Source organism: Panthera leo, chromosome A1 (assembly GCF_018350215.1).
Source record: "Panthera leo isolate Ple1 chromosome A1, P.leo_Ple1_pat1.1, whole genome shotgun sequence".
Classification (NCBI taxonomy): Eukaryota; Metazoa; Chordata; class Mammalia; order Carnivora; family Felidae; genus Panthera; species Panthera leo.
The window spans coordinates 10,217,370-10,505,727 of NC_056679.1; the positions used below are offsets into that span (position 1 = coordinate 10,217,370).

At 41.8% G+C, this 288,358-nt stretch overlaps 1 protein-coding gene and 1 long non-coding RNA gene across 15 annotated transcripts; both read left to right on the top strand.

Annotated features, from left to right (window-relative positions):
- Positions 1 to 1,852: 1,852 nt before the first annotated feature.
- Positions 1,853 to 123,085, top strand: B3GLCT (beta 3-glucosyltransferase). 3 transcript variants are annotated; one of them, XM_042947057.1, is made up of 15 exons: positions 1,853 to 3,037; positions 20,101 to 20,150; positions 30,837 to 30,876; positions 36,865 to 36,974; positions 52,701 to 52,777; positions 53,226 to 53,337; positions 59,394 to 59,530; positions 66,760 to 66,823; positions 71,935 to 72,054; positions 73,744 to 73,813; positions 80,449 to 80,562; positions 82,320 to 82,419; positions 102,686 to 102,805; positions 110,590 to 110,734; positions 122,589 to 123,085. In XM_042947057.1, exons 1-15 carry the CDS (start codon positions 2,962 to 2,964, stop codon positions 122,754 to 122,756), a joined length of 1,503 nt encoding a protein of 500 aa, XP_042802991.1. In that variant the 5' UTR covers positions 1,853 to 2,961; the 3' UTR covers positions 122,757 to 123,085. The 3 variants fall into 3 exon arrangements, with proteins under 3 accessions (XP_042802991.1, XP_042803144.1, XP_042803061.1); XM_042947210.1 differs by having other exon boundaries at positions 110,590 to 110,630; positions 122,589 to 122,695; XM_042947127.1 differs by lacking the exon at positions 110,590 to 110,734 and having other exon boundaries at positions 122,589 to 122,762.
- Positions 123,086 to 204,789: 81,704 nt separating this feature from the next.
- Positions 204,790 to 235,031, top strand: LOC122224882. Of its 12 annotated transcripts, none has more exons than XR_006204985.1 (6): positions 204,790 to 204,898; positions 206,149 to 206,229; positions 207,211 to 207,321; positions 211,482 to 211,715; positions 213,554 to 213,829; positions 233,998 to 235,031. It is a non-coding gene; the product is annotated as an uncharacterized LOC122224882 (long non-coding RNA). The 12 variants fall into 12 exon arrangements; XR_006205086.1 differs by lacking the exon at positions 233,998 to 235,031 and adding an exon at positions 228,312 to 228,483; XR_006205102.1 differs by lacking the exon at positions 233,998 to 235,031 and adding an exon at positions 213,914 to 214,722.
- Positions 235,032 to 288,358: the final 53,327 nt, after the last annotated feature.

Sequence of the window (288,358 nt, forward strand, 5' to 3'; positions counted from 1 at the left end):
TTAGACTGATCTGCTTTGTGCGTGTTGTGTCTCTGCCTGGGACGCCTTTCCTCCTTTTCTCAGCCCAGGATCCTAGGTCTCCTTTAAGACCCTGCACAAGTCACTTTGGCCTTACTGATGGATTCCCATGGCCACCATTTTGTTTCCCCCCCTGTATGTTCCAAAGTGTTTCCATCCACCTGTACTGTAGCATTTATCACAGGGCAAAAAAATTACTTAGGAACATTTTTATCTCCCTAACTGGACTGTGAGTTTGTGCTCAATGCCATGTTTTATGCTTTGCATCCAAAGCCTTAGCCGTGGACACGTGGGCTAGAAACCATTCACTATCAGTTAAATGAATGGATTCTGGCATCTGGGTCTATAGTTAGTATAAGCTCAGAAACCATCTGTTTGGAGCTTGCTTATTAGATTATTTGGCTATCTATGGTTTTATGCATAGGTCTTTATATTCTTCTGTGGAATTTAGAAAATTCTTTTAAAAATTACCAGACTGTTTTAATTACGTTGTAACAGGCACTCCTCCCCAGAAAGAGGGGACTCCTTGCTTCATTCCCGCACAGGGGAGGGGCATACTTTCAGGGGTCAGTATGGGGGTGGCATCTGGAATTAAGATGCGTGACCCCCAGGAAGACAGAGATAAGGCAGGCTCTTTTTTCACATCACAATCTTAGAGTTTACGAGATTTACGCGTTTGCATGGAGAGTGGTCCCCTTACAGTTGGTGTTTCAAATAGCAGAAGAGGCACTGAGGCAAGGGGTGTCTAACCACGTATCTGTTAGTGTCCTCATGAGCACATTTTGTTTCAGTTAATTTTCAACTTGTTTTTGGGAGAGGGAACTCCCAGGAAGTCCATTTATCATATGACCAGAGTAAGTGAAAGGTAATCCTTTTTAAAATGTGAGTTATGGAGCTTTGTAATGTGCCATTTATCTATGTCTACTGTGGAACGGAAGAACGCTGGGGCAGATTTGTTACTTAAACAGAGTGTGCTCCCTGGTGTCTTTGGGGCTCCATTTCCCACACCTTGTTCCCGCACACAAAATACTCTCACGTGGTGCATTTTGACGAGAACGTTGATTGAGCACTTAAGAGTTGCCTGTTACGAAACGTGGAGTAGGTATTTGAACACATACCTGGTAAGTAAGCTGCTTAATTATCAGGCTTCTGTTCTTTTTAAACACATCTTGTTTTGATACTCAATATCAAATACATGTGGCGGGATGTTTTCTCGGAAGAACGCTGAACAGCTTTGGACGCTGGAAACCTTCTAGAACTTTTAACCAGGCAGGCAGGTTTTAGAAGATAAAAGGGATCGAGGCAGTCAACCATGAATTTGAAAAGAAGTTTCACTTAAAAAAAAAAAAAATGAAAGGAAGGAGTCTTACATGTCTCTTTTTGTAAAAATAGTTATCGACATGTAGCCACAAACCCTGGCTGAATAACAAGATCGCGCCATTTGCATTCACGCAAAATGGACGACACACAAAGTATTCAGCTTCCAGTTTCAAGAAGTCGGTACAAACCAGAGAGAAAACGCACAGTCTCTAGACGTCCTTGTTAAAGCACTGGCAGCAGGTGTTGCACGCTGGGCAAACAACAATATTATCCTAACACATTCAAGGCTAAGCCCCTCGATGGTCTCCACTTTTATAAGGCTCAACACAACAAGCATTTATTCAGCACCTGCTTCGCTATCCTAACACCTTACTTGTATTCCCACCACCTGGCACCGGTCTTCATTTAACGTTTAGCGAGTGGGTGAACGTGGCCCGTCCGTGTGGAAGGTGCTGGTGTGCTTAGCACCGTTGCAGGCACAGAGTAGGCATCCAACAAATACCATGAGGTATGAATGAAAACACCCACACAGGCTTCAGGAGGTCGTGGTCTAATCTCAGGTGGGTGATGGGCACTTGGTCCTGTATGCTTTCTAGGAGAGAGAAAGGAGTCAAGGCTTGGGGGAGGCACAAAGCAGTGAAGAACCATTAGAGGGGATTCAGAGTCCTCGGTTATTGCTTTCCTCCTCTGCCCACCACACAGCACAAGGGGGCCAGACCTGGCCAGGGCTTCCACGTCTCCTGGCTGGGGAGGGAAGCCCCTGAACAGTCCCATGGGGACAAGAGGGTCTCTCCACATGAGGCTTACACGCGTCACTCCACTTCTCTGTATATCAATTTTTATCATACGTTTTGAAAAAAACTACACCCTCCCTCTTCCATTATGGTGAACCGCTTAAAATGACATTTACATTAAATTACATTTACACAAACTTCTGTTGAAAGCCAAATTCCAGGCCTAAGCTCTTGGCCAAAGCCCATTAAAGGGGGATATTAAGTAAATTAGTTGAGCTGATTAAAAACACCTTCATCAAAGTAGAACACTGGTGCCAACAATATTAAGAGTTGAATTATTGATTTTTTTTTTTTTTAATGGCCGATGGTACGTTAGCAGGGAGGAAAAAGTCCTTCTCCTTTCCTTCCTGTCCTCCCACCCCCCCACTTCTCCCGTCCCCCACTTTGGGAGCGAGAAGGGGAACTACTGACCTACTCCTGGAGATCCCGGAAAGGGAGGTGACAGAGAAGTGGGGGGGGGGACAGGAAGGCAGAAGATGGGGTCCAGGTAAGGGAGAAGAGGGAGAAAAGGAGGGGAGACTAACGGCCGGACGGAGCAGAAGCTAGGGTCGCTGCGGAGGTGCAGCCACCTCTACCCACACCGCGTGGCGGGACCCCGGGCACAGCCGCGGGCCAGGCAGGCGCTGGAACGGGCACGGGGACGCTCCCCAAGCCGGCCGCCAGAGGGCGCGACCGGAGCCGGCGCGGCGGAGCCCGAGGAGGGAGGAGGGGAGCCGGCGGAGAAGGGTCAGCCGCGGCGGCAGGGGCGGCAGCGGTAGCGGCGCAGCTCCGCTCCCCGCGCGTCTCCCGTCCCCGCGCTCCAGCAGGGCGCACGGTCCCCGCCGCCGGGATGCTGCCGCCCGCCGGCCGCGGCCGCCGCCGCCTCGCACTCCCGGCGCTGCTCTCGCTCCTCACCTGCTCCCTGGGTAAGTAGCGGGCGGCCCGGGCGCGCACCGGAGAGGCGTGGGCTTTCCGGGCGCTGCCGCCCGCGCCCCGCGTCCGCGCGCGGGAGGAGGCGGCGGGCGGCCCAGCCCTGCCCCGCGGGCGCCCGCGTCCCGCCGTCCCGTCCCCGCCGCGCCGGCGGCAGCGCCCCCTCGCGGCGTCCGGGTGGGGGGGGGGGAGACCCAGCTCTCCGGGACCCCGGGGCGCGCCGCGCCCGGCCCCTTTCAGCTCGCTGGGTCCCGCCGCCGCCCCGGCCCCGCTCGCGTCTGCCCGCCTCCTTCCGCCGGGAGCTGGCGGCCGGCCGAGCCGGGAGGGCGAGGCGCTCACCCCCACAGGAAGCGCTGAGTAAATGTGCAACTGCGAGAAACTTTGAGAGGAGGGAAGCGGCGGCCGCGGTCCCGCCCCCCTGCCTTCCGCCCGCGTCCCGCCTGCCCCGCGCGCCCCGCTCGCCCCGCGCGGGCGCCGCCGGCTGGAGGCGAGCGGGTGGCCCGGCGTCCGGGCCGCTCGCTCGTCGCGCACCCCCGCGCCCCGCGGGCGGGGGCGAGGGACGGTGTCCTCCCCACGTCCGCGGGGTCTTCCGGCCGTGCCCTGGTCTCCCGGGCTGAGACGCCAACTTGGCATCAGCCCCTTCTACGGAGTCCTGGGCCAGCAAGGGAGGATCGGGGTGCCCGGCTGGGCCCTCAGTGTGTGCGGTCGTGGCGTGGGGGAGGCGGTGGGGACGCTCCCCAATCTTGGGTCGCTATGGGGGAAAATCAGAGAACACTTCTGGAGACAATGCTTGTCGGGGCTGCTGCTGCCGTAATGCCCCTTCCCTTTTTTCCTCCCGTTCTCCTCGCAAGAGTATTTTCTCCACCGTATCGTAAAAGGATGGGGCAGAAGTTAAAAAAAAAAAAAAATCACCGTAATGGACGTTTATGATGAGACTCGTTCAAGGTTGAAAGCTTGGGGGAAGAATTGCTCCCTTTTCAGTGTTCTCAGGGTTCTTGTCCTCTAACCCGGACTTTTGGGTTTCCAGTCGGTTAAAAAGCAGTAATTTCAGATTTTTAGAAATGGCAGAAGGGTGCAACTTAGGAAAAGACGTAGCGTTATTGCACATTGCTTTTTGGTAGCCCACTGGAACCTTTACAGCACGTTTTTTTAATTTGGATTTAAACTCTTCGAATAGGGGCCTTATTTGCGTCCCCGCCCCCGGCATTTCTATAGGTGCTCACTACGTGTGGGAAAATCGAGTGAGATTAATTGTTAATTAATTGTTCACATGCATGATTAAGTAAGCAACAATGCAATTAAAAGCATTCGGGCACCTTGGGCAGAGAAAGCTGTAATTGACGGTGGTGAGCAACTGAACTTGGAGATCTGCTTCAGTGGAAAAATGCATCGCCGGCCAGGGCAGCCCTGGGGGAAGGGGAGGTTGGAGGGGTGGGAGGTTGACTAGGTGACTCTTGGCTGCATCACTTGGCTTGCTGCCTGGGAGTTTTGCACCTAAGCAAATGGGGTGGGTGGTAGCCGAAATTGGCATTCTATTTATAGCACTGCACTTTATAATGCTGTACTGGGGATATAGTATTTGTATATAATATATTCAGTCTATGGGCTGAAACACATTTAAATGTATTGCTACACGTATCTATTTTGTACTGCACTTAAGGGAATAGCTGCACTGCCCAAACTTGATAGTACGTTAAAGGACAGTCAGAATGAACCAGAATGTCAACACGTTTTTAGAGATGTCTATTAACATTGCGAAGTTGTCAGATAAGCACAATAAATAAGACGTAAAACCTATTAAAAGGTCCCTGGGAGACATTTGGCTCTGTGAACTGGCTTTCATGGATTTCAAGAATACAGGAAGCTGTGTTCTTCGAGGTCTGAAGTAAATCACGGGTTCAGTTTATTGAGCTCTGCTTTGGTGGTGTTGGGGGAGCACCAAGACGTGAAAAGATGCGGTGCCCGCTCTGTAAATCTCGAAATCAGGAATCTTGGAATCTTGCTAAAACGAGAGATTATGACAGGAGTTCTGACGCATGTGAACAATCCTGATGGGTGAAAAATACTCTAAATATCCCCTTAGAAGTTTGGCCTGGGTATATATAGTTTAGTTTTCCCACAAACTGTAGCATATTCATTTGAGTTTTCAGAGAAGAGTCAATATAGAAAATTTATTTTAAATCCATATGATTATACAGATCAAATTCACTGTAACTTCAATTCTGAAGTCCAGTGCCAGTTCTAGAATCAGATTTATTCACACCTCTGCGCCAGCCGCTGTGTGGCTTCTAGTGAGTTTGAGCTCCGTTTTCTCCTAGAAAACAGGAGGCATAGACTAGATAAAATACCAGAACTTTGCCATTTCTTACAGTTTTAACAGACTGATCTATTGTGGCAGAGACTGCTCTCTGCTTACCCAGTAACCCCTAGTTCCTTCTTTTCCAGACTAAGAAGGCCCGTTAGATAATCAGGAGTGTCACCTGACTGCATTTGGAGCTAGGGTCTTCAAGGAGTATAATTAAGGTTAAAAGATGTCATAAGGGTGGGGCCCAAATCCAACAGGGCCTGTGTCCTTATCGTCCTTATCCTTCTTGGAAGAGGAAGGGACACCAGGGATGCATACAGAGAAAAGGCCATGTAAGGACACCGTAAGAAGACTGCTACCTACAAGCCAGGGAAAGGGGTCTCCGCAGAAACAACCCCGTTGGCACCTTGATTTGGGACTTCTAGCTTCCAGAACTGTGAGGAGTAAATTTCTGCCGTTCGAACCACCCAGTCTGTGGTTTCTGTTATGGTAGCTCTAGCTGACTAATAATACAGGGAGTGAGGGAAAGGGTGGAGGAATGTGGTGGCGGGGGCGGCAGTGGCAGTGTGGCGAAAACCCATTTCTCAGTGGCCCTTGCAAAGCAGGGTTAGCCACTGAGTTATCTATTGAGATTTTTGGGTGGGTCTCTTGGTAATGGCGGCTGACCCAGCTCGGATGCTGGCTTTTTTTAAGTTGCATTTTTTTTTTTTTTTTTTTTTTGCCTTTGTTTCATCTTCCTTCCCATTGTCTGTAAATCTGATGGCTGGAGCCGTGGTGGCCATCTTGTGACCATGAGGTGACCTTGAAGACAGAAGCGAGTAGTAAGGACAGTAGAGCAGAAAGGATAACACCACCTGGGTGCGAGATGGATGTGGGACACCATGCCAGTCCTGGGTCACTTATTTCCGGACTTGTTGGGCATGATATTAAAAATAAACCCCTGTCTTCTTGAAGCCTCAGTTGTTTGGGTTTTCGATTACACGCAGCCAGCCTAATCCTAATCGATAACATCTGTGAAGAAGCTCATTTGAACCAATGGTAAAATAAGATACTTTTATCTTTCTTTTTTTTAAATGTTTGTTTATTTTTGACAGAGAGAGAGAGAGAGAGAGAGAGACAGAGCATGAGCAGGGAGTTGGACACTCAACCGACTGAGCCGCCCAGGCGCCCCTAACTTTTATCTTTCTTATCCCTGTTTCTCCTCTTTATGATTCAGGATTGTATTTCTTAACATCTGCCAAAGTTAGGGATGATTTTTCATTCTGGTCCAGTTCTTGCATCAGATTCTTTTCACTGCAGTGAATTAGACATTTTGGGACACCAAGAATCAGACCTGATCCCAGGTGTTTTTATTGTTATTTTCATTTTTATATATTTTTAAACCCTCTTATTTCTTTTTTTTTTATTTTTTTTTATTTTTTAATATATGAAATTTACTGTCAAATTGGTTTCCATACAACACCCAGTGCTCATCCCAAAAGGTGCCCTCCTCAATACCCATCACCCACCCTGCCCTCCCTCCCACCCTGTCCTCCCTCCCACCCCCCATCAACCCTCAGTTTGTTCTCAGTTTTTAACAGTCTCTTATGCTTTGGCTCTCTCCCACTCTAACCTCTTTTTTTTTTTTTTTTTTTCCTTCCCCTCCCCCATGGGTTTCTGTTATGTTTCTCAGGATCCACATAAGAGTGAAACCATATGGTATCTGTCTTTCTCTGTATGGCTTATTTCACTTAGCATCACACTCTCCAGTTCCATCCATGTTGCTACAAAAGGCCATATTTCATTTTTTCTCATTGCCACGTAGTATTCCATTGTGTATATAAACCACAATTTCTTTATCCATTCATCAGTTGATGGACATTTAGGCTCTTTCCATAATTTGGCTATTGTTGAGAGTGCCGCTATAAACATTGGGGTACAGGTGCCCCTATGCATCAGTACTCCTGTATCCCTTGGATAAATTCCTAGCAGTGCTATTGCTGGGTCATAGGGTAGGTCTATTTTTAATTTTCTGAGGAACCTCCACACTGCTTTCCAGAGCGGCTGCACCAATTTGCATTCCCACCAACAGTGCAAGAGGGTTCCTGTTTCTCCACATCCTCTCCAGCATCTATAGTCTCCTGATTTATTCATTTTGGCTACTCTGACTGGCGTGAGGTGGTATCTGAGTGTGGTTTTGATTTGTATTTCCCTGATAAGGAGCGACGTTGAACATCTTTTCATGTGCCTGTTGGCCATCCGGATGTCTTCTTTAGAGAAGTGTCTATTCATGTTTTCTGCCCATTTCTTCACTGGGTTATTTGTTTTTCTGGTGTGGAGTTTGATGAGCTCTTTATAGATTTTGGATACTAGCCCTTTGTCCGATGTGTCATTTGCAAATATCTTTTCCCATTCCGTTGGTTGCCTTTTAGTTTTGTTGGTTGTTTCCTTTGCTGTGCAGAAGCTTTTTATCTTCATAAGGTCCCAGTAATTCACTTTTGCTTTTAATTCCCTTGCCTTTGGGGATGTGCCGAGTAAGAGATTGCTACGGCTGAGGTCAGAGAGGTCTTTTCCTGCTTTCTCCTCTAAGGTTTTGATGGTTTCCTGTCTCACATTCAGGTCCTTTATCCATTTTGAGTTTATTTTTGTGAATGGTGTGAGAAAGTGGTCTAGTTTCAACCTTCTGCATGTTGCTGTCCAGTTCTCCCAGCACCATTTGTTAAAGAGACTGTCTTTTTTCCATTGGATGTTCTTTCCTGCTTTGTCAAAGATGAGTTGGCCATACGTTTGTGGGTCTAGTTCTGGGGTTTCTATTCTATTCCATTGGTCTATGTGTCTGTTTTTATGCCAATACCATGCTGTCTTGATGATGACAGCTTTGTAGTAGAGGCTAAAGTCTGGGATTGTGATGCCTCCTGCTTTGGTCTTCTTCTTCAAAATTGAACCCTCTTATTTCTTATAACAGATATGACTGATACAGGTTTTACCCATCTGGATGGGTAGTCTGGGCCTCAAGTTGGTGCAGCCCCCTTGGTCACAGACTTGACCCAAGGGCATTTGCCTAGAGCCAATAGTCAAGCTCTTTAACTGGGGGCATATAAGGAGGGGGGGGGGGGAAGAGCAACTGTTTCAGGTGGGATGGCCAGGGTGGGGAAGAGCTGTCCTGACCCTTCTGTCAACTTCTGTTAACTTGCTCTGAGGCAAGCCTTGTAGGCCCAGTACTTGAGCAAGTCCTGGTAATTGACCTCATTCGGACCAGGAAGGGCCAGGTGGTTTGTTTTTCTTTTCATTAGAAACATTATAAATCAGGCATAATTTCTAGGCACAAAGGGATTATTTATGGGGAATTTGCAAATGTTCTAGATTTTGCCCCTTTGTAACATATGGGTGATCCGTCTTTGGTGTTGCCAGATTCTTGCTTAAGAACAGTGTACAGGAGCATTCATTCCATCTTTCCCAACAAAGGAAAAATTCTAGGGAGTGTCAGAGGTTCATCAGATCTATTACTGATTGAGAGTCGCCCTTGGTTCCATATTTCAAAGCTCTCTTCACAAGGCCACTCCCAGAGAAACCCGATTCGGTGTAGGTGCTGATTTGCACTACTAGAAAATGTCAACAGCAGTATTGAAAGAAAGACCTGTCCTCGAAATTTTTGTTCGTTTATTCAAAAACTGTCGAGTATCTCCATATGTCAGGCACTGAGGATATCGCAGGAAGGAGACAGATCTGGTCTGCTTCCCCCCCGTGGAACTTGCAGTCTCGAGGGGAAGGAACATTATACGGAAACAAATTGCACTGCGCTCAGTGTGGCAGAGGAGTTCGGGGTGCTGTGGGAACGCGTGTCTCAGGAGGGTCTTTAGCCTAGAGTTTGGAGTCCTGTTTCTCAACAGAGGGCGATCTTGCCCCTGGGAGAACACTTGTCAAGGGCTAGAGACTTTCTGGTGGTCACAGGGATGATTTGGCAGGAAGGGTTAGGGTCACTGGCCTCTGAGCTCGCGGTGTGGCTGAGCAATCCTAGTGCCCGGGACCACCTCCCCCTGCCCAGAATCAGCGATCGGTCTAGTGTCAACGGTGCCAGGTGCCAGGTTGGGGAACCTTGGAGCTGGGGCTCAAGGAGAGCTTCCTGGAGGAGGGGACCTCAGAGCTCAGACTGGAAGGGGAAGCAGAAATCCGTTAAATGAAGGACGGGGGTACACATGGCAGGGGAAAGAGCTTGTTGCCCAGAGAAACACAGTGCAGAAAGGACTGGGGCTGGAGAGATCGGGAGAGGGGCTGGGAAGATCAGTAGGGGGTCACACAATGCAGGCTCTTGCAGATGAGGGTAAGGACTTGGGACTTTGTCCTTAGAGCAGTGGGAAGTGACTGAAGGGCTGTCCTAGGAGAGTGACATGATTTAACTTCGCAGTTTGAGAAACTCACTCTGGTTTTCCTATGGAACAGGAATTAAGAGGCGGCCAGCGGGGACGTGTGGGACCAGTGAGGAGGCTGTTGGAATCAACCACGGGAGGGATGATTAACACTCTCTAAGACACGGCGATTGATGGGTACAGTGGGCTGAGAGGAAGGCGGGGGTCACGCATGAATCAGGTTTCTGTCATGAGCTGTGGGCGGCTCCTGGTGCTGTTTACTGATACAGGCGCTAATGGAGAAGGACCAGATTTAAACAGTTTTTTTTCTTTTTATTGTAGCTAAATAACATGAAATTTCTCTTAACCATTTATAAGTGTACAATTCTGTGGCATTAAGTACCCAGACGTTTTTCTAAAATTTAATTTTAGAGGGAGGTGAGGATGACGAGTTTAGTTTGGACAAGTTGAGTTTGGGGTGCATGTGAGATAGTCAGGTTCCATGTCAGGTGGGCAGTTAGATTTGTGGGTTTGGAGCTCATAGGAGAGCTTGGCTGTGGAGAGATATGGCAGCAGTTGGAATATATATATAATATATATGATATAATATACATAATATATGTATATGTAATATACATATATAATGTATATAATATGTACATATATAATATATATTATATATATAATGTATATATGTATATATACATATATGTATATATTATATATGTAATATATACATATAATATATAATATACATATACACACATGTTTTATATATGTATATAATATACATAATATATATGTAATATACATATAATATATGTACATATATAATATGTACATATATAATATGTATATTATATATAATGTATATACGTATATAATACATATATGTATATATTATATATAATATATATGTAATATATACATATAACATATATAATATTCATATTCATACACACATATTTTATATATGTATATAATATATGTATATAATATACATAATATATATGTAATATACATATAATGTATATAATATGTACATATATATAATGTATATTATATATATAATGTCTATATGTATATATACATATATGTATATATGTATATACATAATATATATGTAATATATACATATAATATATATAATACACATATTCATACACACATTTTTTTAATTTTTTTAAATTTTTTTAAATTTTTATTTATTTAAAAAAAAAAATTTTTTTTAACGTTTATTTATTTTTGAGACAGAGAGAGACAGAGCATGAACAGGGGAGGGGCAGAGAGAGAGGGAGTCACAGAATCCGAAACAGGCTCCAGGCTCTGAGCTGTCAGCACAGAGCCCGACGCGGGGCTGGAACTCACGGACCGTGAGATCATGACTTGAGCCGAAGTCGGACGCTTAACCGACCAAGCCACCCAGGCGCCCCTATTTTTTTTTTTTTTTTTTTTTTTTAAAGAGGAGAGTCTTAATTGGTAAAATAAATCCATTTAAGCTTTTACTCAAAATGTGTGGATATCCAAGATTTGGTAGAAGCTGGGGAAGAAAATAGTCTTTATCTGTGTGATGTAAAGCTGCAGGCTTATCCAAAAAAAAGAAAAGAAAATGAGTGAAAGTATCATCAAATAAGATTTGAATGTATCTCAATTATAGCAGTGCCTTTTTCTCCTAGGGATAGGACTTCTTTTCACTCCTAAAAGAATATTTTATGATCTGAAAAGGTGATGTGTTTTAGTTTACATCATTGCTTGCCGTAAGAAGCCCAAGGCTCTTTACATGTCATGCTGAATTTATCTTCTCCAAATCCTTGAGGGCGGATATGCTGGAGCTTGTGCTTCGTTGATGAGGTGAAGGGAGTGAAGGAAGGTACGTGGCCAAGGCCTGTTGGAAAAATTGCCCCTTTCCATCCCTTGGTGTCTGTCCACCTGTGCACCCCAGTGTGTCAGACTTCACACAGGACAATCACCTCAGGGTCTTGACGAGTTCCCTTTCTGAAGGGCTTTTTTGTTAAAATGCAGCTTATGGGGTCCTGGCTCCAGATTTTTCTGATATCAGAAGACCTGAGGTGAGGCCTCTGGATTTGCAGTTTTATCCAGGCCCCAGATAAGTTGTATGTGTTGGCGGGTGCAGGAACCCTGCCTGGCCCACCCCAGGACCAGGTACAAACTGGGGACTCTTACTGGGTGGCTTTCTTGCGTATCTGCAGCATGTAAAGTTGATGGCTAGTTGCTTTGTCTTTAAAATGAAATAAGGAGCTGCTTTGGAGAAAGTGCAGCGTGGAATCGAGGCCCGTATGCCCTGGTCAGGTATTTCTTCTCCTTGGGAAAGGAACCAGAAACCCCAGAATTCAAACTGAGCTGTCTTTCTCTGGTTCCGCCATCATTTGGCAGGTTTCCAAGGGCTACTGGGCGGGTCGGGGGGGGGGGGGCTGTAGTGTGGGGAGTGTGAGTCTCAAACACTAGAGCAGTGCATTGTTAGAACAAAGGCTTTTGGACAATTGACAAGTTTCTAAGGTGTTAGAACCTCTCAGACTGTAGGTACCATGGATTCAGTGGTACAGACAGGAAGGGCTTCAACTTTTTGTGTTACGAAAATAAGATACCCCACGTTTAAGCTTACGTTGTGTTTCTGTAAGTTAGCCACACGGTTAACCGTTCACCACTGCTCTTACAATGTGAAGGAATCCTACGAGGTGCTGATTTTTCGGTGGTTGAGTTTATTCTGGAGTGGGTGGTATGACCAGAGATCCTTCTGCCCCTTACCTGTGACTCAGCCCGTGAAACATGCTTTTTGAGGGTGGTGGTTTGAGTCTCTCTCCCAAAACTCTGTCTGAATTGGAATTTTCTTATTTTCACATCCTGAGTGGCATATGCATTTTCACATTATTTGTTTAAATGAGATATGAATCAAAGAAGCAAATGATCTTTTCTTTCCTAAAATATACAGTTACTTCCTCTTTTCTTCCCTTCTGGTTAACTGTCCTTCCTATAAATATGTTTACCCTTTGGCACAGAGAGTATATTGGCCCTTGGCCAACTTTGGTGCCAAGGGAAGAAAAATTTGTATCCCAAACTCCATTTTCCCATTGACTTCTTTGATAAAACAGAAGATGTGTTTCAGATGGAGCAGTGTCGAATGGGGGTAGGTGGTGGCTCAAAAGAGGACTGTCGCGCCTCTGTGCTCACTGCCACACTCGGGGGGGGGGGTGCCAGGCCCCCTCCTCCATCACTTCTCTCAACTGGCTGATCACCTTGTAAGAGGTGCAGAACCCATGGAAGGGGGCACAGGGGTTCCCTGCCCCTGAGTGTTGTCCACCTGTCTGCTTGCAGAATTGTGCTTGGCATCCTCCAGTGCTGTGTGTCTCTTTTCCTGAGTTTGCTACTTGGCATCTGAGCAAAAGGCTCCATAGCTCTTCCCATAGGTCAGGTAATATCCTGAACCTGTGCATGCACCGACTTATTTTCATTCTTGTTTAGTTTCCTCCCTTTTACAGGGACGGAGGCAGGGGCTCCGAGACGCCAAGTCTCTGGCCCCGTGTTGCTTAGCTACTAAGCGGCAAAGCCTGGATGCCTCGAGGTGCGAGTCTAGATTCTGTGTAGCTCTGACCAGCGTGCCGTGCTATTCTTTACAGTGGAGCCGGGCCCGGAGCCCCGGTCTCCTGCACTGCAAGCTCTTTCCCTTGTGCTTTGAAACTTTAAGGCGAGAACAGTTTAAAAGAACACCTTGTAAATCCTTGAACTACTGCCTTCTGTCTAGCTTCTCGTCTGTGCCTGGCCATTCCTTTTTGTCGTCTTTAGTTTTGTCCCTGAAATGTTGGCGTTGTCTCGCTCCCGTCTTTCCCATCCAGGCTTGTGGCTTTGGTTCCTTTGTACAGGGGGGACGCTGCCGGTGCCTCTCCTCTTGACCCCTGTGCCCGGCTCCACACCTGGCTATGGGCCGCTGCTGGGTAGATCACGGAGTGTCCTCAGCGCCTCAGGATATTGGGAACCGCACTGTTTTCCCACACATCTGCTTCCCTGCCTTATTCTCTAGCTTGTGAATGGCACCCCAGTGGACTCGGCCACTCCATCCGAATCGAATCCCGGACTCACCTCCGCTCCTTTCTCTCACTCACCAACCCCTCCGGACTCTCCCTTCCCCACCCATTCCATTGGTAGGATCTGTCTCAGCCTGTGCATTCTGCTTCGATATCTCCAACACCTGCTTTTGCTCACAACCTGCTGTGCCCAGTCGCTGCCTCGTCTGAATTCTGTCCCGTATCGTATCTCTCATTGCCTGCTCCATTAGCTTCTTAGCTGGCACGTCTGTGCCTTTTTTTGGTCCCCGCACAGCCCACCCAATAGGTTCCTCCAGAAACCTGTCTAAGGCACACATTTCAGTGTGGCACTGCCTTTCTTAGAAGCTTCTCACAGCACTTAGGATAGAAGCAGACTCCCTAACGCTGACCCCTTTAATGATATGGCCCCTCCCCCTCCCAGATGTCCCTGCCCCAGCACTTCCATCCCCCTAGGTGTCCCTGCCCCAGTCACCCCCCCCCTCCCCCAGGGTGTCCCTGCCCCGGTCACCCCCCCCTCCCCCAGGGTGTCCCTGCCCCGGTCACCCCCCCCTCCCCCAGGGTGTCCCTGCCCCGGTCACCCCCCCCTCCCCCAGGGTGTCCCTGCCCCGGTCATCCCCCCCTCCCCCAGGGTGTCCCTGTCCCGGTCACCCCCCCCCCCAGGGTGTCCCTGCCCCGGTCACCCCCCCTCCCCCAGGGTGTCCCTGCCCCAGTCACACCCCCCCCCCCAGAGTGGCCATGCCCTAGTATTTCCCTCCCCCAGGGTGTCTCTGCCCCAGTCACCCCCCATCCCCCTAGGTGTCCCTGCCCCAGTCACCCCCCCTCCCCCAGGGTGTCCCTGCCCCGGTCACCCCCATCCCCCTAGGTGTCCCTGTCCCGATCACCCCCCCCCCCCAGGGTGTCCCTGTCCCGGTCACCCCTCCCCTCCCCCAGGGTGCCCCTGTCCCGGTCACCCCCCCCCTCCCCCAGGGTGCCCCTGTCCCGGTCACCCCCCCTCCCCCGGGGTGTCCCTGTCCCGGTCACCCCCCCCTCCCCCAGGGTGCCCCTGTCCCGGTCACCCCCCCCCTCCCCCAGGGTGCCCCTGTCCCGGTCACCCCCCCTCCCCCGGGGTGCCCCTGCCCCGGTCACCCCCCCTCCCCCGGGGTGTCCCTGCCCCAGTCACACCCCCCCCCCCAGGGTGGCCATGCCCTAGTATTTCCCTCCCCCAGGGTGTCTCTGCCCCAGTCACCCCCCATCCCCCTAGGTGTCCCTGCCCCAGTCACCCCCCCTCCCCCAGGGTGTCCCTGCCCCAGTCACTCCCCCTCCCCCAGGGTGTCCCTGCCCCAGTCACTCCCCCTCCCCCAGGGTGTCCCTGCCCCAGTCACCCAAGCTTTGATGCAGAAGCCTGTTTCCAGGCCTCCTTGCTCTTGTAATTTGAAATTTCTGCTGCCTGGAATTTACTTCCTCAGGCACTGTGTCGAGCTCTCCCTAAGCAGTGCTTTCCTCCCTTTAAGCCTCCCCTTCCCTCTGCTGCCCTGCCTTGGGTGAGCTGCCCTCTGTCTCCACCCCAGGTGCTCCCTTGGGGACTCCCGTCAGAACGACAGCCATTGGAGTGGACACTTGTATGCTTGGCTGTTGACCGAGGGACTCCTCTCTCAAATGAGCTCCTTGGGCAGCTGCTTATTCGTCTTCCCCAGCTCCTGGCATATTGTGTGGCAGTCATACACTCTCTGATTTTCTGTTTAACAAATGAAAATATGAATTCATACTGCTAATGAGCTGCGAAGGCCCAAAGCACTCGGCATGTGCCAGGCCCCGTTGCGGAAACATAACGCTTGTTAAACCGTTGATCTTTGGCCACATGCCTGGGCTGGTTCTGTCCTCTGCCCATGGGGAGTGCCTGGGGCCCTTCATCCTCAGGCTGGGCGCTGGTGCCTCCAGGTGGGCGGATGGCGCTGCGGCCCAGTGTGGCCACGACCCCCAGGGACAGCAGATTGGTCTGAAAAGGCAGGCCCTGCCCCCCTGTTGCTGGGCTGGGGTGCGATCGTTTCTGTCCCCTCTGCTGGCATGGATTATCTTCAAAGCAGGTAATTGGAACCAAGTAAATTGGCTGTGGGCTGTGTACCCTGGGGCTTAAGGCCTCCTCTCGAGGACCTGGAATTAAACCTGGAAAGCTCCGGGAAGCTGGAGCCACTGGGGGAGGAGCCGCCCTGGGTGAAGCGTTTTGTAAGTAGGTCACGGCAAAGAAAGTGAAGCCCCGCCGGCTCCCTCCCACAGCCCGGCGGAAGAAAAAGTGGGGCAGAGCCCGTGTGAGACCCTGAGCCCGCAGGGCCACCAGCTGCAAGCTTCCCGTGAGCACTGTGGCTTCGGCCCGGATGGCGGGGAGGGCCACGCGGTTTCAGTCCCTCCCTCCAGGCTCCTGGGTAGGGCCGCGACCACCCACCGCCTAGACGCCGCCCAGACTGGCCCTAAGCGTGGTGCCACCGGCAGCTTTATGGCCCCGTCCGCTGAGTTTGCAACACGTGGAACCGCACACTAAACGCTTTACGCAGTATCTCACTCGATCCCGCGTCTTAGTGTTTTTTGTTTTCGTTTTTGTATTTAATCCGGTTTTCTGTGATTGCCGTTCTTGGGAGAGTCTGGGAGGACAGTCCAGGGAACAGGAACAAAACGGAGTTAGGAGGTGCAGTCATCTTTCCTTCAGGGGCGTGGGGTCCCTGACTCCCAACCAGGAACAAGATTAGATAGTTGATTAGTGTTGCTTAAATGCCTTGCAATGAATTCCTCTCCAGTTTTCCGGCACTCCAGGGCTTAGGCTGGCCTATAAATCTTAGTCCCAGGTCAATTGTAAAATCTTGATTTATCTCTCAGAATAGGTGTGCTAACACATTAGTTGGCTTGAATTATTTAAAGTTATCACGGGAAGGTCTTATTTCTATTGCCCGTCCCGATTTGCACTTTAAATATAGTTCCCTGCAGCAATTCACAGGAATTCATGTTGAAAATAGAAAAGGGAAAATTACTTTTAAACAGCAGTTTGGCATATAAGAGCGTGATTTACCTTGGAATAGTTCTCGAACTGCACATTAAGGCCAAGCTTTCAAGAATATTTTTTCCCCGCTGAATCTGGAAATTAGTATGAAACCAAACAGCCAACATCCAGCCTCCCGCGGCCACTCCCTTTGGCAGAGCAGGGGGGGATCCCTTCCTCCCTCCCCGCTCCCCGCTCCCCTCTCCCCTCTCCCCTCCTTTGGCTCCCAGTGTTACAGTCCCACTGTAGGGACTGTATCCTGTTAGGGTTGTTGGAGGTGACAGGCAAATCCTTACCTTACTTGCCCGGTTTTCTAACTTTTCTTCTCAAATTTCACCATTTCTCCTTCTTCATGTGCTTGAAGCGTGAAAGCCCGGATTTTGTTGGCAGGAATTTTAGAAAGGATCCGTTGTTTTAAGATTGGATTTATTAGCGGTCTAGCATATGCTGTGCCTTCAGAACGCATTTGGTTCCCCGGTGATTTGTTTAGATTATGGAAACATAAAGGTAAAACCAGAAGGCAAAAAGACACTTGCTTATATTCATTTAATGAGGATGATCTTGCCCTGTGATTTGCTCTTATACCTGAGAGTGACTCTGATGCATGTCTCATGTTAGTGCTGTACTTATTTATTTATTTTTTTTAAGTAAGCTCTGTGCCCAGCGTGGGACTTGAACTCACAACCCCAAGATCGAGTCACGTGCTCTACTGAGCCAGCCACGTGCCCTTATGTTACTGCTTTAAATATTACATAATTTATTTCTATCGGGGAAATTTCACAGCAGAATGTCATAGGGACCAATGATGGTTTTGTGTGTGTGTTTTTTTTTTTAAAGAATATCTTAACTCCAGGCCTTTGTATTTTTGGAGGGAACTAAAATCTAGTTTACTCTTAACTTCAGTTAAGCCTCGCCTGAATAAAGGTATGCTGTCTAGATTACGACAAAGAGGATTTGTAGAATTCACTTGATTTATCGGGAATGTCTTCCTTCCATGTAATTCCTTCATTAAACGTACTCAAATGACATTAGTTGCTGGCTTATGAAAGGTGATGTGTTCGTACCTTTCAGAACCAATACCAAATAAAGGCATGTTTTCTTCAATATAGAGTCTGCATTCTAAAGGACTTTTGTGTTGACATACTCTTCCTTTTCACATAGCCATCTGGCCTGCAAAAAAAGTGAGGTAAGACTAAATCCTGTTTATTAGATGATGAGTCACTGAACGTGTTAAGCTGAGAAGGTTTTTTTTTTTTTTTTCATCTTGACAAAAGAGGGAATTCTAGCCCAGGGAGCTTTGACTGTCTGTGCTTGGAATTAAGAATTGATGGAGTCGGCAGGGACGGATTTTGGACTCAGAGTCGGGTCTTAGATTGACCACGGCTGTTACATCCTGCAAGTTGTTGGAATGTTCTATTTCCTGCAATTCTGTGGTGCTAAGTGGTATTAACATGTTGTGACTTCCTTACATGATGTTCGTTAATAATTCTATTTCTGATATCTTCTCGAGGGCTTTCACTGTGCATGCTAGTTTGGAGGTTAATAAAATAAGACCAAACCAAAGAATTAAATACCCAGAAGCAGAATTTAAAATGGTGTTTGGGCTTAAATCTTTCTTTTTAGAAGTTAATGAATGATTGGGGTTTTTTGGTTGCCGCCTGTGTGTGTGTGTGTGTGTGTGTGTGTGTGTGTGCGCGCGTGTGTGTGTGTGTGTATAAAATGAAAAAGTAGATCAGATCCTGGTGAAAATAAATTGGTTGTGTGGGGGGGACACAGTGAATTCCTTCATTTTGCTGGTGGATATTCCCTAGCATAAGGAGTAGACAGCCTGTAAGTGATGTGATCCCAGGGCCATCGCAAAGACTTGCATTCACTCATTCATTCATTTGATCAATATTTGTTGACCTTCTCCTATGTGCTGGCTGTGTTTTGGGTGTGGGGCACCACCTTCCTGCCTTCACAGAGCTTACAATAAACGAATATGTCAGGCGAGCAATAAATAAATAAATAAATAAATAAGTGTTACATTGGTGGTGGTAAGTGCTGTGCAGAAGAATAAAGCAGAATGAGGAACGTAAGGAGGGGTGGTGTTGGGGATTTATTATTTATATGAGGTAGTCTCAGTGGGGCCTCCCATAACATCTGCTGTTACCTAAATTTCACATGTAGAGGTTCATTTGGCTTACGGTTCAGGCTCACCCTGCCTTTTGGGATGCCATCTTGGAAATGGAAGTGATTAAACCACGTTCATTTTACGTCTTAGTGTGAATACGTTTTAGGTTATTTCCTTGGAGCAAATGTTGATGGGAGAGGACTTGAGGCAGTGCATGTCTGCGGGTGGGGGGTAGGGAGGGGTCAGAGGCATCCGAATGGGAAAGGTCTTCTCCCGCCTCTCAGGAGGGCCTCCTCTGTTACCCCAGGAGACCTACCACCGAAGCTTCTTGTACCACATTACAGCTCTGTGGAATCGGCCGTCCGGCCCTTTGAGTCCATTACTGCTCTGTGGCATTGCCCATTTTCTCCGGGGGATGCTAATTGGAGAAAGCAAACTCTAGGAGACGCTTTCCTCTTAGCTCCTCAGGGGAAGTGCACTATAACATTAAAGCATATTATTTTTGTCTAGTTAACCTGCCTGCCTGTTGGGTTTATTATTTTGCCTTATATTTTCAAAGTGTTACTGTCATGTTGTTGTTGTTCCAAATGTGGAGCCTAGATGTGTCTCTAGGGTACAGGGATGCCTTTATCTGTGGGCTCCAACTTGAAACCTTACATCGTTCCAAATAGGGAATGATCTTCGCTCCTCTCGCTGTCTTGACCCCACTGCGTTAGTGGGTTCTGTGAACGGCCCTGCGTGAGGCAGCGTTATCTGCACCACACTTCCAGCCTGGGAGCCTCTGAGACGGAAAGCTTGCCCCAGATTCAGCTCTGTTGCCTGCCAGGCTCTGGCAGTGATCGTGCGAGGAGGGAGTTGAACTGCTTCCCGCTGGATTCTCAGGAATCCCCCTTTGCTTTGGAAGGCACCGTCGAGTTGCTAAGAAGTTGTATTTTGTACACATCAATTTCATAGTTTATATCCATAGACACACGTGGTATGTGCACAGGTTCCAATTCCTTTGAGGTTTATTTCTTCAGCTTGGTAGCCTAAGCACGTTGGCTGTGCACCGATGAATAATTTCAGGTCCGGAGATGAACGCGGCCAGTGGTACTAGTTTGCAGCAAATGCAGCTGGTTTTAAAAATGAGCAAAAAAATGTCTTCTTCAAGCACCCCCCCCCCCCCCCCCCCATTTTAAGCGAGACTGTTAAATACGAGAATGAATCTTAACTGGTGATCTTAATGTAAAAATGTTTTCTTTTTTCCAGCTTTTGCTTTGGTTTCTGAAGATACAAAGAAAGAGGTCAAGCAATCTAAGGTACTAACTCTAATGATCAAATCTATTCTTCCTGTCTGAGATTCACTTATATTTTCTTTAATGGCAGCTGTAATGATTTCATCTTACGATAGTTCTCAGGTTTCTTTTCACGAATTAATGAGATATTGGTCCACTCAGACTTTTAATCTCTAGTGGCAACCTGCAGATAAACTTGCTTTATTTATTTTTTATTTTATTTTTTTGAATTTAAATCCAAGTTAGTTAACATACAGTGTAACAATAATTTCAGGAATAGAATTTAGTGATTCATCACTTACATGTAACACCCAGCGCTCATCCCAACAAGTGCCTGCCTTAATGCCCATCATCCATTTAGCCCATCCGCCCACCCCACATCCCTCCAGCAGCCCTCGGTTTGTTCTCCGCAGTTAAGAGTCTCTTATGGTTTGTTCCCTCTCTGTTTTTTTTTATCTTATTTTTTAGATAAGCTTGCTTTAAAAAAAAATCCCTTAGTAGTTACAGCAGACCAAGTAGGTTTCAAAAAAAGTATTTTGATATGGATTTAGACATCATAGAAGTCTTGCTGGGATGCCTTAGTTTTCTCTAGTCTGACCACATCTTAACTTGGGCTGCATTTTCCCAGTCTGAGAGAGAGAAGTAGTATGCTGTGTCCCTGGGGTCACAAGAGCCTGAGTCTCCCTCACTTTGTAGGTGGCACCGTGTGGCAGTACTGAAGGTGACTGCCAGGCTTTTTGCACAGTTGGGACCAGGAACCGAGACCCCGGGACTTGATGGAGATGGGATAAAACTCAGCCAAAAATCTGAGCGGCTGCTTTCCCACAATTGTTTGCGTTTAAGAACCTCATCTAAAGTTTACCATTTTGGCTTTGCGCTAGATGAGTTTAGCAGATGAGAAAGAGAAACCATATTTGAAGAATGTGAGTTGTCATATTCGCTAAGGTTCAGTCGACTTCATTTTTTTTTAATCTCACGATTAGAGTAACAGCATTTTTTATTTTTATTTTTTGTAATGTTTGTTTATTCTTGAGACAGAGCATGAGCAGGGGAGGGGCAGAGAGAGAGGGAGACACAGAATCTGAAGCAGGCTCCAGGGTCTGAGCTGTCAGCACAGAGCCCGACACGGGGCTCAAACCCATGAATTGTGAGATCATGACCTGAGCCGAAGTCGGATGCTTAACCAACTGAGCCACCCAGGCGCCCCAAAACATTTTTTTTTAATAGAATGTTTCTTTTGTCAACACAGTGTTGTCTTTTCTAACTATACTGTGGGTTTCCTACACAGGAACAATAATAATACTTTCCTTTGGTTTTAAGATCCTTTATGGTTAATAAAACATTTTCAGACATTTCACTTAAAACTTGATCTTCTCAATGATCCTGTTATTGCCAAGCAAAAGAGATATTCCCATGTCCAGGTACACCTCAGGGAGGATGTGGGTTTGGTTCCACCGCAGTAAAGAGAGTTAAATGCATTTTTTTGGTTTTCAGTGCATAATAAAAGTCCTATTTAAACTATATTGTTGTCTGTTAAGTGTGCGATAGCATTATGTCTAAAAAATATACATACCTCAGTTGCAAAGTACTTTATTGCTACAAAATGCTAACCATCATCCGTGCTTTCAGTGACTTGCAATCTTTTAGCTGGTGGAGGGTCTTGCCTCAATGTTGATAGCTGCTGACCGATCAGGGTGGGCTTCCTGGAGGCTGGGGTGGCCGGGGCAGTTTCTTAAGACGACAGTGAATTTTGCCTCCTTGATGGACTCTTCCTTTCACGAACGACTGCTCTGTAGCCTGTGATGCTGTTTGATAGCATTTCACCTACAGTAGAACTTCTTTCAAAACTGGAGTTAGTCCTCTCAAATCCTGCTGCTGCTTTATCTACCAAGTTTGTATAATATTCCAAATCCCTTGTCGCTTCAATAAGCTTCACAGCATCTTCGGCAGGAGCAGAGTCCATCTCGAGAAACCACGATTCTTAGCCTCGAGAAGCAGTCCTCACCCGATCACGTCCTATCATGAGATCGCGGCAGTGCCGTCTACGTTCAGGCCCCGCTTCTAGTTCTGGTTCTCTCGCTGTTTCCACCACATCCGCAGCGACTGCCTCCACTGACGTCCTGAACCCCCCAAAGTCATCCCGAGGGTGGGAATCAACTTCTTCCAAATGCCTGTGCATGTTGATATTTTGGCCTCTTCCCATGAATCATGAATGTCCTGAATGGCCTCTAGAATGCTGAATCCTTTCCAGAAGGTTTTCAATTTGCTTTTCTCAGATCCATCAGAGAATCGCTGTGAGAACCGTAGCCTTACGAATGTGTTTCTTTTTCTTTTTTTGTTTTTAATGGAAACATTTTAATTCTAGTGTAGTTAATATACAGTGTTGTATTAGTTTCAGGTGTATAGTATGGCAATTCAACAATTCCATGTATTAGAGTTCATCAAGATAAGTGTGCTCTTAATTCCCTCAGCCTGTTTTACTCACCTCCCCCGCCCCCTATGGCAACCCTCTATTCTCTATAGTTAAGAGTCTTGCTTTGTCTCTTTTTTCCTTTGTTCATTTATTTCTTAAATTCCACATATGCATGTAATCATACGGTATCTGTCTTTCTCTGACTAGCTTATTTTGCTTAGCATTATACTTTCTAGCTCCATCCATGTTGTTGCAAATGACAAGATATTATTTTTATGACTGAATAATATTCCATTGTGTGTGTGTGAGTGTGTGTGTGTGTGTGTGTGTGTGTATCTTCTTTATCCATTCATCTAATGTTAGACACTTTGGCAGCTTCCATAATTTGGCTCTTGTAAACAATATTGCAAGAAACCCAGGGGTGCACATATCCTTTTGAATTAGTGTTTTTGTATTCTTTGGGTAAATACCCAGTAGTGTGATTGCTGGATCACAAGGCAATTTTTTTGAAGAACCTCCATACTGTTTTACACAGTGGCTGTACCAGTTTGCATTCCCACCAACAGTGCACGAGGGTTCCCCTTTCGCCACATCCCCACCAACACCTGTTGTTTCTTGAAGATTTTAGCCATGAAATGTGTTTCTTAAATAAGAAGACTTGAGAGTCAAAGTGACTCCCTGATTCATAGGCTGCCGAATGAATGAATGCTGTGTCAGCAGGCATGGAAGCAACATTCATCTCATTGTATGTCACCTCAGAGCTCTTGGGTGACCAGGTGCCTTATCATCGAACAGTAATATTTCCAAAGTAATTTTTTTTTTTTTTCTGAGCAGGCGGTCTCAAAAGTGGTCTTGGAATATTTAATAAACCTTACTGTAAATAATGTGCTGTCCTCCAGGCTTTCTTGTTCCATTTATAGAGCACAGAGTAGGGTTAGCATAATTCTTAAGGGCCCTAGGATTTTTGCAGTGGTCGATGTGCATTGACTTCAACTTTAAGTAATCAGCTGCACTGGCCCCTAACAAGAGAGTCAGCCTGTCCTTTGAAGCTTTGTAGCCAGGCATTGACTTCCCCTCTCTAGCTCTGAAAGTCCTCGATGGCATCTTCTGCCAACAGAAGGCTCTTTCATCTACACTGAAAACCTGTTGTGCAGTGTAGCCACCTTCCTGAATTTTCTTAGCCAGACCTTCTGGGTAACTTGCTGCAGCCTCTACACCAACACTTGCTGCTTCACCTTGAACTTTTATGTTATGGAGACGCCTTCTTTCCACAAACCTCATGAACCCATTTCTGTTAGCCTCACACTTTTCCTCTGAGGCTTCCTCACCTCTCTCAGCCCTCACAGAATTGAAGAGAGTTAGGGCCTTGCTCCGGTTTAGGCTTTGGTTTAAGGGAATGCTGTGGCGGGTCTGATCTTCTAACCAGATCACTTAGACTTTCTCCACATCAGCGAGGCTGTTTCTCTTTCTTGCCACCTGTGTGTTCACTGGAGTAGCACTTTTAATGTCCTTCAAGAACTTTTCCTTCACACTCACAGCACGGCTAATGGTCGGCACAGGAGACCTCGCTTTCAGCCTGTCTCGGCTTTCAACATGCGTTTCTCACGAAGCTTCATCATTTCTAGCTTTTGACTTAAAAGTGAGAGGCATGAAGCTCTTCCTTTCACTCGAGCACTTGGAGGCCGCTGTAGGGTGACTCAACTGGCCTAATTTCAATATTGTTGCGTCTCAGGGAACAGGGAGCCCAGAGAAGAGGGAGAGAGATGGGAAACAGAACACGCACAACATTCATCCTTGAAGTTCACCATTTACATGGTGTTCCTGGCTTCCCAAAACCATTACAATAGGGACGCCAAAGATGACTGATCACAGATCATCCTAAGAAGTGTAATAATAATGAAAAAAGTGGAAATATCGCGAGGATCACCAAAATGTGACACAGAGACACAAAGTGAGCAAATACTCTTGGAGAAATGGTGCCAATGGACATGCTCAATGCAGGGTTGCTACAGACCTTCAATTTGTAAAAAAAAAAAAAAAAAAACAAAAAAAAAAAACAACACAGTGTCTGCAAAGCATGATAGAGGAAAGTGCAATAAACCGCAGAATGCTGTATAGCAGAGAAAACTTACCCTCAAAGAAGTTACGTGATTTAACTGAGGTCACGTGGCAACTCAAAGGTGAAGTCAGAATCTAATTTTCCTGAATCCTTGAATTCTTGCACACTGCACACAGCTGTGTGCATTAGAACGTGTGTGTGTGTGTGTGTGTGTGTGTGTGTGTGTGTGTGGCAATAATCAAGCTCATTTGTAATGAACTTAAAGTGCTACCTAAGGAATATTACTAGGGAATTAAAATTTTGTGTAATGAATTTAGAATTCTAGCATATACTTTCAAATATAGGTTTTTAACTCCTGTTTCCAAATGAGGAAATGTATGTATCCCTCTTCTTAAATGCGTATATAAATATAGGTAGAAAATAAGGTAACTCTTATATCGTAGTGTCATTTTTCATCCAAAGGTATTAAAGCCCTTGAAAAATGTCATTAACCCCATCTGTGCTTAGGCTGTGAAGCCAAAAAAGCCATTAATCCCCTGAGGAGAGGCAGTGATAAAATGTCTACTGTAGACCATACCCGAGACTGGGAGAGAAGAATTAATTTGTCCAAGGTCACCCAAAGTCTGTAGATGAACCTGGAGATAGGAGTGAAGGCTCTTCACAACAGCCACGTTCATTTGGGATCATGAGTTTATCACCATCTGCAGAATTGATGGGGACCTGCCCTGCCTTGCTGCTCAGAGGCGGCTGCCTTCCATCCCCCCCCCTCACCGCACGGCTTGCTTTCGTCAGGGCCCCAGACAGGGCTCTCTAGAATGCAGGCAGCCCCACTCAGGGCTGGGGGCCTGCCCCACACAATGTTCGGACTCACTGGTTGGCATCAGGTGGCTTGCCATCCAAATTCTGGGTGCTGCCGGTGCCCTGCTGTACCTCCCGGGAGCTGACCTCTGGGCCCAGGCTCCTCTTTTGGATTCCTGGTCCCTGGCATTGACCCGGATTCTGACCTCCCTCAGCTTTCAGGGGAGCCTGCCCACCCAGGCTTGTGCTCCAGGCCACGGTACCGCCTCAACCACGGCCTTGTCCCGGCTTCAACCCACAGTTTCACCCACTTATGCCCTGTGGTGGCTTGTGATGTTGTGTCCTGTATGATGTAGGGTTAGAGTTGAGCGCTGTGGTTCACATCCCTTCTCCAACACTGATATGCAGTGGAGACCCTCTCTGTGTCTCAGCTTCCTCATCTGTAAGATGGGGCAGTAAGACCTATATCAAAAAGCTGTTTGGGGGGCGCCTGGGTGGCGCAGTCGGTTAAGCGTCCGACTTCAGCCAGGTCACGATCTCGCGGTCCGTGAGTTCGAGCCCCGCGTCGGGCTCTGGGCTGACAGCTCAGAGCCTGGAGCCTGTTTCCGATTCTGTGTCTCCCTCTCTCTGACCCTCCCCTGTTCATGCTCTGTCTCTCTCTGTCCCAAAAATAAATAAAAAACGTTGAAAAAAAAAATTAAAAAAAAAAAAAAAAAAAAAAAGCTGTTTGGAGGAGGAGGAGGAGGAGGAGGGGGATGGTGTGTGTGTGTGTGTGCGTGTGTGTGTGTGTGTGTCCACCACTTAAAACAGTGCCAGACCCTACCTGATGTGACAGCAAGAAATATTTTACGCAGCTTTTTGAGCTGAACCTAAACAAATCAAAGTAAGAAGAGGAACCATAGGGCTTACTGCTTTTATCAGTGAGATTTCTTTTTTTTTTTTAATTTTTTTTTTTTTTAACATTTATTTATTTTTGAGACAGAGAGAGAGAGAGCATGAACAGGGGAGGGTCAGAGAAAGAAGGAGACACAGAATCTGAAACAGGCTCCAGGCTCTGAGCTGTCAGCACAGAGCCCGATGCGGGGCTCGAACCCACGGACCGCGAGATCATGACCTGAGCCAAAGTCAGACGCTTAACCGACTGAGCCACCCAGGCGCCCCAAGTGAGATTTCCTTTATGGCATAAGTTGACTTCACGTGAAATAGATGAAGGTGATGATGAAAAGAGTAGTTAGGTGACAACTATTGAGCATTTTCTTCAGGCAGATGCCATGCTCAGCAGTATATTACCTAATGAAACGCCCACAACCCTGTGCTGCAGGTCTTGTAATTACCATTCCTGTTTTACAGATGAGAAACTGAGGCCTGAGCTAGTAAGTGGTGGGGGCAGAATTCAAACACAGGACGGGCTTCCAGCCGAGTCCACTGATGGGCACATCCTGATCAGTTCATTTATTCAAAAGACCAAGGGGGTGGCGGTTGGTGGTGACCAGGTACAGGATGCCATTTTACTTCCCTTTCTTCCGAAAAGATTCGATAGATGTGAAGGATTTTGAGGAGGTTTTATCGTCTTTTCACGAAGGATTTGTAAACTAGGCGTTACGGGCGTGGATTGCAAGTGTTCTAACGTATTGTGACTTAACAAATAAAACCTGTGTCAGGGGGTAACTTGGATTTGTCTTTTCCCGGCTAGGGTAGGAGCTGTCTGTGGGGTAGGTGCATTAGTAACAAATCCCTTTCCTATCTGAATAGCAATTCAGTTGACTTCTAAAACTCTGACAGTGAACCCATTTTGACTGATATTGGTAGTGTTAAGAAATGTGGGGCAGCAGAGATACTAAAACGAACCATGTGTTTCTTCCTAGAAAGAGCTAAGGCTTTTCAGGAGGGGAAACTGGAGACAGAATTCTAAATGTCCTGTCAGTTCGTTCATTTAGTCTAATTTTCTTTCTCAGAGGGGAAATTGCTCAAGACCGTTTTGGATCCATTCAGTTCACTTAATTCGACCGTTCTTGGATGTTTTCTTCTTACAGTTTACAAATTGAGCCATTCGAAATGGTTAATCACGTCCGATCTATTGTTTTCAGCCAGTTGGAGCTGCGGTGTTTAATAGCAAATGGAAAGATGTGTCATTTTGGTCGATTTTCTTTGATTTCACAAAGAGATGTGGTGGGATGTCCAGTTGGTTTCCAGCGTTAAGTTATTCATTTGGGAAATACTGAGTTCAGGGTTTTTTTGTTTTGTTTTTTAATCTTTCAGTTTATTGTTAAAGGTGACTCTTGTCGTGAGTGTCATGGTGCTTTCACCTGGTGCGTGTTTCTTTTTTTTTTTCAATATATGAAATTTATTGTCAAATTGGTTTCCATGCAACACCCAGCGCTCATCCCAAAAGGGGCCCTCCTCAATACCCATCACCCTCCCTTTCCTCCCTCCCACCCCCCATCCACCCTCAGTTTGTTCTCAGTTTTTAAGAGTCTCTTATGCTTTGGCTCTCTCCCACTCTAACCTCTTTTTTTTTTTCCCTTCCCCTCCCCCATGGGTTTCTGTTAAGTTTCTCAGGATCCACATAAGAGTGAAACCATATGGTATCTGTCTTTCTCTGTATGGCTTATTTCACTTAGCGTAACACTCTCCAGTTCCATCCACGTTGCTACAAAGAGCCATATTTCATTCTTTCTCATTGCCACGTAGTACTCCGTTGTGTATAGAAACCACCATTTCTTTATCCATTCATCAGTTGATGGACATTTAGGCTCTTTCCATCATTTGGCTATTGTTGAGAGTGCTGCTGTAAACATTGGGGTACAAGTGCCCCTATGCATCAGCACTCCTGTATCCTTTGGGTAAATTTCTAGAAGTGCTATTGCTGGGTCATAGGGTAGATCTATTTTTAATTTTTTGGGGAACCTCCACACTGTTTTCCAGAGTGGCTTCCTGGTGCATGTTTCTTGAAGAAACACCTCTGGAGGAAGACAGGGTGTGCATCATCACGTGGGTGTAAGAAATGAACGTTGGAAAGAACTCAGAAGACCGACCTGGGTTTTCATCCTGGTTCTGTGGCTCTGTTGTCTCATTTCTAAAAGGGGAGCATTGGATTGGATCATCTCTAATGCTCTCTTTTTTTAAAAATTATGGTAGGGCATGGGTGGCTCAGTCGGTTAAGCGTCTGACTCTTGGTTTCAGTTCAGGTCCTGTTCTCACAGTTCGTGTGATTGAGCCCCAAGTTGGGCTCTGCACTGACAGCGTGGGCCTGCTTGGAATTCTCTCTCTCTCCTCCTTTCTCTGTCCCTCCCTTGCTTTCTGTCTCTCTCAAAAGTAAATAAATAAACATTAAAAATTATGGCAAAATACATCTAACGTAAAAGTTACGATCTTAACCATCTCTAAGTGTACAGCTGAGTATCGTGAAGTGTATTCATAGTGTTTGTGCAAACGTCCTTCAGGTCTCTTTTCACCTCACGAAACTGAAACCGTCCCCATTAAACAGCTCTCTGTTCTCCTCCCCCGGCCCCTGGCAACCACCCTTCTAACGTCCGTTTCTGTGAATCGGACTACGCCATAAGTGGAATCGTACAGTACTTGGCTTTTTTGTGTCTGGCTTATGTCACGAAGCATGATGTCCTCAAGGTACATTGGTGTTGTAGCATGTGACGGAACTCCCTTCCTTTCTAAAGCTGGATAATATTCCGTGGTGCGTCTACGCCATATTTTCTTTACCCACTCCAGTGCTACTTTTAGATCGAAACTTTCGAATTTTCGGTGATCCTCATCTGCCAGCCAAAGCTGTGGAGCAGGCAGTGTGGCCGAGGGGTGGGCAGCAGGTTAAGGGTGAAAGCCGGGTAGCATGTCCGGTTCTCAGGCGGGTGCTGCTTCTCCAAGGGCGGGCTGTTGTCCTGGCCAACGGTGGCATTTAGAGCGTGTGGAAGATGCAGTGAGTCTATACCTGCTGGCTTATGATAACCTGGCTTTGGTTCAGCACAGGTAGAGAAATGGCTTAAGTGTTCCAGCACTTTTTAGGGTTTTTTCCCCCCAAAAAGTCTGTATTTTATCAAGGTTAAGTGACGTGTCACTGGATCCCGAGGCATAACAAATGAGTCCATAATAAGTATGGGGTTCTTCTCCACTCAGTGGTATTTCTATTCTTGAGACAAAGATCATTTCAGGAAATGCTGCCAAAGGTAGACACTCTCCTGTGTTTTGCTCTCTCTCCTCCCTGTCTCTTGTCATGGTCCCTTTGGCGTTTTGAGAGGATACCTCTCTGTGTGGCTGTATCTTGGCTTTTAAACTGTTCCCGGTTTTGTTGGCAAAGGCTTACAAGTACGTTTCTTGTTGCAGTCTGTGAAGAAAATTGAAGGATGTCTGCCGCTGTCCAATTGTTATAATTATAGCAAATGGCAGTCGAAAGCAGAAAAGGGCAATTAGAGAGAAAATTCCTTCCTGTCTGCTGGAGAAGACAAGGAAAATGGCAGATTTAGCTGCTTACGCTTTGCACTTTGTCAGAGAAATATTTTTTTTAATGTTTATTTGAGAGAGAGAGAGAGAGAGAGTGAGTGTGTGTGTGTGTGTGTGTGTGTGTGTGTGTGTGTGGTGTGTTGGGGGAGCAGGGGAGGGGCAGAGAGAGTGGGAGAAAGAATCCCAAGCATGTTCCCCGCCGTCAGCGCGGAGCCTGATGTGGGGCTCCATTTCATGAGCCATGAGATCATGACCTGAGCTGAAATCAAGAGTCCGACACTTAACCGACTGAGCCACCCAGGAGCCCCACCAGAGAAATCTTTCAGGAACCCCTCCCCTGATCTACCCGGGATCGGGAACAGGTATTTCTTTGCTCACGTCCAGATTTCCATGTCCAGAGCTCTGCTCTAAGAAGCCCCTTCCGTGCTCCTGAAGTCTCATGAACCAAAGGCTGAGTGCCTCCTGGGGCCTTGCTTAGGCCCCCGGTGCTGCTCCTCAGGTGGGAGAGAACATGGCGGTGATGTTCTGGATGACAGTATGTCTGAGCCCACGGGATGATAAGTACCATAGTTAGTGGAGGTCCTCTTCATGGGAAACACACACTCGCGGCATCGATACGGTCTCCGTTCGGTTTGCCATGCTTTTGACTTTACGGGGTTTTAAGTGAACTCTCCCAAGACCAGTGGGAACCAGTTAAGTGTTAGCTCCATTTGACACAGGAGGCGAGAGGCCCAGTGACTTGCCCAAAATCACGTAGGAAAGGGGTAGCCCCGTAGGAGGCTCCCACCAGGAGGCAGAAGTACGTCGTTGCTGTTGCCTCCCTCCTAAGTTTTCGTCTGTTTCATTAGGGAGCATTGTCAAGCTCTCGTCGTCCGCGTCGTCCCCAAATGTTGCTGCGTGCCGTTCATATGTATTTGGTGTTTTGCTAGCTATGGTATACGACGAGACTTAACCTGACTTACCTTCTTCTCTTTTGTCTAAAATACAGAATTTGGAGAAAGGTGGTATCTCAAGGAAGAGTGACGTAGGTAAGTAATGACTTTTTTTTTTTTTTTTTAACTTACGAGTGTGTGCCCAGGTACGTTTCTTATAAATTATATTTCAGTGAAGTGAATTTCTCCTTCTGATTTTATTTATGAGGTGAAGATCGCTGTGCAAATGTTCTGGTCTCTCCCGAAGACACGGGGAGAACACTTTTCAGATTGACATAGTGGCTCGTGATTTGTATTGGAAACAACAACTCGTATGTTAGATTTGATGTCCTTGGCCACCATTTGGTGAGTTTCCAATGAGGGCAGACGGCTATGCGTGGTGGCGGCTGTGGGGGCCGCGGAGGTGAGCAGGGCGCAGTGTCTGATGTGAGAGGCCCGCTGACCTCGGCCTGGAGCCAGAGTCACTTGTTGACGGGCAGACACTGTTTCCCCTACAGGTTAGCTTGCCAATCACTTCTGTCAAACCCATCCCGAGAACCCTGGCGCAGAAGCAGCGACTTGTGACTTTGTGGACACCCCTACACTTCCATCCCGGCCCGTGTTCACCCTATTTTGTCCTCCCTTTCAGGATATTGTAAGCATCTTCAAAAATGTAACCACGACATCAGTTTCTCCTTCTTCTTCTTCTTCTTCTTCCCCCTCCTCCCCCTCCTCCTCCTCCTCCTCCTCCTCCTCCTCCTCCTCCTCCTCCTTCTTCTTCTTCTTCTTCTTCTTCTTCTTCAGCTGTGAGAAATATGCCTCAGTGTGAGAGCATAAGACTGATGTCTGCATGTTGGGTCTCTTCCGAAAGGGTGTGAACTTTGTCGACGTCAGTCATCCCAGGGTAGGCCATGGAGACCTACAAGGTGGGCCTTGGACAGGAGGGGAAGGGTACACTTTCCTCTCTAGGCCTGCCTTGTGTGGGGCTGGGCTCTGCAGGGTCTAGATGGCAGGAGAGGCTCCCCGGGTGGAAGGGGAAGGATGGCCTGTACTGGGGCCCGGGCATGCAGGGGACCACGGGGGCATGGGTCGGAGACTTGCGCTCTGAGACTGCGTATTTAAGGAGCGACGTTGGGTCATTGCCTTTTCTTCTTTGTATCACGACACCCTGTATGGCTCAGCCACTCCTCCCCACGTGGAGATGTTCTGTCAGCTGTCAACCCTTGTGGGTGGGGCATTGGTTTACTCTATGGGAGCTGATAGGGCTCCTTATAGAAAATGGTTATTAAATGAACTAATGATGCTAGTCTGGAACATGGGCTTCAAAGTGCCAAGGGGAAGTTGCCTGGATAAGTAAGTCAACATCCTTGCTCTGACAAGTGGTCAAATCTAGTGATACGTACCTTGGTATCAGCATGTCCGAACAAGACCCAGGAGGCTTATTTGCCCACAGGGTTAACATGGGTCTGCAGGCCCCGGGTGGGGGGCCTACAAAAGCAGCCCTCCCAGAAGGATCAGAGTCGCGGCCGACTCCCAGGGCCTCCTCCCAGGGCAAGGAGGCCTGCTTTCTGTTTGGGCTCACTGCCTCGTCAGTAGATTCATGGGCGAACGTCGTTCTCACCAAGTAAAACACAATTGGAGTGGCTCTGCACGTGTGTGTGTATTTAAGGTCTCTAGCGCTTTTGCTTTTATCAGAAGAACCCCACGCTATTTCCTGTCACGATGAAATCCGTGTTTCTAGATGACGTCTGACCAGGAAAGACTGGCGATTCGTAGAGTGGTTGGCACGTGATAGGTGCTCAGCAGCTGAAGAATAGAGAACATTTGTTTGCTTTTTCTTCGAAGAATGTTTCTCCCTCAGGGATCTTCTCTGACCACCTCCTTGGTTCTGTCACCTTTCCTTAATGCTCTGCAGCTCACCCTTGGTCTCAGAACCGCAACGGTCCTTTCCTAGCCTTGACTGACTTCCTTTTCTTCCTTTCTAGACCACTATGCCCCTCATTATTGTCAGGCACTTAGTGGGCAACCCGTTTCTTCTGCCTTCCCGGAGGAGAGCAAGGGCAGTCCGTCTTGAGTTGTGACGGTGTTTGCTGATGGCAGATGGCAGTGAGTTCAGAGAAGTTCAAGGGAAGTGATGAGGAACTAGTAGGATTGTCTTACTTAGCTCCACTGACTGGGCAGTGGGAGCTCAGGAGTCAGAGAGTGGGGGCAGCACAGGCAGAGAAGACGGCGGCCAAGGTGGGCCCTGGGGTCTGGACTCAGCCAGAATGTGACCCAGTTTGGGGGGCTTAGGATCTCTGTCAGCAAAATATTTCTTGCAGCTGCTGTAAAGAACATCAGTAAATTAAGTGTACAAGTGATTTTCAGCACCTAACTGTGCTAGCCTGTTTGTTTGTTTGTTTGCTTGTTTTTCCTGGAATGGAGGTGGGGCTGAATGGCGTGTCATTGATTTTCTGTCATTCATTATTAACAGGGCTTTAGGAACTGGGTTGGGTAGACCCTTACTTTTTTGTCTCCTCGCTAGTAACTGCCCCATGTGCATCCGACTTCCTAGCCATACCCGTTACTGTGTTCAGGGCCATAATTCCCCTTGCTGTCCCCTCTGTCGGGAAGGTCCTCCCATCCCTTCTTGGGGCATCCCCAGGACACAGTGTCCCTGTCCCTTCTTCTCTGGGATCCCGGATGGCTCCGTGGCCCTTCCCCAGTTCGAAAGCTGCTAATCTCTAGCTCCACCCTCTTAGTGTGGCACTTGTCCTTCGTGCTCAGATCTGGCTGAGCCAGCCTTCCTCTCTAGACCCAGCTTCCCTCTCTAACTTTATCGTGGACTGTTCCCTTCATCTTTTTCTCAGAAATGCTTGACAGATTCGCCTACTCCTGATGCTGCAGAGATAAGGCGGGCCGTGGGCTCTGTGATAACCCCACTTCCTTCTCTGCCACTGGTCTGCTACCCTCTGTGCCCGAGTCTGCAGAAAATCGCTGCATTTTATTTATTTATTTTAAATTTAAAAACAGTTTTTGAAATTATTTTCTTATTTTGAGAAAGAGTGCAAGTGGGGGCGGGAGGGGGGGGGGAGAGAGAGAGAGAGAGGGAGGGAGAGAGAGAGAGAGAGAGAGAGAGAGAATATCCCAAGCAGTTTCCAGACGGTCAGTGCACAGAGCCTGACACGGGGCTTGAACCCGTGAAACCGTCAGATCATGACTTGAGCTGAAGTTGGATGGTTAACCGACTGAGCCACCCAGGTGCTCTGAGAATTGCTGCATTTTAAAGGGAACTCAGGAAAGGCCCCTTTCCAGGAGCTCTGCTTGCACATGTCCCCCCTCTGTGCTCCCTCAGTTTTGCACTTGGCTCCATATTGGAATGGCTGCCTTCTGCCTTCTGCACTAGACTCAGGCCCAGATGTGATGGGACTGTGCTTGCTCACCTCTGTGTGCCAGAGCCTTGCACTCAGCACAGGCTTCGAGATGTTTGCTGGGTGAGTGCACCTAGCGTGCGTGATCAAGGCATGAGCAAAAGGAAGGTGATGGTTTCTTAGATGCAGAAAAAACAAATACAGCTCATAGCACACGACTCGGGCATAAGCAGAGGGGAATAACTCCCTTTTTTTCTTCTTACAAAGCCTCTTCTCCACATGGAGGAACTGTTGTCTTTGTGGGAACAGTGGGAGTTTTGCTGATCTGGTAGAAGAAATGGCAGGAGTTGATTACTGCAGGATTAACGTTTTGGCAGATGGATTTGCTCTTTTAAAACCTCTGTTATGAATTATTGTGAACATACAGGAAGCTACAAAGAGTAATACAGTGATATCCAGGTAGTTACCACCTAGTTTAAGGAATAAAATACTCCTAACACAGCTGAAGCTTTTTTACTATTATCTTGATATGGTGTTTATAGCATTCTCATGTAATCTTTTATATTTTTACATCATACATGATATATATGCATCCATATAGTATATATCCATCTTCTATATGTTTGTGTTTATTGTGTTATAAATCAAACGATTGATTTATATAGTTGTGCCTTTGTGGCTTTTTTTTTTTTCAGTCTATACGACTCATCTATAATATCCATCTGGATCGATGCAGTTTTTATTGCTGTATAGTATTCTAATTTGTGTATCTTGTTAGCGGGTTTTGAGTTCCCTCAGATTTTTTCCTTTTACACCATCCTGCTGTGAGCTCTCCTGTCCTATATCCTTGTTTTTACACCTATGCAAGTTTCTCAAGGATGATTAGTAGGAGTGGAGTTTCTGGGTCATTGGGAATGTGCATCTTCAGCTCTATTAAATTTTGCAAAAATCATTCTCTGAAGTTTATTCCATTTTTAACAAAAGCAAGCCTTGATCACCCCTTTTTTGATATGTCACTTACATTAATGTTTCAGATGTAGTAGATTGAAAATTACATTTCAGTTGAAATATAAGATACCCGTTTAAGGCTTATCTGTGTGTCCTATTTATAGAGCCAAGAAGCTGATTTGAAATAGAGGCAGGTATGTGGAATGTTCATATGTATATAAATTCCTAAAGGAAAAGAATTAGGTCATATTCAGTAGGTTGTTGAGCATTTCCTTTTTAAATTTTTTATTGAGTCTTAACCAAAGAGCATTTTGGCTTATTTTTAGGATCTAGATGGCTCATTGTGGAGCTATTTGTTGTATGAATATCGGAGTGAGTGAATAAATGAGCGGAACTATAGAACTGAACAGAAGAGCAATAAAATATAATGGAATAAAATTAAAACCAGATTATGTCCCTGAGTCGAGCTGTTAAAGGGAAAGGCACATGGCGGGGGTCAGGTCACCCCGTTCGTTGCTGTAAACCTGGCTGGAGGCAGCAGTTTACGTGAAGTCTGCCTTCTGCCAACACACGATGGCCGTTTCTATGTGTTGCTTTACTGCAAGCTCAGAACCTCATGTGCTTCTCCGCCGTGGGGACTGAGCAACCCTCTTCACTGGCAAGACCTCCGATAGTCGTCCCCGGTCAGGTGGGCCTAGCGTGCGAGGTTTCCTACTTTGCTAGCCGTTGCAAGAAAGTTGGCCGCCCTGAGGTGAGTCTCTAGACGGCTGACAAATATTTCCAGTGTTGTTGGAGACAGACTTTTATGCCACGCTTCTTGCTAACACCCTGCTGCTGTGGAATTGTGGCTGTTTTCCTGGAGATAACACTTCATTCGGGCTAGGTGCCTCGGGAAGCAGGGTAGGGATTATTGAGGTATTTATTTGCAAGCTCTTGTGAGCTCATGGGACAGAAGCAGCCACTGGTGAATGTCACCTTGAAGAGTCATCCAGAATATTCTTGAGGTAGTACGTACGTCTGCGAGGGCTGCTGAATCGAGGTACCGCCAGTTGTGTGGCTTAAACAGCAGAAATCTGCCTCACAGTTTCGAAGGGTAGAAGTCTCCGATCAAGGGGCGGGCAGGGGTTGCTTTGTTCTGAGGAACTTTCTCCTCGGCTTGTAGATGGCTGTCTTCTCCCTGTGGCTTTGTATCATCTTCCTTCCGTGCGTCTGTGTCCACATTTTCTCTTTTCACCAAATATGATCAGGTGAGCACCTCCACTAACGACCTCACTTTACCTCAATTACCTTTGTGAAGACCTGGGTCCAAATAAGGTCACATTCTGAGGTCCTGGGCATCAGGACTCCAGCATACGCGGTTTGGGAGACACGCTTCAACCCATAACAGCAACAGTACAATGGAGGATAATGTGGACATTTTTGGAAAGCTCGTGGCAGACAAGATTCTCAGCTGCTGGGGAGGCTAGTGTTCTAGACATTCTCATACTTTCTCACGTTCATAGTCACTCTTTGGACAGATGCAGGTGTGGACTCACGGTTTGTTACCACGGGTTTGATCTAGGACAGCGAACTCATTTACCTGCTCACTTCTTTTTTTTTTTTTTTTTTTTTTTTTTTAACCTGCTCACTTCTAAGGGAGGATGTTTCAGAGATCATTGTAAAAAGAGATTTTGTCACTGTGATTACATTTAAATCGATTTTCCCCCCTAAGAGTTTATAGCCTGAAGGCTTGCCTTGTTTTTAAGTTTATTTCAGTTGCTGAAAAATAAATACCTGAAAAAAAATTTGTTTTTTCCTTTGGTTCTAGATTTAAAAGGAATTGTATTTGTCATCCAGAGTCAAAGTAATTCTTTTCATGCAAAGAGAGCAGAACAGTTAAAACAAAGCATCTTAAAGCAAGCGGCAAATCTTACACAGGTAGGTAGCGATGGCTGGGATGTCTGCTCCTTACTTCTTTGTTGATACATTTGTGTTTTCCAAAGTACTCCATCTATAGAGAATCAGTTTCATTCAGATGAAAATAACTTGTCTGACTTGTTTTGCCTATTTTATATTGACTGGTGTTTAAAATGCCCTAGTTAATTCCTAATGCTCCAAGCATCATCTTCTAAATTTTTCTGATTTTGTTAAATTTAAGAGACTTATGTAATTGTGTAGGACTGTTGTGGTTTTGCCATATAGTATGAGAAAAAGAAGGGGAAGGAGTAACATTTTAAAAGCAGGGCTTAAAATAGCAGAGATAATTAATGTTCAAAATTTTAGTACCAGGTTCTAAGGCAATTTTCATGTTGAAGTAACATTTTCATTAACCTTAGTGTGATGTTTCCTCCGTGAGTCTCTTAATCTCTTTTTTTAATTGGATATCATTAATTGAGCCTTTGAGTTGATTTGTAATGTAATATCCAAGAAGGATTAAGAAGAGAAAGATGGACCCATGCAGGTACATTTTAATAATATTTAAAATAGGCATGAACTGAATCTAAAGCTGTTATGAGTAATGCTGGCAGGTTGAGTAAAGGAAGACCTACCTTCTCTTCCCACAGAGGTGCTTTCTTCTTTAGCCGAGCAAAAAAAAAAAAAAGAAAAAAGAAAAAAAATTCCTCCAAGCCTACTCGCCACACTGCATTACCATGGCCTTCAAGACAGAAGTGCTTGTCTGTAGATAAATGCCATCCCTCAGCTCTCTCGGCATCGCTTTGACGGGAAATGTGCTTTCTTTCTGTTGGTGGGTGCTGGGATAAATAAAGGATTGGAAATATCAATGGAAAAATTAGCAGCCTTAATGGGATTCAAGGCAGAGACGCTGCTGAGAATAAGGTTTAGTTGTGCTTAATCTTTAAATGCTTTACATATACAAGTCATCCAACCTCCCAGCATCCTTGTGAGGACGGGTCCTTTGTTTCCCTACTTGGAGCATTGTACCTTCTCGAGGGAGACAAAGACTTACGTGCCAAAAGCAGATTTTTTTTTTTTTTTTTTTTTTTTTTTGGTAACTGGCTCTAGGAGCAGCTTGATGCGTTTAAAATTCTTCCTTGTCTGGAAACCCAACTTTTGGAGATTGTCTTCTACTAAACCTTGTCTGATTTCATCAGAGAGGCAGACGAGCGGCAAACTCGACTGGTCTTCCGTTCGCTCTGGTAAAGGCACTAGTGGAGCTGCTAAGCCAAGGCCGTGGCGGGGAGGATGGGGAATCGGTAGCCTGAATAATCCCTCACTTGGGTCCAGGCAGGCGTTAATGGAATTTTGCTCAGTCGGGCCTTGGCAGTTACCCCAAATCGTGGAAGCAGTGATGACATCAGGACAGAGTTATGTGTGGCTTACTCATATATGAATTAAGAGCATGTGTATCCCTACGTGCCCGTAGGTGTCCTTGCTCTCAGAAATACCTTCCCTCTTACAGAGGCAGAGTCATGTGGTTTAGATTCTGTGTCTCCCCCATTTACTCCGGGTGACTCGGCTTTTGCTTCCTCCGTCGCACCTTAAACCTAGAGGGCAGGTCAACATATGGCAGTTGAATCGAATCCAGAGGAAATTGAACAAATTAAGATTAAAATTTACTTTAAGTAGATTATGTTACCCATTTGAACATTTTTTTGTTAATTCTTAAATTGATAGTGGTCAAAACCCCTCTCCTATTAACTAGAATACCTATGTGACCTCTCCCAGTGGAACTAGAGTGTAGGGAAATGAGTAAAAAGAAATTGAGTCTGAGTTGGGGCTAGGGAAATGTGATCTCATGGGTGAGTGAGTCTTTGAGGGACCATGTGGAAAAGAAGAAGAAAATTCACTGGACTGCTTTAACACAGACAACATGGCCATGACTTAAGGAAGGTGGAGATGCACTTCCCCTCACGAATGGTTGAGTTAGTGGGTGGGCTGGGGGTGGGCAGCTCAGCTCCAGATTCCTTCTGTTTTCTTATTTTCCCATGGGGCTGAGGTGTCTTGTCCTCCCTGGCATGGTTGGAACTGGTTTACCCCCACTACATTCACATTCCAGGGTGTGGAGGACAACCGGTTTCCTTTTAGGGATGTGACCGTGAAGTTGTACACATCATTTCCCCTGCATACCGTTGTCCAGGACATAATCACATGGCACACTGAGGCTGGAAAGGGTAATATCTAGTCGGTGGCCTTTGGATCCACTCAGAACTCAAGGAGCTCTAATCACTAAAAGGAAGAAGAGACAAAGTGACATCTCCGCTAAAGTCAGGATTTTGTTTACACATCAAGGACTCGCATTCCAGCATAGTGCCTACAGCTGGCAGTACTCCGTCCTACGCTTAAGAGTTGTAAGAGCCCAGAGCCCGTGTTAAGTGTTCTTACCACAGCATGATAAAAACAGGTAAATGAAAAATTAGGTACTAGTGTGGTTAAGGAGGGGGAGAGGGAGCCGGGAGGCTTTCTCTGTCGACAGCCAGGTCAAGGCAGCAGCGTGTTGAGCAGGAGGTGGGCAGTGTGGGTGCCAACCTGGAAGGTCAGGTAGGGACCTGACCACAGAGGAGCTGTGTGTCCTGTTAAGGACCCAGACCTTTCTCAGGACCTCTCAGATGCCCTCTGGGCATTTGAGAAGTGTTTCTTAGAGATCCAAGACATGGCAGTACACGCAGGAGGAGCCCGCAGTCACTGTTACTGAAAGCACCCCCCCGGGGCAAACATGACTGGTAGGGAGAGCCATTAGGCTCAACCCGTTGGGTGTGCGTTTAAAGCCGTCACTCTGGTGGTTGTGAGGAAGGCAGCTGAGCAGACCCAAGACCGGGGCAAGGAGCCTAATCTAAGGTCCTTGGACCCATCCAAGCTAACGTGGCCCGAAATGGGGGTGTAGACCGCTGCTGGTGCTTTGTCACAGGCAGTTTGGGGAAGTGCCGGGCCGGGGGTGAGGAGTGGAGCTGGGGGGAGTGGGGGCAGTCGGGGGTGATTTGAAGCCACACCCGGGGAGTTTGGGCGAAGGCCTCAGGAGGCGTCAGGACCAGTGCCCCGCTAGGTCTGGTGTGGAGGGACGGGGCTGCCATCTGAGGTGGAGGATGGGATTGGCAGGTTTGCAGGGTGCAGATGACTTCCGGTTGCTATAGATGAAGTCTCAGGTGGAGGTGTCAGCTGCCCGAGCCTGGATTTTGTTCGCTTTAAACTCAGGAGAAACCTTTGACCCGAAGGTGGTGGATTTGGAATCGGGAACGTACCCAGGTAGTAGCTGAAAGCCCGAAGGTGCTGCTTTCAGGGGAGCAGTGGGAGCCTGGGAAAAACCAGGATCTGGGGGCCTGGCAGAGTGGGAGCAGTTTCTGGGGAGACAGAAGGAGTGCGTGAAACACAGAAGGTGCGTTGTTTGATGTCAGGGAACCTGAAGGAATAGCCTTTCAAACAGCGATCAATACTACCCTGTTCCCAAGACAGAGCTTGTAAGAGAGGGTCTCAAAACGTCCATTTCACTGGGTTCGTCTTGTGCGCCTGTCCTGCCTGCGCACTTACCTCGAGGGAGGCATCCACACCCAGAGTGCTTTGCCGGCGCAGACGCTGTTGTTATTGTTATTCTTCATTGTGGTAAGAAAAAAAAATAACATAAAATTTGCCCGCAAACGTTTTTAAGTACTGTAAAGTACATTCACGTTGTGTAACCAACTTCCAGAACTTTTGTCTTTCCAATGGAAACTTCATACCCGTTAAACAACAATTGTACATTTCCTTTTCCCTCACCTCTTGGCAACCACCTACTTCTGCTTTGTCTCTGTGAATCTGACTGCTCTATGTACCTCCTATAAGTGGCATCTTACAGTATTTGTCTTTTTTTTTTTTTTTTTTTTTTTACCGGCTTATTGTACTTAATGTGGTAATGTTGTCAAGAGGTTCATCCATGTTGTAGCCTGTGACAGGGCCTCCTCCCTTTTAAGTTGCAAGCTCCACGCTCGGTGCGGAGCCCGACTTGGGGCTTGACCTCACGACTGTGAGATCACGAACTGAGCCAAAATCAGGAGTCAGGTGCTCGACCGACTGAGCCCCCCGGGTGCCCCTGCCTCCTTTTTAAGGCGGAATATTATTATTGTTACTTTGACAGCCTCTCCTCCGTGTCTTCTCTGGTAACCTTGGTCTACCATGACGGCTGTTTTCATCCACGGGCACTACTTTCTGGGGTGCTCTTTTGGTATTCCGCATGGGCTCCCCCACAGTGCCCTTTCTCCTCTTGGGCATCTGTCCTGCCTTCAGAATCTGGAGGGAGGCAAGACCACTGTACCTCTTCTTGTCTCCCCCTGCGGCACCTAGCGTAATGCCACACACCGACAGTGTTAGGAACGGTTATTTTCACGGATACGTTTTTCTCAGCTTTTAAAGCTTAGAAAGCAGTTCCATTTCACTGAAGTATATACCTCTTCTAGCACTTTAATTTATGCTTGTGTTTTCAGTTTGCTTATACTTAATTTTTATTGTCCTTTACGTTTACAGTTTGCAGTTTAGACATGTTTAGTAGGTGCCTTCGATTGCCACTAGGTGGCAATGTTGGTTTTACGTTTAAAGACCCGTAATTAAGCAACATCATTAAGCAAACCCTTCTTTTCCAGCATTTGATTTCTGTGATAATAAATGGAGTCTAGACTAAAGCAATAAAGAAGCTTCCCTTTAATTGTAAGGTAGTCTATTTTTCTTATTCTGAAACTCTTTCCTAGGATGGAAGTCAGCTACGAATACTGAGGTAGTTTTGACAAAACTTTTAACACTTGGATTTAGTTTGCTCCTAAGATCCAGCCTTTTCGTAGTTGAAATGGCCAGAAAGATTTTAGAGTCTGCAACTGGACCTGATATTGGTTCATTTTTTCTCCTTTTAGGGTTTTTTTTTCTTTATGCCACGTATGTGATTAAAAGCTGAATTTTAGGGGCGCCTGGGTGGCGCAGTCGGTTAAGCGTCCGACTTCAGCCAGGTCACGATCTCGCTGTCCGTGAGTTCGAGCCCCGCGTCAGGCTCTGGGCTGATGGCTCGGAGCCTGGAGCCTGTTTCCGATTCTGTGTCTCCCTCTCTCTCTGACCCTCCCCCGTTCATGCTCTGTCTCTCTCTGTCCCAAAAATAAATAAAAAAACGTTGAAAAAAAAAAAAAGCTGAATTTTAAAGATCCAAAGACTTGTTGACAGCTAACATAGGGTCTACAGACAATACTTGGGGCAATGGCGAGCTCGCCTGATCTAGAACTACATGAACACTGAGCAATAAGGTTAAATTCAGAGAATTAAATGTTGAGATGCACAAATCACGGGGGGGTGGGGCAAAGCCCCTTTAAGAGGCAGGTATGGTTCCCTGCTTAAAATTGATCTGGGACTTGTTCTTCGAAATTGACATATTCTTGAGAAAGAATTGGCAGCTAATTCATCAGCCATGGGAGGGGAGAAAAGGAGAGTCTAAGACAGAGGTTGTCAGGACCTCCCCAGCACTGTGATGGGGAGCTTGCTCGCTCCTTCGTGGAGGGGTCAGTCCCACGGTTTGGCAGGCGTGCGCCGTGCCTCTAACTGAACAGCATGTCTGGGGCCCTCGTGGCACTTGGGATCTGGACCGTGCAGTGTTCAGGTTCCCCAGAGATTTGCCCACCATGAGCATTCACAAAAGTTGCTTGCCGAGGGAGGGATCAACAGTAAGTTTTATCATTTGAATATTTATCTGATAGCCCAAAATATCTATTCCTCCCACACTACCAGATGTCTAGAACTGCTGTTTATTCATTACCCTTGTCAGGTTGCACTTGACTGCAAAATCTGCCAAAAATTAAGGTGCAAAAATTTAATGGTTTCTGTGATTATGCATCTGCTTCTAGCTGTTCTCTTTGCTTTGGCAAGTCATTACCTGCGCCTGTTTTGCCTCAAGGGGCTAAAATGAGGTCTTATTAAAAACACGAACATTTTTCATTCATCTAAATGTGAATATAAAACCAGGAGCCTAAACTGACTTTCCGTCTGAAACTTAGTGCTGTACCGGGGGTTGCGGCTAAAATAATTCGAGTCGTCGTGGGTTATCATTCCCGTCTCCAGTGTTGACGCTTACGATGCAGCTTATCATGGCTCTGTGGTTTATAGCTATGTGTTTCTCCTAATCGCTGAGACTGCAGACTTCACCAAGTGCTCGTCTCTGAGCAGAGTGCCGTTCTTGATTGCCGCGGAGTGAAGGGTTCCAGAAGGTACGCTAGCTCTTTGCGGCACTCACGAGGTAGATGGTACCTGTTTCGTGGTAGAAACGACTGTATCATTAAGTAGGTAAGAGAAGTCCAAGATAAGCATTTAAAAATATCTGACAACTATTAATTGGACATCTGTGGTTGTATTGGGTACTTATGAATGTAACAGGACATCTCTAGACAATACGCAGGGCCCTTTTGAACGATGGTGCCCGTTTGAGGCCATCAAAGCCGTAGAGCAGTATGTAAAAAGCACACGTTAATAATGTTTTCCTTGTACACGTGAAGCCTGAGAGGACAAAGATGGAAGGTGTGTCCAGTCACGTGAGAGGAAAGTGAGAAAGGGGAAAGTGAGCCGGAGGGATGTCCGTGCAGAGCATGGAAGCTGGAACTGGAAGACAAAGACAACTTGTCAGGAAGGCTTACTTTTAGTATTATTATTTTTAAGTGTATTTATTTTGAGAGCGAGAGAGAGGAAAAACGTGAGTGGGGGAGGGGCAGAGAGAGAGGGAGAAAGAGAGACTCTGAAGCAGGCTCCTCACTGTCAGCGCAGAGCCCGACGTGAGGCTCCCTCCCCCCCGCACCACGAGATCATGACCTGAGCCAACGTGGGACGCTTTACCCACTGAGCCTCGCTGGCGCCCCAGGAAGGCTTACTTTTAAGATGCCAGGTGGCAGCTGGGATTTTTGGAGCAGTTTGGGTGATGCGTAAAGATGTGTTCACAGGGGGACGTGTAGCGAGTGGTCTTTTTAGATTGGAAATAAAGTCAGTGAGAAGGGGGATGTGGTTGAATAGGGGGTTCCTAAATGCAGATCTGTAGATACGAGGGTACAGACTTTGAAGAAGTGCTCTTTTCTTTCCTTAGATTTTTTTTTTCCTCCCTGCATTACAGATGGAAGGATAATGTGAAGTTACCCAAAGATTGGCTCTTTAAAGAGGTGCCCAGTCAAAAAGCCACGTGGAGGTGAGGCTGACAGAAACCCATACGGAGAGTCTGTGCAACAGTCTGTGAATCGGGAAGTTAATTAATCAGGAAATCTCTTAATCAGGAGACGAAACCAGTATTTCCTGTTAAATGCCTACTATGTGCATAGCATCTGTGTTGTGTGTGTGTTATGATTTGACTTCTGTTTTTTGAACCTAAGAAACTTCCTTTTTGAATGGACATTTGTGTGAAAATACTTGTGGGTGTGCGCGCGCGCACACACACACACACACACACACACACACACACATTTGTTACTTGAAGTGGGAACATATCCTAGCCTCTGATGAAGACACTCTGGGAGTACCTTGTGTTTATGTTTTGGTGGAGAGGCGGTCCTCTGAAAGTCATCTTTTCCCTTCTGGGACCTGGGATCCAGGAAACCCAGGGGATCCTGGACCATGATCATTTTTACAGTAGCTTCAGAAGCCTTAGGTGTTAACACTTGCCTAAAGTTACAGAAACCAGTATTGTTCTCCAAAGGAATTTCCAAAATAAGATTAGATTGGAAACAATAAAGGACAGAATACAAAGCATCATCATGGCGTTTTTAGGTTCTAGTAAAACGAAGATTCAGACACTGCTTTGAAGACTGTGAAGTGTGAGCTCAGCCACACATAGCACAGGGCAAGGGTCGTGCTTGGTTGGGGAACCACTTTGAGTGGGGAGTGGGGAAGTCAGCCCCTGTAGGGGTGAGTGCAGGAGACAGGGGAGTCCCGAGTTCTCGCAGAGACAAATATGGGCAGAAGTACAGGTACGTTATTTTTCTGTTTTTAAGGCAACCCGCAGATACAGAAAAGAAAGTTCAGAGGTGGGACACGCTTATGAGTTTTTTCTGGGGGTGGGGTGGGGGAATGTTGAAGCTGTATACATTACATTTGGCAGATGCTGGGTTATATTTTCTGCTTTGGGACAAATGGAGCCGAAGCAGCTGCTTAGAAACCTCTCTGCTCTCCCCACCCCCAACTAAATAGCTTTCGAAAAGAACAGACCCTTCTAATTTTATTGCCTTCTTTTACCGTACAAACTTTATTTAAAACCTGGATGAATCTCAACCTGAATGAATACATGATATCTTTTCCTTGTTCGTGGAAAGTTTTGTAAGTCACTATTTTCTTTTTTTTTTTAATAATTTTTTTAATGTTTATTTATTTCCGAAGGAGAGAGAGACAGAGCGTGAGTGGAGGAGGGGCAGAGAGAGAGAGACAGACAGAATCTGAAGCAGGCTCCAGGCTCCAAGCTGTCAGCACAGAGCCTGACGCGGCGCTAGAACCCACAAACCGTGAGATCATGACCTGAGCTGAAGTCAGATGCTCAACCGACTGAGCCACCCAGGTGCCCCTGTAGGTCACTATTTTCTTGAGGAGAGTTAGTCTGTTTGGTTCATTAGTTTAGAAAAACCTCATTTCCGTGAGATAAGGCAGGAAAGCCAGAGCAAAACCTCTCATAGATCAGTGTGAGGAAGTTTGAGTACAACAGTTTTGCGTTTCCTGCTTTTAGAAATGTTTTTATTGCCCAGGAGACAGCATGAGGTCCTTCATTGAAAGGCTAGCTTTGGGAGTGTCACTGGCTACCACTGAAGTTCTCTTTTGAGGAGAGAGCGGTTGGATGCTTAATTACCTACTAAAGGTTCATTTCTTGTACTAACTGATAGGTGGTAAGACATCACATTAATTGTTAAACTGGAGACTTTATGACGTTGCCGTCGAGTAAGAATTTATTCATCCGTTCATTTACTGAATCCTCATTGAAAACTTACTTTAAGCCAGGACCTGGGCAAGACGCCCCAGGAAAAAATAGGACAGTGAGACTCCCATTGCCTCAGGGGCAGTTCCTGAGCAGCTATGAATTCATAGCACTGTGGAGGAGGCCATGTTGGGAGCATCTGTCTCCTTTTGGCTGCGTAGCATCTGAACCCCTTCCCTGTCTTGGAGAACACTGTCCCGTGTGCATCCGGTGGGAGGCGGGGGCTTGGCCCAGCAAGAACATCAGAGGCCAGATGCTGGGTCTCCCCAGCTCAGGGGAGGGCAGCCCGTGATGGAGTGTGGCCAGTCAGATGTGGCCACGCGGGACTGAGTCTGGAGCCAGGGGCCCACAGTCGGTCGCTTTAGAGCTCGCTGACTTGGTAGTGACGTTGGTACACAGTGGCTAGAGCTGTACGGTGGGGACCAAGTTAAGGGCCAGCACCTGCAAGTGTGCAGAGAAGGTAAGTGCTGCTTGGGGACGGGGTGCTAGAGGTGGGCGATGCCGAGCAGGGTGGCCTCTTGTGGGTGAGTCGGTGTAGACGGCAGGCCTGTGCCCCCCCCCAACCCCCACCTCCCGGAGGCTCATTCTAGTAGGGAAGACGCTGCATGTGGCCCTGTGAAGCAGTAACGGTACCACACTCCCAGAACACCGGCAAGGAGGCCCCCGGCCCCGCCTGGAAATGTCAGCGAAGGCTTTGTTGTGGCATTTGAACTGAGCCTCGAACAAACAGTGAAGAGTTTGCTAGACTCCTGCCTGCAGCATCCGGGGGGGGGGGACCCCCGTTGAGGGTGGCCGGTAATCGTGGGTCTCACCGGGTGTCCGGGAAAGAGGGAATAAAAGGAAAAGGGAGCCCCTCTGGGAGCTAACGGGTGAGTTTATGTTTAGAGAGGTGGGGTTGCAGGGACTGGTGAGATCTCCGATACGATACGTGGGGCCAGGGTCTGGGTACCAGATGGAGACAAGAGTTGGGCAGTGCAGCAGTGAGCACAGCCAACTTTCCCTGAGCGCACTCTCTCTCTCAAAATAAATAAAGAAAAAGAACAGTGCTTGGCACATAGTAGTTGTGCAACAAATATTGTCAAATCAATGCTTATATTAACCATCACGTGCACAGCACATGCCAAATGTGTGGCATGTATTAACTTCCTTGGTACCCAGGACCGTGGCTGTCCCCACACGAACGATGAGATAACAGAGTCACAGACAGGGCAAACAAGTTGCTCAAGGTTGCACGTCTCGGGAGCCAGAGCAAGAACTCTGATGCAAGTACCTTGGCTCTAGAAATCAGGTCCTTAAATACTCAGCTGTACTGCCTTTCGTGAATGAATGATTAGTTAACACAGATTTATTTGAGCTATAAAAATGTATTTAGTAATGTATTTCAAAGTAAAGAGTTAATAAAAATAAATTTTATAAATAACGAGGTAATATTTTTCTCTTGTGAGGAAAAGATAGCGATTAAGACAGGTACCTGGAAAAAAAATATATATGTTTTTTAAATATAGGCTCAGGTTCCTGGAAGACACGTTATTACAGCATCACATATAATCTACTGGTTCATAAATGAATACCGGATTTTTAAAGACTAGTAAATCTGTCTGATATGTGTTCCAACCAGCATATCATACACCTTTATCAGCATCCTATAAGATATACCTCCTTCTCATAACAATAAACAGATGTTAATTTTCATCATAATTCGTGTGTTTGTCTAAAAGCTCAGTTCAGTGCCTAAGGGCTATATAATAGTTGGAATTTGGAAGTGCAGTTGAACTGGAATCAGTCTTAAAACAGGATTCAGTCTTTCAGAACGATTGCCTAATACTGAACAAAAGCCTTGGCTTTTGCTTTCAGATTTAGTACTTGGTCTGAATGTTGAGACCGAATTGGACCATGAACTCCTGTTCTGCTAGGTTTATACTCTGAATTAAGGTAGGGGCAAGTTACAAATATTGGGAAACAGTCCGTAGAGAAGGGAAAAGGCTGGTGGCATGAACTTAAATTTGTTGAATTCTTTCCAGACACAGGCTCGAAGAGTAAAGTGATTCAAGACCAACTTTGCCTAGTGAAGTTATTTATGATGGTTAAAGTATTGAGCTGTTTTCGTCCATGTTTAAATGTTGGTTCTTTCATACTATTCGTGTTTCTAGACATACATTTTCGTGATTTTGCTTCCATATCAAGAATGAAGGGCCGTCTCCATTCACAGATCACTGTCAGGATGCTCAGCCGTGGAATCGAACCCCTTTGCCAAACGAAGGCAATGGGTTTGTGTCAGAGCCAGGGAACGAATGGGAGCGTTGGTTTTGAAGGTGTTTGTTTGCTCTTCTTAAATGTTAGGGGCTTTAAGTGCGAACGTATGCCTTGATCCAAAACGCGTTCAAAGGAAGCACTGACGGCATGTCCAGTGGGCTTTCTGACCTCAAAGCACTGGTTAGGGGACCGGTAGATGCTGGAAGCAATGGCAGACGGGTTCAATGACACGAGTAGAGTTGATATAAGCAGTTTAGGTGAGCTGTGGTCAGTTTTTTCATTTTCTTTCCCTTTTCTGTCATTTGCCCACAGTAGGCCCTGTTTGTAGCCCGTTTATGCCTGCCTCTCTTATGGCATTATCTCATTTTTTTTTTTTTTTTTTTAATTAAAGAGGTTATTTTGAAGTAATCTCTACACCCAACGTGGGGCTTGAACCTACAGCCCTGAGATCAAGAGTCGCACGCTCCACTGACTGAGCCAGCCAGGCACCCCTCATTGTCTCATTATTGACACAATTTTGCCTTACCTTTTAGGTTTGAAATAGTAGCATTGTTTGGTGAACAGGCATCCTTTAGGTTGACGGCAGGCAGTGCTGCACGCGTGGGCGCCTTTACTGTAGCTTTTATTCCAAATGGCTCTGCTGATGCAGCATTTTCTTATTTTCTTTCCCCTTGATATTTCACTTGAAAACTCTCGTAGTCATCCACCCAGTTACATATTAAAAAACTTGCATTGCGTACGAAAGTGCTGTAAGCTGGTGATATGGCACCTGTAAGGAGGTCTAAATCTGGTGGTGGTGTTATTTGTAACAGACAAATAGAGCATAAATTATTACAATTCTGAGTAGTCAAAACTGAGAGAAGATCATTTGGTGGAAAATTTTATTGTGACCTTTTAAATTATTTTTTCTTAAAAAAATTATTTTTTCTTAGAAGTGCTAACACACGTGAACATGTGTGCATCCGTATTCACACACAGGATATATGTATATGTGTGTGTATATATATATATATATATATACACACACACATGTGCATGTACGTTGTATATAGATACACACATATACACATATGTGTGTATAAAAAACAAGAATAAAAGCTCTTGGGCCTTTTTGGGGGTTAGTGGATGAAGATTTGTTTATAATTGAAATGGTCTTGGGTTAATCGAGAGGTAAGACCAGGTTTCTTTTTTTTTTTTTAATATAATTTATTGACAAATTGGTTTCCATACAACGCCCCGTGCTCATCCCAACAAGTGCCCTCCTCAATGCCCATCACCTTCTCTCCCCTTCCCCACCCCCCATCAACCCTCAGTTTGTTCTCAGTATCCAAGAGTCTCTTATGGTTTGCGTCCCTCCCTCTCTGTAACTTTTTTTCCCCCCTTCCCCTCCCCCATGGTCTTCTGTTAAGTTTCTCAAGATCCACCTATGAGTGAAAATATATGGTATCTGTCTTTCTCTGTATGACTTATTTCACTTAGCATAATACCCTCCAGTTCCATCCACGTTGCTGCAAATGGCCAGATTTCATTCTTTCTCATTGCCAAGTAGTATTCCATTGTGTATATAAACCACAATCTCTTTATCCATTCATCAGTTGGTGGACATTTAGGCTCTTACCATAATTTGGCTATTGTTGAGAGTGCTGCTATAAACATTGGGGTACAAGTGCCCCTATGCATCAGCACTCCTGTATCCCTTGGGTAAAATTCCTAGCAATGCTATTGCTGGGTCATAGGGTAGATCTATTTTTAATTTTTTGAGGAGCCTCCACAGTGTTTTCCAGAGCAGCTGCACGAGTTTGCATTCCCACCAACAGTGCAAGAGGGTTCCCGTTTCTCCACATCCTCTCCAGCATCTATAGTCTCCTGATTTGTTCATTTTAGCCACTCTGACTGGCGTGAGGTGATATCTGTGTGGTTTTGATTTGTATTTCCCTGATGAGGAGTGACATTGAGCATCTTTTCATGTGCCTGTTGGCCATCTGGATGTCTTCTTTGGAAAAGTGTCTATTCACGTCTTCTGCCCATTTCTTCACTGGATTATTTGTTTTTTTGGTGTGGAGTTTGGTGAGTTCTTTATAGATTTTGGATACTAGCCCTTTGTCCGATATGTCATCTGCAAACATCTTTTCCCATTCCATTGGTGGTCTTTTAGTTTTGTTGATTGTTTCCTTGGCAGTGCAGAAGCTTTTTATCCTCATGAGGTCCCAATAGTTCGTTTTTGCTTTTAATTCCCTTGCCTTTGGAGATGTGTCAAGTAAGAGATTGCTGCGGCTGAGGTCAAAGAAGTTGTTGCCGGCTTTCTCCTCTAGAGTTTTGATGGTTTCCTGTCTCACATTCAGGTCCTTCATCCATTTTGAGTTTATTTTTGTGAGTGGTGTGAGAAAGTGGTCTAGTTTCATCCTTCTGCATGTGGCTGAGACCAGGTTTCTGAATGTCATGGTAGACATATTTTTGAGACAAGGGCATTCACACACCTTTGGAGACAGGTATCGACATAGCCCCCTAGGTTTTGGAATGTTTCTATTTGGAGGTGGGATGGGTACAGAAAGCTGGATTGCCGTTTTTGTGTTCACTAACTGAAACAGATCTGAAACCCAGGCATACGATTCAGTAAACAAAAAAGAATGGAGACAGGGATGATTATAATTTGCTAGTGTAATCCACTAGTAATCCATAGAGTTCATTTCAGAGTAGAATTTAGCTCCTTTGTGCTAAGACTTTGCCTTTTCACTTTTATTGTTGTGACAGAGGTTATTCATAAGTCTGTCTTTGCATCCTTGCCGGGAAGGTGCCCTTTTACAGCCTTTTTGTGATACCTGGTGACATCACCTATATATTTCCCATAACTGGGAAGGAGAGGACTTGTATGGAAGAATTTGGAGGTGTATTCATTTTTCCTCAAGACATTTTTAAAACTAAACTGTGTTTTATCTACGTTAAAGGATTTTAAAAGCATCGATGTAATACTTTGGTCATCTTGACACAAATGTTTTCATTTTTCTGGTTCCTTCCTAGTCTCTGTTCATATGTGAATTTATTTTACGTATTTAGAATCATGTCTGTTTTTCCATTTAACATAAAGACGTTTCCATTGTTTCGAAGTCTTTATTATTACACTTTCAGTTGTTACACAATAGCTCATTCGCTACTTATTTTCTTATAAAGCCTTTTAAAGTATTTGCTATGTTTCTTTTCTGGCTGGTTCATATTAACATGCTGCCATAGTTATTTGAAAGTTTTATGCAACTATTAATAATATTAGTTCTCTTCACACATGATTTCTGTTCTTATATAATCCCTCATGAATATACATGTGGTATAAATATATATAATACATATATAGCCATTTCTTAAAAGTCACTGGAAACTACTGCATAATTCATAATCAACAGCAGGAAAGCCCTGAATTTTACTGAGTAATTAACTGCTAATTCAGCCTTTCGGGTGTTTTTTTCTCTCTGACATGCCATATTGTTAGTCTGACTTAACCTTTCATTACTGTTCTTGCATTTCATATTTGTACATGAAAGTTAAAATAAATACTACATAAAATAAGTGAAGCTTTATTTGATAATTCCAAGTATTTATATTGAAAACCATTCTTTATATGAACTTAAAGGCTGGTGTGGAATCTACATTAGTGTTGTAATAGTTCCAATATTTAGGCATTTATTCTTAATAATTCTTTTCTACATAAGTCTTTTGTCTGCAACAGTTACCAGGAAATAGAATAAAACACAGAATATACTAAAGTTTGTTGGGAGGGTGGTGTTCAAGCGTATTATATAGCTGACTTTGGGCTTGTGATAACGTGAAATATATTGAATAGTGCTTTACTTCAAAGCTGACATTCATAGCCTGAATCCTATTAATCTCTCTTGGTGTTTATGCATATTTAACCATAGTTGTGTCTTATTTCTGAATCTTAGTTCCTCCTATGTTTGTAAGTTTTAAAATTCTATCGTTACTATCATTGACTGAGTACTTAAGGATTATATTTCTAGTATTTACACCCCAAACTCTTCCTTACCATGGTGTTTTAGCTTTTTTTAGGGCACTTAAATTTTTTTTTTTTCCATGAGATAAACGGGATATTATATATACTCTTTTGTTCAGCTGAAGGGTTTTATTTTCCATCTGCTACCTGTGATGTCTACACGGTGAAATCTGTTTCTGTGCCTCTGCGTTATGCCTGGTTGCTTCTGGGCTCTTCCCTCCCGGTCGCCTTTGCGAGTCTGCACATTTCAGGTCAGCTCCGGTACCAGTGGAGACCCTTCTTCGAGGCCCTCTGCACTGTTTTATGCCTGGATGACAAAGAGATTGTGTGGATCCAGCCAACATCCTTCGTTTCTAGTAGCTCCTGAAGAGAAGAAAAAAGAAAGTAGTTAGGAGAGTAAAATGTCAGGTCTCTAAAAATAACCTGCATGTAGAAATTGAGTGTTTTCTTTTTTTAATCAGAGTGATCATATCGTACTTTTATTTATTTCTTCTCTTTGATAATGTTTCTTCAGGAACTCCCAAGAGTCCTCCTTCTTCATCAGATGTCTAAGCAGGAGGGTGCATGGACCATACTTCCGTTGTTACCACAGTATGTTTAATTTGAAATGTGTGAAGTTTGATGTTTCCACCTGAACGTTCACTCCTCTTATTGAGTGTGTTTTTCCTCAGAGTCAAGAGAATTTGAACTCTGTTTTTTTATGACTACTACGTTACCCAGATTTCTTGATTCTTTTAACCATGAATGGCTTCTATTTTTAAATATATTGCTTTCTTAAAAGATAAAATGTTGATATATTTGATAGTTACATTTGTAATTGTCTCCCTTCTGGACTGGTGGTGTTACAGAGAGAATTTAAGAATTCTAGCTGTTTGATAAACTATTAGTATCTGGCTTTTGAAACTACATTGAAGGAAAATACAGGGGAAAAATCTAGATTTCTTGCCATTTTGTGTCTTTCATCCTGCTTGTCAGTTTTAAACTTTATTATAAACTCATTTTATAGAAGTGATTACCATAACCTATTTCTCTTTGTCAGCTTTTCTGTAACGTATAGCAGAAATTCATCATGGATTTTCTTCTGTGAAGAAGAGACAAGAATACAAATTCCAGAACTCTTAGAAACACTCAGAAGATATGACCCATCCAAGGTGAATACAATTTCAATACCAGTATTTATCTATTGGAAGAAATGCTTAAGAGAAGATTTAATTTTAAGAGGTTTTCCAATCTAATAAAACCACTTAGTTTAAAATGAGAAAGAATGAAATAACAGTTGACTGTCTCAAAGCAGTGTTGAATCATTTCTCTTTGAGGTTTCTGTCGCTTTCAGAGGGATAGAACTTATAAGGAACCCTTTTTAAATGAAACCAATCTATTTATAGGTGTTAGCAATTTCAGAGAGTTAAAAAGCTATAACCCAGAGTTAAGAAATAAGTTTAAATTGCTTATTTCTCTTTGCCAACGATGACCACGTATTATTTTAGATGGGAGTATTTCTTAGTTGCCAACTGTGTGTCAAGCACCATGACAGCAGGGGCTAGGACAGATGTACATCCTGATGACATGGCTGGTACAGAATGACAGGGAGAAAAGCCATTAAAGAAGCAATGAAAAGGGAGATGGCTTATAGTCAGGGAAGCCTAGGGTGCTGTTAGAAGCATATAGCAGGGCATCCAGCCTAATCTGGAAGGGTCACGACAGGAGGTGAACTTTAATCTGAGTCCTGTAGGACGAGTAAGAGTTAACAGGAGAGAAAGAGAGTGTTTTAAGCAGAGGGAACAAAAATTGAGAAGGTCTGGAGGTAACGGGGGCATCTTGTGTTAGTAGTTCAGTGCGACTTTCCATATCCGTATCTTTCATATTGTCAGGTTTTGTTTTATTCTGGGCAGATACGACATAGCAAGTGGATCTTGTTTATTTCTAAGTCGCTAGCACTGAGCAGAGCATTTGACACGTAATGGGTGGTCAGTGAGTATTTGTGAATGGCTGAATAACCCCGTGATGGCCGCCTTCCTGATGGCCCACGTTGCGTCTCAGGAGGATGTCCTGGAGACATGGCGAGAGTCCTCAGGTCTGCAGTTCTCTTGGAGAAGCCCGGGTTATACCCTGATCACCACGTGGAATCTTTAAACTTGGAATAAACAGAAGTGGGCCCTTGGGGTACCACTGGATGCCTGCCCCACCCCTCTTCTGGTGCCCACTCCCGAACTAAATCAGGCTTAATGAGAGTGTGGGGAAGGAAAAGTGGCTTCTTGGGTGTCTGCTTGGTTTGTTGATGTAGACGAATGATGTTGGGCACCAGTGACCATTCTCAAACACCGGAAAGTTTGTTACCTTAACAGAACCACTGGTTTCGATGTTCTTTAAAAGCCGCAAGGGTCCATTATGGTTCCTTTTTGTGCTTTTGCTTTCTGGGAAGATACAGACATAATTGAATGAGCAGGTTGTCGGGTTAAAAAGAAAAATCCTTCGAAGGAGAAGAGAATTACGAATGCGTCTCATCCCGTCTTTTCAGATGATGCTAACCAGCATCCATGTACTTTGGCCATGTTGCGTGTAAAACATTTGTTAGGCTGCTGTGTTTCCTTCTGACTCGAGAAAAACTCCCAAATGTTTTTTAGGATATAGGAGTTTTAATCTCCTCCTAGTGTTCATTTCACCTGGAGATTATTTTTCCATTATCCATAGCTCTAATTCTGTGCAGAAGATGGTGACTCACTGTGCTTTTTAATGAAAATTGGAAGGATAAATTTAAAAGTTCAAAGCAAGTTCATGAAAAGCAAGTACAGAACAGAGGTAAAATGAGATGCTTTCCTCCTCTCTTCTGAACTCAGCCTTTAAAAAAGAAATCTAGGATGCTTTATTTCTTTTGAAACTAGCATTAGGAAATAAAGATTACATAATGTTTCAGTTAGCTCAAACCAGTGTGCTTTTTCCCCCTACCATTTGAAATTTTAGAAACAAAGCCATAAAGCCAACCTGGCTTTGCTAGTGACACAAATAAACTCTATTAAAATAATAATTATGTCGTGTGTTAGAGCATCAGCCTTTTTTTTTTTTTTTTTTTTTGGATTCTGATGTCTTTTCCCCTTCCATATCTTTGTCATTCTTATGCAAATTTATGCTGTTATACAATATTTTAAATGAGAAATTTTGATCTTTATTAAAGTAATTAATCTTTGTTAAATTGCCTTTCCAGGTGATTTCTATAAATTTCTGTGTCTTGCTGGATTCTTTTCTTTTTTTCCCTGCCGTATGCTTTTAATGTGAGCATGCATTTGCTGAAATGTCTTGACATTTTTTTTAATAGAGGTGAAACCAGGGTGCTGGTAAAGAGTAATTCTCTGATACTTATAGAACATTCTCTGAGTTATTCTTTTACAGTTTATCTTGATTATAATTGTCTTTATTATGAAGCTATTAAGAAAATCATTAAGAAGGATAGGGGAAGTGCCCTTTCCAACAGATTCCATATTAATTTCTCCCTTAAATTAGTTTACAGTATCTCCTCCCTTTCCAAATATTGGAAAACAATCTTATATACCAGATAATAGCTGGACACTGCCATTAGGAGTTAAAACATAGAAACATGTTCTGCATAAAATTGTATTTGCAACAGGAGATTATAACAGTGAAGGGTTCGTGAGAAAGGTGCTGAAAATCTCCTGGAGTGTTTTATTTTCTTTAAACAAGCTATATCGACAGGGTAGGTTAAATGTGATGATTTTCACGTTGGGTAACATTTAGCAGTTTGATAAAGTGCTATAGTATTGATTTTTTAAAAAAGGATCACGAATTTTCTATCTTAAGCCAAAGCCATTTGCCTTATAATTATCCCTCTTGCCTAGTGATGACTTAAAATCTCCATAAAGCATTGGGAAGAAGCTCATGATGTAGTTCTGTAACCTTCACACACAGTTTTGTTGATGGCTTACATGTGTTCAGTTAGGACCTGTTGCTAAATTGACTGAAACCAAGAGCCTGGGAGGTACTGGGGACACACCCATAAGCAGAAGAAACAATACCGTGTCCCTCCTGCTCTCGTTTTTCTGATAAGGAGAGTGAGGTGGTGATGGTTGAAATAGAGAAAATATGCAAAGCATTTAGGATTTAGGGTGTTTGGTTTAATTACTTTCGCTTCTTTAATAGGGTAGTTGCCTTTTGAAGCTTTCTTGGGCTTGCTCCATTCATTTAACAAAAACTGGTGAGCACTTATTACGCATTAGGTATGCTGGTGGGGATACAGCAGTGAGCAAAATGGACAGCTTCCGTGTCCACAAGGAGGGGAATAAGCTTGTGGCAGGGGAGATGGGCAAGGAGCGAAAGTGCAGACAGCGTGTCAGGTGGTAATAAGAACTGCGGAGAAGAAGAAAGCAGAATGAGAGCGATACGGGATAGAATGGGGTTGGGCTGACCTATTCTGTATGGGATGTTCAGGGAATACCTTGCTGATCAGGTCACTTTTGAACAGCATATGAAGGAACCAAGGGAGTGAGCCATGCGTGGCCTGCTCCTGTGTCAGACTGCCTGCTTCATACCTCCGCTTGTCTCATCGGAATCTCAAATCCAACATGTGCAAAACTGAACTCTTAATGCCCCTTTTAAACCTCTCCCACCTTCAGTCTCCCTCACCTCAGAAATGGCATCATGGTCCATCCAGGTGGCTCCTGTAAAAAAAAAACCTAGGACTCGTGATTGATTCCTCTGTTTCCCTCAACCCCGTGTTGGCATATTCCATTGAGTCTGCCTCCAAAATACATTTTCTTTCCTCCTCTCTCCGAGAATATTTAATACTACTTCTCTGGTCCAGGCTATCATCCTCTCTTGCCTCAACAATTATTAGGGCCTCCTCACTGACCTCTTGGTTTCTACTCTTGCCATCCTAATAAACTAGCATCTCAATAATCTAGCCTAATAATCCTGATAATCTCGCCTCTCATTCAGATCATACCACGCACCTGTTCAAAAGCCTCCACCTCCAGCTGAGATGGTTTCACTTGATACAGCATTTTAGGGTGGCAGTGATTTTCCTCTCTCACTGTAAAGACATTGTTCTATTGTCCTTCACATTCTGTTGTTTCTCTTACAAATTTCAACCATATGCCTTGTTTTAGTTCCTTTAAAAGAAATGTGTCCACCCTTTTCCCCTCAAGCTACTTTTAAGATTTTCTCTATCTTTGGTTTTTTTGACCACGTGCTTCTGTGGCCTCCTCTGTACTTATCTTTATTGGTGTTTAGGGAGCTTCTTGAATCTACAGCTTGATGACTCTTGCTAGTTTTAGAAGATTCTAAGGCTGTATTCCTTCAAATGTTGACTCAGTTTCATTCTATTTCTCCCCCTATTCTGGTCTTCCAATTTTTCATGGGTTTTAGACCTTCTTACTCTGTCCCATATTGCTTTTATGCTCTTTTCTGTATTGTTCTCCTTTTGTTTTCTTTTTTATACACCAATCTGGATATTTTTTACTGACTTACCTTCCAGGTCACTAATCCTACCTTCTCTTATGTCTAATATCCTCTGAATTCCTAATTTCAGTTGCAGTGTTCAGTTTTAGAATTTCCATTTGACTTTTGTTTCTTATTCTAGCTCTTTGGTAAAATTCTTTATCTTTTCATCTATTTCCTTAAATATGTGAATACTACTTATTTTTTGATAACTGAAGAATTTGATTTATCTGTGCATCTCATTTCTCTCTGTTTTTGTTCTGGTGCTGTTTTTTTGGCACATGTGGTAGTTTTTCCCTAAATGCTAGATACCGTATGTGAAAAATTGAAGAGGCTGTGGATGATATTCCTTTCTATACGAGCAATATTTTTCCGGGTTGTAGACCGTGTTTAGGTAGGTCTATTTACAGACTGCCCTTACTCCTAGATCCCTTTCTTCCAGCAGATCCTGCACCTGAGCTTTTGGTCAGCAGTTAGGCCCTCTACTGCTGCTTTCCACTTGGTTCTTCTCTTGGTTTTTGTTTGTTTATGTTTTTTGTTGTTGTTGTTTTTCTTTTTTTTCTTAGCCTAGGAGTTGAAGGGAAATCATATGCAGAATTTGGGACTCCTTTCTCTGGATCCACTTAAATCTCTACCTTGTTGGCAGCCTCCAGCCCCAACCTCTGTCTCAGTCCAGCAAGCTGCACGGTCCCAGCTGCTGCCTTCTGTTGTGTGCCATTGGCTGCTATGGGAACCAGCAAATTCCTTGCGGGGAGTGACTATGGGGTTCCCATGGATGGGCTTCCCTTCTTTCTCGGATATTTTTCTTCATCTACTCTCTGTCTTTGTTTTCTGATGCCCGTGATTATTTGGTTTGTTTTCTCCAGCTTTAATACTTGCTCTCAGTGGGAGAGCAGGTCTGATCCAGGCTATTCTGTTGTGGCCAGAAGTGTAAGTCTTCTACCGCACTTTGAGTAAAGTCTGTGTTGCTTTCCATGGGCGTCTAAAATGCACCCTCGGCTGTCCCCTGACTGTCTTTCATACCATGTTTCCCCATACCCACTGTATTCCAGCCACATTGGACTTCCTTTTTTATCTAAGGTATCAAGCTTTTCTCACCTTGGGACTGTGTATTAACTGCCTTGATGGCCTTTCCCTGGATTTGTGCATAGCTGGCCCTTTGGTATTATTTACTGTCAGTTCAGATGTTAGCTCATGAGAGGTTTCCCTTTCTTTGCAGGGAAGTCCCTGGGTACTGTGTTTTCATCATAGCACATCGCAGTCACCAAATGAACCTGCTTTATTTACTTATTTTCTGTGTCCCCACTATTGCATAAGCTGCGTTCTCACGTGATGTGGAATAAATGTTAAATGTTAATTGAATGAATAAACGAATAAAATAGGCACTGATTCTGGAAGGAATTTTTCAGATTCTCCTTTGCAGACCTCAGTATAGCATAAAGGAACACTGTTTTCTTTGCCTTAATAGTATTTTGATGTGGAATTTTCTATAAAATACCACTTCTACATGTTTATGGCATAAAGATGCCATTTCGTTGATCCTGTTAATATACTAAGCTACTCTCTTTGTAAAGATTATGCCATCTTGCTTATCATAGAGTATTGCATTTTTGTTAAAATGCTTTAGAAAGTAATAATCTGTGCTAATTCTCTATCGCCCAGAGGATTTAATTAGCTAAAATTAATGACGTGACTTTGTTTTTGGTCCTATACGAAATGGCTTTTTAAGAAAATGACATTTTATATCTTTATTTGACAGGAATGGTTTTTAGGAAAAGCATTACATGATGAAGAATCTACAATAATTCACCATTATGCCTTTTCTGAAAATCCTACCGTTTTTAAATATCCAGACTTCGCTGCTGGCTGGGCTCTTAGTATTCCACTTGTAAACAAGTAAGGATTTACTAGACTTTGTGTGTGTGTGTGTGTGTGTGTGTGTGTGTGCGCGATTCAACTTCTGTTTCACTGAGTCCTGTAACTGATGGATCCCAAGTGAGTTTTGCAGCCTGAGACAGTGTGTGGTGGGGCGGGAGGACCTGGAACAGGAGCCTGAGGAACCTTGAGGTTCTTGCTTCTGCTCTGTCACTTACTAGTGCCCTCAGACTGATGACTCACCCCTTCCTTATTTCCTCTTCCTCACCTGCAAAATAAGGTGAATAGTAAATTGTGGGACCAAGGGAGGGCACATAAGTACTCTGAGAACTCTACACCCAGAGGGGTTATTACTATTATTAATGGACCTGGTTAGCTACAGATGTGATTTTGATTGTCAGGAAGAAGATGAATCAGTAACATTGCCCGGAGTGGGAGCTGATGACAGATTATGTGCGTGGGTACACACGTTTAAACATGGGCCAGGCAAGAGGGACACTTAATCAGAGGCTCCATAGCTATTCGGGCCCAGATATTTGTGTGTATAATCACAATAATGCTTTTTTTCAAGGTGAAAAGGAAAGATAATTAAGTTGTAATTCAGGAGAACCATGACTGTTGACAGGCTTTTAATTTGAATGCTTCAGATTAATTATTATGTGTTTTTTGTTCTTTAGGGAAGAGAAAGTTGGTAAAGCGGTTGTGGCCTTTGTATCTTCAAAGATGGAGGGTTTCTGTTATTTCTTACGTTGGGCGTGTTGTTTCTAGGGTTCAGAGTCTCAGAAACCTTTTGAGCCCGTGGTGGATTTGGGCTGGGTAGGCACGGTAGTCCTACCTTCTCATTTGTGTCTGGCCAACGCTTGGTGACTCCTCCCTTGACATTGGAAAGTGTTTTTGTTTTTGTTTTTGTTTTTTTTTTTTTAAACGATGTAAGACCCTCCTTCCCAATGTAGAATCTGCAAAGGGACAGTAACAACGAAACTTCCATGTTGTGTAGCCTTCCTTGCTGCTAGAGAGCAGCCAAGTGAGATGGGCTCCATTAGGCAGATGCACTCGGTCATATGGGGAAGGAGACGGTGCCTGGTGGTCCATTTGGCTTGAGAGGTCATGACAGAGGAGGAGTCCTTTGGGGGCTGGCAGCCGAGACGGTACTTCCTGACTGTGGCAGAGGCCCCAGCTCCTTGACGACCCATTTCTGGAGTATAAATCTGGAGGTTGTTCTGGGGATCTCAGCCTGGAGCCTCTCTATTCAGACTGTCCAGTAATTCAGCCAACTATATGCATTAATAAGTGCACTTTGTGCCCAAACTGGCCAGAGTGGATTCTGTTATCTCCGACTAAAACGTGTGACCCATAGACCCGTCCTGAGATTCCCAGGCGAGGACGCCCTGCCCCCAGCCTGTGCCAGGCATGCCTAGGAGGGCTCATACGTTTTCCCGGCCCCATTCTTGGAGGGCCTGGGCAGGAGGGGAGGGGCAACGAGAAGAGAGAGTTGTCATTTCCTTCTCACCCTGCACTGGTTGGCCTGGCTCTGCTCTGTGCTCTCTGCAGGGGTGAGGGGAAAATATTGCGTTTCAGCGGCCCAGGGTCATCTTTATTCTCAAATTCATTCAGCTTGGGTTTGCTGCCGCTCGAAGAGCGGGAGCCCCCAGGACACTCTTCTCCCAGTATGTCCTGCAGCCCTGTGTTTGGGCCCAGTTCAGCTCCCTGTGTTCTGTCTGGACTCTCTGGAGCCACGAGTGGCACACCGCAGCCCCTTGGCCGTTCCTTGGGCCTTCGGGACTCTTCGCCCCGGTGGTCGCCTTCCCCTGGGTCTGTCCTCACCCTGTGGCTTCAGAGCCTGGAACTACGGGGGCTGCCTTCTCTCCAGAAGTTCTGGTGGCTGTGGTTTCTCCGACTTGTGACTCAGAAGCTCTTTGTCAGTCTGTCGTCTTCTGTTTCCCCGAGGACCAAGTCCCCCGAGAGAGGGACAAGTACAGCTGACCCTGTCCTGTGCGGTGCACTGTTCCGAGCACAGACGCCACACTCTTCTCCCAGGGCTGGAGAGAAACCCAGAGACCTGTGACCCTGGGCAGCAAGCCCGGGCTGTAACCATCTCTCTGAACCCCGTATAACCCTCTCCTCATATCTCCCTTCCGATCCAGGAAGCCACTCATCTGGGAAACAAATCCGGTAGTTTATCGTTTCACTTTCTTTCCCTCCCCCATCTAGCCAGGACCTTGGTGGTGCCTTGATGCGGAATGCACTTCACCTTTTCCTGAGTTAGATGTAATCAATAACTGTTAAGTACTGCTTTCCTTTTTTCTTTTTTCTTAAATTTTTTAATTTCTTTTAACGTTTATTTATTATTGAGAGAGAGAGAGAGAGCATGAACATGGAAGGGGCAGACATGGAATCTGAAGCAGGCTCCAGGCTCTGAGCTGTCAGCACAGAGCCCGACGCGGGGCCTGAACCCGCAACCTGCGAGATCATGAGCCGAGCCGAAGTCGGACGCTTAACCGACTGAGCCACCCAGGCGCCCCAAGTATTGCTTTCCTTTTGACTTACTTTTAAACCATGTGAGTGAAAGTAGTCTCTGTTGTGCACCATATTTGACTCCTAGAATCCTCTTAAAGGACCGTTTAGCCCAACTCCTTGCTTGCCCTGCAGGCAATAAAGCATAACCTGTTCTTCAAAACCTCTTGGGTCTGTGAATTCTGCCGTCCGGCTTCACTGCTTATAAGATGTAGAGGCAGCCAAAGCCCTGGCAGGTTCTGTTGGCTCTGGCTTACGCTCATAAGTACCTCATGCTCACCACTGACTCACTGCCAGGGCCTTTGCGAACCGGTGCTCCAGTTTCTGCACTAGCCAAGATACTGGTCTTATTAAGGGGAGACTATGTTATGGATGACCTGGTGTTCTGTGGAGGTGGTCCCACGGGCACGTGCTTCTCTCGTCCTCTTGACGAAGTCGCTGAAAACATCTATGGGCAAGTGGCAGCTTACTCTGAGTACCGAGGGCCCCACTGCAGTGGGGTATGTAAGGAACTGCGGCTAAGGGAATTGGGGCCAAAAGGCTGGTCTTTTGTTCAAGTTCAGGAAATGTCCAGCCCTTCCCCCGTAACTCTGGCATGATAGAGGAGTAAGGCACAAGTCAGCCTTCTGCATTCTGTGTCGTCTGCTTTTACAACGCTGGACGATTGCCAACAAGCTGCACAGTGTTTGTGGTTATTTAACATCCATGGTCTTTGGTGTGCCTCCCCTCCCTTTCCCCTGCCAACAAAAACAAAACAAAAATGTGGGCTCTGCCATAGTGGTGTCTTCTACCATACTTCCTTTCTCTTGGGGTGCAGGCAAGTAATCAAACAAAATATAATGTAACCCATCTAGCATAGCAACTGTCTTGTGGCCAAGATCTATTTAGAAGTGGTTTTCTCATAGGAGATTCTATACATTCTTTAAGAACCCGGTATTATTCTTAGAACTAAAAGAGGCATAAAGTATCAACGAGCCCCACTGGCTGCAAAATTGGATCTTCCCAGTTGTTTTCTCCCAGTTCCAAAGCTAATGTGCTGCTTCTCCCTGTTATTAGAAACTGTATTAGTTAGCATGCTGGATTAAGAAGATATCATTACTGTAACTGAAAGGTGAGGTCTATGTTGGCCGATGTAGGGGTTCTGCCCTGTTATTGAGGACGCTGGTTCTGTCTCTCTCATGCTTAGTACACAGCATCCTAAAACCACATACATCATCAGTTCATCCTAAATCTGGTTCCCTTTGTTGATTTTCAAGGCAAAGAGGGCTTTCTGTATATATATCTTATGTTCAGCAGTGAAGAAGCTCTCTAACCATGGAATGTAAGTGCTTATCTTCAGTCTCTAGTTGGATCTTGTCTGCTCGCAGTTGGTGGGGTCAACTTTAGGCATGTACCAACTCCTGGACCATTAATGGTTGCAGGGAATTTCAGTGCTTCGGTTGGGATCAAACGAATTCTGACCCTGGAGCCCATTTATAGGGCTCAATAATTTAATCAAAATGAGAAGTCTCTTAGGAAGAAGGAAGAGGAAGCTCCTATATTGTGTAGGCAATCAACAGTGCCCGCTACAGGAGTCTCCTTTTTTTAAATTTTAATTTTTAAGGTTTATTTATTTTTGAGAGAGAAAGAGAGAGAGAGCAGGAGAGAGGCAGAGGGAGAAGGAGACGCACAATCTGAAGTAGGCTCTAGGCCCTGAGCTGTCAGCACAGACCCTGACACGGGGCTCAAACCCACAAACCATGAGATCATGGTCTGAGCTGAAGTCAGACGCTTAACTGAAGTCGCCCCCCCCCCCCCACCTTTTGTCTCCTTTTCTTGACTTTATGGCCCACTCGGTAGGTAAGGCAACTGTTAACCGTTGCTTAAGTATTTCTCCTGCTCCAGTTATCAGAAAAACTGGTTACTTAAAAACATTTTACAACACACACTTTTATAGACTATTTCCCACCAAAAACATTTGCCCTAGTAATCCCACGTTAGTGAGTTTTGGATTAACACTGCCTAACATTTCCTGGTAATCCGTCTGTGTGATCTTCTCACAATAGCATCGATAAAAAAGTACTTGCGGTTTTGGAGACATTTACAATAAGACGATCTTTTCAAATAGGTGTTTTTACAGAACACTGTTACTGTTTTCTTCTGTTGTTTTTCCACCAGTAAAACTTACCTAGATTTCCTTCAATAGTTTGCTCTTTTGACTAGCTCACGAATGGGACTGTAAAAGTCAGCTAGGAACTTGAAGTTGAAGAGGCCCTCTGTCTGTTGCAAATTTCAAGTCTAGGTGGTTGTGTCTTTAGAGCTGTATTATTGGGACATGACTTAATGCCTTCTAAAAATAGGCAAGCTGAATATCAAATGTCCTATTTTCCAGGAACTGAATATTTAATGAGGAAGTATTTTATCAAAGTAATTGGAATTTCTGCCCTTGTTTTTTTTCCCTGGTATTGTTGGTCACTGCACTTAGCGTTTGGAAAACCCTTGTGCTGTCTTGTATAGAAAAGTGAAACCTAGTTCCCATTTTAGGACTTGCCTTTTAAGTTAGGTGAATGCCTTGCACACTTTTAGGACTTGACCATATTTTCAAGGTGACCGACCGACTTAGGCTCACGAGACCGACTCATTGACATGAAGTTGGTGATGTTGAGGTAACCATCACTTAAGGTTATGGTAGACTCCACGGGCTGCTGGACGTAGCCACAGAATGTCAGTATACAGGGTGCCTGGGTGGCTTAGTAGGTTGAGCGTCCGGCTCTTGGTTTTGGCTCAGGTCATAATCTTGTCATTGCGGAGCCTGCTGGGGATTCTCTCTTCGCCCTCTCTCTCTGCGCCTCCCCTGCTCGTGCTCTTTCTCTCTAAATAAATAAACAAACAAGCAAAAAAACAAAAAAAATGTATATATATCTGTTTACCCTCAGATTAGTCAGTGTTCATCTTAAAGAAATTCTATCAGTGGCCTTCAAGTTTTGCCTCTCTGAGATTTCCCCCAAATACAGATTTTCAAAAATGGAATGAGAAAGAGACTTGAAAAGCCAAAACAGTAGAGAGCATGTTGAGGGTAACAAGTCGGAGGTACTTATTGTCTAGTAAAAAGGGGCCTGTCATGCATGGCCATCTAACAATGGATGTCACATGCCATTTGGTTCCTATCACAATTCTGTGTCCCTTGCCTGTGGCAGTAAGCCCAGGTATGAAGGTGATCTGATCAGAGTTTGGAGGCACTTAGCAGGAGTCCAGATTCCAAAGTCAAAAACTGGCTCGAACTGAGCACAAATTAGACTGGACAAGATCCCAGGCCAGGGCAGAATTTTTTCTCTCACTGTCTATCGGGAGTATATCTGAGAATGCTGTCTCTGTACGTGTCCTCACCCACTCCTATGGACAAGTCTGTGGGCAGGAATTGCACAGGAATGTGACCGAGATTCCGTGGGCTGGTTTTGGAGCTATCTGCTGCCGAGCTGCATTAGTATCCACCCTGAGACAAATGCTTTAATACTAAACATAAATTATAACCTGTGTCCTTCTTTATCTTTCCTCGAATTAGAAGTAAATTTTTAAAGAAATCTTTGTGGCTCAATGAGGCTGAAAACTCAGTAAAGAGTTTTGACACTTATTACTACTTTTCCTTTGAAAATCACTATGATTTGTCTCCAGTTAAAATATGTGTTAGGGGGGTTGTAATTGAGACTGATGGTCTAGTCTCTAGCCCTGTCACAAACACAGAACCGTATGTATTTCAGCGGTCTGGTTACGTACGGAATTCCGTCCCACCAGCTTGGAATCAAAGCATATCTTGCCCTCATTCACTCAGGCAGCTCCCCGAGTGCTCCTTTTGGCCAGGCATGGTGGGCGGGCGGTGCTGGCCATACAAAGAAGCTGTGGCACAGAAGGGGACTTATACATAACAGGATGTCGCACATGTGATCAAAGTAATGGAGCTTCCTTCCTATTCTGGGAGCAAAGGAAGTTTCCACTTATGCTGGTGGGCAAGTCTGGCAAAGTTCTGCAGAGAAAGTGCCCTTGAGTTTGATCTGGAAGAAAGGTTTGCCAGGTAAGGTTTGGGTGTGGGTGTGCTAGGCAGATGTTCAGCAGGAGAGGCGTGGGCAGGTGTGCACTTGCGGGGGGGGGGTACAGTGCTGGGTCGGTACTGGGAAGCTGGGCACCGGTGGTGCTCTCACCTGCACCGAAAGGACTGCTGAAGATTTCTTTAACCCTTTAACCAAGAAAGGGACTTGAAATGGTTTTTTTTTTTCTTCTTTCCTGAAACCACATTCTCTCTCCCCCCTAAAAACTCCACAGACTGTAGTTTCTTTGGGTTATTAAAAGAAGGAGACTGAAAAGTAGCAACTTTTGTTTCTCTGTCATGCAAGTTTTTTTTTTTCTTTTTTGTTCTCTTTCTCTGTCAGTATTTGGTGTAAAGATTATCAGGAGTCACCAAACTTTGTGGCTTTGTTTTTAAGGCATTTAGTTTATTATAGTGTATTTTACGTTATTTGCCAGATGTTGAAACAATGAATGTTCCATTTGCAAAAAGGCTTGTGTTGGTTTCCTGGTCAACAAATAATTCCATTTCCACAAGTGCTTTGCCTCAAGGGAATGTGAAACTCTTAACTTTATGTTACAGTGTGTACTTGTATCTGTTTTCAAACCTTAGAAGGTCTCGAGAATGTGTTACTCTTGTTCCATGCTTCTTCTGATTACAAAAAAGAAAACGGCCTCAAATTGTATCTGTTTTCTAGGCTTACCAAGAGGTTAAGGAGTGAATCCCTGAAATCCGACTTCACGATAGATTTAAAACATGAGGTACGTCTTGTTTTCTTTTTTAAAAGTTGTAGCAACTGAGAATTCACGTGTTTTGCTATAAAAGGTGTTTTTGATTCCCTACCAGCGCATCCCTTCCCAATGCTTTTATACATTTTCTCCCCACCAAGGTAATTCTTCTCCAGCAAATTAGGTCTTTCTCTTTAAACTCACTTTCATCACGTAGGTGGAGAAGGAACAGTGGAAAAGGTTGCATCTGTGATTCTTGATTTTTTTTTTTTTTTTTTTTTAAAGCTAGGTGGATGAGTGCAGAGGCGGATTTCTAAAAACATGCACAAATGTCGCAAAAGTACCTTTGGTCTTATTCGGTGCTTTGGTCGTACATATGCCTCGGTCGTGTCCCTGTCCTTGGCCCTCTGGGGCAGAACTGAGGCAGTTGGCCCTAAGCAGGCAGCTGCGGCATGCCAGCCTGGATGGACCCCAGCACCCCTGGCATCTAGTGGACATCTGTGACCCGTTGTCCTAGATGCAGGGGTCCCATCATGAATCATTCCTGAATCATTGTTAAGAAGGTTTCTTTGTGGGTTTCATTCACAGGCGCATCTCACTGCCTAAAACGGCCCCACCTTTCTCTCTGCAGGAATCTGTACTTGGGACGGTTGGGTCAACCTTGACATGTGCTGCTGGCAAGCTGCCAGGAGCAAATAAGGGCACTCGCAGCACCTTACCTTCTCAGGTGTTGGAATGTGATGAAATAGCCTATTTGAGGAGAAACATACATGTAAAAAATCATTCTTCTCTCCCATAGAAAGGAAAGAACGATTAATTGAAAGTGCAGGCCTGCCTAGATATTTTTAATGAAAAGTCAACTTTGGTATAGATACCCAGGTTCAGGAATCTATTAAAAATTAAGTACACACAGAAAATATGTCTAACCCATGTGAAAGGTATGAAGATCAGTCACAATATCTAAAAGCCCACCACCTGGCTTAAGAGCTAGCCCACCATCAGTCGCTTTGAGACTACCTGAATGCAGCTTTCCTGTGTCCCCTTCATTCTCACTAGTTAAACACTTTCTTGAATTCTCTCTTCCTTTTCTTCATAGTTTTCATCATATGACTGTATCTCTGAATAACATTATGCAGTTTTTTTAATGTTTATTTTTGAGAGAGAGAGAGAGAGATGGAGTGTGAGAGAGGGAGGGGCAGAGAGAGAGGGAGACCCAGAATCCCAAGCAGGTTCCAGGCTCTGAGCTGTCAGCACAGGGCCTGATGCGGGGCTTGAACTCAAGAACTGGGAGATCGTGACCTGAGCTGAAGTCGGGCGCTTAACTGACTGAGCCACCCGGGTGCCCCCATATCATGCAGTTTTGTATCCTTCTGGACTTCATGTAAACAGAATTGCACCATGAGTATTGTTCTGACTTGAAACTCATCCGTGTTGCTGCGTGCAGCCCTAATGACCTTATTTTCACTTCCTGCAGTAGTCTCTCCTATGACTCTATCAGTTTACTTATCCATTCTCCTGGTGGTGGGCTTCTGGATTGCCATGACTTTTCTGCTACTATAATCATTACTTCTATGAGCATTTTGGATGTGTGTCAGGACAATCCTCTGCAGGTGTTTCTCTAGGGCAGAGGCCTTTTAACTATTTTTTTTTTTTTGACTGTGACCCACTTTAAAAAATACATTGTTCATTGTGACCCAACATATCAGTGTGTGTTGTTATTGTGTCTTGTTACTGATCTCTAACGTGGTATTGTTGTGGTCTATAGAAATATTTTTAGGTTTGCTTTATGGCCTAGTTCATGTTTCCTTTTCGTAAGTGAAGTAAAAGGTGTATATGCTATAATTTGGGGGGGGTGTAATATTCTCTTTATTAGATTAAAGGAGAAGTAGGTTTAATCTAATAGGTTAATCTTCCTTCCTCCTTTCCTTCTTTCTACTTTTCTCTGCTTCATCTGTCATTTATTAAGGGAGGAATGAGAAAATCTTCCATAATAATGGTGGATTTGCCAGTGTCTCCTCTTGTAACTGCCAGCTTTTGCCTTTTATATTCTGAGAGTCTGTTAACTCAATGCATACAGGCTTACAATCATTATGTCTTCTTACGAATTTACCTTTATCTCTTGTGATGCTCTTTGCCCTAATGTGAATTAAATGTGTATTTAATGTTATGAATATTTCTTTACCAGCTTTCTTTTGGTGTGTGGTTCATAATTCTCTCATCTTTTTCTTACAGCCCCTTTATGTCCTTATTGATTGAATTAGAGAGACAGAGCATGTGCACATGTGAGCTGAAAAGGGGCAGAGGGAGAGAGAGAGAATGTTAAGCAGGCTCTATGCTCAGCATAGATGTCTTTTTCTTTTTCTTAAAAAGGACATATCTTGTTTTTTTTTTCCTCTCTTCCAGTTTGCCAGTCTTTGTCTTTAAACCAGGTAGCAAATTTACATTTACACTGAACATGATTACCATTATATTTGAATTGATTCCCAACACTTCGTTTTATCCCTTGCCCCTCATTTTATCTGGCTCATTTTAAAAACTTCCTTACTTTCTGGGGCAACCTGGCTGGCTCAGTCAGTTGTTTCCGACTTCAGGTCACGTTCTCACAGTTCGTGAGTTCGAACCCCGCATCGGGCTCTATGCTGTCAGCACAGAGCCTGCTTCAGATCCTCTGTGCCCCCCCTCTCCCTGCCCTTCACTTGCTTGTGCTCTCTCTCTCAAAAATAAACATTAAAAAAATTAAAATGTCTGTTTTTTGTTGTTTCTTTTCCCATTTTGTCCTTCTCTGCTATTTTGGAAGTTCAGTCTCTGTATCTGTACCTTACTGGTACTTACCTTGCCTTACTGTACCTTCATTTAAATATTTTAACATGCATTCTTAATAATGGCTAGTTAATTGATCACCTAAAAAAAAATTCAGGGGACTTAGAATAATTGAACTCTGATTATCCCCCTCACGATTTATATACGTTTTGTTGTCTAGCATCTTTTTAACCCCTCAAATATTATCTTTACGTAGTTAACATTTGTATGAGCTTAATTATGTATTTGCTGGGATCATTTTTATTCTTGCTGAGGCATGTCCTTCAGAATTTCTAATAGTGAGGTCATAAATTCTCATTTTTTTCCCTTAAAAACACTTCCATTGGGGCACCTGGGCGGTTCAGTTGGCATCTGACTCTTGATCTCAGCTCAGGTCTTGATCCCAGGGTTGTGAGTTCAAGCCCTGCGTTGGGCTCCACGCTGGGTTTGAAGCCTACTTAACAACAAATGAACGAAACGTTTATGTCAGCTTTGTTCTTGAAACATAGTTACCTTGTGTTTACCATCGTAGGTTGTCTGTCGTTTTCTCTCATCACAGTGGGGTCACCGCACTGTGTTCTGGCTTTTCTGTTATTGCTGTGGCAATTGCTGTGGGAAATAAACATCAGTCTCATGTGGCTTCTTTGTAGGTAATCTGCCTTTGTCTTTGCCTGCTTTTAAGATTGTTTCTTTGTCTTTGGCGTTCTGCAGTTTCATTATGAGATGTCTAGATGTAGACTTAAAAAAAAAAAAAAATCTCGCTTGGGATTCTTTCACCCTTACGTAATTTTGGAGATTCGTAGCCATTGTCTTTTCAAGTATGTTCTTATCCTCATTCTGTCTGCTGTCTCCTCCTGGATCTGGGCTAGCTCTCTGAACTTTTGTCTTATGTTCCCCCGCCCCCCCCCCCCCCCCCCCGTTTCTGCTGTGCTATTTCAGATAATTTGGGGACCTTCATCTTTTAGTTCCTTAATTTTTTAAAATTTATTTTGAGAGAGAGAGCACAAGCAGGGTAGGGGCAGAGAGGAGAGAAACAGAGAATCCCAAGCAGGCTCTGCACCGTCAGCACAGAGCCTGATGCCAAGTTCGAACCCACGAGCCGCCAGGTCATGACCCGAGCCAAAGGCCTATGCTTAACTTACTGAGCCACCCAGGTGCCCCTAATTCCCTAATTTTTTTATTCACCTGTGTTTAATATACTACTTATCCTAACCATTACATCTTTCATTTCAATTGTTTTTTTATTTTTAAAAGTTTTAGTCCTTTCTTTTTCAAATTTGCTTATTTTATATGATCGTTAAACACATTTTTTGCTGACGTGTGAAAGTTTTTACTTCTTTATGAAAATATATTCACAGTAATTTTGTAATCTATGTTTGGTAATTCCAAGACTTGCACTCTTTTTGGTCTGATTAAGGTTTGTCTCCTGGCTCTGGGTCATCAGCTCATGTCTTTGTGCTTTTTATGATTTTCCTCTGAGCAGTCTTGCTTGGAACCGTATCTGTGGTAATCCTTGGAGTCCTACGTTAAGGGTGTGGGTTCCCCGGGAAGCATTTGCATTTGCTTTTCCTGCTGCTAGAGGGTTCTACTGACCGCTGTAAATTACTGTTTGAAGTGTTTTGGCCCACACTGGTGGCACAAATTAAGGAAGCTTGGGATTTGATGACAGGATCTCAAAGGAGATCTGGAAATGGTTTTTCCCCTCCATCTAGCTCCAAAGTCCTAGCTTTATAGTGGGGTTTGCTCTCAGATACCTCCCACCTTAGCTGCATCATAGTCTTTATTTTTTTAACTCCTACCAGAAACAGCATCACCGGAGTCCTCTACCTACTGAGGAAAATTACCCTTCTTGTCCTTATCCCCAAGCTCTTCCTTTTGCATGTTTGTCCTCACAAGTTCCATACTTTTGTGGCAATTTAGCAATCCATTTAAAATCATTTTGAAGATATCTTATCCAACAGTTTTAGATGTTTTCAACAAGTTGGTTAGTCAAGGTATATAATTACCATACTGTAGAAAAACAGACTCCCGGTTATATTTTCTTTCATCTTTCACGGCAGTATTTCACAGACCCTAAAATAGCTTCCCTGCAGTTGCTTATGACGACTTTGGCATTGTTTGGTGGTCAGAGTATGGATTCCTGTCAATAAAAGATTAGATTGGCCCACCTGAGATTACTATTTTTATAAGTAAAAAAAAGAAATCTGTTGAATATTGACGGATTGATATGGTTCAGTCTAAATGCTCTGTAGAAGAGGTGGTCTGTTTTCCCTTGAGAGATTTCGTGCTAACAGTCGTGGTGTTCGCGGAGTTCCTTCATTCATTGCTGTCTCCTGTCCTGACAGATTGCCCTCTACATCTGGGACAAAGGGGATGGGCGTCCCCTCACTTCAGTGCCCGAGTTTTGTACAGATGCTGTGAATGCCTACTGTGCTACCACGTTCCATTCTTTCCTACCGCTTTGTGTAAGTAATAGAAGAAAGACTTTCTTGCGTATCAAAGGAAAATCTACATGCTGTGCGTGATGTTGTCTAGCACTTTACCTGTGTATTGAAAAAACCCCAACATTTGTTATGTGCCAGGTAAAAACTACATATCATGTTTCTACTAATAACAGCCCTGTAAGGTAAGCACTGTTGTTACCCTGTTTTACGCACGAGAAGAGAAACGTACTGAGAAGTACTTGTTCAAGGTCACGCAGCGCGTCTTGGGGAGGGGGAGTGGGAACTGTGACCGCACGGACTCATTCCGGAGCCTTTGTGCAGAACTGCCTGCCACCGCTCTTTCGAGTTAGTGCGCCTGGAGTCGTTTCTCTTGATGATACAGCATGTGTCTACTGGAATATCCGCTAGAATATTCCTAGAAGGGTGATTTCCAACATTTCCTGTTAATACCTAAGCCTTTTCCTCAAGCCCATCTCCTCTCGGCTGGAGACCTTGATTTGATCTCACCTGAGACTGTTCAGAACTTTCAGAATGAACTGACTTGTTATGGACATACCCTTGGTTCAGTCCCCAGGATGAGCCTGAAGACCCCTGAAATTCACTAGGTTGTTGAATTCTTCCTCATAAAGGAAAATATATGCATCATCCTCAATTGTTGTCTGTTCTTCCCAAGTCAGTCATATGGAAGTCTGTGTGTTACATTTTCAAAGATGACTTATAGGTACACACACACACACACACACACACACACACACACACACTGCAGTAATGGGGAAGAATCTGTAATGTTTGTTCAGTCCCTGAGGGGGAAAGCCTATCTTTCTAGACATGATGTTTGCTTGTTCTTTAATGCTCTTTTAGGTAATTTGGTGGGGTCAGCCTCCTAGTGCCTTGAGTGACATGCCAAAGCTGTGCTTAGATGTCACTCTAAACCCTCAAATGATGTTTGAGTCATGACTGAATATTATTAAAGGCCTAAGAGAGATAATAAAGGGCTCAGAAGACCCCCACGAAGCAGTCCCTGGCCTTGAGTGTAGGCTGGCCACAGTCTGCCTGTGTGCTCCCTTTCATTTGAGTGGTCAGCTTGGGCTGGGCCAGCTCAGGGCTCTGTTATTGCCCTCCCCCCACCCCCCCAAGTGTTTGAAGTAGTCCTGCCTTTGGCAGAGGACAGGATGTTGCTGTAGCCTAGACTTGGGTGGATAATACAGGGCCCATAAAAATACTTCCAACATCAAAGTAAGACCAGCCCACAGAAGGGAGTCAGCTTCTATTTTACACTAACACATCCTCCTGCTTCTCTCCCTTTGTCAAAATCTTCACCAGCTGGGAAGAGGAAAGGGAAGGTGACTAACATTTATTGGGCAGCTATAATGTGCTTAATAAATGGAGTCATAAAAGCAGCTTGACTGGTAGCTATTCTGACCATTTTCTAAATGAGCCGACTGAGTTGAGAGCTGAAGGCTGTTGTCTGGGTGACACAGTGTGTATAGGGCAGTCTGGGATTTGGGCCCAGGTCTGGCTGACGTCAGAGGCCTTGTCAGCTCAACTACAGTTCCTGGTTTTCCCTAAAACTGAACCCTGGAAACAGGTTTGATATCCTTGACGTCGGTGAATTTCACCTCCATAGCATGTGATATCTGACATGGGTGTGAATGTGGATGTTCATATAACATAGACTCATATGTGCTTGTATGTTTTCTTGTCTTTTAGGGACATCCAGTGAAGAAAGAGGATATATTTTTCGCAGTAAAAACATGCAAGAAATTTCATGGTGATAGAAGTAGGTTTTGTGTCATTCATTTTTATTGAACTTTTAAAATCCAAGCTGCCTTTAAAAAAAAGTACAGACCAGATACAAACTCAAGAAAGGGAGAATGAACACATATATAGAAGTGAAAAGCAGTTATTTAATTAGTACTCCTCATCATACCATTTCAGTCACCAAGATCAATTAGAAAGGATAGTTTTGTATTGAAACATGAGTGTCCCTAGCCCTTCTGAATACTGTTCAGAGCAGTGTTTTAAATTGGAAATGGGAAATCTCAGCTGTGGTAATCTCGGACACAATGTGTGAATAACAATCCATTTTGCAGAACAACGTCCTATTTTGTCCATGCACCGTCTCTGAACTGTACGAAGAATGTTAGAGGGGACTTCAAGGTGAGAGAATGCCAGTGAAGGATGTTTTCTTGGAGACTAATCCTTCTTTTTACATTTCTGTTGGATGCACACATTGGAACTTTCAAAGTAAGATACGTATGTGCTCACGAGAAGATTATGTTACGGAAAAGACAGCAGGTGGCTTATACACAGTGGTCCCTTCTTAAGGAAATCTTGGCATGCAGACGAATGTTGTTTTTATTCAAGTTTTTGGTGTCATTACAGAATTCTACTAAGTTATGGTGATAATGTAAAAGAAAAAGCCCACCCTAAATATAAGTAGATATAATTTTTTTCTTTTTTCGCCTTATTTCAAGCTGCACTTTTCTGAAATTGAAAATTAGACAGTCTTTTGCATTTTCTAATTTTAGCATATATTTTAGTTTTTTTCCATGAAAAGACTGTCGATTTCATGAAGAGTGTGATATTTATGTAGAAGAGATTTCTAAACCAGCTGTCGTTTTCATGGGATTGGAACGATGGGGGAAGTTCATTTATATAATTTATTTGATAATATGATTCTTACAAATTATGTTTTAAAGGGGAACATTTCCCAAATAAAAGAATATTATTATTTGGAATTCAAGTATTGTTTAAGATATTGACATTAATTAAAATCTGGTTATGATGAACAGTTTCTTAAAAGTACGTAAGTATAAACATTCGTGTTTACCTAAAATAGCCACATAAAGTGCCAGGTCCTATTAAATCAGCCTAATATATGCACTCATTATGCAAGGAGTCCTAATGGCTATTAAAAATCAACATAGTGTCAACATTGTCATGATTCACAAATTTAACCTAGATTTAATACCCTTTTTCCTTTTTGAAAATCAGGAAGGGCTTTTGGGGACAATTTTTGACATATCTTACAAAAAATTATCAAAGGAAATGAATGAGGCGACTGCTTTGTTTATTTATTTTTTTTAAGCCAGCAGAAATGTTCAAATTGATATTATTTGATCTTGAAGCTGCACTTGGGAGTAGTGACTGCTTTCATAATATTGATGTTAAGGACGGTGGCATAGTCTCTTTTGAGACATTTTTCAACGGACAGTAAAGCAGTAAAATTAGGGACCATCCCTGTTGTAGTTTTCATATTCTACAGAAATGAAAAAAAAAAGTGTGCTAACTTAATAGTTTTGAATAATCTAGTTTATTGCCTTCTTGTTGGCATAAGCTTGAGGTCATCTTTTCAGGTCTCCGTCAAACGCTTTTATGTTTGAATTTTAAGTCAAAGGTCTTTAAAAATGACAAGTCTTCAAAGCCTGTTAGGAGCATTGAAACCAAACCTCCTAAAGCTGGATGCGTTGATTGGCTGCTATGAATTTGGATCCGAGGACACTGCAGCCTGAGACTTAAAAGGTAGCATGAGGCTTTCACAGTTGGCTTTCCGTGGCAAGCCATCTTTAAACTTGGATGTTTGTTTGAAAAGGTGGTCTAAGGCAGCAGGATTCTAGGGACTTTGATGTCCATATTGCCTGATGGAAGTGAGCCTGCTAGGCCACGGGGCTCCTTTCCTTCTTTTGGGCGGCTAGTCTAGCCACCAGTGGGTCCAGAGAATTATGCAGTAATCGTATTAGTTACATTGAGAACACCATAGTAGCTGCTTCTGCTGACCTCTTCTGCATTTTCTGACGTGTTTTTTACGTACGTTCTGTCGTCTGCGTTCATATTGACAATTCCACATGATGTGGTAATTAATGTTGTTATTCCTTTGATACCGTAGAGAAATCAGAGTGTGGGACAAGACGCAACTGGCCCACGTTCTTGTAGACTATTGAGTAGGAGAGCTGGGACTCGGGTTTTCTGGCTCCAAATCCCAAATTCTTTCTGCCAGAGCACAGCTATAGTGTAATCTCCTTGGAGGTATTACAGTCTTAACACTTGATAAATAGCATTTGATATTCATTTTGACATTCTGCTAGGCCCAAGGTCATTTTTGACTTGGCCAGAAGGTGGGAAAGTAGGCTTTTTATTTTCAGTAGCAATGGGGATAGCCAGGAACTGAAATCCACAGACGATCTCAAAGATAAACCAAGCTGCTCAGACAGGGATGAGAGTCTACAGTAAAGCAGAATATATAGACTGGGGTGGGTTTTTTTCTTTTTTCTTTCCCTGTGCACTTTGTGGTAGAAACAGTGAAGTTACAAAGGCCAAAAGACAAGGGGAAGAAAAACATAGATAAGACTGTGTATTTATCTTTGGAAAGCTGAGAGTCGGCTATACTGTTAGTGACGTATCTGGTGGCCGGTTCTCACTTGTGGGTGCCCTGCCCCTGGATGCAGCAGACCCTAGCGACGCCCCCCACCCCAGCTCCTTATAACGTTGGCCACATCCAGGATGAGGGATGGAACTTTCTCTTCAAGGCTCCAGTCAAGGCAAGGGAAATATACACTGAACTCATTTTTTATATTCTCAATGGAGAATGGATAATAAAGGCAAGTCCCAAAATTAAAAAGAAATTATTTTACATCTTGTACCTTTTTGGCCTAACAGTGAAACCAACGTTTATGTAACTGCTTTGTGCCTGGATTTTGATTTAAATGAAATAAAGCATTCTTAGGACACAGCAAAAAATATATTCTATCTTTTGGCTTAAGAAAGAAATACATATTGACACCATCGAAATAGCAACACGCTCTTGAGACGCACGCAGTTAGTGGGGTTTGAAAGAAACTTTAAAAGTATTATATAAAGCAAATTAGGCATAGCCTGTAAAATTATGTTTAAGCAAGGAAAAGGTCTCTGGAGTTTTAATATTCTGCTTGTTCACTTCCTCTTGGGTTATGTGTGTTTCCACTGGGTGACGTGAGCTGTCAGAAAACGCAAGGAACTTTCTTTGCACCATTTGGCCCTGCCGTTCCTGTGCGTGTCTTGAGTGTCCCGTGGCAGCCACTGTTTTTGTTCATCAGGTGGTGGGTCGTGAGATGCTCTCCTCCTGCAGCCTCCTCTGATTAAAGAGGTAAAATTGCTATTTGCTCAGCCTTTTAGTTCCTTTGCACAGCTTCGTGAGCACCTCAAAATAAACTTTTTTCCTTTCAGACCGGAAAACACAAAACAGCCACCCACCCTATTATCTTTACTGCAGTCATCTTGTCTAGAAGAGGCGAGTCTGAACAAACTTATCGAAAGGAGCGTATGGTAGCTGGCCGTTGCGAGTAGAGAGGCTTCCGGGTACTGCGGTACCCTCTGCTCATTTAAAACACGAGGCTTGAATGAAAATGCAGCCAGACAGAAGGCTACGCCGCGCCGAATGATGTGATTCGATTAATTATGAAAGAGAGGACGGGAGTCAGGTGCTGCCCTCCCCCTCCCCCTCCCCCGGCCCTCCCCCTGGCTGTTGAACAGATAGGGAGGTTCCGGGCTGTTTTAGATGTTGTTGTTTGAGAGCAGCCAGGAGGCTTGCTTTTCAGTTCTGCGTGTATCTCCTCTTTCAAAGCAAGAATGATAACACACCCTTGGGGGGTGTGTCTCTAGCCCTCCCCTGAGGAGAGAGGAGCAGTCAGGGTCTTGTCATGGACGTGCATACAGAGAAGAAAGGTCCATTTGTCCGTTGAAACTAGCAGATTTCCTAAAATCAGGAGTCCTTCACGTTTGATTGTGTGGTAGTTCTCGCACGGGGTTTCAGTGTCTCGTTCATTTTTCACTTGGGATCGGAGTTTTGCAAGTAAATTCACCGGGGGTAAAAATGTGTGTTCTGTGCCTCGTAGCGAGACACATCTCCTCCTGCTTCGAGTCTGTAAAGCCATGTGGAAGATTTATGCCATCTGTGCAGTGGGGTTTTTTTTAATAGTAAAGTTTTACTTTGCTCCAATTTTAAGTTATCTTGTGGCAAACCTTCTTGAAAGAGGCATTCACTAGTGTTTTATTAGGTGGTAGAAAGCAGGCTTCTCTGTATCGAAAACGAGATAATGGATCGCGTGACTATATTCAACTATTTTCTCTAAGTTCAATGTCTTTAGGAATATAGCACCTCAAAATAGAATAGCTTATAAATAGAACGAATTCAGCCTAGAATTCAAACAATGCCCAATATTTTAGAATAGAGCAGTATTTTAGAAGTTTTAGGTAATTCGGAATCAGCCCCAGTTGAAAATAAAGGCTTTACCTGCGGTTGCAGGAGACTTAGCCTTAGTTTTAAATTCTTTACCAGATACGACAAATGCCTCAGGAGTTATAATGATCAGGGGACAGGCGATAACAATTGTTGAATGCTTTAGGGATAATAGAACCGTAACACCTTACTGTGTTAAAATGGTGGCAACAGTCTTGTGCCAAACGATGCCTTGCCTTTTTGAGTGAAACCTTCCTTTAACGCTAGTTCCACAAATGGCCCTAAGCCTTTTGTTGGAACGTCTACAAAATTCAGTCCTCATTCAACTATTTATCGAGCACCTGCTACATCCCGGCCACCGTGCTAGGTGTTGGAGAGTGAGGTAATTCTTACCTTCAGTGAAATTTCTGTTCCAGCAGTTTCTAACAAAACCTGAAAGCAGGTAGTTGGGTGCAGCAAAGGACTCGCTCTTGATTTGAATAGCCTTTAAATCAGCCAAGAAGAAACACCTGTGCTGTTTAATAAAGCTACTGGAGCAGACAGGAGCCGAGGGCTAAAGGCTGAGGACCGTGAAAGCAGACTTTGCACAGCTTGCAGCACTGAGTGCTGGGGACTGAGGAAAATTCTTGACCTTTCCTCACAGCTTCTTCCAGAGTCATGCAAGGGAGGACATTTTACCCAAGCGTGAACATTTAGCGGCTGCAAGCTGCAGGGAGCCCTTTTCCGGGGTAAGTCCTCTGCTTGTGACATGCAAACTGCCACTGCAGTGCCAAGGTGAAGATTCTTATTGTGCTGGAACTTGAAAGTAGAATGGAAGAGGATTTTTTTCTACCCGCCCCCCTCCACCCAAGCAGCCACATCTATTATTATGCATCTTCTCTATTATTATGTTATCTATTATTTATGCATCGTTGTCTATTTTGACAGGAACAAATCTCTGCCTTTCTGATTGCAGAAGAATTACATTTTAAGATCTAAAAGTTATTTAGTGGGTTGCAATAGGTAATTTAGAGGTTATAACAAATGTCCAGAATTCACAGGTCTTTCTTAAAAGCTGGCGAATAATGAATAAAATGGCGTGCTTTGGTATTTTATATACAACGGCTGTCTGAGTTTGAGTTTGTTGACACGCATAGCCAGACACTTGGATTTGGCATTGCGTTGGGAGTTTTTGCATACGTTTTTATTTGGGCTGGGAAAAAGGAAAAAGAGAAATGATCTGATAAAAGTCTCAAAATACTGACCTGAAGATTTAAATTCTTTGCGGTGGAGAGTCTTAATAAATTACCAGGGTTTAAAATCTAGATATGATGATTTTTTTTTCTATTAAAAAACAGAAACCTCTTCTCAAAATTTAAAGATGCACAGCCACTAACTAAAACACAAGTATCTAAGAAAATAATTACTTATATATTGGGCCAAGTGAATTAATGTCACATAATCAGGCAGAATTCCATCAAGGGTGGAGACAGGAGATGATTAAAGTTAGCTCTGAATTACAGACAACCTGGAAAGTTTTCTGTGTTCTTTTTTAAATTTTATTAGAAATTTATCTGTTAATGATAGAGGTCAAAAATACAGTAGTGGTTCTCAATATTACTTCTTCCGCACTTTTCAAAAGTGCAACACAAGCCTGTTGGCTATTCAGTGCAGTGACTCTCAGTGGTAGGGTCGTGCCCTCCATTGGATTGCGTGGTTCTGTTAGTGTGTAGTTTGAGAAGCCTCCTACCCTCATTGTAAGGGAGAGATCTTTGCATCTCAGCCAGAAACAAAGAATATTCCCATCCCGTAGAGGTAATTTTATTCCTCACCCCTCTGCCCCTCTGAGAAGCATTTTAAAAATCCAGTTGTGAATAGTAAATGAAATAGCCTATGGGGAAAAGAGGAAAATTAAACACAACAGTATTATCAGACTAGAAAATGTATCATTACATGGACGTGAGAAATGTGGAGTCACCAGGAGTGAGAAGTATTGGGCTCTAAGGTACACTAAAAATGTCTCAAGAAGAGGGTTCTATCCACCTGCTGCCCTTGACAAACAACCTGATATTTCTCAGGGTGGGAAAAGCAAGCACGTTAGAATACCTGAAGAACAACAAATAATGGTTCTCTTCCTTTATAGGTGGTAATGCTGCCCTTCTGAGATTCTAAGCTTCCTTATGTAACTGTGCCAGTGACTGTCACTCCTCTCATTTCAGTCCCCATTGTAAAGCAGACCTGGGCAGGACAGGCAAGTCTCATTGAATACTACAGTGATCACGCAGAAAGTTCTATTCCTACGGTAGATCTGGGGATTCCTAATACAGATAGAGGTGAGTCCTTAATTCTCAGTACTCTTATTCATAATGTCCATTCTGGAAAGAGAGTAAATTAGGATGAAAATGAAATATCTTAGAATTACTATGATTTTTGCCTTACATAAGTTTCACTTCCTTCCCTCCCAACGTCTTTGCCCAGGGATATGGACCAATTCTCTCAGATTAAGAGCTGCTTTATAAGTACTAAGAAAGGTTGGAAGTTGTTGGGCCATATCAATACAGAGCACATGACAATTAGGATTACTTAACAGATTTTTTTTTATACCTTCATAATTCATTGTGACCATAATGGAGTGTCCCCAGTTAATTTATCATCTTTCCACACAAAGCTTCTCCGCATTGAATTTAGCAGCTTAACCCGCCAGGATTGTTCTATGCCTGCTATTTGCCAGCCCCAGAAGCTGGGAGAATAGGAACGAAGCCGATGGTTTCTGTCCTCATGAAGCTTATGGTCTAGCTCACGTTTTGTGTGTAATTGTCGCGTAGTGTTTACCCACGTTTTGCACTGGTTATGTGTGGCGTAAGCTCTGTGATATTCATGTATTTTGTTAATATTTTAATTAGTGATGATTGGTAGTGCACCGGTTTTTCTCTTCAGATTCTGGCTTCAAATTAAAAACATTTTTTATTTCAAAAAAATGCAAGTAGAAAGCTGGCCACTTTACCTGCAGATGCTCTTTGTTCATCTCACTTTTTATCTAGTGTTCCTGTCACACTCTTTTCTTCAGTTTCTGGTTCCCCATACCCTTTTAGGAGTAGAAAAAGAAGTAGTAAGTTGATTTTCTTGTTCTAAAGAGTAATTTATCTGGATTATTTCATGGTCATGTCTCTCATAATGCCTTGATTGATAATGCACAGAGTAGAATCAGATAAGCCATTCCTGTAGTTATCAATTCTTCTGACAAGGTTACATATATTACTGAGTCTATCTGTTGCTTTGTTTCAGAAAAATGATTTTAGACTGAGGTTTTTTTTGGTTAAGCTTGCTTTTTAGATTGCAATTTAGGTTGCCTTTAATATTCACTTACTCGTGTATTTCTTACTCGATTTCTTCTTTTGTGTTTAGTCTGACATTATTATTGCTATTCCTATTTTGTCTTGCTCCAAAAGGAATTTGAGATGGCCTTCAAATAACGGTTAAAAATACATTAAGCGACTAAGAAAAATGAAAACAAAGGTCACATTGAGTGGTTTACTATTAGGTAACATTAGCTTGTTCTCTCTTGTGTCACCAAATATTTTGTTGCAATCTGGGGTAGATTGCTGTTTACTGATTTGAGTTCTCTTCCCAAGCATTTTATTCTTAGCTTGGGCCCCAGCATTTTCCATTAAAGCAGTGACGTTTGTCTGTTGGCATCTGAAGAACTGTAACTTAGTCCACACTGTACTTTTAGGGCAGAACCTGCCACATGAGGCTTACATGAGGCTTACAACTTTGTCTGGAGTGGAGATAACTGGCCCCGCCTCCGATTGGCTCAGTGACCTTGTGTTATTCCTGTCTCTGGGTCCCCTGATTTCCCATGTGTGAAGTACATGGCTTAGACTTCATGATCTCTAAAGCTCCCACAATGGTTCACGAGGCCTATGCAAATTACAGAAAGTTAATTTTTTAAGTTTCTAATTATTCCTGTGTATGTCAGCAGTTAAGCTTTTACTTTTAAAACCTTGAAACTATAAACATGTTTAAAATGAGTTCTATATGTATTTTAAAGAAAATATTACATTGTAAGTTCTCTTTTTGCCTTTCCTAGGTCATTGTGGAAAGACATTTGCCATTTTGGAAAGATTTTTGAATCACAGCCATGACAAAATAGCATGGTTAGTCATTGTGGATGATGACACGTTAATAAGGTAAGGAGCCCTCATCATCCTAGGGTGGCTTTATATTCTACATATATTCAGAAGCTAGGATGGGTACTTCTGCTTCTGGCCAAGATGGAGTAACAGGGACTAGATTTACCCTCACGTTTGAAACAATGCCCCAAAAAGGACAAAATATATGAAACGAGGGGTTTTAAGACCCTGGACATTAGGCAACAAAGGACAGTAACCCATGAGACATATGAGATGTATGAAGTAAGTTCTATGACAGCCCCAGCTAACTGCCTTAAGAGAATGTAAACAGCTGCTGAGGGAAGGGAACCCAGTTGGAACGTGGCCAACTCCTTGAGTTGAAGAGATGATGCTGAGAGCCTGGGGTGACCGAGACCCATTAGCTTGCAGGACAGAGCACTGGAGAGGGAGAGCTGCACAGAAAGAACACTGGAGATCTGTGGGGGCTCCCCTCAAATATTCAGTTGAGTATTGATCAGTGCATACATGTGAGGAAACTACTGGACGCTGGGGAGAGAACCAGCCAAGATGATGAGAGGGGATGGCGCCCAACACTCACACAGGGCTGAGTAGGGTACCTATTTCCACCAGCCAGACTGGGAGACCCTGGACTCATAGGGTGTTGGGTAGAGTAGATAGATATAGAAGTATCTTGCTTTAATAGTGGGAAATAGCTAAGTACTGCCTCAGTCCTGCCTAAGAGATCTTAAAAGACCAAACTGTTTCCAGGTAACTAGTCTGCATCCAAGAACAAAGCTCAAGATTTAGAGAAGTACCAAAATATCCATCACCCAACAAGGAATCACAATGCTTGGCATTCAATCAAAAGTTCCCAGACATGGAAAGCAGCAGGAAAACGTACCCATGCTGAGAAAAATCAGTTGATTGAAATTACCCCAGAAATGACAGTGTTAACTAGTTATTTATAACTACAAGTTCTGTTAGTTACAGCTTAGTAACTCTTACATTTATTCAAAAAGGGACATGGAAGGTATAACCAAACTGAACTTCTAGAGATGAAAACTACTTTGTCTGAGGTGAAAAATCCATTGGATAAGATTAACAGCTAATTAGAACTTGGAGAAGAACGTATCGGTGAACTTGTAGATATTGCGATGGTAACTGTCCACGGGAAACACAAAGATAAATAATTCAAAACCAGTGAACAGAACATCACTGCGGTGTGGGACAACGTCAGGTGGCTTTGTATGTATGCAATTTGGAGTCCCCAGAAGGGGCATCTGACAAATATTTAAAGAAAGATTTTCAAATTTGATGAAAACTATAAACCAACTGATCCAGACACTGATTCCAGATCCGTGAACCCCAGACACTACTGTGAGTGTCCAAATGGAGCACAATCACCTCCAAGAATGGACTCTTCCAGTAACATCGTGTGTAGCATTTGTTAAATCTCTACTTCACTTGTGTCATCAGTCCTCAGTACAGTCATGTTTTGCCACATGTTCATTTAGAGTTTCTTTTTTTGTTCATCTTTACCAGCAATAATATCTAATTGTCTAGTGAGGTCTTAAACGTGTTTTAGTTTGAGCTTGTCACCTTTTCCTTGCGAGACTCTCAAATCATCCTCAGTTGCATGAACTCTTCTGGCTTCTCCTAAGTCATGAAGCTGAATAATTATAAGACTGAGAGGTCAAAAATTCAAAAACTAAAAAAAAAAAAAAAAAAAAAAAAAAAAAAAAAAAAAAAAAAGAAGAGGACAAGAAAGGGAAAAAGCAAAACTAGAATTTTAGACTCAGGCAAGAAAGAAAAAGGCAAATTCATCTCTGAAGTTATGACCAAAATATCCAGAAGTAAACAAATTCAAATGAGAATTTAATAAGAGACATGGATAAAAACTAGGAAAGCCTTCTAGAAAATGAAAATGGGGTCTGTTAGTTAAAAGGGTGAGAAAAAAAGTGGTTAAAATGAACACGTACTGAAGTCCAACACCTGTATAATTGCAGTTCCTGATTGAAGAAAATAAAACATAGAAATAACACTTAAATTACCAGAATAAAAGAGGACCTTAATGTATATATTAAAAGGGCCTACCTGGTGGGTGCCATGGAAAATTGACCTGGGATCATCCACCTCTTCCCATAGCTTGACAAATCCAATAGATTTTGATAACGTCCTCTGAGTCTTGTGGCAAAATGATGAAAGAGCAAGAAAGTAAGCCTGGCATGGGAAACAGTAGAGGAACATGTTAAACTCAAAAAATGGTGAATCATAAATTTTATATACAGCTAAGATGCTCTTCAGTATCAGTAGGAAATTTCTTAATGTCCACCAACTAAATGAGTAGTGTGCACATGCATCCTTCGTGGGGAATGTATTAGAGAAAGAACTTCAGACAAGAGAGATGAAATTTGGGCAAGAGGACTGATGGTGAATATTTCATATATTTAACTGTAAAGTTAAAACAGGGTTGGGGAATAGGTATATAGGTAGGGGAATGGTATATAAATATAATATGTTTTGACAAAGTAGAAAGTATGTAACTTTAAAAAAATGGAAAGAAAAAGGAAAGTAGGATAAGATCATGGCTTATTGTATAGCTAGTAGATGGGATTCAAAGGATACCGTGTAAAACTGACAGATCTTAATACTATTAAATAGGAAAAACACAATAGGCATAAAAAGTTAAACACAAGATAATGGGGGGAAAACTTCCAACACCAAGAATATTTTTTAAAGCAAAAAGTAAAGAAACACAGTAAATAGTACATGTATAATTCAAACCCAAAGTAATTTCAGTGTAGAGACCAACTATTATGAGTTGTGTCACTAAATGTGAATGGGTTTAACTCACCTAAGAACTTTCAGATTGGTTCATAAAACAAACCCCAACTCTATACTTTTATAGAAAAGACATACATAAAACAGTCCTTCAAAAGTGTAAAAGGGATGGATAAAGAATTGCCAAGCCAATGAGAATTAAAAAAATTCAATTCTCAACTCAAAAAAAATGAGAAAAGAATAAAAAAGCCAACCCAAAAAAGCATATGGAGGGAAATAAGAAAGATACATGTGGAAATGATGAGGTAGAGAAAAAGACCAAATTAATGAATGAGAATTTTGTTTCTTTGAAAAAATTGTATTGAATGCTTTTCTCATTTAATGGTATCTATCGCCTGGAAATCAAAGTGCACAAGAATATATTTAGGAACAAAGGGGAAATAAACATGCCTGTGTCTCCTTATCTTTCCATAAACAAAATGAGGGATGGTTGAACCATGAGGTTGGTTTCTAAAAGGACTGGGTGGAAGAAGAGGATAGATGGAGTAGGGGAGGGTATGACCCTACTGAATTTATCTTTTACTTTAGTTGATTGGGAAAGCATGCTCATATTTTACAAATTTGAAAATAAATCAGTAAGGACAGGATTAAAGTCAGTAAGGACGGAGAGCAAGCTGAAACAAATGGACCTGACTGTGTTTCGAATGAAAACATAATCCCACTGAAGGAAAACTATGACTGATGCAAGTAACAGTGGAAGACCATATTTATAAGCGTACCTTACGTGTGGGAAGAGGTGAGGAATGGCAGGCAAATCCTGAATTTGCAGTTAGTCTGATTTTTGTAGTGGTGTGGTAAAGCAATTCTGCAGTTATTTTAGGTACACTGGAGGATTGAGCAAATGGTGTTGGAACCTAGGGTTGTGCAAGAAGGAAATTGTGCAAGAAAGAAAATACGGATATGGAATCAGGCAGGTCAGGAGGTCTATGAGAGGAGATTGCAAGTGGAGACATTTCTCACAACTCATAAGTTTTGTCAGACCCATGATTTCTAACGTATGTGTATGTGTACATGTGAGCTTCCTAGTTCTTTCTAGAAAAGAAGACTAGAAGCAGATATCCCAGTAGCACTGACCAACTAGGGGGCACTGTGGTGCCGTCTGCCCCACTGAAAGGAACCAGGCCTTCCCGGAGAAAGTGTGGATTCTAATGCTGAGGCAAGAACATTTGGAACATTCTTCACCCCCCGCCCTTACTTTCTGGTATAAAAAGAAAAGTGCGTTTTAGGAGGACAAAGAAGCAGGCTAGAGTGGTTTCCCATTGGCCAAATTTTGGATAAGCATCATATAATTAAGGACAATAATAAATTATGAACCATTAAAATTAGGAATCCATGAGTTCATGCTTATAAGAAATAGAAAATAGGTAAATAGGTAAAAATAAATCGGGGAGAAAGGTGGTATCTTAGAGTGGGCACCATAACAGAATACCATAGGCTGGGTAGCTTAAAACAATAGAAATCTATTTCTCACAGTTGTGGATGCGGGGAGGGTCCAAGATCAAGATACTGGCAAGGTAGGTGTCTGAGGCCTCTTCTCTTGGGTCTCTGTGTCCTCACATGACCTCTTCTTTGTGCCCCACGGAGAGAGAGCTCTCCAGCGTCTCTTCTTACAAGGACATTAATTCTATTGGATCAGAGTCCTACCCTTAGGACCTTATTTAACTTTAATTACCTCCTTAGAGGTCCCATTTCCAAATATAACCACACTGGGGGCTCTGGCTTCAACATACAAATTTGGTGTGGGCACAATTCCATGCCTAGCAGGTGGGCTCTTGCTTGCAGGATAATGAAGAGTTGTGACTCGTAAATGTGGAGGTCGTGATGGGGTGGGAAAAGCCATCACTTTGTAACCATCATAGTAAAGATTAAAGTAACAATCATTAATTGACGCTGAACGACGGGTACATTTTAATGAGGACAGGATATTTGCTGGTGTTAAAGTGTCTGCCCGGAGACTCTCGGAAATAGCAATGGAAAAGCGTAAGATGTGCGGATGACATAGGACCCCCAGCTCACCTTGTCGCATGGATACACCTAGATACCACCCACGTCCATGTAAATAACCCAGAAAAGGACCCAACGGCTGACAGAACAGAATCTTCACACTAAACATAAAGAGGCCACAACAAAAATGGTCGGAAGGGCAGAGATGCAGTCAGGACCCAAGCTTGACCAATGGGGCTGTCCATGGGAGGGCCACTACAAGCATGGGTAAGGGAGAGGAACGGACCCCACCCTGGGCACCCCAGTATGAAACTACCTGCACTGGGAAGATGAATCCCCAGAACACTTAGCTTTGAAGACTAGAAGGGATTGACATCGCCTGTCTTTACAGTCAATGGGGCTTAACACCTGGCCCTTTAAATTTCAGAGGCTCAGCCCTGGGAGAGCTGGAGTCCCCACCCTTAAGAGACAGCATAGCAGCCCCACTGAGATACAGCATAGAAGCAGCAGTGTGAAAAACACCTGGGAGAGAGAGATTTATTAATCTCAGGATGTGTGCTGGAGGGGCAGGGATCTTTAGGAGACTTCTCTAAGAACAAAAGAGTTGGCAGTCACCATATCCCTCCCCGCCCCCCATCCCACCAGCCTAGACCCATGGACGTGTGCAGAAACCAGCACAGTGCTAACACTCTCTGTGTAGTTTGCTAACCATCTGCCAGCCCTGTGCTTTTGTGCAGACTGTCCCTCCAACCAGGCCTTGGCAGGAGTTCTCTAAAACAGCACCAGGTCTCCTCCCATAGCAAACTGGAGTAGACCTTGCTAGCAGTGTAGACGCACCCCCTCCACCCAGCCCACGGTAAGTCCATCCAAAGTGGTGCCACAAGCCTGGAAGTGTGCGAGCAGCCCCAGTGGGGGCCGGCACCACTCCAAGGTGACTCCCGCCCCTGGGAGAGGGTAAGATAAAAACACACCAGTTCTGTGGTCCCAGCAGTGGCCTGGGGACAGACAAATGGTCTGACTGTGGGCCCCACCCACCAACAGCTTCCCAGGGGATGATACAGGGAGAGTGCCCTGTAGCTCAGTGCTACTGCATCTCTGGCAAATCCCTGGTCTGACCCAAGTCATGCCTAAGGCAGCCCCAGACTAGCCCATTAACAACTGAGGGACCAAACCCTGCCCACAACAAACAGACAACTGGGCTGAAGGCAAAAGCAGCTCAGCCACAACAATACGGTGCATACAACACACAGAAGAGACAGCCCTGAAGTTCAAGGTTCTGCTGAATAGGGGCACTGCACTACAGGGTGCCACAGGACCTAGTCTTCATAAGGCAACTACTTTGAAGATCAGGAGATATAACTGTATTTCCTAGTACACAGAGATCGACACAGAGAGTTAGACAAAATGACACAGGAATATCTCCCAAACCAAAGAACAAAATCCTAGCAAGAGAGCTAAATAAAATGGAGATAAGTAATATGCCTAGAGAATTTAAAGTAATGGCCATAAATATATCCACCGGACTAGAGAAAAGAATGGAGGAGCCCACCAAGACCATCCACAGAAAGAAAACAAAGAACCAGAGATGAAGAATTCAATAACAAAGTGACAATACACTAAATGGAATAGTAGACTAGAGGAAGCAGAAGAATGGATCAGCAACCTGGAGGACAGAGTAACGGAAACCAACAAGTTGAACAGGAGAGAGGAAAAAATAATAAAATAAATGAAGGTAGCTCAGTGACACCATCAAGTGTAATATTCACATTATAGGGATCCCAGAGGGAGAAGAGAATAAAGATGGCAGAAAATTTATTTGAAGAAAGAATAGCTGAAAACTTCCGTAATCTAGGAAACAAATCCAGAGGTGCAGAGAGCCCCCCCAAAGTCAGCCCAAGGAGGTCCACACCAAGACACGTAGAAATTAAAATGGCAAAAAAGAGAATTTTAAGAGGAAGAGAAAAGAGTGACTATATCATGCCACTCCCTTCTGGCCTGCAAAGTGTTACAAGAAAACAACAACAACAAACCTTCAGCCAAGAATACTCTATCCAGCATGGCTATCTTTCAGAATAGAAGGACAGATAAAGAGTTTCCCAGACAAAAGTTAAATGAATTCATCACCATTAAACCAGCCCTATAAGAAGTGTTAAAGGGGATTCTGAGTAGGAAGCAAAGACCATAAGCAGGAGTAAGAAAAGTAGGAAACACAAAAGTAGTAAAATTAAGTGTATATTAAAAAGAAAAAGTCAAGAGATTAACAACAACAACAAAAATGGATATTAAGTATTATACTATAGGCCTGAAATTGGGGAGGGGGGGAGTAAAGATTTAGTGCTTCTAGAATGTGTTCAAACTTAAGTGACCCTCAATATAGACTGTTATATGCATAAAATGTTATACATAAACCTAATCAAATAAATTAGTAATGGATATGCAAAAAATAAAAGGAATCCAGGTGTATCACTAAAGAAAGCTAGCAAAATGATAGAAGAGTACAAGAAAGGAACAGAGAAGAACTACAAAAACAACTATAAAACAAAATGGCAGGAAGTATATATCAATAATTACTTTGAATGTAAATGGACTAAATGCTCCAATCAAAAGACACAGGGTGACAGAATGGATAAAAAAAACACACCCACTGATCTGCTGCCTACAGGAGACTCATTTCAGACCTAAAGATACATGCAGATTCATAGGGAAGGGCTGGAAAAGCATTTATCATGAAAATGGAAGTGAAAAGAAAGCCATGGTAGCAATATTTATGTCAGAAAAAAAGACTTTGAAACAAGGACTGTAACAAGAGACCAAGAAGGATACTACATGATCATAAAGGGAACAATCCAACAAGAAGATGTAACAGTTGTCAATAGTTATGCATCTAACATGGGAGCACTCAAATATATAAAACACCTAGTAACAAAGGAAGTAATTGATAGCAATACAATGATAATAAGGACTTAAACACCCCACTTACATCAGTGGGTAGACCATCCCAACAGAAAGTCAGTAAGTAATCAGTGGCTTTGAATGACACATGGACCAGATGGAACTGATATATTTACAACATACTATCCTAAACCAGTGGAATATGCATTCTCCAAGTGCAGATGGAACATTCTCCAGGATAGCTCACGTTAGGCCAGAAAATAAGCCTCAACAAGTTCACAAAGATTCTAATCCTATTCATCTTTTCCAACCATAACACTATGAAACTAGAAGTCAACCACAAGAAAACAAAATCTGGAAAGAACACAAATACATGGAGGTCAAATAACATGCTACTAAACAATAAACAGGTTAACAACAACAAAAAAAGTAAAAATATACATGGAGACCATTGAAAACGAAAATGGTTGGGGTACCTGGGTGGCTTGGTTGGTTAAGCATCCGACTTTGGCTCAGGTCATGATCTCAGTCCATGAGTTCAAGCCCTGTGTCAGGCTCTGTGCTGACAGCTCAGAGCCTGGAGCCTGCTTCGGATTCTGTCTCTCTCTCTTTTTCTCTGTCCCTCCCCCACTCGTGCTCTCTCTCTCTCTCTCTCTCTCTCTCTCTCAAAAATAAACAAACATTTAAAAAAAAAAAAGAAAATGGTGGTCCAAAATCTTTGGGATGCATACAAAAGCTGTTCTAAGAGGGAAATTTATAGCTATATTGGCCTAACTCAAGAAGAAGAATCTCAAACAATCTAACCTTATAGCTAAAGGGGCAAGAAAAAGCAAAATTAAACCCCAAATTGGTAGAAGGAAATAATAAAAATTAGATCAGAAATTAACAAAATAGAAACTAAAAACATAGAGCAGATTATCAATGAAACCCAGGAGATGGTTCTTTGAAAAGAATAAAATTGATAAACCTTTAGCCAGACACATGGAAACAAACAAAAAATCAGACTCAAAATCAAAAATGAAAGAGAAATAACAGACTATAGAAATACAAAGTATTATAAGAGACTATTATGAAAAACCATATGCCATGCTGAACAACCTAGAAGAAATAAATTCCTAGAAACATACAACCTCCCAGAACTGAATTGGAAAGAAATCGAAAATTTGAACAAAGTGATTACCGGCAAGGAAATTGAATCCCAACAAACAAAAGTCGAGACCCAAATGTTGAATTCTACCAAACATTTAAAGAAAAGTTAACACCTATTCTTCTCAAACTATTCCAAAAAATAGAAGAGGAAGAAAAGCTTCCAAATTCATTCTATGAGGCCAGCATTACCCTGATACCAAAACAGATAAACATGCTAGAAAAAAGGAGAACTACAAGCCAATATCCTGATGAACATAGATGCAAAAATTGTCAATAAAATATTAGCAGACTGAATCCAACAATACATTAAAATCATTCACCACGATCAAGTGGGATTTATTCCCAGGATGCAAGAGTGGTTTGTATTTGCAAATTGGTAGGATATATCACATTAAGGGAAAGGATAAAAACCATATGATCATTTCAATAGATGCAGAAAAACCATTTGACAAAGCACAACATCCACTCACGATAAAAACCCTCAACAACATAGGTTTAGAGGGACCATATCTCAGCATAATAAAGGCCATATATGAAAAATCCACAACATCATACTCAATGATGCAAAACAGCTTTTCCTATAGGATCAGAAATAAGACAAGGATGTCTACTCTTGCCACTTTTATTTAACATAGTACTGGAAGTTCTAACCACAGAAATCAGACAAGAAATAAAAGGCATTCATATTGGTGAGGAAGAAGTAGAACTTCCACTATATGTAGAGGACATAATACCCTATATAGAAAACCCTAAGACTCCCAAGAAAAAACTACTAGAACTGATAAATGAATTCAGTGAGGTCACAGGTTACAAAAATCAATGTACAGAAATCAGTTGCATTTCTAGACATTAATGATGAAGTAGAAATTAATGCCATTTATAATTGCACCAAAAACAACAACAAAAAAACAAACACCTTGGAATGAACTTAACCAAAGAGGTGAAAGACCTGAACTCTGAAAACCATAAACCACTGATGAAAGAAATTGAGGACACAAACAAATAGAAAGATATTACATGCTCAGGGATTGGGGGAACAAATATTATTTAAAGGTCCATACTACTCAAAGCAATTTATAGATCCAGTGCAATCCCTATCAAAATACCAACAGCAGTTTTCACAGAACTAGAACAAATAATCCTAAAATTTGTATGGAACCACAAAATACCCCTAATAGCCAAAGCAATCCTAAGAGGAAACTAGAGCTATCACAATCCCAGGTTAAGATATACTGCAAAGCCATAACAATTAAAACCTGTAAGGTACTGGCACAAAAATAGACACAAAGATCAACAGATGAGAGAGCCCAGAAAGAAACCCACAATTATATGGTCCATTAATCTACAACAAAGGCAAGAATATGCAATGGGAAAAAGTCTCTTCAAAAAACGATGCTAGGAAAACTGGACAGTTAAAATAATGCTAATAATGAAATAATGCAAAAATAATGAAGCTGAACCACTGTCTTACGCCATACACAAAAATAAACTCTAAATTAAAGGCCTAAATGAAAGACCTGAAACCATAAAAATCCTAGAAGAGAGCATAGGTAGTAACTTTTATGACATTGGCTATTGCAACATTTTTCTAGATAGGTCTCCTGAGGCAAGGGAGAGGAAAGCAAACATAAACTATTGGCGACTTTATATCAAAATTAAAAGCTTCTGCCTAGCAAAGGAACAATCAACAAAATGAAAAGACAACCTACTGAATGGGGGAAGGTATGTGCAAATGACGTATCTAAAAAGGCGTAGTATCCAAAACATGTAGAGAAGTTTTACAACTTAAAACCAAAACCACAAGTAATCCAGTTAAAAACTGGGCAGAAGACATGAACAGACATTTCTCCAAAGAAGACAGATGGCCAGCAGACACGTTGAAAAGGTGTTCAATGTCACTAATCAGAGACATGCAAATCAAAACCACAGTGAGTTATTACCTTATATGTGTCAGAATGGCTAGAATCCAACATACAAGAAGCAACAAGTATTGGTGATGATTTAGAAAAAAAGGAACAATCATACACTGTTGGTGGGAGTGCAAACTGGTGCAGCTTTTGTGGATAACACTGTGGAGGTTCCTTAAAAAATTAAAAATAGAATTGCTATATGATCGAGTAGTTCCACTACTGGGTTTTTTACCCAAAGAATATGAAAACATTATTTCAAATACATATGTGCACTCCTGTGTTTCTTGAAAGTATTTACAAGAGCCCAAATATGAAAGCAACCTCAGTATCCATTGTGTCCACTGATAAATGAATGGATAAAGAGGTAGTGTGTACACACACACACACACACAGGAATATTAACCATAAAAAAGAATGCAATCTTGCCATGTGCAATAACATGCATGGATCTAAAGGGTAAAATGCTAAGTGAAATAAATCAGAGAATGACAAATACCATATACTTTCACTCCTGTGTGGAATTTAAGAAACAGAATGAACAAAGAAAAATAGACAAAACTCCCAGACTCTTAAATCTAGAATATAAACTGGTGGTTTGGGTAGAACTAAACTGGTGGGATTGGGAAGGGGAATGGATGAAACAGATGATAAGCACTGAGTAATGTATAGGATTGTTGCATCACTATATCGTATGCCTAAAACTAATAGGACACTGTACATTAATTATACTGGGGTTAAAAAAATAGCAATGGAAAAAGTGTCCGGTGGAGAAGTGAGATAACAACTTGACTGGAATATCACCAGTGAAGAACAGAAGGGCCAGACACAGTGTCAGACATACATAATACTGTGACTGGGAACATATATGCTAGACTTTTGTCATGAGGGAACACCAGACAAACCCAATATGAGGATCATTCTGTTAAAAATAGGGGAGGTGCATTTATTATTAAAAATACCAGTGTCATGAAAGACAAAGAGAAGCTGAATAACTATTATAGATGAAGGGGGAATAAAGGGATATGATAAATGCAATAAGGGATCCTGGGGTTCATCCTGTACTGGAGGGAAAATGTGCCACAATGAACACCGGGTCAAGTGATAACCTTGGAATATGGGTGGTAGCTTAGATGAAAGCATTTGTTTTCAGGTTTGGAATTCTAATTAAGGCAGCTGTGAACCTTTGTGTACATATCTTTGTATAGATACCTATTTATCTTGGCTAAATACCTATGAGTGGAATGCCTGGGACATATAGTAGCTATATGTTTTAACTTTTTAAGAAATTTACTGAATGAATGTTAAAGTTTTTGAACTCTTAATTTTTCCCATTTTAAGGAAATACACAATGATGTATTTCATGTTCTTAGGGGGAAAGGGACATAATGTATGAGGTTTACTCCCAAATACTTTAGAAAAGAGAACATCTATCTATATATACACACACACGTACACACATAATGCACATGTATACACACATGCCTACATGTATATATACACAGATGAGTATCTGTCTACAAAGATTGAGAGAGAACGATAAAGCAAACGGGGTAGAGCTAACAACTGGCTAATTTAGGTAAAGGATATATAAAAGAGTTCTTTCCACTGTACTACCCTTGGAATTCTTCTGTAATCTTGAAGTTTTTCCAAATAAAATGTTAAAAAATAAAAGCCATAATAGGTTAGAGTGGAATATTATCTGGATTCCAAAAAATTGGATAGCAGCTAACAAAATGAAGCATAAAAATCATATGATCATCTCAATAGATGTGTGAAAAGCACTTGACAAGATTCAACATCCATTTAGGATAAAAACTCTCAACAAAAGTGGTGTGTTCCCACTAAACCAAACATAATAAAGTCCGTATGTGAAAAACCGATAGCCAAGATCATCCTCAGTGATGAAAAACAGAACTTTTCCCCTATGATTGGAAAAAAGATGGGGTGTCTGGGTGGCTCAGTCAGCTAAGCATTTGACCCTTGATCTCAGGTCATGAGTTCAAACTCTGCATTGGGTTCCACAGTGGGCGTGGAGTCTACTCAAAAAAAAATGAGGTCTTCTCTCACCACTATATTCAACATAGTACTAGAAGTCCTAGCCGTGGTAGTCTAACAAGAAATAAGAGGCATTCATACTGGTAAAGAAGAAGTTTAACTGTCACTATTTGTAGATGACATGATACTATACTTGAAAATCTTAAAGATTCCACCAAAAAACTACTAGAGGTAATAAATGAATTCACTAAAGTTGCAAGATTCAAAATTTATGCCCAGAAATCGGTAGTGTTTCTATACACTAACAACAAAGTCACAGAAATTAAGAACATAGCGTTTACAATTGTACCAAAAAAAAATAAAACACCTACAAATAAACTTAACCAAAGAGGTGAAAAAAGACAACCTACTTAATGGGAGGAGAAGATATTTGGAAATGATATCGAATAAGGGGTTAATATCCAAAATATATAAAGAACTCCTACAACTCAACACCAAAAAAAAAAAAAATCCAGTTAAAAAATGGGCAGAGGAGGAGTGCCTGGGTGGCTTAGTCGATTAAGCATCCGACTTCAGCTCAGGTCATGATCTCACAGCTTGTGTGTCCTAGCCCTGTGTTGGGCTCTGTGCTGACAGCTCAGAGCCTGGAGCCTGCTTCGGATTCTGTCTCCAGCTCTCTCTGTCCCTCCTTTACTTGCTCTCTCTCTCTCTCTCTCTCTCTCAAATATAAATAAAAACATTAAAAAATTAAAAAAAAAAATGGGCAGAGGACCTGAATAGATATTTCTCCAAAGACGACCTACAGGTGGCCAACAGACACATGAAAAGATGCTCAATATCAGTAATTTTGAAGGCACTTCAAATAAAAACCACAATGAGATATCATTGCACAACTGTCAGAATGGCTAAAATCAAACACAAGAAACAAGTGTTGACAAAGATGTAGAGAAAAAGGAACCCTTTTGCCCTGCTGGTGCAAATGCAAACTGGTGCAGCCACTGTGGAAAACAGTATGGAGGTTCCTCACAAAGTTAAAAATAGTAATACCATATGATCTCATAATTCTATTATTGGGTATTTATGCGGGGGAAAAGGAAAACACTAATTTGAAAAGATATATGCACCCCTATGTTTATTACAGTATTATTTACAGAAGCCCAGACATGGAAGCAACCCAAGTGTCCATCGATAGGTAAATGGATAAACATGTGGTGTATATATCTATAGTGGAATATTACTCAGCCATAAAAAAAGATCTATCTTGCAATTAGGACAACATGGGTGGACCTAGAGGGTATGAAGTAAAATAAGGTATTCGTCTTTCTCAGGCTGACTTATGATTCCACTAATAAGCATAATGCAAAAAGATAAAAAGTAGAATCAGAACTATAAATACAGAGAACTGATGGTTGCCAGAGTGGGGCGCTGGGCAAAATGTGTGAAGGGTAGGGGAGATACAGACCTCCAGTTATGGAATGAGTCAGTCATGGGAATGAAAAACAGAGCATGAGGAATACAGTAAATGTAACAGCAATGTAATGGGACAGATGGTAGCTGTACTTGGGGTGAGCATAACAATGTATAAACTTGTCAAATCACTAAGTTGTACACCTGAAACTTTGGTAGTATTGTGTGTCCAGTATATGCAGAATCAGTATTATGCTGTTAAAGTCTATATGTAGCCACCGTGTTCATATAAATTTGGTAGCACGTAATCTAAAGTGTTGCTGTACTATTTTTCTTCATTTCTGTGCCTCAGAATTGCCTGAAATGGTAACAGATTGTGAATAAAGTTCCTTTCCTGGATTAATAGCCAATCCATTTGGATAGAATTAGATATCTGTCTGTTTTATCCACATTTACAGTTTTTAGCAAAATAAAGTATATGAGGGTTGTCAGACTCCGTTTATGACTCCTCAGCTTTAAAATGATATTGTGAGTAGGGAAAGGGTTGAGGTAATAAGAAACCCAGATGAGATGTTAAATCCCAGTTATTTTAACCAAAGAAATTACAAGTTGTGGACTGAATTGGTATTTTTATAATATGCAGGAGAAAGAGAAATACGTTTCTTCTTAGGTCAAGAAGTAGATATAAATTTTCCCTAGAGGTCTTTCAAGTTTTGTTTGTTTTTTTGTTGGTGTTTTGTTTTTTTTAAACACAAACTTTTACCAGCCGAAGGCCACAGTTTCCTTAGAGAGCTATAAGAATAAATTCTCTATAACCAAATGGCATCTTACTAGGTATCTGCATATTTACTTACCTTTCTCCGCAGAGTTATTAGCTGATTTCCTAAGGATGGATTCCAAACTGGGTGCCCAGAATGTTTACCTTGTGTGCCCAAAACAGGATAGTTTTAAGGATAACGTTTTCTGGCCACTCAGAAACTGTCAGTATTGTCAGAGGCCTTGACCTGCAGACACATATAAACATGATCAGCAAACTGGTCAACTCTTAGCACCACATTTTAAGGCATTTTTTTCATACATTAAATTGGTTTTCTTCGCTTTCAGCTTTAGGTTTATTGGCTGGGGTATTTGTGTAAGATGCACGAGTGTGGATTGAAGCGATGTCCTTCTTTCCACTTTGTGCATCTCCACTTGGGTTTAAGACCCCACCTGTCCCCCAAAAGAAGAAAAGTGAAATCCTAGAACACTAGTGTTCTAGATGTTAATACTTCTTTGTAAGAATTTATGATTAATAACGTAGAGAAGTCCTTGATATCCTATCTCCCTCTTGGAGATACGCGATGCTCATCAGGCTTGAGAAACATTGGAATTTACTTAGCTAATTAAAAAATTTTAATCCAGGGGCGCCTGGGTGGCGCAGTCGGTTAAGCGTCCGACTTCAGCCAGGTCACGATCTCGCGGTCCGTGAGTTCGAGCCCCGCGTCAGGCTCTGGGCTGATGGCTCGGAGCCTGGAGTCTGTTTCCAATTCTGTGTCTCCCTCTCTCTCTGCCCCTCCCCCGTTCATGCTCTGTCTCTCTCTGTCCCAAAAATAAATAAAAAACGTTGAAAAAAAAATTTTTTTTAAAAATTTTAATCCAAAACTGATCATGGAACATCTTTTTTGGGGGGAACACTGATTAATATCACGAGAGAACCTAGGATTTGGTGGTGTGTGACCCAGAAAGCTCTAGTTTAGAACAAATAGTGGAAGGACTTTAGAAGGCGTTTGTAAGCGGTACGAGTTCTTAAAACATGGGAAAACTAGCCCTTCTTAATATTAGCCTTTGTCTCACCTTTGAAAGGTTACTTCTAGATTTTATTTTCCTATGAAATCTTTTTCTTCACCCTCATGGCAGCTATAGCTACAGGCATTTCTCTGACCAGCTCCTGAATATTCTCACTGCCCTTTTAAAGCTATCTTGTAGACATAGGACAAAGAAATACAGGTGCCAGAAGGTATACATAAGTAGACGTAAAAAGACAACTTATGTGGCCTTACTCGGGGGAAACAGATGTGTGGTTGTGCACCATAATTGAAGGGTTTCCTGGAACGTCTAAGAAAATCCATTTGCCCACCTGCCAGCCACGCGCCTGACATGGACCTCATTTGTATCTCGAAAATTCTGTTTGGGGGCCATTAAAATTTCAAAAGTACTAAGTGTTAGAAAGGGGCGGAGGTTTATAATGTATCCTCCAAACCAGGAAGGTACATTAATACCGAAACATGAAGCAAAGCTGTTCTATACCGTTTGCAGTGTTTTCTTCAGGGTAACTTACCGACAGGCAGTCGGGTGGGCCAACGGACAGAAGATTCAGGCGGTAATATGCTCCTAATCTCCGCCCCTATTCCCAGCCTTTATCTGGACCTTCCCCCAGCTCTTATGGAGTGAGGGGCGTGGTGGGGAGGTCATGGGTAGTTATCTTAAGTGGCACCATCTGTGCACCCGATAGCCGCCAGTTTTCCAAAGTGGTGCCACCTGTGCAAGATGGCGTCCCACAGATGGAGTCAATGTTGTTAGCACTCCCACATTCCACCTCTGGCATCTTTTTAGCCCGTTGCATCTTTGCCCGCCATTCTTTCACAATGGCCTTAGAGCCAGATGTCAGGAAGGGACTTGTACCCCCCTGCCACAGCAGCAGTATAAATAGCAACGCGCGTTGAACCAGTACCACCCCTGGTTTTTCACCATTCCTCATTCTTTTTTTTTTTTTTTTAATGTGTATTTAAGAGAGAGAGAGAGAGTGCACATGCAAGGGTGGGGGGGTGCAGAGAGAGACAGAAAGACTCCTAAGCAGGCTCTATGCTGTCAGCGCAGAGCCTGACTCAGGGCTCCATCCCGTGAACCGTGAGATCATGGCCTGAGCCAAAGTCAAGAGTCAGATGCTTAACCCACTGGGCCACCCAGGCGCCCTGAACCATTCCTCATTCTTGAGGGGTAGGGGTAACGACCCCTCTAGCTGCTTCCTGCTGGAAAAGGGTGTAGAGCAGGATTTCACAAATTAAGTTGCCATTGCATCCCACTGCAGATATTCCCTAGAGCTCAGCTGAGCTCCCATCCTTTGTAACCACTGTTTTGGAAGTCTTGTATATAGTCTTAGCATCTCATTCTACATTTTATTTTTTTATTTTATTTATTTATTTATTTAAATTTTTCTTTTTTTAACGTTTATTTATTTTTGAGACAGATAGAGCATGAACGGGGTGGGGCAGAGAGAGGGAGGGAGACACAGAATGGGAAGCAGGCTCCAGGCTCTGAGCCATCAGCCCAGAGCCCGACGCGGGGCTCGAACTCACAGACCGCGAGATCGTGACCTGAACTGAAGTCGGATGCTTAACCGACTGAGCCACCCAGGCGCCCCTCATTCTACATTTTATAACAAGGTCAGTTAGGTCCATTCAAACAGTGGTCTCTTTTCAGGAGGTGGTCCTGCCAATGTGATTTCAAAGTCAGGTTTGTAGAGTGCAAGCAGTCAGGTAGTAAGTGAGCCACATATGCACGGAAGCCAGAAGAATTCGGGATCTAGCCCCTGGTTTTATAGGTAAACAATAAACAGTCAACCAGAAATAGAATCTAACACCCATAAAAGTGTGTTACTGAAATATTTTTTTCTAAAATCACCCTCATTTCTATCAAAGGTAGTCAAATTAAGACTAAGTTGTTTGTGAAACAAGTCCACTTTTAACAAACTTGGCCTAAATATTTACATGCGTGCAACAAGAATGGTGATGGGCCATTTGGGTTCTTTTAAGTCTGCTTTTCTGGAACTTCTCATAGGGAATTTCAGTTTGAGCCTTTTACAGCCTTTGGAGGCCAGAAGCCAAGTCAAATACTTGCCATCAGACCCACCTGCAATACCTTTAATTTGAATTAATTCCTGTCTTCTTGAGGTCCCCAAGTGACCTTCCTGACTTGCACGGTAGGGCTCTCAGGAACCTGTAAGCAAGGTAGCAGGCCATTTTTTCCCCAAGGAATTTCCTTGGCTCTATAAAGTCAACCTTAGTTCCTTACGGCTGTTTGGCCATATTTGAGTCTATACGTGTCTCTTTCAAATGTGACATTCCAGTCAAAGCCTTGGTAATCAAGGTTTCCAATGGTGTCCTGTTATAAGAACATATTGTTATTGAACTTATGCAAATAACCGTAATTGATTTGCCATTTTATTGTTACCACAAGCCCCAGCCAAACCCTTCTGGATGTGCACTTACATCCAATTCACCACTAACACCTGGCATTAATACCCCCGAGGCCTAGTTATTTTACTACCATTTTTGCCTTTATTTCTCCCCCCCCTCCAAATTTTGAGGCATTTCCATAGATAAATGTGCATATAGCCAGTGAATATTAGAGCTAGCACAGTCTGATGGTTAGTGAAAGACAAATAGTTAATAATGGGGCCTCCAGTTGTCCACTCTTGCATGCACTAGAGGGAAACGCTGGCCTAACCCTTAGTTTCTAGGAATAGTCTGTCCACCCCGAAATTTTTCCATTAGCAGAGGGGCACTGGGCAACACACCCAGCTTTTTTAGCCTGCCTTCAAGGAAGTAAACTGCTTTCCATCAGGCGATGCCTTCTGGAGGCTCAGCAAGACCAACTTGGGTTGTCTATATTTTCTCTCGGGGTCCCAGATAATATTCGGTATTGCTACCATTGTTTACAAATCTTGATAGGCCCCCTTTCTGCCATTTTCTCATCAGTGGGATCGTTTTTCCCTCTTTTTTAATCTATTTCCCTCATAAGGGATTCTCTGAATTTCACTTAAGTCTGCCACCATAGTAGCTACCGTAGCAATGGGCCATTTAGCCACAGGGGCAAGAACAACCTCTAAAATCCCATACCATGCTTCTGGGGCTGAGATACGGTCATTCATACAAGAGGAAAGTCATTCTTCATTTGGGCCACCAAAATGCTGCGTGTAAATAGCACACTTCGTCCCTAGTTCTTCCACAGAGGTCTGCTGCAACAGAAGGGAGGGAACAGCCTCCTTGTTAGGCCAGGTTTTCTTAATGCTAGCATTTATCCAATCAGTCAGCTTAGCAAAGTGCCTGCAGTTCTCGACCACGCCTGCCGTATATAATCTTTCATCACCAGGCAGGTTCAGCAGTGGCTGAGGCCACGTTTTCATCTCGAATCCATTCAGCATAATACCATCTCCTCCACAGTTCTAAGACCCAAGCTGCCACCCCTTCTTGGCCCTTTTGCTTCACCACCATTTCAGACTCGTGTCGGTTAGGGCGTTTCTGTACTCACACGCCGGTCTGAAATGCTCACGAGACCTGGCCGAATCTCCTGGCTAGCAAGCTTGGGATTTCCCCCAAGGGACCACAGGCTTTCCCTGCGTGGACTGTGGGCTTCTCCTGGCATCGCCCCCTTTACCCCTCCCTGGCTTGTTTCATTTTCAGTCTCCTGTCCGCTACGCCAAGTATTAGAAGCTGGAGGAGGGTCAGTAATGGATCCTCCAGACTGAGAAGGCACTTTAATGCTGAAAAAGGAAGCAAGCCACTCCAAGCTGTTTACGGTTTTATTCAGGGAAACTTACTGATGGTCAGTCTATCAGCCAGGACGGTAATATGCAGCTATTCTCTGCCACTCTCCAGGTTTTATGGAGCTAGGGGCATGGGGGTGCCCTCACAGGGTAGCTATCTAAAGTGGCACCACCTGGGCAGAGGCTCTCTGCTATTATCTAAAGTGGCGCATTCAGTGCGCCAGAGGCGAGGACAAGATGGAGGGCCAAGATGGAGTCAGTGTTGTCAGCGCTCCTATGCCAAGTACATCTGAAGAGATGTGAGAGTTCACGCTCACTGGGAAACAGGACTGGTAGACGTGAGCTAAACAGTACACTGGCCACCTCAACTTCGTTAACCTGCCACCCTACCCACCCAGTGGAGGCAGCCATGTTCTGGCAGGGGCTTATTAAAACCGGGGAGTAAGCCCCTTTTTAGTTTCTCTTCTGTTTCCAGGGATCTACAGTGTCCATTTTCTTCTTCTTTTTAAGTGAATTTCTTCCGTAAATCACTTGAATTTCATCTCTAAGCGATTTCCGTACAGTAGTATATAACGTGACCGGTGGGATGTGAGAATCGTCAACTTTCTACCTTGGAAACCCATTTAAGTAATTATTGCTTATGTTCTCTTTGGAATCTTAGCATCTCCAGGCTCCAGCACTTGCTTAGCTGTTACGACTCCAGCGAACCGCTGTTTCTGGGAGAGCGTTACGGCTACGGCCTGGGCACTGGAGGCTACAGCTACGTCACGGGAGGAGGAGGGTAACTATGAACAGAGCTTTCTGCAAATACTCTCAGCACTCACTTCTGTTTCTGTGATCCAGGGCTGGGCATGTGGCAGCGGGACCAATCCTGATACATAAGTGCTCTGTAAATGGTAGCTGTGACTGTAATAGGAAAGTAAACATGAAATTTTCTAAATACGAGAACGGTTCACCACAAAGAATATTTTACCCCTTGGAGAAATATAAATGGATGTTGAGGGACTTGGTAGAAATTTCCCTAGAGGAATGATTGCCTCTAGGTAGACAATTAGCTTTGCTTGTTTTAATGAGAAAGAAATTTGGATACAGATTTTATTCCAGAAAACAAGTCACTAGACTTTTAAATGATCTATTGCTAATAAATCACATTTAGGAAAAGAGTAGTATAGAATATCACTTAAGCAGTTAAGTGATATTTGTGTCGGATTTATAGATTTTAAATGACAGTGAAAAGTTAACGTTTTTCATGTTTATTTATTTTTTGAGAGAGAGAATGAGAGAGAGCAAGCCGGGGAGGGACAGGGACAGGGAGAGAGAAATCCCAAGGCACTGACGTGGGGCTCGAATTCACAAACTGTGACGTCATGACCTGAGCTGAAACCAAGAGTCGGATGCTCAACTGACTGAGCCACCCAGGTGCCCCCAAAGTCAGTGTTTTTAAATGAAGCATCTGCCTATGCCAGATCTCTTACAGGGGACGATTCTGATTTGATTTATATGGCTACGTCACTTGAGCAGTTAGTCTATTATTTCCACAGTTTTTGCTATTGATCGATTTCGGGAGAATCTGAACTCGTGAAATACAGTGATTTAAATTCATTCAACAGGTATTTGTTGAATGTCCACTATGTGCTTGGCAACATTCTTGGCACTGGTTTATAAAGCTCTGAGAGTCATGAGCATAAGGGGCGGCAGCTTGGGTATTAGGACTGTGCAATACTGGAGGAAATGGTATTATGTTGAATGGATTCAAGCTGGAAAAAATGGCCCCAGCCACTGTTCAACCCGCCTTGTGATAAAGACTATCTACTGGGCCTGGGCAGGAGTACTGATCTTCGTTGGGCAGTGGCATGCTTCCACCTGAGGTCATTAGCAACAGGAGATGGGGGTCCAGGTAGGCCTTGGAAAAGACGCCAAAGGGTAAAGGCCAACGACTGTTGACTTCTTAATTAAAAAAAAAAAAAAAAAAAGGCTCAAGCTATTTGAAGCTTTATAGTAATGCATTTAGTTTTCTGGGTGAGGTGGTGAAGCCAGTGAAGGATCAGGGTATGGTATCCCTTGAGTCAGAACTTTCTGCCTTTGAACGGGGTCTTATTATTTGCATATGGGTTTCTATATTTTGTGGCACATGTGGGCTAACATACTTTTAACACGGAAGTGATGGCCAAGAACACTGTTTGGTTTCCTTCTTTGCCTGTTGGATTTCACTGTTATCTCTGAGACTGGCCCTTGAAGCCTGAAATGGCACTTGACCTCACCTAGCCAGTGTGGCCTTTCGTTGCTCCAGCTGGTTGCTCTTTCACTCCACAAGCCTGGTGGGCATAGGCACTGGGGATGCAAACGGAAGCCACAGTTCCTTCCCTACAGGAGCTCACAGGGCAGTGCCAGACTGGCATCTACACTGCATGGGTGTCACCGCTCCCCTTCCCAGGCCCATGGCAGGCACTGTAACCACCAGGACGGCACTGTTAACTCTTAACGTGTTCAGCGTCTACCTTCTTACTGTGGACTTCCTACCACCTCCAGTTTGCCATCTTAAAACTCCTTCCTGCCACTGCACCCTCCCTCTTTTCCCCTTCAAGTCATCGTAAGAACCCAGGACTCATGATCTCTGCTCTCCAGCTCCTACTTCCGTGTGACTGCCATGCTTGGCTTCCCACCTCAGCTGTCTTGCCGAAGTTTCTGGCAGCATCCACGTAGCCAAATCCAGGGGCGGACTCCCAATCTTCCTCTTGTTTGACCTCTTAGCCGACTTTGACAAAGGTGACCGCTTACTCCTTGAAATGCTCCTTTCTCTTGCTTTCCGGAACAGTGTCCTGTCGTTGTGTATTCCTGCCTTTCTGATCATTCCTTCTCAGTTCCTTCTTCCTGTTCCTTCAGTGGCTGTGTTCTCCGGGCATCTTTTCTGGTGTCCTCTTCTCACTCTGTATTCTCCTTGGTGATTTTATCCACCCCCGTGGCTGTGCTGAAAACACCCGAAGCTCTATCCCCAGCCTGCAACTCTCCCCAGACCTCCCGATTGCTACATCCACCCACTGGAGGCCCTATCCACTGGCGTGATTCCCAGGACATGAGACCCAGCACTGCCATCCTGACCTTGCCTCTGACCCTGGCCCCTGCTTTAGTGTTTTCCCAGTGGTGTTCCCTCAGGGAAGACGTGGCATGAGTGAGTTCCTGCCCCAGAGACCTCTGAGTCTGCTTTGCCCTTTCTCTTCCTCGTTCCCCAGGACTTTGCAGCTGACCCGGTCACCGAGTCGTGTCATTTCTGTGTCCTAAATATCACTTGTCTCCACCTCCCCAGTTCTGATCTAGGTCACACCATCTCCCACGTGCGTGCTGCTGCCATGGCTCCCCATCTCCTCCACTCCTTGCTGTTGACCACCCTGTAGCCACAGAGACCTTTCTACAACCACATCTGATCCTGGTGCCCTCCTGCTCAGAGGCCTTCACATGCTTCTCTGGCTTTTATTCTTCCCCAAGAGCGCGAGCCCTTCCCTACCTTTGGCATCTAAGACTAGGAGACGGTCGTTCAGATGCCGACAGGAGTCAGGCTGGTCTGGGATTAGGCCTCGTTTTAATCACCTTCAGTTTTCCGGGTCCACAGCCTCCGTGGGTGCTGCTGAGGCCACTGACTTGGGGCTAATGTCTCTAGCTGGTCTTTTCTCCCCGCCTCCTGCCCCCCAGCTTGCCATCTGTCTGGGAAGGATTCCTGTCTCTAGAAATGAGTTCATCTGCGCTTCATACCCCCCATCTCTGCAACAGTGCCATAGGTTACTGTGATTTTAATTTTATTTGGAGTTTTTTTTTTTTCATTACCATGAGAATGAAAGTCTTTGCGCTCCTTTATAACCTCCGGTGACCTTTAGGATAAAGTCGAAATTCCTGGTCAAGGCTTACCTGGCCTCTCATGATCTTGGCAGATGCTGTTTTGCTGTTCTAGGCTCCTTCACCTGCACTGTCATCTTAAAGAATTCCTGGACTTATTTCAAGTCCTCAGAGGCCTTTTTTCTTTCCTCTTCCCCCAGACTGGCGTCTGCTGGTCTCCACACAGCACTGTTTCCCCTCCCCAGCTTTCTGTCTTTGTCCCCCGGCTCATCCTTCTCATTTCTTTGGACATGATATAGCTATAATTTATTCCTGGAAGCCTTTGGCCTAGTCTGGCCTCTCAAATCTGGGTTTGATGCCTTTCAAATGTACTTTCATAGCATATTATGCAACCCATTATCATTTAATTGCCTATTTACCTTTCTGTTTTCCACCTAAATGATGAATTGTTTGAAGGCAGCACCTGTGTCTCATTTCTCATTATATCTTTACTTCCTAGCAGAGGGACTCATTTTTTACAAGGTACAGTGAATAAATGAGTAAACAAATGCATGAACACTGAGCCTTGATCTTTATATAACTAACGACTGGTATAATACTCTGTTTCTAATGGTACTTTTACAAAGATACAGAAGCATTCATCACAAGACTGTCTCGTATCAACCTTTGAAAAAAGCTGCAGACAGAATGTTAAATGATTTCTCAGTAGACTTTCTGATGATCGAGCTTAAGAACCAACATGATTTTTCTTAAATAGCAAGTCAGGATCAGTTAAGGGCTTGAAACACCAATGAATGGATCATAGTCGTCATTTAAAAACAGTGTAATATAAAATGGAATAGAATAAAATTGAAATATCATAGTCTATCACACGTAGTAAGGGCAGGTATTGTCTTGTGAAATTTTGTTTTTCGTTTTGTGCACCCACAACACATATAAATGGTTGTAGTATGAAAAGCGTTTCTTGTTTTCTCATTGGTTTACAGTCAGTAAGTCTGTGAAAACCCTTGCCTTCAACTGTCTCTGTTAAGCCCCACAAAGCAGAGCTGAATCAGGAGTGTGGACTCCAGTGATTGGTGTGGAGGTATTGTGTATTTGCAAAATGAGACCTTTGCACTCTTTGAATCCAAGTGTCTGGTTTTCACTTTGTTGCTTACTCCTTGAACATTCAGGTATCTGGAGACAGTTTATTCAATAAGCAACCATTTTCTTTTTTGAAATACTTACCTCTGTTTGGGTAGGAAGCTGTGATCAGGATGTCACCATTCTCTTTGGCAGCCATACTGGAAAGGGGCTGAGGGCCAGTGTTACCCAGAGATAGCCCTGACCCGTCCGTCTGCTAGAAGAGCAGGAGGGGTGGGCACGTTTCTGATGCACTTTATCTTCTGTATGTGCTCTTGATTTGCGTGCACGGCCTTCTGCAAGCCCTTGCCTCCCATTTCAGTTTTCCTTATGCTTAAAATTGGTATGCTCTATATGAAAAGAAATCACATCTTTTTAATATTTAAAAGTTGGAGGATAGAGCAGATATACCATGATATGTTTGGTAGTTTTCCATTTTGGGGGGCAACTTCTTTTTGAAATAACCCATCAGCATGCTAATAAACAAGTGTAATTAAGGACTCATGTGTACTTAGTTTATATGACTAATTAATGTAAGACTGTTCTGTGTGAGTAGGGAAACATAGAAAAAAAAATACTAATACAGATTTTTCAGAGAGTAGGCCAGGAGAAAAGAGTGGGTTTCCCTTTTCTTTCTCGTTCTACTAGATGCTGGGAAAAGAAAAAAATAAAGTGTTTTGACTTAAATTGGGTTTAAGATACACACGATTATAGCTAGGATTGGGATACAAGTACAATTGGCTTTTAAACAATATGGGTTTGAATTGGGCATGTTCCCTTGTATGTGATTTTTTTTCCCGATAAATACAGTACAGTGCTATAAATGTATTTTCTCTTCCTTATGATTTTCTTTTTTTTAAATTTTTTTAAATGTTTTATTTATTTTTGAGACAGAGAGAGACCGAGCACGAGCAGGGGAGGGGCACAGAGAGAGAGGGAGACACAGAATCTGAAGCAGGCTCCAGGCTCTGAGCTATCAGCACAGAGCCCGACGTGGGGCTCGAACTCACGAATCGTGAGATCGTGACCTGAGCCGAAGTCAGAGGCTCAACCGACTGAGCCACCCAGGCACCCCGTTATGATTTTCTTAATGACATTTTCTTTTCCATAGCTTACTTTGTTGTAAGAAAACAATGTATAACACATATACACTGTGTTTATTGTTCATGTTATCAGTAAGGGTTCTGGTCAATACTAGGCTATTAGTAGGTAACTTTTGGGGGGAGTCAAAAGTTATCATCAGAGTTTAACCTGGACATGGGACTGGCCCCCAAACACTGCATTGTCCAAAGCCAAGTGCAGTTTACTTAGGAAATTCCCTTTGACATAGCATCAGATAGATGTTTTAAGGAAGTGTTTGTTTATAGCTGATGCATGTTCCCTCACATAGACCCTTTTCCTGGGGTCAGGTAGGTGAGCGGGAGATTGACTTAGCATGTAGATGCTACCCCAGTCACTGGGGGGCACTGGACTCTGAGAGAAAGAGGACTTCTGGTGAGTTTTTATATGTACAGTTTTCCTTTTGGTACAGTTCACAAGAACTGTGTGTCTTCTTCTTTTTGTTTCTTAAGTTTATTTATTTTGAGAGAAAGAGAGCAGGGGAGGGGCAGAAAGGGAGGGAACTAGAGAGAATCCCAAGCAGGCTCTGCACTGTCAGCACAGAGCCCCATGTGGGGCTCCCACTCACAAACTTGTGAGATCGTGACCCGAGCTGAAATCAAGAGTCTGACGCTTACCTGACCGAGCCCCAGAACTGCGTTTCTTCTTCTTTTTAAATGTTTAATCATTTTTGAGAGGGAGAGACAGAGCATGAGCAGGGGAGAGGCAGAGAGAGAGAGAGAGACAGACACAGGTTCCAGGCTCTGAGCTGTCAGCACAGAGCCTGACGCGGGGCTCAAACTCACAAACCATGAGATCGTGACCTGAGCCCTAGTTGGACATTTAACCGACTGAGCCCCGCAGGCGCCCCCAGAACTGTTTCTTCTAGTTGTGTAGTCCGATTTCCTTGTATCGTCTTCATTAAAGAGCTGCTTTTTCCTCTTGTCTGGTCTTGTCTCATCGTGCCTTCTGGCCTCTTCGCCGGGGCAGAGAGAATGTCCTGTGTGCCGTTGCATTGCCAGCACATGGTCACTGGTGTTAAGCTACATTGGACTGAGCCCAGCTGAGTTTCGCATCAGGGATTGTTTTCAAGGTCTTTGTCCTGTTTTCCTTCCTACTAGACTGGTCCACAGAGCTCCCTCCTCCCTGGGAAAAAGGTCTTTGTAAAGGCAGCTTCGTTCCCACTTGTTTGACACGTCCGATTTTGCTGAATGCTTAACTGTGTGCGACGCCCTGTGTTTGGGCTCTGGGAATATATGGATAAGTTTGAGACAGTTTTGCCTTCAAGGAAGTCATTGCCTCTTGGGAATGAATTTGTGAACCATATTAGCCCCTTCAGCCCTATCAGCTGTTGGATTATTCATAATATGAGAAGATTCATTACTACTGTAGGACCAGGTGGTCCTATATTTGGGGACCAATCTATGTTTTAAAAAGAGGAGGATTTATTGCAGGAACTTGTTACAGATGTTCTGGAAAGGGCTGGAGGGAGAAAACAGAGCAGGTGGCCTTACCTAGAGCGTGGTAACTACAGAAAGCTGCTACTGCCCCAAAGGCTAAAGGAACAAAGCAAAGGCTGTCTTCTGGAGCCTGTTCTTGTGGGGTGCTGTGGCCGGCCCTGCTGTTGGGTCACAACACTACATCTGAGCCAGTCCCGGGCCTGGCCCCCCACTGTTGCTGTGGGACCACAATCACCACTCTGCTGCCCTGGGCCTGCTCTGCTGGAGCCTGTAGCTGCCCACCAACACCTGCGTCTGTCACAGGGCTGGCCGGAGCCAGAAGCAGATGCCCCCGGCTCCCCCACACCCCCTTAGGATTGTGCCCCTCATTGTCAGGTTGGAGCCGGGTCTTAGATGGCAAGGGAAACTGGAAAATGTTGTTTTACAGTTTCTAGCCTTACGCAACATCTGAGGAGGGCACAGAAAGGCAGGACTGGGCATGAGTTCCACTGGAAAGCACCCAACGTACCGGGTCAAGTAGCATCCTGGCACTATTTGGGGCAAATCTCTCTCTCTCTCTCTCTCTGTTCCTTCTCTTTCTCAAAATCACCTTAAGGACGCTTCTGCAGACTTGGAATCACTTGGACAATGCATGGTTGTTCCAGGTAGATTTGATATTATTGTCAGTCAGCACCTGTACGAGTAAGGTGCTTGGGCCCATCTACTTGCTGGGAATGTTGGTGGATTTTGTTACTGATCTCACTCAGAGTGTTCCAACTAAAGAACTACTCTAATTTCCAATGGCATATTAAGAAAAAACCATTGTATAGTGTTCGTTTTCAAGAAATCTATGAAGACATACAGTTGCCTATTAGATAGGTAAACACCTCTTCAAAGTAAAATTTCCTTTTGTAGAAAGCACCAAACATTTCCCCCAGAACAACTATTAGATATAAAACACTGCTGAGGTCTGCGTCTTTTTAAGAGTGTGGCCTCTCAACTATATTTCTTTATTTAGATTAACGGTCTCCAGGAGCTGCTCTAACCCCTTTCTCTGTCTGCTCTGGCTTCCCACTAGAATGGTCTTCAGCAGAGAAGCAATCAGGAGACTTCTCGCCAGTAAGTGTCGCTGCTACAGCAATGATGCCCCCGATGATATGGTCCTGGGAATGTGCTTTAGTGGGTTGGGAATCCCTGTGACACACAGCCCTCTCTTCCATCAGGTGAGAACAACATTTTTATTTCTACCTCAGAGGGAGAGAGGGGGATTTTCTTCTCACTTAAGGATCCTACTTCATTCCCTTCCTATATTCTTTTGGAGACAGTCTTAAGAACTGTGGATGGGCTCCGGATCTCTCTGTCCAGAGGGCTGATGCTGTTCCATCTATGGCAGGAAAATGGAAAACAGAAAGCTCTGGAAAACAGAATGGTGTTTGACCAGTGTCCTTGAATATAGAACGAGGGAAAAGCTACTCTTTTTTCCCCCTCTGTTTTTGAGTTAAAACATTGGTGGCATTTAAAATTATTAAATGCTATCTAGAAATACGCACGGACGACCTAATATTTCTGCTGTGTGTCTGCCACCAAGTGAATGTAAATCTGTCCTGTCCTCAGGTTTTACGCTGTCCACCAGCTGCTTTTTTATTGGGCTTTCTCCTTTCATTGCTCTTAAGCTGAGTGGCTAAACTCTGTTACACTTCAGCATAGTATCTCAATAAGCATATATACTGGGGGTATATATTTTTGTTGTCTGCGACGATGTTTGCCAAGGATAGTTGGTGCTATAGTGGCTTCACCATACTGCAATTTGGGTTGGGAGAAGGGAATCTGCATTATGTTTGGTAGTTTTTTTTGTTTTTTGTTTTTTGTTTTTTTCAGGAATCAGGTCAGCGAATGTTCTGATGGTGTAATAATACAAATGTTGTCATATTTAGTAACCAATAGCAAATGCTATCATACCAATATAGAAAATTGAACATGACAGAAATAGCACTATAGGAAATAACTTGAACAAGGCAAAGAAAATGTTTGCATTATCAAGAAAGGCAGAATCCATTTTGGCATCCTTGAGGACCGCAATGGAGAATAGAAATAGACCTTTCGTAATAAGAAATGTATGAGAAATCTCTTTCTTGGTACCAGTCAGTACTTCTCCAATCTTTTAAAACCTTGAGAGCCCTTACCCATTTTAAGCCTATGTATTGTGTTATGGGGTGACTTAGAGAAGCAAATTATTTTCTCTTGCTCTTTCTCTCACCCCGTGTCATAGTGTTTCACTTCTAGAAAAGGAAGGGTAATTAAAACTGTTGGTTTAAGGGGAATAATTTGTCACCGTTAATAGGACAGTCTTGGGTTTTTATAGCACCAAGGGAGGAATATGCTAGTAAAGAAAATGATAAAGAGAAAAGAAAGAAGGAAAATAATCCTTAAGCAAAAAATCCTTTGAAGATAATTAAAAATAAAAAAAATTGTCATTTCCCAGACTTTAGGACTCTTGATTTCTCTAATCCACATAATAAATGGTAAATCTTTCCAAAAGTGTAAAATATGCTTAAAGCCTATCCTCCCCAACAGATACTACTATATCTTCTAATTCTTAAGCCTCTTTTAGAGAGTTTGCTATGATTTGGAAATTATTTCACGTTTATAATGCTTGAATACTGATCGAAACAGTGCATTGGTTCATACTGAGAAACATATAGGAGGCACAGAGATAAAAATCTAAGATTCCTGATGAGTTAGAGATAGAGTGGGCTTTAGGAAAATAGTCTCAGAGACAAAGTAGCCTGGGCCACTCTCCTTCTCTTTTTAGTCAGTTTATTGTGAAATCATAGGCTTAGAAGGGGGCTTCAAGGAATATGTAGTATATCCTTTTATTAAAAACAAAGGGTCTAGAGCATATGGTTTTTTGTTCTTCTAAAATTATATGCCACCAATGGGTATGGCAGCATGCAGTGGCCAGCCAGTGAAACCTCTGCGCAAAATTGTCAAAATACTCATTTCAGGACTCTGGAAATCAAACAAACAAAAGCAGTGGGAAGCATTCATTCCTGAAAAATTGTGATGGCTTCAGTAAGACCAACGGAATATGAGGCCTTCTGAGGCCTTTCTGCCTGAAGACCCCTCAGCCTCCACCTCCCCATGCACCCCACCTTGGTTGGAGAGAGCAAGAACGGTTTGACCAGTATGGGCCTAGCTGGAAAAAAACAGCAGCTTTGCTGTCAGAGGGGGTGGACTTGGTTTTGGGGGGAGAGATATTAAAGGTTAGAGCAAAATCAACAGAAAAACAGCAGAAAAAATTAGTTATATTGGAAAGATCAGCTGATTTGGTAAACCTTTAGCTAGGTTGCCCAAGAGAAAAAGAAGACAGAGATTACCAAAAGGAATTAAAGAGGGGACATCATTACAAACCCTACCAAAATTGTGCCAACAAGTTAGACAATTTGAGTGAAAGGGGAGAAATTTCTAGAATCACACTCATTAGCCAAACTGGCTTAAAAAGAAACAGAGAAAGTATTTGAACCTACATACATTGATGGAATTAAAGGAGTGAGAATACTTTCTGATTCATTTTATGAGGCCAATATTAACCTAGTATGTCAAAGATGCATATTGTTATCCTTCGAGCAAGCACTTAGAAGATCACTCCAAAAATAAACAAGGGGATTAAAATGGTATATCACAAAAAGAAACGGCAAGCCAATATTACTCTGGAGCATAGATAGAAAAATCCTTAACAAAATATTAGCAGACTGAATCCAGCAATATATAAATGGGATTATATGCCATGGCCCAGTGGGATTTACCACAGGAATGAAAGCTTGGTTTACCATCCAAAATCAATTATTTTTACATACCATATGAATAGAATAATGAATAAAAGCCACATGATCCTCTGATTAGACACCGAAAAATATTTGACAAAATCTAACACCCCTTCATGATTAAATACATTGCAATCCAAGCCTATCTCAAAAAACAAGAAAAATCTCGAATACAAAATCTAACAGCACACCTAAAGGAAACAGAAGTAGAACAGCAAAGACATCCCAAACCCAGCAGAAGAAGAGAAATAATAAAGATCAGAGCAGAAGTAAAAAATATAGAATCTAAAAAAACTGTAGAGCAGATCAGTGAAACCAACAGTTGGTTTTTTTGAAAAAATAAACAAAATTGATAAACCTCTAGCCAGGCTTCTCAAAAAGAAAAAGGAGATGACCCAAACAGATAAAATCATGAATGAAAATGGAATTATTACAACGAATCCCTCATAAATACAAGCAATTATTAGGGAATACGATGAAAAACTATATGTCAACAAACTGGGCAACCTGGAAGAAATGGACACATTCCTAAGCACCCACACATTTCCAAAACTCAAACAGGAAGAAATAGAAAATTTGAACAGACCCATACCCAGTGAAGAAATTGAATCGGTTATCAAAAATCTCCCAACAAATAAGAGTCCAGGACCAGATGGCTTCCCTGGGGAATTCTACCAGACATTTAAAGCAGAGATAATACCTATCCTTCTCAAGCTGTTCCAAAAAATAGAAAGGGAAGGAAAACTTCCAGACTCATCCTATGAAGCCAGCATTACTTTGATTCCCAAACCAGACAGAGACCCAGCAAAGAAAGAGAACTACAGGCCAATATCCCTGATGAATATGGATGCAAAAATTCTCAACAAGATACTAGCAAATCGAATTCAACAGCATGTAAAAAGAATTATTTACCATGATCAAGTGGGATTCATTCCTGGGATGCAGGGCTGGTTCAATATTCGTAAATCGATCAATGTGATACATCACACTAATAAAAGAAAAGATAAGGACCATATGATCCTGTCAATCGATGCAGAAAAAGCATTTGACAAAATTCAGCATCCTTTCTTAAGAAAAACCCTCGAGAAAGTCGGGATAGAAGGAATGTACTTAAACATCATAAAAGCCATTTATGAAAAGCCCACAGCTAATATCATCCTCAATGGGGAAAAACTGAAAGCTTTCCCCCTGAGGTCAGGAATACTACAGGGGTGTCCACTCTCACCACTGTTGTTTACCATAGTGTTGGAAGTGCCAGCATCAGCAATCAGACAACACAAGGCAATCAAAGGTATCCAAATTGGCAAAGATGAAGTCAAGCTTTCACTTTTTGCAGATGACCTGATATGATACATGGAAAACCCGATAGACTCCACCAAAAGTCTGCTAGAACTGATACATGAATTCAGCAAAGTCACAGGATACAAAATTAACGTACAGAAATCAGGTGCATTCTTATACACTAAGAATGAAGCAACAGAAAGAAAGACAAAGAAACTGATCCCATTCACAATTGCACCAAGAATCATGAAATACTTAGGAATAAACCTAACCAAAGATGTACAAGATCTGTATGCTGAGAACTATAGGAAGCTTATGAAGGAAACTGAAGAAGATACAAAGAAATGGAAAAACATTCCATGCTCATGGATTGGAAGAATAAATATTGTTAAAATGTCAATAATACCCAAAGCAATCTACACATTCAATGCAATCCCAATCAAAATTGCAGCAACATTCTTCTCGAAGCTAGAACAAGCAATCCTAAAATTTGTATGGAACCACAAAAGACCCCAAATAGCCAAAGTAATATTGAAGAAGAAGACCAAAGCAGGAGGCATCACAATCCCAGACTGTAGCCTCTACTACAAAGCTGTAATCATCAAGACAGAACGGTATTGGCACAAAAAACAGACACATAGACCAATGGAATAGAATAGAGACTCCAGAACTGGACCCACAAAAGTATGGCCAACTAATCTTTGACAAAGCAGGAAAGAATATCCAATGGAAAAAAGACAGTCTTTGTAATAAATGGTGCTGGGAGAACTGGACAGCAACAGGCAGAAGAATAAAACTAGACCACTTTCTTACACCATTCACAAAAATAAACTCAAAATGGATGAAGGACCTGAATGTGAGACAGGAAACCATCAAAACTCTAGAGGAGAAAGCAGGCAAAAACCTCTCTGACCTCAGCTGCAGCAATTTCTTACTTGACACATCTCCAAAGGCAAGGGAATTAAAAGCAAAAATGAACTATTGGGACCTCATGAAGATAAAAAGCCTCCCCACTGCAAAGGAAACAATCAACAAAACTAAAAGGCAACCAACGGAATGGGAAAAGATATTTGCAGATGACATATCGGACAAAGGGCTAGTATCCAAAATCTATAAAGACCTCACCAAAATCCACACCCAAAAAAACAAATAATCCAGTGAAGAAATGGGCAGAAGACGTGAATAGACACTTTTCCAAAGAAGACATCCAGATGGCCAACAGGCACATGAAAAGATGCTCAATGTCACTCCTCATCAGGGAAATACAAATCAAAACCACACAGATATCACCTCATGCCAGTCAGAGTGGCCAAAATGAACAAATCAGGAGACTATAGATGCTGGAGAGGATGTGGAGAAACAGGAACCCTCTTGCACTGTTGGTGGGAATGCAAATTGGTGCAGCCACTCTGGAAAACAGTGTGGAGGTTCCTCAAAAAATTAAAAATAGATCTACCCTATGACCCAATAATAACACTGCTAGGAATTGACCCAAGGGATACAGGAGTGCTGATGCATAGGGGCACTTGTACCCCAATGTTTATAGCAGCACTCTCAACAATAGCCAAATTATGGAAAGAGCCTAAATGTCCATCAACTGACGAATGGATAAAGAAATTATGGTTTATATACACAATAGAATACTTCTTGGCAATGAGAAGAATGAAATCTGGCCATTTGCAGTAACGTGGATGGAACTGGAGAGTGTGATGCTAAGTGAAATAAGTCATACAGAGAAAGACAGATACCGTATGTTTTCACTCTTATGTGGATCCTGAGAAACTTACCAGAAGACCATGGCGGAGGGGAAAGGGAAAAAAAAAAGAGAGGGAGGGAGGAAAACCAGAAGAGACTTTTAAAAACTGAGAATAGACTGAGGGTTGATGGGGGGTGGGAGGGAGGGGAAAGTGGGTGTAGGGCATTGAGGAGGGCACCTGTTGGGATGAGCACTGGGTGTTGTATGAAAACCAATTTGATAATAAATTTCATATTAAAAAAATAGAAAAGTGAAAAACAAATAGAAGAGAAAGCCTTCTCAACAAACTAGAAGAGAAAGCCTCAATCTGATAAAGTGAATCTATAACGTACCAAAACTGGGAACAAGGCAGGGATGTCTGTCTCACCGCTTTTATTCAGCACTATACTCAGAGGTTCTAACCAGTGCAATAAGGTGCAAAATATACATGTAAGGATACAGATTGGAAGGGAGTAAGTAAAACTGTCTGTATCCATAGACCATATGATCTTGTATGTGGAAAAGCCTCCCTATCCACCTGTCCACCAAAGGTGGCGGTGGAGGGCGGAGGCGGGGCCAAACTTCTAGAACCAATAGATGAGTTTAGCAACGTTGCAGGCTACGAGGCCAATGTACAAAAGCATTTGTACCGTTTTGGCAACAAAAAATCCAAAAATGAAGAAAACAATGTCATTCACAATAACATCCAAATGAATAAAAATACTCAGGCATAAACCTTCGAGGAAGTTACATTGTATGCTGCACAACAAAATTCTGAGAAAAATTAAGATCTAGTTAAGCGAAGAGACAGAGACCATATTTATGGATTGGAAGACTCAATCCCACTATGATGGCAATTTACTCCGCTGATGTTTTAATACTTAAATTTTATTATTTCATCTTACTTAAAATTAGCTTATTCTGAATGCCTAAATGAAGTGTTCTGGATCAGAGAGAGATTTTTAGATTAAACAAGTCACAGTAAATAAGAGCCTATCTTGTGCCCACCCCCACCCCATCTCCACTGCCTCTTCGACCTAGTTTCACCTCCAGGGCACTGCGCGAAGGGCCAGCTCAGTTGTCCCACATGAGTGGCCCGATACCCCACGGGCAAGTTACAAAGAAAAAATTGTTTTCTCTGCTTCTAAAGAGGAACCCTTCCTTTACGTCAGCATTTTGGTGTGCAAATACCTCATTTGTCCTTGAAATGTAAATGTATCCCAGAGTGAAAGCGTACAGGTTTTCCTGGCACTTCGGGGCTTACCCTCTAGACCTAGTTCAGGGATATAACCGTTGGTCTTCTCAAGAGATAAGGGAAGTTTTGGGGAGCCTGGGTGGCTCAGTCGGTTGAGCGTCCGACTTCGGCTCAGGTCATGATCTCACAGTTCGCGGGTTTGAGCCCCACGTCGGGCTCTGTGCTGACAGCTCAGAGCCTGGAGCCCGTTTCGGATTCTGTGTCTCCTATCTCTCTGCCCCTCCCCTGTTCATGCTCTGTCTCTGTCTCAAAAATAAAAAATAAACAGTAAAAAAAAATTAAAAAAAAATATAAGGGAAGTTTTACTTTCCTTTGGGATCAGAGCAGTTGACTAGACAAATGGACTGTGAGATGTTTCTTGGGGCTTTTTTGCAGGAGCACAGAAATTCAGGGAAATTTTATTGCCCCACATTCCCCAAATTCGTCTATAAATTCAGTGTGATCCATATCAAAATCATAGCAGTCTTCTTTTGTAAAAAATTGACAAGCTGATCCTAAAATGTATATGGAAATACAGAACAATTCTTAAGGAGATCAAAATTGGAGAATTTACCCTTCAACGATTTCATAACTCACTATAAAGCTATGACACAAGGTACAAGTTGTATAAATATTTTATATATAATTATATATAATATATATATAAATATCAATGAATATATATATATAAATATCAATGAAAAATATATATATATATATAAAATATATCAAAGAACAGGATAGAGATTCTAGAAATAAACCCTCTCATTTATGGTAAACTAATTTTTCACAAAGATGCCAAGGCACTTCAGTGGGGATGTGGAACCAGTCGTGCTGGACCAATTATATATTTCCACCCACGAAAAATGAACTTGGAACTTTCCCTCATACCTCACGCAAAAATTAACTCAAATGTATCACAGTACAAAATATAAGAGCTAAAACTGTAAACTGCTGGGAAAAAACGTAGGGGTAATTCTTTGTGACCCTAATTTAGGCAAGGATATATGGCATCGAAAGCATGCTCCACAGAAGGAAAAATTCATAAATTGGACTTTATGAAACTTAAAAAAAAACAACCTTTGCTCTTTAAAAGATATCATGAAGAGAAAGAAAAAAAATCATAACTGAGAGAAATGTTTCTAAATTACGTATCTGGTAAAGGACTTGAATCCAGAATTATATAATCATCTTTTGCAAGTCAACAAGAAAATAAACTGCTGAGTTTAAGATGGGCCAGTGATTGAACAGACATTTCACTAACGAAGATACATGAATGGCTAATAAGCACGTGGAAAGATGCTCAACCTTGTTAGTCACGAGGGAAATGCAGACTAAAATCACATCGCCTAGAATGGCCCTAAGCCGAACGACAGACTCTTCCCGGTGTTGGTGGGGCTGTGGAAAAGCTGGACCTCTACTGGGAATATAAAATACACTCATTTTGGAAACGTCTTGATGGTCTTTAAAAAGTTAAACATATATGTGGTAGGCAATTTATGACATACAGTCTCACTGGTCCCCTCCTGCTGGCATTCATACGCCGTGTATTCCCCTCTCTGGCGTGTGGGCCCATTGCGTATGGAAAAGGTGATGGGGGGTCTCTTCTGTAATTCGGTTACAAGGGATTGTGACCTCCAACTTTCTTGTGGACTCTCCCTACTTCCTTCTTGGCTTGCAAGTTTTGTTGCAGCAAGCTGCAGGGGGCTGGGCGTGGCAGTGAGGCCCTCAGTTCACTAGTCCAGAAGGAACTGAACGTGACTAGCAACCCCAGAGTGAGCTTGGGAGTGGATCTTCTCCTAGTCGAGGCTTCCGATGAGATCGTACAGCCTGGGCTGGCATCCTGATTACAATCTTGTGACAGCCCATGAAGCAGAGGTCCCAGCTAAGCTGCGCCCAGACTCCTGACCCATGAAAGCTGTGTGATAATCACTGCGTGTTGTTTGTGTGGTTGTGTGGTATATCCACTCAGTGTACTATTGCTCACAATAAAAGTAATGAACTATGATACATGCAGCAGTGCTAAGTGAAGGAAGCCAGGCCCAACACATTCGTGGTATATGATTCCACTGATAAGAAATTTCTAGAAAAGGCAGTACTATAAAGAAAAAGCAAATCAGTGGTTTCTTGCGGCTGCCAGTAGGGGTGAGGATTGACTTAAAATGAATGCCAGGGAATTTGGGAGAATGACTGTAGCCTTCTAAAACTGGATTTGTGGTTGCCTAAATATGGACGTTTACTAAAAATTTTCAAGCTACTGTTACTGTGCGTGAATTGTATGATATGTAAATCATAGGTCAATATAGCCATAAAAATGTGTTTGAAGAAATACAGTTTTAATCTCCATTTATTGCTGTTCAGTGTGCTCTAATATTTACAGATTAAATTTTGATTTCACCCAAAGTTTGTCCTTCTCATGCAGTTTAAGCCATCTCTCTCCCTGTGCACAGCTTCCCGTCATGTTCCATGTCTGTTCTTAAGGCCTCCTCCCACACTCCTGACCCTGGCTGTTTGGTACTTCCTTTTGGCATTTTGAGCAACGAGATGTGATTCTCAGAGTCCATCTAGACTTCTTGGTGTTGCAGATGCCTCTTTTCACTTTTCTAGTTTTGTTTTGTTGTTTTTCATAACTGCATTTTCCAGAAATGATTAGCCCATTCTAATAACTTTGTAAGCCAGCCCTTCACTCGTATCCATGGCCCCTAAGATACAAATGCAATCACTTCTGGAATCTGCATGAATACAGGGAAAGATATTATGGATTAATTTTTTTTTCCTATGAGATTCATTTGTGTCTCTAACAGTTCATTTTTAAATGTGAAAAACGAGCCAAGAGTTGTTTCCACTGTTTTTCTTTCTTTCTTCTGGGACCATCAACAACTGTGGAGTTATCTGAGAATTGAACTGAGAGTATGTTTTTCCTGAGTTTTCTTCCACGCCAGTAAACTCTCAGAAGGCCTTGCAAGTAAACATCATATATGAATCCCCTCAGCTAATATTCAAAACTTTCTCACCTCTGTTAGACTTTATTCCAGTATGTATATTTGGTCTTTGTTTTCCCTCTTCCTTTAAAATTTCCTTCTTAGATTTTTAAAACCATGAGCACTTAGAATTTTTAAAGCACAATAAATGGCTGGTATGGAAGTTCTCCCCGTACATTATTTTGTTTTTTTTTTAACGTTTATTTATTTTTGAGACAGAGAGAGACAGAGCATGAACGGGGGAGGGGCAGAGAGAGAGAGGGAGACAGAATCGGAAGCAGGCTCCAGGCTCCGAGCCATCAGCCCAGAGCCCGACGCGGGGCTCGAACTCACGGACCGCGAGATCGTGACCTGAGCTGAAGTCGGACGCTCAACCGACTGAGCCACCCAGGCGCCCCTCCCCCTTCACATTATTTCGAAGGCTTCTTTGCAGATACTATTGTTTGAACCCTCACGTGAGTGGAATATTTGTGCCATTCCTGGATAAAGCCTCCCAAGGAGGCCAGGGCAGTAAAGGCACTGTTGATGTGCCCAGCCTGTGGCACAATGGAATGAGGACCAGCCACACTGCCCTGGGAGGATGCTGGACTAGGATCTGAGCCAGGGACCTGCTCCCCCGTTCCGTTCCTGGCTTGTCATGTTACCCTAAGAAAGTTACAATCTCTGTGAGCTCTGTTTTCTCATCTATAAATTGGTGACAAATCCCTGATCATCTCACAAGGTTGTCTCAAGGGTTGAATGAATGAGATAAAATTTAATGAGGGTATTCTGTAAACCATTTAAGAGAGTTTATTTAAGTATTCATATCAGGCATTTTAAGCAGAATATAATAAAATTTTAGCCTAGAGACTTGTTTTTAAAATGTATCTTAGGGGCACCTCTGGGTGGCTTAGTTGGTTGAGTATCTGACTTTGGCTCAGGTCGTGATCTCACAGTCCGTGAGTTGGAGCCCAGCATGAGACTCTCTGCTCTCAGTGCAGAGCCTGCTTCAGATCCTCTGCCCGCGCCCCACCCCCCCCCCACCCCCGCAGCCTCTACCCCACCCCTCTTGCTGTGCTCTCTCAAAAATAAAAAAATGAAACATTTTAAAAGTGTATCCTATCTGGGTTTAATAAAGCCAAGACTGTTTCAGTATTGATAACCCAGTGAGGGAGTGTATAACACAGATGGGCGATATAAATCTGTAAACAAGCCTTGAGAGCAGGTGCATACTTTGTTTAGAGAAAATGAAATAGTATCTGGTTTCAGTTTCCTTCCGTAGCTGCTAGGTTACTTCAATCTCAGTCATTCTAGGCTATGTCTGATTCTGCTTAAACATCATTTTGTTAAGTTCTAGAGGATATTGAAATGATGACAATGCAAAAAGTTTTTTTGGCTCTCTTGCAAACTGTTTCCAGTTATTCAATGTGTCTCTTCACATTTCTGCAGTCAGACGAGACATCTAGATAGGAAGAGAGCATTGAGATACTTTATCCTTCTCCCTGATTCCCTGATGAGCTCCACATTTTCCTACTCTGAGAGACTTATGCCTAATTACACATCAGGTCAGTGGACAGGCCAGGGGAACCCTGAGAACTCTTCACCCTGCCCTACCACACACACACACACACACACACACACACACACACCACATATAGCCAGAAAGAAAGGCCTGGGAAATAGCAGTTTTTCTGCTTTTTTTTTTTTTTTTTTTTTTTTTTTTGCACGTTATAATAGTGACTTAAATGACTTACCAAGGAAAGATTTTTATATTTATCATGGTTGAGGGATCTCCTAGAGGTCTGTGGAACACAGAAGCAAAAAGTGGTGCATTTGGAATATTTAAGTAATCGGAGATACAAAAGCAGGGAGCCTGGAGTCAGAGGGAGGGTGGTGGAAAAGATTTTCTTGCTTGCTTTTAGATTCTCATAGCCAATATCAAATATTGAAGAAAAGCAGTCACTTCATGAATTCAAATGCTATTCTGAAGCAAAATTGTTTTCGGTGCTAAGAGAGCATAAACCTCTGTTCTTCTTCTCGCAGGCCCGGCCCGTGGATTATCCTAGGGACTACCTTTCTCACCAAATTCCCATATCTTTTCATAAACACTGGAACATCGATCCGGTAAAGGTATATTTCACGTGGTTGGCACCCAGTGAGGAAGACAAAGCCAGGCAGGAGACACAGAAAGGCTTTAAGGAAGAGTTATAAAGCGTGCTGGCCTATGAGCACAGTTTGGTTACGAGACCGGAGTGGAGGCTGGCATCGTCCTGCGAGCTGTGACCACATTGCTTCCATGTGCCACATGGCATTGGGAGACTCTGACTTTAGGTGGAAATTATGTATATGGTATTTTTTGAAGGGGGGGGGGGGGAGGAAACAGAGTCGTAGGGGAAACAGATTTTTTTTTTTCTGGGAAAAATCACTTGCTTTTTGCATTATGCAGTTATTGTAATATACAGTGATTACTGTGTATTTTTCAAGCTGTGATACAGCAGCTTTATTACTGTCACAGAAAAATAAATGGTACCAGAAGTCTCCTTCCTGTTTTCTCTCTTCATTATAAAGTGTCAGATGGGCATGAGACTGGCAAGACATGACTGTGTGTGTATATATATATATACATATATATATACACACACACACACCCACTCTACAGTGTGTGTGTGTGTGTGTGTGTATATATATATATATATATATAAGAGGCAACATCCGTTGACATGGGTATTACCATGATGTGAACTTTTTAACCATATTATTAATGATGAAAATTATTTTCTGGTTATTCAGTAGGAATAATGCTGTATTAAATATTCATCAAACATCATAAAAGTCGAGATACGAAGTCCCCCGTAGTCTATAATCAGGGTTGTTATGTTTTATCTGTTTTTCTGTTGGTGCCTCATAAAAAGAATAAGAAGTCTTCTGCTAGAGCTTTCTATCTCTTTCTTTAGAGGTTCATCTCTGTTCTATTTCTCCCCGAAGCCCTATCTTTATGACCTACTTGTAACACAAAAGTGTGCTGGATTCCGCCAGAGAATAGTGTTCTCAATATTTAAAAACAACGTTGTCGGGCTTTATTCAAGTCTGTGAGCTCTGTAGAAGTCTCAGGAAGTGAATTAAATTAATTTGTACCTGATGTTTTACTCTTATTTTTCTTTGAATGTTACTTAACGACTCTCTCCTGGCTCATAATAGACCCCCCCCCCCCCAGTGTACCGTGGAACCCTAATGGAAAGGCACCATGGTGATTTAGTAATTTCCCTGGGTTCTTACAAAATGAGATTTGAATATAGTATTTTGAAACAGCTCTAGTTTTCAAATCATATCTTTAGTATCTAGTAATTTAACACATTCATTATTAATTTGTAAAAAGTACTCTGTATGTTAACATTTTAATTATGTAATTCAGTTTTTCTGAGGGCATTTGCATAAAATTTGATTTTGATATGTCTTAAACTAATTTCGGTCTAGTAAAATACTTTCCTCTTTTTTAAAAAAAAAAAAAATTGCTATTCATTAACTTTGCTTGTAAGGCTTTTTATGGCCAAGCACAGGGTTTTAAAGCCATACCACTAAAAGTACCCATGTGTGTTTTTTAACAATACATTTTCTTGTAGCTTAGCTTGGACTCATTTCCAAAATGATGCAATAGTATTTTTTACTGGTTTCCAAATTAGCAAAAACCAGAACTGGTGTGTTTTCGGTGGTGACCGAATGCATTAGATTCATTTTTGTGAAAGTGGATGTGGTGGCCTGTCCAAGGACTGGATTGGGGACGAGCAGATGTTTGAGAAGCACCCCAAGGGTCTATAGATCCTGTCAGACTGGTGGTGACATCAGCATCGTTGTCAGAGCTGGGATGGCTGTCCTTGCTATCGTCACAGTCACCTTCCTGTTATCTGTGATCAGTACCCCCCGGGGAGCCTGGCTGCCTGACCCAGTGGAAAAGAGGCTTTGGTTCTTCCTGCTCTGGCCTCCCAATTGTCATACTCCCAATATGGCAGATTCATTTGACAGGATTGAACAGGCATCTATCTGTACACGAAGATCCACGTCAAGCTTTCAGTGCCTTCTACTGATGCCAGAGTACCTCCTCTGGTACTTGTTGGTGTTTCATTGATTGTGTTTACTTTTTGGAACTATGTCAGCCTAACCACAAATAAAAGATGTTTGCCTCAGTTACTCATTTCTCCAGTGTATCCATTAGTCCGACCTAAAGTGGGAGGGGTAAGGGGAGAAAGAATTAATGAAGCCCGGGGAAAAAGTTGGTGGCTCAGAAAACACAGTTCTCAGGGAGCAAAGTTAATAAAAAGCTATCCTTGTAAGAGAAAGCCATCAGATATTGAAGATCTATTTATACAAAGTCTATGAAACCATTTTCTATCTTCTATAACAAATGGAGATGTTATTTTGGGACGGATTCCCATACAGTTCCTACCTTAAGAAACACATTTTGAATCTGAACTTCCCAGGACAGATACTGTCCTATTCACATTTCTTCTGCCTTTTTCATAGGAATTCACTTCCAGATAGTTCTTTTCATCCTAGGGATGCCAACATCAAGGGATGACTGGAATGCTATTGTTGCTTTTAAGTCACTTCTGATAGAACTAAAGCAAGTTGTCTCTGTAGAATTTTTATATCTTACAGCTAAATCAGAAATTCAGGTGCAAACACACCCTTTATGGAATGTTTGGGAACATAGAACCATAGCACAAAGTGATAACATGCACAGGTATATACGTGTCAGTACTCTCTCAGTTTCCTGGTTACCGGATACCTTTAGTGTGTCCACATCCATATCCACTAATTGTGTACTTTTCCTCAGAAACTGGTAATACAAGAACACTAGAAGAATCTTTAGAATGTTTCTGTTGTCTTTCGTTCATCAGCTGTAATTTCTATGGACAAAAATGATTCATTCAGCAGCTGTTTATTAAACACCTACTACGTGCCAGATGTTCCAGGATGCCCCTTATCTGTCCTACTCATCACTCTGTCCCCGGGATCTTTGAATGCCTGGCACATTGTTTTATGTTCCCAAGCATTATATAAACTTGTCACCTGTAAAATGTGTCTTCCTCCTATCTGTGGAAAGTGAAGGCTTTGTATCTCATGCTGTCTCACAGCACACGCTTTCCCCTAAAAGGCACTTTCCTAGTGGGAGTAGAGGTGGGTGCAAGGAGAATCAACCTAAAGCAGTAAACAAATGAAGAAACGAGATGATTTCTAATAATGACAAATGTTTAAAGGCACTAAGAACAGGATACTGTGATAGATCGAGGGGCTACTTTGGATGGGAGTGATCAGAGAGGGCCTGATGAGAAGGCGATGTTTGAGCAAAGATCCAAATGACTAGGAGAGGTCAGGAATGCAAGGGGTATTCATAGGGTATTCTAGGCAGAGGGAACAGAAAGTGTGAAGGCTCTAAGGTGGGAGCAAGTTTGTCATGTCTGAAAAAAGAAAGCAAGCCTGCGTGACTGTCGCTTGGCTGTCATTGTTATTAGACATCCAGATGACGTCCGATAAATAGTTGATGTTAGCGAGTCTGGAACTCAACAGAGGAGTCAGGACTGGAGATTCCGGTGCTCATCAGCATGTGAAAAGTTTTGAAAAACACAAGACTACACAGAATCATCTAGGGAGAGAATGCAGGAAGAGAAGAGAGCAGGGTCAGCCTGAGCAGGACAGTCAATAAGGTGGGAGGGACGCCAATGACGTGTAATGGAGGCCAAGTAAAGAGCATTTCAAGAAGCAGGTGTCAGATCCAAGAGGTCCATTAGGAGAGGATGGAGATGTCTGTGGGATTCAACAGCATAGACGTGACCTTGATGAGACCACTCCCAGTGAATGCTGCAGCGTGGGGGAAGATACAGAGATTGCAGAGAGCAATTATGAACAATTTTTTTTTTTTGGCCTACAGTTAATTCGTTTTATGAGTTAAAGACAAGGGGAAGTAGCTTAAGGTTGGGGGGACGTGGAGACTAGGGAGTTTGCATTTTAAGAGAAGAAGATTCCAGGGAATGTCCACATGTGATGAGAACGGTCACATGGACAGTGAGATTAGTAAGATGACTGCATTGGCAGTTCTGGGGAAACAGGATGGAATCCGGAGCTCCGTGGGAGGGTCTAATTTGACAGGAGGATCTGCTGTCACACGGGAGCGAAGGGTAGGCACAGGGAAAGAGTTTTCGATTTGCTGACATGAAAACGTGAGTGCTTGAATCTGATCACTTCCGTTCGGTGGGAGGCAGTAACCTGAGAGTGTTTGACTTTTTGCGTATGTTTGTTCTCTGGGAGAACAGCAGTGTGAACGCCAGCAACCTGCCAACCACCTACGTAGAGCTTAGTCTGCTTGGCGCTCTTCTAAGTGTTTCACACATCGACCTATTTCATCCTTACAACATCTCTTTGAAGTGAGTGCTGCTGTTTTCCCCAGCTTACACTTGGGGTGACTGAGGCACAGAGAGATTAAGTGACCCTCTCAAAGTCACACGGCTAGTAAGTGGCGCAGCTGGGCGTTGAGCCCAGACATTTTGGTTCCAGAGTCTAGTCATTGAATACCTGAGCTCTTTCCCCTCTACCAAGAAGAGCATGGAAGACCAGCACAGATAAAGATGACCAAGAACCCAAGAGTTAGTCATAAGTATCCCCTATGCCAGAGAGATTAAAGGCAAATATGCTTAGGTATCAGATGGATTATAGAAGCAATCTACGTTGGGAGGTTAAAAGATGAAGAAGCCGGCTACGTGAGAATGAATTTCAAGTTCTTGTACCAGCACTTTGGACAGCAATACGTCTGGTAAGGGCGAGGTACTCGTGCACCATGACTCAGTAGTTCTACTCTGAGGCATATACCCTAGTAAACCTCTTACACCTGTGTACCAAGAAGCATGTACAACAATGTTCATAGCAGCACACACAGTTCAGGAGAGCCTGGAGCTGGAAGCAGTCTACATACCTGTCGCTTAAAGAATTAACAAGTGCTAGTATATCTTTATAATATCACATTATGCAGCAGTCAGTATGAATGGACTACAGCTGCACGAAGCATCTTGATGTTAAGCAAATAAAAAAAGTCATAGAACAAAACTTCTAGGAGGATTTTCTTTGTACAATTTAAAACCATGCAAAATAAAAAGCAAACACAGAGCTACACCCACATCTAAAAAAAAAAAGAAGAGAATGACCGACACTGAATTCAACAGAGTAATTACCTCTGGGGGAAAGTAAGGGGGTGATGCTCTCAGATGCACGGGGGACTCAAAGGTAATGTCAATTTCTGTTTCTTAAACTGGTTGGTGGGTACATGGGTGTTTCTTTCATAAGTAGTCTTTATGCCTGATACATCATAATAAAATACATATATTATAAATACTCCCCATCTGACATTTCATTTTGATGTAATTAATGCTAAACTTAATTAAAAAACCCAAAAACGTCTTGTTGAGCACCTAATGTGTATTACTTTCCTATGGCTGCTGCAACAATTTATCACAAACGGGGTGCCTTAACAAAAGAAAACTGTATTACCCTGCCTGTGGAATTTTGGGAGTCTAGCAGCCTTCTTTCATTGTGTCCTGCTTGTGTCCCTTGGGGTCAAACAGGCATCATTTCTGCTTGTGTAATCTAAAAATTCTGAGTCTCCGCTGTATATCAAGGGGACTCATGCCGTTGGACAAGATGCTCCTCCATAGATCCTTCCTGATGATCTCATCTCTACCCCTGGTTTCTGCTCCAGGGTTGAGGGGATCCACGAATCATACACTTCATATCTTCAAGGGACCCTTTGTGCGAGAGAATACTCTGACCTTTCCATCCTTCCATGGCACTAGCCAAAGACTATTCTGGCTACACCCTTGGTTTTCTCTTCATGGCTTTCTTTCCTCAGAGTCAATCTCCTAATTTGGGCATCCTTTACAGTTTGGATTGGATAAAAATCTCCCAAATGCATCAAGTCCAGTTTCGGTTTTGCTTAGCAGTTTTCCTCTCAATTTCTCTTTCCTCTCAAATGTTATTACAAGTTACAAGAAGAAACCAGGTTGCATATTCAATACTTTGCTTGGAAATTTCAGCCCGATATCCAAGTTCATTGCCTACTAAGTTCTGCTTTCCATGTAACTAAACTACAGGACATAATTCAGCCAGACTTTCTGCCATTACAGATCAAGGATCTTCTTTCCTTCAGTTTCCAAAAATATTTTCTTCATTTCCTTCGGAGGCCTCACCAGCGGGGCCTTTAAAGCTCAAGTTTCTGCCAACGTTATGTTTACAATAACGTATGTATTCTCTAACATGACGTAGTCTTTCTCTCCCACGCTCCTTACTTTCTCCTGAGTCCTCACCAGCAGCACCTTTAACACCCATTTCTACCAACAGACTGTTTTAAGATAATGTAAGCTTTTTCTATGATGCGTGTCAAAATTCTTCCAGCTTCTATCCATTACCCAGTCCAAAGCCATTTCCACATTTTTGGCTATGTATTCCACAGCATCTCACTTCCCAGGACCAAAATGTGTACTTGTGGTTGCTGTAATAAATGACCACAAACTCGGTGGCATCAAACAACTGAAATTTATACACTCACGGTCCTGGAGTCCAGAAAGCTGAAATCAATATCGTTGGGTGAAAATCAAGGTGCTGGCAGGACAATGCTTCCTCCAGAGGGGAGCAATCCATTTTTTGCCTCTTCCAGCTTTTGCTGGCTGCTGTATTCCTTGGTTTGTGGCCACACCGCTCCAGTTTCTGCCTCTTTGGTCACACTGACTTCTCTTCTGCCTGTAGGTCAAATATCCTTGTCTCTGCCTCCCTCTCATAAGGGTACATGTGATTGCATCGAGAGCCCACCTACATAATCCAGGATACTCTCCCCATGATTTGTCACATCTGCAAAATCCCATCCTTGCCATATCAGGTAACATTCACAGGTTCCCAGAATTAGGACATAGATATCTTTTGGAGGGAGAGCATCATCCAGGCTACTGCAGGGTGCTACCATTCACCGATACGCGATCTTCAGACATGAGCAAGCAAGTGGGGGAATTGGGGGAGTCTAAGGATGAGATGCCCACTCATTCATTCATTCTCTCATTACTCCTTTGAAAAATATTTTGAGCAACTATATTGTGCCAGCCATTGTTGCTAGATGCCAGAAGGCACGGGGCTCTCGATGGTGCCACTTAGATCATCCCACATCAGGAAACACGAACACACACACACACACACACACACACACACACACGGATTTTTCTTTTTCAAAAAGGCATTCTTTATACGGAGAAGAAATTAAGCTAGAGACCTGTATACGAGTCTACTGGACATTTTCAGACATTCCCCTGTATCTAGAATTTCTTTTTGTTATTTTACCTTCCTGTTTTGTTCCTCTGAGTTTCCTCTGATTTCACAACTGGAACTGGGAGTTATTCTCCTTTATGGTTAGGTGAAATACCCTTCACTATGCAACCTTGGGTGATTCACTGGGTGCCTCTGGGCTTCAGCTTTGCAATGAAATGAAGGAGTTTGAACTTGAAAATGTTACGATTCTACTGTCTAAATATAGGGCCTGTATTACTAAACATTCCATTACTAAATATTCCCAGTAGGTCCTACTTCCACATTTATGCTCCATTATGAAAAGAACTTAATTTCAAGACTTCAAGGTTTTCTAATTAAAATGAATTATCTGCTCTATCAGTCTGGAAAATTTTGTCATACTGAATTTAATCAACTTGAAATATACTTGGCTTTCATTCATGGATTCAGAAACATAGGAAAACTCTGCAAAAAGACAGTTTTACGGTAATATATTTTTTTTCTGGATGTGAAAATTAACTTTGGCTCATTCAAAAAATATTTATTACATTTCTATTATGTTCCAGATTCTGGAGATGCAATGGCGAGCAAAAGCTGACAAATTCTATCTTTATAGACTTTATCATCTAGGGCACAGATTACTACTGAAACAACATGCATAAGCTTTAACAAATGCTGAGAGGGAGTGGTCTTTGATTTGAGACATAAAAATGAAAAACCAGATGAAGGGGTCAAAAGGAGAGCATTTTAGGAAGAAGAAACTGTGTATGCAAGGGCCCTGTGGTGGAGGCATTATGACTTCTTTAAGAAACTGGAAAAAGCTGGAATGTTCTAGCATCATAAAGGGCAACCCTTTGTAACCTGCCTTCCTCACGTACTATATCATAGACATCTTGCCTACTGTTCATATTCGGTAACAAAATCCCCACGTAGTATTTCACTGCATAATTACACTTGAATTTATCCAAAAAATTCTCTAGTATTGGTTATTTTGCTTACTTGCCATTTTCACGCTTTCACTTAGTTCTTAGAGGAGATTAAATGAAGCCAGAGAAGTAGGATGAATTGGCTCAGATTAGACATTAAGACAATGAGTCTGTGTTAGATCAGTTATTATACTGGTCATCTCGGGTGGGTGGGTTGCGGGACTTTAACTTTTTAAATTAAAAGTGTTACGTTGATGGAAATGAAAGGACAATACTAACAACCATCTCCAAAGCAATTCCCAACTCTCTCTCCATCCCTCCTTCCCTCCTTTCTCCCTTCTTTCTCCTGTTTCTCTAATTCTATATACATCTGTAGCCCCCGATTCCATCTTTGTGCCCTTTACAGAGCCCGGCCGGAGCTCATGCTCGACAAATATTTGTTGAATCGCACTAACCTGTGGTGGAGTCAAGAATGGTTGACACAGGATTGACCATCCTGATTCTTCTGCTCAAGAGGCTGCTCTCCTCACCCTGCGCTTTAACTTTTTAGTTGATGCACAAGGTTTCTTTCTTCACGTATTTCTGCAGTGTATGATCTGAAGACTCTCTGATTTCCAGATCCTAAAGGCATTATGAATTTCAAAAGGTAATGTATACGAGTACTTTCTAAGAGTAAGCAGAGAAGAATTTTGTTTTTTATTGTTCTTTGTAACAAAAGGTCCTTGTGCCGGCACACGGTGGGTCTGATTCATTGGCCGAGGCCAGTGTGACAGCGGGAAGGTTAGCGCGGGAGGATCCTGTTCTCTTCCGCTCTGCTGTCATTACCTGCTCTGGACAGACCAGCTGCTCCCTGTCTTTCGTCAACTGTTGGGCTCCTTTCAGGTTTTTATAACCTGTGGTGTGGTGAGATAAACAGATAGGGCAGAGGAGATAGCCTGCTGTCCACTGATCTCCTTCAAGGCTGTTGCCCACTGTGACAGCTTTGGTCTCTCTTCGCCTGTGGGCCCTGTGCTCCCTCTTTCTGTGACTCTTCAGGCGTGCTGGGTAGTTTACATACAGCTTTCCCCTTTGGTCCTTACCCACTCTGGATGCCTGGATCATCAGGAGACAGAGTTATCTGTCTTAATCAAGAAAGAATTCTGCCTCTAATCTCCCGGCAACATTATCTGCCTTGGATTAGATAAAACCTGCACATTTCATTACTACCATTTGTTGGGGTATTCCAGCTCAGACAACACAGCCTGGCCTGCAATTCGGGCTTGGTGAATGCTTTTAAGGAGGGTATAAAATGAGGGACTGAGTCTCTGGGGCTCCTACTTCACATTTCACCTTAGCAAAAAGAGAGACAAAGAGAGCCTCGAGTCCTGTACCATCAAACACACTTTTGGCTTCGCCGCAGACCAAGGCAGTGTGGTTGCAGCACAGACCCAGGTGGAAGGAGCAAAGAAACCCTCCTGCCATCCGTGGGCTTCACCGAGGAGGGGACACATCCTTCCCCGCACAGAACAAACCACACGGAGGAGCAACTTGATTGGTTTCCATGTCCTCCCACGCTTCCGGGTATCTTTAATGCCCATGGCAGTCAGGAACCTTCCATAACACGCCACATCCTAGCGTACAGTTCCCTGGTCATCGTCTTGGCAGTCTGGGGGTTCTCTGTGGTAAGTTTTTGAGTGTTCTTTCCGATAATATGATAGGAAGTAATCTCAGCATTTTGGCGACCAGCTGTCACCTTTGTGTCTATGATCGTGTTGGCACCAAGGAGTCACCCATGTCAAAGTGACAGCCATCATCATATTCTCAGACCAGCTATCAAAGTCAAACTTTCCTTTTTCAGAGAAGAGCAACCAGGGAAAGCCACTTTCACAACAACTTAATAAATTAAAGCTTTGATCTGATGTGAAGACAACAGTTTGGGGCAGATGACGTGCTACTTTATCACTGAGTCAGGAAAGACTGGAGACAGCTGGTTCACAGGTGGCACCTTTGTGCCTCGCAAAGGCCAAATGACGTCATGGCACACTAGGAAAATAAACTGGGTGTGTTTATGTAACCCGCATTGAAGGCAGAGTGGAAGCAGTAACAATAACCTTGATTTATTCGTCAAAATGGAGTGAATAAGCTGTTTCCCTTATGACTGTTTTCCCTTTCAGAGTCTGAACGTCTTTCTTTATCTGCCGGCTTGCAAATGACTTTCAGATAGTTTCAGGTTCTAATTCCAGCCATAATTGGATTAGATGTCCATTTAAAGTAGATTTCAACAATGCCATAATATTAACCTTGCCTTCAAAAGACCACACCGAGGGGCGTCTGGGTGGTTCTGTCTGTTGAGCGTCCGACTTCAGCTCAGGTCATGATCGCATGGTTCACGAGTTCAAGCCCTGCACTGGGTTCTATGCTGGCAGCTCAGGGCCTGGAGCCTGCTTTGGATCCTGTGTCTCCCTTGTTCTCTGTTCCTCCCTCACTAGCACTCGGTCTCTCTCTCTCTCTCTCTCAAAAATAAAAACATTAAATAAAAAAAAAACACCCAAAAGACCACACTGATATAAGTGTTGCCATATTATACTATTAGCATTGCTTTGGTCACCTAATTGATTTCATTATCATGAACCAGGCAAGTGTTTGTGGATAGACAAATGGGATCGTCAGCACGACCTCAGAGGCTCTGTCCAGGTTGTGGACAAGTACGCTGCATGTTTTCCCTTTGTCTCTCAGATCTGTTCTCCACCCTTCTGCATGATGTGGGAGGTTGACTGGCCCTCTGGCTTCCAGTCTGGGTTGGCCAACTGGAGACACCTGCAGGAGTCTGGACATGGAGAAGCGTGAGCCATTTGACTTCTGCTCCCCTTCCTGCTGGGCCACCATGGCTTGGGGATCCCCCTCTATCCAAGGCGTCTGCTCCTGCTGGAGAGTCTTTCCCCATGCAGCCCCTCCGTGTGGGTGGTCTCAGTAACAGTTCCCTGGCCTTGCCCCTTTAGGCATGGGGGTGGTAAAAGCTCCTCCCAATTCGTAGTGTTGAGGTACGGCTGCAAGATTGCTTTTGGTTTCCCTAAAGCCTACCCACTCCTCTGTAAATAGTCCCCTTTTAAATTCTTCTCCATTCCCCAATTTGAGTGTGAGATCTGGGTCCTGTCAGAGCTGAGTGACAGTCCTGGCAGAATTGGCTCTGGGTTAGTTGGGACCAGGTGCTCCCACCCCTCAGGATAGGGGGTGACAGGGGAGGGCAGCCTCCCTCTCCTGGAGCACAGGCTCACAGTGGTAAAGCATCCACTTGTGTCCTGCCCAAGCACGTGTCCCATGTGCGCCAGGAGAGTAGGGAAGGACGTATGGGCCTACAACCCTGCCTGTGATTTCCAGCCAGCACGTTGGGACAGTCATTGGTGTCTCTATGAGCAAGAATCTTAGGCAATAGGGTTACTGAAGTCAGAATACAGGTAGAGTCAAAATAGAACCAGACCTCAGGTTCCATTTTTCTAGTATTGAACCTAATACCAGCAATTTAGTTTTTAGGGAACAAAAAGACATCACACTAAATTAATGAGTTTTCTTGGCTTGGGAACATTGTATTTACTTTGCTTTTATGTTGGTATAAGAGCTATTAAGAAGAAATTGTTACGGACTGCATAGTGTCCCCACCAAATTCATATGTAAAGCCCTAACCCTCCGTGTGACTGTATTTGGGGACAGGGCCTCCAGGGAGGTAAGTAAGCTTAAATGAGGTCATTAGGGTTAGCCCTTAATCTGATAGGACAGGTATCCTTACAAGAGAAGAGACACAAAAGATCTCTTTCACTCTCCACATTCATGGAGGAAAGGCTACGTGGAGAGGCGGTGAGAAGGTGGCTGTTTACAGGCCAGGAAGAGAGGCCACCACCAGAAACTGAATTTGCTGGCACCTTGATCATGGACACCTACCTTCCAGAACTGAGGAAAAAAAAAATTCCGTCCTCTTAGCCACCCAGACGGTGGCATTTTGTCACGGTAGCCGGCACAGACTAACACAGAAACGTACCATCAGTTTGATGTTTGTACACGCTTAAACAACATTATGAAGCTGATGGCCAGATTCCGAGAGCAATGTTACCTGGAAAAGGGGTTTTATGTTCTTCAAATTCAATGAACAGGGCTTTGTAGTTAAAATAGGAGAGTGCTGGAGTCATGATACCTGGATTTTAATCCTGGCTCTACAATTTACCGTGTGATGTTAGACAATTAACCATTCTATACTTCATTTTTCTCTCCTGTAAAGTGAGTGTGATATTATTTCCTACCTTTTATGGTTGTTGTGAGGAATAAATGAGTTAGATAACATAATGCATCAAACTATCTAGCACTGTACATATGAGCCTACATTCAAGCCGTGTCTTGTGTTTTAAAATTATTCATGGCATTTTGATCCTAAGCTTCCTAATTTTGATAAAATTTCATGGCCAAACAAAAAATTACTGATAGAGCCATGTATCTGGCTCATAACCTTTGTGTGCTATGAGTAAATAGCTCTTATTATTGAAAAACTTTTAAGCAGAAATAAAGGACGTGGGCCATTTTAAAATTCCTAAGCAAAGGGGACTTAGTAATATTGCCACTAAGTAAGAAATCCCAAAATAATAAGAAATCCTGAAAAAAAAAAAGGCAGTAGGAGATATTCTGGGCAAGATTCAGCTTGGGCTGCTGATTCTTTACAAAGGCATAAATTATTCCCTTCCACAAGTGCATGTTCCTTAGGTATGGACGAGGTGCCCTGGGCATTGTTTAACTGATGAGTTTCCCAAGGATCCAAAGGATAAATTAACAGTTCAGATTTCTTTTCATATTAGGCAACAGAATCATGAAACTCTCTGAAAGCATAACATTTAAAGATTAATGCTTGGACCTTTTGGGCACCTGGTATGCGCCCAATTTCTGATAGGGAGGAACATGAGACAGAATATGGAAGCTTTCCACCTGGGCAGGGATTTCCATATGCCTTCTGGAATAGTTTCCTTTGGTCGTTGTAAACAAATTACCACAATCTAGTGGCTTTACACAACACAGATTTATTCTCTCATAGTTCTGGGGGTTAGAGATCTGCAGTGGACCTCACCAGGTTAATAGCTAAGGAGTCAGTAGTGGCAGAGTCTCTAGAAAAATCTATTCCCTGGCAGCTTCTGGAGGCTTGCTGCTTTCTTTGGTCCTGGGTCCTGTTGTCAGCTTCAGAGACAGCAGCAAGTGATCTTCAAATCTCACTCTGACTCTGCCCTCCCGCCTCCCTCTTATAAGGACCCTTGTGATTACATTGGACCAACCGGAATAATCCAGGATAATCTCCCCATCTCAAAATCTTTAATCGTATCTGCGTGCCTTTTGCCATGCAAGGTAAACGTAGTCACAGGTTCTGAGGATTAGGACACAGACATCCCTGGGGACCATTACTCTGCCTACCATACCCCCCTCGGCTCTATTTTACCTGGCTGGAAGTCAAATTCGCCTGGGTGTGCTTCTACCGAGTACTACTTTGGGCTACATGTGTGAGTACACTAAATGTGTGATCGGGACTTTCTCTGCCAAATCAATTCCACACGCATTTATGTACACCTTGAATGTAACTGGCATCGTCCTGAAACTGACAGCTGTACGCATTCCTCCCTGTCATCACACAGAACATTTAAAATCTACAGACTAGAGGCCCATTGACATATGGATGTGATTATCAGTCCGTGGTGTTCTCACACCCCATCACGGGAAGCAGAGCACAACTTGGGGAAATGAGCAACTCAGGGAAACGTCGCGCAACGATCTGAAGTAGGTAGTTCTTGGTGATGGAGCTGGAAGCCAGCCCTTTTCATCGTGTTAGTGCTTTTTCCTACTTTCAAACGATAAGATCGCTGCGTTGACCCTGCAAAGACTCAGCATCTGCCAATTTAGAGGATGTCCACAGGGGTTCTTGAGAAAGCAAAGGCAAGGGAAAATAACCTCATGGGTGAAGGTGCAGCAAAATTTAAGTGAAGTGTCGACCAACGGTTTTCAAGGCCTGTGGAAACTTGAGTTCGTTGCTGCTTTCGAGAGCAGTCGTATTCCAAGAAATGAATCCAACTGCATTTATTTGCCTCAGAGCGCGAAACGTGGATTATGAGTTGAACAGGAGCGTTCCGCAAAGCGCAAACGGATCCAGTTCTGCTTTTACAGCACGTGTCATTCAGGACACACGCCCTGCGTCCAGGACCAATTAGTACATTTCCCTGGAAGGAAACCCTGCGGCCTCTGAAGAGGAAGATCTCAAATGATCCTGTGTTAAGTTGTATCGTTTGCACCGTGAGAGAGCAGAGAACCAAAGACACTTTAAAGAAACTGACAAGCTTAGTGGGCAATGTGGCACTCCGCATCACATCAAACAAGACTGCAGAGAGCAAGGAAGGTGTGGTCCAGAACAATGGACAGTTGGGGGGGGGGGGGTTACAGGTCAGAAAACACTGAAACAACAAAGAACCACTCCTTGGAGGTACCAGTTCTGTATAAAATTGGGGACCTGTGATCTCACGATAACTAGGCGGAAAGAAGGGAGGGGATCAGGACGGCTAATTATAGTGGAACACAAACACAATCACCCCTGAAAGAGGGAGTCTCAAGTGGCAAACACTAAGAAGGACCAAGGCCTGGTATATGTAAGTACTGACTGCTGGGGAACTAAAAACATTTTTCTGTCTTTTTACCGAGATCGTGTTAAATGTCTTCCACTTCTACTCTATGCCAAAGTATGAGATAGGCAGGGTTCCTTATGGTCTCTGGGGTAGGGTGGTGGGACTTCTGCTTTACACTTACACGGAGGGTATAGCTCTTTGTGGTCCCAGAGAGAGAGAGAGACAGAGGGACAGAGGGACAGAGTGCAAGGAGGGGAGGGGCAGAGAAAGAGGGAGACACAGAATCTGAAGCAGGTTCCAGGCTCCAAGCTGTGAGCACAGAGCCCAATGTGGGGCTGGAACCCACGAACTGTGAGATCATGACCCGATCCCAAGTCAGGTGCTTCACCAACTGAGCCACCCAGGTGCCCTGTGGCCCCCGCTTTATTTGGGGAGGGCTCTTATTAGATCTCCCAGTCTGGGCCCTGGCATTTGTCTCCTGGGCCTTTCACCCAGGACGCCATGACAGCTAGCTCCTTCAACGTGAAACAAGACTTCACCATTCCATCTACTTCTTGGGTTCCCATCTCAATTTTCTTTTCCCCTTATGTGTTCTTATTTCCAGTTCAGCTTTATGTTTAAGGCTATTTTAAAATATTTGATCCATTCTTTTTTAGTTGTTTTCAGCAATAGGGTTGATATCAACCAGTCCACCACACTTCTGAAAACAGAAAACCTGATTTTCTGAAATATTTCAAAGACCTTCAGTAACAAACACAAAATGATTTGCAGAATGGTTCTAAAATGTAAACAGAAGGTATATTGTGGCTTTAATTTACTTCGTAGGTTTACAATTATTAGCATAGCTTCTTGGTGGGACAATGACATTTATAGAACCGAGGGAAGCAGATTGCCATCATGGGCTCACTGAACTTACTCTATCGGAGGTTAAGGACTGATAGCCGATTACTTAACTCTCACGGGTTCAAGATTGAGACACAAGAATTATATGAGCATCAGGTGAACATTCCGAGTTAGTCATGCCTCCTGTGTCAATGAGGAACCCCAAACAGGCAAATAAATGTCTTTCTTCTTGGATAAGTTTTGCCCCTAGTGTATCCTGCTTTTGTGAGTTTCAACCTCATTCAGTTTTACTGTAATCTCTTTCAACTTTTTTATCTCTTGATTTGGGTAGATAAAATTGCGTAGTCTGCACTCAGATTTCAGCCACTCTTTTTGATATGTAGTTAGAGGAAATGATTTCTGTATATCCTATTGAGTACTGGCCCTCTTCATATTTTGTCATTATTTTTCCAAGCCAGATGGGGAGAAAATATTCACAATACATGTATCTGACAAATGACCTCTATCTACAATATGTGAAAACTCCTATAAATCAATAAGAAGACAATTTGTAAATGGACAAAAGACGTGAACAGACGTATGAACAGACATTTCCCAAAGAATATATATAAATAGCCAATAAGCACATAAAAAGATGCTCAATGTAATTAGTAATCAGTGTTAAACTCTCAAGTCAGGGACTGTGAAAGCTCTGATTTTATTCTCTGTGCAAGCTGAGCCTGTCACAGTTCCATGGATACTGGCAGAAAAACATGAGGCATCTGGGTCAGAAAAAAAAAGAATTATTACTTTTAGCAATAGCTGTAGCCAGAGTAACATTTTGTCTCTGTTCCACAAGCCTCAACTCTCACAAGCCCATGTGGCCAAAGTCAGGTGTTTCCTGCACATAGAGGCATTCTGGGAGTAAAACACAGAGGTTAGGAAACTTCTTGTGGTCTTACAGAGGGGCTACTGGAAAACTTGCTCATCCTCTCCTCCACAGACAGACATTTTCTTGTTACCCTGGATTGTAAGCAAATCGCTCTCTGGAGAAGAGGGAGAGATCTCTATCTTTACTATACTGTAATAGTAAGGTATGTAAGGAATATAAATAAATCTGCTCTAGAAGGAGTCACTGTCTCTTTCCAAGGATCTTTGTTTATACAAATATTCTTGCAAAGATTGCTTCAAGCAAATTGCCTCTTAACGCCTACATGTTTAGAAATGTAAGATTCGAGAACCGCCTCACAGAAAAAATAATTTTTGATCACTAAATAGGCTGGTGTTGCACACCAAGTGCGTCTAGTTTGGGTCATAGGAGGAGCCAGATTCCAATAATGTATTCCTTACCTTCAAGGGATACCCTGACATGGTCCCCATCACTGGACCCCCTAGAAATATCGCGGAGGTGGAAGGCCTCCAAAAATTTGTAAGATTTATTTTCCACCTTCTGACATGCAAGTGTCTTACCAATATATCTAGGATAGTTGCTACTTCCTGATTGCCAGGCACAATCAGCATAATGTCATCAATGTAATGGGCCAGCATGATATCTTGTGGAAGGGAAAGGTGGATCCCTTTCCCTGGGATAAATCCCTGGGATAGGACAGTGCAATTGAATTGGCCTTGACGGCTAAAAGCAAACTGCTTCTGGTGGTCTTTAATGACAGGAACAGAGATAAGACACCTGCCAGAGCAATAGCTGCATACTAGGTACCAGGGTATGTGTTAATTTGCTCAAGCAATAAATTCACATGTGGAACCGCAGCTACACTTGGGAGTGACCACCTGAGAAGCCACTGTCCTTCTTCAAGATCCATGTGTCTATTACACAGGCCAAACAGGCAAGTTGAATATGGATGTGGAGGAAATCACCACCCCTGCGTCTTTGGAGTATAATGGCATTGAAATCTGCAGTCCCTTCAGAAATGCGGTACTGTTTTGGATTTACTCTTTGCGTAAACAGAAGCAGTTCTAGGGACTTCTGTTTGGCCTTTCCTATCGTAACAATGCTTACTCTGTGGGCCAGGTTAGCCAGGAGGTTGATTTTGCCAGTTCCTAGGTAGGTCTACTCCAATTGTGTGTTGTGGAACTGGGTGGGTTTGAGGACCTCCAGAAGCCCCTGTTTTGATTGGTGGACCACAATGGCATCTCGGCTCCCTAGGAATTAGCATCAGTTCAAAGCCAGTGTCAAGTAATCCCTGAGAAATTTAATAATTTCCTTTTCCCCAGTTCACAGTTACCATAGGTCCCTTTGGGGACGACTAAGAGAAAGACAGTACAAATTTTAGGCAGTTGCTTTCAAAAGTTGGGTTGCTTTCTTAAAGGGAGTCACCCCTCCCCCCCCCTTCATCCAAGGTCTGGGTTTGAAGACTGGAATTAAGTGAGTGACTATTTTGGTGATTCCAGTCAGACTTCTATTTGCCAGGCCCAGAATGATTTCACTTACGCAGATCAGGTAAGAATTTAGTAGGTTTTCCATCTATTTCTTTTCTAGAGACACTGAGATGAACTAGCCAATGCCATAGCTCTTGGCCAGTTAGACAATCTTGTTTACTGTTTTGGTCCCAGTGCCTATTACAGTAACCATGCCCACATTAGTTTTGGTAGTTAAGTGCCACTTCTTAGCCCCTGCCAACCAGGGATACCATAATTTACACTGCATTTAGAGACCTCAGCTTGGAGGTAGCAGTTCCCCCCGTAATTTCTGAGCTACAGAGAAGGTCAACCATAGAACTCTTCAAGATTGCTGGGACTCCCCTCCCAAATCTATTTCTCACAATCATGGTAAAAAAAAGTGTTCTCTGGTCCCTTCCAAGGTGGGTGAGCAGGATTTATCTGATAAGCCCACATTAACATGTTAATGTCCCTAAATCTTTGAGTACCTTCCTCTACAACATATCAAGGCAGATCTGGCATTTGGCTACTTTGGTCCACAGTTCGGTCCATCAACCAAAGAGCTCCTCCTAACCCCTCAAGCTCAAGCACTGAATTCAGAATTCTGCTTAGTGATCCCATGTAATAATTTTAGCCTCATCCAACTTTATATTCCTTCCAACTTCATCCCACACCCTTAAGCTCCATTCCCTCCCATACTCCCACTTTCTACCTATGTAAATTAGAAAGATCACACAGTCCTTTTGCTAAATATCACACCTCCTCACATTTTGGACTCCAGGTAAGAAAAAAAAAATAGGTTTATAAAGGATTATGCTGGGAGAGTTGATCACATGTGAGTGTGAATTGTGGATTAGCTCTCAGAATTCTATGTTAAATTTTCTGAATTGGACCTTTGTGCTACAATTATTTGTGTTCTTGTTGTTAGCAAACACATTCAAATCTGGGCCAAAATAGCCCACAGCCAATGGTGAATTTCATTCTCCTGCTTCAATCGTAACATCAACGTTTATGTAGCTCCTCATTTTTTTGGAAAAGTTATGTGTTTTTTCTTACCTTTTAAAGCTGACATTTAAAATGCTTCATCATAAGTTTTACTGAGAAGAATTATCCAAAGCTGATAAATAAGATGAAAAGATGATTATGTGGACTTTAAATGTCCTGCTAAGAGCACTTTCTAACAGTCCAATAGCAGGCTAACCTGACTCAGGGAATAGAAGTTTGACTTAGGTTTGTGTTTGATTAGGGCCCAGTCATTTTGTAATTCTGTCAAGTTACAGGTTAGCTGGTAGAAAAATGATAAGGTGTGCTGATTTTTCTAGTCTGTCTGCTAGAGCAGATAAACTCGAGGGCAAGCTTATTGCCCCACAGCACGTTAGCCAATTTTATTTCTAATTTACCTATACTGTTTAAGTGTTCCTTCTTTCACTGACCACATAAAATCTTATTTCCTGTTTAAAACAGACTTGTCTTTTGCTGGTTCCTTCTGTAATGGGTTACCTAAAACTTTGACTCACCTATTTGTATGATTTTTAACTTCTAATTGTACAATTATATATTTAACATTTTGTGAGTTATACTTTGATGGTTCAAGTAGTTGGAAAATATGTAATTATAGTATATTGTAAAAAAATTAAAGTAAAACTGCTACATTCCTCTTTGGATCTAGCAGATGAATCCAAATACGATGGAAATTGAGTATCTACCATCAGTCATTTAAAAAACACAGGAATGAGCTCTTCTTCAACAATCAGAAGCTTTAAATCACTGCTTTTCCTCCTTAAACTCCTGTCCAGAATTCTTGAAAGTCATTTATTAATAATTAATCACATTCCTTGGCAAAAAAGGTGTGTGTGTGTATAAATTATTGTTTAAAAAATGTTTCTTCTGACTCTGAGGCTTTAAATTAAAAACAATCTGACTTGGTTTGGCATTATAATCACTATAAAGACACGAGTGATCAAAACAACGGTTACATAGATTTTTAAGTAAGTATTAGGTATAAGAAACTATTTGATTGGAAATGCAGCTTTTAATGAGATTGGTGGAGGTTTATATGACTTTTATATATTCATGAATTAATATTACTCATTGCCATTTTAATTTCTATTGATCAATAAGTATTTGGAAATGGAGGGAATATTATTATGGCATTATCATTTAATTCTTTGAAATTCTGAGTCACATGCCAAAAATTACATAGCAATTGATTCTTCCAAAATAATGTTTAGGGATTTACCACCTAATAATTCCATTGTATGATCTTAAAATTTTGTTGAGAGCAAAGTACTAGAAATCACCTCACTTGCATAAGGACTTTTACTTAGTCATTTCCCATTGTGGACACCAAGATTTTGGGTGGATCCTTCGTTTTGCATGATCTGCTTACCCAGAGCAACATATGATAGTGAAATTAGGGATGGGACAGTGATAGGCCTTGCTTTTATAGAGTGGAAGGGAAGATGGGCAAGGAGAAGCTGAATCTGCTGTACCACGTTCAGAGTTCATATGCAAGTGCAGATCCGGAAAATGATTCTGTTCAACATCATAACAACTTGATATAGTTTGAAGGCTGCTACTCTAGATAATTTGGCTCATGACTCTCTGTGATGCCGCAAAGTAGGACTCCCTCAGGCACCAGCACCAACCTTTCATTGGGTTTAAATGACTTCCCCGTACAGGGGCACTGAACCCACCATATTGGTTGTGTAATTAACCCAATCATACCTGCCAATATAATTGCAAAGAGAAATTCACAAACTGAAGAAAATACAACCTAGAAGTTATTTGTATCAGAATTTGACACATTTTTTTTTTCAGGGAAAATCAATTTAAGAAAGATGAACAATATCCCCTGTCATCAGAAGCCAACAGTGATATTTTATTCTGCCATATTAACGCAGAAAGTTGCACTGACTCACTTGCCTGGAATTGAGATGGAGAAATATCCTTTTATGCCCCCAGTGATATGAAGAAAGGCGGATCAACCACAGAAAGTTTAAATAGTCTAATCAGAGATATCGTTATTTGCTGACAAATCAGTTCAAACAACACACAAGGGGAAAAACATATTTTCCCCTTATCCCAATAAGCCTTCAAGGAATTTATACTTAAATTTCAGCAAGTGATCAGTTTGTAACCCCCTCTTCAAAAATGTAAAAACACAGGCTTTTCCAAATCATTTCCAAATCATTTCATTCTATATCCTCACTTAGAAGTCAGGGCTAATTAATTGGGGGCAAAAAAAGCAAATATATACAAAAAATATATAAAGCTCCCTAAATTCATTCTAAAGCGTGCTATGTTAACTTGTAGACTAGTCCTTGCTAATGAGGTAATATATATATTGCAGTATTTCAGATTATAAGATTTACTTGCCCATTGATTTTATCAGGTTTATTTTAATGCAGGATGATTATGAGGTTCCCCCAGCCTGGAACAGGGTTTACTGCCAATCACATACAGCAGTCTTCATCTATGAGGGGTTAATGGTCAATATACTCTCACTTCCTTCTCTTATTTTATGATTCCCTGGGTGGTACTTCAGCCCAGTGGAGAGAGAAATGAGGCAATGACCCCCCCTGTGGCCTCTTTGCTGGGGACTGATGAGCAGTGAAGGTGCAGGGGGCCTAATGATGGCTTCTGGTGCTCTTGGCAGGGGTGAGGCAGAACTATCACCATGGCTGGGAGTCCATGTTGAAACACTCCACTCATCCTTACCTCTGACCCAGGGAGCAAGCAAGTAGGGAGCCTAGGTTTAACTTCTCAAGTCTGTAGAAACGGGTTCAGGGGAAGAAGAAGACAGCTTGTTCTTGTAACTCTTGTCTTTTGCCACTTTCAGAAGAGACTAGTAAGGGAAACGGGTCATTATATACAAGCTTTTATTCTTCTAAGGAAACAAATGGCTTAGCCCGGGGAAGAGAATAATGGAGGCTAAAAAAAGAAAATCACAACCAAACAATTTGCCCCCAAAACATTTTCCCAAATGCTTTGGAAATTCAGTGTTAAAGAGAAGGGCTCAAGTGAGGAAAGAGAAGGTTTCTTTTCTCCCCCCAAATACTTGTTTTGTTCATTTCATCTAGCATTCTGAATCTGATGACTCAGAAGGATCATAGAAGAGGTTATATGAAAAGAGCAGAAGCAGTTGGCCGAGGATACAACTTCAACTTGAAGAATACCCTCCTCGGTTTAGTTAAAAGATTCTTTTCATGCTTCTTCAAATGAGAGCTTTGACTCCCCAGCTCTCAATGATCATAAGGATTTCCTGGATGGCTTTGAAATTATACAGATGCCCAAGCTCTGTCCCTGGAGCTCTAAGACAATAGTTATGAGATGGGGTTGGGGGCACTATTACAAAAAAGATTGTCCCTAGCATAGCAAGGCAGAGAGAAATGCCAAGTCCCTTTCGTACTCTCCCAGATATGGCTTGGATGACAGGTGCAAATACCTCTGGTCCACTCCTGGGAAAGTGGGTTGGTGCCCTGACATCATATGGGCTGTATGATTTATTTTGGTGGGATTCTGTTAAACTTAATAGTAAGAAAACCTCTCTCTTCCTCTTCTGGAGTAGCTCCCTGTTATGCCAGGAATAGTAATTATTGCTTCTAAGGTCATAACTTAGGAAATATTTTGCTTTTGTTTTTATAAATTAGAAGCATCTTGTATTTATTTCTTCTGACCATAAAAGTTCATGTTCATTGTTAAAAATTCAAGGAATGAAGACTATATAAAGAAGAAAAAATATAAAGAAGGTAAAAATCACATGTTATATCTGTACCTGGAGAAACCACAGTTCACGTACATAATGCAAGCAAGGTATTATTTTCTGTCTGATCACAATATTGGGATTATATGGTACAAACTGGCTTATTATTTGATTCTTTAACCTATTTCAATATTCTTTTATGTATTTCAACAAGATATCAGGAATATGCTGAAGGTCAACAAATGCATATATACTCACAAGTATGTTTGTGTGTATGTTTAATGACAGTGTAATATTCCATAGTGGGGATATACTACAATTTATTCAACCTATATCCTGTTGGATATTTTGATTATTTCTTAATTTTTTTTAACTTTTACTTATTTTTGAGAGACAGAGAGAGACAGAGCATGAATGAGGGAGGGGCAGAGAGAGAGGGAGACACAGAATCCGAAGCAGGCTCCAGGCTCCAAGCTGTCAGCCCACAGCCCAACACGGGGCTCAGACCCACGAACTGTGAGATCATGACCTGAGCCAAAGTTGTTTGCTTAACCGACTGAGCCACCCAGGCACCCCATATTTTGATTATTTCTAATGATAGCCCATAGTTTTGCACAGCTGTCTGATTATTTTCTCAGAGTAAATTCATAGGTGTTAGGATGGCTTGTGATATATATATGGCTAAATTGCTCTCCAGAGAGAATACCAATTTGGACTCCCAGTAGCATTTTATGGGTGTACTCATTTACCCAGAGATCTCATGATTTGAGTATTGTAACACTTCTTTATATGGGGTACATATTCTGATCAATGAAATCAGTGATGGCTTATTTACTGATTACTTGCATTTCTTGTTTGTGAATTATCTTTTCATGTCCTTTGCAATTTTCTATTGGAGCATATATTCTTATTAATTTGTGATTAATAATATCCTTTGTATATTCTGGGTATAAATTCATTTGGTCTGTATATATGTTACAAGCATTTTTTTTTTATTAGCTCAATGTTTAACTTTACGGGATCCATTTGGCTTTATTTTGCCATGAAGAAATTTTGTTTATAGTTGGACCTACGGATATTTTTTTCCCTGTAGCTCCATCTTTGCTTTATTTTTGAAGAGCCCATAGTTACCCTAGAATATAAAAGTACTCACCTATTTCCTTATCCTCCTCCCACTTTTATCAGTTCATTTACATAGTCAGGTAGGTATCTCTTAGCTTTCAACCATCCTCTGTTCTCTCGGCCAAGCCCCCTCCACATCCCTCTGCAACTTTCAGTCTCCTGTATTGTAGTAATTCTGATGGGGGTGTGGGAATATCTCAATGTGGTTTAAACTTGCGTTTCCATGCATATTAACGAGGTTGAAAACATTTATTGGCTCTTTGGTGAAGTGCCTGATTAAATCTTTCACCCATTTTTGAAAAATTGATTGATCTATTTTCTTCTTATTGGTTTGTAGAAGTTTGTAATGTGTTCTGCATATGAGTCCTTGTCGACTCATCATTAACCTTGTGTGTATTCACCTTGTTAAATCCACGTTAATTCTAAAATTATTACCAAAGATTTTTTTTTTAATCTGTCACATAGATAATCATGTCATTTTCACTTGAGTATTATTTCTTCAAATACTTTTCCTTTTGTTGCCTTACTGTATGGGCTAAGACCTCCAACCCAATATTGAACAGAAGGAATAACAGTACATAGGATTGCCTCTTTCCTGATTTCAGGGGCAAAAAAAGCTTTCACAGTTTTATAATTAAAAAAAATTTTTTTTAACATTTATTTATTTTTGAGACAGAGAGAGACAGAGCATGAACGGGGAAGGGTCAGAGAGAGGGAGACACAAAATCCGAAGCAGGCTCCAGGCTCCAAGCTGTCAGCACAGAGCCTGACGTGGGGCTCGAACTCACGGACCGTGAGATCATGACCTGAGCCGAAGTCGGATGCTTTACTGACTGAGCCACCCAGGCGCCCCTCACGGTTTTATAATTATACATCTGATGTTTGCTATAGTGTGTGTGTGTGTGTGTGTGTGTGTGTGTGTGTGCACGAGCCCTCTATTAGATTAAGAGATTCCCCTTCTATTCTTAGTTTGCTGGGAGTTATTTTTATTAGTATAAACTGACATTGAATTTTATCAAATGAATTTTCTGCATCTTTTGAGATCACTGCTTTTTTCTCTTTTTGTATAGTGATAAATTACGTTGATTCTTCTTGAATGTTAAACAGCCTTGAATTTTTAAAATAAACCCAAATGGTTGAGATGTACTATCATTTCTTTCCATCACTGGATTCAATGTATCAGTATTTTGTTCAGCATTTTTCAATTTATGTTCATGAGAGATTAATTTATAATTTTCTTTTCTTTTTCTAATTTATAATTTTTCTTTTTATGAAATGTTCTTGTCAGGTTCTGGTGTTAAGGTTATACTGGTTTTATAAAACAACTTGAGGTGTGTTTCCAACTTTTCTATTTGAAGACAGCAATTCGTTTAAAATTGGCATTATTCCTTCCTTAAATGTTTGGAAGAAGTCACTGGTGAAGCAATCTGGCCTGGCATTCTCTTTATGAGGCGGTTTTAAATTATGGATTCAATTTCTTTGATATGTTCGGATATTTCTATTCCTGGGCCAGTTTTGGTAAACTGTACTTGTTCAAGAGATTTCCTCATTTTACCCCCAAATTTAAATTTATTGACATAGCATTGTGCTCATCATCTTTTCAATGTCTTATCCTTTCAAAGTCTACAAAATCTGTCGTTAACACCCACTTTCTCAATCCTGATAATAGTCAATTAGGTCTTTTCTCTTTTTTCATTATAAGTCTTGCCTCGGCTTTTCAAAGAACCAGCTTTGATTTCATTGTTTTTCTCTATTGTACCTTTATTTCCTATTTAATTATTTCCTTCCCTGTTCTTAATGATTTCCTTCTCTTATTTTCTTGGGATTTATTTTGCTATTTTGTTTTTTTCCTCAAAAGTGAATGCTTAGATCAGATCTTAATTTTTAGCCTTTCTTATTTTTCTAATACATACTTTCTAATATATACATATGCATTTTAAATTCCCTATAGGGCACAATTTTAATTGCGTCCCACAAGCCTTCGTATATGGTATTTATTATTCTTTAGTTCAAACTATTTCAAAGCTTCCATTGTAATTTATCCTTTTATCTATGGATTATTTAGAAATCTGTTAAAATTTCAAGGTTTCAAAGTTTTTTACTCCTTTCTACATTATTTTGATTCCACTGGGATAATTTCCTTTTACTTTTCCATTTACCATCTATACAATTTTGATTTTTTTTAGCATGGGTTATCTGGCGACAAATTCTCTTCCTTCACTTTTTTTGAGATATAATTGACATATGACATTATATTAGTTTCAGGTACACAACATAATGATTCAATATATGTATATATTGCGAAATTAGTACCACAATATGTCTAGTTAACATCCATCAACATACAGAATTACGAATTTTTTCTTCGGATGACAACTTTTAAGATCTACTCTATTAGTGACTACCAAAGGTATATATAATATGGTATTATTAACTATAATCACCATGCTGTACGTTACATCCCCATGACTTATTTATTTTATAACTAGAAGTTTTTACTTTCTGTATCCTTTCACTCATTTCGCCCACCCCATCCCCCACCTCTGGCAACCACCAGCCTGTTCTCTGTATCTATGAGGTTTTTTTTTTAATTTCTACATATCAGTGAGACCATACTGTATTGATTTTTTTTTCTGACTTATTTCACTTAGCGTAATGCCCTCAAGGTCCATCTTTGTTGTGGTTGAACAAGGCTCCATTGTATATATGCCACAATTTCTTTATCCGCTCATCCATTAATGAATACTTAGGTTGTTTCCATGTTTTGGCTGATGTAAATAATGCTGTAATGAATGTGAGGATGCAGAAATGTTTGCAAATTACTGTTTTCATTTCCCTTAACTAAGTACCAAAAGGTTGAATTGCTGGATAATATCGTGGTTCTATTTAAAATTTTGAGGATCCTTCATACTATTTTACATAGTGGCTACACCAATTTACATCTTCACCACCAGTGCACAAGGGTTCCTTTTTCTCCATGTCCTCACCGACACTTATTATCTCTTGTCTTTTTTTAAAAAAAATTGTTAATGTTTATTTATTTTTGAGAGAGAGAGAGACAGACAGAGTGTAAGTAGGGGAGGGGCAGAGAGAGAGGGAGACACAATCCGAAGCAGGCTCCAGGCTCTGAGCTGTCATCACAGAGCCCGACACAGGGCTCAAACTCACGGACCTTGAGATCAATGACCTGAGCAGAAGTCAGATGCTCAACCAACTGAGCCATCTAAGTGCCCCTCTCTTGTCTTTTTGATAACAGTCATTCCAGCAGATGTGAGGTGATACATCACTGTAGTTTTGATTTGCATTTCCCTGATGCTTACAGAAGTTAGAGCACTTTTTCACGTACCTGTTGTCTATCTATATTTTTTATTTGGGAAAATGCCGATTTGGGTCTTAGGCCCATTTTTTAAATGGATTTGTTGTTATTGAGTTGTGTGAGTTCTTTATGTATTTTGGATACTAATCCTTTACCAGATATACGGTTTGCAAATATCTTCTCCCAATCAGTAGGTTGCTTTGTCATTTTGATGGTTTTCCTTGCTATGAAGCTTTTTAGTTTGATGCACTCTCCCTCCATTTATTTTTATTCTTGTTGCTTTTACTGTCAGATTGAAAAAATCATCACCAAGACCCAGGTCAAGTTTTGGTGCTTTGCCACCTGTGTTTTCTTCTAGTTTTATGGTTTCAGGTTTTACATTTGAGTCTTTAATCCATTTTGAATAAATTTTTGTGTATGGTGAAAGACAGTGGTCCAGTTTCATTCTTTTGTATGTACTTGTCCAGTTTCCCAAACACCATTTACTGAAGAGACTGTCCTTTCCCTGTTGTATATTCTTGGCTTTTTTGTTGTGGTTTAATTAACTATATATATGTGAGTTTATTTCTGGGTTCTTTATTCTATTCAATTGATCTATGTGTCTGTTTTTATGTCAATATCATACTGTTTTGACTACTGTAGATTTATAATATTGTTTGAAATCAAGGATCATGATGCCTTCAGCTTTGTTCTTCTTTCTCAAGATTTCTTTGGCTTTTCAGGGTCTTTTGTAGTTCCATACAAATTTTAGGATTGTTTGTTCTATTTCTGTGAAAAATGCCATTGGAATTTTGATAAGGATTACACTAATCTGTAGATTGCTTTGGGGAGTATGGACATTTTAACAATATTAATTCTTCTAATCTGTGAACATGGAACATTTTCCCAGTTTTTTGTGTCATCTTCAATTTCTTTCATTAATGTAGCTTGCAGAGTATAGTTCTTTTACCTCCTTAATTTAGTTTATTCCTAGATATTTTATTCTTTTTTGAGCCCATTGTAAACAGGATTGTTTTTCTTAATTTCTCTGATAGTTTATTGTTAGTGTATATAAACAACAGATTTTTGTGTACTTATTTTGTATCTTGCTATTTTATTGAATTCTTTTATTAAAATAATTTTTTTAGGGTTTTCTATATATAGTATCATGTCATCTGCAAATAGTGACAGTTTTATTTTTTCCTTTCCAGTTTGGATGACTTTTCTTTTTCTTGCCTCATCGGTCTTGCTAGGACTTCCAGTACTATGTCGAATAAAAGTGGCACAAATGGACATTCTTGTCTTATTCCTGAGCATGGAGGAAAAGCTTTCAGCTTTTCACCATTGGGTATAATGTTAGGTGTGAGCTTATCATTTATTATGTCGAGGTACATTCTACACTATACCCACTTTGCTCAGAGTTTTTACCATAAATGAATGTTTCTTTACATTTAAAATTAGAAATGGTCTATATTTCACCTCTCCTTTTGAAAGACTTTGATTTTTTTCTTATATAATTTCCGGCTATTTTTATTTCATCACTCCTTAAGATGCATTTCATTGTCTTCTGGCTTCATAATTTCTGTCGGTAAGTGAATATTTCTTTTTTTTTTCTTCCTGGAAATTAATACATATTTTTTTCTGTTTTTAAAATTTACCTTTATCCTTGGTTTTCAGCAATGTTATTGTAGTGCGTCTAGTTGTGGTTTTACTAATTTTTTAAGGTCTTGTGTTCATAGAGAGTCTTGAATCTGTGGCTAATATCTTTCATCAGTTTTAGAAAATTATCAGTTATTCGTCCCTTCAAATATATTTCCATTCCGTTCTCTCTTTTCTCTCCTTCTGAGACACATATAGCATTCACTCCACTACTTAGTTTATTTTTGTATTTTTGTAGGTTTGAGAGAGAAAAGAGAGAACAAGCAGGGTAGGGGCAGAGAGACAGGGAGAGAGAGTATCCCAAGCAGGCTCTGAACTGTCAGTGTGAAGCCTGATGTGGGGCTTGAACTCACGAACTGTGAGATGGTGCTCTGAGCCGAAACCAAGAGTCCAATGCTTAACTGACTGAGCTACCCAGGTGCCCCTATTTTTCTATTTTCCATCCTCTTTCTTCTTTTTGTGGTTTGTCTGAATTGTTTCAAATGACTTGATGTCCCCATTCACTCTTTTTTCTGCTGTGAATTTTCTCTTAAATTTATTTTGTTCTTAAAGTCAGTATTAGGAATTTTAACATATAGAATTTCCATTTGACTTTAAATAGATTCCAGTATTATGGCAAAATTCTCTATCATTTCATCTATCTTCCAGATTATCTATTTCTGTTGCTTGTTTTATCTTTTGATAATAAGTTATTTTTCTTGTCTCATGCCATGCCTGGTATTTTTTTTTTATTTAAAAATTTTTTTAACATTTTTATTTATTATTGACAGAGAGAGACAGAGCATGAGCATGGGAGGGGTAGAGAGAGAGGGAGACACAGAATCTGAAGCAGGTTCCAGGCTCTGAGTTGTCAGCACAGAGCCTGACGCAGGGCTCAAACTCACAAACTGCGAGATCATGACTTGAGCCCAACTCAGATGCTTTACCGACTGAGCCACCCAGGCACCCCTGGTATTTTTTATTGAATGCTGGATACTTTGTATGAAATATATCAGCTGTGGGTGATTTTATCTCTCTCAGAGATTATTTAATTTCCTTTTAGGAAATAGTTAGACTAGTGCCAAAAAAATGTGATCAAATCAGGGTTTGACATGATTCAAGTGGGACTTCAGGCTTTCTAAGATCTGGTTGTTCCACTTTGTCCTTTCATCTAGGCCTTGGCACTTTAGGGATCTCAGCTGAAAATCTGAAATATTTATGAAGGTCCTTCCTCCTTCTCTTATCCTGATCTGCAATTTTACTTCCCCCAGGTCTGGTAGAGTGTGTAAACTCGTTTCATCATGTAGCCATTTAGTAACTATTTTCTGCTTAATTTCTTGGCCTCTTGACCCAGAATAGTTTATGATACAGCAAACTCTTTGAGGATAAATGCAGTATAGAATGATGCAGAATGTTGGACTCACTTTTCTGTGGTTTCCTTTACTTTAGGATCTTAGTACTTCAAGTCTGGCACCCTACATTCAGTAGAAAAATCCCAAGTAGAAAAATCTCTAGGCAGCTATATTCTGCTTAGCCTCAATCTTTTGCACTAAAAGCAAGCAATTCCTTCAGAGGAAAGGGGACAAAGATGGTCCAGCTCATCTAATATATTGTCCTTTATTCTGTGCTCTTACCTCTTTATATTATTTATTGATTTTAACAAACGATCATAAACTTAGAGACTCAAAACAACACAAATTATTATTTCACAGTTATTAGGGTCAGGATTCCAGACACAGCTTAGCTGAGTCTTCTTCTTCCAGTTCTCTTATGAGGCTGCCACTAAGGTGTCAGCTAGAACTAAGATTTCATTTTAAGGTTAGACCAAGAAAGAATCTACTTCCAAGCTCACTCAGTGGTTGTTAGCAGGTTTCAGTTCCTTCAGTTCCAGGCTGTTAGACTGAGGGCTTCATTTACTGACTAGCTTTTGGCCATAGGCTGTCCTCAGTTCCTTACCATACAGGCTATTCCAACATGCATGCTTTCTTCATCAAAGTATACTAGCTGAGAGCTCAGTAGAGTCAGTTAGCAAGATGGAGGTTGTGGGGGATAAGCTCAGGAATCCCCCGGGTTTACACCAATGGGTTAACAAGGCATAAAGAAAAACAAAGCCATAAAATGCTCACATCCGAGTTTGGGTAAACCAGATTGGCACTCCAAGAATAGGGGGGTGCAAAGGCACCCTGAGAATAGGGAGGCACAAAGGTGCCAGAAATAGGGAGGTGCAAAGGCATCCCAAAATAGAGAGGGGGTGCAGAGACCCCAGAATAGAGAGGGAGAGGCAAAGGCCTAATGTAGGAATGGCGCAAAGGTACCCAATACATAGGTATATGAAATAAACAAGATTAGATGTTCAGGGTAGAAGCACCCCCAATTTAGTATCATAGCAGCTTTCACAGAGGATAGGGCCAGGTTAAGTAAATGTGTGAATGGGACTATGGACCGCTGCACTGCAGGCAAAGCAGCCCAAAGTGGAGATGGTTAACAAAAGAAAAGGTGCCATGTCAATCCCGAGGTTACTCCTCCTATCTGTCTCATCCCCTAGGCTGGCAAAGATAAACAGGCATAGCGCCTCTTGTCTGCTGTTAACAACCACCCACCCATCTGCCTTGTGCCCGGATTTTGTTTTATATTGACCCAAACCCCAAACACTGTATATCTTCAATATCCCCCTTTTCCCTCATGTCCGCAAGTTAATGTTCACAATTTCTTTGTCTCTTTGTGTATGCCCATCATGTTTGTAAGCCTTCTGATCTTAATAAATAAAAAAAAATAAATAAATAAACCCTTATTCAGGGCTCTTGTCTTCTCCCAGACATTAGCCATCTCTCACTTTTCATCCTACATCCTGCTGTCTGGCTAGACAAGAGACAACTTTAGATCCAGAGTCTACGACAGGAGGTTACAGTTCTATGTATTGGAATCCAGAAGTGACAGCCCATTGCCTTTGCAATATACTTGTTAGAGGCAAATCACAAGTCACACCTACACCCAGGAGAAGAGGATTACTCAGACTCATGAATACCATGAGACAAGGATCATTGGGGTCCATCTGAAAGTCCGAGTATCATAACCTCCCTCATGTTCTGTCTGCCTTGGCCAGTTTTTGATAACTAGATTCAAAAGCTTTCCCCCCACACCCCCTAAATTTTATGCTGTTTATATAGTTTTTCTCAGTGGAAAGTCTGGTCTTTTCCCCCCCTCCTCAGCAACATTTTGTTTATTGTATTTTCATCCCCAGTATCATTTCACATGTTCATTTCCCAGTGCTAATTTAAAAGAAAATTTACCCACATTAGGAATTAATTTAATAATTAATTAGGGTTGGTGTTCACAGCAGCCTTTAAATATATTTATTAGAATAGAAATTTACCTGTTCCACCAAAAAACTGCTAGAACTGATACATGAATTCAGCAAAGTCACAGGTACAGAAATCAGATGCATTTCTATACACCAATAATGAAGCAGCAGAAGGAGATACCAAGGAATCAATCCCATTTACAATTGCACTAAAAACCATAAAATACCTAGGAATAAACTAACCAAAGAGGCAAAAGATCTGTACACTGAAAGCTATAGAAAGCTTATGAAAGAAATTGAAGAAGACACAAAGAAACAGAAAAACATTCCATGCTCATGGATCAGGAGAACAAATATTGTTAAAATGTTGATACTACCCAAAGCAATTTACACATTCAATGCAACCCCTATCAAAATAACACCAGCATTCTTCATAGACCTAGAACAAACAATTCTGAAATTTGTATGGAAACAGAAAAGACCCCGAGTAGCCAAAGCAACCCTGAAAAGAAAACCAAAGCTGGAGGTATCATAATTCTGGACTTTAAGCTGTAATACAAAGATGAAATAATCAAGACAGTATAGTACTGGGTGCAAAAACGACACATAGATCAATGGAACAGAATAGAGAACCCAGAAATGGACACAAAAATGTATGGTGAACTAATCTTTGACAAATCAGGAAAGAATATCCAATGGAAAAAAGATAGTATCCAGCACATGGTGTTGGTAAAACAGGACAAACTGAGGGTTGGTGGAGGTGGGAGGTTGGGGAGAGGGTTAAATGGGTGATGGGCATTAAGGAGGGCACTTGGGAGGAGCACTGGGTATTATACATAAACAATGAATCACTGGGTTCTACTCCTGAAGCAAACACTATATTGCATGTTAACTAACTTGAGAATAATAAAAAAAGAACTTATCAAACTCAACACCCAAAAAACAAATAATCCAGTGAAGAAATGGGCGAAAGACATGAATAGACACTTTTCCAAAGAAGACATCTAGATGACTGACACATGAAAGGATGCTCAACATCACTCATCATCAAGAAAATACAAATCAAAACCACAATGAGATACCACCTCACACCTGTCAGAATAGCTAAAATTAACAACACAGGAAACAACAGGTATTGGCGAGAATGAGGAGTAAGGGGGACACTGTTGTACTGCTGGTGGGAATGCAAACTGGTGCAGCCACTCTGGAAAACAGTATGGAGGTTCCTCAAAAAAATTAAAAATAGAGCTACCCTACAACCCAGCAATTGCACTACTAGGTATTTATCCAAAGGATACAAAAATATCGATTCGAAGGGGCACATGCATGCCAATGATAGCAGCACTATCAACAAGAGCCAAATTATGGAAAGAGCTCAAATGTCCATTGACTGACAAATGGATAAAGAAGTGGTATATATATGCAATGGAATACCATTTGGCGATGAAAAAGAATGGCGTCTTGCCATTTGCAACAATGTGGATGGAACTGGAAGGTATTATGCTAAATGAAATGAGTCAGTCAGAGAAAGATAAATATCATATGATTTCACTCATATGTGGAATTTAAGAAACAAAACAGATGAACATGGTGGGGGGGAAGGAAAAATAAGATGAAAACAGAGAGGGAGGCGAATAATAAGAGACTTAAATACAGAGAACAAACTGAGGGTTGCTGGAGGGGTTTTAGGTGGGGAGATGGGCTAAATGGGTGATGGGGATTAAGGAGAGCACTTGTTGAGATGAGCACTGGATGTTATATGTATGTAAGATGAATCACTAAATTCTACTTCTGAAGCCATTATTACACTATATTTACTAACTTAGATTTAAATAAAATTTTCAAAAAAGGAAAGTTTGGTCTAATCTAAGTTATCCCATCAATGCTACAAGTGGAAAAACAATATGCAGGTACTTTTTTTTTTATTATGGGAAGATACAGACAACACAAAATTTACCATTTTAACCATGTTATGTTATATGCAATCCAATAGCAGTCAGTGCATTCAGGTGATTGTGCAACCATCGTTGCTACCTAATTCTAGAACATTTTCATCACCCTATATCCAGATTTTATACCAGAATATATAACAGAATATATACCAGAAACCCGATATCCATTAATCAGTCACTCTGATTCCCTCTCCTCTAGGCCTTGGAAATGGCAAATCTTTCTGTGTCTATGAATTTGCCTATTCTGAACATTTCATATGAATTGAATTATATGATATGTGGCTTTTTGTGTCTGGCTTATTTCACTTTGCATAATTGAATACAAGGCTCATCCATGTTGTAGCATCGGTCAGTACTTCTTTTCTATTTACGGATGAATGGTAGTCAATTTATGAATGTGCTGTAGTAACTTTTAATTTACACACCCGTATCATGCTGTAGATATCATTATGCTTCTCACTCTGTTTTGACTCAGTACCTTTCTTAAAAGTTATTTTCCTTGAGGTTTAATGTGCCTCAAGTCACCTTGAGGCACAAAATCTTCCAATAGTAAGTGTAAAACTGGAAGAACTTTGACAAATATATGCATTTGTGAACCTACAATCACCATTTTATAAAACATTTTCATCTCTTAAACCGTTCCCTCATATTCCCCTGTTGTCAATCCCGTCCACCGGTCAGAGGCCCTGGGTGGTCAGTGATCTCCTTTTTTGTCATCATAGTTTTGCTTTTTCTAGAATTTCATATAAATGAAGTCATTAAGTACAGCATCCAATGAATGGGGTTTCCATAGATAATAGAGAAATTGGAGAGCAGAAATTGTCCAAGAAATATTTTTCTCCAATCTTCTAATTAAAAGATTCTATTCTATGTCTAGCACAATCTCTGTCTCTCAAAAATAAATAAACATAAAAAGTTAAAAAAAATTCTTCAAGACCTTACCATCACCTAGGACAAAATCTAACTTCTATTTACAATCCACCAAATTCTTCATAAATCTGAACCTTAGTTTTCAAATCAGCAACAAAGCAAAACATAAAAACCTCCCACACTTACTTACACACAACAAAGTGAAATTTAATAGAACTAAGGATAAAAGGACAATCTAAAAGATCCATGAAGGAAACCATAGGACTCTTACATGAAAGGGAGAATAAGAGACAGAGCATCAAGCAATTCTAAATGTCTGAATCAGATGGATCGACGTCTTCAATGTGCTGAGAGAAAGTGATTTAGAACTTGGGGTGGTATATAAGCCACACTATCAGTCAAGTGTGATGAGCCAGTAAATACATTATTAAATATGCCAAGATGCAGAAATTTTATTTCTCATGCACTATGCACTACCTTTTAGGAAATTACTCATGTTCCAGCCAAATGAGTAAACAAAGGAAGGGGTCCAGAAAACAAAGGCTCCTACTCTGTTGAACAGTAAACGTCCCAGAGTGACAGAATGCAGCAGGCCTAGAGAACAATCAGTCCAGATGGCAGCAGGAAGATGGACAGCCCAGGAGGGAGATCTTGTGGAGAAAAAGAGAATACACAGACCACAGTACCATAGAGATGCTGGATGAACGTAAGAATATAATGGGAGGAAATTCTGTGAAGGCAGTTAGTGTTTCAGAAAGTAAAAGCTGTAAAGGCAAGAAACATCATCAAAACACACAAGTTCTGCGGCGAACGCTATTTAACGGGCATGATAATGTCAGTATGTCATCGATATGTAAAACTTGAACAATCCACCTACAGAAAAAGAACAGAAAATTGTTACAGAACAGCATGTACAAACTGTGAAAGTAAAAGCACAGTTGACAACATTTAGGAAGGGGTGTGGAGTGGGAAGAAGAGGTGAAGGAAAGGGTAGGAAAGCTATTATCCTTATATTACAATCTGAAGGGCGGAAAGGCAATATATTGAATTGATTCTATAAGAAATAGAAGTTTAATTATATTATTTGAAGTTTAAAAAGGTAGAGAGATACATAGGTGATATAAATGTATTAGGAGGTAGGGAATGTGGGTCACGGAATCCCTAAAGCTGCTAAGGAAAAAATGATAGTAAAGGTGTATTTTCTTTCTTTTTTAAAAAATTTTTAAATGTTTATTTCTTTTTGATAGACAGAGACAGAGAGTGAGCGGGGGAGGGGCAGAGAGAGACAGAGACACAGAATCTGAAGCAGGCTACAGGCTCTCAGCCGTCAGCACAGAGCTCGACGCGGGGCTTGAACTCACGGACTGTGAGATCATGACCTAAGCCAAAGTCAGATGCTTAACTGACTGAGTTACCCAGGTGCCCCATAAAGTCTATTTTCCAAACATACACTGATGAACACCAGAAGAATTAGAAACGAGTGCTGAAAAGTGCTTGCCCTGGGGATCTGGACTGGGGGAGGACAGGATCAGGGAAGGAACATTTGCTTTTAGTTACAGACCTTCGGTACTACTTTTTAAAACTATATATACGTGTTATTTTGATCAAATGTGAAGGAACAAACAACTCAAAAGCAGCGCAGTTAAGAAGATGGTGCTGATTTGAGAACTTGGGTTCATTGTTATGAAGAATTTGATGGATTGTAAATAGAAGTTAGATTTTGTTCTAGGTGATGGTAAGATCTTGAAGAATTTTTTTTTTAAGTTTTCTTAAATGTTTATTTATTTTTGAGAGACAGAGCATGAGCATGAGCAGGGGAGGAGCAGAGAAAGAGGGAGACACAGAATCCGAAGCAGGCTCCAGACTGAGCTGTCTGCACAGAGCCCGATGCGGGACTTGAACTCAGGAACTGTGAGATCATGACCTTAGCCGAGGTCAGATGCTTAACCAACCGAGCCACCCATGTGCCCTTGAAGAATTTTTATGAGGGGAAAAGTTTACAATAATTTGCCTACTAGAGAAAGATTTTGCGGGGTCGATTATGTGGTATGTAAGAAGAGAGACAGGCAATAGTAAGGGTACCATTGCACTAGATCAAGTAAGAGGTGATGAGGGCCTGAGCCAGAGGGGTGGGAATAGGAGGCGAGGAAGAAGGTTGGCTTGGGAATGGGTGTGTGGTGGAGCCATTCCCAGAGGTGAAGGAGAAAGGAAGCCAAGCTGATTTAGGGAGGAGGAAGGTAAAGAGTTTAGATTTGGTCATATTGCACTGGAAGGCCACTGAACCAGTTAGGAACACGGGTGGGCAGCTCTCCACGCATGTTTGGGGCAAAAACACAAACCTACCTACTATCCATAGAAGCCATGATTGTGGGCTAAAGCACTCCCAGATTACAGAAGGAGGAGCCACGGGCCAGGAAAGCATTGCAAAAAACATGAAAGTTAACGCGGTAGGCAGAGGAACAGGAGCGTCCCGGGGACGGGGTGCCTCAGAGGACATCTGGCCCATCCTGATTAGGACACATCTCAGCCTAAGCACCACGGTCAAGGTTCAGATTTACTCTTTATTTCAGAACTCCTGGGGGTAGTCACTGCTTGAAACACACTTGATTTTCACATTCTCTATCACAATTGTCTTGTTACATGGCAAAAACCCGGCAGTCATTCAGTGACAAACATAATATCCAGGCTGTAGAAAATAACCAGAAAACCGAATGAACTTTTCATCTTTTCACTTGTTATGTAGCATACCATTTTAGTTGCATAAGAGCAGTTGGCTTTCAGTCAGCACATTTACTGGTACTTATTTTTCAGGTAGTGTTGGGCTATATTCTCTTGGTTATCTATTTCAGTACAGGCAAGTTACCTCCTTTCCTTTTCTAACATTAAAAGCAACCGCAGTGTGTGTGTGTGTGTGTGGGGGGGGGGTGGTTGCTGGTGCCTGGGTGGCTCAGTCGGTTAAGCGTCGGACTTTGGCCCAGGTCGTGATCTCACGATTTGTGGGTTCGAGCCCCATGTTGGGCCCGGTGCTGACGGCTCGGAGCCTGGAGCCTGATTTGATTCTGTGTCTCCCTCTCTCTCTGCTCCTCCCCCACTTGCACTCAGTCTTTGTCTCACTCCCTCAAAAATCAACATTAAAAAACAACAACTAGGTATTTGGAAAAAGTAATATCAGTCTGGACATGAAATCCACCTGGGAAAAGGTAATCTGAACAATTTATTGATACATTTAAACATGAAAACAAGTAGAATGAACGTATACAGCTGTACTACAACATGCCAAGAGTATAATGTCTCCATGGAAACCAATTATGCTTCCCTTTCTCATGGCCACCAAGATTGGGAGAACTGGGAACATAAAAACTAAAGCAAACTCTTGAGTTGACAGATGGGTCATAAATATCAAGTGTGTTCTCTCAGTGGAGGCATGACGTCTCCTGCAAGATGATCTATACCACAAACACTTGGGCACACGGCTTCCATATGTCGCATATGTTATAAGATGGCTCTATTTCTCTTAACCCAGACTCAGCATCCAGCCTCATTACTATAGACCAACAGTGTGATGAATGATGTTTCTTTTATTATTTCATAGCATTTGACTTACATGTTTTCATCTTAAATGGGTCCACAGAGATAGCAATTTAAATCATTTTGTTGACCTGAGGTTGAATGATAGGTCGTTCAGTCAACACACATACATATGCACACACACACACACAAGGGGGGAGAGAGGGAGAGAGGGAGGGAGGGAGAGAAACTTGTAAGAATAACGGCAATATGAGAATCCATAGCCAGCATGACCATCAACAAAGAAAGTACACTAGATGTTCACTGGCATTTAACTAAGCCAAATTTTCCGAGAATGAACTATTTCTTTCCAAATCAACACATACAGCAAGAAAGAAATATCCCGACTCTGCAGTTTTAAGTGGCAAAACCAGATGTGGAAGTCCATGGAAGAGACAGTGGGAGGTACAATCGTGTTATAGAACTTGGCCTTCTTCAGAGCTCATTTAGGAGTCTCCCTTGGGCTGAACAGGTTAGCCAATGAATTCTGAAGAATGTAAACTAGACAGTAGGAGGGTTCTCTAAGACTGAATTTTAAACACTTCATAACTCTGCAAGTATGAGGACAACTGATCTGTGTCATGGTCTGGAACAGAAAGTGACAACTTTGTTTAGATAGTAGAACCACTCAAAATCAAAGAATTCATTTTAGAGATCCACAAATATTGAGTTTATTGCCTCATGAAGCTAGGAACCATTTCAGATATGTGAAATGATGTATTTGGGGGAAAAAAAACATGTGAAAGATTTAGCAAGATAACCAGATTCTGAATTTTCTGTAAATACCTGTTTGACATTGACCCACTAAATTTGGTCATCTGCTGCTCTTTGTTAACAGATAAGCAACAATAGCTTCACATGCATGAACACTATGGCAGAGAAATCTTAAGATCAAGAATAGTTTAGTTCATGTATTTCTCCCCCTCCACCCCCAGGTAATTGGGAAAATACTATTGTTAAAATTTGAGCACTAGAATACATTAGCCCATCTCATTGGGAAACTATTCTGTAGGAGTACCTTTTTGAGATTCACTGTTTTAGCCAAACAGAAAGCAATTCCAAGGCATCAGAAGAGCGTAACGCACATTTTCCCTTCATTACTGAAGTAAATATTTGCTTAGCTCATTTAAAAAAAAAAAGGAACTGAGTCCTCGATTTGTCATGTTGATTCAAAAGCCAGCAAATCCTTCTGTCTGTATTAAATGGTGAATTAATAAAACAATACTTCACCTTACTCTAGAAATTCAAGGCCTTTAAACTATTGCTGCAATTTAAAGTAAATAAGTAAAAATTGCTGTCATTCTCTTCAGGCCGGTTTGCAGTATCTAAAATTCAGCTAAGAAAAGAATTATTGCAAATGTCAATAGTCAGGATAATGCTGTGGACTTCAGGCAAAATCCCAAAGAAAGCCTGCAAAGTGAAAAGCAAAAGGAGAAAAGGATGGGAAGAATACTAAGAGAGCAGAAGAGAACAAAAATGAACAAGAGACACTGAGTTTTGGACAGAGATAATGGTAATTAGAAAAAAACATTTTTTTTTATAAGAATGGCCTTTTTGGTCTCCCCTCCAAATCTGTCAGGGCAAGGAAAGGCAGGTAATGGTTTTGAATCTAAAAATTGTTAAGAGTCACTACATTGAGAATCAAATCCACAGGAAGTGTAGATTGAGGGAAGCTTATAAAATTCATGTTAAGGGAGAGATGCAAATTAAAAACATCCTTCCGACTGCATCACCATCATAAATCTGATACCCGGGCCTTTTTCTTGTACTTCCAGTGTTGGCTTTGCAGTGGAAGTCGAGGGGCTCCAACATTCCTACTACTCAGGGCTAGCCACCATCTATACCCATACCTGTTCATTCAAGGGAGAAACTTTTAGCTCCATTCAGGGATACAGATTGGCATGGAAATAGGTCCCGTATTCTTGTTCTGATGGAAAAAGGTCTCTAAATCTGAACTTACTCCCACTGGCTAACCTTTCCTGAAGGCTTAGCTGTCTCTTTGGCTCACCTCGCTGAATACATTTCAACTCTGGAGCTGGAGAGGAATACCCAGACCTGTTGTGAACTGGGGGCACTCACACTAATTTTATTCCTCTATTCTATCCCCTCTTCCTTCAATATAGCTGTTCTGAGTATCCAATATATGCCAGACCACTGTTCTTGGCACTGAAGTTGGTGTTGTCAACTTTTAAAGAGTATACATCTAAGAGAAGGAAAAAAGAAAATGAAGACAAAATTTATGTTTCAGATGTTTATATTACCTGTGAAGGAAATAAGATGATGTGGTAGAGAATAACTTATAGGGAAGTTCAGGAAAGACCTTTATGGTGAAGTGACAAGAATAAAAGTGGCCCCACTCTTCCCGTGAGAATGGGAAACTTCTTTGTCTTCTTGACTTAGCCTGCTATGGTTTCATGGGTACTGACAGAAGACACAAGATGCCGGGTCAGGGACAAAGCACTTTATTTCTCATGACACAGAAAGCCACAGGAATGTTCACTCAGTTCCTCCTGCCCCCAAATCCAATGGGGATGATATACAGATATTGCAGATGAAGGACTCAGAGCTTTGGGAACCTCCATCTTTTTAATAGGTTCCAAGCAAACGTGCTTATCTATAGCCTCAGAAACACATTATCATACGGAACAGTAAACAAAACATGATTCACAATGAGGCACAACTTTTATCCTTTATGGCTTTTTGCTATACAGACATCCTTGTAAAGGTGGTCTGGAACAAAAGCTTTCAATACCTCTACTTGTAGGATAAGCAAAAACAGGAGAGACCTGTGGAGAAATGCCTTCTAAAAATGGGATTCTGATTAGTGATGTTCATCAGTGGGGCTACATTTCAGAGCTCTCTTATGGTTGGGTGGGCCATGTGACTACTTCCAGCCAATAAGTTGTGAGCCACCACTGCTGATGTAGAACATTCCAGAACCCTTGTTTCACTTACTCTGGCATAGTGGCTGTCTTGTTTGAGATAGATGTTGGCTGTTCAACTAGCCTGAGTCTGGAGTCACTAAGATGGGCAGAACCCTCAGCAGACCCATGATTAAGATGGAACATAAGCAAGAATTAAACCTTTGTTGTTTAAGTCAGGGATTGCCGAACGATAGCCCATAGGCCAAACCTTGCCTGTTGTCTTTGTGTTGCCCATGAACTAAGAATGATTTTTAACATTCTTAAGTGTTGTTTTAAAAAAAAGTCCCAAATAAGCAGAAAAGAACATGGGGCAGAATCCTATGTGGCCTTCAAAGCCTAAAATTTTTACTATTTGGAAACTAGAAAATATTTCCCAATCCCTGGTGTATGCAGCCAGTTTGGCTGATATGAAGGAAAACCAAGAAAATATACTATAAGGGAAACTAAGATAGGAAAAGTGTTTGAAAAAGTAGCCAAATTAAAGCTACCAAATTAAGTGAACAAGGTAAGTTTCTGATAATAAGCCACTGGATTTGAAAATGTAGAAGTTACTGGGGACTTGACTAGTTCAGTTTCATTTGGAGACTCGGGGACAAAAGTGAACCAGCGTGGGTGAGCACGTCAAGTGACAAAATGAACACAACCTGTTCCAGAAGGTTTGCTGTGGATGAGAACAGAGCAACGAGGGGACGCCTGAGTGGCTCAGTGGGTGAAGCGTCTGACTCTTGATTTTGGCTCTGGTCGTGATCTCACGGTTCGTGAGTTCAAGCCCTGTGTTGGGCTCTGAGCTGACCATGTGGAGCCTGCTTAGGATTCTCTCTCTGCCCCTCCCTGCCTTGTGCACTCTCTCTCAAAATAAATAAATAAACTTAAAAAAAAAAAAAGGAACAGAGCAATGAGAGGACAGCGGAAATGGGCTGTCAAAAAAATAGTCTCCTTATAAAGACAGGAAATGCGAGAGCACATGAATATACTATGGGACCAACTAAGTAGAAAGGGAGCATTGTAACAGGAGCACAGGAAAGAGAAGGAAGGTGGAAGGAATAAACTGGCATAGCAGAGAGAGAAAACGACCCGAGTACAGTGAAAGTATCCGCCATTGTTAGAAGGCCTTTCTCCCCCTGCAATAGGAAGAAAAGGTGTCTGTAAATGCAGGAGGGCTTGTGGATTCCACTGTGGGAAGATGAGACTTTTATCTAATGACTTCTACTTTCCAGTTAAATATGAGGCAAGGTAGGGAGGAAGAGGCCTGTTGAGAAGAATGTGGGAGATTTTCAGGGATAAAGATAAAGTTGGAGCGCCTCAGAATGTTGGCAACATGAGGTTATGATGAGGGAAACAGAATCAGCAGATGGTTCAGTGTCCCTTTGAGACTAATGATCATGAGTTGAAATTCTGTAAGACAGTCTGGCTTTGTGACCTCTCTAGCAACCTCTACTGTTTGGATGCCAAGTGAAGAAAGTGAGTTCAAACAGGTTTGAGGGATAGTGTAGTAGTTATGCTCTTATGTTTTTTTTTTTTTATATATTTTTTAAGGGCTGTCTTGAGGGATTCCCTCCAAAGACACTCTAAGCTTGACCACCAAGTACGTTACTTTAGTTAGCAGAGTGGTTAAGAGTTAAGAGTTCTGGAGACAGAATGTCCTGGTTGAAATCTAAGCTCTGCCTCTTCTAGACCCCAAGCAAGTTTTTTAACCTCATTTAGAACAAGGCTAATAGTTGGGACTTTTCTCACCTGGTTGTGATGAGAATGGAATGGCTACTCTAGCCATCTTTAAAACAGTGTCTTGTACACAGAAAGTGTCCCTAACTGACCTTGGCATCTAGATATAGGCCCGAATCTTCAGGTATCTGACGAGCCAGACTCATATCCCATTTGCCAAGCTCTGCCTTGGCAACATGTGCCACCCTACCTTCATTTCTCCTCTTTCTTCCTCTGGGGAATAAAAGTATTTAGAAACATGTTTAGAAACATAAGCCCTATGAGCCCTAAGGCTCATTTCTGATGTTCACTTCTTAAACCGTTTGCAGAATGAAAATGTTCACAATGAGTGCGGTTAAGATTGGCATTAGAAAATGAGCATTTCCTGGCATTTTTTTGGGAAAGTGAACTCTGACAAAGGAGAATGAGCTAGGGGAAGCCTGTAGTAGGAAGGTGTCCCACCAGAGGCATTCTGATGCATAGCTTTCTGAGGTAGGTCGGGGGTGGGGGAGATGCCCACTGAAAGGTGCCACATGTTGCTGGCCCATTGAGTACAGCAGAAAAGATCATAAGCATGCAATTGTCTAATGAGATGAACACACTGGCACCGGGAAGAGAAGCCCCTTCCTTCTGCAATGTCCCTCTACAGTAACTGACTGACAAAGCTTAACATCATGCTTGCTACAAAGGAGAAATATTTCGACGGTTCCGCTCCAATATGGCAGAGCAGGTAACAGAGGATAGACAGGAGCTTAAAGGTAATCAACTGATAACTGGCACTGTATCCAAAGACTTTTGGGCACCAGAAACACTGATTGCACCAGTCCAGTTAAGGCCTACAAATGACTCACTAAGAACTGTCTGGATGCTTTTTCAGTTGCATCCGTCTTACAAGATGAGAAACAGAAAAACAGGCCTTAGCAGCCTACTCTACAGTTGAACCATCCAGATCAAGGTTAGGGGCTATTTATAGAGCAATGAATAAGTAACAAAACACCTGACAGGTGATCAGTGCTGAAGATTAATTAACTTTAAGGCTTCAGATTCAATTTCATGTACTGTCCTTAGTGCTACCTACAAGAAACAAAGATACAGAAAGGTTCTGAACCGCTCTTCCCTTTTCCTAAGATTAATATTTTAGCTGCCAGGATTCCCCCTTCTGGAGACCTCCTCACTATGAATTCTTATCTACTTTGACTCCTCCAACTATATCTTAGCCAGATATAGTTTCAGACAAAATGTAAACTAGATATACCTCTTTCTAGGGTTACCCCAGGGTGCATGAGGTATGGTAAAATTTTTCATAAGTTGCCTGTCGATATAAGCAGTTTAATTCAAATTAGAAATTACAAAATTCATGGCCCCATGTGAGTTATATTTATTGACGGAGACTTAAAATTATAGGTAGAGAAGAGGTACTTGTTTATCTTCCAATCAGTGCATGCGAAGAGTCTTTGTCTTTTGTCCTATGTGAAGGAGAGTCACCACAAATTCAGTGTCTCGGCACTATTCTGGTGGCCCAATCCCATGTGATCCTGTAAAAGAATCACTTGGTGGCCAGTGGTAGTAACCTGTTGCTCTTCAAACTGCCCTTCTGGGACTTGGTGCCTCTCTGAGGCCCCAGGCTGGCTCTAAGCAGGAGTTCCAGAGCTCCATAGGGCTTCTGGTTTACCCAACATGTGAGGTAGAGGGCCGGAAAGTGCTCCTGGGAAAAGAAAATGAGGGCTGGGACCAATATAAAGTCATAATCTGCGCACCAAGTGCAGATGGCATGGCTAGCCCCAAGAGTCAGGCTTCAGAGGGGGGATTTTCTTCAAGGAAGTCACTCCAGAGCACTGTGTCCTGAGGCATAGGACCAGTGGGATGGCTCTGCTTCCCTAATCTAAGAGCTATACTGCCTCTTTCCACGTTTACCTCATTATATGTTTGACTGCAGAGATCTCTCATTTGCTCTTTTCATTTTAACTGAAGATACGCAAAATGGTTAAACCACAGCTCATGGCAAGCAAGTTGGTGGTGAGGCCTGGACCAGAACCCTTGGCCCCAAGCCAGTGACCATGCCTTCATGCCGCGTGGCTTCTGTATGTTTTTTTCTTGGTCCTTGCCTTCGATATCCGGTATTTCATTTTGTTCCTTGGTGTCATGGACTGCATGTTGAGCCCGCCCCAATATTCATACGTTGAAGCTCTAACACCCAGCATGGCTGTTTTTGGAGATGGGGCCTCTAACGAAGCAGTTAAGGTTAAATGAGGTCATAAAGGTGGGGCCCTGATCCAAGAGGGTTAGTGTCCTTATAAGAAGAGACACCAGAGAGCCTGCTCTCTGTCTCCCCCAAAGCACAGACACCAAGGAAAGACCATGTGAGGACACAGTGACAGGGTGGCCATCTACAAGCCAGGAAGAGAGGTCCCACTAGAAACTGAATTTGCTGGTACCTTGATCATGGACTTCCAACCTCCGCAACTGGAAGCAAATAAATGTCTGTCATTTAAGCCACCCAGTCTGTGGTATTTTGTTATGGCAGCCAGTGGAGACAAGTACACTTGGCTCCCCAGGGAAGCCCTTACCAAACTGCCTTCCACACTTCTCTTCGCAAACCTCTTTCAAATGCTACCTCTTTTGTCACCTCAACCCTTCAGAGGCTTACTTTCAGCTAGCAGCACCCTGGCACACAAACCAACAATGACGATTATTCATGTTACACCTTCTGGCTCACGTGTATCCCAGGACCACTCTGGGATAATTCTCTAACTCCAAAGAATAATTTTAACAATGGGCTTTTTTTTTTTAAAACATGCAGGCTAAGGAATCGAACTTTGCTTACGCAGATGTTTAGGAACTCTTAAATCTCTCCATGAGAGCGGCTGCCTTTCACTTGTGAATGCTATCAACCTCAAACCTTAGACTGAAGCAGTCCTCTACCGTTCAATATCCAGGCAAGGAATATTTATTTTCCCACTGGAATAGAGAAAATCATTATATTTACAAATATCAGTTGGCCATCATCATCTCATTTATTTGAAATGGGATGGTTATGTATCATGTGTTCATTTTTAAATATTTACTGATCTAGTTCTGTATTTACTTTGAAAGACAGTATAATTCTTCAAGTAGGAGTCATGTTGTGAACTCCTTGTAATACTTTATGAAACAAAAGCATAACAGAACCATAGTGTATACAACAAGTATTCAACAAATCTATGTTAGTTTATTGAATACCTGAAGCGGAATGAAAATATCTGTCAGCCATGCATCGAGTTACAAGTAACAACAACAAAAAAAACCTCTCAGAATCTTAATAGGGGTTTGTTTTTCTCACATATAAGTCACTTTTGAAGTAGGTAGTTTCTGGCTTTGGTTTATCTGCTCAAAAATGCCATCAGAGACTTATTTTCTTTACATATTTTTTTGGCCTCTCATCCGTAGCATGTTGCCTTTGTTCTCATGCCTGTGCCCCATGATCAAGACGGACTGCCACACACAGAGAATCAGAACTGTGTCCAGGGGCAACTATGAGTTTCTGAGAAGGCTTGGAAGATGGGTATTGTCTATGGCAGGGTTGACTAGCTATGACAGAATGTTTGGCTTGCAAAACCTAAAATATTTATTAGCTGGTTCTTTACAGAAAAAGTTTGCTGACAACTGGTCTGCCCTATATCTAAGCAATTGCTTTCCTAAGTTCCACAGAATGAAATGTTTGAGAGAGTTCATATATGTTTTATTATAGTAGCTGCAAACTGTTAAAAACAATTCTCACCAAGAAGAGAATGGAGACACTGTAATATATGCATACAGTGGAATACTTCACAGCACTTCAAAGGAGTAAATTATTGGTAGATAGAACATGAATGATTCTCACAGGTATCTTGAGCAAAAGACACCAGACACAAAAGAGAACATAACTGTGTGGTTCCATTTCTGTGAAATTCAAGAACCGGTAAAAATTGCTGAAAGAAGGTGGAATAGTGGAAACTTTCAGTGGTGGCGTAGAAACTGGGAAGTCGCCTAGGGGAAACTTCGATGGTCCTAGAAATGTTCACTGTGTTGCCCAGTGTATACATACAAGTAAGAAATCAAGTGGTATACTTTACGTACCTTATTACGATGTCCCTCAACTAAAATATTCACATTTATTATAGAATACCTGGAAAGTATAGCAAAAACTTGACAAAACCTTAAAAAAAAAACCAGGAATAATCTTGGCATTCAGAGGGCAACTACTCTTACCATTTTGCTTTTCTTCCAGCCTTTTGTTTTTAATAAGGTTTCACATGTACCAAAAACTCGCAAGAACAAAACAAAGAACTTCCTCCTCCCTTAAGCCCAGATTTCCCCTTACCACTAAATATTCCGGGATACACTTCTCCCAAACAAGAATATTCCCCTACGTTGCCACTCTGCAAACCTCTGAAAATCAGGAAATCAACACTGGCACATTACCATCTCATCCATAAACCCCATTCAAATTTTAGCAACTATCCCACCAAATGTCTTATTTCCCAGCATCCTACCTAGGAGCGTGTGTTGTATTTAGTCACATTAATTTCCTTCAGTCTGGAACGGTTCCTCAGTCTCTTCTTGCCCTCAAGTCTTCGCATAGCTTCAAGAATACAGGTGGCCTGTAGAATGGCCACCACTTGGAGTTGGTCTTATGTTTTCTACTGACCAGATGTGAGCCACATATTCTTGGCAGAAATAGCACAGAAATGATGCTCGACTCCTCACAGTGTATCGTGTCAGTGGCCACACGGTATCTTCTGGTGCCACTAAGATGTTGGTAGCCATCACCCGAGCAAGCTGGTGTCTGCCAGACTTCCTCAGGTTAAGCTGCCATCTCCTCCTTTGTATTTGACCCCCAATCTTTTGTGAAGAGATGTTCTGAAGTTACCCTATTCCTCAAACCTCCATCCACCAACCCTCCCATCCATTGACAACTCCTGGTGACATCGGTTGCTGCTGTGATGATTTGAATGTCAAGTAGAGATTCTTTCATTTTCACCATTCCTTCTGCACATGTTGGGTGGCATTATATTTCAAGGAAGAGCTTTCTCTTCTCCCCTTTGCATTTATTAACTTGTTGAGATTAACAATGGACTCCCCGGTTATGAAATCCATTTGAATTACTTCAACTGGCACCACACTTTTCTCCACTTATCCGTGAAAGAGGCCAGAAAACAACTTCAAGAACAGCACAGGGCAGACAAAGTTCCTTGACAGCCACAGTCCCATCTATGGTGCCTCGAAGTTCCATCCGTTTTCGTACGTCACAATAAGTTTCGTAAAGTACTGGGCCCCCTCACGGAGACAAAAGGCAATTTTCAAAAAAGGAATAGGTGTTATTAAGTGACACATTTACTCCATTATTTCCTAATGGCACCACATGGGGATCATGTTTTCCATGAATGGGAAGTGGAATAAGCAATGCATCCATACTCCTCTGCTCAAGGGCTGTCCGCCGGTTAATGAAAAACAAGACCAAAGAACACCTGCTCCATGCATCCCCTCAAAGGAAAAAGAAAAAAACGAAAACAAAAGAGTTCACTAACATGTACCAAATTCCTCTCCGGAATGTAACCAGGAAGCAGTTTCAACAGTCTGAGCCAAGAATTTATCACAGAGTTATTACAAGCATGCCTTCCTTTTCAACGGACACGATTGTTTGAAATAAACAAAGGCCAAAACATGGTACTGGTCAGTCTTCTCACAACGCATAGCATTTTACGTTACCTAGTATTTAAATTGAGTCAGACCACACCTACGGGCCTTGTCTCGCAAGAGTACGTATGGGCGGATGCAGGATATTTCTCATTATTGCAAAAGCATATTTTAATTTTTAATCTTTAGTTCAAATTACACATTGCTTTTGGTAGCATGTGGGCGCCACTGGTGCAGAAAGGGCTCTAGAGGGAGGCTTGCTGCAGCTCACATCTACGGATTTTCTCTCCCGGAAGCTGTAGGGCAACTAATAAATAGCGTTTTGTCAAATGCACTCTTTTGGGCTTTCCATCTGAGGGCAAAACGTTCCACACACTTGGAGCCTTCAGGCCTTCGGCCTGCTTTTCAGCAGCCTCCAGGGTCATCGGCTTTTGTTTGTTCCCGGCAAGTGTCTCAGTAGACGGACCATTTGAAGTTAATGCCGGTCCCGACGACAAGAAAGAAAGGAGACATTGGACAGTGGTGTCTCAAGTACCCACTTTTCTTTCATGTTTTCTTCTGTTTTAAAGAATGTTTTAAATGTTTGTTTATTTTGGAGAGAGAGGGAGAGACAGAGTGCGAGCAGGGGAGGGACCGAGAGAGAGGGAGACGCAGAATCAGAAGCAGGCTCCAGGCTCTGAGCCTGATGCGGGGCTCGAACTCCCAAAGTGGGAGATCACACCCTGAGCCGAAGTCAGGTGTTCAACTGACTGAGCCACTCGGGTGCCCCTCTTCCATAGTTTCAAATGAGGACAGAGAGAGCACTGAACAACAGGCTAGGGATGCATCTGTTGTGGACTGGTGACAGATCATACTTTGTCATCATCGTCTTGCACCATAGTATCAAAAAGTTCGAGAACGTATGGCTCTCTCTCTATACCTTAACTGCCTGCACAACTGTCAGCCATGGCTGCTATATATTCGGCTGGGAATCTGCTTGTTGGATAGGCTGTCAGATGACCTGTGCTTACCAAAACCTCTTTCACTGACAATACAACTATTTATGTTGCCAAAGTGTTTGGGCACCTACGTCACATATTTCAAATTGAATGTTGGCCTCAAATTCTCTATCAGGCACTGGCAGAACCATGCGGGGTCTCCACAGTTGCTATGGACAGTCCATCACGTATTTAAAGGCTAAAATTTTTCTGGATTTGGTCCGTGGGGGCCCCTTCAAGCTGGCTCTTCCTCTTGTTCTGGAAGATCTTTCGAATAGGTTTGTATATTCTGGAAAGAAATAACAAAGGGGGTGCGTTCTTTCTAAACCAGATAGGGAATCAGCTGTTTCACCGAGGAGCTCTGGTTCCTTGTAGTGAAAAGTGACATTTAGCAACTAAGTTTGATTTGAGCACTCAATTTGCTCATTTCTACTGGGCTGTCATTGCCCCCCGGCCACTTCAGCACATGAAGCTGAACCTGTCTGTATGTATACACGTATACGTACATATATATTAATATACACACGTATACAACCTCTATAGTTATTCCCATGTCTGTGTGTGTATGTATTAAAAGTTCCCACATTAGCACCAATGCATCTAATTCTTTTTTTTTTTAATTTTTTTTGACATTTATTTATTTTTGAGACAGAGAGAGACAGAGCATGAACGGGGAGGGTCAGAGAAAGAGGGAGACACAGAATCTGAAACAGGCTCCAGGCTCTGAGCTGTCAGCACAGAGCCTGACGCGGGGCTCCAACCCATGGGCCGCGAGATCATGACCTGAGCCGAAGGCGGACACTTAACCGACTGAGCCACCCAGGCACCCCCAATGCATCTAATTCTAATTCAGTACTAGAATTATTTCGAGCCTTTCCCTTTGCCATGCTGGTAAATTCCTCCTCAGACCTAATCAGAAGGTTTTTCTCAACTGGGATTTAAGCTGGAGGAAGAAAAGTCAAGATTGCAAACCTGGATATCATAGCTGCAGTAAATACCACATGGCAATAAATCGTTATTGGCTTTCTGTAACTTATTTATGTCCGGATCACCGTCTCTTAGTACTTGCGTGAGATCATAGTGACTCAAGAGTCGCACTGTTGTGCAGAATAAAGCAGGGTATGCTAGAATGTTGACATAAGACAGAGATTGGCAACAGCATGCCAGGATCCAAAGTATAATGAGAGGCAGAGGTACCCCCGAGGAAGAGATTCTTTATGCCCAATCTCTCGCTTAACCTTGGAATGTTCTAGACTGCATGCACCTAGAAGGGGCATCCTCTTTCTGGCATTTTGGACATTGTCAGCGTACCAGCACCTGCCTTTGTTTCAAAGGCAGGTTTGTCAAAACTGCTTCTTCTGAATGCATTTCCCCCCTGCCCCCATTTCCCTTCTTTCTTAGAATGCTGGTGATTCAAGAGTGCCAGAGACTGAGCTCCTCAGATCTCAATGAGCGGTATAAGGGTGAGGAGGTTATGAGTCCCTAGAGTTGCCCTGCGGAATCCCGAGACAGAAAATGGTTAGCTTGTTGGCTGAATCTGGCCCACAGATATTTTGTTTGACCATTTTTATTTTCAATTCTGAGTTTTCAAGTAAAAATCCAGATTTCTGACTTTTCTTGAAAAATGTGAAGATCAGGCAACAAGGGGTCCCTATTCCCAAGCACTGACACTCAGCTAGGAGTTTAGGAGGGGCAAGTATTCTCCAGGGGACCCACCGTTCCCTGCCTGCCCTACTCATTGACATTTACTATGTGATAGCCTTCCCCGGAACTGTCAGCATGAATGCAAGGGATTTTCTGTTGCTCTGTATTTGCTTTGATCCTATAATCACTTCTCTTATTTCAGGGACAGCTTAGGGCCACCGGTCTCCTTGGAAGTAGGCAGTCCAGCATTATAGGTAGAGGCCAACTCTGGGCCAGTCAGGCGACATGAGGCAGGAGAGGATGGCAACCTATACCAGGATTGGACGTCAAGGTCATTTTTTAAGTAAAAGTGGAAAAGAAACAAGGGTCTCTAAGCATCCAAACCTCTTCATTCTACCATATAGCTAGAAAGCAGAGGAAGAACAGAATGGTAGCAGAGGAGCTCAGAGAGAGAGGCTAAAGGTGTGCTCTTGCTTTTCTTGCTGGGACCACATCTCTACCCCATTTCCCATAATGCCCCTCTCGTCAGAACGGGGTTGTATGAACATGTGATAGCTGAACACACGTGGATGTATGTGATGTATATCACTCCTAGCCTATTCATTACTTATGTCTTCCTCCCCCATCTTTCACTCAGAAGCCCTTTCCTGGTCTAAAGAGTCATGGATTGGGTAGAGGACTCTGAGGTCTTAAAAGATGGACCGCCCACATGCTAGGAGCCTAGGTCCCTGAATGACTACGTAGAGCACAGTGCTCTTCCCTCGCAAACTTCACTGGACCATGACGACAGCAAGAAATCCACTTCTTCCCGTTAACCATACTCTTCTTCCTAAAACTCTTTCTTCCTCCACCTTGCGGGCAGGGGTAGGGAGGGTAACTTCCCCATCTCTACATATGGGCTCTAGGGATAAACTGTTTCTTATTCTACTCTACCACCACTTACTAGCTGTGTGACTTTGGGCAATTCCTTAACTTCGGTGAGCTCACTCAGGGGCTCTTGTGAAGAGTCGGTAACATTATGTCAAGGTCACTGAATGATTGCCGTGCATACATACAGAAGCTCACTGAATGTTAGCCACTGTTACTGCTATTGCTAATTCAGTGTCTTGATTTTCTTCTTTCTCCTCTGGCTTCTCTATAGTATATTTTTGGCTCTTCTTTCTCTGCCTGCTCATTGTTGGTTTTTCCAAAGGTTATTGTCTGGGGACTTTTCACATCTCATTCTTCCTCCGTGACTTGACAAACCTGTCAAGTTCTGAACATTCTATCAGGCTTTGCATCCTCTATACCTCTTCCCTCCCATATCATCAAAGCAATCATATATATGTAAGACTAGACCGACTGAGCTCTTTCCTGTGGGGTTTTGTGGTAGACCCAGTCGCACGGCATCAAAAAGGAAGAATTCCTCAAGGACGTGAATTACGTCCAGTGTTCTGCTTACTAGAACCAAGTGACTAAGCCACAGCACATCTCAGTGACTCAGAGATTTCTTGAAGGGATCACACTCACTTCTGAGGTCTTATAAAGGCCTTTAAAGTTCAAGAAGTAAGATCCTTCACTCATGGTCCTTCTAGTCTTTTAAAGCTTTTTACTGTTAGAGAGAGAGCAAGAGAGAGAGAGAGTGTGCGTGTGGATGGGGGGAGGGGCAGAGAGAGAGGGAGAGAGAGAGAATCCCAAGCAGGCTTCATGTTCAGCATGGAGCCCGACACAGGGCTCAATCCCATGAATCATGAGATTGTGACCTGAGCCGAAATCAAGAGTCAGATGCTCAACCAACTGAACTACCCAGGCATCCCTTAGTCTTCTGTCCTAAATACAGCCCAATCTAGGATTATTCAGTGGTTTAGTTTTCTTTAAAGTGGGCTTCCAGGATGTGATCCACAGAAAATTTGACCTTTAACATATTCAGAAGGAGACTTTCAGAATTAAGTCATTTTTAAAAACCCTGTTAGAAATTCTCAGAGCATGTTAGTATATTAAAAATCATAGGAAGCCCTGCTCTAAAGAAAGACGAAACTTCAGTCAGGCTAGCATCTTGGAAGTTTATTTACCCAGAGCCCTACTGACATTGCTCTTTGGGTTCAGTCTAGTTTGTGGGGGTCCTTCAGCTGTGCAAGTGGGCTCAGCAGGGACACAGAAAGTTCTAAGAGCCCCAATTGCCTAATGGCTACTTTCTAAAGGGTAACTGAGAGCAAATAGGCCAGAGAGGGAGGAGCCAGCACTGTGAGAAGCAAGGAGATATGCATTGTGTTCCAGAAGTCAAGGCATCAGAGAGATTAAAAAAAGATGGTATGGTCAACTACATAAAATAACAAAATGTCAAAGAATTTGTTCACTCCTACATTGAGTCATTCTAAAATAAATTTTTGGATCACTAGCACCTACCTAGGGGTTTGTGTTGGATGCCTGACCAAGGTTAGGTTAGTAGCAGTGAACAAGACAGACGTGTTCCAGCTCTTGTGATGATGATGACTGGTGCGGCAGCTAAGATTGAGGTGAGCCACTGAACTGAGTAGTCCTCGGAGCTCCAGAAATGCAGCATCATAGAACAGAAGCTAGCATGAAATTAGGTTGTTCTGGGCCTTTAATGATAGTTTCCAAAGCAGAAAAAGAATGTCAGAGAAATAGGTGACGACCAAAGAACCAGGCACATTGGGTAGACTTCAGAGCAATCTTGCCTTTTGATTCAATTGGTTCAAGGGAGTGACTGGGAAACAGTTATGCAATGCACTGTTTATTTCCTCTCACTCAGACTCCACAGGAAAAAATAAGGCTGGCACTTCTAAAGAAGTCCTTTCAAAATGTTTTGAAAGAAATTCCAGAGAGGAAAAAAGAGATCTCTGTGCCAACTGCAGCTCAGCAGAGGGAGCAGGACTTGTACATCGGAGCCCGTGAGAGGAATCTCAGTTTCTTAAAAGGACACTCCCTCTGTGGCTGTGGACGCCCAAGATGTGGGAGAGACCAGCAGACGTGCTTTGTTAAACTACACAATGTTATGAAAAAATGAATTAATTGCAAGCATTTCAAAATGGGGAGATTGAGCATAAAATATGGATTTCTAGCGTCTCTTGAAAAAAGTGAAAATTTGAGTAAACTGGTTGGATCTGAGAAGCTGATTCCTCACTTATATGAAGCAGACACTGTATTTCTAGACTCATCCACCTACATCACCTGTCTCCTGTCTGGTCCTTGAAGAGATCTGACTTGGTGACCTTTGCTCTAAAGCATTGTTGGGATTGACGGTAAGATATTAAGTTTAATCGTGTTTTCGGGCAACATGATGAAATCTGGGTTTCTTAAATCCCAAGGACCCATAACACAAATGAATAGGCTAATCTCGCTCCTTCAAGTTCTCCCCAGATATATTTGGGATACCTTTGGGGCTGTGTCTCACGTTTGTATGACTTACTGCATTCACTGTTCCCCTCATTTTTGTTCTGACTGATAGGGCCCAGTGCTATAGTGGCTACTAATACGCAATGAAATGAGTATTATGAGTATTATGAAATGGCCGAAAAGCCCCATTTGAAGAGGAGATTAATATGTACTTCCCAGAGTCATTAGAACAGTTAAAGGAATATTTGTAAAGGTAAAGGGTTTCAAACAGGACCCGGTAAAATGGTAAGTATTGCAGCCGTACTTCCTACATTAAAAAAAAAAATGAATGTGGTCAAGATGTAGCTGGGTTGCCAATTCATATATGCTTTTTCCTACTGTTCTCTCTGAAGCCTGGGTTCATGCAGAAAAAATGACATTCCTCAGGTTACTTTGTCTTTCTTGGTTCGAATGTGAAAAGGAGGGGGTCTTCCACCCTTGTCTGTTTCATTCTCTCTGTTCATAAGCTGCATAAGACGACACCCCTGAGTCCTCAAAGCCTATAAGGTTTTTAGCAAAAGCGATCCTTTTAGTCTTACCCTCTCCTTCTGCCCTACCTACCCCACATGTGAGGACATGGTGCTTGGACAGAAATAAACTCAATCACAGAAGTTGGGTAACATTCAAATTTATCTCTCTCCTTCCAATGTAGAAGCTTCATGCCCCACCTTTCTCTTCCTGCAGGAAGGGTTTTATGGCTTTGCTACTAGAACCTGAAGCTAGCCCAGGGTGCTTCCGAAAGCCTGGCTCTGCAGAATCCAGTGATGAGCACAATTTAGGGCCCTACGATAGCTTTCGGCCACTTGGGGTTCAAATGAGGAGTCATCTTCCAGCGGTTTCTAGGCCCTAGTCATCCTCACAGCCAAAGCTTCACCCATTTCTGACTGTCAGGGCAGTAATTCTTTTCGGGGTGTCGTGGCCATTTCTACATTTGAATGCCAGTTACTAAAGTGGGAAGAATCTTTAAGCAAGGAAATTTAGTATAAGCTCTATTTTCTGTCAGCCCCCTCCTTGCCATCCCTACCCCCAAAATCGCAATCAACAATGACCAAATACAAAAAAAAATTTTCATCAGTACTCATCAAATACTGAAGAAGTGAAGAGGCTACTGAATAGGCTATATAAAATATTAACCACTCACATGGTATCTCTACTTTCAGGCACTAAAAAGTTTCATAGTTTTCTTTTTGTTTTCTTTTTCTTTTTCTTTCTTTCTTTCTTTCTTTCTTTCTTTCTTTCTTTCTTTCTTTCTTTCTTTCTTTCTTTCCTGAGAAAATAGGTTCTGTTTCTCTTTTTTACATTCTTGGTAGAATTTCTTGGGAGATTATTTATTCATTGCTTTCCTTAAAGTATCATATTCGATGACTACTTTAGACATCACTGCAATGAAAGGATATATATGTACTATGTAATAAACATTATTTATGTATAACTGATTTCATATAACACAGTGTGTCTACGTAATGCTCTTAAAGATATCTACCTGTCACCTTGTGCACATGCACAGGTGGTCCTGTGTCAAATCCAGTCATCATCAACACAGCTGTGATGAAATGAGTGCCCACGAGGTAGGTAGGTATTTTATGTAATTGGGATACTCTCCCTATGAAACAGATAACAAAATTTCCCTTTTACAGGTGAAGAAGCTTCGGCAAACTTAGTGACTTGCTCAAGGTCACACTATCGTATTAGTTAAGGACAGAGTGCAAATCCAGCCTCTGGTCTGTCAGGTCCCAAGTTCTTACACTTCCAACTCTTTTGTTCTCAACCCCGAAGAGATCAAAGGCTCTGAGACAGAAGACGGTCTTTACCAAGCACAGTTTAGGCTGAGTCTTTACAAAACCCAGAGGTTTTATGGGCTGAGCCTCTGCTTTGTCCCCGGACAATTACGGGGGAAACTACATTGTCAGATGATAGGAAGGATCAGTTGACAGTGATGCGATAAAGCAGTTGATATCAGAGGCAGAAAATATATACTTGCTAGTTCTTTTGGGATTAGAGATAGGGATTTTTATAGAATTTGACAAAATGAAAGCATTTTCAAGAGAACCTGGGCCCATGATATTCTTTAAAAAAGTCAGTTGACTTTCAACGTTTTGAGTGGTTTATGCGGAAGCTCTCTGGGTGAGGTCAAGAATGCAGTTATAGACTCTGGGGCAGGATGGGCCAAGGGTCCCAGCCATTGATAAGACAATTATGCAGGTCTTGGCTAGGGAAGAAACTTTGCCACATTTAAGGCGTTACAAAGATTGTTATGAGTAGCTATTATTGTGGGAAAGGAAATCAGGGTCTCCAAGATGTCCTAATGATGTTAGAACACCACACTGTTTCAACTTAAATATCAGGAGACAGCTCAGAAATCCTCTGGAATAGGTTTCTGAACAAAAATGGCCCGCGCACTGCTTGCCTATGTGAGTTTATGGCAACTTTGGGACACTGCAATTTTGATTTTCTACATAGATCTTATATAGGAGACAGCAAACTAAATAATGCCCTTGATATTAGTGATGTATACATTCAATAACAAACATAGCAGTGGTATTCATACTGTGTTTCTTCTAATGACTGATAATAAAATGTTATATTAAATGAATTCATAATGAAGACAGTTTCGGGAGGGAGCTAATCTAAGATGGTTCAAACACATAAATTTCTGAAGGCCTCACTGGATTACATTTCATCACTTTCATCACATTACTTTATCTCCTTTAAACCCAAATAATTCTAACTTAGTCCTCTCCTATAAGGCTGGCAGAAAACTTAATGCTCATAACTATTGGGGTTCCCTGCAGGATCGTGCAAGGGTTCTCTTACCCCCTTACACAAAACAGAATGTTCAGGGTAGCCATTGTGTCTTTTTATCCGCACTGATCCCTTGCCATAGCCAGAGCCTCTGTTGCTTTCTGTGATGGTTTTGCCATGTGCCCACTTGGCTAAGCTGAATTGCATTTCCCAGAATTCCCTTTCCTCTGTGTTTCCTGTTAGCATGGGCTACCGGAGAGATTCTCTTGACAGTTGGAGGATGTAAGGAAGGCAGCGGCCATTTTGCGGTACATGCCATTGTTGATCTTTTGATTCATTTTACTGGCACGAAGCAGCAACTTGGCCAGCCATTGTTGTCTCTTCCCCAACTGGATCTTCGTTCAGTTTTTCTGACTCCTACTCGGGTGTGTGTGTGGCTAGGTTCTCAACAAAGGATCTTGGCCTCTACAAGGTACTCTTGTTACCAAGGTCAGAGGCAACAAAAACTGATGAGCATTAGCCTAGCCTCTTGGCATTCCAGCTCATGCTTCTGGGGTTCCGGCCTGTTCGTGACCTTTCTTCCTAATTGCCAGCCTGTGGGTTCTGGGTTCCAGCATTAGATGTGGAGACAACTTTGCTGGGACTGCTTAGTAAACTCCCATGAGTGCTTAAGCCAATTCCCTTTAATAAGTCCATATATTTTAATCTCCTACTGTTTCTGCTTCTCTGTGTGAACGCTGACTAGTACACTTCCACGCTGCTCACTGAGGACGCAAACCTTTGTCAATGTTGGGATCCCACGGTCTAGGTTAGGTGCTGCCTACATATATGCCTACAGCCTCTCCTTACTGAGACTCTGTCACTCTCCCTCCCAGAGATGTCCTGTGCGGTTCAGCATAGTTCTCTACCACGGTAGGATCATTTTTAGTCTGTATGACTTTGCTTCATCATCTTCCTCTGGAGTAGCTAATGACATTTCTTCAGTGGATTTAGGCTTTCACAAAAGACAGGGTTTGACTTCAGGCCATTTCTGCTTTCAACCCCAGTAAAAACTTAGTGGGGCAAACCAATACAACACTTGACCTTTTTGGAGTTGGAGAGCTTAGCATGGGAGAAAAACTAACGGAAAACAAACACAGCACTTTAATAATGATCCCACCATAGGAGGGCATAGCTAAAGATGTGGATAGAGATATACTTCCGGTTCTAAAAGCCAGCTGTTCCCAAACTCTCTGCCTACCAAATCAGAAACTTCTAGGGTGGGGTACAGGGAATTTGTATTTTTAATTAAAATTCTCTCAAGTGGTTCTTATGTATAGCCAAATTAAGAGTTGTCTTATGCCAGCTTCTTTACATTGAATGTCAGTTTTCCGAGTGGAGCATTTGATGGTGGTGGATAGCAAATAGTAATAATCCTCCTATATAAGGATCTGGTGTGTAGGCTACTCCATATGGCTAAACATGCATTTGTGTTTTTAAGCTAGAAGAGGCAAAGATAGGGTTGACATTCTATTATAAAAGTTAAGAAATTTTCTTATTTACCATTCTTATGCAATTGGTAGAAACCCCATCTGCGAGAGAACACGAACAGGGTGATTATAGTCAAATAAAAACACATGTTTTGGGATCGGGACTGGACAGTCAGTGCGGCTGCAGCTCACGGACTGGACGAGCAGCAGGTCTGAGATGGGTGCACTCCACATTTGTCTGAGCGCCCCCTGAGGCACATGGGTTGAGGTGTCCTTCCAGCTGTGGGTCAGGCTGCCCTGAGCTTCCCTGGCTAGATTCTAGAGGCTTGAGGAGTTTCAGTTCACTGAGGAAAGAAACACAGGCAAAAGCGTAATGCTGATGGAGATTGTCCAGTAAGAAAGCAAAGCCTGACTGGGCCAATACTCTTTGCTGGCTCCCAGTGACAGTGATCTTGATGGACAGGAGAATGTGAGGGCTCTGCGCTCTGGTGGCCTTTCTCGTCTGGCATGAGAGAACTTTGTGAAGCAATGGGTCAGGCAACTGGAGAGTTGCCATGGGAGGTTGCTGGATACTGAAGACACAGTAACTGATGAAGATGAGAAAGTTGAAGCCGGCAGAAATATTAATACCCCCAGTCTTATCCTAAAACAGATTTGAAGAGGGAATATGACCAAGTCTCTACAAAGAAAGTAATTGAGTCTGTGAGCTGTTCTTCCAAGGTCGCTTGTATTCTGGCAACTTTTCCCCAAACTTCTGGTAAGCCAAAGCCATCACCTAGTGATAAGAAAAAATTCCACAGGAGAGACTACAGCGAACCCACGGCTGCTGGAACCTCAGCAAGGAAGGATGCCTTCACAGTGGTTTGGAGAGAACTGCTTGCACAGAAGAGGTGGAACTCAAGAAACTAGTTTCCAAAGTAATGGTGTCAGATTTTAGAAGGTTTCTGTGGCCATGAACCTACTAGGTCGATAGAGGAACTCGTTTATTAAATGGGGATAATACTACCTTTGCCTGTGATTTGGGTGGGAATCTCATTTTGGGTAGCCAATTTACTGAATTCAATTTCTTGCCAAGAAAGTTTGTCTCAGAAGCAAATCCATTTTTTAGGGGCCTTACTAAAAGATTATTGCAAATATAATTTGCAGTAGCAACTGTAGAAGCTGTATGTAAGGACAACTTCAATTACTTGTCAACTACTTGTCACACTGTCTAAGCCACTACGATTCATTCAGAATGTTCTCTTTGTGATGAAAGAGACGCCTTGAGAAAGAAGGCTTGTCCTAAAGGTCTCCTGGCGGCTGAATCACAGCTTAGTTCATAGTCAGGGGCTCTGTTTACAGCCGTGCCTATCAATACAGTTGGTGAGGAGGTGAGAAGAAATCAAGAGCTTAATTCTACTGATAAGAAATACAATGGAGGCCCCGGAGCTTTTATATTAGTTGTCAATTAATACAGCTCTGTTGTATTAGAGAATCATGGCTCACCTCTCTGCCTCTGAAAATGTGGTACAAAGACAAAGTCTCCCCTCCTTCCACCGCAATGTTTACCGTATGTTGGTGTCGTCCCTTGGTTTTCCTTGACTAATTGACAAGCCCAGCTATTCAAGTTAATGTTGAGTGATCAGTACCAAGACTGGGAGGCACATCCGGTACAGATTAACTATGGGAGAGCAGCCCAGTTAATTCTCGAGGAAGCGCCGACTCAGCCAAATGCAGCATTAACAACTTACAGAGTTAACAAGTTACACCTCTATTAGCAAGTTGACTTTTTATTGAGGGTTCATTTAAAAAATGATGAATGATTCTTAACTGGGAATGCATTGGCAAGTGGCACGGAGACCAAGATTGAGACCGACAGTCAATTTGCCTGGTGCTTAAAATATTGTGCAGTAATTCTAAACATTAGTGGAGAGTAGTTTCCTGCCAGCAGGGACTCATCATGGACTTCTACACCAGACTCTAAGGTGTCTTTTGGGGATACACAGGGGTGTAGTTTTTCATCTCTCAGGAAGAGCTCTTCCGTGTGGAAAGAACGGTAGCCGAAGTGAAATGACAATTCCTTTGCTGTTACAGGATCTCATTACAACTCTGAGAGTGCACCCAACAGAAGACCATCCCCATTTTTTAGGTTCTATGTTGTCCCCTTCATGAGAGTCGAATATTTGTGCAGAAAAAAAAAAAAAGGTTTATGCCAAGTAGAGACGAATTTTTAGAAAGCATCTCCTAGGCCTTTTTGAAACCCAAGCTGAAATCACTTTCCCTGTGGCAGATGATGTAGGTGAGGTACAAGCCTGTTTGGCTGGTTTTGTGGCTTGCCCCATGCCCCTGCTCTCTGTTTCTATCCGCAGCCAGGAAAACTTCTAGTGCTTAGTATTTGAATATAATACTTGATGTCTGCACAGTAAAACTATTCTAACTTTAAGCCAATGCTGAAATGAGTTATACACCAGTGAATGGTTTCTTAATCTCAGCCCTGGAGATGAATACAAACTGTGCTTTTCTGAAGCGTGTTTGAAAAACCCCTGCCTCAACATCATGGCTAATGGGATCAACTTTAAAAATTGTTTTCCAGCTAAAAATCTATTCTAGTGTAAGACAAAGAGAGAGAGAGAAAGAGAGAGAGAGCGAGCGAGCACAAGAGTTAGGGGAGAAGGTATGAGGGTGGCTTTCTAAAACATGACTAAAATTGTGTTTTAGAATATGATGTAAGATAGCATTCCTACAGAATCTACAGGAATGACTGGGCAGGCCTTTGAACAAATGTCCGTACGATGAAAAGGAGGCAAGAAGGGCCCAAAATAAGGCCTTCCAATTGTTGGTAAACAGAGGGGAGAATTAAGATTCTATTAAGATCCAAACAGAACTGGTTGGAGAAGTCCTTATCTGACGTATTTTCTGCATTAAAAACAAAAAAGATATTGAATGTTCCTTTTTGAACTCTATCTTCTTGCATATATTTTTACAAAGATTGTTTCCTTCATCCTTGTGATGTTTTACTATTTCTGTTTCATTTGGTACCACAGATTAGATGTTAGTTTACTATGTTAATGTGTCAAAAGAAAAAATTTGTCTGAAGGAGGTGATCTTTAATGAACAAATGTATACTTTATTAAGTTCTGAAGTAGAATTTTGTTTGGTGTTTTTGGCGGCTGTTCATATGAAGGAAATTAATCCAGTTCTCATAAATATTAAAGAAAAACTCCTACTTATTGTTATTGTACAGAAGTCAACTTTAGAAAAATACCTAGGGTGGGGCCAGAGCCAGAAGAAGAATATTTACTAGTAAGGCACATTTATTAATTCTTTGTTGTTGTTTTTGGTTTGTAATAGTGACAAGAATTGTGCAGCACTAGGTGAGTTTGGGGATACGATGTCAATTTTACTTTAAAATGAGAATGTGATGCTTGGTAGGTTATCTTTTTTTGATGAGACTTAAGTAATTCCTGGGGCCGCGGGGGGGGGGATCTAGTTTCAGTGCCCATGACCTTTACCAATTGTTCCAGGCACATGTAAGGGACAGGTGAGGTCCCAGGTGAGGTCACAGTCCAAATTTAGGTGAAGGCTGGCATACCGTAGACTCAAGACACAGACGTGTGGATCCAATTGTGATACCAGCCAGAGAAACTGCCTCAGCAGTGTCTGAACCACTCCTGAATCTTCAAGTGACCCAGGATTTGTTATTTTTTAGAGTATTATCATTGATTATTGAGTACTATACAGATTTATACATTCAATGTATTTTAATCAATCCCAGTCATTCTTTCCGATGCTCAAAGTATCAAATAAGGCCCCTCTGACAAGTGGGACCCATTAGATTGGTTATTTATTTATTTTTTCGGACATGACCCATTAGTATCTGGGTGCTTCTGTGCCTTCCAGAACAAGGCTCACCTTCTTTGTTCCCCATCCCAGACTTGGAATCAGTCAAGTTTTGTTTAGTGGCATGTGAAGGATGGTATTTTGAAACCAAATCTTGACACTGATGGGATGTGAAATAGCATGTGAAGGGATATGGCATCAGCAATGGGATGCTCATCAAAATGTTAAACTCGGTTCACTGGAAATGTAGGGAGTAGAGGAACAAATTAAAAGACAGAGTGATGAAACCAGCAGACAAGTCCAGAGTATGAGGCATCCTATCAGACACCTGGCTTTTGTCTTATTAACAAGTCAATGTCATGAAAAATGTGAGGAGGGTGGTTACAGGTTTGAAGAGACTTAAAAGACACAGCAAAAGCCATATGGGGTCATTACTTTAATCCTGTTTTGAAAAAATAATCTATAAAATAATTCCAGAAATTATTAGGGGAATTTGCATGTAGATGCATCATGAGATGATGATATTAGGTAATTAATTTTTTGAGGTGTGACAATGGTATTGTCATCATTCAGCTAAATATTTTTTGGTGATATAGGCAAAAGTGTTTAAGGGTAAACGTAATGTCGTCTGTAGCTTATTTAAAATGATTTGACAGTAATAAAAATCAAAACAGATCGGTGTAGAACTATACAAATATATATAACGTGCATATGAAGCAGATGTGGCAAACTCAATTTGTGAAGAATTATTTATCTAGGTGATGGGTCTTTGTTGTACTTCTTTTCCATATTTTTTAAGTTTATTTTTATTATAAAAGGAAGTTTTATAAAAGGGGAAGGGGAACTCCCTGACTTTGGGACACAGGAAACTTCGTGCTCCTGAGATCTTTACGCTGATGTTCCTCTCTACATTTCCTGCCCAACAGATGATACACCGTCCGTCCAGCTCCCAAGTCAGAAGTCTTAAAGCCCTCCTCGTCCCCTCTTCCTCCTTCAGCCTTTTCATTCAACAAGCATGTTTTTCCAATGGTATCTTCTAAATAGGTCATGAATCTGCCCCTACCTTTGTCCACTATCTCAGACAACCCAGCAGCAGCCTCTCACTGACCTCCCTCCTCCACAGTCATATATTCCTTGCATCCGTTCAGCCTCCAGAGCAATCTTTCTGCAGCGCGAGTCCCATCGCCCTTCTTCTCTGTGACTCCCCATTGCTCAGAGGATAAAGTCCAAGCCCCTAGCATGGTGTGCAATGCGGCACCACCTGCACTGCCATTCTTGCCCCAGCGACACAGAACCCTACTCGTGTTGTCTTCTATGTGGTGCTCTCTGCCTCCTCTTCCCGGGGCTGACTCCTCACGGGCATCCTGGAACCCCCGAATGCAGGAGTCCTTCTGCCCCAGGCCAGCTCCTCAGCCACACTGCCCCGTTACTGCGCTGCAAGTCCCCCATAAATAGCATGTGCACATCACGGTTACTGCATTAGCTCATGAGGCAATAGATTGTAGCGATTGGAGCCACAGTGCCTGAGTTTGAATACCAGCTCTGCTCCCCACTCACTCCTTGAGCAACGTTGGGCAAGTTGCTTAATCGTTTCACGCTTGTGGTTCTCAAATATGGAGTCAGGATACTAAGTACTACTAATAGGACCCCCAACTCACAGTGCTGAGGATGCAGCAAGTGTTTAGAATAGTGCCAGGCACATTATAAGCACTCAATAAGTGTTAACTATTAATATTGTCTGAACTGTGTTCCTATTTTCTCCCTAGATGGTAAGATCCTTGAAATGAGGGCTGGTATTTATAGATATTGCCACGTGTCAGACACTGTGTGAAGTGCTTGCATTCCATTTAATCCTCACAAATGGGGTAAGTGCCAATTCTTCCTCCCTCCCTCCCTCCCTCCCTCCCTCCGTTTTCCCACTCTCCCCTCTCCCCCACCTCCCTTCTTCCTTTCCTCCCTTTGCCCTTCCCTCCTTCCGCACGTGTTCTACCGCCAAGCCTATGCCATCACCCCTATTTTTACAGATGAGGAAACGGAGGTACAGCACGGGTAAGCAGTTTGTCCACATGCACATTAGTCAGTTCACTGGAAGTCCCTAGGTTGGCTGGTGTTCCCACTGCCTAACTCTGAAGTTGGTGGGGGCCACACCGTACTGTGCATTCTTCTTTGCCTCAAGAGCATGTAGCAACTTGACTGCCATTTTAGTGCTCACTAAGTGTTTGTGAAATGAATGGGTCAATGAATGAATGGGAGTAAATTAAGTGAAAAGGAGAGAAAGAGGGACATATGGGTGTGGGTATGATGAACTCGGGTTTCGATGCGGGCATAACATGCTCCGAACATCCAGGCGAATAGCATCCAGCAGGGTCTATTTGGGAAACGCAGCGCGACGTCAAGCCATGGGCATGCTGAGTGAACAGAGGGGGCCCTTGAGGACGTATGCACCAGTTCTTTCAAAGCCAGTCTTGCATTTTGCTGAGAATTCACATTAAGCTGAACGATCTGGGCCCAAATCCTCATTTTCTTTCCTTCTGTGAATAATCAGCACTTTTTTGGCTCCCCTCTGATTCTCCGTAATTCCTCAAAGATGACTCAGTTTCCAGGATTATGTGCACAATTTTCCTCATGTTTTTAGCTCTTCTGAGCAGGGATGTAAAATAATTAGCTGCTAGGAGTTGTCTTACTACTTTCTATAGTGAGATGTCTTTTTTCTGCTTTCTTGGGGATATTTTCAGTTTGAAAGTCACTCTCCGTGATGGTACTGCCTGGGGAAAGGCCAATTTCCATTCTGGTTGTGGGCAGAAGGCCAGTGTCACTTCCTCGGAGACGCTTTCCTTGACCATCCTATATGAATTGGTCCTCCGATTCCCATCACTGCCATGTTATCTTAGGTTATGGTCTTAATAGCATTTATTATCTTTGACAGCCATGTATTTCCAGTCTCTCTACTGGAATGTAAGCTCTCTGAGGGTAGAACCTGGCATATTTCATTCACTACTGGTGTGTGTGTTACAGGTGTCCAAAGAATTCTTGTTGAATGAATGAAATGCAGATACAGGTGGGGTGGGAAAAAAAGGAAAACACAGAAAAGGGGAAATGTGGGCAAGAACCCTGAGGTGCCTCCAGCGTGCTGTCCTTCTTGCCAAACACTTTCCTTCGGTGTTTTATTTTCTATTTTAATTTTCTGTTCTATTATCCATTGTTTTCTGTGCTATTCTGTCTCCGCTGCTGGCCCATGGCCTCTGGGAGCTTGGTAATGCCCACCAACTTCACCATTCACTTCATTCCTTCCTTCCTTGCACGCACTCGTATCAGATTTGAGTAAGGCTACAGGCTAGGCAGTGTTCTGGGGCCTGGAGGTCCCTACGTGGTGGAAAACAGGGAGAGAGACCAGCTGTTGCCTCTTTTGACATCCTAATTTTGCCCGTGGCTAAGCCAGCAGCATCTAAGAAATATTTCTTTTCTCTTGCTGCCCAGGGAGTCTTTATTTAGAAGCTGTTAGCTACAGGGGAACATCTGCCCCCTGTGACCTGACCTCAGTTCCCAAGAAAACCTTAATAACCTTCGTACAGGTTGAGAGGATTAGGAATTTTTACTTTACTTAACCACTTTCAAAAAATATTGCACTGATCAGGCTACCGATTTTGAATGAGGCTACTAGTTGATATTTCTTTGCATTGTAAGTGGAGTAATTGATTCAGAGTTACGTATTCAAACTGAATATAGATTATAGTCTACATTCAATTATGACACCATACTTTCCATTTTTTATGTTTGCTGGTGATATATGTTTTATTTAAAAGTTGTTTTTGTTTAAAATATTAGTGGGTTTTTTTGTTTTGTTTTGTTTTTTGGTTTTAGGTTTTTTTGGCTTAAAAAGACCTGTCATGCTCAGGATACGTAAGTAGGAGGGAAAAAATTGCTTCTCCTAAAAGAACAATTTTTAGTACAAAACAGCACTCTCACCTATTAATCAGACTCAAGAATAAGAAGTGGTTACTTCAAAGATGACATTCATGCCTGTTATTTAGGATGTTATGCCTGAAGTGTCTATCAAGGATAAGCATCTAATTTGTGAAGTTCTTTTTCAAACGATTATATATTCACCATCACCTCCACCTTCTCCATATGCACCTCAATAGTCCTCACTTCCACCATGGCCTCCACTCCGCTACCCTCAGAAGCTCTCCTTCTGCCACACCCTTCCCTCGTCTTTGCAAATCCCATCCTTTCTCATCACTCTCCTCCACCTCTCCCCCGCTCCTGAACCACCTCCTTTCCTTCTCACCACGTCCCCCAGCTGTACCACCACTATCCAGCATGCGGGCATTTCCTCAGGTGGCGAGTCAGTGCCACTCAGCCTTCCTCCCCTGTCAGGCATGCTTCTTAACTCTTTGTTAATGGCATGTGAAATCTTCTGGCTAGTGCCATCACAGGTTCTAGTGATCGTCCCCAGGAGCACACAAGCGGAATTGTTGTCCTAGTTGGCTAACCTCAGGCTGCTAAAGTCTTTCCACGCCTTTGCTGTAGTCCAAAGGACCGTACTGTCACATCTAACAGTTTCATTAATATCCGTAAAGGGTGTTCATTTTCATCAAACAAAAGAGAATCATTGGTTTCTTCCATTTGTTTCACCTCTTTCAGATTTACATAAAAACTTCTTTTGCAATTGGGTTGCCCAATGGCATTCCTGGACTTTTGCGAGAGAACTCTTTACTGTTGATTCCACACGGTTTAGCGGGAGAGGAATGCCAGAACTGAGTGGTCTGGATTTGCCCAAGGTTATCACTGAAGGCTGAAATGCTTTGTTGTGCTTCATTTATTTTCATCCTATTGAATACTTTCTTGTTCCACACCACCTTCAAGGGTTAAGGCTTCAGTTCTTAAAAACGATAGACGTTTGAAATATCACTTTTAAAGAAACGGTCTTTAACATCTTCTGCCAGGAGATGGGAATATGGACGTATTTCTTTTTCGCAAGCCACTTGAGCTTGAGCTTGGGGCTTTCTGTATCATCTCCTCCAGTTGAAGTGGTTCTTCCACCTCACAGAACAGGTTTATTTGGGAGACCACCAAATGTGTGTTTTAACATTCAGGGACATCCCCCCTCTGATGCTCTGACAAGGGCTGCTTCTTTGACAGTAGCTCCTTACATGCTGGTACCTGTACCTAGCATGTCCTACAAGACCCTGTGCATCATAGGTTCAGCACTGATCTCTACCATGTTGTGGGGAGAAGTGTTTCCTGATGAAGGATATGGCATGGGCAGCTGAGGAAAGCAGTCCCATTACTAAATAAGGGTTCACTCAAGCCACCGTAAACATCCTCACAACCCTCTACCAAATGCACAAAGCTGGGGTTCAAGGTGGATTGAGATTTCTGGTATTCTTTTCCTGGGTACTGCCCCTATGGCAGTGTTAAATGGATTTGTTCCAATCCATCCGAGGCCCGAGTCAGCGTCAAAAACTGGAAAATTTCAAAGTAAGAAATTAATGACCATTAGATTTCCGTAATGAGGATTTGCAGAAGGCTTATCAAGGGATGCATATAAATATTTCGGGATGAAGGACAGTGAGCACCAGTGACTAGCAAAAATAAATCAGAACACACGCCATTTCCAACTAGGAGAATGAAAACAAGCTACTTCATTTTCAAGTCTAAGCATCCAAAATCCAATCTCTTCCACATGTGCAGGTACATTTCTTTTTTGAAAAAAATGATGTCCATGTCATGACATTCCAGAGAGATGATTTGACGGTCCTCTCCACAGCATGCTCTTCCCTGCCCATGCCCATTGATTAAAGTAAGTCAGGGCCTTCCAAAGATCTTCTAGAAGATAGCCTCATCCTGTTATTCCACTGATAAATCTTTTTCACCGTTCCTCATTGCCTACTGGATAAAGTCCAAGATTCTTCTGACAGGCCCAGGCTTTCACCATGTGCCCCTGATCTCTGCTCTAACCCCGGGTCATCACACAGCCTAAAACCTGGGTTCTTCTGATGGATCATGCGGACTTCCTCAACCTGGTGTCTATTCCTTTTGGAATGCCATTCCCTGCTTTCTCTTCCCCTTTGACCTTACAATTCTTCACTATTCAACATAGATATCCTTCAAGAGAAAACTTCTCGACTTTGACTGCCAGGCTATGCACCTTTTCCACCACAACCTAGCATTTATCATGGCATTGTCATATCAATTCTCTTGTCTGTATACCTGGGGAGGCTGCAAGTCCCATGAGGGCAAAGACTGAGTTTTAATTCATTATAGTCCAGTATCTGGCACAAAAATGTTTGTTGAATGGATAAACCATTAGATGATATATAGGAGAGGCGTGCTGGGCTCAATACCTCTTGAGAGTCCCTTGAGAAAAAAAAAGGAGGTGGCTATGAATAGGTGAGGCTATGGGACAAGGGGAGTACAAATTTGGTTGGCACAAATTCCCATCCTAGTGTATAGCTAATTATAGCACAGCAGGAAAATAAGATGTAGACAGGTCACCATGCTGGGATTAAAGTAAGACTTAGTGGACCAATTGGGTATCCCAGAATGCACTGGACACACATCAAATACCATGTTTAGGGAGCTGAAGTGATCAGGAATGGTATGGAGCTGAACTCACAGCTTGGGGGTCTCCTGTCTACATCTGAGTAGGACTGGAGGAGACCAGCAGGGAGGATGGAAACCTTGGAGACCTTTCCAAATACCTATCTCAGAGGAGAAATGCTTGGGGGTGGGGGGAGTTTCATTAATCCATTTTATTTCCATTTGTGAGCAAAAAAACCCAAAGTGATTGGGCATACTTCAAGTGACCCATGCAGTAGGATAAAAAGGGGACAGAGATTTATACAAGTCTAGAAACCAGAGTAAGATTATCACTGAGTGCTATCCAACTCCTAAGGAGAGGAATGGCCACAGAGAAGGTTTGGAAACAATCCAAAGGGTGGATCTATCCTGTCTGGGGTCCACTATAAGAAAAGGGTACACTGTAGCCCTGGAATAATTCTCAGGCTACTTAGACAATTTTGTATGTTGGCCATAGTCCTGTAAAATGTTTAAGTGACTCTTGGGAGATGACAGCATCTAGAGTTCAAAGGAGATGCTGAGAAAGTGAAAGTCTCACAGGAACAGCAGGGCTGGGGTCTGCCCAGAAGGCTGGAGTTGCCCCCCACATAGTTCTTGCCATTCTACAGTCACTGTCAGGTTTATTTATCTGTTCTTATCAAAATCAGGGAAACAGTAGGAGAAAAACAAAAACAAAATCCCATCTTGGCTGGCGGTTCAGTAAGGCAGTCTACAACAACCCTGAGCTCATCTAGAATCATGCAACCATAAGAGAGAGGAAATGCAGAAACCTTGGAACTCAGAGACTTTTGACTCTAAAGCTGCCAGTTTACCAGACTCCTCTGGGAATCTGACCCAACTGGCCACTCCTCCATTCATTTCCCTGAACCTATTCTCTCTCGGCTCACTTCCCAGCCCTCTGGCTGCTCATGGCCAGAGCTCACCAGGGGCTCCTCTTACTCTGACCAACACCCATCCTCCCTATCCTCTGCCTCTGGGCCCTTTTTCTCTTTTCACTCTATGCCTAGCCTCTGGGCAATCTCACACATAGCATGACTTCAGCTACCATCTGTATGTTGGAGACTCCCAAATACTTATTCCTTTCTAGATCTCTGTGGATTCTTCCTGACTAGCAGACCTAGCCCAGTGAATGTTTCACAGGTGCTTCAAGTTCAGTACCTTCCTTATTTCTCCTCACCACCAAAACTGCTGTCCTCTCAGCCCCTGCCTTCCCTGGTAAAACTAGCAAATGCTACTCTCATGCACATTAATTGTCCAAAGGAGCTGGCTACAAACGACCCTGGATCCTGCACCCTCCTTCACCCTCTCCTCAGCCAAGCATCAAACACCAAGTTCTCTTACTTTTTACCTCCAAAATCTCCTTGAAATCCATCCCTTCTTCTCAACTTTGCCCTTCTATCTCCTGGACTGGTAAATGTCAAGCTACCCTTCTGGCTTCCTACCCCTAACGTCACACTTCTGCTCTTTCTGCATTGCTACTTTTGTGAATTTTCTAAAGTGAAATGAATCTCAGTAGGTGGCTTTCTAGCTTAAGAGCAATGTTTCTCTGCTATAACCCCTCTCGCAGTACACGCCGGGACATGCCGGGTCATGACTAGAACTTCTTGCTGCTTTCCCACTTTGTTCTTCTAGAATACTCTTGCAATACTACTTTTCTTGTACTCTCCTGGGACACGTAATGCAAGTCTACACCGGGCCACTGTGAACGTGAATGCGAGCAAATGTGACAATTCTTTCAAATGCGGAATTCAACTTTGGTCTTGAGAACAGAGAACTCATTCTTTCCCATTTTGGCATTCGGTCGAATCCAGGGATTTTTTTCATATATACTCAAATGCTGCTTTCTCAACCACTGTCAAGTCCAGAGCTTTCCATGGTGAGGTAAATGTTCTGTTTCCCAGGGTTTCTTTTCTCTCCACTTTCCCCTGCCTTTCTTTTTGGAGGTGACATTAAGTGACTGAGGGGAAGGGGAATAATGTACTTTCTGGCATTAGGAAAGGGGTATCTTATCCCCAGCGAGCATGGCTGGCTGCCCCTGCAGTTTCTGTTGGACATGCCAATGGCCTGGGTGTTAGATGTCCAATCCTGGGATCTGTCAGGTTATGGGTCTCTTGACACCTGCTGATAACCTTACCATTGTCCTCTGTAGCAGTGATAACACAGACTCCATGATGTACACACGATTTTGTATTCTTTTAGGATGCATCACTATCTAAATGTCCTGGTATCTCAGAAACATACCTCTGAAGCTGTCAAACTGATGGGGAAGTGGGAAAAATAATCATGGCCCAATTAGGGGTCCTCACACTTTGGGCTCAGGGTCCTAATTCCAGGGCTTTACAAAAGGGTCACTTGTCTACACATTGCCCACTGTGATGTCCATTGTTGCACTAGGCCCACAGTTGTTGGACCACACAGGACGCTGCAGGAATGTTCCCATCTTCTGAGTGATATACCATGTCTCCAACACAAAGGGACCAGCTTCAGGTTTTCGGCTAGTCTAACTGCACTGAAGTTTCTAGAGGCCACCTAAGGCCTCATCTTCCTAGATACCCCTCCCTTATTCATCTATTTTTAGGAGTCTGGGCATTTTTTCTAGGGATTTTCCTGGAAACTATGGCACAGACCTCCCAGGACTCCACCTGGAGAGCAGATGTCTTCCAGAGACCTGCAAATATCAGCCTTTGCATCGTCCCTCTCTCTTCCACCCCAGTGGGAGGAGTCTTCCATCAATGGGCTGTGGAGGAGGAGGAGGAGTCTTGCTGTCACCCACCCAACGGTCTCCCAAATCTTTTAAAGCCAAAGGCCTTTTTATTCCCATAAAGGTCTAGGCTTTTGAAACTCAAAAGGCAGGAAGACAATCTTTTCCCCTCGGCTCTCTGAGGTCACTTGTCTTTGTGAAGTGCTTTGGGTCACACCCAGTCTCACTGCTGAGGCAATGGCCTGACTCCTGAGGTGAGGGAGGGTCCCAGCGCTGAAAACCAGAAGCCTGAGTGGGCCAGTGTTGTCCTGCACCCCAGTCCTTTCCTGCTGCTGATGGTTTACACTAACATCTTGAATGAGGAGTGTGCTTGAAAAGCATACGTGAAATCACATCTGGGGAGGAATGTATTTTCCTTTACCCATCACTGCTTAGTTACACTGTTGAACCAGAACAAGGTAGCCTCTGTCCAGCATCTAAGGAAAACAGTTCAGGGGCCAATCGAAAAGCTGAGTTTCTTTTCTCTCCCCCTCCTTCCCTCTCTCTCTCTCCAGGTTAGCACTGAAAAAGCCCGCGAGGTACGGATCTGGATGAAAGGGAACATAATGGAAAATGAGATCACGTGGCATCCAGAGGCCAGGTTTTTCCCCCTGTGGTGTGAACTTTGCTCTCTGTCCCCCTGGAAATCTTGAGTATGGAAATCACGTGCTTCCACGAAGAGGAGAAAGGAGAGGGAGGAAGAGAATATCATGTGGCCCACGGGAGCTGACGGGGGTTCTTCTCAACAAGTGCCTGCAACTGTTCAAGGATTTAAGAGCGTGGACGATAAGGCTACAAACCACCGATGGGCAAATGGAGGATCGACGTCAGAGGGGAACCTCTCGCCAAAGCAGCTGGCTTCCTTGAGCACCAGGCTGAGATCTCTGGAAAGGATGGCTGCTTTTCCCCGACAGTCCTCCTCCTCCTTCTGCTGCTCCTGGGCCTCCTGCCATTGCTGCCAGCTTACATTTACTGAGTGCTTGCTCCCTGCCACTTCCTAAGAGCCTCGCGCAAGTTAACCCGTTTAATCTTCACAACAACTCTGAGAGGTAGGTCCTCACATTGCCGTCGTTGTTTCCTCCGAGGAGGAAAAGGAGGCGCTGAGATGTGATTTGCCAGAGAGGGCACGGGAGATGGCGGAGGCTGCAGTTCCTAGCCTGAGCTCCGTGACAACACTATACCCACAACTCTCAGTCGTGTGCCGCCCTGTAGCCCACAGAGAGCTTGTCCCGATCATTCACTCCTGGGAGCCAGCCTCTGGGAATCTGCTCAGCAAGCCAACAAATGTTGCTAAGGGCAGAGGAGAATGAATTTATATTATCCCACCTCCCCTGGTAGCGATCACACCTGCCCAGATCTTACGCTAGGCCAGCCCAAAGCCGCCCCAAGACATTGATTCCGTCGGTTTCTGAAACGTTGCAGTTTCGTCGGAAAGTTCAGGCAATTTTGTCCTTGCTACTCACTATACTCACGTTTATATTTGTATTCCCCGCCCCCACCCCCTGCCATATTGACAAATGGCAATAATAGGTCCAGGTTGATAGACTGGTCGTAGGCCTACCAAACAAGATCTGTTTCTCTAAAGGATAAATTAGTCTGGGCAAACAGGGTAGACAGCAGAGAGAACAGCTACACCCCCCCAGCGACAGATGGGAGGTCTGAGCGTCCAGGTCCCAGGTTGGCTCGCGGAAGCAGATACACAGCCCTTGAACACTGTTCCCCTCAGGCCGGGCCTTGTAGACTGGGAGCCTGTCCTCCCGCAAGGTGCACACCACTGCTCTCGTGCCACACCAGGGACAATATGAGGGGCCAGCGCAGCACATTTGGGCAGGAACACTCTCCTGACAGATCACCCTCAGCCTCTTCAGGCCAACACAGCCTGAACCTTTCCTGATCTTAGAGCTGTGAACTTGAACAAGGCTCAGATACACAGGGGTCTGTTAGAATCAGGCTATGGGGACGATCCTGCAACTTTAATCATATTTAATTGAATACTTCAGGCACGTAACACGCATTTTATTGAGCGGCTTGTGTATCTCTCAACTTTCTGCCATTTATACCCAGACCTATGCACCCCTCTTTTTTTGGGAAGCGTGGTGATGGCATTATAGTACCAGGGTTATGAACATAGGGGTTTGGGGGAACCAGATGGGACACTGTGGAGTAACAATTTCCAGGACCCACAGAGACCAGGACCCATGGCCTTGGCTCAAACACAGAGTCAGTGACAGTCACCCATGTCCCCACAGTCCTGGACCTCAACCCCACGCCCAGGTATACTGCCCCGGTCTGTGGAGTGGGAGACAGCAGTTGAAGAAATGGTTCAACACTCCTTGGTCCCCGTGTGCTCAGTCATTTTTCCAGGGAGCGTGGGTCTGTGTTCCACCAGCTGTGTGGCTCTCCAGCGCCACCAAAACCCAGTGACTGTCCAAATTACTGCTCCTTAAGGGCAGAAGGACTACTGTACAGGGTCCTGAGGGGTTGACTGGTCTATCACGCACAGCCAGAGACCAAACCAGGAGCTACAGAGAAAGTCAAACATGTACTCGTATTGTGATACGCCATTTAACAAAAGTAAAACTCCTTGGAAGTATTTGAGCCCTTCCAGCCATTTTCCGTGTACACCCCAGCAGAAACATGTTGAATCAAAACACACTCTTAAAAGCAACGAAAATAATCACATTATGCATATCTCGCGAGCACATTCTTTAAAGTAGGCTGTCAAATACCGCATCTTCAAATTACGATCTCAGAAAATAACCTTACTCTACATTTATCTCCAGGAATAGCATGACCGCACGGTGTCGTTCGAGTAGCAGTGCCAGCACCAAGCTGGATATAGTCCTGTGACCCGGCAGGACAGTGGGCTCTAGGTAGACCGGTAAGAGGACCTTGTGTCTAAACCCGGCCCTGCCTCTCAAGGGGGGTATAATTTTGGGCAGACTCCTTCCTTGCTAAGGTAGCTTCATCTGTAGAATGGGCACAATAGTATCTAACCTATGGGACTGCTGCATAATGCAGGTTTAGTACAAGGATACAACGAGCATTCAATAGTTTTTATTCTTATTGTTACTGCCCAAAGTCCTCCAGTTACTAAGATGCCAGGAAGAGGCTTGCTTTTGTGTTCTTGTACTCTGTTCTTTAACATTTTTAATGTCGTAAAATAAAACATGCAGAAAAGTGCCTAAATAACATGCAATTTAACGAGTATTTATAAAACCGATACTCGGAGAAGCACTGCTGAGGTCGAGGGAAGGCTGTTAAGGATGCCCCAGTATCCCGTAGGGGACATCCTTCATCCTTCCTTCCCGGCCCTCCCCTTCCTCCCAGAGGTCAGCCTCTCTGTCACATGGCTCCCATGTAGAGCTGGTGTGGCTCGATGAGCGGGTTACCCCCTCTGGTAGCTCACAGCTCTCCCTGCACCACAGCATACCGGGCTTGGGCTTGGAGGGGTCTGAGGGATCCAACGGACAGCCTCTCCACTCCCATCCCCACCCCCCATATGGAAGACAGGTGAGTTACAAGCAACTGCTCCTTTCTAGTACAGAGGGACGGCTGGCCTCACTGATGGTAATGAGCACACCTAAGAAGTCACGCTCTAACTGTTTTTATTTTCGCGTCTTCCACCCATCTTTCCTCATCAGAAGCCAAGTGCTGCCTATTTTTTTTCTCCCAATGTCCCCAGACTCTTTTTGCAGGGCCCCAGCACCATACCTGCACTGCTGACTTGTTTTGGGGCAGATTGCCCACGTTTTTGATACTATGTCTGGGAGGGATCTTATTTTCTACCAAATCTTCGCGCTCTCATTTGCTCTGGTCCCTTAAATGTATAAATTGTTGAGTTTGGTCTCATCTCATTTTCGACTTTGCTCTCAAGCAATAAAAAGGACCAGTTTGGTGAGGATAAACTCGTCCGTTTTGAAAAACTTCCTGCTTCATTCTCGGATTCAGCGTCGAGTGCTGCTACAAAGGCAGGGTAGGAGGCACAGGCCCAGTCCCTGCCCTTTGGATGTAAGATTTTCCAGGGTACAGGGCCGTGGGTGACCTCTCAAGACCACCCCACCCCAACCTCAGCCCTGATCCCGTGCACAGCTCCAGCAACGACTCCTAAGAAGTCTTGCAGAACTCACCACAGGAACGCTTGGGTTGCTGGAAATGGGAATCATGGGTAAACCATGACTGGAGAGACGAACCTTGGCTATAAAAACCTTGATTTAGGGAACTCTTTAAGAACTTACTATCACAAGTCCCTCATTTTCCAGACCTATCCTAGTGGTATTCTATAACACCACTGTATGACACAGGACCCCACCTATCTGGGCACAACCATGCAGCTTCTGAGGGGCAAGCAGCAGGAAAGGGTGCCAGCATCATACAAAGCATCAGGAGGTTTCATTTGGGAAAGCCCACCCCTGAGACAGCCTCATCACTCAGAGTCCTAGAGTCAAAGTCAGTGTTTAGACATTTACTCCTTCATATCCTGGACACAATCACTCATGCAGGTCGATTTAAATAAGGGCTCTTTCAAGAAGCCTTGAAATATAGTAAATGCTTAGTAAAAGCTTCCTGGATTAAAGTTATAGAAAGTTTAGGGTTTCTTGGCATTAAAACAATTGAGGACTTCAGACCATTAGCCAGATATTTGGGCAGTAACCAACAACCAGCAAAAATTGTGAATTCTTACCATGTATGATCCTGAATTTCAATAGTTGAAAGTAAAAGTTTAGAGGTAGAGAGAATGTTTCCAAATGCATTATTTTCCTATGGAACTACAGAAAGTACTATGATACTTTTTCTAAGGCTCTCTAGGAACTGTAAAATTTAGTAAAAAATGGGCAGGTAAACTGTATTTCATCATTCTCCTAGATTATCTATTGTACTGTTAATTTAGCAAATGGGAAAATTAAATACCTCTTATGTGAATTAAATGTCTTATTAATGTTACTGTATACTCCTTTACAAAGTCAAGACCAGGCCAAATCAAACACAGACAGCCGGAGTGATTACATCTAATCTCATCAGGGCACAATTGCAGACCTCAAGAGAGATGGCCAGAGCACTCTACATATTGGAGTTGCTTTTAATTTGAAACAGAACTTACTTCAGAATATGTCAAACATTGAAACCGACTTGGTGGGGGGGGGGGTAATCAAGATAAAAATATGACAGCATTGAAAATTGTAAGTTACATGTTAATCTGTAAAGTTACATGTTAATTCTGTAAAGTTACATGTTAATTCTGTAAAATCACTACAGAATTTGTAGTGTGTAACAGTTAACAATTAAATCTTACTCTTCACAATATCATTGCGTTCATTCTTACATGTATTTGTGCAAACATGTGCGTTGAGGAGTCAAGTCTAAAGTAAAGAAGTATGGAGGGCAGGAGCAGACGTAAGCGGGAAAAAATGCAGAATTCATGGAGACCAAAAGACCACACAGAATTAGGGGCTTTTCAATAACTCTGGGAAGCAGAGATGTGTGCTGATGGTGGGGGGTATGGATGGAAAGAGAGGGAGTTGGGATAAACCAGGTCCGACCCAACAGGGTCTGTAAGCCAAGATAAGGAATTTGGACTTCATCCTAAGAGCAATGGAGGACCTTTGAGGGATTTAAAATAGGAAAGTGACATGATCATGTTTGCATTTTAGAGATACTTTGGCTTGTGCGTGGAAAACAGGTTAGAAGTCTGGAGTTATTTGAGAGGGCTGTGAGCTCAGTTTTACAGGTCAACATACAATGCATGCCATCCCCTTCAATGTCCACATTTTTAGAAATCACATGCTCAGAAGATGAAAAATCAGATAGAAATAATAGATTTGGAAGTCCTCTTGATAGTCTAAATTTCACCCCGTGGAACTTGACCGCACGATTAAAAACCCTCTATCAGGGACTATATCTGCAATGCTGTCCAGTGCCTGCCCAGAACATAGGAGATTTAGGACTTGAGTATCATGTGCATGACTACCTCTCAAAGTGTTTTTGAATCAGAATGGTTTTAGTCATGCTAAGGGTAATGAAAACTGATGTCTTTTGATTTTTTTTCTGGGAAATAATAGCCCAAGAGCCAAGAATCTTCACAATCTCCCAATATTGATGAATGGTTGAATCCATGTCTTATTTTTGGTTTGGAAAAATTTGCATTTCTCAGCAGGATGAACTTATCGTATCTAGGACAGTTTTTTTTTCTTTTTGTCCTATCTTGAAAGATGAGGAATGCCAAGAGAGAATAGGAGCAAAGGTCATCCCAGTGTTAATGATTTTGCAGAAATTTGTAGTTTGGGATTAAAGGTTTTCTTCAGTCAAGAAAGTGCAGCATTCATTTCAAGTCTATTTTTTTCCAATTTAAGGGAATACACTGTGTGTTTATGTTCTGGTATACACTACTACCCATATTATGTAAATATCTAGAATATTCTGGAAATAGTTGGTAGGAAGATCTAAAATGCTATGAATAGCCTCTTAATACTTTAAAAGTCATTCTGCTTTCAGTTCTTCAATTACCATAATAAATCTTTCTCATCTCCTTTTCCTGAGGGAAATTACTGGAGAGTAAACTCAGTTGGATTTCTTTTGAGGAGGTAGATAAACCAAGACTCCTAAGACATAATTTGTAGCTTAAAAGACATCCGGGGAGGGGGGGAGAGGAGGGAAACTTTATTGAAATAGTTCTATACTTTTGTCAATTTTCTCAAAAACTCCATTTTAAGCTCTACCTACTTAAAATACAAGTAAGTAGATATATTCTAACTCTTGACCTCATCCTCTGTAGGCATAGCCTCCGGGCACTCATTGTTTTTTCCTTTCCTGACATTTTAGTCTAACCTCAACGTGACAGGTTCAGGCATCCTGAGAGCAATGGTGGGAAGATTTCTGCTCTCCTTGGCTTATGCCTGGAAACCTGGCTTCCGCCTGTGAGCTGGACACACAACAGTATTATCAATGTCGATCAACTGACTTGAACACGAAAGGCAGTAAGGACACGCAAGAATAGAAAATTGCTCGACCGAGAGACAGAAGTGGCAGGTTTAGAAAGAAAACTTAAGGTTGGCACGTCTTCAAAGGGGGTGGTTGGTATGCTTTCTTTTCCTGTATTTTAGTTCAACATTGAACAGCTACATGTGTGTTCTAGGTCAGGCAACATCAGGAGTCTAAAAGAAAGGCAGGAACCATCTCCGTTGCCCTAAAACTTCTAACAGTGGGAAGATGGCATGCATATACGAGTTAAATAATTTTAAGACTGTAGGCACACATGAGAATAAATTAAGTAGACTCTGGGGGTGTGGTGCAGGGAAGACAGGGGGCTTTCAAGGAGGAAAGAAGTAGGGGGTAGAAGGTAATGTTGAAGAGAATATGGTAGAGGCATGCTTTAGAGGCAGGGGAGAGAGAGAAGGAACGGCAACATGAGGGAAAATGCGGAGGCCTGGCACTATTTAGCATCGTCTAGGCTTTCTGAAGGAACCAGAGCAATTAGGGTGGGAGAAAGTGACAGGAGATTACATTGGAAAGGAAAGGTTGGGCAAGACTGTAGAGAATTGTGGATTTCATTCCAAGGAGTTTGACTGGACTTGTTGACAATGAGGCATCATGTAAGGTTTCAAGTAGGACAGTGCCATTCGCCTCACGAAAGGTACCATTTGTAAATTTAAAATCAATTTTTAAACTGAACATAAAAATGTTCAAAAGGGAGAGAAAGAGAACAAAATGAGGCTGCTGTCATGTCGGACCTTACTGCCTTTTTTACAGCTGGGGAGGTCTCTACTTGAGGCTGTTCAACAAGCTAAGAGATATAAAGGATATAGAAGAAACATATGGATACAGTAGGCATCTCAGGATTGTTTTAGGGGTCCTGAGAGTCTTAGAAGCAACCAGTTTAATGAACCACAGAAGTCAGGAGACACAGGAAAACATGTGCATCAAGAGGCTTCCCAGGCCACAGAGCTGGGGCAGGTCTTACAGAACAACACAGAGCTAATGCCCTCAGCCTGGGCCATCTCAGCACCTCCTGCTGGTCTCAGTCTGGATCTCCAGATCCACAGTGTTCCTGGTTAACTACCCTCCCCAGCTTTTCCCCATCCTCCCTGAAGTCTGGATAAAGATTTCAGTAACTTGCCCTAATTCACCTAACAACCTGGCAGAATAAGAACCCGAAGCTATGTGCTTCTCTTAACATCATGGGACCTTTTGCCAAAGGTGTCAACTTCCACCCCAGGGGGCTTAGTGCTTCAGAAACCTTGATTTCCAAACTCTGGACATGTCAATATGGATGTAGGGCATCTAATTTTCCCTTAACTTCAACTGACTTCTGGAGTTCAACATCTTGACTGCACCTTCCAGACCCTTCTTCCTGTGAAGGCAGCCAGACCCCTGCTACCTGGATCCTACTGGCCCCCTGAAGGAGATAACAGGGAGGGGCAGAAAGAGTCTACACCAGCTAGGTAACCTGGTTACCTAGAGGTTAGGTATCAGGGTACCAGGTGGCAAGTTAAGAAACAAAGAAGCAAAATGACCAGACGTGGGCAGCAAAGTCTGAGGACCTGTTCAATGGAGGTTTACATTACAGGCACAAAATTAGCAAAATAGACTTTGCCATCAGCTACTATGGCAAGAGGATGGGGGTGGGAGGCTAGAGAAAGAAGTTTATTGCCTCCTGCATAAGCGATGGATCGGTGTCATGGTTTAGCCTAGTGGGAAATACTTTTCACCTCTAATTTCAAGCAGGAACTGGCCTTTTATGTTAAAATTATAACCCATCCCAATTCTTTTTTTTTCTAACGGGGATCCTTTTGAGGTAATATTCAGCTGTGGAGCTGGGTTTAAAACACCTCTCTGATTACCATAGCACGTAAAAAGAAGCTGGGTCCCAAAGAGAGAAGAATGCAGTTGCCAAAGAGAACACAGAAACAGGCACAGCAGGCTTGGGCTAGGGAGGGCAGCCCCTGTGGCCACAGCAAGCCTTACAGAGCATAGTGTGGGGCAGTGGAGCCTGCTATGAAATAAATGGGAAGGACCGTGTAACTGGAGGCTGTTCTAGGAGCAACTTCCGAAGCAAGAAAGTCCAGGTCTCAGAAATAAGGGCACCAAACCAAGAAGGGGATACCCAGTGAAGATATGTTCTATGAACACGGATAGGGACATGAGGAAGAGGACCCAGACTGGACCAGAATGGTTCCCTAATCCACTCCGGTGGAAGGGTTATCATTGATCCCTTGAGTGTGGAAGAATTCCAGATCCATATCATCGGTCCCACCCCCCACCCCCGCATATGCCTTGAGTTTGCAGTCCGTTTTATCTGCCCCTGAGGACATTCACATTCCCCATTTGTGGTTCCCCTGCCACTCTCCCTGCTCTGGACTCCCACTTCTCTTCTCAGAAAAATTCCGATTTTTCCCCCCTTCACGATCCCTCTTCAAAACATTCCTCAGGATCTCTAAGTGTGTCTTCATTGGTTATCTGAATGGCCCTCCTTCTAGGAAGGTAAGTTCACTTTCTTTCCTGAAGCACCTAGGAGGCATGATGACTGATATTCCTAAAAACAAAGCACACATGGCTGTGCAATCTCTTTGGCCTCCTCTCCATACTCTGGTCTTCTCCCACATAGGTCGCTTCCTCAACAGCTGCCCCTCTCCTCTGGATCACTACTCCAATGGTATTAGAGCACAGGTGACATGGTTTGTTCCTTTGGACCAGAGGGTGCCCCCCACTCCCCCATTTCTGGAGCACACTTCTCCCCTGGGGAAGGGGAGGAGGCTGTGGGTAGCTGGGCAGAAAAGCTGGCTCAGGGATACACAGGACGTCCCTGGTGTCTGGGTGATATGCTTCACCCTGCCCTGTCAGAGCCAATTGGCTAAACTTCTTTATTCACAGGTATCTTCTCCCAGGACTCTACTTCTTCCTTTCTGTCTGCTTTCCTTTGGGGACACTCGGTCCAGCAGAAGTATCTAAATATCCGTTGGTTTCAAAGGTCCCTACAGGGTTCCTGCTCCGTCAGGTGCAACAAGAGATATGTCTGGATATTGCCGTCAGCGACAGTTAAGAACTTTCCCAATGTTCTATGACAGTTAAGAAGCAGTCTGCCTGGAGCATCAACAGCTGACTTCTGGGTCAGAGGTCATGAGCTCTGAGGTTCCTCAGGTGTTGCCTGGATAAAAATGCCCTTTTACCTGCCTATAAAAAACTGTACGGTTTTCATTTTGAAGTATGTGTTCGGTCATATTCAGTACACTGTTTCTCTCTTTTCACAAAAAATACTGACTTAAAGAATTCTAGGTATTTCTCTATGTCCATACATTGATTGGATAGACCTGAAGACTAGGTTCCCGGAGTTTAGGAGCCCACTGGGCAGCACTCCTGCCCTAAGGAGGCTGAATTCTGCAGGGGTAGAGTATTGACATTGGGCTGGATTGAGGGGTAGAGTATTGACATTGGAACAGATTGGGAAGCTGACTCAACCTAGGCAAAAACTGGGGTCATGAAAGGGTCAAAGTTCTGTCCTGACCTGCTAACAGATATGGGGAAGAAAAGGACATAATTTTTTTAACCTTATTTATTTTGAAAGAGAGAGAGAGAGAGAGAGAGAGAGAGAGAGAGAGAGAATGCACAAGCAGGGGAGGGGCGCAGAAAGAGAGAGAGAGGATCCTAAGCAGGCTCTGTGCTGTCAGTGAGGAGCCCGATGCAGGACTCAATCCCACCAATTGTGAGATCATGACCTGAGCTGAAATCAATAGTCAGGCACTTAACCAGTTGAGCCACTCAGGTACCCTGAAAAGGACATCATTTTTAAAACCCCTAAAAGTGAACCATTTTCTTCATCGTAGACCTATTTATTTTTACTTTGTTTGAGATATAAAGCAGAAGGATACATAAAACCATCATTTAAATAATAATCATCAAGCAAACACCTCTTGATATGTGTCTTCTATAAAGGCAGAATCTAGTGCTTGAAGTTGACTGATGGGGGAGGGTACGGGGCAAACAGTGGAAAAGGACAGGTAAAAGCATAGTGGTGAGAGTTTGAGGTGAGTACTTAAGTCCTTTGACAACTAAAATAGTATTCGATTGAAATTCTACTGCTGATTCTTATCTTTCCCTTATGTAATGCACTGTTTAATAGTGTATGAGGTGAGTTTTAGAATCTGATGATAGGTCTTACCTGTTTCGGGGAATTGGGTTGGGTTTTGGGAAATACTCTTGATCTCTCAAAATATCTGATGAGGATTCGTGGAGGAGTAACTGTGGTGATAATTTGCGAGAATCAGAACAGCCGGCAAGAGAGGAGTCTGGCTTTGAACTAGTCAACCCACTACAAACACACCTTCCACCTGCCCTAGAAAATGCTCTGCTTACTCTTTGGCACTGCAGTTTCTGTTTGTTTGTTTTTTAAACACAGTCTCGACATAGTTGTTCATTGGTTTTGCTACTGAAGAGCTGTTTGTTCTTATTCCACAGGGGTATTGGATTTCATGGTCTCTGCCTTCAACTAAAGGAAGGATGATGCCCGCTCACCACTTTGGCAGCCATTTTGTTCAAGTTAAGAGGCCCCTTAGTTACATTCCCAGGATTACAATCAAATACAGTGTATCTATATAAGAAAAAGAAGACACTGCAACCCCAGTTTTTTGTTTTGACATTCTAGGAATAAGCTAGCAACGCATCTACAGTTTTAGTGTGGCTTTCTGGGCCACGATTTAGTTGGGAATAGGCACACCTGAGATTTGAGTGGAGTGCCTAAGACCCTGGGCTTGGGCGTCAGGGAAACCAGGAGTAAAATGTTGGCAAATATCTTTCCAATTACTTTTCAGGGTGCAAACCCACAGAGGCAAAATGAATTTATTTTTTCTTTTTATAAAAGTAGGACAATATAATTTGTGTAGTAATTTATGTTTTTAACTTAATTAATAGAAATGAATATATCACTTAATAGCAATCTGTAGCTTCTAATGTCTACATCGTATTTTACTGTGTATATTTAACCAGCCTCCTACTGTTTATTTAGGTTGCTTTCAATTCTTTTTTTTTCTTTAATTGGAGTATAGTTGACACACAATGTTATATTTCAGGTGCACAACACAGTGATTCCACAAGTTTATATTATGCTATGCTCACCACAAGTGTAACTACTATCTGTGACCATACAACACTGTTATAATACCACCGACTATCATCCTTACATTGTACCTTTCATTTCTGTGAGTTATTCATTCCATGACTGCAAGCTCGTATCTCCCAGTCCCCTTCATTCATTTTTCCCATCCCCCCCTCAGCCTCCCTTCAGGAAACCACCAGTTTGTTCTCTGTATGTACGGGTCTGTCTGCTTTTTTGGTTTGTTTGTTTATTTTGTTTTCTAGATTCCACATAGAAGTGAAATCATATGGTATTTGTTTTTATCTGTGTGACTTATTTCGGTTAGCGTAATACCTCCCAGATCCACCCATTCTGTCCCACAGTTAATTGTTTGCTTTTATGAATACTGCTGCAATTACTAATCTCACTTCTGATTATTTCATTAGTATTAAAGACAGGAATCTGGAATTTTCCAAACTGCGTATTTTAAAACGTTTTTCACAATAACTTTCAGAAGTTATCAACAAGGAAGAGAGAGCAATATTTTTGCACTGATGGTAATGACTTAGGAGAAAGAAAAAACTGATACTTGGCAGAGAGGGCAGAATAGCGAGAGTAGTGTCATTAAGGAGGTGAGAGCCTATGGGATCTTAGTGCCCAAATGGGTGTTGGGGGGGAGGCGATTTTAAATAGAAGCAAGGAGAACTTATCTCTGGTAGAGAGCCGGAAGATAGAATACATGGGAGAAGATGCTGGAAGGTTGACAGTGGGGGTAGGAAAGAGAAGTTCTGATTGCTTCGAGAAGTGAAAAACAAGGTCATGAGTTAGAGTGAGGGGAGAGGAGATGATGAAGGTTTGAGAGAAGAAGATGGTAAAATAGAGTTGATTCTCATTATTTGTGGATTTAACATTTACAAATTCACCCATTTGTTCAAATTAACTTGTCACCCTCAAACATGCAGTCTTAGTGTTTTCATTTGCAGATATGTGCACACTCAGAGCTATGAAAAATTGTGGTCACCCGACATGTATGCTCCCAGCTGAGACTGACCAAGTTACACTGCGCTTTATTGTTTTAGCCCTCGTGCTATGAGAAAGTGACCTTTTCGTTGCCTATTTAGAGCCATACTTTTAGCACAAAATGGTGCTTTCGCTGTCTAAAATGCCTACCTCCAAGCATAGTGCTGAAATGCTGTCTAGTGTTCCTAAGAGCAAGGAGGCTGTGGTGTGCCTTATGGAGAAAATATGACTATTGGACAATTCAGGCATGAGTTATAATGCTATTGTCTCTGAGTTAAATGTTAATGAATCAATAATATAGATTCAGTAAGATGTCTTTAAATGAAAACGCACAAAGAACAAGATTATATGTGATCAGTTGATGAAAATGTGGCCAGAAGCTTGTAGCAACCTAACTCTGTATTTTTCCTAGGAGCACTGGTTCAGTATGCATTAGTTCACTGTTGCTGGTGACATCAAAGAACGTCACTGTAGCAAATAACAAGAATTGACTGTATTGGAGCACCTGGGTGGCTCAGTTGGTTAAGCGTCCAACTTCGGCTCAGGTCACGATCTCGCAGTCTGTGTGCTCGAGCCCCATATCGGGCTCTGTGCTGACAGCTCAGAGCCTGGAGCCCGCTTCGGATTCTGTGTCTCCCTCTCTCTCTGCCCCTCCCCTACTCATGCTCTGTCTCTCTCTCTCTCTCTCAAAAATAAATACACTTTAAAAAAAATTTAAAAACAGAATTGACTGCATTTGTCTCAAAGAATAGGAGAGTGAATGAAATAGGGAAGTTGGGCATCATAAAACAAGAGTTCATTTGACTTAAAATTAGAAATTTGAAGTAGGATCAATCAGCGTGATTGTGTGTTTTCCTCCAGCCATATTAGCTGTACAAAGACAGGTATGAAATATGCAAACAGCTGGTATTAACTAGGATTGTGATTCTGCCAAATGAATATGGTGAGTCCAGGCAGTAGTTGAGGGGTTGAGAATATATGCAAGAGAGCAGTTATGATAGTGCTCCTTGTGGCTTAACGTGTGTGTGTGTGTGTGTGTGTGTGTGTGTGTATTTTATTTATTTATTTTCAGTATAGAGGGAGTCAGGCATTGTATAGATTTATGTCTTTTTCAGTGTGGAATTCAGGATTTTAAGTTTTCTGAGGGCAGTTTGTCAGGATTAGGATCCATGTTCCACCAAGTACTAGCAAGATAAGCTTGTAAATCTGGTGACTGTGTTGTGATTTGTTCAACCTCAGTGAAACAACCACTGGTAGAGTCGTATGGTATTTGCCACACTCAGCAAAACTTTCTCCAGTGGATCACAGCACTATATTCACCTATTGGAGCTCTGAAAAACAAAACCTTCCCCAGTCAAGAATTAGTAAATGGGAAGACTGGAACAATTTATGTTATCTAAAACCACCACATTTTAAAGACTTGACCATGATATTTAATATGCCCGTATAAAAAAACTATTAGTGGTAATGGTACACGCGTGTTGATTAAAACTTGTTTTCCTCCAAACTCCAGAATTCCATGATCTGTAAGAACAGAAATTTCACATAGCACAAACTTTTCTAGAGAATAGAGAAGTGCGTATTTCCCAACCCATCTTTGAGGCCAGCACAACGGTGATACCGAAATCAGACAAGGACTGTGTAACAAAGAAAAATTATAAGACAACATCACTCATTTATCTGTATAAAAAATGCTAGGTATGATAAAGAGCATACTAAATTCAGCAATATAAAGAACAGAAACTACATTCTGACCAAGTTGGGCTTATCCTAGAGATGGAAAAGTGGTTACCATTAGAGAATCTCTAAATGTAGTTGATCATAGAAATATAGAAGAAAAACCTACAAATACTTCAATAGGGGCACAGAGAGAATTCGGTAAAATTCTATACTCTTTCATGATTTAAAAAAAAAAAAAAGCTCTTGGTAAAGACATGGTAAGAAACAGAAGAGAACTTCCTTAATATGACTACAGTTAACTACCCAAAACCTACAACAGACATTAGAATCATCTCATTAGAAAATCAAGAACTCACTACTACCATGCCCTTTCTACATTATTCTGGTGGTCCTTGATAGAGTCATAAATCAAGAAGAAGAAATAAAGAATGCAAGGATTAGGAAAGAAATAAAATTGTCATTATTCACATCAGATTGTCTACATAGAAAACCCAAAACAATCTTTGCCTCAGCTATAAAATGTTTGTTTAAATGGACAGAAAAAACTACTTACATTTCTTGAAAAAAAAATTTTTTTAAGGTTTATTTATTTGAGAGAAAGAGAGACAGACTGTGAGCAGGGGAGTGGCAGAGAGAGAGGGAGTCACAGAATCTGAAGCAGGCTCCAGGCTCTGAGCTGTTAGCACAGAGCCCTACGTGGGGCTCAAACTCATGAGGTGTGAGATCATGACCTGAGGTGAAGTCGAGGCTTAGGGAAAAAATCAAAACAATAAAAATAAACTCAGTAAGAAAACAAAATTGAAGAGCATAGTATTGTTGCAAACTTTCAATATCACAAATGGAATCATATTTATGTATCAATTTACAACAGTTGATTTTCAGCTGACCGAATGTTGACATTTCATGGGGTACTCCTCTAATATACATTGGGAATAATCTGTTTCTTGAAAGTTTGGCAGAACTTGCCCATAAAACCATGTAAGTTACACACACACACACACACACAATGAGTTTGTGTAAAAACTGATGAAATTGAATAATGTCCGTAATCTAGTTGATAGTAATCTGCCAATGTCAATTTACCGATTTTGATATTGTCCTACAGCTATAAAAGGTGTCACCCTTGGGGAAAGATGGGTAAATGGGCATGGGATTCTATTCCATGCTCTTTTGCAACTTTTTGTAAATCTAAAATTATTTTAAAATAGAAAGTTAAAAAGAAAATACATGGGCCTCTTATGAATGACATTTATTTATTTTTTTTATTTACTCATGTATGTCAGATAGAAATCATGTAGCACTCATTTCTTAATCCAACTCATTGTTGCTCATGTTAACTAGAAATGGAGTCCCTTAAAAAAACCTGTGTCAAAAAAGCAAAGTGTTCCACATTTGTGTTTCTCAAAGCTGGTGCTATGGAATTTGATCTCTGCAGTAGTAAGCTCATGAGTATTAATGGTTGTCGGCTAAAAATAACCCCCAGGGAGGTTACCTGGAGTTCTCTGTCATCCACGGGTATAGAGGCATTTCTGCAACTGACTAGAAGAAACCTTTTTGTCATCTCTCTGGTCACAGTTGCACTAAGTGCACTCAGCCCACCATGTGGCCCTTCGCTTGTCATTTCAACGGATCATTGGGCAGCTGTTATAAAGGGAGTCTATCCAAAAACACCAGGATCAGAGACCACATTCAAGAGAAGCTCAAAGAGGAATGAATAATGTGAGGCTTTTAGTTATCATTGAATGTTATCCTTTATAAAGTTGAGAGTCAAAAAGGCTTTGAAAAAAGTCACCTTGTGAAATGACACAGTTCTATCCACTTTTTTTTTTTGAGGAATAAAGGGCTCAGTTTCATTAGGCAGTTTATTAAAAAAAAAAAAAAAAAAAAAAAAAGCTAATAGCTAGATATTTAAAGCCCCTGGGTTACTTTCAATTTTCAAAGTCTATTTCTAATGTTCTAAAGTTAAAAATGGCAGAAATATTTTTACACAGCTTTGTAATTTCTTTTTCTGCCATAGGTGTTCATGGGTGTCTCAGGCTGGTCCACCAGATGGATGTGCCTGAAATCTTTGCTCTGAAGAGATGCGCCACGGTGGTGGGAAAAGAAATCCAAGCAAGCACCAGTGGAGTATTCCAGGCTGTCAGAGGTCGCTGAGGTAGAAAGAATGAACATGATGCCCTGTGCCTCTCTACAGTAGGAAACTAATAGGACCAAGAGTTAGCATGCTCTGAGGACAGTGCCGTATTCTGAGGTAATCACTGACCTTCTGGTCGAGAGGCTCTTCTGTATATGGCCGGGGCTGGCCCAATCTTTCTTCAGTCTTCCACTGAGCTAGTTTTTATTTTTTCTTCTCTTCACACAGAGACCTTCTCCTTAGATTCCTAGGAAGCGGGCCACTTGATGGAAGAAAATTGAGTAACTTCCTCCTTCATAGAGCATTTCAAATAATAATAACAATAATAATAATAATAATAATAGAATTATATTATATTGTATATATTATATATAATAATAATGTAATTATATTATATATATAATATATATAATAATTATAATATAATATAATTCTATTATTATTATTATTATTATTATTTTTAGTGTTGTCATGTACTTCATTAAATGGAGTACTTGATTTTGTCTCAGTTAATATTAGGAAATGAATTCTAATGATTTTCAGATATTCCCTATCTTTATCCTGTAAATATATTATCTTATTTCCAATGATTCATCCTTGAGAAACAGGTGACATTTCATAGATAGATAAAGCAATGCTCACAGAAGACCAGGATCCTTCTGTTCCATGGCCAAAGCACTAGGTTCTCAGGTTCCGTTTCCACCCTTGATTTGCCTTGCATCATCTCCAGCTTCCACGTTGAGGTTAAAGGGATCTCTAATGATCCTGGATTCTTGCATCACTTATTTGAGAGGCCAGCCACTTGAAGCTGAGGAAATAGGAGGAGTAGAATCCCAGCAGACTCTGAAGAGTGACCAGCAGAAATCAACGCTGCTGGCTCTATCTTTACTGGACTTCAATTTCATAAAGTGAAGGTGTCTTTCTTACCATTTGAGGATCCTCCAACAGTGGTGTTTGAGTCCCTCACCATTATTGTACTCCGATGGCTGGACACGTAGTACTGAGCAAGGAGGTGGGACACAGGGATGGGAATAAGTGTGGCCCTATGTCCATGGCTCCCTTAGTCCCCTGTGAATATGGCTACATATGATTATGCCAGGAGACAGCCTTAGCACGGCCCCAGACATTGTTCCAAGGGAGACACAACTGCCCAGAGTTGACCCTCCCGATGAAACCCACTGGCCATCCCTGAGCTAACAAAGGGATGAGTTACAGACTCATAGTGGCTGAGGGAGTAAAAGGACTTCAGAAATAATAGAAAATGATATTTTTAATGAGATAAAGTTAGAGAAAACCTACTGACAGCTTGCAGAATGTCTGAGAGACAAGTTAGTAAAAGCGCCAGGGAAGTACATTTAGGAAGGGGAATTGTAGACAAAAACCCTCTCTGTCTTGCCCTAGCATATTAGATATTCACAGACCAAATAGAAACGATTTGCTAGTACTTGTTTGATCTCTGTTTTGTGAGTTTGGCTAACTGAGAACTGACTATGTGACAAGTCAGCTAATCGATATTTCTGTGTGCCTACTGTGTGTTAGAAACTTTGGTAGATAGGAACAGTAACTAAGAAGACGTATCATTTAATGCTGGATAATGAAAACCGTCGCTTCAACACAACGGCTATCATTTTTAGTGAGCGACATGGATTTTTTTTTTTCCTGTTAAAAGTGTACATTTAACCCCAAATACAAGGCAGTAATGCACAGTGGTTAAGAACACAGACTGTAGCCAGACTGCTCTCTGGTTCCAGTCCCGACTCTGCCACGTTATGGCTTTGTAACATTGGGTAGGTTTTTTCAAACTTTAAAGATGAGGAGAATAATACCTACATTATACGATTAGTATTAAAATGAAATGAATTCGTATTTGAATACCGCTTAGAACAATGGCTGACAAAGAGTACTATGCCAGTTTATTAAATAAATTTTTAAAAATCTCTTCTTTGTGTTAACAGGGAACAACTGTATGTATTATCAAATCTAGCTGAATTGCAACAGACATGATTATCTGTCTTTCAGTCAAAGAAACTAAGACCCAGAGAAAGAAAACATCTTGGCCAAGGATCCAGTCATTGGCGAAACTGATACTCATATCCATTTACATAGAATACTGCCCCAGAGAAACAGGCAGCAGCCATCAGCATTGAGACAAAGCCGTCCATAAGCAAAAAGATTACAACTCGTTGGAAGCTCAGATGATTAGTATTTTTTAGCAGTATTTTAAAATTAAGGTAGGTACATTTTTTAGACACAATGCTACTGTATACTTAATAGACTATAACAGTGTAAACGTCATTTTTACATGCACTAGGAAGACAGAAAGATCTTCGGACTTGTCATGGTCACTTTATTGCGGTGGTCTGGAACCAAACTCACAATATCTCTGAGGTATGCTGTACAAAGAGCGTAAGTGACACGATGGTGAAGCTAGAGGGGAGAACCACTGGTTCCTTTGTCCTGGATAATGACACCCAACAGTGCCAATCTTTGGACTACTTTTCCCTGTTGTTTCATTCCACTGACTGAATTTGATTGTTTTGCCTCTAAGTCATTTTGTCTGCATGACCACAATTATCACAATAAAAATAGCAAATGTTCATCACCGACAAAAGTTTCTACATATCCCATGCTTCAGGTAATCACCGATCTGCCTTCTTTGACAAAAGTAAATAGTTTATGGCTTGTTTACCTTTTGTAGAATTTTACATAAATGGAATCATATAGTATGCACTATTTTTTAAAATCTGGTTTCTTTCATTCATAAATGTTTTCAGAATCATGTTCTTCCTTTTAACTGCAGAATAGTAACCCATTGCATAGTGTTATGGGTAGAATGTGTCTCCCCCCACCCCTCCCCATGAAAGATATGTTGAAGTCCTGACCTCTAGTATTTTAGAATGTGGCTTTCTTTGGAAATAGGATCGGTACAGAGACAATCAAGTTAAAATGAGGTTATTAGGGTGGTCCCTCATCCAATGTGACTGGCTTCCTTATAAAATAAGAAACTTTGGACACAGAGAAATGCACAGAGGAAAAATGATGTAAGCACACAGGGAGAACATCAACTACAAGTCGAGAAATTCCTGAGGCTGCCAGAGGCTAGGAGAGAGGGCTGGAACTGATCTCTTTCACAGCACGTAGAAGGAACCAAACCTGACACCTTGGTTTTGGATTTCTAGCCTCTAGAACTGTGAAACAATAAATACTTGTTGTTCAGGACACTTGTTATGGCAGCCCTAAGGAACTAATGCATCTGGATATACACTAATACACGTGGGTCTAGACTAACACATATGGATATACAAAATGTGTCTGTTTATCTCTACTAATAGACATTTGGGGTTGTTTCCAGTTTGGGGCTATTAACAAAAGCCTAAATGGCAGCTTTGTGTGGACATGTGTTTTCATTTCTCTTGGGTAATTATCTGAGAGAGGAAGGATGGATCCCATAGTAACTTTTCCAAGTAACTACCAAACTCATTTCCAAAGTGACTGTACCATTTAAAAATCTGACCTATGAAAGGCAGCCCATGAGAGTTCTATTTCCTCCACATCCTTGCCAATATTTGGTTTGACCGGTCTTTTCAATTTTAGCCATGCTATTAGGTGACTGGTGGTATTTCACTGTGCTTTTAGTTTGCATTCTCCTAATAACTGATAATATTGAGCATCTTGTCATATGCTCATTTACTATCTGTATATCTTCTTTGGTGGAGCATCTATTCATTGTTTTTGCTTATTTTGCTGGGTTGTACATTTTCTTATTACTGAGTTTTGAGTATTTTTATACGTTCTGGATATAAATTCTTTATTAATTTCTAAATATTTTCAAACTTAAAAAAATTTTGACTTTATGTTTTGCACAATGTAATAAAGTATATTATAGTTCTGATGTAAAACCTACAGTTATAAAACTTCTAGAGGAAAACAAGGAGTGGACATTTGTGACCTTGGGTTAGGCAAGATTTCTTCATTATGACACCAAAAGCATGAACCATGAATGAACAAATTGATAAAATAGACCGTATCAAAATTAAAGATGTCTGCTCTTCAAAAGACTCTGTTTAAACTGATGGTTACTGAAGGAGAGATGGATGGGGAGATGGGTTAAATAGGTGACAGAGATTAAGGAGGACACTTGTGATAAGCACTGGGTGTTGTATGTAAGTGATGAATCATGAAATTCTACAAATCATGAAATTCTATGAATCGTGAAATTCTACACCTTTAACTAATATTAAACTGTATGTTAACCAAATGGAAATTATTTATTTTTTAAAAAATGTTTATTTATTTATTTTGAGAGAGAGAGAGAGAGAGAGGTAGAGAGCAAGCAGGGGAGGGACAGAGAGAGAGGGAGAGAGAGAATCCCAAGCAGGTCCTACACTGCCGATGAGGGGCTCGAACCCACAAACCATGAGATCATGACCTGAGCCGAAACCAAGAGTCAGATGCTTAACCAACACAGATGCCCCAGCTAAAGAGAATTTAAAAAAAATTCAGAGACAAAAAAAGAGACTATTTAAGGAATAAGAAGACAAACAACAAAATGAAAGAAAATATTTCCAAAATGCACATCTTGTACAAGACTTTTATCTATAATATTCTTGAAACTCAATAAGGAAATAGTGAACTCAATATTAAAAATGGACAAAGTATTTTTTCTTAGTCTGTAGCTTATCTTTTTCATTTTCTTGTTTTCTTCCAGAAGTTTAATAGTTTTAGATTTTACACTTAAATCTATGATTTATTTTGAGTTGATTTTTATAAATGGTATGATGTATAGATTGAAGTTCTCTCTCTCTCTCTCTCTCTCTCTCACACACATAGGATATCCAATTTACCACTCACCTGCCTTTGTACCTTGGTCAAAAATCAGTTGTCTATACTTGTTGATATGCTCATATATATTTAGAATCTTCTTTTCTATTGATTTATCTTCATGCCAATTCCACACTGTCTTGATTACATCTGTTTTATAATATCCTCGAAATAAGGAAGAGTTTGGGGTACCTAGGTGGCTCAGTCAATTAAGTGGTTAGGTGTCTGACTCTTGATTTTGGTTTGGATAGTTACTATTGCTGTCTTCAAGTTCATTAATCTTTATTTCTAATAATATCTAATCTGCTGTTAATACCATCCAATGTAGTTTTCATCTTAGACATTGTAGTTTTCATCTCTAGAAATTTGATTTGGATTTAAAAAAATATCTTATGTCTCTACTTAAATTTCTGAACATGTATGATATGGTTATAATAACTTTTAATGTCTCTGCTAACTCTAACATCTATATCAATTCTGGATTGATTTTTACTCTCATTATTGGTTATATTTTTCTGCTTCTTTGCATGGCTGGTGACTTTTAAACTGGATTCCAGGTATTGTGAATTTTACCTTGTTAGGTGCCGGACATTTTTGTTTTCCTATAAATATTCTTAATCGTTTTTCCTGGGATGCAATTAAGAAACAGGTTGGCCTTTTTGTGTCTTGCTTCTAAGATTTGTTTAGGTAGAATAAGAGCAGCATTTAACCTAAGGCTAATTATTGTTCACTACTGAAATAAGATACTTCTGAGTATTTTACTAGATGTTTCATGGGATATGAGGTTTCCCATTCTGGCTGGTGAAAAGAGGTCATATTTCTGGTCCTGTGTGAACTCCAAAGACTGTTTCCTCTGATCCTTCTGGGGCGGTTATTTGCTAACATCAAGTATTTTCATCACACATATGCACTGAACAGTACTCTTGAGGATACTCAAAGGGGGTCCCCTGCAGATCTCTCCCATCTCTGTTATTTGTACTGCAAATGCTAGCCAATTTGGTCTCCATGGATGCTCAGCTTAATCTACTCAACTCTGGGAAACCACTGCAATCTGCTTTGGTTTCCACCCCCTGCATCATGGTCTAAGAACTCTCTTACAGAATTAAAAGGGGCAATTTTAGAGCTCCCCTCATTTGTTTCCTGTCCCTTACAGATTGCTGTCCTCAATGGCCTGATATCCAGCGTCTTGAAAACCCCTGTTGCATATATTTTGCCCTTTTAGTGGTGGGTTTGTTTCCAAGAGATGGTGAAACTAGTTTCTTACTTCAACTTGGCTAGAACTGGAAGTCTTACATCCTAGATGGAAAAGGACTTCAAAAGGACTCAGAGTTTTATAAGATTATATTCAAAATGTCTAGGATACAATTTAAACACATTTGATATGCAAAAAAGAGAAAATCTCAATAACTCATAAGGAAAAAACACTCAACAGCTGCCCACCATGTAGTGATGTGAATCCTGGTGATCTAAATCCTCTAAAAAACTTTAAAGCAACTATAATAACTATGTTTCATGAAATAAGGTTGAACAACCTTGAAACAAATGGAAAGATAATAGTTCTCAGCAGGGAAAGAGAAGCTGTAAAAAATAAAATGGACATTTTAGAACTAAAGAAAGTAAAGTAATGATGACACAGAAAAGAATCTATAAACTTGAATAGAGCAATAGAAAACATCCAATTTGAATACCAGAGAAAAATTTATTGGAAAAAAAGCTAACAGAGTCTCAGGGACCTGTGGAATAGTATAAAAAGATACAAAATTCATGCCAGTTGAAACCTATGAAAGGAGAAGATGGTGCAGAATAAATATTTGAAGAAATAATGACTGAAAACTTCCAAAATTTGGTAAAAGAGATAAGTTTACAGTTTCAAGAAACTTAATGAACGCTTAACTGGATAAACTCAAAGAAAACCATGGCCAGATACATCTTAATCAAATTGCTGAAAACCAACATTAAAAAAAATCTTGAAAGCTTCCAGAGAAAAAAAATTACACACTACATTTGAATGACTGTGGATTTTTCATGAGAAACAATAAAGGACAGAATAAAGGGACACAACACTTTAAAAGTAGTAGAAGAAATGAACTGTCAACCCAGGATTCTCTATCCAATAAGAATACCTTTGAAGAATGAAGGAATAATAACAACAGTCTGAGTTGAAAGAAAACGAAGAGAATTTTAGTCAAAAGCATTTCTTCTCTAAAATAAATGTTAAAGGAAGAACTTCAGGAAAAAAGGAAATTGTACCATAGGGAAACTTGGAACTTTAGGCATGAAGGAAGAGCAACATAAGTGGTAAATGACTAGGTACATATGACAGATTATTTTCTCCTCTACATATGGAATACGTATGTACATGTGTTCTCCGGAATACATATGATGATACAAAGCCAAAATTATACTATTGCCTGGGTAGGTTTTACTGTATGGAGATGTAATACATATGACAACTACAAATACAACATAAAAGGGGGAGGGTACATTTTCTACATTTAACCCAAAGAGGTAAAATATTAATTTTAATCGACTATAAAAAGGGACATATGCATGTAGCAATGACTAGACCAACCACACAAAGGGATAAAGACAAAAAGAGAGTAGATAAATTAAGATGAAATATAAAGTTAAATATTTCAAACGTTTTCACAAAAGGGGAAGAGAGGAATACAAAATAGAGGGGGAAAAAACCAAAATAATGGCAGACTAAAACACCAACTTATCAATAATTACATTAAATATAAATGGTCTAAGCACACAAAATAAAAGACAGCAATCATTAAGTTGGACAAAAAACTAAGACTCAAATATGTGTTGTTGAGAAACCAACCCACTGAAAACATCTTGATATATATATAGGTTAAAAGTGAAAAGAAAAATATGTAATGTGCAAACACTTAACAAAAGAAAGCTGGATTGTCTCTATTAATGTTAAACAAAGTAGACTTTAGAACAAGGAAAATTACCAAGAGGCATCATTATGTAATAAGAGGGTCAATTCACTAAGAAGACATACAATCTTTTATATGTATGCACACACAGAAAACCAAAACAAAACCCCAAAAATGGTATTAAAATACAATTGGAAGAACTGCAAGGAGAAATAAACAAACCTACAATTATAGTTGGAGGCTTTCAGTTTTGTCTTTCAGTAACAGAACAAGTAGACAAAAACATTACCAAGACCATAGAAGATCTGAACAACACCATCCCACCAAAGAATAGCAGAATATACATTTTTTTCAAGTGCACAGGAAATACTTATCAAGACAGAACATATACTGGGTCATAAAAACAACCTTAACATATTTAAAAGTATTAAAATCTTTCAAAATATATCCTCTAATCAAAATGGTATTAGTCTAGAAGTCAATAACAAAAATATCTGGAAATCTCCCAATTCTTAGAAATTAGATAATAATCTAGATAAGAAATTAGATAAGAAACAATCCACGGGCCGGAGAGCAAGTATCAGAGTGAAAATGAAAATACAACATATCAAAATTGTTGAGGTAAAACTACAGTAGTGTTTAGGGGAAAATATGTTATTAAATGTATATATGAGAAAAGACAAGAGTTAATGATATAATTCTTCTTTAGGGAACTAGACAAAGAACAAACTAAACCAACGTTATCAGAAAAAAAATAAATAATAAAAGCATAAATCCATAAAATTGAAAACAGAAAAGAAATAAATACCAGAAATTGACTTTTTCAAATGTTCAATAAGAATGGTAAAACTTTGTACAGATTAACCAGAGAAGGAGAGAGAGAGAGAGAGAGAGAGAGAGAGAGACCAAATTATAAATATCAGGAGGGAAAAAGATGGTATCATTACAGACCCAACATATGTTAAAAGTGTACTAAGGGAATATTATAAAGAACTCTACCATAAGAGACTCTTAAATATAGAGAAAAAACTGAGGGTTTGATGGGGGGATGGGAGAGAGGGGAAAGTAAGTGATGGGCATTGAGGAGGGCACTTGTTGGGATGAGCACTGGGTATTGTATGGAAACCTATTTGACAATAATATTAAAGAAAAAAAAGAACTCTATGCACATACATTTAACAACTTCAATGAAATAGAAATTCCTGGAACCTTGGATCCGGGGCAGTTTTGCAGAACACTGATATCAATGGACTCTAACATGGACTTCATTTAAAGAAATCCACCGACCATTATTGGACAAAAACATGAATCAATTTGTATTGTGGCATTCAAATCCTAGCACTTTGGGAAAGCTAATGCTACAAATTACAGAAATACAGTAGCTCAGAAGAGAAAGAAGCTTGGGGATGTGGAAGAAGATGAAGCAGCATAACATTTTATCTTGCCAAGAACAGAATTCGGGATCCACTTTTACTCTTAGTGAATAAAAAATACTGTTTCTCGGGAGGTTCCGGAAGATGGCGGCGTAGGAGGACGCGGGGCTCACAGCGCGTCCTGCCGATCACTTAGATTCCACCTACACCTGCCTAAAGAACCCAGAAAACCGCCAGAGGATTAGCAGAAGGGAGTCTCCGGAGTCAAGCGCAGACCAGAGGCCCACGGAAGAGGGTAGGAAGGGCGGCGAGGCGGTGCGCGCTCCACGGACTGGCGGGAGGGAGCCGGGGCGGAGGGGCGGCTCGCCGGCCAAGCAGAGCCCCCGAGTCTGGCTGGCAAAAGCGGAGGGGCCGGACGGACTGTGTTCCGACAGCAAGCGCGACTTAGCGTCTGGGAGGTCAGAAGTTAACAGCTCTGCTCGGAAAGCGGGAAGGCTGGAGGACAAAGGGAGGGAGAGCTGCCGAGCCCCCGGACGGCAGAGCTCAGCTTGGCGGGGAACAAAGGCGCCAGCGCCATCTCCCCCGCCCATCCCCCAGCCAAAATCCCAAAGGGAACCAGTTCCTGCCAGAGAACTTGCTCGCTCCGCGCAAACACCCAACTCTGTGCTTCTGCGGAGCCAAACCTCCGGCAGCGGATCTGACTCCCTCCCGCTGCCACAGGGCTCCTCCTGAAGTGGATCACCTAAGGAGAAGCGAGCTAAGCCTGCCCCTCCAGCCCCCGTGCACCTTGCCTACCCACCCCAGCTAATACGCCAGATCCCCAGCAACACGAGCCTGGCAGTGTGCAAGTAGCCCAGACGGGACACGCCACCCCACAGTGAATCCCGCCCCTAGGAGAGGGGAAGAGAAGGCACACACCAGTCTGACTGTGGCCCCAGCAGTGGGCTGGGGGCAGACATCGGGTCGGACTGCGGCCCCGCCCACTAACTCCAGTTATACACCACAGCACAGGGGAAGTGCACTGCAGGTCCTCACCACGCCAGGGACTCTCCAAAATGACCAAACGGAAGAATTCCCCTCAGAAGAATCTCCAGGAAATAACAACAGCTAATGAACTGATCAAAAAGGATTTAAATAATATAACAGAAAGTGAATTTAGAATAATAGTCATAAAATTAATCGCTGGGCTTGAAAACAGTATACAGGACAGCAGAGAATCTCTTGCCACAAAGATCGAGGGACTAAGGAACAGTCACGAGGAGTTGAAAAACGCTTTAAACGAATTGCAAAACAAAATGGAATCCACGATGGCTCGGCTTGAAGAGGCAGAGGAGAGAATAGGTGAACTAGAAGATAAAGTTATGGAGAAAGAGGAAGCTGAAAGAAAGAGAGATAAAAAAATCCAGGAGTATGAGGGGAAAATTAGAGAACTAAGTGATACACTAAAAAAAAATAATATACGCATAATTGGTATCCCAGAGGAGGAAGAGAGAGGGAAGGGTGCTGAAGGGGTACTTGAACAAATTATAGCTGAGAACTTCCCTGAACTGGGGAAGGAAAAAGGCATTGAAATCCAAGAGGCACAGAGAACTCCCTTCAGACGTAACTTGAATCGATCTTCTGCACGACATATCATAGTGAAACTGGCAAAATACAAGGATAAAGAGAAAATTCTGAAAGCAGCAAGGGATAAACGTGCCCTCACATATAAAGGGAGACCTATAAGACTCGTGACTGATCTCTCCTTTGAAACTTGGCAGGCCAGAAAGGCTTGGCACAATATCTACAGTGTGCTAAACAGAAAAAATATGCAGCCGAGAATCCTTTATCCAGCAAGTCTGTCATTTAGAATAGAAGGAGAGATAAAGGTCTTCCCAAACAAACAAAAACTGAAGGAATTTGTCACCACTAAACCAGCCCTACAAGAGATCCTAAGGGGGATCCTGTGAGACAAAGTACCAGAGACATCACTACAAGCATAAAACATACAGACATCAAAATGACTCTAAACCCGTATCTTTCTATAATAACACTGAATGTAAATGGATTAAATGCGCCAACCAAAAGACATAGGGTATCAGAATGGATAAAAAAACAAGACCCATCTATTTGCTGTCTACAAGAGACTCATTTTAGATCTGAGGACACCTTTAGATTGAGAGTGAGGGGATGGAGAACTATTTATCATGCTCCTGGAAGCCAAAAGAAAGCTGGAGTAGCCATACTTATATCAGACAAACTAGACTTTAAATTAAAGGCTGTAACAAGAGATGAAGAAGGGCATTATATAATAATCACAGGGTCTATCCACCAGGAAGAGCTAACTATTATAAATGTCTATGCGCCAAATACCCGAGCCCCCAGATATATAAAACAATTACTCATAAACATAAGCAACCTTATTGATAAGAATGTGGTCATTGCAGGGGACTTTAACACCCCACTTACAGAAATGGATAGATCATCTAGACACACAGTCAATAAAGAAACAAGGGCCCTGAATGATACATTGGATCAGATGGACTTGACAGATATATTTAGAACTCTGCATCCCAAAGCAACAGAATATACTTTCTTCTCGAGTGCACATGGAACATTCTCCAAGATAGATCATATACTGGGTCACAAAACAGCCCTTCATAAGTTTACAAGAATTGAAATTATACCATGCATACTTTCAGACCACAATGCTATGAAGCTTGAAATCAACCACAGGAAAAAGTCTGGAAAACCTCCAAAAGCATGGAGGTTAAAGAACACCCTACTAACGAATGAGTGGGTCAACCAGGCAATTAGAGAAGAAATTAAAACATATATGGAAACAAACGAAAATGAAAATACAACAATCCAAACGCTTTGGGATGCAGCGAAGGCAGTCCTGAGAGGAAAATACATTGCAATCCAGGCCTATCTCAAGAAACAAGAAAAATCCCAAATACAAAATCTAACAGCACACCTAAAGGAAATAGAAGCAGAACAGCAAAGGCAGCCTAAACCCAGCAGAAGAAGAGAAATAATAAAGATCAGGGCAGAAATAAACAATATAGAATCTAAAAAAACTGTAGAGCAGATCAACGAAACCAAGAGTTGGTTTTTTGAAAAAATAAACAAAATTGACAAACCTCTAGCCAGGCTTCTCAAAAAGAAAAGGGAGATGACCCAAATAGATAAAATCATGAATGAAAATGGAATGATTACAACCAATCCCTCAGAGATACAAACAATTATCAGGGAATACTATGAAAAATTATATGCCAGCAAATTGGACAACCTGGAAGAAATGGACAAATTTCTAAACACCCACACTCTTCCAAAACTCAATCAGGAGGAAATAGAAAGCTTGAACAGACCCATAACCAGCGAAGAAATTGAATCGGTTATCAAAAATCTCCCAACAAATAAGAGTCCAGGACCAGATGGCTTCCCAGGGGAGTTCTACCAGACATTTAAAGCAGAGATAATACCTATCCTTCTCAAGCTATTCCAAGAAATAGAAAGGGAAGGAAAACTTCCAGACTCATTCTATGAAGCCAGTATTACTTTGATTCCTAAACCAGACAGAGACCCAGTAAAAAAAGAGAACTACAGGCCAATATCCCTGATGAATATGGATGCAAAAATTCTTAATAAGATACTAGCAAATCGAATTCAACAGCATATAAAAAGAATTATTCACCATGATCAAGTGGGATTCATTCCTGGGATGCAGGGCTGGTTCAACATTCGCAAATCGATCAACGTGATACATCACATTAACAAAAAAAAAGAGAAGAACCATATGATCCTGTCAATCGATGCAGAAAAGGCCTTTGACAAAATCCAGCACCCTTTCTTAATAAAAACCCTTGAGAAAGTCGGGATAGAAGGAACATACTTAAAGATCATAAAGGCCATTTATGAAAAGCCCACAGCTAACATCATCCTCAACGGGGAAAAACTGAGAGCTTTTTCCCTGAGATCAGGAACACGACAGGGATGCCCACTGTCACCGCTGTTATTTAATATAGTGCTGGAAGTTCTAGCATCAGCAATCAGACAACAAAAGGAAATCAAAGGCATCAAAATTGGCAAAGATGAAGTCAAGCTTTCGCTTTTTGCAGATGACATGATATTATACATGGAAAATCCGATAGACTCCACCAAAAGTCTGCTAGAACTAATACATGAATTCAGCAAAGTTGCAGGATACAAAATCAATGTGCAGAAATCAGTTGCATTCTTATACACTAACAATGAAGCAACAGAAAGACAAATGAAGAAACTGATCCCATTCACAATTGCACCAAGAAGCATAAAATACCTAGGAATAAATCTAACCAAAGATGTAAAAGATCTGTATGCTGAAAACTATAGAAAGCTTATGCAGGTAATTGAAGAAGATATAAAGAAATGGAAAGACATTCCCTGCTCATGGATTGGAAGAATAAATATTGTCAAAATGTCAATACTACCCAAAGCTATCTACACATTCAATGCAATCCCAATCAAAATTGCACCAGCATTCTTCTCGAAACTAGAACAAGCAATCCTAAAATTCATATGGAACCACAAAAGGCCCCGAATAGCCAAAGTAATTTTGAAGAAGAAGACCAAAGCAGGAGGCATCACAATCCCAGACTTTAGCCTCTACTACAAAGCTGTCATCATCAAGACAGCATGGTATTGGCACAAAAACAGACACATAGACCAATGGAATAGAATAGAAACCCCAGAACTAGACCCACAAACGTATGGCCAACTCATCTTTGACAAAGCAGGAAAGAACATCCAATGGAAAAAAGACAGTCTCTTTAACAAATGGTGCTGGGAGAACTGGACAGCAACATGCAGAAGGTTGAAACTAGACCACTTTCTCACACCATTCACAAAAATAAACTCAAAATGGATAAAGGACCTGAATGTGAGACAGGAAACCATCAAAACCTTAGAGGAGAAAGCAGGAAAAGACCTCTCTGACCTCAGCCGTAGCAATCTCTTACTCGGCACATCCCCAAAGGCAAGGGAATTAAAAGCAAAAGTGAATTACTGGGACCTTATGAAGATAAAAAGCTTCTGCACAGCAAAGGAAACAACCAACAAAACTAAAAGGCAACCAACGGAATGGGAAAAGATATTTGCAAATGACACATCGGACAAAGGGCTAGTATCCAAAATCTATAAAGAGCTCATCAAACTCCACACCCGAAAAACAAATAACCCAGTGAAGAAATGGGCAGAAAACATGAATAGACACTTCTCTAAAGAAGACATCCGGATGGCCAACAGGCACATGAAAAGATGTTCAACGTCGCTCCTTATCAGGGAAATACAAATCAAAACCACACTCAGATACCACCTCACGCCAGTCAGAGTGGCCAAAATGAAGAAATCAGGAGACTATAGATGCTGGAGAGGATGTGGAGAAACAGGAACCCTCTTGCACTGTTGGTGGGAATGCAAATTGGTGCAGCCGCTCTGGAAAGCAGTGTGGAGGTTCCTCAGAAAATTAAAAATAGACCTACCCTATGACCCAGCAATAGCACTGCTAGGAATTTATCCAAGGGATACAGGAGTACTGATGCATAGGGGCACCTGTACCCCAATGTTTATAGCGGCACTCTCAACAATAGCCAAATTATGGAAAGAGCCTAAATGTCCATCAACTGATGAATGGATAAAGAAATTGTGGTTTATATACACAATGGAATACTACGTGGCAATGAGAAAAAATGAAATATGGCCTTTTGTAGCAACATGGATGGAACTGGAGAGTGTGATGCTAAGTGAAATAAGCCATACAGAGAAAGACAGATACCATATGGTTTCACTCTTATGTGGATCCTGAGAAACATAACAGAAACCCATGGGGGAGGGGAAGGAAAAAAAAAAAAAAAAAGAGGTTAGAGTGGGAGAGAGCCAAAGCATAAGAGACTGTTAAAAACTGAGAACAAACTGAGGGTTGATGGGGGGTGGGAGGGAGGGCAGGGTGGGAGGGAGGGCAGGGTGGGTGATGGGTATTGAGGAGGGCACCTTTTGGGATGAGCACTGGGTGTTGTATGGAAACCAATTTGACAGTAAATTTCATATATTAAAAAAATAAAATAAAATTAAAAAAAAAAAAATAAAAAAAAAAAAAAAAAAAAAAAAAAGAAATAGAAATTCCTCTGAATACACAAACTATCAAAACTCACTGAAGAAGAAATAATTTGAATAGTTCTGTGTTTTTTAAGGAAATTGAATTCATAGTTAGGTAGCACAGATCAGTATGGACAAGAGAAAATAATCAAGACTAACCTTAACTTCCCTCTGCTGAGGAATGAATATACTGGTCTCTGAAATCTAAGATTTTGGTTGTTAACTTATTTGATGAAGGGTGTTGAGTAGTGGGTTGAGAAAGGTTTTGAGCAAATGTCTTGAAATAGGAGAGTGATATGATAAATGGTTCCTAAGGTCTTAATCTCCTTAAATTAAGGAGTTTTTGGCAAATTGTTTTTGAATTGGTATCTACTTAGAATAGATAGCCTCTAAAAACAGGGATAATGACCAGGGGGACATGACAGAAATGTTGTGGTAAAGATTTGATCTAGGCAGGCAGTTTTTAACAATGAATGTAAGGGATAAATCTAAGAACTGGTACAGTTTATATACAACCACATGTTTGTTTTAATTTTTCTCTAAGTAAGGTATTTTTCTATATAAGATAACACATAGCTATGCTTTTTGGGTAAAAGGCAATGCATATTAACTAAGCACTTCTAAAGCATCTAGAAAAAGCTGCCTAATTCAATACCCTTTTCCCTCATCTGTTCTAGACAGTTAAACATGTTTTGGACTAGCCGAATTTCCACAATACTTTTCTTTTTTTTTGACATTAAAATGGCTGAATTCTCCAGGCAGAAAATGAAAACCCTAAAATAGAGACAGAATAACAAGTATTTCTTCTGTTAAAACAAATACAGAATTTAAATACACAATTGAGCTACTTCTGTTTATGTGTTTTAACATTTAAATCTTCTTATCCTATACAATAATTGAAACTGCCCAAAGAAAAATAACCAATTTGAGACTGAATAAAACGAGGTTGGTGGTCTCAGGAACAAGCATATTAGTCAAGTAGTGTTGGCAAAATCCATTTTTGTGTGTAATTTTGAGAATAAGCCTTTAGGTCAGCATTGAGTTTGTGCGTGTGCCGAGAGCTAAAACAATGTGGCCAATGAGAACGGCTCTTGTGTGATGTTCTCAGTTTCTAACTTTATCCCCATCTGTTTGAACATTCCTGCAGTGGTGCCCAGAACAGCTTGTTGGTAACAATGAGGCAGTTTCAAGGGGCACATTTTTCTAGAGACCAAATGATCTTCAAAACACTCAAGAGAAAATCAAGGTGGTCTTCTAAGCTCTTGGTATTCTAAGTTTTGTTCATGGATCGGAAGTACTGACATATCCAGAAGCTATGCTGGAAATACAGTATCTCAGCCCCAACACCCGCCCCCCCCCCCTACTATGATCTATTGAATCAGAATGTTCTGTCATTTCACCAAGACTCCCAGGTGATATTACAACTCGAGACAATGTGTTTTAAGCTCTTGGAACAGGTTTTGTTGGGAGATGAAAGGTTTACATATTTTAAGAGACAAGTGCTGATTCTTTAGGTGACGGTTTTGGCACTGCAGCTATGTGACTGAACAGCATGCAGGGACAATACAGAAAAGGAAAAGGCCTCTCCTGGCAATGACGCTCAGAAAACTAACCTCCTATGGCACAGCAGAGTTCCTGGAGGTCCTCAGAACGCTTAGCAAGTTTTAAGGCAAGAGTTTCGGTATCAGGCAAGTGGTATTAATGCTTTCCTCGTGTTTAGACAAATCCACCTGTTTTTATAAGTAGGCATTTATGAATTAACAAGCATGTTCAAGAGGTCAATCTTCCAGCACTTTCTCAGACCAAGAGAAAATAATTATCTGTAAACAGTCTGATTTTGTAATCACACAAAAAACATCTCCTTCCTGCAGCAGGGACACAGGGTGAGAAGGTCCAGTCTGTAATTCAAAACCTGGAGAGGGGCTGAGTGCTATCCTAGGGTCCAAATTCGGTCTTTCTCCAATTTCCAAAGCACAATCCTGGCCCAAACCTCCGGACACACAGAGAACTCTGCCAGTAACAGTCTGTGCAGGATGAGGAAATCCTTCCTTTGTCAGTCTCTGGCAGTCAGGACCCCTCTGCTTCATTTCAAGATTAATTTTCTAGCTAAACCTTTGTACTCCTCGTTCTCAAAGATCTTTATGAGGAGAACAGACAGATCTGGATGGTCTAGATGAGCTTGACCAAGTGATTTCACACATGGATGGAGCACAGAGCTAGGCTTGGGTGGGGTGGAACTCTCTTCCTTTGTTTCTCCCTTTGGATGTCTGTGTCCCCTCCTGCAACAGCTACTTTCACGACCTTTCGTTGGCTCATTAATGGGATTCCATTTAGAAATGAGAATATAAGCGATATCTAAACGTCTAATAATAAGGGTGTTTTAACCATCTGCTTTTATTGATTTGATCGTTCACCCTGTCATTTTGGGACTCTCTTATGGTGCTGTGCTTGGATATTTAAAATGTTCTTCACTGAATCATTCTCAAAGCTTCTAGAAAGTCCAACAATGAGTTACCACATGGAACCTTCACAGAATCCCCAGAATGCAATGTCCTGATACTAGGAACAGTAAAGAACAGGGAGAGGGATACTGTCTCGGAAGTCAGACACATGGGTGTTGGCACCTTAGCTCTGTCACACCTAGCTGTGCCACCTTGGGTAAGTTTCTTAAGCCTCAGCGGGCCTCTGTTCCTCACTGTAATAGGGGAAAAATACTGCCTATTGCAGAGATTCTGTGAGGATTCAGAGAGAGAAGTGTAGATCACTTAGCGAGAAACCCAGGCACTTAGTAAAGAATCAAGAGGATTATGCTCCCTTTTCCTTTGTATTGTGAATATTTTAGTGTGGTTTCCCTAGGGTATGGAGCCTGAGTCAAAACTTAAGTGCCAAAGTTTTGCTGAGGGGGTGCGATACAGGGAAGCAAGAGTGAAGGAACCAGGTAAGTGAGGTAGGGGATGAGAGAAAGCAAGGGCGAAGGAGTGCATTCCAAGCTGTCCAGATTACCTGGAAACTTAGCTGGTTGCTCAGACAACTCCAGAGAGGGGAAAATGGAGCCACTAGATCCCAGAACAGTCTCTCAGGGAGGAGAGAGGAAGAAGAATCTGTTGGCTGCTTTCTATCTCCTCTTGCTCACTGAACAAAGTCTCCCCCTCTCTCTACCACTGGGGTGTAACTCTCTAACATTTCTGGGTTATTTTTTCCACAAGAGCAGTGGCATTTAGCTAGTGAAAGGGCACGAGCCGGCAACATTTTATGCCTGCCTTTCTGCACACTGCCTTCTGAAAGACCCATCCTGGAAAGCCGGTGGGATGGGGTGGGGGGAGCTTAGGAAGCTTCTGGCATCTGTACTTCAGCAGTGACGGCAAAGCACAAGGGCAGGAAAAGAGAGCCCCGTAGTGTGAGGTCAGAGGTATGAGATGAGGCGGGTTTGGTCCTGTTTCTAGCAACAGGGGAAACCCAAAGCAGCTGCTTGCTGAGGCAGGGCCAAGTGCTGGGGAGCCTGGTGCAATGAGAAGTCAGCCTCCATCAGGAGGGCAAGGCCAGAGGTCGGGCAGCTTCTCTTCAGTAGATTCACATCACCTCTCTGCCCTGACAAGAGTGCCATTGGCGCCAAGCGATCTTCCTGGAGGGTCATCTGTTTCCCCAAGCAGGCGACATAGCCAAGCAAATCTGAGAAGTGCATAAATCGGGTCTGGTATTACGAGAACAGGATACGGCCTTTCAACAGCGTATGAACGCAAAGGGAATGCGACAGTGGCTCACTGCACAGATCTGACCCGGCTTAAGTTTATTTTTAGGGCCCCTCTGGTTAAAGCTCAGGAGAAGGGTTGGGTTTAGAGGCCTTGATTTGCAGTTAGCTTGTCACCTGACTTCAGAGTCCACGCTCAATCACGTAACTGTGCCTACTGCCCCGGCACAGCTGTGCACCAAAACTGGGGCACTATCATCGGCCAGCATGCGCAGAGATGAGGCCTCATGTCTCAGTGCACCTGCAGTGACAGAACCAGAGGTCGCAGAAGACACTGAAAACCCAAGAAAAAAGAAAAGGCTTTAGCAACAGAGAACCAAGAGAGAAATCAAGAGATTGAGGAACGTACTTGTGATGAGCCGTGGGTGATGTATAGAATTATCGAGTCACTGTATGGTTCACCTGCGGCTAATATAACACTGTATGTTAACTATACTGGAATTAAAATAAAATTAAAAATTAAATACATTAAAAAAATTGTTACATAAAAAAATGAAGGAAAACGAAAGTTGCAGGTTGAAGGGAGTGACCATCAGTTTCAGGGGATGCCAGGAAACCAGCCCAGTAGAACACGAATAAGAACCAACATAATGGAGACCAGAACAATTTCTGTGGCATCACGGGGGCTGGGAATATTGCTAAGGACTGAGCACCGTGCAACGGAAGTGAGGAAACAGCTGGTATTTTTTTTTTCCAAAAGTATTTTTTACTTAACGATTGTCAGAGAAGCAAACGAAGGAAAGTTATGGTAGCTCGAGGAGAAGCAGGGTTGACGCGAGGTATGTCTACATTTTAAATACCACAATTCATTTATTTCATCCGTCCTGATATCATTGGGTTGTTCGCAGTTGTTGACAATTAGGAATAGTGCTGCTATAAATATTCTTGTAAATGTCTTTGGGAACATGCGTGTGCCTGTTTCAGCTGAACGTATCTGTAGGCATAGTGAGTGCATTTCTACATTCATTGGTAGCACAGTTTATTGATATTTCAGTCAGATCATGTTCATCAAACCATCTGAAATCTCACTGTGTATGTGTGCCTGCTTGCTCTGGAAATTACTGGTAGCGGTATGTCAAAACCCACAGTACATTATTGATACGTGTTTCCTCTTTTGCTAATTTTTGTTGTCTATATTTAGAAGAATATGCAAATTTAGAATAGTCTCTTTAAGCATATACAGATTTAGACTACTTTATATCTTCTTGGTAAATTGAACTTTTTCTCTCTATAAAACTTCCTTTTCTTATTTCTCGTAATATTTCTCATCTCAAAGTTTTCTTTGATATATTTTGCTTAGGGTTTGGAAGGAATCTATTTTTTCTATCTTTTTATTAATAATATCCTACAAGATTTTTTTTAATGTTTATTTACTTTTGAAAGAGAGAGCGATAGAGTGACAGAGTGTAAGTGGGGGAGAGGGGCAGAGAGAGAGGGAGACACAGAATCTGAAGCAGGCTCCGAGCTGTCAACACAAAGCCTGATGCAGGACTTGAACTCACAAACCGTGAGATCATCACCTGAGCTGAAGTCAGACGCTTAACCAACTGAGCCACCCAGGCGCCCCGATGTTACAGTATCTTTATATTCTTATATGTAAGATGTGTTTATTATAATCAGAATATAGTTGGTTTTTTTTTTTTTTTTTTGATCCCAACTCCTTGGATCAAATTTTCCCATTTGTAAAGTATTTGCATCTGTTTATGCTTATTACAATGATCTAGATGCAAGGTATTTTTTAAGGTGGTGTCAGCATTTGTTCTACTTGGAGGCAGAGGGGAAAGAAAAAACTAAAAAGGTTGAAAATATAAGAGAGGGAGAAGAAAATGATGACTGATGGGTTGTGTTCTAGAGTGGATAGATGGCAATGATATTTGCAGTCGAGAACACAAGACAAGGGGCGGTCTTATAGAGGAAGCCGGGGAGGATTGGTACAGATCTATGTTTGGGGGTGGTATAAAAAGATGTTTAGGAAGATTGTCTTTGTCGGCCTCTATTTTTCTCCCAAGGTGGGAACAAGGTCTGCTAAAATATCCGCAAGCAGAGCTGAGAGGTTTGGGGACATGGAAAGGTTCTGCCAGTGCCACTATGGTCTATGGGAAAGGGAGGGTGACAGTGAGAGAGAGAGAGGTGTTTGAGAAGTGAGGAACAGTCCTCTGGGCAACCATAAAATCCCGCCCCAACTAGCTGTCTACTTGATTTTCCAGGGAGTCCCCAAGTCCTACGTCCTTCTAGGTCCACATTGTCACAGCTCTGAGGGATCACTTTCCCAGATAGTGCTAATGCTGTCGTTCCAGTTGGAATAAAACTCTGGAAGGAGTTTATGTGGAATGGCAGAAAGAAGGACTTTTTCATTCATCCCCCTGATTTCTGTCTTATGTGTAATTCGATTTGATCTGCCTTTTTTTTCCACACAAGCTGGTACCCCTGTGTGCCCTATAGTATAATCTTCCTTCTATGTAGACTGTGGCTCACTTAATAGGTCACATGCATGTGTACACAGCATGGTGAGATGGCCAGGGAGCCAATGATGCTGGAAAGCTTGTGATTCACTCATACCAACCTCTTCTTGGCTTTACATTTTGCTGGCTTTTGCTTTCTCGACTCCTGAATCCTTAGCATAAAATCCTCACTGCTTGGTGAGACAGCAGGACCCGGTGGTTAAGTCCAGAGGCTCTGAAATTACATTCCCTAGTTTCAAAACATGACTCCATCCTTTACAAACTGTGTTATCCTGAGCAAGTTCTTGACCTTCTTGAACTTGTTTCTTTATCTGTAAAATGAGGATAAAAGGGTATCATCCTCACAGATTTTTCATGAGCACAAAAATGGTATACGTGTTGTGATGATTAGTTTAAGCTGTCACCTTGGTTACACCATAGTACCCAGCTATTCAATTAAATACTACATCTAAGGGTTGCTGTGAAGGTATTTCATAGATGTGGTCAACATCTGCAATCCAATGACATCAAGTAAAGGAGATTATCCTCTACAACCTGAACTGGTGGCATCCAATCAGTTGAAAAGCCTTAAGAGAAACACTGAGATTTCCTGAGAAGAAAGAAACGCTGCTTCAAGATGGCTGCATCAGCTCCCGCCTGAGAGTCTCTGGCCTGCTGGCCTGCCACAGAGACTTTGAATTTGCCAGCCTCACCACTGTGTAAGGCAATTCCTTAAAGTAGATCTCAGTTGTATACATATCCCACTGGTTCCGTCGCTCTGGACAACCCTAATGCATTCGTGCAAAGCAGTTAGCACGGTGCCTTGTTCATCACAGTCCCCACAAAGCATAGACCTATCATTATGATTTTCTGCATATGTGTTTAATATAGGGAATGTTTTCTAGAAACATGGGCTGCTGGGGGTCATCCCTATGAAAAGGCAATCCTGACAGCTATTCATTCTTGTCATACTTCCTGAAGTTGTGACATGTCTCTGTTCCATTTTTCCAGCGCAACAACGTGATGAGCTCCATAATGTCTTAGGTCTTGCATGGCCCTCTACGTGGCAGCTGATTTTCACTTTTGCTTCTCTGACATTCTCCTGGGAAGGCCACTAGCCACTCAGCCAGCACTTCACATCACCCTGAAGCTGTTCCATGAGGCTTTGCAGCAGCCGAGGCACTGTCACCTGCGTACCCTGTTTAGTTTTGTCAGAGTTGAACCACAAGAATTTACAATAATGGGAGAGAGACCAAAGAGTTAAACCTTATTCAGACTGAGCAAAGCGCCTTCTGGGAAGCTGGTTCACTGGCTAAGAATACTCTGTGTCTTATACATGATACTCTATGTACTGTACTCATTGTACATAAGGAAACAGGTTTTTTGTAGGTCAAAAAGGTTGAATGTTGGCAATTTCATATGCTTCACCGTATAATTATACTCTGACTTGCTATAATGGATTTATATAGTCTCTATTTTTAATAAAAATATTTCTGTGCTATATAGGGCAGTGCTCAACAACATATGTGTATAATTCATGTTGCTATTCTTAGACTTTTAGTTGTAGCAAAAGATCCAGATCTTGGCCTTAATACTTTCCTGGGGTTGGTGTCAGTTTCTTGGAGAAATGGGGAGGTGGGCTAAGCATGGAGGCTGGGTGTGCTCTCTCATTATTGACATCACAACAGGCAGTTTGCAGCATAAATCTCCAGCCCAGAGTGTCCTCACTGAGCCATTTGTTTGCTCTAGCTGACCCAGATATTACAGTGGGGATAGATGAATATTAGGTGTCATATTATGAGCTCTTCTCCGCCAGTGAGCTATCTTCACTATATTGGGGGTTTTCAGTACAGACAGCACCAAAGATGGGGGCAAAATGCTAAGTAATGCTATGTATACACACACGGGGTTTTGGAAAGGAGAAAGATGCTGAATGTTACTTAGTTAAAAGATTAAATCCTGTCTCATACTTCACATCATCTACATAAATAAGCAAAGCGCCATGTACTTAATGAATGATCAATAAAAATATGAACTGAAGTGTGTCATAGAGTAGTATGAAGGCCTTGACTTTAGAGCTGGATTAACTGGGTTTGAATCCTAGGTCTGTCACTAAATAGTTGTATAGCCGTGGGCAAGTTAACCTCCCTGTGATTCAGTTTTTTCTTCTGAAAAATGGTGATGGAAACAATCCTCTATCTTAAAAGGTTGTGGCAGGGTATTTGTAAGCTATAATGTCTATTCTATAAAAAGCATGGTATATGCTGACTATTATTATTGTTAAGTGAATGACTTTTAGTACATAGGAGAAGTTTAAAGTTCAAATTGTGAAAAAAGGTCCAGAGTGGGGTGCCTGGCTGGCTCAGTCAGCGGAACATGTAACCCTTGATCTCAGGGTCATGAGACTGAGGCCCATGTTGGGTACAGAGATTACTTAAATATTTTTTAAAAAATTAAAATTCAAACTGTGTTACAAAGCAGCATTAAAATCCTAAAAACCCAACAATTCACAAACTGCCCAAACTCCAGAAACTCCAGTTTTTTCTTCTTGTATTAGAATGGTATGCTATTAATTACTGCGTGCTATTATGTAGGTCATAGGCCAGACTGGATCTCTTGTCTCTTGATTTAGGAAGACTTTTGCTGTATTTATTTCTTCTCTATCCCATTTCTTCCTCCTGGTATTTGATACACCCTTGCCAAACGTCTGAAATGGCTTATGCAATCATTTCTCTCCCTAATAACTGATGACCATGGCATTGGTATTGATCACTAAGAACAGCCAATAAGATAACCTGACTGATACATCCACATCTACTTCCTGAGTTTCAAATAGAAGACTGGGTGTATTTTGTCCACTATGAGTTAAAAACGAATGTATTTTGCTCTTATATTGCTATGTGGCATTTTAGAATTCAACTGTAATCAAAGGAAAGCACTGTTCCAAACTACCAGCTTCTCTGAATGCTATACCTCATGGGAATTCAGAGAAACCCTAAGCATCTTTATCAGTTATTTTCAAAAGATTTATCGGAGGAAGCTTGGCATCTTAACACTGCATGATTTTTCTCGCTGCTCTGAAAACTTCATTCAGATTCACCCCAAAGCCACTGAACTTGCATCAAAAAATCCAGCCTTAGAGCAGAGAAGTGGCCTTTTCAATAAAAGTGATAAAAATAACCTAAAATTTCCAGGGTGCCTTTCTTCTCAAAAACTCATAAAGCCTTTACACAATTCGGTAGAAGGATTTTTATCCCAGAAGGGTTTCTTTCCTTGGGTGGCATTTGATTGGTAAAGTTTCTCAAAGTTTACATATATTTCTGAATCTCCTTCTCATCTTCTGTGGTGGTGGTGTCAGATTCAACACATTTCAATATTCAACACATTTCAATTTAACTTATTATGGATGCCTATTCCTTTTTTTAAAGAAAAAAAGCAGCGTTAAGAGCAGTCATTTTTCTCAGTCCCTTTATCGTTCAGTGTCTCTGGATAGCATTTTGTTCCTAAATCTTTCCTTCTTGTGCAGCCATTTCTACCTTCATGCTTCCATTTCATTTGGGGTATTCCCACTAGGGCTTACGAGCTGACATAGTGCTAATACTCCAGGACCTTGGGCACCAATGAACAGCCTGACTTTTTAATAAGAGTCTCATATTCTATTAACTGCTGTTCAGACCTTTGAGGCTTGGCTCTCCCAGAAAGTTAAATCTGTTTCCTTCCATTGTGTGACGGTTAATCCTATTATCTGTACTTCTGTCCCTCCGTCTACCCTGCAAGTACATTTGTTGTTGGTGTTAAAGAAATCAGCTTATATTCCTACGCCCTTCCGTTCTTAATTTCTTAATTTTTTTTTCAGTATTTCTTTAATTTCATCCGCATTATTCAAATTTTCCAACTTTGCTTTAGTCGTATGCTATAAAAGCAAGTATTTCTGTATTTCAGAATCTTTTTTTCTATTATAAGAGCAACATATGTTCATTACAAAAAGAGTCAAACATTCCATATATAATTTCACCTCAATGAGATTAACAGTGCCCATATTCCCCCCCCAGTTTTGTTTATAACTTAAAAAAATCCAAATTGAGATCATACCTAATTGGAATGAAGTTTAAGAAAAATCAGAGCCAAAAAAGAACGAGGGCACTAAGCATAATGCACGAAGTATTTATAGATTTTCTACATTATAGATTTATAATAGATACATTTATATAGATTTAAAACATTTTATAAGATTTTTTGAGCCCTTTCCCAAGTCTCACTACTTTTTAAAAAAAGATCCCCCCCCCCCCCCAAACTGCATGAGCTTATTGTCTGAAAGCACCTGAGGGTTTAGGTACGTGTACTCCTAAGTGTGTGTGTGTGTGTGTGTGTGTGTGTGTGTGTGTGTGTGTATCATATATATGCATGATTTATTTCAAGAAATTGGCTCATGTGATTGGGGGTAAGGCTGGCAAGTCTGAAATCTGTAGGGCAGACCACCGGCAGGCTGAAAATTCAGGCAGGGTTTGTAAGTTACAAGACTATCTTGAGATAGTCTTGAGGTAAGAGGAATGGAATTTTGTGCCCAAGTAAGCCACTTAGCCATCTCTTAAATAATTGTTTCCATTTATGGGCAGGAACCAGGCAATCCCATAACAAAGGCCCAGAAGATGCTCTCGATGAACAGTAAGTAGTTGAAGAACAATCTAGAACTCAAAGAAGTGCTTAGAGTCACTTATTCCTTCCTGGTTCTATTACTGAATCTGTGTCCATTTAAATAACTTCCATTTCTTAATGATTCTTACTTTCAAAGGTGAAAACTCCACATGACAATCAATCAACAATCATCATTATCAAACTTTTAAGGGGCAGGTGAATTCCTGTCCTGTTAAAACTCTTTTACAGAACAAAAAAGATAAAACTCATCCCAATTAATACGGTGCAGCCACGTTATCAGGCATTAAGAAGGCTGTGGCCAGGTCCCTGTCTTCACTGGTGTCAGGGTCTCTGGAATTAAATGTTGCTTTAAACGATATATTGTAGAAAGAAAACTACAAAATACTCTATCCTATAAAATACATGAAAAAACCTCCTATGTGAACATTAATAAGCTGAGTCCAGGGCTTACTTGCCCAGGTGCTGGCACAGAGAAAGCAGATCTGATACCATCCAGGGATGAGATTTGTTTGGGAAGGTCAGAAAAAAAGGAAGATGGAGAAGAGAGTTTAGAGTTAGAGTTTAGAGTGGGATGGAGACGCTATACCATCAAATTTACAATGCGGAGGGAGGGAAGTGAAAAGAGGTGGGGCTGCTGGAGGCAGCGGGGAAGACCACATTTATGAGCCAGAGGCCACACTGATAGTTCCAAGAGTGAGTCAAGGGTGATACGCCCAGGTAGCATGCACTTCACAGGGCAGGGTCTTTACTGGAAGGTGGAGGAGTAGGGAGTAGGGAGTAGGGAGAAGCATGACCTCATTTCTTGATCTGAGGAATAACAACATGATAATTGTAATGACGGAATACTAATAACTACCATTTCTGGAGTCCTTACTCAGTACCAAGCTGTGATCTATCCTATCTCACTGAACAAGGGTGTGAGAAAATGAGCAGCTTCCTGGCACTGCAGGAGAATTGGTGCCACCAGGAGAGAGCTTGTCACAGTTAAGGTGTGGAAAGGAGGAGGAGGTTCCCAGAGCTGTCTGAGGACACAGGGGAATTTGTAGGTAAAGGGGAGTGCAAGAGGGCAGAATATAAGGACTTCAGAGGAAGGGGGCTGAGTGGGAGGGGGGAAAGGATGAATAACCAGTTGGACGTGTCCCATGCCTTATGCAATAACGGCGGGGGGGGGGGGAGCAGACTTGGGGTACAGGGCATTTAGACTTGATCATTGCTAGGGGTTGATGGGCTCTCTCTAGAGGAAAAACAAAGGACAGTGAAAGATGAATCACGGCCCAGAGAAGAAGTCCAGGTGTGGGGAGTGGAAAGAGGGCAGAGGGCAGAGCAGGGGCAGCTTAGAGAGTCTCTACCTGGTCCTCTTTCAGGGGGGGTTGGAGGCAGAATGGAGAGGAAGGGCTGGAACCTGCCAACGACACTCAGGCCATGAGTAGAGGCATTTTTTTTCCCCCTATTTCTTCAGAGAGTTGGCATCACTGAATATATATATTTATTTTCAGGTTTTCATGAGGAATAAGGCTTCTGGAGGTTCTTGAGCTACTTGGTCTCTACAAATATGTCTTGAGTTCTTACTTGTGCTGTTCGGTGCCACTGGGAGACAAAGACGTGAACAACAGGGCCCATGCGCTCGAGAGACTGAGAGTCTAGTTGAGAAGAAAGGTCATGACAAATCAAATAATATGAAACGTCGATAAGACAAAACAAAGTCATAAGTATATGGCATTTGGGAAATAAAGTCTGTGGATACATAGGTATCTGAATTCAGAGAAAGGAAATAGAGCCAAGTGGTATGGGAAGGTTTGAGAGGGGACGAGAACAGTTGGCACAGGAAGTGAAACAGCATTTGGGCAAGTCGAGGAAAACTGCACTTCAAGCACTGAGCGAGTCATCAGCAAAATTAAGAGAGCAGGTAGCAGAAGGCTCGTGTTGGAGCAGTTGTGGAAAAGGACTAGAGAGGCAGCGAGGCCTGAGTGAGGACGGCCTTGAATGCCGGGATGAAGAGCTAAAGAGGCAGGATATATCCTGTGGGCAGCGAGAAGCCAGGAGGGTATGAGTCTTCACTCTGCTCTCTGTAAGCTTTCTCCTTAGAATATTGTTCTGTAAAACAATTCCATGTGATTAGCTCCAGGATGCCCACCAACAACCGAAAAGAAAAAAAAATCTTTGATTTGGGACCAGGCACTATGCTTTTCAAGGCCAGAGTGTGGTAGTTCTTGGCAACTGCTGTCTTTCGTGGGTGGGGATACAGGAAGAAAAAAAGCACATTCAGAGGCATGCCTAACCTAGATGTGTTTGTTTTCAAATGTTAACCAACTGGTTTCGGAATAGACTGAGAAGGAAAAAAATGCAGTGTGCAAAGCGTGGAGTTTAGGGATCCACAAGAAGAAACAGAACAGGGAATGTGCCGATGGCCGAATGATTCCAACACGGGTGGGTGGACTGGGTATGTTTCAACAGATCTGGTCTTTGTGAGTCCGTGTGGCTTGAGGACAGGCAAGCCTACTGTGTCTGGCTTCAAGCTCCTCATGAGACCACAGCAATATGTTAACCCAAACTGAGAATGATGAACTCCTTCCTTCTTGTGCGTCCGGGTGCATTTATGAGCACGTGGCCATAGAGATAAGGAACTGTCGCGCGCATTTGTGTGTTGAAACACACACTCGATAACCGGCTAATGCTTGGCCTTACGTTGGACCACACGAATAAAGTTAAACCATTCGAGGAGCAAAGGAATGTTTGGTGAAAATAAAATAAAATTCCCATTTGAGGTGTGGACAGTTTAATCCGTAAAGTTAATTATAGGAAAAAGAATAAACAGAGAGTTCTTATATATGCTTCTTAAATTCCATACAGTCATTATGTTGTCACCATCTCTCCTTATTCCTGTTGTGGTCATGTCCTTCCTGGTATTCTGACTTCTAAACAACAGTGACAATTATGCATCCGGAACAAACGTCTTAGAATCCCACCCCACTTCTACATACTATCAGAATGTTTGCAATCTCTCTTTGTTTTTCTATTACTTGAAGCACCAAAGTCAGCATATCTTTTAATTAATCCTGAAGTCTTCAGCTAATAATCAGATCAATTAAATGAGAGAACAAAATACACGTAAAATTGGAAAAAGATAGTTCATTGAGATGGGAAAGCTGAGGTGGGGTGGGGGACACTGACTGAAGTTGTTTATTTAGTAAAGTCTTTTCTCCACCACACATGACATAAAAGTACATGTCAGTTCTGTGGCTGTCCAAAAATGTCTGATTGTTAAGTCAATGAAGATTTTTTGAAAATTATTTGAACTTTAAACACTAAGATTTCCTGGCTATTACGGACAAGCCATTCTATGGAAATGAACACACAATTAGAAGGGCCATGTCTCATCCTTGCTCTGGGGACACTGGATATATTCCCAACATGGGAAAAGCCATTTCTAAACGTCTCATTGAAAGAAGTAGCAAATTCTTATAGTACCCAAAATATTGTCACTTGAAAACGGCCAGGGAATTAACAGCAAATGACCAAGGAATGAATCCATCTCTGGGCACCGCCTCCCAGATCACTCCTGAGCTACTTCTCAAAAGAGTTTATGAACTGAGGTTTAGATTTCTATCAGTATGTTAGATTTGAACCATAAAAAGCATCTCTCAGAGCGCCTGGGTGGCTCAGTCAGTGAAGTGTCCGGCTCTTGATTTCGGCTCAGGTCATGATCTCACGCTTGTGAGATCGAGCCCTGCATTAGGCTCTGTGCTGAGTGTGGAACCTGCTTAAGATTCTCTCTCTCCCTCTGCCCCTCCCCCGCTCACACTCATGCTTTCTCTCAAAAATAAAAGCATATCTCATGCACTTAATAGAGTAGCGGGCTGGGCCTTGGAGATGTTCCTGAGCTCTGTTTCCAGCCACACAATGACAGTGGTCCCCGCTATATGGAAAACCACAGTACACAGACCACACCACCTGAGACAGGCAGCACCATGGGCATGGAAATGGGCATAAGCTACTTTTAACGATCATAGTTCAATGTAAGTAATGAACAAAATGTCTGATGGGGTGGAGGATGGGAGGCCTGGAGGCTCTGGGGAGAGTAGGAGGTGAGCTCTGAGACACAGCGTTGGATGATATATTTAGTTAAAAGGTGAAATTATTACTCCTCTTCTAGGAAATGAGTCAAGGTCTGGAAGAAGAGGTGGAAGTTGTATAACTTGTTGGAGCGACGGGAAAAAGTTTAATAAACTGTGGCGGGAGGCATGAAGACATTTTCCAGGCAAACATTAATGAAGTGAATCTCTCAGGACTAAGGAGCTCCATCCAGCACAAGCTCACCCAGTAGAAATATTATCTTTAAATCTTGCTCAACACTAGATGTTTTAGAACATATTGTACCCTTTGTTTGAGAAGGCCAGTTCATGTGTATCCCCTTTCCTGAATCTCAGGAAGCCTCATGGTTGACACTTCCCCCTTTGCAGGACCCTAGTTTTCCATTCCTCAGCTACACTGGGCCAGTCCATAAATCTAGATGTACTTCCAGTGTTTTCTCTGCACATGCTCTAGAGGGTGCCATTTTACCTCTTGAAACAAAACACTTTTCTCTTTGATCCTTTTGAATGCTCATTAAATGGCAACTACTTTAAAAATAACCTCTGATCATTCCAATTTGATTTTAATCGCTTCCTGCTCTGGACAGGACACCTATGCAGACACCTATAGCATTTTCTACCTATGATGAATTCAACCCATTTCATCCTATATTAGGGTTATCTTCCCTAAACAATCCTCAGTTGCAATATATTATCAAAATTTATGAGTATATAGATTTTTGTTTTTTCTTTGGACCCTTGACTATACCTACCTAGCACAACTCTTACACACAGAATGTGTTTACCAAATATTTGCTGAATGATACTAAAGCAATACTTTCTGAATGACATTGAGTTGATGCTATGAAAATGGTTCCTTTTCTGGAGAACTCCTGTACTGAGAAGTAGGACCAGAGTTTCATACAGCCTGGGATTCTTGGGGCTGGATTTGAAGTGGGGTTAGTATGGACTTGGTTCTCAGATTGCAGAATATGGTGCTAAGGGGGTTCACAAGATAGTGTCCTAGGGTGAAGCCAGATTTGAGAATGAAATGGTTCAAAAGGAGTATCAACCAAAGAGGCAGCAACCAAGAGTCCAACAGCATGGACTACACCGGTTGGGCAGAGAAATGACTAGCAAGTACAATTAAAAGAATCTTCTCGAGGCCCCTGGAGTAAGAATATTGGAATCTGGTTAAAGAATTAAGTGGAATAAACTCTTTGTGACACTTTGCCCCTTTATTTTTCATCCAGTGAGATTTCAAATGTATTTCTTAAGAAATTTATTTATTTTAATAGAGAGAATATGAACATGAGTGGGGGAGAGGCAGAGAGAGAGAGGGAGACAGAGTATCCTAAGCAGGCTCTGCAATGTCAGTGCAGAGCCTGACAGAGGGATCCATGTCATGAACCATGAGATCATGATCTGATCCGAAATCACGAGTCAGACTGAGCCACTCAACTGAGTGAGTCCCACCAACTGAGCCACTCAAACGCCACCATCCAGTGAGATTTCAAACCAGTGTTTGCCCTTGTCTTAGTTCAGATGTCATCAATGTGGCTTGATACAAGTTGTTACCAGTTATTCCGTGGTGGGTCATCTTAATCATCTAGTTAGAATCTGTTTTTCTTAAATTTTCCTTTAATTTCCTTCCTTTAATGTAAGCCTTCAAAAGTGTTCTCCCAATGCGTTATTATTATCTATAACATTCGAAAACCCTGAAAACAGGGGGAGGTTAGCAGCTTTCTCCAACTAGGGTCAGTCTGAGTAAGGTGAACATAACATAGATGACTTTTCCTGTCAGTGACAGTCTGAACTTACCCCACCTCCTAGAATCTGATTATCAGGTTATGTCTCTTGTGACCTTGATTTTTCTGGGGCCTCCGGTTCTAGTGATTATCATGAGGTGTGGCAAAAAGAGTTTTGAAAATAAACATTCAGGCCAAGTCCTACCTTTTTTTCACTGAAAAACTTTATGGTAGAATGTGAGTCTCTCTGAATTTCAGACACCTTGCTTATACAATGGGATAATAATGTCAATGAGCCCAATTTGCAAAATCTTGAGGGTAGTGAATGCTACACAATAAGTCTTTCAGTTTTTTTTTTCCCTTCAATTAGTTAACATTTCTTGTTTGTGAGAAACCTAGGACTGAAGAAGATAGGGGTAATTTCCTCTAAGCGTCTACACTCTCTGCTTCGGGCTGCTTCTCCCATCAGACCAATTTGTCTTGAGAGATAAGTGTTTTTCACAGTTCTAGCAAGACTTTAGAATCTAGAAAAATGTTATAGTGAAATCATAGGCGTCTGTGTCATTCCTTTTTAAGTGTTTCTGTAAAATGAAAATGATGAAAAGCACTAGTTGATGAGGCTGTGCCAAGGATGAAATGGAATACTCTCTGGAAGGGATCTGTACACTGAAAATGGAAATGGTAATTCTAATCCAGACCCAGGAGTGCCTCTTCTGGTCCTGGTCCCAATGAGACCAAGAGAGAAACGGATGGGATAATGTTCCTTGTAGCTCTGATTAACTTTTCAGGCATGTCTGCCCTCTAGTGGCCGTGATCCACAGTCATTTTTATGGAAGGTGTGACCAGAGAGAAACAAGGAGGCTGGTCCGGGTGGATAAAGAACTGTTCAACAGGGAAATCAGCCTTGCCCTCAACCTCCTCCTCCGTAGGAAATATTGTTCCCATCCCTTTTACCTGTCTTCAGTACTGGTACAGTGGAAGGCGCAGGGCTTTGGGAGTGAAGAGACCTGATCCTATCATTTATCACCGACCTGGGCCAGTATATACCTGAACTCCCTGGGTGTCAGTCTCCCCATTTACATGATAGGGAGAATATACCTAATTTGAGAGTTTATACGGAGGTTAAGTGAACTAATTTATGTAAAACAGTGTGCACCATATCTAGCACAATTTAAGCACTTTAAAAAAGTACCTTCAAACTTTATTCCTATTTCTGGGTTCATATTGGCAGGTTACTTGGGTCTGGGGATATATATTTAATCCCTACCCAAATCATCTTAGAGCCTTCTCCAAGAAGCAAGTGCTCTCTTTCTAACCCTTAATAAGGGAAAAGAGTTGCCCTAGAATTTTAAGTTTTATAGAGGGTTAGATAAATCTGCCCATCTAAACTTGTTCTCATTTTGGGTTTCAGCTTTGTGGGTCTATTTGCTGCTTTGACTGGGGACTGATTCTTGCCCACCAGGGCTTTTGAATGAAACACTTTATGAGGCTCTGGCATAAAGGACTGTCTTGTTATCTAGGTATGTACCCAGAATGAGCAGATCTTCAAAAGCAGAGCACAGGTGAAGTTCACTGGGTAACCATTCTCTCCCCTTTCCCTCTGGTCCAACTTTCACATCCTAAACCAAAGGCCAATCAAGCCACCTTCTCTGTGCTTTGTTGAGAAGAGGTGTATATGAGCAACAAGACATAATTTGGTATTCTCAAGGTGGATTTTTTAGTGCTATCACAATCTTTCAAGCGTTTGAAGGGATAGATCCCCAAGTCTCACAGAGGTAACAAACTGAACGACCAAACGCAAGTTAGATTTCCAGTGGTGCACTGTAGTCTGCCAATACCAGTTCACAAGAGCCAATTGTGCCTCTTTTCCCAACTTTGAATTTGGGCGAAGATCTGAAAGGAGGTAAAGGGATGAGCCATTCAGCTATCTGAGAAGAAACTGTTCCACGCAGAAAAACAAATATCTGGCATGTCTGAGAAATATCAAGGAAGCTGGTAGGACTCAAGAATAGTGATCAAGGGGAGGATCTGAGGTCTGAGAGGTAATCATGATTCTGGCTTTTTCTTTGAGATGAAAAGCAGGGTTTGAGTGGAGGATAATCCAACATGGACTCACTCACTCGTAGATGAGTCCACGCATTTTGTCCCAAACAACTAGAAGGATCAAGTTGCCATGACTAAGGGGGAAGACTATGTGAAGAGCGGGTTTTGAAAGGATAGTTAGGAAGTGGATTTTGGACGCTGTAAGTCTGAGATGCCAACTAGATATCCAAGAGGAGACGTCAGTTTGATATTTGATACCATGACCTAGAAATTAAGGAAAAAATTCAGGCTTGAAGTAAACATATAAAATTCTTCAGCATAGTTAAAGCCAAGACATTAGATGAGATCACCAAGGAGATGAGTATAGATAGTGAAGAGATCCAAATACTAAGCTCTGAGGCACTCCAATGCTTAGAGATCATGGAAGAGAGGAAGAATCATCAAAGGAGATTAAAGAGGACTAGGACTAGGCAGTAAAATCAAACGAGGGAGTCAAGGGAATAAAGTGAATAGGGAGTGATCAACTGTCTCAGATGTTATTGACAGGTCAAATAATATGAGGACATAGAATTGACTGTTTAGCTTGGCAACATGGAGGTCATTATTGACGTTGACAAAGCAATTTTGGTAGAGTGTCCTATATCTAGATTATAAAATCAATATTGCAGCTTATTAATTTACTTATATTTCCTTCTATACCAGTGATATAGCAAGCATATCACTTCTTCTTAGGTGGTCTCACTTATTTTTGTGTCCTGATATACAGTAGGTACTCAATGAATGTTTGTGGAATATGTAAATATATGAAAAGGAATATTTCAGGCTTTGACCTAGGATATCACCCCAGAACTTCTGGACCAGAAAAAGATCTGTCACTAGACAAGATTATACTTGAATCACCCAGGGACGTAAATGGCCACTTATCCCATTTTTAATAGCATTCTCATTCCATAAGGCTCACTTTTGCATATCACCATCACCGTCATCATCATCATCATCATCATCCAATAACCATTCTGTCAATTCTTCCTTCACAGTTCATTTTAGAGTGAGTGTTCTACCTTTACTTACCAACTTCTCATATACCTCATTATTAAAACTACCATATGCTAATTGCGACAATATTAACTGTCTTCATGCTGAGACTTCCAAAGACCTTTTGTGGCCTCTTCCTGCTCTATATTACACTTATACTTTTTTGAAGTATCCTACAATTTAATCATTCAACTGGAGATATTATTGAGTATGGTTGCATGCCAGCCAGCGATTACCCTTTGGAGATACAATGGTGAGCAAGTTAGACGTGACCATGGTCCTCAGGGAGTTGACAGTCTAAAGGGGTTATGTGGCAGAGACATTACACAAGCAATTACAACACAGAGTTACAAATGCCATGAGAAGGAAGGTACAGAGGCCTCTTCATAAACACGTCTTCTATCCCAGGTCTTCCTTTCTTTACTTTATATGTGCTCCCAGGTGATCTCATTTACTCTCTGGGATTCAATTAATGACTCACGAATATAGATGTCCAGCTCAAATCTTTCTAAACATATCCAACAAATGTCTATTGGATCTCTCCTCTTAAGACTCTCACAATCATCTTCAAACTCCACATGTCTAAAACCGAACTAATCACCTCTCTCATCCCCTACATGCATATATACCCACAACTCATTTCTTTCCCTGTGTCCTGGAGCACAGGACATCTGCAGGACCATTGAATCAACTGCCCACCTAGACACCAGGTGGTGTCTAGCCAACCTAGCCTTGGCTTCCTGGTCTACCTCACCCACTTTAGCAACCTACCATTAGTTCTATGCATTTTTTCTGTTAAATGTCTCTTGATTCTGCTCAGTTGTCTCCATTGCTACTGAAATTGTCATTAAATAACAACTGTTAACGTTTATTGGACCTTTGTTAGGTACCAGGTTCCGCAGTAAGTACTTTAACTACATTACTGCATTTATTCCTCAGAATAATACAACTGGGTTAGCTCCAGGGAGCTCTAGCATTATTCTCATTTCTAGAGATAAGGAGAATGAGGAATAAAGAGGTTGAGCATTTCACAGAAGGTCACATAGATGGTAGGTGAAGGAGCCTTGTAGCATGAACCAGTGTCATTAACCACTGAACCCTAAATTGAGGCAGCTATATCATCTCTCCTCTGGATTTCTATGTATGTCAGCCTCCAACCATACCCTTTTCCAAGCTTCACTTCGCACCAGAGTGAACTATTTCCACTTAAAATTCTTTAGTTTAGCTCTGTCTTACCCATAGGATAAATTCTGAAAAGTCCAGCTTTCCAAACCACTATTCTCCATACTCTGGCCTCTGGTTATTTTTAGGGCCTTCTAATCCCCTCTGTCTCCACCCACCACACAGCCCTAAAGCACCATCTTTAGATTCACAGGGTACTTCTTTTCACCTCTGGATCTTCTCACATGTCTCCTGTTTGGGAAATCTCATTCTCTCTATGACTGATCCCCTTCTTCACACATCTCACCATTTTTTTTCTTCCTAGAAATACAGTATTTTGTAATTTAAGTTTTAGTTCAGATATCAACTCTTCTAGGAAGGCCCCCTCACCCTAATTCCCCAAGTCTGGGTGAAATGATATGGTAGGCAGGATAATGACTGCCCGAAGACGCCCATGTCTTAATGCCGAAACCTGTGACTATGTTACCTTGCATAGCAAAAGGGACTTTGCAAGATGTGATTAACTTAAGGACGCTGGGGTGAGGAGATGATCTTGGATTACTCAGACGAGCCCAATGTAATCATAAGGGTCTTTGTAAGAGAGAATCAGGAGAGTGAGAATCAGAAAAGAAGATGTGACAATGGAAGCCAAAGTCAGAGTGATGTAGCCATGAGCCAGGAAACACAGGGAGCTCCTAGAAACTGGAAAAGGCAAGGAGGCAGGTTCTTTGCCAAGGAACACAGCTCTGTAGACACCATGGTTTAGCCCCATAAGACTCATTTTGACTGTCTGAACTCCAGAATGTAAGGTAATAAATTTGTGTTGTTTTCAACCACTAAGGTTGTGGTAATTTGTTACAGCAGCAACAGAAAACTAATACAGATGGCTCTTTACGTACTTCCATACCTTTCTTTCCTTTCTATGTCTTAACACTCTTAAGATGCCATTTTAATAGCCTGATTACTATTTCATCTCCCCAGTAGCCAATGAGATCTCTAGGAAAATATACTGGATCACTATTATTCAACTTATATCCTTAAGGGCCAACATGGTTCTTGGAACATAGCTGATGGTAAATTAATATTTGTTGGATGAATGCTTGTCAAATGTGTAGAAATTCCACAATTAATTTTCTGTGTTTCTCAATAAATTGTAACAAGATGTTAAGAGTAATGCTTTTTGGTAGGTTTGCCTCAATCGTGTGTGTGTGTAAATTATATATTATATGTATATATATGTTATATATTATATATAAATTATATATTATGTGTATAATGTATAATATATGTATAACATATAATATGTATATTATATCATATATAATATACAATTATATAATATATGTGTAATATATAATTTAAATACATAATTTAAATGTATGTATGTATATGGCAGGAGCGATGGTTAGTGCTCTTTCTCTACGAGATCATTCTCAGTTTGATTCAGGTTTGCTTGACTTTGCACACCTGGAAATCCACTCTTTAGTAAAGTACTTTGCACCCCTGAAGGCATAAGATCTCTTTTTATGAAAAGCTTAAAATGAAGACCTTTCTCACCTACCAGCCTCTCTTCTCTGAACCTTCAGGTTAGTGACCTCAAACTAATGGCTAGCAGGTGGTATGAGAATCATTTTGGGGAGCTCTTAAAACTAGATCTTTCCTGATCTTGGCTTCGACCTGCAGTGTCAGGATCTTCGCGAGGAGGGTCTGGTTCTCCAGGCGATTCTGATGCAGGTCCCAGGTGGGAACTTCGGAGACTCTTAAAAGATGACTCAATCTTAAAAGATGAGGTGCAACTATCACTCTCACCACTAGATGTCAGGCTTTTACCCTGCACTCTATGGTTAAACCACCGAAAACTTATTAGCCTCACCCCTCCCCCCTCTACTTCCCACTTCAAGGTGTCTGGGGCCAAGGGCTAGGATAGACATTGTCATATCAGTCATCCCATTGAGCCTCACACTGCACAACCACACTGCAAGTTAGGCATTATCCCCAACTGACAGATGAAGGAACTGAGGCACAGTGGGCTAACACAATAATTGGTTGAATTGGGAGAACCCCAAAGCCCATGTCCTTTTCATTTAGCCATGCTGTCTTAATCTGGTTGGTTTAGACAATTAACTGCCTCGAATGTAGAAGGAGTAAATGTTTAACACGTTAGGAGACAAAGAAAAAAAACAACTGAAGTCTAAGAGCAGATCCAGGTAAAATTTCTAGGGTCTTTCCAAAACAACTTTATTACAGTAATTTGTTTCTATTTTCATAAAAGGGCATAAAAAGAGAAATGGAAAATGAGTTGAATATGGTGCCTTTTAAATTTTCTGGGTAGTGTTTGGAGATGAACAAGCAAAAATCAAATGCTGGACACACCCAAAAGATAATCATATTCAGGATAACCAATATGGCCACCTATAAAGTGTGGTACTGTGAGGCTCGAAGGAGTGAGGCCCACCAAAAACTGTGGTTTTCACTCTGGGGACACACATCAGGAACTTCCTCAGTGCGTGGTATGCGTGTGTGTCTCGTTTGTGCGATGTGCATGTGTGAAAGAAGAGAGCATTTAGGTCTTTCCACCCCCATTTTAATGAGAACAGTCAAGTTTTATTGACTTTATATGTTGGTACTCCAATCGCTTCTCGGCCTTTTGGCTAAGATCAAGTGTATATGTTGGTAGTTCATGTAAGATTCAGTGTTAAAAATGGTTTCCACCACCATTAAAAAGTGAAAACTGCTGATGTAGGGTCATCCTGCAAACTGCTAAGCAATTATAATATTTTATGTAGATTTTCCCTCTGCAACATGTTAAATAAGGTACTTTGCATTTATTTTAAGATTTTCCAGTTAAGGAAAAAAATGTTTAAGGTTCTCAAGGAAAAAATGAAAATTAGGCATCAAAACAGTTACCTTGAAAATCCAAAAGCTATTTAAGAATAAAGGTCCAGATAGAAGTTTAATCTTGCTGGTTCTTTTTTTTTTTTTTTTTTCTGTTAAAAGCCAAAAGGATGTATCAACACAAATGATGAAATAAAAACAGAAACCCTTTCTTTTTAGCAACTCTGTCCTAAATCAGGGTCGTGATGTGTGACAAGGTCTGGGAGGGTCTGTGAAATGCACTGTACTGAGGGAAAGGGCATAGTGGGCTTGTAATGCTGCTCACCAAATACCCCCTATACTGCCCTTCCCCCACTCTGCCCAGATTTTAGACTTTTAGAAAGGATATTCCATAAAGAGTGGGATCAGCACATTAAGCTTGTATGATTGCAGCCATGTTTCACTTTCTGAGCTGCTCAGGATCAAAAAGAAGAAAAAAAGGTTAGAAAAAATTAATGTCAAGTATAATATAAGACTGGAAACACAGCATAGTTGAAACAAATTGGAACCACATTTCCATCATCAGAGTTCAATAACCGAAGGAAGCAACCTTTCTCCTCTTGGGGAACGAGATTACTCTCAAGTAAGGGGAACACTCAGGCCATTTGGTCTCCATGCAAGGTTATGACTAGATCTCACCAAGTCTCTGACAGCCTTTCTGTCACTCATCGCCCTTGGACTACAGCCCATCTCATCCCTTCATAGGGCACCATGTCTCTTAGGGGCAGAAGTTAGTGTGGCAGCATTTCCTGGGGATTCTGCAAAGACACCACGTCTCCCCTGGTAAGTTTGCAGCAAACTTCTCAGTCCATGGGGCAAAAGGGGGCAGGGTCAAGGATGTTATATTTTTAGAATGGAGGCCATTTACAAAACTTCACCAAATAGTTCTGTCTAGAATATTCTTATTTCTCAGCTTCCTTATGTTCTCTTAGCGTTTATATTCCAAGTGCAAATACTTGCATATTATTGCATATTTGACTCTTCTTTTAAAAAGTTTTTCGTCTCTTCAGACAGAAATGAAGACACAGCTTCTGAGCTGTAGCACCTCAGAGGGAAGGTAGCTGACATGTAATATTTAATGGCCTTCTGGGCCTTCTCTGAGTGCCCTTCTGATACTTGAAGTCACTCAGTCTTTCAAAACATCTTTTTTTTTTTTTTTTTTTATCACTTAACTGTTGGGATAATAAGATGCTATTCTCTCCCTCTTTCTCTCCCTATTAGAATATACATTCCGTGAAGGCAGGGACCTAGAACAGTACCCAGCATATAACAGTTGCTCAATAAATATTTGTGAAAAAGTGGGGAAGGGCTTGCTCAGAGTGAGGAGCTTAGAGAGGACTGATGGGAAGGTCAGAGGCAGGACAAGTGCAGGAGTCCCCACACCAGAACCTTAACATCAGAATGCTTCTGGAACATGTGATAACTGGGTCACCTCTTCCTCTAGTTCCCATTAAATGCCCAATCCAGGTCAATGAGTGGTAGATTAGTCAGCACTCCTCTTTCTCAGAGTGTCAGATGCTGTTCAGAGTATCTGAAAACCCTCGATTTGTTGTCATTTCTGGCTGCAGAAGCTTGATGAAACTGTTATCAAAATTTTACTTATGGCTCTAAATCCTTTTTCTTCTTCTTCCCTTTCCTAAGGCTGTTGTGAAAGGGGGAAGAATTAAGTGCAGGTAGATGGGATGAAGAGGAGAGGCAAAGATTTGGAAAATGAGGTGGATTTTTTAAGTGTGAAAAAAATGAAGGGCAGATTTCCAGTTTAAAAGCACTAAAATGTAAGGAAAACTAAGCAAATAAAAGTGTCATTTTTTGAACTCAGAAAGTGATAGTTCATTGACTTGATGGGTTTTTAACTCAACCACATGGCCTTTTGAAAAACAACTGAAGCTATCTTTCTCATGACAAGTGTTCTTTTCCCCCACCTCAGTTTTTTCGTAAGCCCTAAAGTTTCTTTACATTTAGGCAGAGGTCTGTATATGGATTTTGGCTTGGATGTAAATCGTTCCTTAATTTATTTCTACATCCAAACTGCTCTTTAGCACTTCTCCATAAGCATGCTTTGAGCTGGACCACTGATTTTTTTATTTGTAATAAATAAATCAACTTCACTGACTCTTCGAAACTTCCTTTGTAATAATGGGAGTACTGAAGGTCACCAAAGGGCAAAGCGTACAGAATGTTTTAGAAGCAACTTGTGCCTGGTCACAATTTTGGCTACAGCTGGCTCTGACTGGAATTACATGTCAATTACAGGGAGGTTGCTACCCAAGTAGGTGTGTTTCATTGAGCGTGCTCTGTGCAAAGTTCAGAAGGTCTTTGGTACAAAGTTTTGCACAGACTGCCAGTGTATTCTTCCCAGGAGGTGACCAGCTCCCAGGGGTCCTCAGGGAACACAGAAGGAAATTTCGGAAAGGCGAGGTGGAGTCCCTGAGTTCTGGTTGACCAGGTCAGCGTGCTGGCATCACGGCTCCTAAAATAGGAAAAAGAATAGCCTGCGCACCGCTATGCATTGCTTTGGGTTTGAAGAAAATTCTATGGTAGACATCTTGAATGCACTCGTATGCAAAAGAAGTCATTTTTTCACAGCATTCTGTTTACATATTTATAGCACTGTTGGAAATTTCATAATCATAGCCACAGGGAGACTGAAGAAGGTGTTTAAATTCTGTAGCTTGCCAATCTGAATGTTCAGGAAGGAAAAGAGATTAGTTCTGAATACGTGTGTTTCTAAATTCCATATTTCACATCTGGATTGTTAACCATATTGTGGTTAAGCAAACGGGATCTGATTCTTATTAATGCTTTATGTTTATTTTAGGGGCTTTCCCCTTGAGGAAGTACAATTATTGTATTTGAAATATTCATGCATCCTCATTATGTTGTGTACAAGCAAGATCCATCCAGCTCCCCTCCTAGCACCCACTTCACTTCCCTGTCCCCAAAGGAGGAAGCAGAACTTTCTGGACACATTACGATCAATAAGAAAAGGAAGTTGGGGCAGGGTGGGGAATTTCTTTTTGTAGTGGGACAAGCCCTGGGCTGGAACTAGGAGAAAATAACACAACACCGTTATTGCCTCCAGCCAGCAAAGAAGAGAAGGCCAGAAGGCCAGAGAAGGCCACCTCATCTGGTGTAGGGTGTCTTTAAGCTCAAATTTGAGGATTAGTGTTGAGAGGGCAGCAGAAAGCCAGAGTGTAGGAATCTCTTCTTTTCCTTCTCAGAGAGACAATGTGTCCCACACATACTTTGTAATTTGTAATAAAGAACGTTCAATAGGCAGACATTTTGTCTGCACTGTGAATATGGCTTCCCAAAGGAAAGAGAGAGAAAGACAGAAGGGAGACTGAAACAAAAGAGTCTGTGATTAAAAAAAAAAAAAGGGAAATTTATGCTAAGTTGAAAAACTATGTTTGTCAAACAACCACTCACGGTGTATAGACAGGAGGTGAGGAGGTGAAAAAGGAGAAGTGACTTTTAAAAAGGAGACGTTATTGACATATAATCCAACTCAATCTACACAGTATTTTATTTAAAGTGTTCCACAATCCAGAGTGCTTAGGGAATTAAGAATTTCTGTGTGTTCAGATACCTTTAAACCTTTTAAGTCTTATAATTCATTTTTAATGGAAAATTTTCTAAAATGTGCAATTCCTTGTTTTATGAGACAGGGATTAAGTGGATATACAATTTCAGTATAATTAATCCTCGGGCATATATGTAGCCTTCATTACTCAATTTGTTTCAATTTGTTCCCTGCCACCGTTATGTCCTGGACCTATGCGCCTCGCCAGCACCGGCCTCCCCTTCTGTCTTAACGTTACTTATCTTGCCTCTTTATTGTTAGTTCTACCAGGGTGTTTTGCTTTGGGGCACAAAACAGCACTAACAGTCACGCCCCCTAGTCCTCTGGCCAAGTCAATCAACTGATGGTACTGGATTAGTAACACTTACATGTATTTCACCCCAAAACGGAAAACGTTGACAGCTGTTGCCTTTTTGCCCAAGAGAAAATTAAAATAACAAAAACATGGCAATCTATCAGCCATTACTACAGTTATCCAAATATATTGGATTTTTTGCGGTGACACACATCCCTCAACCTCCCCCCAATACAGCAAGTTTTTCCCATATCCAATGAGCTCCTGGCCAACTGTCGGGCCAGACGCCCGAGATTCGCGGGTGGACATCAGGACAGTAGTGACGTACTACTCCTCAGGGTGGGACCTGGCATGCAGGGGAGGTGTTTGTTAAACAAAAAATAACAAACCTGAAGCCACATAACTGATAAGAAGTAGATTTGGTGTTATTTTGCTAACATTCGAGACATCTATTTGCCTCAAAATAAACTAGATCTTAAAGCCAATCGAATCATTATAATAAAAAGTTCAAGGTAATCTCTAGTAGGATTCATGTTTTCCCTTGTTTCCTATTATTTACTCAGAGTCAGGGAACTATTTGGTTTTGTTGCATGCATATATGTGCCATTGGGAATTCTTTCAAATTTATTATGGAATTTAAAGCTTTCAATCAGTTATTATTATTATTTATGTGTACTTTGGCTCTGTATCTATGAATTATTTTCGCTTAATTTATTGTGCCTTGCCACCTTTTTGAATTTTGTGTGATGTATTCACTTTGTCCAGAGTCCTATATGAAAATTCATTCACATATATTTTATATTATGGCTGGCTTTTCAGGCGCCAGCATTCTTTGGAAGGCAAAACTGCTATTTGCACTTACAGTATGACAGGAAAGGTGTAGAACTTGATTCATCAGCAAATTTATTGCGTTTTATATCTAGTGACGTCAATATACTTATTTTTAGTCATATGGTTGTATACCTTTTGCCCAGAATTGTTGGAATATTGCTGCATGCACAGATTATGATTTGGGGGTTGGTTCTAATAAATGATGTATGATATCTTTTTAAAATTCTTTTAATTTTTATTTATTTTTAAGAGCCAGAGAGACAGAGTGCGAGCGGGGATGGGGCAGAGAGAGAGAGGGAGGCACAGAATCCGAAGCAGGCTCCAGGCTCCGAGCTGTCAGCACAGAGCCCGATGTGGGGCTCGAACTCACAGGCTGTGAGATCACGACCTGAGCCGAAGTCGGACGCTTAACCAACTGAGCCACCCAGGTGTCCCGAAATGATGCATGATATTTTTATGAATAAAATAACGTTTCTCCTACCAAACCAAAATAAAATCACTTTCAATACCCAAGTAAGGCACGCTAAGTAGTACTTAATTTCCACTGAAAGTTTCCATAAAATCCAGAGGTATCTAGTCATTAGCCATGTCTCTTAAGTGTCTGCTCAGTTTGTACAGAGATGAATGCTTCTTCCTTTACCATCATCTGTTGAACATTCACTTTGTATCTGGTGGGGATCACCCAGGAGAGACACCTCCCTTTCAAAAGCAGCGAGGTCCAGATCTCATCTGGCACATGTTGAGAACTGACACTTGTAATACACATACATGTGGGGTTTCCCAAAGCCACGCAGGGCCACTCTTCGTATTTTATCATTAGAGCTCCCACCGCTGTTTTCTCATAACCGGATATCTCATTACAGGAATGATCACCACTGTAACTGTAACACGTTAAGTAAACCCACATGTGGAACATTATCCAACACAGTGGAGACGATCATTTACCCAGGAATTTTTGTCACAGTGTGACTGGAACTCTCAAGCAGCTGCACTGTGTGATGATGGCTTTCCTTTAACGATTAAAAAAAAAAAAAAAACAATCCTGGCTTAAATGTGCTTTTATTTTGCACATTTCTGTTTCTCCAAAACCATTTTGACTTCTGGTTCAAATTCAGGCACATTCCAAAGGGGGAAAAGGTGGTTTGTTTTTATGATGTTAGTATAACACGAGTGCAGAAATGTCTTTTATTTATAGCTTCAAATTTATACCACTGTCTAATGCCAGAAGAGATTTGAGGTGGTACATGGAGATGTTGACTTTGCTCTTATCTGGGCACCTTAAAATGTAATTTATGCTGCCTGTTTTGGCCCGTATATTCGCCGCTTCTTGGCATTTGGTGATTAATGCGTGTGTGTGGAACAAAACTGATACTGAAGGTATAAAACATCCTCTCATCTGTGAGGTCTTGGCAAGCACTGGGAAAGCTGCAAGAGGGTGTAATTTGAAATTGCACACTAGGTGCAAACGAGCTGAATGGCTGTTTTAATTTTAAAGAGGAACTCAGATTGAAAGACAGAATCGTTTTCACAAAAGCATTTCTGCCAGAAAACCGTTACCGCCTCCTCCTCGACACTCTCTGCAGGTGCAACAACCCACCCCTGGCATCACTTTGAGAAAAGGAAGTGTGAGGCATGCCCAGAAGGCGGGACTGTGCTGCCGGATCACTCCTGGTAGCCTCCGGGGACTAGAGGACACCCTGACATATTTGCATTTGCATGATGTCACCTTTTAAAACTCTTGGGGAAAAACAGTCAGATAAGGTGGACATCGTGTACACAATGCAACTTTTGTATTAATTTCTCTCTCCAACGTCGTATTTCACACTACACTTAGGGAAGTGAAATAAGGAAGAAGAGCGGGAGCAGGGCGATGGAGAAGGAGGAAGGCGAGGCTGGGAGGCAGAAAGGCTTCAGTAGACACTTGTGTCGTGTTTCATTGGGCGAGTGACTGACCATACATTTAGTGGGTTGGCAGGTGGCTGATGGCTGCTTCCCCAGAGTTGACTGGGTGCTTTGGCTTGGCAATTTCTTTGGGTGAAAGGGCGAAGCCCTTGTAGCCGTCCCCACCGCTTTTCCAATTCTTTTTCTGTGCCACTCTCCTTCACGCCCTTAGGTTTCCTCCTTCCTCCGGGTACTTTTTCTGGGAGAACAGCCCACCGGGGGAAGAGTCTTGGCCATGTAGAGGCATGAGATCAAAGATAGAGAGCTCCTCTCTGCACGGCTGGGGAGCCTCAGCCTGCTGCACCTGGGTAGGAGACCAACAGGTCGTGGCCCTCAGTTTCTTATTTGCAACATCAGGAGGTGTGCATATCGAGGGGCTCCAAATTAAAATCATTTGCGTTTATTAAAAAGCCACTTTCCTGGGCTCTACTGTGGACCAAGTAAATATTCTCTGTGGGTAGGGCCCCCAAGTCTGAGTTTTTAATCATCTCCTAAAATGATGTGAATCTTTTTTAAATCTGATACCCACTGGGCTCTCATCCAGATTGACTCGTTAAAAATGTTAATGTTTGTTTTCGAGGGAGACAGAGCATGAGTGGGGGAGGGGCAGAGAGAGGGAGACGCTGAATCCAAAGCAGGATCCAGGCTCTGAGCTGTCAGCACAGAGCCCGAGGCGGGGCTCGAACTCACAGACCGCGAGATCATGACCTGAGCCAGATTCGGACACTTAACCAGCTGAGCCACCCAGGCGCCCCACTGTCTCGATTAATTCTTACTTACAAGTTCAGAGCTAATATTCTGTGGTTCTAAGGCCATTTGAGTTGGTCTCACTTTATTCCCCCTAAGGAGAAGCCTTGGGTCACAGATGTCCAGCAAGAACTCTCTGAGAGTCTCATCCTCATCAGCCCTAAAATCTGCAAACATCTTCCTCAGCATATTATGTCTTGGCAGGCACGGGACGCAGGTGCAATGGATGTGTCAACCACTGTGGAGCTGGGGGCTGGGTTGATCCCAGGGTAACCTAGCCCCTGCTCCCTGCTCATGGTCACGAGGGGGCATCAAAAGACACTCATGAGGAGCAGAATGATGCAATCAGCTGCTGCATCAGTAGGCAAATTCCATGGCAAAGAGATCGATATTTGACAGAAGCAATGAGATGAAGAACCGGGTCAGGCTGGAGGCAGAACATTCTGGATGACGTTAGGATTATCAGGAAGCTGAGGAAGAGGCACACTGGGTCAGACGATGCAAAGAGTCCAAAAAGATCAGAGACAGACTCAGCCTATTCCTGAGAGAGAGCAGATACTTTCAGAATGACCTGTAGTGCTGGGCTTCTGGGGCGTTCTCAAGGGCTGCAGGAAGAGTCTGCCACTCTGAGAAACCCTATTGACGTAAAGTCCTAGAAATATTGCCAGGTGTCTGAGAAGAGCCAGACTCCTCTTCAAGGATCTTTTGTTTCCCAGGGCTCACTAAAACAAAATAATAACTCATTCTCTCTGGGCCTCAGCTTTCTCATCTGTAAGATGTGGATGTTGAACTAGACGATCCCTACAGTGTCTTCCGGTTCTGTGTGTCTAGGGAAACAAAAGAAAATGAATGATGGAGACGGGAAAAAATGAAAAGGAATTGTTATACCAGATAGGAAGGCGGGGCGGCAGAGTTTTCTGGAGGTGAGAATTGTTGAAGGGCAGAAGGAAAGCTTGACCAGAGGAGATGACTGGGCAGACCAGGTGTGGGCAGGGACAGGAGACATGCCTCCAGAGACCAGCATGCACACCTTGGATCTATCGTGGCCTTGTAGGGGAGCCAGAAAGAGGTGACGCTCAGTCTGAGACTCTACAAAGTCAAGGAACAGGCAACACTCCTCGATGTAACCACCACTAAGAGTACGCTCCAAATCAAATGCATTAAGGGCCCCAGGGAATATTAGTTCTACTCAAATCCTCAATAATGGCGACCATCAACCTTCCAGATGGCAAGTAGACCGTCCACGGTATTTTTAAAAGCCTGAATAAACCGAAAGAAAACTCAACACACATGTTGTGTTCTGTGGCCTCAGGTCCCCAGTGTACTTCTAGTTTCCATGCTTCCAGCAGAAGGTTCCTTTTGAGGGTAGTCACTGTCTCAGGTGAGGCGTGCCACCCTCAGCTGCAAGCCTTCCCAGTCAGAAAGTGGTCGCTTCTCGAGCAGGGACTACAGCTCTAGAATACAGTGCCTGGTGAGGTACCTTTTTGGGGGGTGCATCTTATCCCCCATGCACCTGGAAACCCAACCAGGGATGGGACTTCCTCAGAGTCACATATACAACCCTTCTTGTGGAGCTTAAGTTTGCCCTGGACTGCACAGAACATATCAGCCCCAGTTCTCTCTCCAGACAAGGTAACCAACGCCTCCTTGAATCCCCAAACTCTTTCCTCTGCAACTCCCGGCAACAGAGATAGATGTTCTTGCGCTGAAGAATGTGTCCCTTTGCATGTTGGGCTGACGGGGCTTCCAGACTGGGTCCCTCACACTCTGGGATCTGTTAGAACAGGGAGGTGTGGTCACTGAATCATTCAGGGATCTTCTACTCCTATCTTTGGTCACCAGAATGTACTTGAGAAGAGTGAAAGGGGCAAGTCACTTCTCAGTGCTTTAGCATTGCAACAAAGGGGGCTACATACACTCACAGTGACTGAATATCCTTAATATACAAAAACGGGATGCATTTACTCTTGGAAAGCTCTCATCAGGGATGGTTGCTAAACTAAGACTGGAAGGGCTGAAGTAGATTAAAAGCCACGTATCATAGATGTTAGGCTGCCTCTAGGAAGTAAAGGTCAAGACCTAATAGGTATTTTCTTGGTGATGTGAACTGAAAAACGGATTGTGTTCTATCGACTGTTGTCCAAATAAACTAGTCTTTCTTCAACTCTGTCCTTTCTGGCATTTACCCTATTTAATTTTCATTTTGACATTACATTTTTCATGTCTGAGTTCGTTGTTTTTCTTTGCTATTGTACCTGTTTCATTTTTCCTTGCTTTTGTTTTATGGAGTTTTTTTTCCTTTTCTTGTTAAAAGAAGGAATGCCTCAATTTCTTCCTGAACACATTTAGCATACTTATTTAAACGTTTTGTCAAAAATAGTCTATAAAATTGGGGCACCTGGGTAGCTCCGTCGGTTGGGCGTCCAACTTCAGCTCAGGTCATGATCTCGCGGTTCGTGACTTCAAGCCCCGCATCCCCGCTCTGTGCTGACAGCTCGGAGCCTGGAGCCTGCTTCAGATCCTGTGCCTCCCTCTCTCTCTGGCCCTCCCCTGCTCACACTCTGTCTCTGTCTCTCTCAAAAATAAATAAATGTTAAAAAAAATTTTTTTTAAATAGTCTACAAAATTGAGTCCATAAAATATTCTGTAAGAATGTGTATATGGTCGATTTTGTCGGCTTTTTAAATATTAGATTCCAGAGTATTTTGGTCTCTCTCTCTCAGGCTAACGGATTTTCAAGTTCCTTATCCTGGCCCTCTGAGCCTCTAAATTAAGAGGAGTAAGAGTAGTTTGGATGCCTGTTCTGCTGTGATATTGGGGATAGGAGATCCCCTTGCACAGCCAGCAGGCAACGTGGCTTGCTGTCTCAAATTTCCATGAGCCAACATGCTGCTTTCTCAGATCCTCAGCTCTCTGAAGACCAGAGCTCCCGGAGGAAGAACATTTGCCACATTAGCTTGCTTTTGTTGTTTAGTCTCTTTTTTCTGATTAAGGAGAGCCCCACCTCAGGCCCTGCCTTCATGCTGCCAGCCTGGCCCCTGCCCTGTATGTGATGGAGAACTTCCAGTTCCCTTTACCCCGCAGATCTTTGCCTCCTGGTAGCCACTGCCCGTGTCCAGACCCAGAGCCTGGTGGGCTTCTGGGTTCAGCCAGCTCACAATTTTGCATTTCTATTCCACTTCTGGCCCAGGTGATATTTATCTCGTTTTTATTTCTGGCTAAGGTCTTTCATGTCTCTTTTTAAATATGTTCCCCGTCATTGCTATATTTCACTTATTTCTATATGTGTAACCTTACAGAGTGAACACTTGGCTATCGCTCTAAAATTGTGGTTACATGCCTTCACTCACCTATGCAAGTCCTGCTATGCCTTTACACACTTCACAAACATTTGTTAGTACTTAATGTGTGCGGATCACTATTCTAATCTCTGCGAGTGTGTGTAGACAAGTGGTGGGTGGTTATAAAACTCTTTAACTTCAGGTCCTTTTAATTCAGTCTAGGGTTAACTCTTACACTCAAGTAACTATCATGTGGACAGTGCACCGCATCTTCTGAACCAAAAGTCAGGGCTGCCTAATTCTAAGGAAGCAATTTAATCTTCCGAATCTGTTTCCCCATCAACAAAATTGTAACAAAAACAGCACCTACTACTTAGAGTCATTTTGGGGATTAAATAATATAACCCAAGTAAAGCACTTGGCTCAGTGTCTATCTTAAGGAAAGCACTCAGTGATATTAGCTACCATTATCCTGATAGGCAATGTGCCACCTTCAATCACCATGATTTAAAAATATATATTAGTGGGGTCTCCTAGGCAAAATGTTTTCTCCTCCCTAAATTCTCGTTATTCCTCTGTGGTAAAAGGAACTTTTCACCACCTCTACTCCTGTGCATCTGCACCTCTGCTAAGGAGGGATTTTTCTAGCAGAATAATACATCTGTGTTATGCATGAGATAGGTTGGTTTTGAAAGGGCTCTGCTAGGAAGATAGTGAGAATGTGCCATTCCACCTTTGAAAGTAGGGATGAATTTCCCAGAGCTCACACACAGGGCCAGTGACAAAGGAGGTATTGAGGGTGGACTGATGGTAGGAAGGGAAGGAAGAAAGGGTATCAAGAAAGAAGGGACTTCTGGAGGCCCATATGAGAAAGCTTCTGCTTCATCTGGGAACAGTGAAGAGATATTTTAAACCATTCTATCCACTCCAAGAATATCTGTGATTGGCTGTGAGTACAATGGGGTTCTTTCTTTCTTTTCTTTCTTTCTTTCTTTCTTTCTTTCTTTCTTTCTTTCTTTCTTTCTAATTTTTAATGCTTATGTATTTTTGAGAGAGAGAGAGAGAGAGAGAGAGAGAGAGAGAGAGCATAAGCAGGGGAGAAGGCAGAGAGAGGGAGACACAGAATCGGAAGCAGGCTCCAGGCTCTGAGCTGTCAGCACAGAGTCCGACGCAGGGCTCAAACTCAAGAATGGTGAGATCATGACCTGAGCCGAAGTCAGATGCTCAACTGACTAAGCCACCCAGGCACCCCTCTATAGGATTCTATCTGCTAACAGACACTCCTTTGACCCACTGCAGAAATGGCTGGGCTAATTCAGTTTTTACCAAGATAAAAGCTTGGTTCCCTAGGATACCAAACCTAGACCACCATGGGAAAAAAATCATCGTGAAGACTGCTGTTAAGTAGTGCCTGACTGCACACTGCCGTAACTCCTGTGCAGATATTTGGGTCCAGGAAGAGTTCTGGGGTGGCCCTTCACATTCAGTGTCTTAAAACAACAGAAGAACACAATATTTAAAACTGAGACTCTTCTGGAAAATCTACAATGAGTGGACACCAGAGCAGGGTAGATGCCAAACAAATCACTGGGCAGGAGAAAGGCTTGAGGGCTATTCCTTCCTAATAAAGGGCCAACAGGTGCCATGCTCAGAAAGTCCATCTGAGTGAACTCAGCAACATAAAATTGGAATCATGACGAGAGGTATGTTTTATTTATTTTTCCCTATTTTACAGCCACAAAGACAGCTGAAAAGGGAAACTGAACGTTGGCCTGTTTGGGTGATTAAAATGAGAAGGCCATAGGGGAGGTAAAACAAGAAAAAAACTCCACACATGGCTCAGTGCCCCCTGGTCAAGTTCATTTGGGTGAACACAGAAAAAAAAGTAAGCCTTTGAACATAGTCCAAGACTTAGGATGGATTTAAAGAAAAACAGTCAACTAGCCACTCTAATTTTTCATAACCTCGCTATCATAGCAATAATATTTTTGACAACTGAAACTTCTGTAAGTTAAAATAACTTGAATAGCCACCTTATTTCAGCAGCATCAGGCAGTGTTGAGATCCGTTTTTAAATGTTCTCTTAGATCTGGTGGAGGGTAGAGGAAAGGTAATAAGCTTTGAGTTTTGCTGAATCTCATTCTGGGAGTGTTTACTGAGCCTGCTCAACCCCCCCAGGTACTGGGCTATGTACCAGGACTTCCCAGATGTGGAGTAATTTCCTTGGCCTCCAAATGCCAGATGCTGAAGTTGGGATTTCATTAATATATTCACGTCAGGAGCTGGAAAACATTTTTATTTCCTCCAAAATTCATCTTCTCCACACTGAAAATTAGAAAATCTAGAGGGAGTTTACTGCTTTCTGGGGCTTTGAAGGAGTAACGCCTGGAACATGTATCAGTTGCCAAGCTGGGCACAGGCCTATAAGACCCATCAGGGGTCTGGGTGGCCCTGTATATATGACTTCGATGTTTGGGTTCAGTTTTACGTCTCTCTCCAGGACATTTAAAAACAAGTTAAGACCTACTCAAAATAAAAGAGGGCCATTTCAGTCAGTCTAAAATGAAGAGGGAAATTGGAACATCGTGAACATTAGGGTTCAGAGAAGCAGATCTGAGGTCACAAAATACCTAGCTCTGCCAAATCCAAACCCCAAAGCAGAGCAACGTCAAGGTGCTTTTGGCTAAACCCAGCCGAGAACACCCACCTGGGATGGCTCAGAATTTATCTCAAATTTGACTGTTTTTTTCTACATTACCTCAAATACTGATACAATGCCAAAATAGAACCAAGTTCCTAAGTTGGATGACCAAGGCTTCCTGTTGGAAAGCAGGTAATTTTCCACTTGATCATTTGAGCTGAATGGTTTTACGGAGCATCTGGTTCAAGTCACAAAGTTAACAGAGTCAGAATTTAAAAACAGCTTTCTTTTTGAAACGACTGTTCCTTATCTAAGTGCTACAATCTACTAAAAACTGCAATTTGTTAATTGTCTTAATTTCCTCAATTTTCCTCTTCACAGCTCCAATTTCCATCTACTGTTGTCACTCCTGGTTTTTTTTTCCCCCAATAATGCTTACTTTCTTACTGCTTGCCACTTTTTGAATATTCCTACATTTTGATGATCTTGTTCTCACTGATTTATGTATTTCTTTGTTCTTGTATCTTATCCTTACAATAAATGCTCCATGTTCTTCTTTCATAATATGTCTGCTTGGAAAATTAGGCTTTAATATTTTCCAACATTTTTTTTCTTTAACATTGTTTGCTACCTCCATGTTTTTAGGATGATACTTTTACCAGTTCTCAAATATTGCCAGAAGGAATCAATTAACATTTTCTCTAGACTTTTTCTTGGAAATAAAAGGATAATAAATAATTTTCCTCACACTAAAAAATGGAACACAAAATTGTCCTCATGTTCATCATGGTCAGTTCAGACTTTAGATTTGAAAATAATGTCCAAGCGCAAAGGAAATTTGAGGACCAAAGAAGGCTATCAAAAAAAAAAAAACCTCGGGGCGCCTGGGTGGTGCAGTCGGTTAAGCGTCCGACTTCAGCCAGGTCACGATCTCACGGTCCGTGAGTTCGAGCCCCGCGTCAGGCTCTGGGCTGATGGCTCAGAGCCTGGAGCCTGTTTCCGATTCTGTGTCTCCCTCTCTCTCTGTCCCTCCCCCGTTCATGCTCTGTCTCTCTCTGTCCCAAAAATAAATAAACGTTGAAAAAAAAAAATTTAAAAAAAAAAAAAAAACCTCAAAAAAATTTCAATTAGTTAACTCATAAAGGAAAACCATCACGCGGTTGCCAGATTATTAGAAAAATATTTTTTACTGGGTTAGACTATATAAAAACTATGACATTTAAAATAATACTATCTTGTCTGAATGGGTGAAACAGAATGTTCTTGGATGCATTAAAACACGCACTTTTAGCAGAAAAAGAAATTAAGGAAACAATCCCATTTACAATCACATCAAAAAGAATAAAATACCCTGAAATAAATTTAACCAAGAAGGTGAAAGACCCACACTCTGCAAAGTATAAAGACACTGATGAAAGAAAGGAAGACAACACACATAAATCGAAAGATACGCTATTCTCATGAATTGGAAGAATTAAAATTGTCAAAATGTCTACACTGCCCAAAGCAACCTACAGATTCAATGCAATCCCTGTCAAAATGCCAAAAGCATTTTTCACAGAACCAGAACAAATAATCTTAAAATTTGTATGGAACCACAAAAGACCCCACCCAAATAGTCAAGGCAATCTTGAGAAAGAACACAGCTGGAGGTATTACAATCCCAGATTTCAAGATATTCTATAAAGCTATAGTAAACAAAACAGCACGGAATTGGCAGTTAAAAAGACACATAGACCAACAGAACAGAATAGTCAGCGTAGAAGTAAACCCGTGTGTATATGGTCCATTAATGTACAATAAAAGAGGAAAGAATATACAATGGAAAAAGGACAGTCTTTTCAATAAAAAAGTGTTAGGAAAACTGGACAGCTACATGCAAAAGAATGAAACTGGACCACTTTCTTATACATACACAAAAGTAAATTAAAAATGGATTAAATACATAAAGGTAAGACTTGTAACAAAAAAACTCTTAAAAAAACATAGGTAGTAATCTCTTAGACTTGATTGGCCTTAGTGACATATTTCTGAATATGTTTCCTCAGGCAAGAAAAACAAAAGCAAAATTAACTATTGGGATTATATCAAACTAAAGGCTTTTCCACAGTGAAGGAAACCATTAACAAAACAAAAAGGCAACCTCCTAAATGAGAGAAGATATTTGCAAAGAATATATCTGAGAAGGGATTAATATCCAAGATATATAAAAAACTCATACAGCTCAACACCATAAAAGCCAAATAATCCAATTAAAATGGGCAGAGGACCTGAACAGACATTTTCACAAAGAAGACATCCAAATGGCCAACAGACATGAAAAGATGCTCAGCATCACTAATCATCAGGGAAACGCAAATCAAAACAACAATGAGATATCTCCTCATACGAAACAGAATGGCTAGAATCAAACAGACAAGAAATAACAAGTCTTGGTGAGGATTTACAGAAAAGGGAGCTACCGTGTGCTGTTGGTGGGAACGTATATTTTACACAGCCACTGTGGAAAACAGTACGGAGGTTCCTCAAAAAAATAAAAACAAAACTACCACACAATCCAGTAATTCCACGGCTAAGTATTTCCCCAAAGAAAATGAAAACACTAATGAGCCCCTATATTTACTGCAGCATTACTTACAATAGCCAAGATATGGAAGCAACCTAAAGTGTTCATCGAGAAATGAATGGGTAAAAAAGATGTGGTATATATGTACAATGGAATACTACTCGGCCGCAAAAAAGAATGAAATCTTGCTATTTGCAGCAGCATGGATGGCCCCAGAAAATATCATGCTGAGTGAAGGAGGTCTCAGTGGAAAATGACAAATACCACATGATTTCACTTACATATGGAATCGAAACAACAGAGTAAACAAAAACCAACAGATTCATAAACACAGAGAATTGATGGCTGCCAGAGGGTAGGGGCAAAATACGCGAAGGGAATTAAGAAGTACAAAATCCCAGTTACGAAATAAATGAGTCATAAGGATGAAAAACACAGCACAGGGAACTTAATAATATTGTAATAACATTGTCTGATAACAGAGGGTAACCACGCTTATCATGGTGAGCACTAGAAATGTATAGAGTTGTCAAACATTGCACACCTGAAACTAATACGACATACATCAACTTAATTTTAATTACAAAAATAAAATACTGAAAGAAAAAAACACACAATGCACTTTTTCTGCTGATATTTAAATGCCCCATGTTTGCTTGCAAATGTCAGCGAAACTAATCATTAAAATAGATGTTGAGAGGGGCGCCTGGGTGGCTCAGTCGGTTAAGCGTCCGACTTCAGCTCAGGTCGATCTCACGGTCCGTGGGTTCGAGCCCCGCGTCGGGGCTCTGGGCTGATGGCTCAGAGCCTGGACCCTGCTTCCAATTCTGTGTCTCCCTCTCTCTCTGCCCCTCCCCCGTTCATGCTCTGTCTCTCTGTCCCAAAGATGAATAAACGTTAAAAAATAAATAAATAAATAAATGTTGAGAGGGGCACCTGGGTGGCTCCGTCAGTTAAGTATCTGACTCTTGATTTCAGCTCAGGTCATGATCCCCGGGTCGTGGGACGGAGCCGCCTGTCCCCATGGTGGGCTCCACACTGACAGTGGAGTCTGCTTAAGATTCTCTCTGTCTCTCCCTCTGCCCCTCTCCCCAGCTCATGCTCTCTCTCTCTCAAACATAATAAATTAAAAAAAATAAAATATATGTTGAGAGAATGAGGTCGTGTTACATAAAATTTCCACACCTTCCTCCGTGGTAACATATGCTTGGGTTAGTATCCTTAGGAAACGCTTTGTAACTAACTCTAGTCTTAGAATAAATGCTAAATAACAAACTACTGCTAAGTAACAACATTAATGAAACATGGTCCATTTATTTTTACCACTGAAGTATCATCATTTTAATACTAGAAGTTTCAAATCAATTTCTTTTTCCAATATGCATGTCTAGAAGCTATAAAATCAGGTATGAGCCATGTGAAGATTTACTTTAAAAGTTATATGTCGAATTATCCATTCCAAGAATACCTGATATGGTCAGATACTATATCGAAGTCCTTGGACAGTTATCTTGGAGGCTTTTTACTTGTTTTGTATAAAATCAACACTATTTCATCTACCTAAATATGTTACAGCCTGGTAAAAACAGCTTAAAAAGATTTCCATCATTAGGGCCACCTGGGTGGCTCCATTGGTTAAGCATCCAGCTCTCGGTTTCGGCTCAGGTCATGATCTTGCAGTTTCGTGGGTTCGAGTCCCGCATCGGTCTCTGTACTGACAGTGTGGAGCCTGCTTGTGATTCTCTCTCTCTCTCTCTCTCTCTCTCTGCCCCTCCCCTACTCACACTGTCTCTGTCTCTCTCAGAATAAATAAATAAACTCAAAAAATTTAAAAAAATATTTCATTAAAATATTCATTAAAAAATACCCATACCTACTTAAAAATCTTTCATGCCTTTGACATCTCTTACTCCAGCCTTCTCTTTATAATTAATTTAAAAAATATGAAGTCTTCTTTCAAAATGTATTTTAAACAAATATAGGAATATATTCTCTGTGAAATATGCAGACATTATGAATTAAGCTAGTGTTCCTCAACCCTCCACTTCCAATCCCAATTCCCTTCCTACAATTGACCGTTGCCAGTTCATTGTACATAATCCCAGACCTTTTATTTCCTCTGTGTACTTTCATCTATATTTATATCTATAACCATATGGTCATTTGATCCATTGGGCACTATAAGCATAATAACTAATGCCTACCCACTTTTCAGGGGCCTTTAAAATATTTAAGTCCTACAATTTTTTACTGCCTCTGAAATATGAAAACTACACATTGGAAAAATAATGAAAACTCTACCAAATTTAATATTGCCAAGTTTAGGATTCATTAACAAGTCCTTGCATTTGAAAACAACAGGGAGATTCGGTTTTTGTCATTTCACAAATATTCCCAAGTATGAATGATCACTAGCTGAAAATCATAGCTAATTGCGAATTAAATAAATCACTTGTTAGAAAATCTTTCCAAAAGCAAAATTAGAAAAATCCTTGCTAACTTTTGCCACAAAGTTTTGTATTTAATTTGAGAAGTCTGTCCCAAATTAGGTGGAGCAGTGCATTCAAGATTTAAGGCTGTTTGGGGCCTATAAATTTCTTAATATAGCCCTGTGGAAGTGCACTGTATTACTTAGTGAAGTATACTTTAAAACGTGCTTCATTCACCAAAATGGCTTACAGGTTTTGAACAAGAGTAGATATGTACCCTCCCCCCCTTCTCGTTTTAGAAGTGAGGACTAATATTTCACAGCACTCCTCGAGAAGTGGAGGGTCTGGTGAAGTATAGTTATGAAGGGAAATCAGCGAACAAAATCAGTACTTACAGACTATCCATCAAACATCAGCAAAATTAAAAACTATACGCGATTATAAATAAAAGCCCCGGAAAAGAAACAAATACTAAAGCATGCAAGAGGTAGACTAAGGGAGGGAAGGGGCGGGGGGTAGATAATGGCAAAAGATATTAACTCACTCCGTCATTTACTTCTCTGTCAGTAGATGTTGAGACCCTGGCATGTGTTCCCCACCGTGCTAGGCAGGGTGGATACGGTGCTACAATGAAATAGATCCCACCCATCTGATGGTTCTCAGAGTCTAGCAGGGAGGACAGACACGTCACCATAATGTATAAAGCACTGCTACTAGAGGGAAAATGAAGGGTGCTCTAACCCACTCTGGGGGTTCAGCAGGGTCCTGTGAGGAAGTGAAATTTAAACTGGATGAAATTTAAACTGCCGGGGGTGGGGTGGGGCGCCTGGTTGGTGAAGCGTCCGACTTCGGCTCAGGTCATGATCTCACAGTTCGTGGGTTCGAGCCCCACGTTGGGCTCTGTGCTGACAGCTCAGAGCCTGGAGCCTTCTTTGGATTCTGTGTCTCCCTCTCTCCCTGACCATCCTCTGCTTGTGCTGTGTCTCTCTCTGTCTCTCAGAAATGAATAAATGTTAAAAAATAAAATAAAGTAAAAAATAAAATAAAATAAAATAAAATAAAATAAAATAAAATAAATGTTAAAATAAAATAAAGTGGATGAATTAGATTTTGCTCAGTTACATGTTGTTGTCACCAGGATTGGGGAAAAAAAATAGCATCATAGGCTGAGAGAAAAATAGCACATGGGAAGGCCTAAAAGCAAAAGGGTATATGGTGGCATGTTTAAGCTGATAAACAGGAAAGGAGGCAGGAGAGCTAGAGGGGTTTGAAAACCAGGTAGGGAGCTTAGTCTTAACATCTAAAGGCAATGGAAGGTCCCTGAAGGGTTCTGAGCAGGGCTATGGCCTGGTCAAATGCGTGCATTAGGAGGAAAACTAGAATAGTTGTGTGATAGAAAGATTGGAGCAGAAGCAGCCTAGAGCAGGGAGACCAGTGTGGAGGTCAGGGAAATAATCCAGATAAGGAAAGGCTATTCAGACTGGGTTGAGGCAGAGTCTACTGATTCAAGAGAAAGGAAAGGCAGAATTGACGGGACTGGGTTATGGGAGTAAGCGATGATATCTAGGTTTGTAACTTCAGAGACGAAGACTAGAGCAGACTAGAATGATCTTTTAGCCCTACTAGATAAGGTTACTACCCATTCGTCAGTGGGAGTCAACTAGAGAATGATACCAGAATCCAGTTCTCTGTATATAAATATGGAAAGTGAATGGTATACTCGAATTCCGGAGCAAAGTTGATCATTTTCAATGACAGGAGTTTTTTGTTGTTGTTGTTGCTGTTGTTGTTGTTGTTGTTGTTATGTCTATCATCTTAAAGAATGCCCTGCTCTATATAGCTAGATTTGAGTCTTCCAACTTACAATTAATCATTAAGATCTTGGAGTGAGCAAAACCAAGTAAATACTGATAGGGAATTCTGACTTAAGAAGCTCTGTTTCTACGTGGATAAATTCTACACTCTGATTTCGCGCGTGTAAATTGTTGTGATTCTCATTACAGTCCTCTGCACTTAGAAGGGCAGATATCATCTAATTGTTTTACAGAAGGGAAACCAAGTCCAGGAAAGGTGAAGTGAGTTGCATAAGGTAATGTCAAACTAGGATATTTGACTCAAGTTTTGAGAATTGTTTTTAGTGTAACACTCTCGTATCTCCAGCCAACCCCAAAACTGGAAACAGGCCAGCTGGGAAACAAATGACTGCTGTTGGTGGCTAGGGAAGAGATGCTTGGTAGAATAGCAGAAAGCACATGGTCAGCAGAAACTCAGTCACTGAGACTCGAGTCCCAGCTCGGCTGTTTCATGAAAAGAATCTGTGCTCTGGGCTTGGGCTGAGACCCTCTGTTTTGTTTGTCAAATAACGCCCAGGGGGCTCAGAGAAAACATCAACATTTTCGAAATGATTATATTTTGCACTTTGAGGAGCCGTGTACCTGGAGTACCTAATCTTGAAAATGGATGTCTCTGGAGCAACATGGAAGCAGGACAGGGTGAGAGATGAGCGTTGGTGTCCACACAGTGCCTTGGCACACCACAGGAGCTCAAAAAGGCTGTCACACGAGGGATGGCAGCACGCGGTGCTAGCCGGCCGAACATGACCACGGTCGGTAGATTCTTTCCAAGTTCCCTTTAATGGGATGCTATTTCTGACAGCCAGAGTTCTCCATTTCACGCTGGGCTGATCAACAAAGTTGGAGTTGACTGAATGCCCTTTTAGGCCCATCCACACACAAGGCAGTTTGGTGCAGTTCTGTTTTTAACAAAACAATGCTATTTACCTAGCTCAGGATGTCGTGTGTGCGTGTGCGTGTGTGCGTGTGTGCGTTAGCTGCCTGAGTGGTTTTGTTTGTTTGTCTTTATCTAAAAAAAATATATGAGTTCCCATACAAGTAGGAGATTTGACTTTCTGTAGTTGAAAACCGTTTGGGCTTATGAAGGCACGGCATGCTGTGTAAGCTGTATAACAGGTAGTGTACCGTATGTTCTAAACTATACCATGCTTCTGAAAAAGCCCCTCCTTGCGCACGTGCTCCTCTGCATGATATACAAAAGATCTCAATCAAATTACACGCCACTCTTGGAGGAATTTTCGTAAATACGTAGCCAAAGCAGCATCTGTAAGCTTAAGAAAGTGGCTTCCCCCAGTCTAGTCCTCCCCCTTCCTACTTTTCTGGGAAGATGTTTCAGACAGGCTTGGTGGCAATTTTGCTTCGAGAGCATTTCATGGTCAATTCAGAGTGCGTAAGTCTCGTTGCTTTCCTATTTTAAAAATGTCAAGCCAATTACTGGCTTGTCAAGGTGCAGAGCCTGCCAGCAGTTTATATCTGCGCTATCTTTTCTTGGCCGTTGTAGGTCCTGGATTGGAGTAAAGGGCTCTCTGTTCCTCTGATTCTCATGGTGGCACATTTGGAGCATGATGCTGTCCACATACCACAGGCGTTCCCAACAAGGAAGATGGGGAGTACTGGGTTCCGTGACCCCTACAGAGCTTCTAGATGCATTTCTTTGATTCTAGACCGGAAGTCTAAGGACTGATGGCTAATGGGCTGCTCGTAGAAAGATCTGTTTTGTCCACACAGTGTTTTTCTTTAAAAATGAATGGATTGGCAATATTTTAACACGGAGATATGTTACCTTCAAATCTCAACCTTAGTCTCTCTGTAAAAATCATTGGGTTTCCATTATGACATGGTAAGAATCAGCCAGGTTAGTTGAGACTTAGGTTCTTTGCCACATTTTTAATCATTATTAATATCATTTTCTAATCATTGTGCTCATACTGTAGTATTGTATTTCTCACACCCAGCCTGGCTGTGTTCATTTGTGTTCCCTGTTTGCATCGATAGGCATTTAAATGTGTGACTCATGTTCTAGTAGATTTTTAATGTTTTTACATATTTATTTATTTTTGAGAGAGAGAGAGAGACAGAGACAGAGACAGAGCATGAGCAGGGGAGGGACAAAGAGAGAGAGGGAGACACAGAATCCGAAGTAGGCTCCAGGCTCTGAGCTGTCAGCACAGAGCCCAACATGGGGCCCGAACCCATGAACTGTGAGATCATGACCTGAGCCAAAGTTGGACAATTAACTGACTGAGCCACCTAGGTGCTCCTCTAGTAGATTTTTATTTAAAAGCCTTAAGCTTTAAATGACTGCTTTAAGCTAACAAGAACTAAAACTTCTCTTGTAGACTATGCATTTAAGTTTGGAAAAAAAAGGCATAAACGTTCATTCATTCATTCAACATATTTTACCGCCCTTTCTGCGTTCAAGACATTGTTCTAAACATTGCGATACAATGATACAAAACAATCCCCATCCTTGCCCTCAAGATTTTATAATCCAATTATAATATCATTGTTATAATAATTGGTAACTACAGTTCAATTCAATGATAAAAATGGTAGATATGTGCTCTGAGAAAGGAAATGGTTGCTATGGGAAAGTGGAAGAGGAACCTTAATCCACACAAAACAACTGCGGAAACTTTCCAAAACACAACAGATTCTGTTTGCTCGTGGAGTGAGAACATAATGTGATGCTCTGAAGAATACCTCTTCTGAAGGACTGGGAGATGACACACAGAATTACCTGGAATGCTTGTTTTCTGAGACTCAGATTTAACGGTGAGGCTGTAATGAACACAACTCAACCATCTTTTGATGACTATGAGTTAATCTCATGATATCACTGAGTCTCCAGACTCTCTTCACAAGCATCAGTCATCACTGTACCATTTTATGTAACTGAAAAAAATCCTTCAATCTTTCTGGTTCTCACCATCCCCTTCTGTAAACAACCTCTGGAGTCCTTTACAGCAATAAAGTCCTATGATGTATGAATGAAAGGGCTAAAAATACATGACAAAGGATTTAGGGTATTATATTTTCTGCATTTGTGGGTACCAAAGTATCTTTGAAGTATGGTGTAAGTTTGCTAAGGTGAACTTTTAAACTCCAGATCTTGAATAAATTTGAGGATTTAGTTTATTTAAAAAAAATTTTTAATGTTTATTTATTTTTGAAAGAACGGGAGATAGAACATAAGTGGGAGAGAGGTACAGAGAGAGGGAGACACAGAATCTGAAGCAGGCTCCAGACTCTGAGCTGTCAGCACCGATGTGGGGCTTGAACTCATGAACCGTGAGATCATGACCTGAGCCGAAGCCGGACATATAACCGACTGAGCCACCCAGGCGCCTCAAGGATTTAATTTAATGGAGAGAACATAAGAGACTATTCTAGGGTGGATATGAACCACAAAGACAAAGGTATGAAATAATATTGGAATAGGCAAACCACAGGGTACAAGCTAGTGAGAGAGTTGACACCAGGAAAGAGCAGGAGAGGAGCTCAGAGAGATCTAGTGAGGTCTGTAAGCTGAATGGATTGGATCCTAGGGTATGGAATCTAGTCTTGATCCAATAAGAAGCATTCAAATAGTGTTTTTAGATGATTCTTTGAACAATTATGCAGACCAGGCTACTTTCCCATCACCCTCAACACCACTGATTGACAATTTGCAAATTACCCACCTAGTGACTGGACAGTCTCCTAAATTCTTGTGCAATAAAAGCTCAGTAGCTTTGAGGTCTTGAAGGAATTAGTCATGGCCTAACATCAATTGAGCTGTGATAAATCAAACTGTGACTGAAATGAACTCACAAATGCAAGCGGCCTTACAGATAGATCTATTTTTCTAAAAGCCAATGGCTGAAAAATTTTCAGCAGTCTATAGTCTGAGTCAATACTAGATAAATTGCCATAGCCAGACATTCTTCCTCCCGTCCTTGGCTAAGAAAGTACAAAAGATCTGTTAACAACAGATAAAAATATGAAAGGAATAGAGTTAATTGATTTTCAGGCTCTCTGACTTACAATACGATCTACGTGGTTATTTATAAATGGCAGGTAGGGCATCATTTTCCTGGATTCTTTGGTTGAAGAAGTTTGAGACTGAGTTTTAAGAAGTCTTTCACCTTTTTTTTAAAGTAAAAAATGAAAAAGAGGATAGTAATGTGCTATACTGATACAGGAGAAGCGGGGTCATAAATGCCAAAAGATGATTTCTAAATTAAGATGATGTAAAACACAAGGATAAAACAACCACCTACCACAATCTCTGGCTATACCAGAACACTAACTTGAACAATCGCGGCTTCCTTCAGTCCTTTACAGTACCCTCAGAAGCAGTTTTCTTTAATTATTTTATTTTTTTCTAGATTTGAAAATCATTCATTCAGCAGGACGCTAGCCAACAGAGGCAGACTCTAAGCTCAACTTTGAAATTCCTCGGAAAAATACGTAGAGCCTACCCCTATGTGTTGCTGTCCTCATTTTGAGAAATCTCCTTGTAAGTTTTCTTTTGTTTATCTCCAAGGAGGAACTGAATTCTACACCAGCTTGGCCGATAGTTCAGCTTCAAGGGCCATATCTCAAAGCAAAGGAAAAGACAAGTTACCTTAAGGTTTCAAAAATCTTAATATTTTTGGTCGGGAAATGGAAGATAAATAAGTGGGAAGTTATACGTCTGAACGATTCGGAGTCAATGTGTTGATACTTTGGAAATATTTATGGTGTGGATGGTACAAGATCAATCACAGTTTACCAGGCTGAAAGTTGGGACCCTTGCTCTAAGCAGAACTGCTTTGTGCCACCGAAAAATAGAAGCTCGTGGCACTAAAACTTTTGTGCTTTATTGGATGTCACCTGACATACCTGAGGTGTGGCCCACTTGCTACAGGGGCTGGGCTGAGCATTTGCTCTCTGCGCACAGGACTCTTGTAAATAAAATTACATTTTAAACGTGATAAGGAAGCTTCGATTTGAAGCATGCTATCTTTCAATCCATCCTCGTTATCATCTCTAAAATGATCTTTTTAAAACATCAGAAAGCAGAACACACCATTCTTATTGTTAAAAATGCTCAGTGATTTCCCGTCGCTTCTACCTAAGCTATCTGTCTCCAGAAACTTCAGTTTCTCCACTCCGATTATAACCACAACAACCACCTTTTCCTCCTGTGACACAAAGTGAGGATTATTCCTAATATCCCATGAGCCCGTTGGTTATTATATCGAAGTGGTCTTCTTGATTGGAACACCATGAACACAGCGGAAACCATGGCGACACATGGATTTTTTTTTTTTTAAATACTTGCTTACTTTTCTGTTGTGTCATCCTTTAGGAGAGCTATCCTTTTGTGGTCTGGTGAACCCATTCATTTCCACTTGAATCAACACTTTCTGTTTATAAACGTGCCCAACATCTGTAACAGTTAACTGTCCTGATCACTGTATTCCTATGGTATTTGAACTTCTATTATAACAATTGAATGTGACTATAATTATGTCAGAACACGCTGGTCTCCTCTTGTACACTCTGAGATCCGGGAGGCGGTGGATCCTGTGTTTTACCACCTTGTGTGTATAGTGCCTGAAATATAGACTGCTCTTAAATAAATTAATAAAACAATGGTGAATCTTTTTATAAAACAAAAGGCTCTTTTTGTAATGCAAATCACCATCCCCTAATCCATTTGGTTTATGAGTTTAGATGTTTGTCTGCTAGGTTTTTTTTTTTTTTTTTTTAATTTTTTTTTATTTATTTTTGAGAGAGAGAGAGACAGAGAGAGAGAGAGGGAGCGAGCAAGCATGGGAGGGACAGAGAGAGGGAGACACAGAATCTGAAGACAGGCTCCAGACACTGAGCTAGCTGTTAGCACAGAGCCCGACGCAGGGCTCGAACCCATGAACCACGAGATCATGACCTGAGCCGAAGTCAGATGCTTAACCGACTGAGCCACCCAGGCGCCCCTGCTAGGCTTTTGTTAATTGTGGTACAACAAGCTGGTCATGTAGCTTCAGAGAGAATAAGAGGAAATTTTTCTCAGATATTTTTTTACCTGATACAGTGATTTATCTACTGGAATGTCAAAAGGAAGTGACTAAGGAATGACTGGAATGACTTAGGAAAGTGGTGGAAAGGAAAATGAAAATCCTAGGCTTTAATCAATTTTGTTATTAATTTTTCAACCTCTGTTCTCTTAACAGACTGGAAAAGGTGTAATAAAATTGTCTGGTTTGAGCTTCCTTTCTTCATTCCTAGAAGAGGCATCATTATCTATGGCAATGTCCAGAAGGCTGGAAATACTTTGGGGAAGGAAGCCCTTGCTTAGCTATTCTAGCACACCAGTTGCCAATATCTTTTCCTGTCCCCTTCATCAATTCAGCTTTAGCTGACATTTCCTGAAAAACACACCTCAAAATTCCTTCCCTCCAGGAGGCCTCCTTTGATCAACCCCTCAGTGCATAGGTTTCCAGTTTGAACAAAATGCGTTTCCTTTGTTGTTATTTTGCTTTGTAAACATTCTTAAGCGATTCATGTCTGTTCAGGATTCCTAATTATAATGAAATAATCTTTCTCAGGGAAACATGTACATGTTCCATTTCTTTGATATCTTTTTTCTATACCTAAAAGCAACCAGCAGAAGATTCACCTAATGTTGACAGATAAATATATCTGTAGGAAATATTTACCGTATCTTCAAACTTTCTCATTTCCAACCATCCCTCATTAAGTGATATATGGCATATTTAATTCTGATGATTTCTTTCTTTTATTAATTTTGAAAATATCATAGCATCTCTTAATATTAATCGGAAGTCCTAAATTGCAAAAAATAAAGTCCTGTGATGCTGTATCTCAAAACCAGAATAGCACAAATACTGTGGCACATCCAAAAGCCTGGGCTTTAGGCCTGGTTTTATCCTGATAGGGATTACTTTGCATTATTAATTACTATGCATCATTATTTCAGTTTCCAAATATGTAAAACAGAAATGATAATAATAATAATAACACTCTGCCACTGTCATACAATAGGTAGATAGATTATTTAGATAGAGTGGAAACGCTTCAAGAAGAATAAGCCACTACCTTTGAAGCATCCTCATTTCCTTCCATGTGTTGTACATGACATTGGTGCTCAGTCGTGTGCTGATACATTGGCTCTCTGGGAAGAAAAAAAAAGGACCCACTTTATAGCATTTACTGTTCCCTGTGGTGTAAATACCACTCCTATGGTTGCTTTCAAGTTATCGACGGTTTAACAACCAGCTTGCGAAATTCTTGACTATTTGACAGTTGGTTCTTGATTTAGGCTGACTTTAACCCTCTACCTTGACATATTAAATTAGATGATTATAATATAACACAATACCCAGTCCCCCAAATCAGTCCTTTTCAATATGAGAAAGTGAAGATTACTCCTAACTCTCACATAAGTCCTTCTATTGTTATAGCTATGTGGTATTCTAGGGTTGGACCACCATGAATGCAGGGCATACACAGTGAGAAAAAAAATCAGCCCATTGGAGAGCTTCCAAGATGGCCAAGATGTCAGTGTAAGAAGACTCTGAATTCAAGTTCTCCTCTGGACACACCGTATCGATGAATCTACACCTATATAGAGAGTAATTCCTCCTGAAGAGCTGAGGACTGGTGGAACAGCTTCTGCACAACAAACAATAAACATCAGTACCCATACAGAAGAGTAGGAGAGAAGGAGGTCGCCCCAACACGGTAACCTGTGCATAGACTTGCCCGCCCTGGAGCATGGCAAAAAAAGAACAATTTAAAGAGCAATTAGACTATAAGGGAAAGAAATCCATTTACTAATCCTAGAGTGACCAAAAGGTCAGGGAATTGCTGGAACTTGTTCTGGGGTCAAAGACACTAGTGGTGGCCATTTTTCAGTTCCTTTCTAACTTGATAGTGGGATAGGAGCAGAGTCCCTCTAGCCAGTCTACTAGAACTACCTCAGCACACCCTGGGTCCCTGGTCCATACCAGCTCCAGCTGACCACCCCCTCCCCCTGCCATTGTAGCCCTGGTGCAGTGTGCCCTGGGCCCCCCTGTCCACACCACACCCAAGCTCCAGGTGTCCTGTCAAGATGGCCCCGGTGCAGCATGCCCTCTCTCTCTCAAAAGAAAAAAAGAATTCTGTAATTATACTAAAAACTACTGAACTGTGTAATTTAAACACATAAATGTTATAGTATGTAAACTGTAAAAAACAAAAGTCTTAAAAGGCAGCAAGAGAAAAATTAAGAGTCACATGCAAAGAAAACCCCAGAAAGCTATCAGCTTATTTTTCAAAAAAAAAAAAAAAAAAAAATTCACAGGCCAGAAAAGAGTGGCAGGATACATTTGAAGAGATGAAAGGAAAAAAAAAATTAAAACTAAGAATACTCTAACCAACAGGATTATCATTCAGAGTTAAAGGAGAGGTAAAGAGTTTCCTACACAAAACGAAAAGAGTACATTAGTACCAAATCAGACTTACAAGAGATGTTAAAGGTCCTTTTTAAGTGGAAAAAAGGTCATAACTAAGAATAAAAGATATGAAAAAAATCTTACTGGTAAAAGCATTTACATAGTAAAGGCAATGGATGGCTATTTAAAAAGCTGGTATAAAGATTAAAAAGCAAAAGTAGTCAAATCAGCTATAAACACAATAAGTACGTAAGGGATACACAAAATAAAAAGATGCAAAATATCATGTCAAAAATATAAAACTGGAGAGGAGGTAAAAATGTGCTGCTTTTGGAATGCATATAAAACATAAGTGATGATCAAGTCAAATAGACCACTCTCTACCTACATATATATATCTATATATCTATACATATACATGTATCTACACACATATAGATGTAAATATACAAGCATATATTAAAATATATTATATATTAATTTATATATACAAGTATATAAATATGTAAATACACATAAGTATATAAATAGATAACAAGACTCACCTCTATGCTGCCTACAGGAGACTCACTTCAGATTTAAGACAGACATACTGAAAGAGAAGGGATGGAAAAAGATATTCCAGGCAAATGGAAATGAAAAGAAAGCTGAGATAGCTATACTTATATCAGACATTTCAAAACAAAGACTGTAACAAAGACAAAAAAGGGCATCACAAAATGACAAACAGATTAAGCCAAGAAGAAGACATAACATTTCTAAATATTTATTTACCCAACATAGAAGTACCTAAATATATAAAACAAATATTAACAGACCTAAAGGGAGGAATTAACAATGATACAATAATAGTAAATGACTTAACACCTTAACACATAACATCAATGGATACATCATCCAGAAAGAAAATCAATATGGAAACTCTGGACTTAAATGACACTTAGACCAGAAGGACTTAATAGTTATATATAGAACATTTCATTCCCAAACTGCAGAATATATATTCTTTTCAAGTGCACATGGAACATTCTCCAGAACAGATTAAGTCTTAATAAATTCAAGAAGACTGAAGTCATATCAAACATCTTCTCTGACAATACTATGAAACTTGAAATCAAGAGAAGAAAACTGAAAAAACACAAACATGTGGATACTAAACATACCAATAAACAACCAATGTGTCAATGAAGAAATCAAGAAGGAAATCAAAAAATACCTTGAGACAAGTAAAAATGAAAACACAATTTTCCAAAGTCTATGGGACACTGCAAAAGCCATTCTAAGAGGAAAGATGATAGCAATACAGACCTACCTCAAGAAACAAAAAACATCTCAAATAAACAATATAATTGTATACCTAAATGAGCTAGCAAAAGAAGAACAAAGTCCAAAATCAGTAGAAGAAAGGAGGGGCGCCTGGGTGGCTGAGTCAGTTAAGTGTCCAACTCTGACTCTTGATTTCAGCTCAGGTCATGATCTCACGGTTCATGAGATCGAGCCCTGTGTTGGGCTCTGCACTGACAGTGCAGAGTCTGCTTGGGATTCTCTCTCTTCCTCTCTCTCTGCCCCTCCCCTGCTCTCTCTCTCTCTAAATAAATAAATAAACACTACAAAAACCCAAGTGAGTAGAATAAAGGAAATAATAAAGACCAAAGTGAAAATAACTGAAATACTCAAAAACAATAGAAAAGATCAATAAAACTAAAAGCTGGTTCATTGAAAAGATAAATAAAATCATTGAACCTCTAGTTAGACTCATCAAGAGAGAGAGACCAATAAACAAAATCAGAAATGAAAGAGAAGTTACAACTGACACCAGAAAAACACAAAGGATCATAAAAAACTATCATGAATAATTACATGCAAACAAATTGGACAACCTGGAAGAAATGGTTAAATTCCTACAAACACACAACCTTTGAAGACTGAATCATGAGGAAATAGAAAATCTAAACAGACCAGCTACAAGTAATGAAATAGAATTACTAATTAAAAAATTCTCCAGAACAAAAATCTAGGACTAAAACTCTCCCAACAAAAATCTAGGATGAGCCAGCTTCACAGGTGAATTCTACCAAATAATCAAATATTTAAAGAAGAGTCAGTTCCTATTTTTCTCACATTATTCCAAAAAAATTGAAGAGGATGGAATACTTTCAAATGCATTTTTTGAGTTTTATATCAAAACTGGACAAAGACACCACACACACACACACACACACACACACTACAGACCAAGACCCCTCACGAATATAGATGCAAATACCCTCAACACAATATTAGAAAACTGATCTCAAAAATACTTTAATAGGATCACACACCATGATCCAATGGGGTTTATTCCAGGGATGCAAGGATGGTTCATCATTCACAAATCAATCAATGTGATATACCACATTAATAAATCACAGGATAAAATAATATTATCATCTCAATAGATGCAGAAAAATTATTTGAAAAAATTCAACATCCATATACGATAAACACTCTCAGAAAGTGGGTATGGATACAAGGGACCTCAACATAATAAAGACCATACATGACAAGTCCACAGCTAACATCACACCCAATGTTGAAAAGCTAAACGCTTCCTCTCTAATATCAGGAACAAAACAAGGATATTCACTCTCGCCACTTTTATTCTATATAGTACTGGAAGTCCTAGCCACAGCAATCAGACAACAAAAAGAAAAAAAAGAGGCAATCAAATTGGAAAGGAAAAAATAAAATCATTATTTGCAAATGACATGGTACTATATCTGTAAACCCTTTAAGACTCCACCCAAAACTATCAAAAGTAATAAATGAATTCAGTAAAGTTGTAGGATACGAAATTAACATCTAGAAATCAGTTGCATTTCTGTACATTACTAATGAGTTATCAGAAACAAGAACTAAGAAAATCATTCCATTTACAATTGCACCAAAGAGAATAAAATACTCAGGAATGAAATGTTACCAAGGTGAAAGACTCATACTCTGAAAACTATAAGACACTGATAAAAGAAACAAGATAACACAAGTAAATTGAAAGATATGTTATGCTCATGGATTGAAAAGACTAATGTTAAACTTTCCATACTAGCCAAAGCCATCTATAGATTTAATGCAATCCCTAGCAAAATATCAAAGGCATTTTTTTTCACAGAACTAGAACAAAGAATCCTAAATTTTTTATGGAACTGCAAAAGGCCCCAAGTAGTCAAAGCAATCTTGATAAAGAACAAAGCTGGAATTCTCACACTCCCTGATTTCATACTATGCTGTAAAGCTACAGTAATCAAAACAGTGTGGTACTGACATGAAAACAGACACGTATATCAATGCATAAGAATAGAGAGCCCCCAGATAAGCCCACACATATATGACTAGTTAATCAATGATAAGAAAGGTAAGACTATACAATGGGGAAAAGACAGTCTCTTCAATAAATGGTTTTGGGAAAACTGGACATGTAAAAGAATGAAACTGGGCTACTATCTTACATCATATACAAAAACAAATTCAAAATGGATTAAAGACTTGAATGTAAGACCTGAAACCATAAAACTCCTGAAAGAAAACAGAGACAGTAAGCTCTCTGACATCAGTCTCAGCAATATTTTTTTTGAACCAATCTCTTTGGGCAAGGATAAGAAAAGCTAAAATAAATAAATGGGATTATATCCACCCCCAAAACTTCTGCACAGCGGGGAAAAACATTAACAAAGTGAAAAAGCCACCTACTGAATGAAGGAAAATATTTACCAATTATACATCTGATAAGGGGTCAATATCTAAATATATAAACAGCTTCCATCCCTTAATGTCAAAAAAAAAAAGAAAAAAGAAAAAAAAGAAACAACCTGTTTAAAAAGAAATGGACAGAAGATTCAATAGACATTTTTTTTCCCCAAAGAAGACACACAGATTGCCAACAGACACATGAAAAGATGCTCAACATCACTAATCAGCAGAGAAGTACAAATCAAAACCACAATGAGATTTCACCTCACAGCTGTCATAGTGGCTACATGTGTAAAACAGATAGGAAATAACGTGTTGGTGAGGATGTGAAGAAAAGGGAACCTTCATATATTCTGATTGGGAATGTGAACTGGTGCAGCATCTGTGGAAAACGGGACGGAGGTTCTTCAAAAAATTAAAAATAGAACTACCATATGATCCAGCATGTGGGTGGGACTATCCACTTTTGGGAATGTCTCCAGTGAAAATGAAAATACCAGTTTGAAGAAATAGATGCACCCCTGCATTCACTGCAGAATGATTCACAATAGCTAAGATATGGAAACAGCCTAGGCATCCAAAGAGGGATGAATGGATGAATAAAGAAGTTGTGGTATATGTGTACCCCCCGCACCCCCCCCCCACACACATGCTGGAATATTACTCAGCCATTTGTGAAATACAGGTGGACCTCAAGGGTATTATGCTAAGTGAAACAGGTCAGACAAAGAAAGAAAAATACCATATGTTTTTACTTATATGTGGATCTAAAACGAAACAAACAAAACAGAAACAAACTCATGGTCACAGGAAACAAAATGTTGATTACTAGACAACAGCAGATAAAATAGGTGAGAAGGATGAAGAGATACAAACTTCCAGTTATAAAACAAAGAAGCCACGGGGATGTAACATACAGCGTAAGAAATATAGATGAATAATATCATAATAGGTTTGTATGGTGACAGATGGCAACCAGACTTATGAGGATCATATCATAATGTATCTAAGTATTGCATCACTAGGATATACACCTGAAAGTAATAGGATATTGTGTGTCAATTATACATAATAAAATCAACCCATTGATTTAAAAAAAAAAATACTTGCTTCTCTGTCTATTTCTACTCTATCTCTTTCTACTACAGCTAGTAACTGTATCTATTCGCTTAATGGCTCAAATATTCATTTCGTCATCTAAGCTTAATTCAGACTTTTATTTCCATAAGGTAATTGCAGATTCCCCTGCACCTGATACGGAGCAGCGTATTTTCTCTAAAACCATTGAAATAAACGGTATAATACAACTCTATTGCATAAAGTGAGCACCTCCTGCTTTATTACTATCTATGCAAGGCATCGATCTCCGGCCCTAGACGAAGTTTTCTTACTTGGACTTTGATGTTTTACATCATTTTGAACTTCCTACAAATGGAACTTCATATTTTTTTTCTTCAGCTACAAGACAAAGAGAAGAATAAAGTGAACATGAAGTGCTCAGGTGACTGGGGAGGAGAGTCCATGGTGGGGGTTTGGGGGAGAGGTTTGGTTTTTTAGTGAATCATGGTTTACAGATACAAAGGAGGATGTATCGAATGCATACATACAAAGGAGTAGAGATACAAAGGAGTGTATATTGAAGATAATTTTTACAGGAGAGCCTAAGTTATGAAAAGGCAAGCTACACTTCAGTTCTGCCAACGAAACGTCTCAGGAAAACTGCATAAACAGACCTCATAGAGATACATTTCATTTTATTCACTGCTACGGGGGAGGGATTCTGCTGTGCAGACTGTTTATTGTCATGGTATCTCATGCCCTTCTTGGAATTTCGCGATATAAACATGGAAGAAATTGGGAAAGGTGGGACACGAGGAAGCCTGAGGTAAGATCCAATCCATCTTGTTCCTCGTGGAAGAATTCCCCAGATGTCTTTCTTAACGCATACCGTCGAAAATGTCTTCCTGGCTGTGCATTTCCTGGATGTATACGGAGAGCACGTTGCATGGATCCTTTCTCCAAGTAGCCATCGTTCAAAAAGCTGGATTTGCCCTGTGACCTATCAGAACCTGCACTGCCGCAAGCCAAACACGGCAGGGGGCTGTTCTGTGGGTATTTTAAAAACTGCCTCTTCTAGATAATTTCTACTTCCTCTTTCCTCTCTGTCAACAATCTCATTCTATAGTTATAAAATTCCTTCACTTATTTTTAGAAGTAAACGATTGTGTAAATAATCCGCAAATACCCCATCCAAATCTTAGACCGTAAGACTTCCCGCTCTTGATCTAGGCTCTGGGTTTCGGAAACACTTGATTAGGTGTAAGTGTTAAGTGAACAAAGAAAGTGACAAAGAGTGCAAAGTATGGTTAAACGTGAATGCTCTAGTTTGCATCTTTCCGGTCAGAGACAAAGCAATTTAAGTAGTAATTTAGCTAGAATCAAAGTTATACATTATGAAACGACATAAAGATGGATCTTCAAAACATTTCCAGTTATAGAAGAGGTTTTCATACTATGAATGCTAAATTACAGTGGCCACTTGTTTTCATTTTTTATTTTATTTAGCTTTTCCAATTTTTAATGTTTCTTAAGGTAATATATTCACAATGTTAAACTAAAATAATAAATGAGGCTGAGCACATAGTTGGTACTCAATAAGGTTCTGTTGAATGAATCCATGTATTAAAGAATTAGAAGCCCTTCCTTAGCCCTAGTCCTAATTTTAGTTGTCAAAGACATGCACTTTTTTTAAAAAAAATCTATTTTTTATGACTTAATTTCAGTGGAGAAGTTTTAGGTTCACAGCAAAATTGAGAAGGCACCGAGATTTCCCACAATATCCCCATGCATAGCCTTACCACCAGAATGATACATTTATTACAATTAATGAAAATACACTGACATATCATAAACACCCAAAGCTCATAGGTTATATTACAGTTCACTTTTTGTGTTGCACATTCTATAGGTTTGGATAAAGTAGAATGACATATGTCCATCGTTATGATATTATATAGTATATTTTCACTGCCTTAAAAATCCTCTGTGCACCACTATTTTCTCCTTCCCCTTTCCACTCCTCACTCCACATCCCTAGTGGCCACTGATTTTTATTTTATTTTATTTTATTTTATTTTATTTTATTTTATTTTATTTTATTTTAATTTATTTAATTTATTTATTTTTACTGTCTTGATTCATGTAGCTGGAATCAGAAAGTACGTGACCTCTTCAGATTGGTTTCTTTCATTTAGTAACATACATTTCAGATTCCTTCATGTCTTTTCATGGCTTGCGATCTCATTTTCTTCTGGCGCTAATATTTCATCGTCTGGATGTACCACAGTTTTATCTGTTCACTTACTGAAGAATATGATGGTTGCTTCCAAGTTTTCACAATAATTAGTAAAGTTGCTATAAACATCAATGTGCAGATTTTTATGTGGATATGTTTTCAACTCCTTTAGGTAATTTCAAGGACTGCAATTGGCGGATTTTATGGCAAGAGCATGAGTTCTGTGAGAAACCACCAACCGGCTTCCAAAGTGTCTGTCGCATTTTGTATTCCCACCGGCAACTGGTGAGAGTTCCTGTTGTTCCACATCCTCACCGAGATCTGGCATTGTCAGTCTTCTGGATTTGGCCATTTAAGAGGTGTGTATTTGTATCTCTTTGTTGCTTTAATTTGCATTTCTCTGATGACATATGATGTGAAGCCTTTTTCCTAGGCCGACTGGCCACCTGTATGTCTACTTTGGTGAGGTGTCTGTTAAGGTCTTTGGCTCATTTTAAAATGGGGTTGTTTATTTTGTTACTGTCGAGTTTTAAGAGTGCGTTGTATATTTTGGAAAACAGTGCTCTAGTCGATGTGTCTTTTGCAATATTTTCTGCCAGGTGGTGGCTTATATTCTTGTTCTCTTGACATTGTCTTTCACAGAACAGAGGTTTTAAATTTTAATGGGACCCAGCTCATCAGTTATTTCTTTCATGGATTATGCCTTTGGGGTTGTGTCAAAAACATCACTGCTGTACTCAAAATCGTCTAGGTTTTCTCCTATGTTATTTTCTACGAGTCTAATACTTTTGTGTTTTGCATTTAGATTTATGATCCAGTTTGAGCTAATTTTTGTGAAGGATGTAAGGTATGTGTCTAGATTTATTTTTTATTGCAAATGGATGGTCAGTTGGCCCAGCCATTTGTTTAAAAGATGTTTGCTTCATTGTATTGTCTTTGCTCCTTTTGTCAAAGATCAATTGAATATATTAATGTGGGTTTATTTCTGGGCTCTCTATTGTGTTTCATTGATCTGTTTGTCTCTTTCGCAAATACCATACTGTCTTGATTATTGTCACTTTATAGTAAATCTTGATGTCGTCTAGGGTCAGTCCTGCAACTTTGTTCTGCTTCAATATTGTGTTGCCTATCCTGAGTCTCTTGCCTCTCCGTATAAACCTTAGACAAAGTTTCTCAATATCCCCTAAATAACTTTGTGGGATTTTAATTGGGATTGCATAATCAAGAGAAACACTTTTAACATTTTAAGGGGGTTATCTTCCTATATTCCAAATAAGAAATCACTATTGCGTGATTTTACATTCAACACATAACTCCTCATTGTGAAAGATGAGGATTTGCCTCCGTTACTTATCCAAGTTTCTATCTCCTTGTTGCAATTTTTGATACTTAGTGTTTCAGTCCTGTTGCTTTTCTCTGTAACTTTACATGTCATGTTTAAACTTACATTTCTTGTTCCACCAACTTTAAATATAGTATCTCAGCTTCCCACAATGTTAGATGAGGACAGTAGTATCTACTTCCTTTCTCCTTTCCTCTTTTCTTTTTGTATAGTCAAGGTTAATGAAGTTTATAGTGTTTCATAACTACGTCAGACACTTGCAGTTTTTTTCAATGAATTCTCTCTTAAGATTGAAAAAATAATAGTATTTGCAAAATTATAACTATATGCAAAATAGAGGGCTAGCATTATACATTATGTATATCGGTGGGTACAATGTCCTGACTGCGATGTCACTTGAAGGAAACAATTCAAAGCATCCAAGCTAAGTGGAATTTCTTTCCTTCACTTCTGTTGTTCAAAATCGTGCCATAGCTTACTTTGAAATGTATTTTGACACGTCTTCCTTACATATTTTATAGCTTTCTTAGCTGTTGTAATTATTTTACTCACCTCTTGAGAGTAGAAACATTTCTGTTTTTATTTTCATCATTTCTTAATAATATAAGAATTAGTTTCTTCTTTCAGTCCAGTGGCTTCCCTCTTTACTTTGAATCCTTTGCTTACTAGACATTCTGTATAACTGTCATGCTGGGTAACATGTTCATTGAGCTCCTCAGTCATGTTGATGATTTCTCGTATCCCATGACTTTCTCACTCTTTACCTTCCTTCCTTTCAGAAAGGTTGTAGGGGAGATAATGTCCTGAGCCGCTTGATAGCTAAAAAGGCTTT

Coding starts and splice junctions, on each gene's coding strand:
- B3GLCT (XM_042947057.1), top strand. CDS start 2,962: ATGCTGCCGCCCGCCGGCCGCGGCCGCCGCCGCCTCGCACTCCCGGCG. Junction 53,338..59,393: donor GAAGATATGACCCATCCAAG/GTGAATACAATT, acceptor TTTATTTGACAG/GAATGGTTTTTAGGAAAAGC. Junction 72,055..73,743: donor ATTCTTTCCTACCGCTTTGT/GTAAGTAATAGA, acceptor CTTGTCTTTTAG/GGACATCCAGTGAAGAAAGA.